Raw genomic sequence first — 288,358 nt, 5'->3', positions numbered from 1 at the left:
AGCTGCATAACACACACATACACACTCACACAAGTCCACTCAATCAGTCCCCTGTCCTATACTTTACTTCCTTTTTTGTCATTGCAAACATTCTTACGGTAAACATCTTTGCTGCTGCTACTGCTAAGTCACTTCAGTCATGTCCAACTCTGTGTGACCCCATAGACGGCAGCCCACCAGGCTCCCCCGTCTCTGGGATTCTCCAGGCAAGAACACTGGAGTGGGTTGCCATTTCCTTCTCCAATGCATGAAAGTGAAAAGTGGAAGGGAAGTCGCTCAGTCGTATCCGACTCTTAGCAACCCCATGGAGCAGCCTACAAGGCTCCTCAGTCCATGGGATTTGCCGGCAAGAGTACTGGAGTGGGGTACCATCGCCTTCTCCGAAACATCTTTAAATAGGGGTGGAAAAAAAAGCAGGGCCTGCTTCATAGGTTGTTGTGACAAACAAATAAATTCCTATAAAACATTTAGAACAGCACATGGCACATAACAAGTACTCCATAAATGCCAGGTATGATTATTTTAATTTTTGTTAACTCAATGATTGGAACAGGAAGAGGCCTAAGTTTGGAATAAAGGAAGAGGAAAACAAAGCAAGCAAACATGCAGTCTGTTAAGGGAATGTATCACTTACGAATAAGTTTAAGAGTGAGCAACCTTGCAAACCAAGTAGAAATTTATTCATGCTTTACATTCAGTAAGTTTGGAGGCAAGCAGTTCAGAGCATTCCTGGACTCTGTGGCCACAGGGATTCAGGCATCTTTAATCTGTATCCTCCGTCATGCATGGCTTCTCTAGAATGTCCTCATCCCAGTTTGCTGCTGGGGCTCTAGCTATGATAGCCACATTCCAGCCAGTGGGAAGGAAAAAGACTGGGGAGAGAAGTGGGGACAAAGGGCATAATTTGCTTTTAAAGCCATCCCCTGCAAGTTACACACGCTGCCTTAACCTCCTTGGCCAGGACTGAATTATGAAATCACATAACATCAAAGAAGCCTGGGAAGTATAGTCTTTAGTTGGGTGCCCCACAAAAAATCATGCATCAAAGGACTACAGATGGGCAGAATATGTATTAGGGGACAGTCAGTAATCATTGCTACAAGGAGTTTTTGGATTTTGGGGAAAGGCTGTTTAGCCATCTTTGCCTTGGTAACAGGATGCCTTTGGGTTCAAGCTAAGAGTTTTGGATTCATACCTCAAGGATTTTCATTAAAAGTACCTCCATCCCCCCCAAACCATTGCCTCTCTGAGTTACGGTCCAGCAAACCACTGCACAGGGTAGAGGTGTCCCCCTGCCCATAGTGGGTGTCTATGCTTTGGCCGTTGGCCCATGGGTTGACGTTGCAGGAGCCTGACTTGTGCCCACGAAATCCTGAGTATTATAAGTCACAGGAATCAGGTCCTGTGATTTCTATTGTCAAAGATGAACTTGATACAATACTAAAGCCCAGGTCAGACCTGGAACCTTTGAGCTGCTTTTCTTCTAGAGAGAAACCCATCCCCTTATTGGATGTCCTTAAGGTTTTTTCCTCTAACCATGTAATACAGACCTTCTGGTCACTTGAAACATCTAGCAAATCACATTCTTGCTGTCTGTGGCCTGTCTGTATTCATTAGAGTTCCTCCTCTTACTCCGGACCTGATCTTTCCTTCTCATTCCAATAAGTGATCCCTATCTAAAGTGGTTCCACGTGCTGCAGGAATTTTGTCAGGATGCACACTAATTAATTTCTGGAAATCAGAGTAACCTTGGAAGCAGTGCCTCCCCGTACATGGAGGAAAATCTCTCTTTTTCGCTCTCTGTCTCCCCACCTCGCTCCTTCCTTCTATTTGGAAATACCACAGAACACAGGGCAGGAGTGTTGGCTACCCTGTGACCCATTTCCTCAGCAGAGACCTCAGAGGAGACAGGATGTCGTTTGGAAAGAAAGATGGCCTCAGTCAGACCCAGGGTGGCCTTGAGAGAGTCTCCTGTACTCACAGCCTCCAGTGACTGGCTATTTGTTTTTTGGGGGAGCCAAGCACATTGGTATGAGACTAACTCCTCTCAATAGAAAAGACCCTGATGCTGGGAAAGATTGAGGGTAAGAGAAGGGGGTGACAGAGGATGAGATGGTTGGATGGCATCACTGACTCAATGGACATGAGTTTGAGTAAACAGGGAGATGGTGAAGGACAAGGAAGCCTGCAATACTGTAGTTCATGGAGGCGCAAAGAGTTGGACACAACTTAATTACTGAACAACAACTCCTCTCTGTGACCAAATTGTGGAGCAAGTGGAGTTGGCTTCGGTGCCCACAGGCTCCACTTCTTAAACCTCCTTCTGCCTCCTGGGCTTCCTGTGTTCAGAGTTCTGGCTGCTTCTTATGCAGCCCATCTTTGTCCCTCTCAAGTGTCTAACAAGTTTCCCATTCTCCTAAACATTTCTTAACTGCTTCCTTACTAACTTCTCCCCAAACCACTTAGCACTTTTAGGGGAATGGGCCAGTCACGGATGGAGGAGTCCTTTCCTAAATACATCAACAAACTGAACCAAACTTGGAGTGACAATGTGATTTTTGAGGTGGTCAGACAAATGTTAGGAATTTTTAAAAATCATTAACATTTGCATCAAGAGTTTGGTGATTAACAACACCCCAAGATCATATAGATAATAGGTTGTGGAGGTGGGGTTCCAACCCAGATTCTCCATTGATCACCATCCCAGGCCCCAAGTGGGATTTCAGAAAGGTCAACAGAATGACATTTGGAGACAGGTGGGTCTTTCAGGGTAGGTCTTGCCCGTCCCTCCGTGACTGGCTCTCTCCCCCAGAATGGGCTTGGACTTGGGGACTGGGGCTCCAGGAGAAGCTAAATAAATGGGAATTTGGGTTGCCAATTCATTTGAATCAGCTAGAAGGAGAGCTGACCAGGAATCACAGAACTCTGGAGGTGAACCAGGGGCAAATTTTTGTAGGAGACATTGGAATGAAGCTGGGGCGACCTTTCCACCTCTTTCTCCTCCTCGACTCAACCTGAAAGTACGTCAAATAATGTGGTTTGGGCTCCGTTTAACTTCTTTCAACCTGAAAGTCAAAATTTCTCTCCAAAGGAGGAAAACCTGCATGAAATGAAACTGAAAGAAGTGAGCTCAGAGCCCTGTGAACTGAAACTGTCACATTTCACACAGCTCCAGTTCATTTTCTCCTCTCCCACCCACCCCCACACCCCCGATCACATTCATTCAGGGAACAAGTCCGAGGTAGATATTTTTCCAATTGCCAGGCTCGAGAAACCATTGACACACCAAGCTTATATTCTATAGTTATAATAGCTAAACATGGCAATGCATTCCGCTTGCTTTATCTACCACAGGGTTTGACATGCTGGACTTGTCAAAAAGATGATTCTTTTCAGGGTAGAAAGCCCGTTGCATACATAACTGAGCAAATTCCCAGTCTACCTGGGCTGTTGGAAGGAATAATGCTTTCAGAAATTGCAAGAAAGTGTGTGCCTTCCTTTCTGTCCTCTTTGAATCAACAGTCTCTTCCCTCTCCTGAAAAGACTGAAACATCAGATTTACCCAAGGATGCTACTCAGAGGGCCTGACCCGCATGCAATGAAAGGCAATTGCTGAGACCAGTCGGGCTCATCTAACACTGAAATAACCAGTGGGTGACCGTGGAATGTGATTCGGAGGTTTCCATCCAGGGCTTGCCTCCAAAATGTCTCTCCCGTAGCCCCAAATGCCCACCATTGGTGTCCCCAAGGGGGTCATCTACTCCAGGAAGCACACTGGACGTTGAAGGACCACTGCCAGCATGAGCAATGCCCTGTCTCTTTTAGGCTACCTGGAGAGAAAAGAGTAATTTATTAGACCAAAAAAAAAAAAGTGCCAAGTAGAAATTCCTTCATCATTCAGGTGGGTTTCTGAACCCCTTTTTGTATTTTACTTGAGTCTTCTGTCAACTCAGGAAGGCGCCTGAGGGGAGGAAGGGAACCAAATGGGATGGAAATGAATATGTGTGTCTTTTGCAGAAGTGTTTCATGCCTGCCATCTCAATTCATTTTCCCAGGACATGTTTAGCAATGGCTGTTCTGAAACAGAGACAACGTCTCGGAAGAGACTGAACTGGATTCACACTCCCATCTTTCTGACTCCTTCCATAATTTCCATGCCTTCTTTCTGAAGGAAGAGATTTTCAAGATCTCCTAGGACAATCTGCCCATTTTATTGAGGAGCAAGCTAAGGCCAGAAAGGTCTCACCTGAAATCACGCAGCTAGTTGATGTCAAAGGAGGGCACGACCGTGTTCCTAAGCACAGTTCTCTCAACTTTACCCACAACAGCAACAAGACGAATCCAAAGGCCTCTGCAAAGGCCACTGAAAAATATCAGAGTATGACTATGGGGTAGAGAAGGGAATGATTTATATTTTAAACATTATTGGGGGGAAAATTACATATGAGCCTTCATGCCAGAAGTTTTCAATGTTACAGGCAGAACATTTCATTCTGTTGCAAAAGATGAGCCTAGCATAGTGAACACTGAAATTGGCTGTAAACAGATTCTCTACAGGTATGGATTAAAAATACCAGGGTCCAGGTGATTCTAATGTGTACCCAGAGATGAAAACCACCACTAAAACTCAGTAAGTGTGGTCCAGTAGCTAATGGACCAGTATTCTTGCCTGGGAAATCCCATGGACAGAGGGAGGAGCCTGGCGGGCTACAGTCCGTGGGGTCGCAGAGAGTTGAACATGACTTAATGACTAAACAACAACAGGGGTGAGGACCCCATGTTCCCAATGCAGGGGACCAGGATTCCATCCCTGGTTGGGGAGCTAGACCCCACAGGCTGCCACTAAAGTTCATGTGCCACAGCTAAAGATCTCGTATGCCACAGCTAAGACCCAGTGCAACCAAGTAAATAAATAAATAAAAATAGTTTTAAAAACTCAATGAATCCTTGTATTAACTTCTTTGCCTTTAAACTCAGCTTACATTAAATCAAAGTGTTTTGAAATTGTCATAATCCAGGCTATAAATTAAGATCCTACCTTTGGTCGGTGCCATCTGCAGAATTGCAGCAGACTGGCTAGACTGCAGAGGGGTAGCTGTGTCTCCTTGGCTGTATTATACTCAAGCAGGCATCGTTCAGAACACACAACAGAGAAAAAAGGGCTTCTGCTAGACGTACCCTCCTGACCCTCAGATTACATGATTTAACGTGTGTATGTGTGTATTATGTCAGACATGCACATATATTTAAACATACAATGTAGATTTCTGCCTATACCTAACTGAAATGATTATAGTTTTTTTTTTTTTTTTTTCCAGAGTCCATGATTTTGAAGAAATGTGACATTATTTCTAGGGAGGTGAGGAGGGGAGGTTTCTTGCCTCTTTCACTGTCCCAGTGAAAATCTCGCTCGGAACAATACATCTTCTGTGAAACACTCGGCACAGAAAGTCGTGGAAATAAATCTTTCCTCTCACCACTCGAGCTGAAGTCAAACCTAGTAGAGTACAGAGGCTTTGGGAGGATTGACACTCCACGGAAGAGGGAAAAAGGTCCTGAAAACTGAATGGGTGGGGTGAGGGGCCGATGTAGAATTCCCTTCTAGCAACTGTGCTGTGGGACTGAAAGCCTGTGAGTTAAGGCAGAAAAGAATATCAAGACTCCCCTTAATAAATCTCCAGCTCTCCTACCTTTCATGCCCATTTAGTGGCGAATCCTAAAGGGGACCCTGGGCTCTATCTGTCTTAACCTCTATTTTACAAAAGGGAGAAACACACAGGCGAACTCCACCAACTCCTGGAGCAACTCCTGGTCGAGTCCGGGGTGATGAGCCCAGCAGACTCGGGGGCTGGGTCTTAAATGGGGTTGTTCTCTGAGGCACCCCCAGGCTTCCCTGGTGGCTTAGTGGTTAAGAATCTGCCTTCCAATACAGCAGACTCAGGTTCAGTCCCTCAGTAGAGAAGATCCCCTGGAGGAGGAAATGGCAACCCACTCTAGTATTCTTGCCTGGGAAATCCCATGGACAGAGGAGCCTGGCAGGCTACAGTCCATGGGGTCACAAAAAACTCAGACACAACTTAACAACTAAACAACAACAAAAAACAACAGAGATGCTCCCACATTCTCCACATGCTCACATTCATTCAGAGGAAGTCCCTTGTTCTCAAAGGTTAGGACTAGGAATTCTGTGGAATTGATAGATGTCCTTTGTGAATTAAGAGGTTGATAGATATCCTTTATGAATTTAGATAAGATTGCAAATCACATTTTTTAATTGAATGAATTTTATTCTATTTTTTAAGATTTTTTTTTATATGGGCCATTTTTAAAGTCTTCATTGAATTTGTTACAATATTGCTTCTGTTTTATGTTTTGGGTTTTTGGCCTCAAGGTATGTGGGATCTTAGCTTCCTGACCAGGGGTTAAACCCACACCTTCTGCATGGGAAGGCAAAATCTTAACCACTGGACCACCAGGGAAGCCCCTACTGAATGAACTTTAAAATCAGCTTCTCCATGGGGCCTGCCCTTAACATCCAGTCCCCTTTTCCAGGCTTTCTGTTCCCTTTGGTATAACACATGTTGCCTACTTTGCAGACATAAATTTGTTCACTTATGATGTTGGCTCTGCTGACCCCCCAGAAGTAAGGTCCTCACAGTGGCCAGAATCTTTGTTTGATTCACAGATGTCCCCAAGCCTCTAGCACCAATGGCCTGCCAGCATTTTTGGAGTCAAGAATGAATCAGAACCCTCATATGTGACGGGCACTATGCTAAGTGCTTTCACAGTGATTCCATCAAGTCCTGAAAATACCCTTCAAGGCGGGTTCTATTAATATCCCCACTTCATACAGGAAGAAACCGAGGCTTAACCAATTGAACTGATTGCCAGCAGCTCGCCGAGCAGCCTGATGGGTTAGTCCCCCCAAAGGTCACTGGCAGAGACTCACCAGGCAGGCAGCTGCCCTCTGGCTGCCCATCCCTGCCCCTCTGTGGTGAAGGCCTGGGCTTCCAGAAATTTCTCTGAAGGAGAAGCCCTGTTCTCTGTGGTTCTTGAGGTACTGCTGGCCTTGCTGTGGGTTCCTGCCACCTGACGTTCCAAACAGAGGCATTTGCTAATTTCCTGGGGAAAGCTCCAGGCAGGCTTGTCCTCGGGTAAAAGCTGTTCCCAGTAGGTGAAAAAAAAAAAAAAAGGAAGTTTCCAGACCACCACACACTTGGAGGTTTCACTTTCAGGGCTGTGTGGAGCTGACCAATAAACTTCTGAGTTGGCGTTCTTTCCCCTGCAGCCCCTCCCGCTGCCTCTCTGCTTTTCCAGATTCATGTGAATGTTTCGGTTAACTCTGGCCCCTCCTGTGTGACTGTTGTTCCACCACAGGTTAATGCGGGGCTTCTGGAGCCAAGAGGACGAATCTGAGTCACAGGATGGAGCTTCAAGCCCGAATGAGGCGCTGAAGTTTTGGCTGGTCCCATCTCAGATATACACCCGCACATCTGGACGGGAGATCATGTGACAGCTTGAAAAGCCAGCAACATATCCTGGATACCGTAAAAACTAGGTTCTGTTAAATTAAAAAGGCTTTAAATACTGGCTCAGTTGGTTTGGGGAGGGAAGAGGTCTTTATTTCCCTTTTTCTCTTTTTTCATTGTTCTGGAATGCGTTGTAAGATTTGTGATTGCTGAAGATTTCATTTAATATTGTGAACCCATCAGATTGTGAACTCATTGTAAGGTTTTTGGGTAAGTTCAGCGAACCCTTCTCCACTTTCGTAACTTTGGGCATGGCTTGTCAATTTGGGGATTGGGGATTGGGACTTGGTATCTTGGTAAAAAAATACAAACACACACTCGAATAAAAAAAGAAACTCTCCCCTTTCTCACTTGCCAGCCCCTCACTCAGATTCCCCCAAGAAAAGTATCAAAACCATTGACCAAACCTGTCTCATTTTAGAATCTTGAAGAAAGCTCCTGTAGCGTATTATGCTGTAAGAATTACTGGTAAAAAGAAGTGTCATAGTTCTCTTTGGATAGAATCCAGAACAGACTGGAAATAAAGACTTTCCTGAGATGAATGGATGTAAAACACCAAAGTATGGTCAAGACTCGATTCATGCAACTCAGGAAAAAAAAAATCTCTATTTTTTTTTTCCTTAAGCAAATAAAACATTCTTGTGTTGCCCACTGGACATATCTTCCTCCCTAATTTACCAAGATTGCAGAAACCAGGATTAAACAAGTCACCCATTCCAAAACCAAAAATCCATTTTCTGAATTATCAAAGAGAGCATGACTTTGGTAGTGAGCTGGTGATTAAAAGACAAGATAGGAAAATCGTGCTTCATTTCTTTTTGGAGAATGGACAGAAGGCTCTCTCTTGGCATTTGTACTATTTTCTGGTGATGGCTTATCTTCTAATTGAAGTAAAAGTAGATGAAACAATATTGGTAAAATACCACCAGCTTTGGGTTTTCTAAAATATATGAAATCATCTTATTTTCACCTATCTATTAGCTTTGTACTTCTTTTCCCATCATTGGGCTCTGTCAGTGTCCTGAGTCAGGACCTAGTCCGCCTCATCCTCTGTTGAGTCCTCTGCATCACCAACACTGCCAGCCAGTTTTGATCTGGGTGTCTTTGTTTGCCCCTCCAGACACTGTGCCTCTCGTCTGCACCCTTCCTCACCCGCTCTGTGCCCTGGGGCCGTCTCCTACCAACCGCGTCCACAGGCTCTGTGATGGTTAAGTTTATGGACAAACTTGACTGGGTCAACAGGTCCCCAGATAGCTGGTAAAGTATTATTTCCAGAGGAGTGGTTCTGAGGGTATTTCTAGAAGAGATTAGCATTTTATTTTGATAGACCAAGTAATGTGGGTTGGCATCATTCAACTCATTGGGGGCCCAAATGTAACAAAAAGGTCAAGGGAGAATGAATTCCCTTTCTCTCTTCTTGAGCTGGTATGTCCATCTCTTCCTGTCTTCAGATATCAGAGACCCTGGTTCTCGGGCCATTGGATTCCAGGATTTACACCAGTGGCCCCTGATTCTCTTACCCCACTCGCTTTCCCAGTTCTACAGCCAGCAGACTGCAGACAGTGGGACTTATCAACCTCCAAAACCATATGAGCCAATGCCCATTGTCAAGCTCACACACGTCTGTATATACCATATTGGTTCTGTTTCTCTGGACAACCCTGGCTGACATTGGATCCAGCCAGTGAAGGCAGCAGAGAGCATTAGCCTGGAGCTGGCTGAGTCCCTGGGCTGTAGCCATAGCCCCTGTCGGCCCAGGGATAGTAACACCTCCCTCCTTCGAGTCCCAGGGCCCCATACTGTCCCTTGTAATAGTCTCTTCATTAAACTCAGAAAATGACTCCACTTGAGTTTATCTGTTTTCACCATTATCTGTGTCCTGCTGGGGTCATGACTGAGGATACTAAGATTTATTGAATGAGCAAATGAGTGAGGCTATACTGTAGTGAGCCACACTTCTGAATAATTGCAACAAGCTGATTCCAGAGCCATTCCCTCCCATGTTCAGTTTTTGCTTTTGTTTTTAATTCTGTTTGTTTGGCTGAGCCAGGTCTCAGTTGCAGCTCGCGGGATCTTCCACTGTGGTGTGTGGCTTCTCTCTAGCTGTGGTGCACAGGCTCCAGAGCACACAGACTCAGTAGTTGTGGCACTCAGGCTTAGTTGCCCCAAAGTATGTAGAATCTGCTTCCTGACCAGGGATTGAACCTGCATTCCCTGCGTTGGAAGGCAAATTCTTAACCACTGGACTGCCAGGGAAGTACCCCATGCTCACTTCTTCAGAGACGTAGTCATTACCATTAATTCAAGGCTCCAAGGATATGTCAGAGTTCTTTTCCTCCAGTAAAATTCCCTAATCTGCTCTAATCACCCCCTTACTGGCGTCTCTTATAATCAATGATATGAACAAGCAAAGCAGTTTACAGCACTTAGGAAGATCCATTATTGAGTCACCCAACTATTCATCCATTCATTTATTTATTCACCATTCAAGAGAATTTTAATAATATTAACCATGTGCCATGCATATAGGGATGGCAATTTTATTTCATGTTGCACACACTGAAGAGAATTCTGAAGCAGTCTGAGCGCAGTATGAGCTTGGGAAACTGTACCAAGATCCATTAGCAATGTCTGCCATGCATAGAGGAATAGAAGCACCCAGGGTCAGTATGTACAGGATCAGTACTTGCCATCCCTGTGTTAGATTCCACTGAGTAAGCAATAAATAAATAAAGCAATATAAACCTCAATAACAAGATTATTTTCATCTCCAGCTTTCCTACTTCATGCTAAAACTGCATGCTTGGGATTTCCCTGGTTATCCAGTGGTTAAGACTCTGCACTTCCATTGCAAGGGGCACAGATTCAATAACTGGCCAGGGAACTAAGATCCTGCATGTCTCATGGTGCAACCAAAAAAAAAAAAAAGTGACTGCCAAAAAAAGTAACTATATGCTTGCTCAAGAGTTTCTGATAGACAATAACTGCCTCCCCTCAAATGCACCCAAGTAGTCATTTGATTGTACAAAGGCATCATTGAGCCGACAGGGTCTGTTTTCATTATTTACTGTCTTGATTGTGTTTGACGAGTTACAGCACACGATTAAATGAAAAGTTTTTCAGTCGACTTGCCTGAAATGGAAATCATAGACTGCAGTGACCAGCCAGTCCCCAACCTTGGTTAAGATGAAGATTTTCTAGCTGATCTCATCACTTTTGGGGAATGCGTCACAGCCATTGCTTGGGAGTGAAAGGCAACCTTCATGAAAACTTTTCTGCCCAGCCCTCTCTTCCTGGATTTTCTTAATGAGGGAACACACATGAGGAAAGTTACTCCCCTTAGCTTTTCCTTCTTGATTATAGTCAATTTTTGTTTTATATCCAGCCCAACTCATAAGACACTGGATTTGACAAGCAGACTTCTTGAACTGAACTTCCTGTGTCCTGGGTATGCATTCCCCTGGGTGCGGGGGGAGGTTTCCTGATTGCCCTGTTTGGCACTTGATCCTCTTTCTTGATCGTGTTTCTTTAATACAATCTACTCAGCAGCCCTGGGAAAAATCACCCTCTCTGGACCTTCATCTGACAGGAGGGGATTCCATAATAAGAGTTAATAATTATGAAGCACTTACTTTGTGCCAGACTGTGTATTAAATATATTTAAATGTATACAGAGTCAGAACTAAATTATTACATTAAACATGTAATAGATGCTTTACATCAAGGATCAGGGGTTTCCCTGGCGGTACAGTGGATAAGAATCCTCCTGCCAATGCTGGGAATGTGGGTTCTATCCGTGGTCTGGGAAGATCCCATGTGCCACAGAGTAACTAAAGCCTGTGCACCACAGTTTCTGAGCCTGCACTCCAGAGCCAGAGGGCCACAACTAGCGAAGCCAGTGGGCTTAGAGCCTGTGCCCTGCAACGAGAGAAGCCACCATAATGAAAAGCCCATGCACCGCAACTAGAGAGCAGCCCCCACTCTCCACAACTAGAGCAAGCCAATGTGCAGCAGCGAAGATCCAGTGCAACCAATAAATAAGTCATTTTTTTAAAAAGAGTCAGTAACGCTTTCTATAAAGGACCCTACAGCAAGTATTTTCAGCTTTGTAGGCCATATGATATCTGCTGTGTTTGCTTAACTCTGCCACTGCAGTATGAAAACAGCCACAGACAATATGTAAACAAATGAGTATAACTGTGTTTCAATAAAACTTTATTTACAAAAACAGAGGATGGGTTGGTGGGAATGTAAATTGATACTATGGAGAATAGTATGGAGATCCCTTAAAAAACTAAGGCTAGAACTACCATATGACACAATAATCTCACTACTGGGTGTGTGCCCTGAGAAAAACATAATTGAAAGAGACACATGGACCCCAATGTTCATTGCAGCACTTTTCACAATAGCTAGGACATAATAGCAACCTAGAGGTCCATTGACAGATGAAAGAATACAGAAATCATAGTACATGTATGTGATGGAATATTACTTAGCTATAAAAAATGCATTTGAGTCAGACCTGATGAAGTAGATGAATCTAGAGGCTATTGTACAGAGTGAAGTAAGTCAGAAAGAGAAAGACAAATATTGTATATTAATGCATGTGTATGGAATCTACAAAGATGGTACTGATGAATCTATTTGCAGGGCAGCAAGGGAGATGCAGACATAGAGAACAGACTTGCAGACACAGTGTGGGAGGGAGAGGGTGGGCGAATTGAGAGAGTGGCATGGAAACCTGTGCATTACCGTATGGAAAACAGCCAGTGGGAATTAGCTGTGTGACACAGGGAGCTCAACCCAGTGCTTTGTGACAGCCTGGAGGGGTGGAGGGGGAACTCAGGAAGGAGGGAACATGTGTATAACTGCGGCTGATTCATGTTGCTGTGTGGCAGAAACCAGTATAATATTGTAAAGCAATTATCCTTCAATAAGAAATTTTAAATAAGAGTGGGCTCAGTTTGGCCCACAGACTATACTTCGCACTCCGACTTGATAAATCAGAATTTTCCCTTTTAATTTGTATTATAATCTCATAAGATAGGTACTAGTTAACTAAACTAAGTCACTTTTCTGCAGTTGCTAAGAAAGGAAGAGACAGGATGCAGAGCCAGCCTAGTGGCTCCATGATTAAACCACCCTTCTGTGTTTCTAAAAATACTGGACATTGACCCATTCCTGCTCAGGTACCTCCTAGGGCCCCCAGCATCCCAACCTTATCAACTCTCTCCTATCCCCCTTAACCTCTCTGAAAAAGGCCACACTTCTTAGGCATTCATTTCCTCTTAACTCACTGTCTGTCCTCAGTCCAGTATTTGGCATCAACCCCAGCAAATTCTAAATCCTCTTACTTTCTGAATACTAAGTCCTCTGCCAGACTGGGGTTTCGCTCCGTCTACATACAATTGGAATGAAATCACCAGATGAAACCAAAGAGCTCACATGTGAATCATGCCTGTTCAGTCAATATGTCGACTATCTCGTGGTTTTGAGTTTAAACTGTTAGTTCCACTGTCAGCTTGCCATGTGACCCCAGGCGTACCAAAATCTCTTGATTTCTTATCTATTGAGGGATGAATTTAAAAAAACAACCCATAAGTTTGTGGTAAGCACTTGCCAATAAAAGCATGATGTAGTCATGGAGATATGGTGTGCAGGGATAGCAAATCGGCCCGGTTCCTTTCGCCTTTCTTCTTTCTGTCTTTCGAGGGATGGCAGTAGAGGTATGTTTACTTGCTGCCAGCTAGAGGTGTGTGTTTGTGTCCGGTGGCAAGTCTGTCCTGAGCAGGTGAGCACTGACTGGTAGGAATGTCACTTTTAAGCTTTGGTTCCTGTCATCTATGTTGGGTTACCCTCCAGCTGAGGGTGGACCCATGGATCCACCCACTCATCGAGTCAATATTTATTGCATGTCAGCTCTGTGCCAGGCATGACACAGCCTGGGGATGTGGTGGTGGACAACACAGACTAGGTTCCTGAAGTCTAGCTAGACCCGCAGAAACTCAACAACTCACCCAGGGCTGTAATAACAGCAATGACAAGTGCTATAAGCCACGGGTGGCATGAGCACACAGGATAAAGAAGGATTCCAAACGAAGGTGAAGAGAGTCCAGGGAAACCCTGCCTAGAGCTTCCCTTCATTCTCCTCCATCTGCCAACCCTAGCTGTGTAAAGGACCAGAGTGTTCTGAGGAAATGAATCCAGGATGCTGGGGATCTTGGGGATATGAACTGAGGCCAGAAAGCTAGGCAGAGGCAAGATGGAGCAGTGCCTTATAGATCTTGGGAGAAAGTGTTAACTTTATCCAAAGATAACAGGAAAGTATTAAAAGGTGTTGAATAGGGAGTGACATAATTGTGGATAGGCAAAGGACATATGAGCTCAAAGGATACTGATTGATCCTGAAGCTTTTGAAGGAAAAATTTGCCTTCAACCAACTTTCTCATCCTTATCTTCCTGTGTTTCTTTATATTCTCCTTCTCTTCTCTCTAACAGATGGGTCTTCTCTATGTCTTTTAACCCCCCACTCCATTACCACACCCTGCTCTTCACGGGAAGGTTCTCTTTGCTTCTAGGTGCTCATCTAGGTGTAAAGTGAAAGTGAAAGTAGCTCTGCTGCTGCTGCTGCCGCTGTTAAGTCGCTCCAGTCGTGTCCGACTCTGTGCGACCCCATAGACGGCAGCCCACCAGGCTCCCCCGTCCCTGGGAGTCTCCAGGCAAAAACACTGGAGTGGGTTGCCATTTCCTTCTCCAATGCATGAAAGTCAAAAGTGAAAGTCAAGTCGCTCAGTCGTGTCCGACTCTTCGCGACCCCATGGACTGCAGCCTTCCAGGTTCTCTGTCCATAGGATTCTCTGGGCAAGAGTACTGGAATGGGGTGCCATTGCCTTCTCCAGAAAGTAGCTCAGTCGTGTCCAACTCTTTGAGACCCCATGGACTATACAGTTCATGGAATTCTCCAGGCCAGAATAATGGAGTGGGTAGCCTTTCCTTTTCCCAGGGGATCTTCCCAACCCAGAGATCAAATCCAGGTCTCCCACATTGCAGGCAGATTCTTTACCAGCTGAACCACAGGGAAACCCAAGAATACTGGAGTGGGTAGCCTATCCCTGCTCCAGTGGATCTTCCTGACCCAGGAACAAAACTGGGGTCTCCTGCCTTGCAGGCAGATTTTTTACCAACTGAGCCGTCAGGGAAGCCCAGGTGTTAAAGATGGCTTATTTAATGGGAAACGATCATTCATCTCAAATGGAGGTTGGCAAACTTTTTGTTCTTATACTCCCTAAATAAATTTTGAAAAGTTATTTACCCTTCCTGTCAGATGTTTTTGAGTTGATACTTATATTTAATCAGCTTTCTTTTAAATTTGTATTTAAATTTTATAATTGAAGTATACAATTGAGTATATAATATGATTCACAATGTTGTGTTAGTCTCAGTTTACAGCAAAGTGATTAAGCTATACATATACATACATCTAGAGCTTTTCCGGTGGCTCAGATGGTAAGGAATCCACCTGCAAAGCAGGAGACCAAGATCCCCTGGAGAAGGGAATGGTTACCCACTCCAGTATTCTTGCTTGGGAAATCCCATGGACAGAGGAGCCTGACAGGCTATAGTCCATAGGGTCAAAAAGAGTTGGACATGACTGAGCGACTAACACACACATACATCCATTCTTTTTCAGATAATTTTCGTATACAGGTTATTACAGAGTATTGACTAGAATTTCCTGTGCTGTACAGTAGGTCTTTTGTTGATTATCTATTTTATATATTGTTGCTATTGTTCAGTTGCTAAGTTGTGTCCAACTCTGCCACCCTAAGGACTGTAGCCCTCCAGGCTCCTCTGTCCATGGGATTTCCCAGGCAAGAATGCTGGAGTGGGTTGCCATTTCCTTCTCCAGGGGATCTTCCTGACCCAGGGACTGAACCTGCGTCTCCTACATTGGCAGGCAGATTCTTTACCACTGAGCCACTGGGGAAGCTTTCATTTTATATATAATAGTGTGCATACATTAATCTCAACCTCCTAATTTATCTCTCCTCCTGACCTTTACCCTTTGGTAATCTCAAGTCTGTTCTTTGAGTCTGTGAGTCCATTTCTATTTTGTAAATAAGTCCATTTGTATTATTTTTTTTTTTTAGATTCCACATATGAGTGGTATCTTGTGATATTTGTCTTTGTCTAACTTCACTTAGTATGATAATCTCTAGGTCCACCCATGTTGCTGTAAATGGCATTATTTCATTCTTCTTTTCTGGCTGAGTATTATTCCATTGTATATATGTACCACATCTTCTTTATCCATTCAGGTATCTATGGACATTTAGATTTCTTCCATATTTTGGTTATTGCAAGTATTGCTGCAATGAATACAAGGGTGTATGTATCTCTTTGAATTATGGTTTTCTCCAGATATTTACCCAGGAGTGGAATTGCTGGATCATATGTTACTCTCTACTTAGATTTTATTAGGTTATGCTGCTTTGACAAACATACCCAAATCGTAGTGGCTTGTTATAACAAGGTCTTATTTCTGGCTTACCTGATACATTGGCTGAAGGTTGTTTATGGCTCTGTTCCATATGTCTTCTCTTTTCCAGGATCTGGGCTGAAGCAAGCAGCACCTGCTGTTTGGAACATGACATTCTTGTGGCAGAGGGAAAAAAGAGCTCTGGCAGAACCACTTGATGACTTTTAAAGCTGCTGTGCAGCTATGGTATACAATGCTTCTGCTCGCATTCCATGAGCCAAAGCATACAGCCAAGCCTCACCCAAGTATCAGTATATTCCTTTTATAAGAATGGGACAGCAAAAATTGGAGATAAAAATGCAATCTATCACAACGTCTAAATTCTTTTAATCATAAGCTTAATAGTTGCAAATGTTATCATTTCTGGCATAGTGCATATGTACTTTAAATATATTTTGTCATGGCCTTAGAACTCCTTCAGTTTGTGAAAATTTCCACTCACATAAAAACCCCTTGGCAAAGGTGGTTCTCATGTTAAAATAAATCAGTCAGATCGGTCTCGTTTTTTGTCAGAAAAAAAAATCTAACTTAAAATTTCAATTCAAAAGCACTTTTTGATATGTTCCTATGGCAACTATTGATTTCTAATTTGTAGATGGGTAGATATTTCCACAGTTAAAGTCACAGAGTCATGTCATTAATTGGTTTCCGGGAAGAAAAAAGGTTCTGCCCTTTTAATAATTCTTAGTCAAGTTCTCCGGAGAAGGCAATGGCAACCCACTCCAGTACTCTTGCCTGGAAAATCCCATGGACGGAGGAGCCTGGTAGGCTGCAGTCCATGGGGTCGCTAAGGGTTGGACACGACTGAGCAACTTCACTTTCACTTTTCACTTTCATGCACTGGAGAAGGAAATGGCAACCCACTGCAGTGTTCTTGCCTGGAGAATCCCGGGGTGGGGGAGCCTGGTGGGCTGCCATCTATGGGGTCACACAGAGTTGGACACGACTGAAGTGACTTAGCAGCAGCAGCAGCAGCAGTCAAGTTCTCAAGTCTTTGCTGTCAAGGAGTTCCTTTTGGAACAATGCATTATCGAATTGTCCCTTGTCTGGTGTCCCAAAGGATTTTACTCACCAAGTCATACCCCAAAGAAAGATCTGGATGGGCAAGAAATACGCTATGTTTTGTCAAGCAGGAAAACAGTGACCATGAAAGGAAAAGTGAAAGCAGATGCCGCAGACTGGAGGTGCTGATTTAAAGAGCATTTGTGGATGTTCAGGATCTGAAACATTATTTTCTTATTGTTCTTGCAAGTGTACACTATTCTCCCCACTCCCTGAAAGTCATACCTCATAGGAGTATACACATCCAGTTTGAAGATTATTTCCATAAGACACAAGATGCTCTAGGTGTAGGTGAAGGTGAAGTGAATGGAAAGACCTCAGTGAAAAAGAGAACCAGGGACTTCTCTGCTGGTCCAGTGCTTAAGAATCCACCTTCCAATGCAAGGGGACGTGGGTTCGATCCTTGGTTGGGGAACTACGATCCCACATACCGCAGGGCAGCTGAGCCCTGGCGCAGAAACTCCTGAGCCTGCATGCCGCAGCGAAGAGCCCATGTGCCACAACTAAGACCCGATGAAGCCAAAAATAAACATGTAAGTGAATATTTAAAAAAGAGAAAAAAGCAGAAAGAAAAAACTGGAGTGAAAGTCTCAAAGCATATAGAAAATGTGTGAAAGTTGGGGAGTAAAACTCCCCAGCTCGCTGGCTGAAGCTGGCTAGGGAGATATTACAAACTTTCCCCTTCCAGGAGAGAAGGCTAAACCAGTGCTGGGGCTGGAGGAGAGCGAGAGCTTGGGCTGCATCTGAGTGAGGGGCAAGCCAACGCGGAAAGGGTCCTGGACCCCAGCCCATGAAGGATGACTCGACTGGTGCCAGTTTGAGGAAACATCACGTACGTGGTCTCTCAAGTTGATTTCAGAGGAAGTTTCAGGAATCATTGATTTCATCTGCTCGTCACCAGCATGATTAATACATGTTTCAGGACACACACAAACACACACTCACACTTTCTTATTAATGAAGCCCGTATGCCTTATACAAGAAACAGATCACAAAACTCTGGAAATACGTTCCAGGACACTTCCTGTCCCTGCCCCCACCCTCCATCACCCACCCCCCACCCACCCCTTCTTCTCCCTCCTTTCCTCACCTCCTGTTACTCTTTCTTCTCCTTTTCTTGTTTTCTGCCCCTTTCCTGTTGTTCCTTTTCATCCTCATACTCATCCCCGAAGGCTTAATCCTGTCTCAGTGTTTTAGTCAGGAACTGACACTGATTTAGAGGAAAAAATGAACAATCTCTGCACCTCTCCTCTCAGCAAGGCTCAGGAATTTTTTAGTTTTGGATGAGCCTCTTTGTTAAGAAAATGAATCAAGGAGGTGATAAGGTATTGTTGAAAGTCTCTAGCCAGGTATGGTTAGCATAGCACCAAAGGGCTTACTTAGGACCTTATCTGTGTTTATTATTTTAAAAAATACATGTTTGTATAAAATTGTAAGATATCAGGAGGGGAAAGAAACTTAGAGACCATGTAATTCAAATTGTTCATTTTACAAAAGAGGAAACTGAGGCCAGAGAGGGGACAAGATTTATCCAAAGTCACATAGGACTGGCAGCTTTCCAATTTAGAATCTGTTATCTAGGGGGAAAACTGGGACCCAACAGTCAAAAGTCCAGAAGACATCCATTTATTAACATGCAGAGGTGAGCAAGTCCACAAACATGTATGCAGTAGTTACAGCAAATATAGTAGACATAGGGTGCTCTCCGGAGAAGGCAATGGCACCCCACTCCAGTACTCTTGCCTGGAAAATCCCATGGAAGGAAGACTCCAGCCCTGGTAGGCTGGAGTCTATGGGGTCGCTCAGAGTCGGACACGACTGAGCGACTTCCCTTTCACTTTTCACTTTCATGCATTGGAGAAGGAAATGGCAACCCACTCCAGTGTTCTTGCCTGGAGAATCCCAGGGACGGGGGAGCCTGGTGGGCTGCCGTCTCAGGGGTCGCACAGAGTCGGGCACAACTGAAGCGACTTAGCAGGGTGCTCTCTGCTCCTAACCTCTTTTTGGAGGGTTTCTGATTGAATATATTCAGCTCTTATGCATTGAAGAGTGGGATGTTGTTGTTCAGTCACTAAGTCGCATCTGGCTTTTTGCAACCCTATGAACTGTAGTCCACCAGGCTCCTCTGTCCATGGGATTTCCCAGGCAAGAATATTGGAGTGGGTTGCCAATTTCCTTGACCCATGGATCAAACTGGTGTCTTCTGCATCTCTTACATTGGCAGGGAGATTTTTTTTTTTTTTACCACTGACCCACCAGGGAATGAGTGGCATACCTATGGTGATTCAGGGACTCATCTGCCTGTTTGTAATCATGTATCTATGGTTTAGGTCCAGGTGGAAGGGGATTGAGGCTGCACACACACATGGGCATATGTCTGGAGTGTGCATCTCTGATTGAAGTCTTTTTTTAAAAATACACTTATTTATTTATTTGGCTCTGTTGGGTCTTACTTGAGGTATGTGGAATCTTCAATCTTTGTCTCATTATGCATGATCTAGTTCCCTGATGAGGGATCAAACTCTGGCCCCCTGCATTGGGAGTGTGGATACTTAGCTACTGGACCACCTGGGAAGGGAAGTCTCTCTGACTGAAGACTTCAGTTCAGTTCAGTTGATCAGTTGTGTCTGACTCTTTGTGACCCCATGGACTGCAGCACACCAGGAGTTTGCTCAAACTCATGTCTGTCAAGTCGGTGATGCCATCCAGCCATCTCATCCTCTGTCATCTCCTTCTTCTCCTGCCTTCAGTCTTTCCCAGGTTCAAGGTCTTTTCCAATGAGTCAGTTCTTCGCATCAGGTGGCCAAAGTATTGGAGCTTCAGCATCAGTCCTTCCAATGAATATCAGGACTGATTTCCTTTAAATTTGACTGGTGTAATCACCGTGCAGTCCATGGGACTCTCAAGAGTCTTCTCCAACACCACAGTTCAAAAGCATCAATTGTTTGGACCTCAGATTTCTTTACAGTCCAGCTCTCACATTCATACATGACTCCTGGAAAAACCATAGCTTTGACTAGAAGGACCTTTGTTGGCAAAGTAATGTCTCTACTTTTTACTATGCTGTCTAGGTTGGTCATAACTTTCCTTCCAAGGAGCAAGTGTCTTTGAATTTCATGGCTGCAATCACCATCTGCAGTGATTTTGGAGCTCCCCAAAATAAAGTCTCTTGCTGTTTCCATTGTTTCCCCATCTATTTGCCATGAAGTGATGGGACCAGATGCCATGATCTTTGTTTTTTGAATGTTGAGTTTTAAGCCAAGTTTTTCACATCCCTCTTTTACTTTCATCAAGAGGCTCTTTAGTTCTTTGCTTTCTGCTGTAAGGGTGGTGTCATGTGCATATCTGAGGTTATTGATATTTCTTCCAGAAATCTTGATTCCAGCTTGTGCTTCATTCAGCCTGGCATTTTGCATGATGTACTCTCCATATAAGTTAAATAAGCAGGCTGACAATATACAGCCTTGACGTACTCCTTTCCCAATTTGGAACCAGTCTGTTGTTCTATGTCTGGTTCTAACTGTTGCTTCTTGACCTGCATACAGATTTCTCAGGAGGCAGGTAAGGTGGTCTGGTATTTCCATCTCTTGAAAAATTTTCCACAGTTTGTTGCGATCCACACAGTCAAAGGCTTTGGCATAGCAGAAATTTTGGCAATAAAGCAAAAGTAGATATTTTTCTGGAACCCTCTTGCTTTTTTGATGATCCAACGGATATTGGAAATTTGATCTCTGGTTCCTCTGCCTTCCTAAATCCAGCTTGAACATCTGGAAGTTCATGGTTCACATACTGTTGAAGCCTGGCTTGGAGAATTTTGAGCATTACTTTGCTAGCAAGTGAGATGAGTACAATTGTGCAGTAGTTTGAACATTCTTTGGCACTGCTCTTCTTTGGGTTTGGAATGAAAACTGGCCTTTCCAGTCTTGTGGCCACTGCTGAGTTTTGCAAGTTTGATGGCATATTGAGTGCAGCACTTTAACAACAGCATGTTTTTGGATTTGAAATACTTAATTGGAATGCCATCACCTCCACTAGTTTTGTTTGTAGTGAAACTTTCTAAGGCACTTGACTTCGAATTCCAGGATGTCTGGCTCTGGGTGGGGGAATCACACCATTGTGGTTATCTGGATCATGAAGATCTTTTTTGCAGTTATTCTGTGTATTCTTGCTACCTCTTCTTAATATCTTCTGCTTCTGTTAGGTCCATACCATTTCTGTCCTTTATTGTGCTCATCTTTGCTTAAAATGTTCCCTTGGTATCTCTGACTGAAAACTCAAGTATACTATGCCTAATAGTAGGATGACCCACCATGTTCTGGGAGAAGGCAGTGGCACCCCACTCCAGTACTCTTGCCTGGAAAATCCCATGGACGGAGGAGCCTGGTAGGCTGCAATCCATGGGGTCGCGAAGAGTTGGACACGACTGAGCAACTTCACTTTCACTTCTCACTTTCATGCATTGGAGAAGGAAATGGCAACCCACTCCAGTGTTCTTGCCTGGAGAATCCCAGGGACAGGGGAGCCTGGTGGGCTGCCATCTATGGGGTCTCACAGAGTTGGACACGACTGAAGCAACTTAGCAGCAGCAGCAGCAGCCACCATGTTCTATTCTCCCAAAGAGCATTTGAGTGGGAATTAGGATATCTCGAGTGGACCCTGCTCTGAGCTGATTTTCAGAGTGCTGGGCTGATAAAACTGGCCCCTGCCAGAAAGTCTGTCTCAAGGATCTTGAGCTCTGTGCTGATCTGGTTCTAATCCTGCCATGTCACTGGTTTTTTTCTGAATGGCCTTGGGAAAGTCCTTTTCCCTCTCTGAGACTCTGTTTCAGCTTTTTTACAGTGCAAATAACACCTCAGAGAGTTGTGAGAAGCAAATGAAGCAGTGAATGTAAAGTGCATGCGTGATAAATGATTAAGTGCTGCCGTAACAGAAGGGACTCTAATTTTTATCACCACCTTCCATGGCCATGGGGAATTCAGGGTTTTTTAACAAGTGGAAGATGTCCCCCTGCACACTCTCTGCTTGCACTTCAATTCCTGCCACGTGACTCCCCTTCAGAGAGGCTCCCCTAAACAGCACCTCACCATCAGCTATGCTACCCAATCCCTCGAACCAGTTCACTCTCAATCCTCTTAAGCAGGTCTGTTTTCAACGCTAGACCTTACCACTCCCTGCCATATTATGAAATATTTATTTTCTTTCTCTTTTTTTTCCCCTTGGGGTATAGTCACTTTACAATGTTATGTTAGTTTCTGCTGTACAATGAAGTGAATCAGTTGTATGTGTATATATATGTACAGCTATATATATCCCCTCCCTCTTGGAACTCCTTTCCACCCAGCCCCATCCACCCTTCTAAGTCTTCACAGAACACCAAGCTGAGCTCCCTGTGCTATACAGCAGATTTCCACTAGCTACCTGTTTTACACATGGCATTTGTATTCACACATGGCATATTTATTTCCTTTTTCCACTGACTGTAAGACCCATGAGGGCAGGGACTTTGGCAGTTTCTCCTACCACCTTATCCCAGGATCTAGAACCGGTGGTGCTGGCATGTAACGCATCTTCGATAAACATTTGCTGATGCACGAATGAGTGCAGGACCCCTTGAGGGAATTTGAAGCAGGCATCTTTAGCCAGAGATGAAGTAGCTCCAGGAAGAGTAGGAGGTGACTCTGGGTGGTGGTGACAGCTTGGGAGATGCACAAATTCAGATTTCATGGCCTCAGTGGATGTTTTGAATGCCCAGAGATATTGGAGCACTTGTCTCAGAATTTTATCTCTACGTGTCTGGTGATACAGAAGACCCAAAAGATGAGGCATCAGCAACTTAAGAGAGTGAGGGGTGTGCCTGCCGCTATCTGTCTAGAGACATGGGTGGAGCCGGGACAGTGAGTAGGTGGGGCGTTGGCTCCTTCTCCAAACACTGTGGGCCAGCAGGAGAGGTGAGGTGAGGAGGGAGTCAGGAAAAGAGGCAGACAGGTCTGCAGTGCTTAGAGGAGACCTTCCTCATCTTCCAGTGCAACCAGCTGTTGGCCCAACCTTGGACACTTGTTGATGTGACTGTCATGGAAGCTTCTGATTTCATGAACTGAGTAGAAGAGTCTACTCTTAGAGAGCCCTTCCCTTCCTTTGCAGGGAAATGCACCTAGTTTCTCCACTGAAAACAGTGGTGGACCAGAGATCTTGAGTGGACTCTGCTCTGAGCTGATTTCCAGAGTGCTGGGCTGATAAAACTGGCCCTTTCCAGAAAGTCTGTCTCAAGGATCTTGACCTCTGTGCTGATCCCAAGGATCTATTGCATTGTATTACATTATGCTATATTTCATATATTTTATGGTATTTATCTGGGTCTGTTGCATTGCAGGCAGATTCTTTACCATCTGAATCACTAGGGACCTATTCTATATGTACACATACCTATATATATATATATATATATATGAACATGTACACGTATATACATATATGCTGCTCCTGCTGCTGCTAAGTCGCTTCAGTTGTGTCCGACTCTGTGCGACCCCTGAGACGGCAGCCCACCAGGCTCCCCCGTCCCTGGGATTCTCCAGGCAAGAACACTGGAGTGGGTTGCCATTTCCTTCTCCATTGCATGAAAGTGAAAAGTGAAAGTGAAGTTGCTCAGTCGTGTCCGACTCTTAGCGACCCCATGGACTGTAGCCTACCAGGCTCCTCCATCCATGGGATTTCCCAGGCAAGAGTACTGGAGTGGGATGCCATTGCCTCCTCTGACATACATATACATATATGATCAAACCAGTCAATCTTAAGGGAGATCAACCCTGAATATTCACTGGAAGGACTGATGCTAAAGCTGAAGCTCCAGTATTTTGGTCATCTGACCTGAACAGACGACTCATTGGAAAAGTCCCTGATGCTGGAAAAGATTGAAGGCAGAAGGAGAAGAGGGTGTCAGAGGATGAGCTGACTGGATGGCATCACCGATGCAATGAACAGTGAACTTGGGCAAGCTCCAGGAGATGGGGAGGGACGGGGAGGTCTGGTGTGCTGCAGTCATGGGGTTGCAAACAGTCAGACATGACTGGACGGCTGAACAACAGCAACAACACACACACATCTTGGGTGTGTGTGAAAAAGACAGCAGAGAGAAAGTAGCAGGAGACAGGAAGTCAAGGACGTACAGTTCATCACAAAGAGTGCTGCTGACCACAGGCAAGGGGTTTCTCTGCATCCTCTTCTCCTGAATTTACAGCACACTGAATGCCCCGGTGGTGCTCTGCAGTCCCGCGCGAGGCCCTGATCTCTAGATGGTCCGAGCAGCATTTGCAACAATGACAGAAAAAAACTAAATGCAGCTAATCCCTACCATCCTGGTGGCCATGCTGGTGGGATGACAGCCAGCCAGAAGCCGGCTCTGGTGGCCACATGGCTTGTGTCTGCATATTCCCCCCAAATATTTGCAGTCCGCAGACGAGGGGCTACCTGTCAACAATCCTGAGTCATTTTCTTTTCCATTCTGGTTTCATGCCCGGGGCCTCCAGGGGGCCCCAGGCACATCCATTAGGGGTCTGCCCTGGGTTGGGAAAGTGCAGGAGGGGATGCTGTGGAGTCAGCTGGGCTTTGCCTGGGCTGCTCTCCCCCTCCCTGAGGGAGACTTCTGCGTGTGTCAAGGGTGGTGGATAGGGGAGGGGAGCAGCAAACGTGCTCCCTAGTGCTCCCTAGGGACCCTGGGGGGGTGTGCAGGAGAGCCAGCCAGACATGCTGCCCCTCCACCTCTCCCTCCTGCAGTCAAGCAGGAAGGAAAATTCTCCTTTGGTGTGGCTGTGGGGTCCCTGACCTCTATCTGGCCCTCCTGCCTTAAAGCTGTGGGACCCATCTTGGGATCTTTTCAGCTTTCTGTGAAGATCCGGGCAAGCTGTTTTTCCTCCTCAGGAGGCTCTGCCCCGCCAGCCAAGTCATGTTCATTGAGGTCATGGGAGATGGATTATTTTACACAGGCATTTGCAAATGATGGCTCAAACTTGAATCTACAAGTAGGTGTTGATGGCTGAAACTCCCAGGCATCTGTTCCCATCCCCTTGGCAACCCTCACCCCCGGCATCTGCTTCACACCTTTCCTGCCTCGCAAAAGATTTCTGTTCTCCTTCGAGCTTCTGTCTTCCCTGGCGATCAGTAAAAGCTATGACATGGGGAACCCAGAGTTGGGGGTCTCTTGGAACCTCAGGATAGTGTGGGGCTGTCTGCCCCAAGCAGTTGACTAGAGACTCGGGGCTGGGAGGCACTCAAAGTAGCCTGTGATACAGAAACTCACCCATCAATTGCCAGCGTTTGGAGGAGGACCACACATGGCTGTTTTCTTTTGCAATCCTCTCCCGCTCCTTGCCCTCCACCTCATGTTAGGCTCAAAGTTGTACATACAGGGGAGTTGTTCTTGGCACTATCCTGGATTTTCTTCTCTTTTTGATGTAGGTCATAGAACAATTGTTCTCAAAGACAATGAAAAGGAAAATGGAAGATTTTTGACTGGGTCCCTTCTTCCACCTGCTCTTTTATCTCCTGCCTCTGAGGAGGTTGAGTTAGTACCATGGCTGTCTCTCCCTCTCCTCATTCTGCCCCTTGTTCTCTAAACTCCTTCAGACATTCTAGGATTAGATAAGGAGAATTTTAGAAGAGCCCACAATCAAGTTTGGGTAGTTGGAGTATGTTTTATTCTGATTTCCTCCTCCCTAGTCAGTTCTGAAAAATTGTTCACTTGGAACAAGATTCTTTAAACTCTAAAGATGCTGAGATGGTGAATTGCAAAGACGCAGGATTTTGAAACACCATGACTTTTCTTCTCCACACCCAAATCGTAATTGGTGGTCAGTTATTTCATGGAATTGGTGATGCCCGGTTCTAAAACTCTTCAAGGTGAGTGCAGTGTCCTCAACAACATATCTAGAAATCAGAGCCTGATATTTTATTCCAAAATCTTCAGTGCCTCACAGCTATCTTCAGGATGAAGTCCAAAGATTTAGCCCGACTGCCAAGTACAGTTGTTCAGGTTGTACACTGTACAATGCTAAGGTGACTCACACTCGGCACAATCACAGGTTTCCGTAATAAGCAAAGCATTCAAAGTTCTTCCGAGGACATGCTCAAGCGGCTCTTCTAATCTTATGTTCCCTTAGTCTACAGGTGTACCTTTGACTTTAGCCAGACTGATTTCACTGCCTTCAAACAGCATGAAATTCCAACATCAGGGGCTTCATACAGACTCTTCCTTTAACATAAAGGAACACATTTTGCCTCATCTCCACCTAGCTGAGTCTTCCTGGTCTTTCAAAACCTACTTTATCTTATTTTATTTTTTATTTTTCTATAAATTTAAAGGTTGCTTTCTATTTACAGTTACTGCAAAATATTGGTTATATTCCCAGTGTTGTACAATGCATCCTTGTAGTCTATCTTACACCCAGTAGCTTGTACCTGCTACTCCCCCACCTCTTATCTTGCCCTATCCCCCTTCCTTTCCCTGCTGGTAGCCACTAGTTTGTTCTCTATGAGTCTGTTTCTTTTTTGCTATATTCACTAGTTCATTGTATTTTTAAATTCCACATATAAGTGATGTCATCGTCTGTGTGACTTATTTCACTTAGCATAATGCCTTCCAATCCATCCATGTTGCTGCAAATGGCAAAATTTCAAAGCCTACTTTAAGTTTCACCTTCTCTGTGACATTTTTCCTGCCTGTACCACCTGGAAGACATCACCGCTTCTCTGGAACTTCTGTAGTATTTGTGATCAACAGACTCCTCAAGACAGACTACCCACAGCTGGAATTTTAGTTTTATGCCCACGAATTCTAGGTCTCCAAGTAGATTTTGAGCGTTTGAGGACAGATCTCAAGTTTAACATGGCCTAAATTTCCTACAGCACCAGACACAGTGCCTGACACACAGAGGGGGCCTCATTTGATTAGTGACCTCCTGGCTGGTTGGTTTCAGTTGCTTTGTGAACGATCCATTCACCCTCTCTCCCACCCCCTTGTTATTTTATTCCAGTTCCTGGAATTTCATAATAACAGAGATGGTTCCAAAAAGCCGATACAGACCATTTCCTCCAAATAAACCCATGTTTCATATGACAAATGCTGGAGCTTTCTATAAAAGAAACCCTCTGTTTGGGCCCCATCAAACATGCCAAATAATCATGATAATAAAACAAAATCCATTTATTTAGTGCATCTTAACAATAGATACATGGACTAAATACATACATTATCTCCTTTAGTCCTCAGCAAACTGTGTTTTCTCAACTTTGCATGTGAATATTTGTGGTTGTATAGGTGCTCAGTCGTGTCCAACTCTTTGTGACCCCATGAACTGTAGGCCACCAGGCTCCTCTGTCCATGGAATTCTCCAGGCCAGAGTACTGGAGTGGGTGAGTAACTGAAGTCTAAAATAGATAAAGCAATTTGTCTTAGGTGCCAGAGGTGATGGCCTCAGTATATGAACTCAGTCTTTCTGAATCAAGGGTCTTAACCGCTATGCGGCTATACAAGGTCTCCCGAGTCTGGTCTGAAGCACTTTTGAAGGGTATCCTGGCCGTAAGGATGAGATGGCTGGATGGCATCACTAATGCAATGGACATGAACTTGGGCAAACTTTGGGAGATGGTGAGGGACAGAGTGGCCTGGCATGCTGCAGTCCACGGAGTCACAAGGAGTCGGACAAGACTGGGCAATTGAGCAGCAGCAACAACTGGCCATCAGGCAAACTGTGGGCTTGGGACTGACCTGGATGTGGCCAGAGCCCTCAGTCCTCAGGGGTGTCTGCCAGAAACTAGTTAATAGGCCTTATCTTTAAATCAAAGCGATTGGCCCTGGTCCCTTCCTGTTCTAAGAATTTATGAAGCTACAAAAAAGTAAAGACACGGCCCTTGCTCTCAGGAATTTACAGTCTCCTGTGTTTGGGGAGAAGGGATTAGGGGAGGGGGTGGCGAATAGAAATCTCAGTAGAGAAAAAGCCAGCTAAGGTAAACTATGTCCCAGCCAGGTGATTGGTTGAGGTCCATGGGTTCAAGCACATCAGCGCTGTTGCTTTGCAAGCAGAGAGAGCTTGGATCCACCATCAGGAGGCTACTTTTTCCCCAAGGACAATGAACTTGACCTAAGACCGGGGGGTGGGGTGATGGGGGTGCTGCCGGAGAAGAGGTGCATATCACTAACCCCAGGATGTTTATCAGCCAGGCCAGTTTGACCCTTCGACAAGATGGTTCTTGAGCAAATTTTTTGGAATTTTGGTGGGCTCTGACCTGCAGTTTTCACTTCCAAAATAACTTGACTTTTCTAAAGTGGTAATTTCATTTTCATGATAATACTAAACTGAAGCCACATGATCCCTAATTGGAAGCAGGTCTTGGGCCGCAGAGTTGCCAAGAAGCAGTAAGAAACATGCTTATTCTACTACTTTGCTTGAGGCACTCAGCATTTTTGAATGCCTGGGCAGAAATATAGTTTTTTAAATAGAGCCAATCCCTGAGAGAGGAGGGGGCGAGGGGAGGGGAAAGAGTGGGGGTGGTTAGAAATGGGAGAAGGGATTTTTTTTTTCTTAATCCAAAAAGAGGAAAATAAGACTCTTTATTTTTGTATTTAAATTGTCCCATCTGTCTCTACCTCCTTTTGATACGAGTGAAATCTGGGTGTGTCCTGTGGGTCTTGGGGTGGTGGTGGGAGGGTGGCTGCTGTTCTTTCAACATTCAGATTTGCTGTTCTGACTTCCATCAGTCCAGCAGGGAGTACAGGGCCAGCCTCACGAGGGACACTGGGAGCATTGCCTTTTTCTATTTTCTTTCCCACATCACTTCATTTGTTCTATTAATTGTATCCTGATGAGAGACACAGAAACTCCTCCTCCAGTGGCAGTTGCGAGATCGTTTGAATAAGTCCCCCTGGAGGAGGAGAAGAAAGCAATCCCAGCTTTTCTTTGCAGAGTGGCAAAAAAATCTCCCAGGCAAGGAGACTCCAGAAAAGACGGACCCAAGGAAAATCTTTTAATGATTTCTTTCTTTTTTTTAAAATGAAACAAAACAGATCCCCTTTCTGAAAACAAAAATTAGATCATGGATTAAATGCATCTCGGAACTTTCTGATCTGACGGAAGCCAAAGCTGTTTTCTAAATACAGTTGGGAGCCCGTAATCACATGGTGGTTGGTGAGACTCTTTGCTTTCTGCTGCCCTCAGTTTCCTGCGAGGCACTGTTTTAGACAAGTTTGCTGGAGGGGACACCAGCTTCCGTGGCTCTGTCCCACCCTGTCAGTTAATAGCTGCCTGCGTGCTGCTGGAGCCTCTGCTGGCTGGCTGGGTGGCAGCCATGTGGGTCTTTTTCTTTCTGGAGGCAGCAACCCTCAGCATCCTTCTACCTCCATCCCTCTGCTTGCCCTGCCAGCTCTGGTATGGAGCCTTTTCCCCAGGGCTACCCATGGCTGGGCTGTACCAGAAGAACCCCTGGCTTGATTCTGATGCTTCCAATTCCTGCTTTGCACACTGCTGTAAAGAAAGAAAAGATAGAACAGGAACCGTGAAGAAGAGATCAAGGGAGGGACAAAATGATAGGGGAAAAGTGAGTGTTGTAGATTTTAACTGTTGCCTGTAAAAAAACCCTCTGCCCCCTGCGTTGGGCAAGGGTAGCCCAGAGCTTGGGTTGAAAGAGAGAGTCTGTAGGGGGAGAATATTTAGACATGCAGCCACAATGCCTCAAGATAGCTGTGACTCAATGACTTCCCAAAACATGGATTTCAGATAAATATCACATTACGTCCTTTTTTGTACTTTTCGCTGGATTTTGCTAAAGCAGTTGTTGACCATTTTAATTGAAACCCTGCCATTACACACCCACTTCAGTTTCCAAGGAAGGCACGCAGGTGGTGAAGGTCCAGAGGGGATGCTGGCTGGTGTCTGCTGGTGTCCCCAAGGACCCCTAGGCCCTGAAGCCAGAGCATCTGGCCCATTTCAGCAGTTTATTTGCAAGTTCAGCCAGTCATCTGGATGTTTTGTCTGTACAGTGCCAAACATCTGGATTGACTTTTTTTTTTTTTTTTTAACCAGACTTACTAGATGTTTTGGCATTGTGTAGACAAGAATTCAATTTTTTAATAATTATTTCTCTACTACATCTGAGATTCTTAGGAACTGGTGCTCTTGTACAATGGAGGAGAGAGATACAAAAGAAGGCTTTTTTTTTTTTGCTGATTTTTTTACTTTTTTGGAGGTATCTACACCATTCAAAGTCAGTGGTTTGACTGCTTTGCTTTTTCACTAGTAGATGAAATTGACCAAAATAATATGGTGTGTTGATTTAACAAAATACAACCTTAAATGCCCCCAATTTATTTGAAAAGAATTACAGTTTTAAGGTTTTTCTGCAAGAGTTTAAAAACATAGAGAATTGAGTGACTCTAGAACATGACTTATGAGATTAGGTTACCTCTGGATTGTCATACTTATCCTTTTGAGTAAGAGATCCTCTGCGTCAGGGTGGAGAGCTTCTTCCTATAGTTACATATGGTCTGTTCTTAGGACTTTCATTTTCCCCTGGGGAAATCTTACCTTCACTGTTAAGGGTTATTACTATCAAGCAGGCCAATGCCACAGAAAATGCTAGATTTTGCCCCTATGTTCAAGTTTCCTGTCCATCTTGATGGGTAATGTACTCTCATATTTTATTGTATGACCATATTGAAAATAATTTTTGTGTCTTATATAAAACTCAAGATGAGGAAATCCATTATATTTTCAAGGTCTCAGCTTGAGGGCTCTGTGTAATATTGCAATTGTATTTCAGCACTGGGGAAAGGCTTTGTCTCATTAGAATCTATGTTTCCCTTTTTGCCAAGGCTGCAAGGGAGCTTCAAGCCAAATTTAGTTTTCAAATGTGTTCACTCTTACATTGCAGGCATTTAACAAAACAATATTCCCCAATTAAAAATTTTAGAGCCTCTCTCTTTTTTAAAGTTTTTTTTTTAATGGGGATCAGTTTTAAAGTCTTTATTGAATTTGTTACAATACTGCTTCTGTTTCATGTTTTTGGTTTTTTGGCAACGAGGTATGTGGGATCTTAACTCCAAGACCAGGGATTGAACCCACACCCCCTGCATTGGAAGGTGTGATCTTAATCACTGGACCACCGGGAAAGTCCCTAGAACCTCTCTTTTTGATTTTCTATTCTGAGTCACTGTATTGCATTATAACTTTGCAAGCTCAGTGCCTAAAGTTCTAAAGTATGTAATTATATATGCAAAACCAAATTAAGTATGTAAAGGATATCTTCTACTAAGAAAAAAGAAGCATACAGGATATTATCCAAATTGAAAATTTATTGACATATGCATAAAAATATAAATTAAACATTATATAACTAAATACTAAAAAAGTCCTATCAGTAAAATAAAATGTATGTTACCAGATATTAGTGGGCAGTATTCCCAGTTTATATTCTTTTGCATTTATTTTTTAAAAAAATCCATAGAGGCAGTTAAGCCTCACATAGAAGCTACACTCTTCACAAAACTGGATTGCAGGAGGAGACTGTAGAAATAAAGCTCTACCTGGATGACAAACAATTATTCTCTAGGGCCATGTGACAAATGGAGATTTCCAAAACATAGCAGGTTCTCCCAGGATGACATTTTCCCAAGTTGAGTTGCATGAATAGAGTTCTGATGATACAGCTTTCAGTATCTCTTTTGATATGTCTTAAGACATAGACGGGCTTCCCAGGTGGCTCAATGATAAAGAACCCGCCTACCAATGCCGGAGATGTAAGAGATGCAGGTGCAATCCCTGGGTTGGGAAGATCCCCTGGAGAGGGCATGTCAACCCACTCCAGTATTATTGCTTGGAGAATCCCATGGACAAAGGAGCCTGGAGGGCTACAGTCCATAGGGTCTCAAAGAGTCAGACACAAGTGAAGTGTCTTAGCATACATGCAAGACATAGACAAAGGATGAGTTTAGAGATATCTTTTTTGTTTGTTTCTTTCCTCGTGTCCATTTCTTAAAATTCCTCAAAGGATGTCCCCTAAAAGTTAAAGTCTTGGACCAACCTAGCTATGGGACATCAGCCCTAAATTAGCTCTCTCTGCTCCTTTCCCAAGTTCTTATTCAACACTTTATGATAGTGTGAAATGAACATTGTTATGAGTGTGAAATCAGGTTAAAACAAGTCAAGAAAGGTCAACCGCAAACTCAACAACAATGACCTCTTTATTCCCCCTTCACTGCCCAGCCAGTTGGTCCCTGGGGTCCCCAAGGTTGAGAAAGTAGCTAGGGAAGATTCCAACAATCTGCCTTTCCCTTGGCTCTGGGGTTTGCCTTCCAGTGGGCTTTCCTTCCCTATAATGTGAGCATGATTGTTTCAGTCACTCAGGTCTCTCCCATCTTTGAAGACTCTTCTCTCCCAATTTTTATGATACAAGTGATGTTACAGAGTCTCCATGTAATTTTTCTGCATTAAAATTGCTCCTTTGCTATGGAAATGGTGGGCTATAAGTTAACAGTGAGCTTTAGGCTAATTCTCTGTGGTTTGACCTTCACTCCCTCGTCCAGAGTCCTGCGGGATCTTCAGTCAGCTGAGCTTTTCCATATGCCCACATGCACATATCACAAAGGCACTGGGGTGTACAAGGTGATCAGGAAGCAAGAGAGAGGAGAACCAGAGTGTTGGCTGACTCAGGCAAGGGAGATAAATTCAGCTGGTTGTCTGAATGAAGTAAGATGGAAACTCATTAATTTCTATTGTCTCCGGCAATATCTTCAGTCTGGGGTGCCTTGGGCTGGTGGATTCCATTCAGTGTGTTGAATTAAACCCTTGCTATTAAACTTCATTGAATTACTTAAAATGATAGCAAGGCTATGACGGTTCACAGAGCCCCCATGCTAAGAACGTTCTCTTTATGAGCTTCCAAGCCCAAGGATAAGTAGAGTTAACTTCTTGCCCTACAGCAGTTAAAAGAAGGCAAAAGGGAATGACTGCATTTTTTTTTCCCTCAAAGAACTACCTCCAACAATAATGAGAATTTCCAAATTATGAAGTGATTAAGTCTTTTAGGAAAGAACTTCAAATTCTCCCAGAGATGACTGGGTCACATAATCTAAGAATTTAGGGAGATACATAAGAATATGTTACCCAAACTTTTCATCAGACTCAGAGTCATGCACAGACTTGTGCTGACACCCCACAGACCCCTTGGTTTTGTCTCATAGACCACAGGCCTTTGGCTGTCATTCTCCCTCCTAAATAACTCTAACTCCTGGAAATTCAATTTGTCTGGAATAATTAAAGTGGCTGCTGGAGCCCTCTAAGCCTTTAAAATCCATTCCATTCAAAGGGTGAGGAACAATTGGGGGAAAATAAACTCAGAGAGAAATATGTGCTGCCCCTGCTACCCCCAATGCCCTGAAAAGCACAGCTACCTGAATTCAGTAGTCAGAGCTTCATGAGCTCTAGCCATAAAATAAAGTTAAAAATAAAATTAATTTTAGGGAACACTTTAGTAAGGAATTTCTCAAGCCTATGATTTGAGAAAGAGGTATCCAATTATCCTCATTAGGCATAACTAGTATCTGAGCTTTCAAATCTGGCTCTTAGAAGAGCAGTCTTCTGCCAAAGCCAGCAGAATGGACAGCACCATGGGGCTCTAGTCGGGACAGAGGCTGTGACACCTGGTCTCTTTCATCCAGTTCTAAAGCCCATTCCTTGTCCAAGTACATTATAAACACCATGAATATATAAAATGCCCCACTATTTTGAATCATTTCATTTTAAGTCTTTTACTTTTTCAGTTTCCCAAGACAATACACAAGTTCTGTCTTCTAATCAAAAACCAGTTTATGATTTCAATCAAATTTCTGTAAACCTGGGGCGTTCCTGTGGCCTCAGTGGTGAAGAGTCTTCCTGCCAATGGAGGGGACGTGGGTTCTATCCCTGGTCCAGGAGGATCCCGCATACGGCAGAGCAGCTAAGCTGATGCACCACAACTACTGAGCCTGTGCTTTAGAGCCTGTGAGCCACAACTACTGAACTCACATGCCCCAACTACTGAAGCCTGCACACCTTAGAAGCCCATGCTCCTCAACAAGAACAGCCACTGCAATGAGAACCCATGCACCACACCTAGAGAGTAGCCCCCATTCTCGCCTCAACTAGAGAAACAGATGTACAGCAACCAAGACCCAACACAGCCAAAAAATTTAAAAAATTGCTGTACACCTGAAATTAACACAACTTTGTTAATCAACTCTCTCTCTCTCTCTCTTTAGTTGCTAAGTCATGTCTGACGTTTTTGTGACCCCATGGACTATAGCCCGCCAGGCTCCTCTGCCAATGGGATTCTCCAGGCAACAATACTGGAGTGGGTTGCCATTTCCTTCTCCAGGGGATCTTCCTGACCCAGGAATCAAAGCTGGTTCTCCTGCATTGCAGGCAAATTCTTTACTGACTGAACTATGAGGGAAGCCCAACTATACTATACTATATATTATAGTAATCAACTCTACTCCAACATAAAATAAAAATAAAGAGATTTTAAATAATTATATTATTTAATGAGCAAGTAATTAAGTTTAATTTTCCTAAGATGTTTTTACTGGGAATGTCACTTCCTTTTTTTAAGGGGAAATTATGTACCAAGCTCTTTCAGAACAAGTTATAGATAAGATCATTTTATATATTTGAAAATTGGGTAGTGGTTTTGCTACTTCTGGTAAAACTCAGTGTTACATACTTCTTGGATCTTTTCAGAAGGAGGGTATTCTTGGTCTATGCATTTACTTGATTAAAATAAGCTAAGAATTATTTGGCAATTCACTTTATGGAAATAAACTGCTATTTAAGATATGGAAAAGATGAAAGAAAAAAAGAAGTAAGGGGAAAAGCAAGGCCTTGAAACTTAAAAGTCAAATTGCAGAAGGCTGGTTAGATTTCATGTTTTAGCCACCCAGTGGAATAATACATAGCCATTTTTAATTATTTGCATATATATCTGTTGATGTGAAATGATTTTCACACCAGTTAAGTGAAAAAATATTGCAAGACAGGAGACCTGTTCTTTTTAGGTTTTTATGATTGATTGTAAGGCATAGACACCCAATGGAGGAGTACTATTAAAGAAAATCATTTTGCTTCAAGTCACATCCTTCCTGTTGGATTTAACCTTCCCCACTTCACCTTTATCCTCCCTTCCCGGCTGATGGCAGGCAAAAGATTTATAGAAGCCTAGTAACCCAATTTCTCCATGGGAAGACCTACCCTCAGAAGGCATCCTGTCCATCATGACATTCACAGAGGCTCTGCTTCTCAGACTGATACGGGATTTGGCTCATTGATATAATACTGTGCTGGGTAAAAGGAACCAGGAGGAAATACAAACAGTGGGGAGGAAAGAGTTCAGCATCATGAGAGCAGACGGTCATGTTCCAGCATCCTTACCCCTTCTGGGTGGGATCCTTTCTTGGCCAACTCACCTAATCCAGCTGAACCTGCAAAGTGGGTATTCACACCCCTCTCCTTGCTTGCTGGACTCCCAAGGGCCATATAAAGTGTCAGTTGTGATAGTAATTCCTTCCTTCCTCTCCCCCTGGGAGTGTCGTCTTAGGCAACCCCAGGACTGGGAGTGGGTGGCTAGGTGTTTCCTGATGTGTATTTGGATCTTCTCAAGAAATTTCAGTGAGAGGAATAAAAAGTGAAAATAGAGACTAAATGGAAAAAGAAGGATCTCAAGGAAACAGGAAACTTGATGTGCTGTGGGATTTCATTTCTCATGTGCAAAGCACATTTTCTCCAACCTATCATTTCTGAAATAAATGATCCCCAATCATTTAATGTGAATGCATCCCAGACCTGGGCTGGGCCATGTAATTTGGAATCAGAAATGACTGACGGGTTGACAGCAAAAGTTCTGCCAATAAATTACATACATCCTGTTAGTACAGTCTCATACCTAAAAATATCTTCAGAGACTAAAGAGAAACTGGCAATGGCTATGGATTGACTGGGAAAAAAACCACCATAAAACTAAGCAACATTATGTTCATATCCCCCAAGCTGTAGTTAAAATTAATTTGCTTTTAGACCAAAGTCAACCATGCCCCAGCAATAGATCATTCATTGAATCCATTCAGAGAAGTGTTCACTCAAACTAGATTTTGGGTGCTGTGTAGACTCAGATAGGATCGGTGTTTTCTTATCAGAACTGCAGGTCACCCTCCTGTTGATGTGGGTTGCTTGTAACTTCGTGAAGTGTTTCCATTTCAGGAAGAAGAGCTGGATCACAGCAATAAAGTTAACAGGACTCTTAAGTTTGTTTTTTTATGGGAGTATAGCTGCTTTGGGCTTCCCCAGTGGCTCAGCAGTAAAGAAAATGAAAGTCACTCAGTCATGTCTGACTCTTTGCGACCTCATAGACTAAGTCCATGGAATTCTCCAGGCCAGAATACTGGAGTGGGTAGCATTTCCTTTCTCCAGGGGATCTTTCCAACCCAGGGATCGAACCCAGGACCCCCACATTGCAGGAGGATTCTTTACCAGCTGAGCTACCATGGAAGCCAGCAGTAAAGAACCTGTCTGCAATGCAGAAGTCGCAGGAAACACGGGTTCAATACGTGGGTTGGGAAGCTCCCCTGGAGGAGGGCATGGCAACCCACTCCAGTATTCTAGCCTGGGAAATTTCATGACAGAAGAGTCTGGTAGGTTACAGTCCATGGAGTTGCAAAGAGTTGGACATGACTGAAGGAACACCCATAGCATGCACACACATAGCATGCACACACATAGCACACACACACATAGCACACACACACATAGCACACACACACACAGCACACACATAGCACACACACACATAGCACACACACACATAGCACGCACACACATAGCATGCACACACATAGCGCACACACACATAGCATGCACACACACACAGCACACACATAGCACACACACATAGCACGCACACACATAGCATGCACACACATAGCGCACACACACATAGCATGCACACACACACAGCACACACATAGCACACACACATAGCACGCACACACATAGCACGCACACACATAGCATGCACACACATAGCATGCACACACACACAGCACACACATAGCACACACACATAGCACGCACACACATAGCACGCACACACATAGCACGCACACACATAGCACACACACACATAACTGCTTTACAGTGTTGTGTTAGTTTCTACTGTACAGCAAAGTGAATCAGCTATACGTATGCACATACTCCCTCTTTTTTTGGATTTCCTTCCTATTTAGGTCACAGAGCATTGAGCAGCGTTCCTTGACCTATACAGTAGGTTCTCACTAGTTATCTATTTAATACATAGTATCAATAGTGTATATACGTCAATCCCAATCTCCCAATTTATCCCATCTCCCCTTTACCTGTTGGTATGCATACTTTGGCTCTCTGCATCTGTCTCTATTTCTGCTTTGTAAATAAAATCTTCTATACCGATTTTTCAGATTCCACATACATGCATTAATATTTGTTTTTCCCTTTCTGACTTAATTTAGGATTTAATTTCTAGGGAATCAGATTTGCTTACTTGCTTCACTTTTTCCTTCTAAAAAGCAGGGCCAGTCACTTGCTGTCTAGTAGCTGAAAGTCACTTCTATACAACTGGATAAAGTACTGCTTGCCTAGTGGAAACAATTTGGGGCTTTATCCCTTTCCATGATGGAAGACCAGCATCTAGTTGCAGAGGAACTCAAGGTGAGCATAATCCAGGCAGGATTGGGAAGGCCATTCCTCAGCTCCTACTCCCCATCGTTGTTGCCAGTTCAGGTCAGGAAAAGCTAAATAATTTGTTTAACCTGATCCCCTTTCCCTACCTTGAGGGAAAACTCCTATAAGCTCACTGTAAACACAATTATGCCATGTGGGGCTTTCATTAATCTCACACAAACCACAGCCTGACATCCACTGGGCAGGATTTACTTTATTTTTTAATTTTTTTGCTTAGCTCATTTTCAGCACCAGTTTATCCTTACACTTCCTACCCAGAGGTGGTTATTTGCAGAGTGTGAGTTTGGGGGAAGAAAGATGTTACCAGAACCAAACTTTGTCATGACAAACATATTTTCCAGGACCCAGAGATGGTCATGGATGCTTTGGGTAGGGTTTGAGGGGACTCAAAGTTCACTAAGAAGTGTTGAAAACTCATTTTATAAATGAAGGGATGGAGTCCCAGAGGTCACCCAGCCAGGGAGTGGTTTTCATTTATTTAGCGAGTATTTGTTAATATTAGACTCCTACTTCATGGAGATACTGAGCGAAGACGCCAAGGTGAGTAAGATAGATGTGGTGTCTAACTTCAGAATCCATCTTTTTATTACATAACCTTTAACTGGAGACAGCCACAGCTTTGGGCTGGTAGAAAACTGCATTTATCAAATTCTTTTTTTCTTATTTATCTATTTTTTTGAAGAATAGTTGATTTACAATGTTATTAATTCCTATTATACTGCAAAGTGATTTGGTCATAAGTATATACATATTCTTTTAAAAATATTTTTTCCATTGTGGTTTATCATAGGATACTTTTTTAAATTGGAGGAAGATTGCTTTACAATGTTGTGTACATTTCTGCTGTACAACAATGTGAATCAGCTATAGTCCCTCAAGAGCCTCCCTCGGATCCCCATCCCACCCCTCTAGGTCATCACAGAGCACCCTGCTGAGCTCCCCGTGTTATACAATGGTTTCCCATGGTGAAAGTGGCCCAGTTGTGTCCGACTCTTTGCGACCCATGGACTATACAGTCCAAGGAATTCTCCAGGATTCAGGCCAGAATACTGGAGTGGGTAGCCTTTCCCTTCTCCAGGGGATCTTCCCAACCCGGGGATCCAATCCAGGACTCCACATTGCAGGCAATTCTTAACCAGCTGATCTGCAAGGGAAGCCCATTCCCACTGGCTATGTATTTTATACATGGTAGTGCATATACATTATATATATTATATATATGTGTCAATATATACAAAAACTGTTTATCAAATTCTTTTGACCAAAATCCACAATACAAAGGCATTTAACATTCAAGTGCCTGAAGAATATTTATATAGATAAATGTAGAATATATTTGTATATAACTAAAAAAATTATTAATGCATATAAACCCCCCAAATTCTAGAAATTATATTTATGTTTATTAAGTATGATGAACTCGAGTGTTTTCTGTTTTGCTTTTTAGAAATGTTGACTGTGATCCTCTGCTTGAGAAGGTTAAACGTTGGTTTGTAGCCTAGCATTCCCTGAAGCTTAGGGGTGTGGTGACATTGGTGGAATTGTGATTTAATGATGGCTTTCTAGGATTCGAAGGATTATGGTATGAAGGATGAGGAACCAGCTGCTTCTGCTTGCTTGAGGCGCTGGGGACCAAGCTGGAGGAAGTGGGCTTAAATGGTAATGGCTGTGATTTAGAGTAGACAGGCTAGCGTAAGAGCTGCCAGTGGGATGATGAGAAAGCTCCTTCCTGGAAAGATGCCATTTGATGGAAATGGAAGCAGTGGGAGGGTGACAGGTCACACAGACCCCACAGCATGGGAAGTTTGGGAGCCTGGAGTGGGGGGAAGTCATGTACGGATGTGAGAGTTGGACTGTAAAGGAGGCTAAGTGCCAAAGAATTGATGCTTTCGAGCTGTGGTGCTAGAGAAGACTCTTGAGAGTCCCTTGGACAGCAAGAAGATCAAACTAGTCAATCCTAAAGGAAATCAACCCTGAATATTCATGGGAAGGACTGATGCTGAAGCTCGAATACCTTGGCCACCTGATGAGAAGAGCTGACTCAATGGAAAAGACCCGGATGCTGGGAAAGATTGAGGGCAGGAAGAGAAGGCAGTGACAGAGGGTGAGATGGTTCGATGGCATCATCAACTCAATGGACATGAGTCTGAGCAGACTCTGGGGGTTAGTGAAGGACAGGGAAGCCTGGCATGCTGTAGTTCATGGAGTTGCAAAGAACTGGACATGACTGAGTGACTGAACAGCAACAACAGTGGGGGGAAGAGAAAGGGTCAGATCCTCTGAAAAAATGGCCAAGTGGTGTCAGCTGTAGTGGAGACAGAACACAGACCCCAGGGAAGCATGGCAAAAGTTCAAGCATTTACTGATGTAGCCTCTGGGTGACACCTCCCCCTAGAATCTATAACCCAACCCCTTCAGCAGCCCATCTTTCTCAGTGAATTAAAAGAGACACAAGAGAATCTAGCATTATTTACAAGTTGGTTACTTTGAACTCTAAGGAGGAACTGGAGATGTTTAATTGAAGATGAAAAGGCTAAGACTCAACAAATGTCTCCAAATATTAAAAAAGCAGGGGCATGGAAAAATGAGTAAACTTCTTATGTTTCTTTGGATGACAGAATAGAGCCTATGGGTGGCAGAAATAGGAGGACACAATTTAACTCAAAGGAAGAAAGAACTCTAAGAAATAAATGCTGCCCAATCCTGCAAGTGAAACTCAAATGCCCAAGGTTAAGAAGTGATTGAATTCATTGGCTTACTCCTCAGTCTTTCCTGAGTTCCTCCTATGTTCAGTGTATTCTGTCAGCCTGGGGAATACATTGCTCTTGAGAGTCTTGTAGGAAAAATGTCTGCATTAATGAGAAACTTATTTGGCAACTTCTTAGACTTCTTCCAATTCTAGGATCCTCTTCAAGTTTGCAAGGGTGCCTGTAACTTAGGAAGAAAATTTGTTAAAACTACATGTGGTGTGAGCAACTTTGAATAGTGCTTCTATGGTTACAAGGAGCAGAGACTCAATGGAGCAAGGAGCAATGATCGAAAAACTTCCCTGGTGGCTCAGAGGGTAAAGCATCTGCCTGCAATGTGGAAGACCTGGGTTCGATCCCTGGGTCGGGAAGATCACCTGGAGAAGGAAATGGCAACCCGCTCCAGTACTCTTGCCTGGAGAATCCCATGGACAGAGGAGCCTGGAGGGCTACAGTCCACAGGGTCACAAAGAGTCAGACACGACAGAGCGACTTCACTTTCACTTTCTTTCACTTAGGGAAAGTGGATGAAGTCAGAGTTGCTTAGTCTAGCCAACTGATCAGCCCAGTCATTGTAGAGTCATATGTTATTGTCACCAAGTAGGTTCTCCACGTTATCCTGCCTGAGCTGCTCATCCTTCCCCAGTGTTCGTGCCTAGCTATATTTACTTTTCCAGTTTCTTGGAAGTCTCTTTGTTTGTCTCCACTGTGTCCTCCGTGCCCACAGTTCAAAGCTCTTCTCTGGGAAAACGTCCCTGACCTTCTTATATCCATATCCTTCTTGCTCATCACATTCTGTCTGTACTAGTTATTTGCTCTTTCTTATATTGTCTGAGGGCGTCTCTTGAATACGTGTTTAACTTTGGGCACATGCATCATTTACCTCACCCACTGGATTGCTGTGTTTTTGTAGGCAGAGTCCTTATATTCTATTTTGTTATATTCCTTGTCATCACAGAGCAAAGTGTGCCTCCAGTTCCTACAAAGTTGGCTGCAAGTACACCAGACCTTTCACCACCCATTCTTGTTACGACACAGTCACAGCTCAGGCCTGCTGTTTATATGAATGGAGAAATCTTGTAGATAACATTGCTGAAAGCATTCCAAGATGTCTGTGGCACTCTCTATTTCATGTAGGTTTTGAACAACAAGAGCTTTTATTTCTATTTTATTTATTTACAAACACTCTTCATAGTGTTCATCAGGAGCCAATCATTAGCCATGCTGACCCATGAATCTTTGAAAAGAATGCCCTTTGCTGTAGTTTTCTTTATCTTGGCCCATTAGTAAAGTGCTGCATGGCACGTCATTTACCAATGTCTATTCTATATGCTGGTAAAGAACTGAAAATTCTGGGATGATTGTAGAATCTTCTGGGGCAGGCTTCTGTCTTCTTGTGGGTTTGCAACTGTTGAGAATGAGCCTCACCTCTCTGACTCACTTCTCCAGCAAGACTTCTAGTCCTTCTCCACGGCCAACTTCTTTTCAAAGCTCTCTTAGACCCATTCTTTTCACACAGGACTCCTCTTTTCCACTTCTTGAACCATTTCAGGACTGTGGCCTAAAGGCTCTACTCTCTGGGAGTTTTTCATCCTAGAGTGCAGTAGAATATGGACCTTAAGAAGATTCTCAGAAAAAATGTTTCTTCTTGGAGGATTGTCTCCTTGATAAATATATAAATGGAAATACATGAAGTGTGGTCACATCATAGAGAAAAAAATAGTTTTCATCTAGAACCCAAGGAGTTTATTCTTAATCTCTTGCCCTATACAACCCTTCCCACTTTCCCCAGCACATACACACGTGCACCCATGCTCACACGTGCATGCACACACACATACATACAGTCTTTTCCAGGCTTCCAAATATGTTATGGATCTGTGATTAAGTTAAAGTAAGTTAGAGAATCTGTATTCTCAAATATAGAGATCAAAATATCATTTTATGGAAACAGTGTTTTCCTTAACTAAAAAGGATCAAATTCTGGGATTTGGGTGTTATGATCTGAGTCAGTAACCTCTGCATTTTACAGATGATGAAAATGAGGCCCAGGGGGGATAAATCATTCACCTGAAGCCATAGGTGCTTTCATGATATGACTGGGCTTAGACTTGCATCTCTTACATCCAGGTTGTTATTTCAGTAGCTAAGTCATGTCCAACTGTTTTGCGACCCCATGGCCTGACAGACTCTTCTGTCCATGGGAGTTTCTAGGCAAGAATACTTGAGTGGGTTGCCATTTCCTTCTCCAGTGGATCTTTCTGATCTAGGGATCAAACCCATGTCTCCTGCATTGGCAGATGGATTCTTTACCCCTGAGCCCCCAGGGAAGCCCCGCATCTGGGTTGAACGCTCCTCCAAGAACATGATGACAAACCCTGAGAGCTCACAGATATTCCTCTTCCTTCACAGGCTCAGCACTAATAGTCATGCTCTGAAGAAAACTGCTGATTGCCATTGTGTTTGGATGCACTAACCCTGAGGTTTGTTTTGAAAGTGATTGACACTGGCTATTTCCTAGCACCGCAATAGACTAAAGCTGCATCTATTCTGACGTTATTCAAATTGCATACTTTTATAAAAAGGAGTATTAGATGGAATGCTTGGGAAAGCCAATAAGTTGGAACTTCCAAAGAAATTTTAAAAACATACAAAATGAGAATTTTCCAAATGACAAGAAATGTAATGATTATTAGGGATTGATTTTATGGATCCAGGGAACATTGAAATTACCAAGAAGGCTTGTAGAGAGATGATATTTACCAGCTCTTGCAAAGAGACAATGCAATTAAGTCTGTTTCAGCAAATATAAATGATTGCTGACTCTGTACAAGGTAGCGTGATTGACAGGAGCTTTAGAGGGACATGAAGGAGTATAAGAGCTGGTCCTTGCCCCTAGGGACTAGAAAACTAATGGGGAAATGTGGAAACACTTGAGCAGTATTCTCCAGAATCATGCTCCAGGTTGAAGACATAACACATTCTATAAAAAATGGTCTGTTCTTTGGCCAAAGATATATGAAGAGCTACATTCTCCTTAAATCAAATTCTCAAATTTAGCTATATCTTTTTTCTAAGCTTTCTTGAATTCTTTATAACATCTGTTGAATTCTCCTGGTGAAATAACCAGTTCCAAGCATTTCCTGTGGGTAAATGTGAGCACTATACCTGTGAGATATCCTTTAAATATACATTGCTTTATTGGATAGAGTATGCTTTTTGTTAGTCCCTATGCTTCTTTCTCTAAGACCCTACGAATGGTGGGGGAGGGGAAGGTAAAGACCATGGCCACCTTGTTTTCTCTTTTGTAACTTTGTGGGTAGAATGTGGATATTGGTAACATCCCTTCCAAAGAGTCTCTATTGAAGAATCTTTTATCACTGTAAACCCACTCTGAAATGCTTCAGTCTGTTTTCTCCCTCCCTCCCTCTCTTCCTCTTGCTTCTTGTGGTGTATTTTATCTCTCTTTGTTTCCTGAGTTCCTTGCCCAGCTCAGTATGTCTTTCTGAGGTGGAAGAATGAGAGCAATGTGAATTACCTTAATTGAGTTGCACCATGCTTTTATTCAGGAGTTGGGTAACGTATTTATGTATTTTTGAAAAAGCAATCATGCTGATGATGTGCCTGGAATTTTATTGGTCATTTTGGCCTTGAATACACATTGGGATCATGTCTTCAGAGAATAACCAATGGAGTCTTCTGCATTCCTTTCCTGTAACCAGTTTCTTGCAGAGGCCCCAGTTGGGGTCTACTGGATGCCAAGTGTTCTTTTTTTGTTGTTGTTGCTGTTAGGCTTCCAGGACTTATGCAAAAATGCTTACATATTTTGGCTTATTTTCCATCCACTTCCCACACCTGTTGGTTGTCTGATTAGGTGTGCAAATAAATTGTCCCAATTTCCTCTTATGGATTCTCTCCAAATCTCTCTAATAAGAATCCTGGAGCCAATACTTATAGTCTTCTGGTTGGAATCCCATTCTGTAGAGTGGAAGGCACTTCAGCATCTAATCTAGTGACTTCAGTTATGTTCTTTATAACTTAGCAAGCCTTTATACAAACAAAATTATAAATCTTATAGGGAAGTCCATTGCAATAGCTTTAGTTCATACATGTATTTAACCATATGGATGTGTGTGTGAGAGAGAGAGAGAGAAAGAGAACTCGCTTGCCTCTTGGCTCAACGATGGCAAACCCGAGTGAGCATGAGATAGAAGATGTGACTTTGCTTTTCTTCACTTGGTTTTGGTTCCTTTGAACTTATCACAGTATACATTAGAGTGATTAGGGGTTTTGTAAAGAGTGATTTTGGCCCTATGCAATTTTTCTTTATGAGCCAATTTAGGAACTTAGAAGGGGAGCTACTTGGATTGAATTAGGGGCAAGGACTAGTATCCTATCTTCATTCCTATCTCTCTTCCTTAATACAGGTTCAAGGAACAGGGTTTCTAAGTCAGTGAACTAGATTGATTCCATTCTGTGCACAAGGGAACCTAGACTTAGAGATAGCTTTGAATTACAGTCATCCAGACTGTTAATAAGACCTAGAAATTGAATTTCTGTTCTGCAAGACACACAGGCCATTGATTTGGAAAGAGCCTATTGGCTTCCCCTACCTTCTTTGGTTTAAAATATCCTCTATCCCTTGTCAATGTTGATTGTCCATGATCAGATACCACTTTAGTTCAAACTGAGATCACATCTCCTCTTTATCTGTTGCCAAAGATCTCCCTGCAAACTCTACCCACTTGGACGTGTCCAGCACATCACTTCCCACCCATGCTTTTCATCATCTCATGCACTGAAGCTTAGATTATTCTTCATCAACCACTTATTTAGGCCCTGCTCTTGGTATGAGCCATGATTCTAGAACACCTTGCCCATTGAAGTCTATCTAGTCATGGCATCCATTAATGATCACCAAACCAACCACTAGATTTGGGGAGATGTTTACAATGTCCCTGGCTTTGCATTGAGCACACTCCAAAAATTATATTAGTCAGCTCTACAACAACTTCTGTTGTAGGGACTATTTCTCTTTTCCAGGTGAGGAAATAGGGTTCAGAGAGACCACACGGCAAATAGCAGAGCTGGAATCAGAGTCTAGGTTTGTCTGACTCTGGAGCCCAAGCTTTAGGCCTCCAGGCTCTCCCGACTCTCAGCCATTTGAAGCTAAGGCTTTCTTACAGCATCAGCACCTACATTCATTGTATAAGTAATTATCACGATTTGGGGAATGGTATAGGATGGCCTGCTGCTTTATGAAGCAGCCCAAAATGATTTTAACTCCAGTTTATAAAGCAAATACTATGGATGAGCTTTTTCACCTAATTCTGAAATACTCGGGCAAGCAGGCAGCTTGGAAGCTTGAGGTAAGTTAGGGAAAACAAGGAAATAATACTCTCCTAGCACGTAATAAAGTTATGGAACTCATTACCCTGAGAGGCAGTACAGACAGGAAATGTAAATGGATTAAAAAAGAGTTTGGACAAATTTATGAATGACAGAGTCATAAAAGGCTTCTAACAGAAGCTGGAATATACGAGGTGTGACTATAAAGCAATAAAAATCTTTTTTTTTTTAACAAACACCAGAACTTGTATATCCAAATAAATATATTTTTCCTTCAAAGCAGTTGCCTTAGGAGAATATGTGCTTATTCTAATATGGCTTGCTTGCTCAGAACATATTTGAAAACCATAGAAATTCAGAGGTTTAAATCCACCCCCCTCCCTTTTTACAGATGAGAAAATTAAACCCTAAGGTCATTAAATAAGTTGCCCACGGTCATACAGAAGCAGTCTTGGAGTTAGAATCCAGTTGTCTGACTTCTGGTTTAATTGCCCCTTTCGTTCTCACATGCTGTCTCCTGCTATAGCTTTTTTTTTTTTTAAGAGTCTGTGACTAATTCTTTATGCTATACTAATGGGAATAAATCTTTATCCTTTGTGAATGGATTTCTGGGATGGCCAAAACTGATTTAGATTTAAGGTTGATGATTAAGATGTGTGTTCAAGCTTTATATGAATATTAGTTGTTCAAAGCCCAAGAAGCATTTCTTTAAAGAAAGAGGCAATAAATCCATGTTTCTTTTGCTGTAAACCAGCTTCCTGCTGGCCACCTTCAGCTGGCCCTGAGGAATGTGTAACACATCTTCACTTTTAGGCCGCTTTTCATATACCATGTCTTTGAGCCAAACTGCTCTGACTCCTCCTTGCCCACAGCAGCTAATCAAAGCACCCTCAAAGGAAATCACTCTCTCAAGGACAAAAGGAAGTGAGCAGAGAAGCAGGTCCCCTGGGCAAAGGGAAATGGCTTTGGAGCTCTCAAAACTCCTGGAAGAAATGTTGCAGGTACCCTGGAGTCTGACTTCAAAAAGATCAAAGATCTCTTGAATAATGACCAAGGAGAGAAGAGACTTGACAAAGCAGGGTTAAAACCTCACCATAGACCACTGTTGTCATTGAAAAGATTAAAAAAAAAAGAAGAAGAACTGTAGCTCTCAGATGAAAAGCAGGAGACACGGCTGTGATCCCCCCAGCGGCAGCAAACGTGGGTACCGAGGATGGATCTCATCAAGTCCAACCAAAGACAGAGGTCACCGGGAGCTCATTGGTTTGTTTCCTTCATGACCTGCCAGTTGAATTCCCTTTGATCACCAAATATTCTTTTCACTTGGATTTCTAAGAAAAATAAGAGGGGAGGGAGGCTGATGGAAGGAGGAGGGGAGGCATGGAGAAACCCCAAAATCCATGAAGCAGATCAGAAGACTTCTGCTTAGGCTTGGAAATGTCACTTCTCCAAATGGATTCACGGCCTTGGACCAAAGCTAACAAAGAAAAGACAAACACGTCACTGAAAGTAACATGTTGACATGTGTCAACGTCTCAGCCAAAATTTATAACACAACCCAGAAAGAGCACTTGAGATGCCTAGCTGAATATCCCGATTGATGGCATGTGTCTGGGGGATTCTGGTGGGAGATAGCCCAGCGAGGTCAAGGCTGGCCAGGAAGCGGAAACAACAGCTCTAGGTCCTATGACGGAGGCTGTTAAAAAAGTTAACCTTTGTTTTGTGGTATTTGAAGCAGACAAACCAGAAAACCTGGTGTAGATAGGAATGGAAAAGAATGGTTATCAGATTTCATGAAATCTTGGGAAGAGAATCAATAAAGAGAGAAAGGATATATATATATATATATATATATATATATATATATATATACACACACACACATATATATCTGTATTTATACACACATACACACACAACACATACACACAGATGCACACACACAGAAAGCACTTACACAGACATCCAAAATGCATGTTTCATTTGGGACTTGGCCAACTCTGCAGTGCAGGGAGCGTGAGGATATGGCCATGCAGTTCTTATGTAGAGAGGTGCAGACACATATGTGGCCTGCTACACACACATACATGCACACACTATTTATCTCACACAACAGAATTATTACATATACTTCTTGGCTAAGAAAGGGAGTGGGGGGAAGTTGAGCCTTCGCTGTAGGTGAGAAGTTGCTAATAGTAGGAAACTGCTTATTTGGAAAACTTCTACAATTCCACTTAATCCCACCTTGGCTCCAACCCAACTCCATGGAGCCTTGCAGATCTAGCAGAGATACAGAGGTTTAAAGGGACCACAAAATGCTATGTGGGAAAGCCCTTACTTCTTGGGGCCCCCACTGGTTTCCTGGAGAGACAGTCCCTGTTTGGGAGCCTCAGGGAGGGGCTACGGATGGGGGGCTGCTTTCCAGGGATGGCACTGGGAATGGGGTGTGAACACACTGCTGGGGAGCTTGATTTATTCTGCGGTGTGGGGAAGGTGTAGACATGGGTGTGAAATCCTTGCTGTCTTTACTTAGGAACAGGGCTGTTTTCTGGCTTAAAACTGTATTTTTTGTATCTGTTTTTATTTGGCTGTTTTTTGTCTTTGCCTGTCTCTGTCTTGCTGATCACCAGGGTGGATGAGGACTTCAGCTTCCTCCAGATTCTTGGGCAGATGTGTCTCTGGATGACAAAACCCATAAGCCTGTGTCACAATCAGAGCAAAGTAGACCCAAAGATGCTCTGAATTCAGAGAAGGGGCTTCAGTCAGCTCATTTCCCCAAATTTCCTCCAAACCTCTGGCTTTGTTGCTGTTGTTCAGGCACCCAGTTATGTCCAACTCTTTGCGATACCTTGAACTGCAGCAATCCAGGCCTCCCTGTCTCCCATCATCTCCCAGAGTTCAGCCAAGTTCATGTCCATTGAATTGATGATGCCATCCAAGCATCTCATCCTCTGCTGCCCTCTTCTCCTTTTGCCTTCAATCTTTCCCAGCATCATGGTCTTTTCCAATGAGTCTGCTGTTTGCATCAGGTGGCCAAAGTATTGAGCTTCAGCATCAGTCCTTTCAATGAATATTCAGGGTTGATTTCCTGGCTACTTGGGTCTTAACATAGGACAGACGAGACCTTTGTAAATGGTGGCCAATATTATTTCTTTCCAAAAACACTCATTCATTTTCCAATTAGGACACATGTTTCAAATAAAAAAATCTCTTGACAGACACTGAGAAATGGGAGACAATCAATGTTTGTCAGACTTGAAGGGGTAGAGAATGCACTAGAAGAATCATTTTGTCTCTGAGTAACCTCAGGGCTAGAAGAAAGAGATATCTACCCACTCTGTTCAGTCTCTTGCATGTGCATCAAATGAGAAAATGACTAATCATGGAAGCTTGATGTCCTTTGACAAAATAAGATAAAAGTTCTTGCCACCCCTTTCCCATTTCTAAAAAGTTGAAAAGAGAGTCAGCTCTAGTTCATTATGGCCCTCTTCTTGAGTTTGGTTGGAAGGATCTGTTGCTTCATGCATTTAAGTTTCAAAGGAAAACTTCATCAACAAGCAGCAAGGGAAAGAAATAGTACTTTAGTGGGAATCTGAGTCCAACAAGCCCTCATGAAAACTACAGCCCGAGGATGTTCTCAAGGTCCCGTTCAGGCCCTTGGCAGACATTCCTCGCCAGATCTTGCTGTCCACAAGATCCACAGCTTCGTCAACCTCTGAACACCTGACCATGCTAACATTATTTAAACACTTTCAAAGTAAGCAAAAAATAGAAACTGGCACCACGGATCCATTCACCTGATCCCTGTGTTATTCTGAAAGAAGCAGCCTTGGGTCCACTTTATTTTTTATAATTTTATTTCTTCATTCATTAATACTTATGGCTGTGCTGGGCCTTTATTGCTTTGTATGGGCTTTCTCTAGTTACAGTAAGCATGGGCTACTCTAGTTGCAGTCCATGGACTTGTCATTGTGTTGACTTCTCTTGTTGTGAAGCACAGGCTCTAGGGTGCATGGGCTTCAGCAGTTGCAGAACATGGGCTCAGTAGTTGTGGCTCCCCAGCTCTGGAGCACAGGCTGAATAGTTTGGTGCACGGATTTAGTTCCTCCATGACATGTGGGATCTTCCCAGATCAGGGATCAATCTCATGTTTCCTGCATTGGCAAGTGGATTATTTATCACTGAGCCACCAGGGAAGCCCCTCAGTTCAGTTCAGTTCAGTTCAGTTCAGTCACTCAGTTGTGTCCGACTCTTTGTGACCCCATGAATCGCAGCACGCCAGGCCTCCCTGTCCATCACCAACTCCCAGAGTTCACTCAGATTCACATCCATCGAGTCAGTGATGCCATCTAGCCATCTCATCCTCTGTCATCCCCTTCTCCTCCTGCCCCCAATCCCTCCCAGCATCAGAGTCTTTTCCAATGAGTCAACTCTTTGCATGAGGTGGCCAAAGTATTGGAATTTCAGCTTCATCATCATTCCTTCCAAAGAACATCCAGAACCAATCTCCTTTAGAATGGACTGGTTGGATCTCCTTGCAGTCCAAGGGACTCTCAAGAGTCTTCTCCAACACCACAGTTCAAAAGCATCAATTCTTCGGTGCTCAGCTTTCTTCACAGTCCAACTTTCACATCCATACGTGACCACTGGAAAAACCATAGCCTTGACTAAATGGACCTTTGTTGGCAAAATAACGTCTCTGCTTTTGAATATGTTATCTAGGTTGGACATAACTTTCCTTCCAAGGAGTAAGCATCTTTTAATTTCATGGCTGGAAGCCCCTGCTGCTGCTGCTGCTGCTGCTAAGTAGATTCAGTCCTGTCTGACTCTGTGCCACCCCATAGACGGCAGCCTATCAGGCTCCCCCGTCCCTGGGATTCTCCAGGCAAGAACACTGGAGTGGGTTGCTATTTCCTTCTCCAATGCATGAAAGTGAAGAGTGAAAGTGAAGTCGCTCAGTCGTGTCCGACTCCTAGCGACCCCATGGACTGCAGCCTAACAGGCTCCTCCATCCATGGGATTTTCCAGGTAAGAGTACTGGAGTGGGGTGCCATTGCCTTCTGGTCCACCTTAAATCCATGGAAGTTTGAGAAAAATGGCACCTGTCAGAAAAAGAAGCTTTTTCTTACAGCATCTTTTTTGAATTTTTTTTCTCATTTCTCAAGATTAATTTTTTGAACAGACATATAAACCAATGCCATACAATAAGCTACTAGGACATTCACAGTTAAGGCAGGAGGTGCTAAGGGACTGATTCCAGCTGGTTCATGATTCTGGACATGAAAGAGAATCTGCATCCTGACCCAGGCTGTGGGCACAGAGATGGATGAGGGGTGCCTCTGGGATGGGGGGATGCAAGGCAGTGTGGTGGAGTGGGAGACCATGTACTCAAACAAATCAACACATATTACTTTGAAGCCCTGGCTCCAGCACTGTGTAGCTCAGTAAGTGGACCAGACAGTGAAGCTCTCTGGGCCCTCATCTGTATAAGAGGGATGATGGTGGGTGACATGGCTAATTGACTCAGCGCTTTGATGGCTGAAAGGCTTCCCTTATCAGGGAAACTATTGCTCAGTTGGTAAAGAATCCTCCTGCAAGTATAGGAGACCCCAATTCAATTCCTGGGTCAGGAAGATCCCCTGGAGAAGGGAAAGGCTACCCACTCCAGTATTCTGGCCTGGAGAATTCCATGGACTGTATAGTCCATGGGGTCGCAAAGAGTCAGACAGGACTGAGCGACTTTCACTTTCACTTTGATGGCCAAGGTAGAGATTTTGACATTCACACTACATTTTACCACACTCAAAGAAAATCCCCAAATGATTGGCTTTTAAAAATGATCAAGTAACTTAGAAGGAAGACACTTGCTTGCCTCCTGTCCATCTCTGAGCCTCATCTTAGGAGTGAAATGGAGTTTGAGAATGGAATATGCTCAGAGGTAGGGGTGAGGGTCCCAGATGGGCGGAGGGTTACAGATAAAAATGAAACATTTAATGACATAGCTTCTGAGCTTTACTGAGAGGGCTCTCTTTAAAATGCCCTTCTTCAGATGGTCAGTTCCATAGGTTCCATAGGAAGAGGCTTACGTGAGACAATGTCTTTAAAAGACAGCATGTTCCATAGAACTGGAGGCAGCACTTTCCCCTCATTCTTTATCCCTTCTTCCTGTCACCTACTTTCAGAACTGATGCTCATTTTTCTGCATCTTCAATAGCTAAACATTATATTTTAGTGTATCCTTTCAGAACTTTAAATGAGAAAGAGGGAAAACAAATATCATATATTAAAGCATATATTTGGAATTTAGAAAACTGGTTCAGATTAATCTATTTGCAGGTCAGGAAGACAGATGCAGAAGTAGATGTAGAGATGACATGTAGATATGGCAGGGGCCCAGGGAGGGGCTGGGGTGAATTGGGAGATTGGGATTGACAGATACACACTACCGAGCATAAAATGGGCAGTTAGTGGGAACTTGCAGAGCTGATGCTCTTAACCCCAAGCTATACTGCCTCTTAAACTTAATATCTCAAAACCTGAGCCCTGTCATGGCATAAGAGAGACTGCGACTGGCTTTCTTTGTATCTGCAAGGCATGCACCCTACTCCTAGGTCAATTACAAGATTGTTGGGTCTCTCCATCACTGCAAGCCCACTGCTCTAAGGGAGCCTTAGATCTATCGATGCTTCCCCATTCTGGGTTATTAGCTACCCTTTATCATCCCAGCTTGATGAAAGGAGCCTGTAAGATACAGCCCATGGTCCAGAAAAGCACACCGAAGAGGAGCTGGGCTCAGGAGGAAAAGTTGACAAACAGTGCGGCCTTGAGGGTCACATTGTGTGCGAGGGACCAGGAAAACAGGAGTGGAGGAAGGAGGAGGAGAAGGAAGCCGAGCTGACTGAGAATCCCACGTCCCTCCCTGTCAGGCTCAGAACCACACTTCTCTGGGTCCTTCCAGTCCCCTAGAAAGAGGGTGCTGGGAGAAGATCACATCCTGTGATTATGTTAGTATTTTAACTTTTCAGTTACCCGAGTATAGCAGAAATTTTCTCCCCCATACCCTTCTTCCTTTCAAGCCTTCATCTCTGTTGGGGAAGAGATCTTTGAGAAAGACATCCAAAAAAGACATTTTGCTTTCTTTTTCTCCCTCCATCCCTCCACCCTAGAAAAGAATATCAAAGTTACAGTGCCCAAGGGGGCCAACATTGGCAAGAGAGAGCTAGGCTGTGTTTGTAGATACCCCTTTCTGAGGATCCCAAGGACCTACAGCCCCCTCAGCTACGCAGGGGCCTCAGAGTCCCCCCTGCAGAGGATTGGGGGCAGGTGAGGGAGCCGTGCTGGGATGATCCCAGAGGTTGGATGCTGGGTTGTGGATGGACAAGCCAGGTTGGCTACATCCACATTGACATAGACCATCATGCAGCTGTTTTTTTTTTTTCCTCCCCTTATAATTTCAATCACCTTCCTATACTCAGAAATACACTTCTCCAGCATCATTCTTAACTGGATTCCACGGGATGAAGGCACACTTTTTAATTTTACTTTCTAACTTCATAGCTTATCTTTCTAGGATGCTTGAAGTAGAATCCTCAGACTCTCTCTGCATGGTTTGCTGAGCTGGGAAACATCCCTCAAGAAGGAAGAAAAGACTGACTGGGCTGATGTAAGGTCTTGCTTCCTGGGGTCAATGTTGGCCCCAGCCCCAGCTCCCCACAGTGGGTCAGGTCCCAGGCCCCTATGTGTGCAGCCAGGGTACACATGCAGCATTTAAGCCAACATACACAATTAGATTATCCTTTAATTAGAACCCTCTTTATACCAGGGAAAGCCTCAGCTGCTTGTCAACGAAAACATATTTGTACCATGGCCTTAAACACACACACACACACATAAATTGCCAATTATTCCCCATTCATAGACTCTCTGGCAAGACACAGGGGCGAACTGTTTGCTTTCCCTTAGGCCAAATTAAGACTTGCCTTTCATGGCAACTTGTTTGCAGGAGTAATTTTCCACCTCATTTAATTAGACTAATTGATTCAGCCATTCTGTTGAGGGGCAACCAGAGCTGGGGGCTTGGGGCAAATGAGTTACGTGCTCTTTGGACTCCCTTGGGGCAATGACTTGATTAGCTTTCCTGTTTGCAAGCCCAGGTCAGCCCAGGCTCTGTGGATCTGATTCCGTGGCACATAGATGGGTACACGTAGAGAGCCCTTTGAACAGAGCTGGGTGCTGAGCCCAGGGCTGAGCCTATCCAAGGAACAGGAGCCCACTAGATCATGAGAGAGAGTTGCCACAGCTGTATATTCAGAGACAGTGAATTGGGTGGATTTCAGTTTTCCAGTAGTCATATATGGATGTGAGAGTTGCACTATAAATAAAGCTGAGTGCAGAAGAATTGAGGCTTTGAACTGTGGTGTTGGAGAAGACTCTTGAGAGTCCTTGGACAGCAAGGAGATCCAACTAGTCCATCCTAAAGGAAATCAGTCCTGATTATTCATTGGAAGGACTGATGCTGAGGGCTGAAACTCCAACACTTTGGCCACCTGGTGCGGAGAGCTGACTCATTTGAAAAGACCCTGATGCTGGGAGGGATTGAGGGCAGAAGGAGAAGGGGACAACAGAGAATGAGATGATTGGATAGCATCACCGACTCAATGAACATGAGTTTGAGTAAACTCCGGGAGTTGGTGATGGACAGGGAGGCCTAGGGTGCTGTAGTCCATGGGGTCTCAAAGAGTTGGACAGGACAGACTAAATGCAACTCAACAGTGCAAAGAAGTATTGTCATTCTCGTCCACTATCCGTTTGGATTTTGTAGGAGCCATTCTGTTGGCTGTGTCCTAGAACAACCAGTCATGGATTGTTGTGAATGATTCTAAGAAAAGAAAAAAAGTAAGTAAGGGGTAGGAACTTAGATCTAGCTAAATTGCCAATGGGTGGGAACTTCCCTGGTAGTCCAGTGGTTAAGACTTTGCTTTCCAATGTAGGGGACATAATTCTATCCCTGATCAGGCATATAAGATTCCACATGCCTTGGAGCCAAAGAACCAAAATGCAAAACAGAAGCAATATTGTAACAAAGTCAATAAAGACTTTAAAAATGGTCCACATTAAGAAAAAGTCTTTAAAAAAATAAATAAATTGCCAGTGGGTGACTACCTCTTTTCCATGTTTTCTTATTTCCCCTTTTCTGAGAAATGGGTGTCTCATGGACTTTGGATGTTCAGGGATGACTCAACAATAAAAAGGGACTGACTCAAGAGCTGATGTGGACGGAGGCTACATGATGACCAGGCACTATCCTTGACTTGTCTGGACATGAATACAAAAGGTGTGTTCCTTCACAGTGGCTTCCCTGGTCGCTCACATGGTAAAGAATCTGCCTACACATTGGAACATGTATAATATCATGTATGAAACAAGTCGCCAGTCCAGGTTCGATGCACAATACTGGATGCTTGGGGCTGGTGCACTGGGACGACCCAGAGGGATGGTATGGGGAGGGAGGAGGGAGGAGGGTTCAGGATAGGGAACACATGTATACCTGTGGCGGATTCATTTCGATATTTGGCAAAACCAATACAATATTGTAAAGTTTAAAAATAAAATAAAATTTAAAAAATTAAAAATTAAAAAAAAAAAGAATCCGCCTACAATGCAGGAGACCTGGATTCAATTCCTGGGTCAGAAATATCCCTTGAAGAAGGGAATGGCAACCCATTCCAGTATCCTTGGCTAGAAAATCCCATGGACAGATGAGCCTGGAGGGCTATAGTCCATGGGATTGCAAAGAGTCGGATACAACTGAGCAACTTACAAGTTCATGTTCACATTCTTTCACATAATTTCATTATAATCTTATGAGCAAGGTCCAATTGCCATTCCCCTACACAGATGAGAAAACAGGCATGTAGGAACTTAAAGGATTGGCCCAAAGTCTCATACCTGGCGAGCATGGAGGGGAGATGCCTCTCTTCACATCCACATTCACATTGCAGAAAATCAACGACATGATCATAAGTTAGGAGGGAGGGTCCTAGGTTCTAGTTTGCATTGATATATAAATGTCCTCCTGTTAAATCAGGAAAGTGAAACTGTACTTCCATATTGGTCTAAATCAAGAGTTGGTAAGTTTTTTCTGTAAAGGGCCAGATAGTAAATATTTAGCCTTTGTGGATGCATATGGACACATATGGTCTCTTCATAATCAACTCAGCCTTGCAGCACAAGAGCAGTCATAGAAAATGTAAATAAGTGCATGTGGCTGTGTTTCAATAAAACTTAATTTATAAAAACAGATGGCTAGGATCCAAAAGGGAGCAGCTATATGTATATGTATGGCTGATTCACTTTGCTATAGGAAAGAAAATTACACAACATTGTAAATGAACTATACTCCAATAAAAAATTAAAAAATAAATTTAAAAAAGAAAAGTGTGGACCATAAAAAGCAAAGCAAAACAGATGACTGGCCAGATCTAGCCCACAGGCCAGGGTTGGTCAACCTGTGATCTAAAACGTGACATCAAGTCAGCATAAACCATCACAAAACATTCTGAAAATTTAAAAACGCAAGAAACCCTGTAACCCTTCTATTTCCCTTATGTTATACATGCATTCACATTCTCATTCCCAGATTAACTGATTTCTTGAGGCTCACTTTCTCTCTGTTCTCTTCCTACAAGTGACGATTCAGGGCAGTGCATAAATGTGGCCCTCAATTTGCCATTTTCCAACCTGGAAGCAAGGGTGGTCAGGCCACCCAGGGCAATGGTGAGAGGTGGGGGGAGAGGCAGAGCCCCTCTCCAGTAAACAACCTGGACTGTTTATTGGGTTTTTGAGACAACCAGGCCTCGGGGAAATTCCAGGAGCCTGAAGCTGGCAGCGGCAGAGTGAGGTATACCATGTTGTCACTGACCAATAGCAAATGGGCTTTCATTCTGGACGCCATCAAGAACACCTCTGCAATACTTTTCCTGTCCTCATTAAGTTCAAGCTTGCAAGGAGACTCTCTAAAGCCAAGTTAAATACTCTGAGGCTTTTTGTCTGTGATTCAGCCACCCAGAGAGGGGAAATGCCTGGCATTAGAGCTTCTCCCACAGAACAAGATTGGAGGGTGAAGGTGCGGGGCTTTCCTCCCAAAGAAATGGACATTACTTAGTCAATGGCTTAATTAAAAGTATATAGTCTTGTTCTTCCCAGGTGGCGCAGTGGTAAAGAATCCGCCTGACAATGCAGGAGATGCAGGAGATTTGAGTTCTATCCCTGGGTCAGGAAGATCCCCTGGAGTAGGAAATGGCAACAAGTATTCTTGCCTGGAAAATCCCATGGACGGAGGAGCCTGGTGGGTTACGTTCCATGGAGTCACAAAGAGTCAGACATGACTGAGCTCACAAGCACACATATAGTTTTAAAAGGAAAAAAGATAAAGCAACTTAAACATTTATAAGGACAAAAATCAACAAAATACAGTATCTATGATAATTTAAATAGATTTGTAGTGTCAGAATATGAAAGGAGAGATGAAGAGGTGGAGTAGTATTTTTGAGTAGTTTTTTTTCCTTCATATCTTCTCTTTCTCTTGTTACACAAGTCACTTCTCATTTTTGTTGTTGTTGTTCGGTCACTACACTTCACTTGCTCAGTCGCTAAGTTGGGCCCAACTCCTTACATCCCCATGGACTGCAGCATGCCAGTCTTCCCTGTCCTCCACCATCTCCCAGAGTATACTCAAGCTCATGTCCATTGAGTTGGTGATGCCACCCAACCATCCCATCCTCTGTTGCCCACTTCTCCTCCTGCCCTCATTCTTTCCCAGTATCAGGGTCTTTTCCTTTTAGGGACTTCCTGGTGGCCCAGTGGTTAAGACCCCAGGCTTCCAAGGCAGAGACGTGTGAGTTTGATTCCTGGTTGGGGAACTAAGATCCCACTTGCCATGCGGCACAGCTGAAAAATAGGAAAAAATCTACAGTCATTCAATATAAACTCATCTAAAACAAAATAATAAGATAATGGTCTTCAGTTCAGTTCAGTCACTCAGTCGTGTCCGACTCCCTGCGACCCCATGAATCGCAGCACGCCAGGCTTCCCTGTCCATCACCAACTCCCAGAGTTCACTCAGACTCATGTCCATCGAGTCAGTGATGCCATCCAGCCATCTCATCCTCTGTCGTCCCCTTCTCCTCCTGCCCCCAATCCCTCCCAGCATCAGAGTCTTTTCCAATGAGTCAACTCTTCGCATGAGGTGGCCAAAGTACTGGAGTTTCAGCTTTAGCATCATTCCTTCCAAAGAAATCCCAGGGCTGATCTCCTTCAGAATGGACTGTTTGGAACTCCTTGCAGTCCAAGGGACTCTCAAGAGTCTTCTCCAACACCACAGTTCAAAAGCATCAATTCTTCGGTGCTCAGCCTTCTTCACAGTCCAACTCTCACATCCATACATGACCACTGGGAAAACCATAGCCTTGACTAGACAGACCTTTGTTGGCAAAGTAATGTCTCTGCTTTTCAATATGCTATCTAGGTTGGTCATAACTTTTCTTCCAAGGAGTAAGAGTCTTTTACTTTCATGGCTGCAGTCACCATCTGCAGTGATTTTGGAGCCCCAAAAAATAAAGTCTGACACTGTTTCCACTGTTTCCCCATCTATTTCCCATGAAGTGATGGGACCGGATGCCATGATCTTCACTTTCTGAATGTTGAGTTTTAAGCCAACTTTTTCACTCTCCTCTTTCACCTTCATCAAGAGGCTTTTTAGTTCCTCTTCACTTTCTGCCATAAGGGTGGTGTCATCTGCATATCTGAGGTTATTGATATTTCTCCCAGCAATCTTGATTCCAGCTTGTGCTTCAACCAGCCCAGCCTTTCTCATGATGTACTCTGCATATAAGTTAAATAAGCAGGGTGACAATATACAGTCTTGACGTACTCCTTTTCCTATTTGGAACCAGTCTGTTATTCCATGTCCAGAGAATGGTCTTACTCTGCAATAAAGTTTCTTTTCACAAAGTTGATAGGTATTATTTTTGTTAGCGTCTCCAGGCTCAGAGATGCCTTCTAGAACAGAGCTGGAGGACCAAGGCCATATTAACAGAGCTGTAAGGAAAGTGCCCTCTAATTTTTTGGTGCAGAAGGGGCAGGGTGGTCAGTCCTGCTGCTTGTGGGTGCCTCTGCTGGTTCCAAAGATGTTGTTCTTGGAGATGGCTTTAGATGGGTGTATGGATGGGCTGCAGATGCCTAAAGAAGTTCTACATGGCAGAGGAGCTGAGAGTTCCTGAGAAGGAAGGTAACTGGGAGTTGGTGAGTTTTCAGAGGCACTGGGAGGTGCCACTTACCTGGCACTGACCAGAGATGATGTACAGAACTTGTTCCCAGTTCTCTCTGGTCTATGGGTATCTTTATTCCCTTTTTCTCTCTTCTCTTTTCTGTATCTTTCACTCCACCAGCCCCAGCCATATTCCATCTTCCTGCTTTGCTTTATTATCCTGCAGCTGGGAGTGTCCAACCATGATGGAGGAAAACTGCATTTCTGCCTAAATTCCTGAAGTAAGATTGCCAATATAACCCAATATAAGGGTTGAAATTCCGAACAGACTTGAGAATCACAAATGTCGTAAATGAAAGAAAAGATGCTGCTTTGGTGCAGGTTATGTTTTAGGCTAAATTCCAAGAAGGTCAATGTCCCATGCTTCAAAATTCTCCATCATTATATGGGCAACTTGATCAACAAGACTATAAAATTATCTCTCAGAATAATTTGAACATTTTCCCTCTTGTAGGAAAAAAGATTCCATGTTCATGTGTTAAAATTAGCTATATTTTTTTCATGGAGATATTGGAGCTTGTTAAATCTTCATTTATGCTACAGATATTCATTATGTGTCTCCTATCTGACAGATACCTTGTTAGACTCCAATATATAAAATGTACAAGACACACTTTCTTCCCTCAATGAGATTGTTGACTACTCTGTGGCTCACTACATCAGAAATGTGCCTGGTACTCCTGTCTATCCACTATTCCTTCTTTGAAATTTCCTCTGGGTAGGATGAGTGTATTTATTGGTTTGCCCTGTATAATCGCAATGTACATTGTCAATGGAGAATTGTTGGTCCCATCTCTTGCTCTTCAGGATGTCTCAGTTTGGTTGATGTGATGACATCATGATTCCAACCTAGACCTGATGAATGAGTAGGACTATGAAGATGTGATTTTACCCTTTCTTTTGTTTGCATTAGGTTGAATCAGTAGTGAACATCTGTCCAAGGCAGAGCCAGAGTCCCTCTTTTAAAAATATGCTCTGAAACTCAGAGATTGAGGTAGTTGGAACTAAGCAATAGAGTTGAGGTCAGGTGGCCAAATCTGTTAGCATAGCAACCCAAAGCCATATTTGCAAGCTATCACTGTGGAGGGAAAAAACCTGAGAGACTTGGAAAGAAGCCATGTAGTGGGGGAGTGAGACTCTGTTTTCACATCACTAATGGACCAGACACTCCCATTGGGCTTTACAAGAGGCATGGCCTCTGCTGCTGTCCATCCGCCTCTCCTCCCAGTAGAAGAGGGAAACTGGGGGTGGAATGAGACTTCCTACTTGAGTGAGTGCTGTGAGCCTCTCAAACCATCCTCCATTTCCCTTCCCAAGAAAGTTTAACTTTCTGAAGTCAAAGGGTAGAGATTTCAAGAGAATCACTCATAAGTTTTCCTGTAGTCCCATGAAAGTTAAGTCCAGCAAGTAGAAGAAGTTGCTGTGAAATATCACTGCAAGTAGGTGAATCCATTGGCTAGAGAACAAGTGAAAGAGGTGGTTTAGTCTCCCAAGAGATCACCTATGCCTAGCGGAGCATCTCTAAATTGAGCCCTTTATTGGCAAGGCTGTTAGAACCACCAACCTGACCATTTTGAATTCATAGATAATGAGCCAAGTCAGCAGCCAGGACCAACAAAGGTGAAGTCAGGAAAAGTGTGAAAGCTGACTATGAGTGGTCACATAAGAAGATACATACCTTCTAACCCTCTGCTCTCCACCTCCAAATGAGGGTATAGAGGAAGAAGGAGAAAGGGTATAAGAGCAGACTGCATCTCATTCTCCCTCCCTCTGGCTAAGCCAGTTGAGCTCCCAGCGTAGCCTACTCCAAAGTCCAGAAGGTGGAAAGAGAAATGTTCCCCTTGAATATGGAATTGGAGATTTTAAACTGACAGCACTGACTCTCCAGTGCCAAAAAGAGATGGCTTTCATCATCAAAGGTAATGAGAAAGGCATGCTCAGCTATGGTTATCAGTGAGGCATCCAGAGAAAAGGGCAGGTCCACAGAGCCCAACTAGTAGCAGATACTCAACTAAGTAAACTCTTTCAGGTTTATCTCCCAGTGAGTTGAGACTCCTTATTGGACCAGTTTGTGGAGAGATTGTTAGAAGGCCCTCAAACCCAGCAACTGTCTTCCCTGGCAAACCTTGCTACCCTGGCACGCTGAGCGGCTTCCACACAGCTTCAGATTTCCTGCTACCTGACATCGTTGTTATGGTTGTTCAAGTCCAGTAGAAATGAATCAAAGAAGCCTTTAATGTGGGTAAATCAGATACCCAACTTCATTACTACATTGCAGTTACCACCCTTGATAAATATGTCATGGTTCATGTACCAAAAATCTGCTGGACTCTAAGACATGCTAGTTTTTTTATAATGTCTTAAATTAAGCTGGTCCCCTTAAACATTGCATCTGACTCTGGCCATCAGATATTGCAACAAATGGTGCCATATAACTCACCCTCCATTACCCCTTGTCCTTAACATAACAATGAAGGGACATTGGATGTTTGTGTGGATGAGGATCTAGGCATCTGGATTTTGCACAAGACAGAGCACTGGGCAAAAGCAGATGAGAGTCTCTACCTAGAATCTAGTAGGTGAAGGGGAAGATAGCTGCCTGATGGTGACTTTCTCAGTCTTTTAGGACTTCCTGAAACTGACTTCCCTGACAGCCCCTTAATTATGATAAATCTCTTTTTTTTTTACTTGATTCTGGACTAAAGTATGTATACTTGAATCCAGATAAAGGAGAATAACTGTCATTGTAATTCTGAGGACAGGATATGGGAGCAACTTTAAAAATGGTTTAAGAATATTCCTTTCTGGGGGTTTCCCTGGTGGCTCAGTGTTAAAGCATCTGCCTGCCAATGCAGGATACATGAGCTCAATCCCTGGTCAGGGAAGATCCCACATGCTGTGGGGCAGTGAAGCCCGTGTGCCACAGCATACAAGCTGCAACTACTGAAGTCCGCATGCCTAAAGCCTGTGCTCCTCAACAACAGAAACCACCGCAGTGAGAAGCCACACACCGCAATGAAGAGTAGCCCCCACCTGTCACAAGTGGAGAAAGCCCTCGCACCGCAAGGAAGAGCCAACACAGCCCAAAATGAAATAAATAAATGAAATTTCCATTTAAGAAAGAATATTCCTTTCTTCTGCTTTGGTGAAGAATCTAGATACTCCTGTATCTAAATATGCATCTTTATCAAGGCAAAATTGCTCCTTAGGGGGAAGAATTGGTTGGGAGAGAATTAGATATTATGATGATTTTGGTCCCCCCCAACTCAATCTGACCCATCAAAGTAAACAGATACACTCTATATCTGTGGTATTCACTTTTCATGTGAGCAAGGGGACAATTAGAAATGTCTTACAAGACACCTTAGAGGAAGATATAATGAAACATGTTTGTGAAACATACACCAAAAATGGAGCCCTTTCAGTCTAAAATGCTGGACCGTGTTTTTCCACTTTCACTAGACATATAAATTCCTCTCTAGATGACTCACATGAAAGAAGGGGATTTATACATGGCCTCTGTTTCTAAATGGAGGTTTGCCTGTGTTTTCTGGCTTCCCTGGGGGGTCTGAGGAGCAGAGAGCAATCCTCCACACACAAAATCTTGTCTGTTTTCACCAGGCAGCTTAAATGTTCTACAGACTTTGAAGGAATAGTCTCCACATTTCATCTCTTTCAGATGCACTACTCTAGTCTATGCGCAATGTTCAAGGTCTGTGGGTGTTTTTATGACTGAGCATTAGATGAATGTGACAAAGTCTGGGATTTGTTGAGGGCAGTTTGTTCCACACAAATAAAAATGCAGAATATATTCTTAGAACGATAGCAAGGCAAAGTAAGCTGACCTGAGGGTCTTAGTACAAGTACGGCATTCCACTGATAGCTGGAAGCATACTCCCTTCACGCTTTGCATGTTTATGGCAAAGTTTAAAAGAATTAATTAGCCACGTTGCTCACAAGTAGGAATTGTTGGCCAGCTGAAGGCTGATACCTCCCTGGGCTCTGCAGGTGGCAAACTTGGCATGGTGGGCATTCTTCCTTACTTCCCCCTGATTCAGTCTGATGCACCCACAATATTCTCTTCTTTGGCATGCCGGCTGCCCTGTGAGACTTGCTAGCTCCATGGCCTGGTGATCTTTGCCTGGATTGGTGTCCGCTGCAGCCAGTCTTGACCACCCCTCCAGCAGGTGAGAAAGTGTTGCCGAGCTCAGAGTAATAACACCTTAGATGAGGCTCAAAGATACCACAACTGATTTGCATTAATAATCCTTGTCATGGGTACCTCCCAGGAATACAAAGCTGTTTCGATACTCAGAACAAAATCAATGTAATTCACCACATTTAACAGACTAAAGAAGAAAAATCACATGATCACATCCATTGATCTAGAAAGTGCACTTGACAAAATTCAACACTCATGAACGATAAAAACTCTCAGAGGGACTTCCCTGGTGGTCCAGGGGTTGAGAATCCACCTGCCAATGCAGAGGACACAGGTTCGATCCTGGTCTGGGGAGATCCCCCATGCCTCCAGGCAACTAAGCCCATGTGCTGCAACTAGAGAGCCTGAGCCCTGCAACAAAGAGCCTGCACAGTCTAAGCAAAACAAAGACAAACAAAACTCTCAAAAAAATAGAAATAGAGGGAACTTCCTCAACTTAATAAGGACCTCAGCTACAGCTGACATTATATTTAATGGTGAAAGACTGCTTTCCTCCTAAGAATGACAGCAAGACAAGAACAGTACCATGGAAATTACTCAGCCCTAAGAAGCAACAAACTATTGATAAACATTCACTAACCTGGATGAATCTCCAGATAACTATGCCAGCAAAAAAACCAATTCAAAGAGGTTGGTTGCATAATATGTGGTTCTGTTTGTGTGATATTCTTGAAATGTCCATGAGTGGCTGCTAGGGGCTCAGGAGGGATTGTGGGTGAGAGGAAAGTGGATGTGGCTGTAAAGCGGCAGCATGAGGCATCCTGTGGTGATGAAAATGTTCTCTGTCTTGACTGTATCACTAGCCATATTCCAGTTGTGATAATGTACTAGAGTTTTGCAAATTGTTACCACTGGGGGACCCTGGGCAAAGGATATAAGGAATCTCTGTATTATTTTGTAAAACTGCTTATGAACTTATGAAAGTGAAAGTCACTCAGTCGTGTCCAACTCTTTGCGACCCCACAGACTATACAGTCTATGGAATTCTCCAGGCCAGAATACTGGAGCGGGTAGCCATTCTCTTCTCCACGGGATCTTCCTGACTCGGGGATTGAACCCAGGTCTCCTGCATTGTGGGTGAATTCTTTATCAGCTTAGCCACCAGGGAAGCCTATATAATTACCTCAAAATACAATGTTTAGGTCTTCCCTGGTGGTCCAGTGGTTAAGAATATGCCTGCCAATGGAGGGGACACGGGTTTGATCCCTGATCCAGGAAGATCCCACATATTGTGGATAAACCCAGCCTAAGTACCGCAACTATTGAGCCTGTGCTCTAAGGCTTGGGAGCAGCAGCTACTGAGAGCCTAGAGCTGGTGCTTAGCAACAAGAGAAGCCACCACCATGAGAAGCCGGCGCTCTACAATGAAGAGTAAGAAGAGCAGGCCCTGCTTATGCAACTGGAGAAAGCCTGTGCGCAGCCATGAACAGAGCCACCAAAAAAAAAAAAAAAAATTAAGTAATTTAAAAAAAGTAACTAAAAAAAAAAGTAACTGTTTTTTTAAGTTTAATTTATAAAGGGAAGTATATAATGAAAAGTAAATGTTCCATCCATCATTGTTTCTTAGTCATCCACTTCCTCCCTCCATGGGAAATTTTCCTACTTATCTGTCCAGAATATTTAATGAATATATGAACTTGAACAGGAATATATCTATATATCTGTATATCTATATCTACATGGTATTTTGGGGCTTCCCTAGTAGCTTAGAGTAAAGCATCTGCTTGCAATGCAGGAGACCTGGGTTCGATCTTGGTTGGGAAGATTCCCTAAAGATGGAAGTGGCAACCCACTCTAGTATTCTTGCCTGGAGAATTCCATGGACAGAGGAGCCTGGCGGGCTACAGTCCATGGGTTGCAAAGAGTCAGACATGACTGAGTGACTGATACACACACACACAGTATATCACTGTAGTTTTAGTTTACATTAGTCTTTATGAGGTGAACATCTTTTCATATAAGTGTGATAGTGTTATTTTACCTGTGAACTGTTCTTATCTTTAGAGTATCTTTCTCTTTGAGTCAAGTCTTTGTTTATAGGAATTTCGTTATATATTGTAGGGATTTCATTATATATTGAAGATATGATCTTTTTTAGGATGAATTGCAGCTATGTTATTTTCACTGTTTCTCTTTGATTATTTGATTTTGGTGGGATTCTTTTCCCCATACTGTAATTTTAAAGTTTTAATTTATTAAGTATATTGATCTTTATTTTTATGGCTTCTGCATCTTGTCACGCACTTAGAATGGTCCTCTCTCCTCCAATACTATTTAAAAAATTTTCCCACATTTCTCTTAATACTTTTATGATTTTATTTTTCATGAAGGATCCAGGCTCCTTCTCCCCTTCTTTGTGTAGACTGGGATCCTTTTGGTCACAAGATGGTTGTGAACTTTCAAGCATCAAGTCCAAATTCTTAGAAGCAGGCAGGGATAAGAGCAAAAGGAAAAATGGACAAAAACTCAGGTTATTGACTCTGTTTCCCTGGAAAAATCCATCCAGGATATTCTAATTATCAGCTTCTGCTTATACTCATTGGTCAGAATTGGATCCTGTGCTCATTCTTAGCATCACGAGAGTCTAGTAATGTAAATAATTTTATCTGGGTACATTGATATAGACTCTAAAATCTCTGCAGTCACTGCAGCCAGGACATTAAAAGATGTTTGCTCCTTCGAAGGAAAGCTATGACAAATCTAGATAGCATACTAAAAAGCAGTGACATCACTTTGCCGACAAACGTCTGTCTAGTCAAAGCTATGGTTTTTCCAGTAGTCATGTACAGATGTGAGAGTTGGACCAAAAAGAAGGCTGAGCGCTAAAGAATTGATGCTTTTGAACTGTGGAGTTGCAGAAGACTCTTGAGAGTTCCTTGGACTGCAAAGAGATCAAACCAGTCAATCCTAAAGGAAATCAGTCCTAAATATTCATTGGAAGGACTGATGCTGAAGCTGAAGCTCCAATACTTTGGCTACCTGGTGTGAAGAGCCTACTCAGAAAAGACCCCGATGCTGGGGCTGGAAAAGATTGAAGGCAGGAGGAGAAGGGGACGACAGAGGATGAGATTGTTGGATGGCATCACCTACTCAATGGACATGAGTTTGAGCAAACTCCAGGAGACAGTGGAGGACAGAAGAGGCTTGCATGTTGCAGTCCATGGGATCGCAAAGAGTTGGACACGACTTAGTGACTGAACAACAGCAGCAACAACAATGTTGATATCCCCCTTCCTAAGAAAATGGATTTCTGTCAGCAAAGAAGATACCACTTCTTGTTAGGCGAGAAACTAACAGTGTCAGCCACCAGACTACTTGATAATACACAGGGTCATTTTCTGGGTCCCCTCTTGTCTCCAAACTGTGTGTTTCTGGCTTTATTGACTTCCAGCATCTACTGTAGTGTGGTGTCACTCTGATTCAAATCCCCCTTATAAAAGCTACTTTTGCTCTCAGAAGCTTTTAAGCCTTTCTCTTTATTTTGCAAAGTCCCGGAATCTCTCATACCCTTAGGTGGGATCTCTTCAGGCATTCTTCTAAGATTTTATGGGCACCTTCCATCTGGAGATTCTTATCATTCCTCTGCTCAGGGAGCATTTATCCCTCCCTCCTGTCTTTGATTGTTTTCTCTTTTCTTGTCTCTGTTCTCTCCTTCTAAGACCCTTACCGGACATAGACTGGATTTAGTAGATTTTTCTTTCACGTCTCTTAATTTTCCTATCACATTTTCCATCTCTTTGTCATACTGCCCTATATTATGGAATGTTTGCCAGTTACAAATTCCAGGCAACCACCTTGGTTTTTAACCTCCTCTGCTCTGTTCATATGACTGCCTTATTTTGAAAAAAATTTAAAAAATTTCCAAGAATTTTGTTCTTTGTTTTTCTTTCTTCCTTCTTGTTCTTTGAAGGCTTTTTTTTTATGCTGCAGTCTGTTTTCCATTTCCGAATGCATCATCATCTTAAAAGTCTCTGCAAATACTAATCACACTTTTTTAAAAATGTCACTTCTGCTCTGTGAATAACAATAGACTGCTTTATTCACCTGACCCTTTCCTGTTATGGAATCAACTTTTCTTCCATATTGGATGACCTTTGGTTTTAGGGTTCCCCTGCTTTTGCACAGGGCTGTTTGCCTAACAGATCTCTCCCATAAATCGGAGAACAGCCTTCTTACTCTGCTTACTTGGGCATGGCATGTGCTTCCATATGGGGTACCCTGCATGGAGCAGGCTAGACAGCCCACAGAAGAGCAAAATAAAGAGGACTTCTGTTTGGGGATATTAACTTTCCGTGTGTTTTACTCCTGGGTAGAGCTGCTTTTTTATTTCCCTAAGAATTGAATGCGGGACTTCCCTGGTGGTCCAAAGGTCTGCCTGCCAATGCAGGGGTCACCAGTTCGATTGTTGGTCCGGGAAGATCCCACATGCCACAGAGCAATGAAGCCTGTGTATGGCAACTATTGAACCTGTGCTCTAGATAGAGCCCAGGAGCCACAACTTCTGAGTGCAGGCACCCTATAGCCCATGCTCCACAACAAGAGAAGCTACAGCACTGAGAAGCAGGTGTACCACAGCCAGACCGTAGCCCCCACTCTCTGCAACTAGAGAAAGCCCTTGACGAAGACCCAGCATAGCCAAAAAAAAAAGAATCGAATGGGAGAGATGGCTAGTGTCACCAAATGATTTATTTTAATACAATCGCAAACTCACCCCTACACCTGAATCCTTCCCAGGCAGAACATCGATTGTCGTCAGAGATCAGTGCTCAGGTTTTATTCAGAAGGCAAAGTCTGCCACCAGATGCCTGGCACTGAAGAAGGTGGAGAGGCCTCCCTGTCTCAGTTGCTTAGAACACAGTTTAGAAATAATAAATAACGTGAGGATTGCTACAAGGTCCTCCACAGAGTCTGAGGGCCCAGTGAAGTGACTGATGTTCATAATTACAACCATCACGACTCATTGTTTACAGTTTATATTATGTTGAGAATTTCATGTTTAAGAAGTTTGAGTAGTGCATATTTTCTTTCAGAGGGTTTTTTGATCCCAATTAAAATATATAACTTTCAATGGGTAAGCTTTATTTATTTGGGAATTGTACTAACAATGTCAGATAAATGAGGCTTTAATTTAACTACAGATGTGAGTGTCTCTGTTGTGTGTGTGTGTGAGCGTGTACATGAAAGAAACTCAGGTACAGTCTTAACTTGGCTTAACTTAAATTGGTTAATAATCAAGTCTTTTCTTCAATTACCTGTTAGGGCACTGAGCTCTGAGCTCCATGCTGTAAGCAATTAATTCCGAAGGAACAGGACAGAGGCTCTGGGCCCTACACTTTTTATAATCAGATTGCACATGCATTATTTAGAGTTCTATTTGTAGTTCTATTATGAAAATTTTAGCTTGAGTATGATTACTTCTCAATGTGATTTTAAGAGTATCTTTTAAGAAATAAATCTATAAAGTGGTTTAAACTATGGAATCATTCAGTTCAGTTCAGTCACAGTCGTGTCCAACTCTTTGCAACCCCATGGACTGCAGCACGCCAGGCTTCCCTGTCCATCACCAACTCCTAGAGCATACTCAATCTCATGTCCATTGAGTCGGTGATGCCATCCAACCATCTCATCCTCTGTCATCCCCTTCTCCTCCCACCTTCAATCTCTCCCAGCATCAGGGTCTTTTCAGTTAAGTCAGTTCTTCACATCAGGTGGCCAAAGTATTGGAGTTCCAGCTTTAGCATCAGTCCATCCAATGAATATTCAGGGCTGATTTTCTTCAGGATGGACCGGTTGGATCATTACTATCCAAAATATATGATTCAAACAATGAGCAGACATGAATGCATGCCTCTAATTAATTAAATCTCCAAATACCTGTTCCTTCTTTAATACCATTAGCCCAAGTAAATCTTGTTATATAAATAGATATATAGCATAAATCACTGTATTTCTTCAGTGGGGGTGGACTTGTGTGTGTGTATATATATATATGTGTATATATATGTACATTTTTGTATATATATATGTATATATACATATATTTTTAAAATTTGTCTTTAATTAGAGGATAATTGCTTTACAGGGTTGTCTAGGTTTCTGCTATACAACAATGTGTATACATATATTTTTAATAGAGATTATATTAGCCACATTTCATAAGGTATGTGCTCTGATCATATTAGTCACATTCCATAAGGAATTCACAAATTTATAAAAATTAATGAGAGTTTATTGATAAATTTTTATTCAAACTTTTGTCCCATTTCAAGAACTGATATTTATTTCACACTTTTATCACTAAGTTTAGCTTTGTTTATTTTGCCCCATCTCCATTTATCTATCTATATCAGTAAAAGACAAAAACTCTTATCTTGCACAAAATACATGTCTGTTTATATACACACTGCTATGTATAAAATAGATAACCAGCAAGTACCTACTGTATAGCACAGGAAACTATGTGTAAAAACCTATAACCTATAACCATTTGTAAAAACCAATACAAGAAAAGGTATGGACCTAACAGAAGCATAAGATACTAAGAAAAGGTAGCAAGAATACACAGAAGAACAATACAAAAAAGATCTTCATGACCCAGATAACCACAATGGTGTGATCACTCACCTAGAGCCAGATATCCTGGAGTCCGAAGGCAAGTGGGCCTTAGGAAGCATCGCGATGAACAAAGCTAGTGGAGGTGATGGAATTCCAGTTGAGCTATTTCAAGATGATGATGTTAAAATGATGCACTCAATATGCCAGCAAATTTGGAAAACTTAGCAGTGGCCACAGGACTGGAAAAGATCAGTTTTCATTCCAATCCCAAAGAAAGGCAATGCCAAAGAATGCTCAAACTATGACACAATTGCACTCATCTCACATGCTAGCAAAGTAATGCTTAAAATTCCCCAAGTGAGGCTTCAACAGTACGTGAACTGAGGAATTCCAGATGTTCAAGCTGGATTTAGAAAAGGCAGAGGAACCAGAGATCAAATTGCCAACATTGGTTGGATCACAGAAAAAGCAAGAAAGTCCCAGAAAAACATCTATTTCTGCTTTATTGACTATACCAAAGCCTTTGACTGTATGGATCACAACAAACTGAAAAATTCTTAAAGAGATGGGACCACCAGACCACCTTACCTGCCTCCTGAGAAATCTGTATGCAGGTCAAGAAGCAACAGTTAGAACCGGACATGGAACAATAGATGGTTCCAAGTTGGGAAAGGAGTACGTCGAGACTGTATATTGTCAGCCTGCTTATTTAGCTTATATGGAGAGTACATCATGCGAAATGCCAGGCTGGATGAAACACAAGCTGGAATCAAGATTGCCAGGAGAAATATCAATAACCTCAGATATGCAGATGACACCACCGTTATGGCAGAAGGTAAAGAGGAACTAAAGAGCCCCTTGATGAAAGTGAAAGAGGAGAGTGGAAAACCTGGCTTAAAACTCAACATTCATAAAACTAAGATCATGGCATCCAGTCCCACCACTTTATGGCAAATAGATGGGGAAACAATTGAAACGGTGACAGATTTTATTTTATTGGGCTCCAAAATCACTGCAGATGGCATCTACAGCCATGAGCTTAAAAGATGCTTGCTCCTTAGAAGAAAAGCTATGACCAACCTAGACAGCATATTAAAAGGCAGAGATATTACTTTGCTGACAAAGGTCCATCTAGTCAAAGCTATAGTTTTTCCAGTAGTCACGTATGGATGTGAGAGTTGGACCATAAAGAAGGCTGAGTGCTGAAGAATTGATGCTTTTGAACTGTGCTATTGTGAGAAGACTCTTGAGAGTCCCTTGGACTGCAAGGAGATCAAACCAGCCTATCCTGAAAGAAATCAGTCCTAAATATTCATTGGAAGGACTGATGCTGAAGCTGAAGCTCCGATACTTTGGCCACCTGATGCAAAGAACTGACTCATTGGAAAAGACCCCGAAGCTGGGAAAGATTAAAGGCAGGAGGAGAAGGGGACAACAGAGGATGAGATTGCTGGATGGCATCACCGACTTGATGGACATGAGTTTGAGCAAGCTCTGGGAGTTGGTGATAGGGAAGCCTGGTGGGCTGCAGTGCATGGGATCGCAAAGAGTCAGACATGACTGAGTGACTGAACTGAACTGAGCTGATAAAACAAAAGAATCTGAAAAAAATATACGTATAAAACTGAATCATTGTGTTATATACCTGAAACTAACACAACATTGTAAATCAACTATACTTCAATTTTTAAAAAAGTCTGTTTAAAATTTTCTAACTGTTGGCATTTATTTGTCTTTTAGTTTTATTGAGATACAATTAACATCTGGCACTGTATAAGTTTAAACTGTACAGTGTAATGTCTCGACTTACATATATTGCAAAATGATTACCACAATAAATTTAGTTAACATCCGTCATCTCATGTAGATACAAAAAGAAGGAAGAAAGCTTTTTTTGTGATGAGAACCTTCAGGATCTAGTCACTCAGCAACTTTCTAGGACAGCATAGAGCAGTACTCATTGTAGTAATCACGTTGTACATCACATCTCCAGTACTCTGTATCTTATAACAGCTAGTGTGTACCTTTTGACCACCTTCATCCAATTCCCCCACCTGCTACCTCCCACCTCCGGTAACGACAAATCTGATCTCTTTTTCTATGAGTTTGGTGGAGTTTGTTTGTTTTTTAGATTCCACATATAAGTAACATCATACCATATTTGTTTTTCCCTGTCTCATTTTACTTAACATAATGCCCTCAAGTTCCACTCATGTTGTCACAAATGGCAGGGTTTTCTTTTTTAGGGATAATTAGTACTTCAGTGTGTGTGTGTGTGTGTGTGTACATATGTATGTGTGTGTACATTTTTAAAGTTTAATATAATGACTCTTTTAATTTCATCTTTAAAAATGGCATCTTTCTCCAAATGAAGATCAAAGGACTTTTGAGCTTTCATATACATACAGGCTTCTTCCCAGGTGGCACAGTGGTAGAGAATCCATCTGCCAGTGAAGGAGACGAAAGAGATGCGAGTTCGATCCCTGGGTCGAGAAGATCCCCTAGAGAAGGAAATGGCAACCCACTCCAATATTCTTGCATGGAAAGATCCCATGGACGGAGGAGCCTGGCAGGCAACAGCCCATAGGGTTGCAAAGAGTCAGACTCTCACTGAGAGAGTCTGAACACACACACACACGATGTCAAGAGAAAAGACAATAGTTGGAATTGCAAAGTGACTTCACTAGGTATCTTCGATGTGCCTTGCTCCTCATGTCATTCCCTCCTTGCTCTGTCAATTCCTTCTTTGCTTTGCAAAGTATGAATATGGTTCTTCTCCCCTATTCCTTTAGATCTGTAGGCCCACTGAGTTCTGTTGATAGACATTAATTCAACATATATATATATATTTGGACAGTTATTGTGTCCTAGTTACTGCTGCCAGACTACACAGTTTGCTCCTTCACCAGAGAGAATTCATAAACTCATCTCACTAGTATACCATGTGTCCAGTGGCCCACGTCTGGAAGCTGCCCTAAGAGAAACAAACATGGAGGAAGGTCAGAGTCTCTATGCTTGTGAGGGCTTCTCAAGATCTGTCTTAATTCCAAATGGCAGGAATCAAATCCATCTGGGCAGGGTGTCTTGGGAAGCTACAGTAAACCAGAAGCAGTGTATTTGTGTAGACTTTATGGGATTCCAGAGCAAAACCATGAATGAGTATTTATTTTTCATCCTCCTTACAAGGGTCATTTCAATTAAAGTCTTAAGCTAAAGAGAGTTGGTCAGTTTATCAGCCTAAATCTGATCTAACGTATCTTCTGTTTCTTTGCAGGGCCATGAAATTCTTCATGCTTCAGGATTTTTGTTTTACTGAAAGCTTTGACACAGAGCTTTCATTGAGAGGGGGAAATGCAGAAAGAGGCAGTGGTTCCAAGAACCATGAGTAGCTGGACTCTAGGGGAGAGCACCCCAGGGTGAGTCAAGGAGCTGCCATTTAGCTGACAAGAGGCTTACTGTAAACCATGGAGGTAATGGGAATTTCAAGAGAGGGAAAATGAGCCGACAGAAAAACATCCTTTCTGAACGCATCCTATTTTCTAGTTCAAATTCATCTCAAAGGTGATCCTGGACCAGCAATCCTGCCTAATCCAGGCATTTTCCCTCTGTCCAACACTAAAGCCAGAGTTGAAAAATCACCTAGGGGAGAAAGGTTCTTAGGAATAATGAGAAAGCATCAGGACAAATTTGGCCCAAACTTTACCATTTCTTAGTTTCAAGTCAAATTTAAACCTTTGGGGGCTCAGCCTTTTTTTCTCTTGGCAAACCACAACATCCTATTTCTAAGAAAGGAGCTTTAAGAATGACTTCTTGGCCATCAAATAGCTGTTCGAAAACAACATTTTGATGAGTTAAGTGTAAATGAATCAGAAACATGTGGATTAGATTTACCTCAAAGTCCATGTGGGTTTGAAGGGAAAGGAGGAGAAAGCTTAGGCAGAGTCACACTTGGGGTTTTTCTGATCATTATATGAGTGAGAAATGGGTTTGAGGGGTCATCACCCGCCAATACCAGGAGGATGTGGTTGGTGTGGCATGAGTTGTTATCACTGTTGTTGTTCTTAGGATTATTGATTGTATACATGGGCATTTACATTTTGTAGTCTTTTTTCTCTCTCACGCTTGTTACTTAGACAATGCCTGTGAAGGGAACTGCCCAGCATGATGAAGACTAAGGGCAGGACTGGACTTGGGACACAGAACTTAACACTTACTTTATCATCAATTGATGCTGTATCTTTTCAAATATATGAGAAGAGAATCTGTTCAAAAGTCCTTACATTGTTTAAAAAGAAATTTGTAAAAGATACAATGGAGATGTTCCCAGGTCAAAACTAACTACCTCCTATGGCTCCCAAAGTCACATGGGAGACAAAGGGAATTTTAAGGAAGGAGATACCTTGACTATTACTCCTTCAAGAAGGATCCCATGACTCCCATAGTCTAAATTAGTCCTCCCTACACCCCTTGATCCTCTCCCATGGTGCTTTGTGCATTTTCTTCATAGCACATCTCTGCTGCTCCTAAGTCACTTCAGTCATGTCCGACTCTGTGTGACCCCATAGATGGCAGCCCACCAGGCTCCCCCGTTCCTGGGATTCTTAGCACATCTCACAGTTATACAGTTATGTGCCATGTCTCTTGCATTCCAAGAAACTTCTCTGCCTTTCCAATATTTTAAGGCATTGGGCTGCATCTTACAGCCCATGTATACCTGTGATGAAGAACTTTCTTACAATCGATAATATCATAAAGACAAAGAAATATGGCATTTTTCTGTGTGTGTGAATATCTATTTCCTCCACTTGTAGTACCATCTGGGCAGGGGCTATGTCCCCTTGGTTCTGCATCTGAGGTCCCCAGCTGCCAGGGGTCTGTATGGGTCTGGCACATACAGGAGGTTTTGTGTGACTATTTGTGGGGAAAATAGATTGAATGAAGGAAGGAGGGAGGATGGGGCATGGATAGTGACCACTGCAGCTTTCCGATCTCTCCAAGCTTGTCTCCCAGACTTTGTACTCACAGGCCTTGAACTCAAGATGGACACATCTGCTCCACATCCACCTCTCTTGATTCTGCCTTTCCAATTCCAACACATAAATGAAAACTGAACATGATTTCCAGACACCCCAGGAAGATATCTCCCAGAATAATGACCTTTGCTCAAACCCCTGGGTCAGAAACCAATGAGATATACTTTGGAGGTAGATTCAACATGCCAGGCCAGTGGATTGGAGGTAGAGAGGGGTAGGAGTCATTTCTTGAGATGGTGAATGCTCAAGGATTTCACTGTGGGTCAGATAAACTATGAATATGTTAGCCTGAAGTTCAATAAAGAAGTTGGAAGCTAGAGATGTACACGTGAGAGTCATCAGTGTATAGATGGCATTTAGAGCCCGGTGAGAAATTCTAGGAAAGAAGAATAGAACTGAGAAGAGGGCTCAGGAAAAACAAAACAAAACAAAAAACCCCTGATGTTGAGAGTGTAGTAGGAGGAGTGGAACCAGTGAAGGGACTTGGGAAAGGAATGGCCAGAGAGGTAGAAGGAAAAGCCGGGGAGGGTGGGTTTCACAGAATCTAGGAGAGGGCAGTATTTTAAGACTCAGAGACCTGTCCACTGTATCAAATGCCACTACCAAAGTGATGAAGATGAACCCAAAAAAGTGTCTATAGAATCTGACTCCATGAAGACTGTTGGTCACTGATAAGCGATGTTCGAGCAGAAAGAGAGGGGAGGACAGGTGATACTTTTAAGAATTTTGTTTTAAAAGTATAGCAAAGATTCTGGGGCCAAGAAAGGCACCTTTTTATAGATGGGAGATAGTAGAGCTTGTTTGCTTGCTGATGGGAATTGTACAGAAGAGGCAGAGGAATAATTGAGGCAGGAGAGTAAGACCTGTGTTTAATCCTCCCTGAAAACCAGTACTTTAACATCTATTTGGAGAGTGACACTCCCCTTTGACCTGAGTCATTGCCCACTCCTCTTTTATCTTGAAATCAGCTTTGGAGACATACATTGATTTCTCCAGGTCAAATAAAAGTCTTTTGGGGTTACTCCTTGCCTGGACTTCTGTGTGACCTCTGCAGATAAGCAACAGTCAGAGCCACCCTGCACCAAGCAGGGACGTTTTGGTCTGATGAAACCTACTCCACAAATGAGCTCAGAACCTGCAACTTTCCCTTTGAACACAATATAAATGCTACTGTGGACCTCAGAGGTTAATCCATTACAACGAAGCAATTAAATTTAGGAACCGTTTGGAAGATAAAAAGCAGCAAGTAATAACCAGTTCAGAAAGCTCAGCCATGATGGATTTCAATAATTTCCTCTGACTTCACGAAGCCATGTCTGGTGACCCGAGGCAGGATGGTGTGACTGGCCGGTGGTGTCAGAAATGCGAGAGGGAGATGATTTTTATTAAATAAGTTACTTCTGAAGCGTTGGCCTCTCTTGCTTCCCCTTTCTCTCTCCAGAAGGTCTTTTGCTAGCTGGTAATGCATTTAACCCTTAAGCATAGCCAACCTTGTGTTAGCCAGGGGATCGTTTTACAAAGGGAAGTGATCTATGTTTTGTTTTGTTCTGTTTTCTGCTAGCTAGGATGCTCGGTTTTGAATTTGGACTACCTCCCTTCTGTTGCTAAATTGTTTTAACTGTTTTGCTTGCTTACCCACCTCTGGCAGGTTTTATATCGATTATCGAAAAGCAAGATGTTTAACTTGTCCTTATCTTCACTAAAGAACTTTATCCGTGATAAAGAAGAATAAAATGCTCTTACAGGCTAGAGCTGGGATGAAAACCTTCAGACCTTAATTTATTATTCTTTGGCTCTATTCTCTGCACCTCTTTCTAGCTCACAAATCACATATCCATCCTGAAGAGTCCATCTCATAGACATCTCTAGGCACCCACTCAGTCTATGGCACTGTGTTCAGTACCAGGGAGCATATAAATGTGTAACCACATGGCCTCTGCCCTCTGGGAACAGATCCCTGCTCTGTTTCGAGGGGGGAGTCCAATGAGGTTGCTAACATAGTCATTTTAGAAGATTGTTTTCTCTGCGCCAAATTGCCCTGTCTCATTAACGACAGGCTCAATTTCCATCAGGTTCTTTGATGGGTCTTGCAAGGCGTCCAAGAGGGAGCTTCCTTTCAGCCCAGAATTGTAATTCCCTGCAGATAAACGTGTTGGCATCCACCACTCAGGAACATAATGAAGTTAATTTTAAGGAAAAGCAAACACAAATGTAATGGTGAGCCTGAGAGTAGCCATGACTGTCTGAGCCATTTCTTCAATGGAAGAATTAGCTCATTAAGTAATCTGCACCCCTCCTTTTTTCCCTGAAGGATTTAAGGGGGTGATTGTCTGGTTCAGAGAGCTGTGGTTTCAAATTTGCAATCAGGAGACTGAATAGAGTCTCAGTTCTGATTATTTGAGCTCTGCCCGTTCTCAGCTGGAAGACCTAGGTGTTACTAAACCCTCTGTCTGACCTACCTCAAGGGGCTGACGGGAGGATAAAGAGATGATATCACACACAATATATTAATTCAAAAGGACTTTGTTAAAGAATAAAGCATGAGGCGTGTGTGTGTGTGTGTGTGTGTCTGTGCACACATGCGCACTCAGTCATGTCCAGCTCTTTGTGACTCCATGGACTGTAGTCTGCCAGGCTCCTCTGTCCACTGATTTTTCCAGGCAAGAATACTAGAGCAGGTTTGCCATTTCCTACTCCAGGGGTTCTTCCCCACCCAGGGACTGAACCTACATCTCTTGTGCCTCCTGCATTGGCAAGTAGATTCTTTACCACTGTGTACCCTGGGATACGCATATTAGTTATTATTTCAGAAACCAAAGTTAAGAAGAGATACAAATCTTAATTTGGGGGGAAATTTCTTTTTATAATTGACGTATAGTCGATGCACAATATTATATATGTTACAGGTGTACAATATAGTGATTCGCAATTTTTAAAGGTTATACCCCATTCATAGTTATTGTAAAATATTGCTCATGTTCCCTGTGTTGTACAATCTATCCTTGTAGCTTACTTTATATAATAGTTTGTACCTCTTATTCCCCCACCCCTATCTTATCCCTTTCCACTTCCCTCTTTCCACTGGTAACTACTAATTTGTTTTCTGTATCAATGAGTCTGTTTCTTTTTTGTTATATTCACTAATTTAGTTTGTTGTATTTTCTAGATTCTGCATATAAGTGATATCATGCAGTATTCATCTTTCTCTGTCTGACTTATTTCACTTAGTAGCAGGAATTTTTCCATAGAGCTAGCTGGCAGATCATTTCTTTTCTTTTTTTCTCATTTCTTCTTTGTTTGCATCTCAGAGAATTAGTGACCAGACAGGCAGGAAATGCCATTATTAGAATATAGATTGTCTGGGTAGAGGGGAGGTTCCAGCCCTGGCGTCTTCAGCGATGCCTGATTTGCATACCTGTAACTGCCTAGCCCACTGATGACAAAAATATACCCAAATGACATAGATTAAGCTTTGACTGGTCAGGGTGTCTTCAATTTTTAACCTGAAGCTCATTCCTTTGGGTGGAGGCATTGACTCCAAATAGATGTTTCTAAAGTGTGCTCAGCTCAAAGGTCTCTAGAGAGTCTGGACATGAGAGGATCGAGTATAACTTCTGCCACCACCGACTGCATTGTCCTCCCAAGAGGCGTCGCCTTGGCCTGCATCTGATAGGATCTGGCAAGTAGCTCATTAAACTATGCATTGTGAAACCCATCTTGGAAACTTCTGACTTGAAACTTAAACATGTCTATGTGCATACACAGGCATATAGACATATCCATGTATGATTTGTTCTTTTTTTAAATCCCTAATCTTTTTGTTTGTTCATTCACCAATTGTTGGGGTTGACCAATTGCTCAGTAATTGGTTGCTCACCCATGTTCTTTTAAAAAGTGTTTTTCAAAGAGTAGACCACAAAAGCCCACTTTTAAGGGAACGACTTGATGTGTTCATTGAGACTGCAGATTCCCACTTTTGAGACCCATTGGATAAGACTATCTGAAGGTGGGGCCCTGGATCCTGCAACTTTAACAAGCTTGCCAGGAGGACATCAAGCACGCTTATGTTTGAGAACTCTAAATACTGTCCATAGAGCTTTGGTAGTTGCTATGGCTGTTTCTTTCAGGTTCAAAGTCCCTGAGTTGGTACTCATGATTTCATTTCAAGCAGCTGGATGAACTCTTATTAGCTCTACATTCATCTTGAGCATTGATAGACCCTTCACCAATCTTGCTTTTATTCTTTGTGGCCTGAAGATTTTTCTTCTTTCCAGAGAGAACAAGCAAAGCAGGAGTCTGAGTGCTCTGCTTTCATTGTATCATCCTTCAAATCTACAGCATTGAGATTGGCCCCTGGACCTCTCTCTGATTCTGTAGTTAGTCCATGCTGGCCACAAAAAAGAAATCTGTTTTGACACTTGCATCATCACTAACCTCACTCATTGTAGACCAAGGTGACCAAGTGTTCTGATTTATTTAGAACTCCCTCAGTTTAGCACTGAACTCTCCATATCCTGGGAACTCTCATTCTCAGAAAGAGCTGGTTATCCTGTCAGGACTGTGACCTCCTTAAGACTCTTTTTCTATGTAAACCACACCTGTACATATATTCACGTTATATTCATGTTCAATTGACCGTTCATCTTTTGTCCCTATTTCTTAAATACAATTCTGAGTTGTGTGAGAATATTGATTTATTACCATTGCATTACCTTTTTTTTTTTTTTTAAGCCAGGTAGAGATGTCATTTGACTTCTATTGAATAAACTGCTACTTGGGACTTTCCCATTGAGCATCCTGGGTGTGGCATCAGAGCTGCCCCAGGAATTGGCTTGCTACTTGGGTTCTTTCCTGACTTTCAGATGAATTCTAAATCATCCTACAATTGACTAAGAGAATGACACCAAGGATCTGAAACACCAAGAGGCTGATCTTACCTCACAGATAAAGGAAGCATGCCAGGTGACCTGTAACTCAATTCAGAAAGGCAGGAGGCTACAGCACAGCCAATTCCTGAAGCTTAACAAGCAACCAAGGGCTCACAAGGATGCCCAAGTATCTCCAAGCTGCCCCCATGCTTCCTGCTAATATCCCCCTTCTTATACACCTTGCTTCCACCCTCTGACTTGGGTGGTTCTAATGGTATTTGGGGAAGGAGCTGAAACCACAAGAAGGCTGTGTTGTATTGAGTTAAGAGAGGGGATTTCTTGAGATCTGTATTAGTCTTAGTCAGAAGGCACACATTTGCAACCAGCTTGGGACATTGTACTGTCTCTTGCAATTCTTTGGCTTCAAATGGACACTAAAGTTCTCAAAAATGACATCAAGCCAGACCAACTTTTAATTTTCTTGAAGTTTACATCAGGTTCCCTGCTATTAAAAAGGGATATAGGAATCAGCACCATGAGCTAAAGGAAATAAAATCCCCAAATTAAATCATTCCACCAATCTGGAGGCATTTCCCTCTTTCCTTGCACTTGAGATCAAAGGATCTCAGTTTTCCACCACAGGAAAAACTGCTCTCCACTCCTTTTGAAGATCTTCCCAACATTTGAGAGACAAGTTTCCGGCCTGACTCACAAGGCCATGGAATAATGCGTTCACATTCTAGCATTAGTCAGGCACTCTGCTCTCAGCATCTCCCAGATCTGCTCTGGTGGCAGTGTCAATGCCCTCTAGCTGACCACAGTCTTCTCTGACCACAGCACATCCTCTCCCCTGTCCTGGTCCCCTCACTCACATGCTTTCCAGAAAACTTTCCATAGCAGGTCTGGGAATTTTAACATAGCCGTCTATCTCCTTGACTTGTGTGACTCAGCATGCATGCATCACTCAGTCATGTCCAACTCTTTGTGATCCCATGAACTGCAGCCCACCAGGCTCCTCTGTCCATGGAGTTTTCCTGGCAAGAATACTGGAGTGGGTTGTCATTTCCTACTCTAGGGGATCTTCCTCACCCAGGGATCAAACCAACATCTCACCAACTGCACCACTGGGGAAGCCTTTTCAGCTTCCCTTTCCAAAAAAATGTCTTCTTCTTTTGAATTCCAGTTTTAAGATCCATCCCACTAAGACACGGGGATGCCTTGGAGAACACAGTCCACAAGATCATCTTAATTTCTCTTCATTTATGCATCACACCAAATGCTTGTTCGCAGGTAAGTTCTCCTCGTCTCCTCTCAGGGATACCTTTAAACTCCACCTGGAAATGCTTAAGAAAACCTTCCCTGACAGTCCAGTGATTAAAACTTCGACTTCCAATGCAGAGGGTATGAGGAAGACAGACCTTGTATTAAACAGGGAGCTGCTCTTGAAACAAGTTGCCAGTCCAGATTCAATGCACGATACTGGATGCTTGGGGCTAGTGCACTGGGACGACCCAGAGGGATGGTATGGGGAGGGAGGAGGGAGGAGGGTTCAGGATGGGGAACACATGTATACCTGTGGCGGATTCATTTTGATATTTGGCAAAACTAATACAATTTTGAAAAGTTTAAAAATAAAATAAAATTTAAAAAAAAAGCATTTTAATGAGCTTTTGATTATACATCATGTTTTAACTATATGGATGCCTTTGAGTCAAAGAGAGGCCTAAAATGACTCTCCATAATTTTTATGAAAATTTCAGCGTCCTTTGGATTAGTCTAAGTGTTCACCATTGGAGAAAAGGGGTAATGGCAAGCAACGGCTAAGAGAAGAAAGGTGATCAGAAAGGAAACCCAACTTGCTACTTTCCTCTGGTTGTGAAGAATCTGGAGTTGCCATTTTGGATGGCAGATATCTAAGCCCTCATGAGGGGCTACGATAACCAACTTTCTTAGCATTTGTATTGGATATCCAATTTTAAGTTGTTTCCTGTCCTCTGCTGTAATCTTCCAAAGTCTATTCCACACAGGCAAGTGTTGGTTTTGCCTTGAGGAATAAAAGGAGGCTGACTGGCCCCTGGGGGCCGTGATGAGGGTGAGAGGAGCATGCGCTGACATCAGAGATGATTGGGGGAACCAGGAACAAGTGTTTAGGGCTGGCGGGTAGAGACAAGCTTCCAAAGATTGTAAATATCTTACCAAAATCCTGAGAAATATTGGAAAAGCATTGGATTCCCCACAGTTACAGAAGATAAAGATGAATTATTTTATATGAATATTAGACTGACGATAGTACCCAAAGCCTATGGATCTGTGATCAGTTGGGTTATATTATTTATGAGAATCCTTCTTTTTGAATAGCAGAGAAGCTAAAACCGTCAGGGAAGATATCAAGTCTCTCAACAGACTTTCACAAACACTATTGCTTGGACTCTCATCCACTGAGAATTAAACTTGAATAACAATTTTCTCATGTTTTGCTACTTTTCTCTGACACAATCACAGGTACGTAGCAGTGTTCAGAGACAACAGTTAAACTTTTGGACATGCACCAAGCACTTCTATTACTATAGCTGCAAAGTGATCTGAAACTTCTGAGATAGGATTACAGAAGAGGGGAGTGTGTCAGAAAGTGTGCAACGGACTCAAGACTGGTCCTGAAGGAGGATAGCTGCATTTGCATACAGAATCAGTGCCTGGGGACTTCCCTGAGGGTCCAGTGGTTAAGACATTGCCTTCTAATGTCTCACATCACTCACAGGTAATGTGAGTTCGATCCCTGCTCAGGGAGCTATGATTCCACATTCTTTGGGGCCAAAAAACAAAAACATAAAACAAAAGCAATAGTGTAACAAATTCAAAAAAGACTTTAAAAAATGGTCCACATCAAAACAGTCTTAAATTAAAAAAAAAAAAAAGAATCAAAGCTTGAACTTGGGTTGCATGTGTGGTGATGAAAACATCCTAGGATGCCAATGTGGTGGGTAGGACTTAACAGCAAGAGTGTTTGGGCAGGGGTGATATTTTTTGTCTGGAGGGTAGCTGACTTCTGTATCCAGGAACTTCTTTTTTAAAAATTAAAAAACAATTTTTTGAAAGTCTTTTCTGAACTTGTTGGGAGAAGGCAATGGCAACCCACTCCAGTACTCTTGCCTGGAAAATCCCATGGATGGAGGAGCCTGGTAGGCTGCAGTCCATGGGGTCGCTAGGAGTCGGACACGACTAAGCGACTTCACTTTCACTCTTCACTTTCATGCATTGGAGAAGGAAATGGCAACCCACTCCAGTGTTCTTGCCTGGAGAATCCCAGGGACAGGGGAGCCTGGTGGGCTGCAGTCTATGGGGTCGCAGAGTCAGACACGACTGAAGTGACTTAGCGCTGAACTTGTTACGGTATTGCTTCTGCTTTATGTTTGGTTTTTTTGGGCTGCAAGGCAAGTGGGGTCTCAACTCCCTGACCAGGGTTGGAATTGACACTCCCTGTGCTGGAAGGTAAAGTTTTAACTACTGGACTTCCAGAGATGTCCAATCCAGGGACTTCTGTCTGTGAGAAGCAAGACCCCAGGCGGTGGTGAAGAGTTTGGTAAATAAGCTTCAAACCTAGAGAAAGATGCCTGGCTAAAACCATATATTTATTGAAATGAATCTAAAATTATGAATCTCTAGTATCTGATCAACTGCTTATCATTGCCACAGATCCCTAAGGGAGAGGGACAAAGGGAGCATACTTTATTTCTGGTGTATACTTAGGCCCCAAATCCTTATCTGATGTCTTGCCTGAGGCCCTGGGATGGATCATATGTGAACTGTAAGGACTCATTTTTTCCCTCTAATCCAAGGCTAGGGTCATATCTCTGTGGTCTCTTCCACCTATATATATATGAGTCTGTATCTGGTTCTACTCTCACCCTTTCTTTAGTGAGGATGCACAGAAAATTATGAACTCAAAATAAAAAGAATGCTGGCCAAGTTCAGGCCCATGTCATCTCTTCCCATCTCCAAGCTCACTACCCAGAGTGGAGATCTAATTGTCCCAAGACTCTGTGATTTCAGAATTCTTCCTCTTGGACGTGGCTGAGGGATGAGAGGATTGGGGAAGCCACCTGGGGAGAAGCAGGAGGCTTTGGGCTGCTTGTAGAGGTGAGAAGGTGTCACTATTATTATGTTAGTGTGGAGATTGCACATCAGTGGACTGTGATGAAGAGCAGGGCATCCATCACTGTGGAAATGATGGGATGCAGGGAGAGGATGCCTGTGAAGATGAGGCTAAGGTTAGAGAGCAGTGGACAGGACACAGAACAGTTGCTTCATTTCCATCAACTTCCAAGGTTAATTGTAGACTAATACCAAGCATACCCAATGGTTGGAATGGGGCTTCTGGCTTGCTGCCTGGCTTGGTTAGGGCTGACTTGGGGCCACAGTGGGTCTGGAATGGTAATGAAGAGTTCAGTTCCTGTCAGATGAGAGGTTGGGACAAGACAGGAGGATCAAAGAGTCGTTCATAAGATGCTACAGGATTGATCTTTCTTGACCATGGAGACCCATGTTAGTCCTCTTTGAGCTTTCCTGTTCAGGCAGGTTTGGGAAAAGAAATTCATCTGTAGCAATTCTGCAATGCCATCTCTGATAGACCTAGGAGAGGGTCATATTTTCACACAGCAGCAGGAAATTCTCAGATGAACTGCTCATTGCAGACCCAGCCATGTCTTTGGTGACTTGTCACCCAGCTATTGTGATATATTGTTTGAACATATTGGTTTCTTGGCTAGATTTATGGCATTTAATACACTTACAATATGGACAAATCAGTTCAGCACTGGCTCAAGCAATCAGAAGAGGTGCCAGAACCAGTTGGATGGATGCCACACCCAATCAGAAGGGATGCCACGACCCATCAAAACTGATAGCACCACACCTGTGCAGACCAGCCGAGGGGCAGCCCGGTTCCCAGGAGGGCTTAGAATAATGAATTCCAACAGGAGCCTTCTACGAGTGAGAATTTCAGAGAGTATGAGTGGCTTGTGGAGTTTGCGGTTCTTTGAATTCTTGCAAGAGGTGCCTCGAGGCAAGGCTGGTCTTCTTAGCACATTGCATGGCAAACGCAGTGAAACTTCTCTGTGAGGGTAAAGCGGCAGCCAGAGCTTGGCCACGGGCCACCTCTCTTTTGTTGAGACCTTTCAAGCAAGCATGTGTCGGGGGCGGAGGCAGAAAGACAGATGCTAAGTTTAGCTTGAATTCCATCGAGTCGGCTCCGAGGCTGATATACACGCTCAGGCACACACGCCAATGCTCACGTGTGGGCGCTCACAGGCGCTCCATGCTGGCTGGGGCTGTTGGGGTTCAGGGGAGCTGGGTCCAGGCAGAGCCAGCAGCTGGCAAAGGCATTGTTCATTGTATTGTGAGTGACATGCAATCCACCGCTTGCCAGCCAGTCTACATAGCTGTGGCGATGCGAGAGGCTCGCTTTAGATCACACATTCCACTGCTGTGCATGGATTAATATGGCTTTGAAAGGGCTTTTCTTTCTTTCTTTCAAATTTAATATGAGAGTATATGAGGAAGAACATGGTGGCAATTAGCTGCTGCCATGAATTTTATGAGCAGTTTGCAAGAAACCACATTAATGACTCCACGGGTAGAGCTGAGATCAATTTTGCTATGTTATTTTTTCTCTTTTCCCCCCTTTCCCTCTTTAAAGGCCAGCCCAAAGCTCCAGGATGGTATCAGGTGGGTGGTCCTAATGGTGAAGTTTTTCTCTTCCAAGACAGGTATCCTGGCTCATCCCAACCTTGGATCCCACACAGAGTCTGCCAGGTGGGTCTAGCCTTGTTCTGGAACCTGGAGCAGCCGTTAGGATGGGAAATAATCTGGCCATGGTTCTGACAGGTGGAGAAAAATCTTTGCAAGAAGTGTCCACAGTGAAGTTGCTACCAAAGAGAAATCAAACACCCTGTATGTTTCTTACTTTTAGCAAAGGGAATTAGAATAAAACATGGGCATTAGCTCGGGAAAAAAAAAATGGAAGCGGACAGTCTTTATAAATTCTCAGCGAGCGTGGCGATGGTTTAAAACTATTTAACCTGAAGCCAAGGGAAGGTTGGTGTTGGATAAAGAGACTGGATGCAGGAAGCCAGCCTCCACACAGCTTTGTGGGAATGTGCTCTGAAGCCAACCGAGGTCTGCGTTCAAAACGGATCCGGAATCTTGAAAGAAACAAAAATAAGTTTGTTGCCAAGTCACAAACCTTGATCTAGTCATGAAAGGAGGACCTGTAAACACAAAACAAGTGAGATGATATAGTCCAAACCATTGTAGTGAATCAGTGGGCAGCAGAGGTCAATTTAAAAAAAAAATCCAACAGCAACAATAAAAATAACAAAAAGCAAGAAATGCTTTCTTTGGTCTGCTTGAGGAAAAGTCGATATGAAAGCGGTGAGAACAGAGCTTTGACTTCTGCTCCGTTTCTAGGACAGGAAAAGTTAGCAATGGAGAACTCTAGAAAAAGCACAGCCAAGGTGGAAAAACCAAGGTAGATTCTGTGATGAAGAAGAGATAGATATATGTCTAGCAGTGGATTGCAGGACATATATTGCAGGTGGTTCTGTTTTTTCGTTTTCTGAAAAGCCTCCATACTGTTTTCCACAGTTACTGAACCAATTTGCATTCCCACCAACAGTGTAGGAGGGTTTCCTTTTTCCATCTGGAAAAAGCTATAATTCAAAAAGATACATGTACCCCAATGTTCATAGCACTATTTACAGTAGCCAAGACACGGAAGCAACCTAAATGTTCATTGACAAATGAATATACAAAAAAGATGTGGTATGTATATATAGTGGAATATTACTCAGTCATAAAAAAGAATGAAATAATGCCATTTGCAGCAACATGGATGGACCTAGAGATTATCACACTAAGTGAAGTAAATCAGAAAAAGACAAACACCATATGATATCACCTATATGTGGAATCTAAAATATGACACAGTGAACTTATCTATGAAACAGAAACAGAATTTCACACATAGAGAACAGATTGGTGGTTGCCCAGGAGGAGGGGGTTGGAGAAGGGATGGAGTGGGAGTTTGGGGTTAGCAGATGTAAGTTTTTATATATAGAATGGATAAACAGCAAGGTCCTACACTATAGCAGAGAACTATATTTATATCCTATGATAAATCATAATAGAAAAGAACATAAAAGAGTGTGTATATATATAAATGAATCACTTTGCTGTACAGCAATAAATAACACAACATTGTAAATCAACTACAATAAAAAAATAAAGAAGAGGGGCCGCCTATGGGTGGGAGAGGGGATTACAGCTACCTCTGGCCAACAAGCACAGGCTTGTGGTTTCACATCAGCTGAACTGAGAGTTGTGGCTTAATGTCCAGGAAGCCTTCTGGCTTTTGACTCAAGCAGAGATTCGGGATGACCATAAAGGAAGATCTGATTCACACATTTTTTTTTCCCCTTAAATATACAAAATGATAGTGGTTTGTTCATGTTGCTTCATCTCAATTGGTTTCATGAAGCAACATCTTTGACTGATAGGAAGTAGAAAATCCATGATGTTACATCTACAGGGGCTTGCATCTCTAACTCAACCAAAGCTGGGCACATCTGATTCTCAGCAGTTTGCTAGGATGATGGAAACAATACAATCAAATATCATAAATGGCCTGTTTCCTGACATGTATTGATGAAAACATTGTATTTTAGCTCAGACTTGAGTATTTCAATAAGAGAAAACTAGACTGTTAGTAAACTTGGCTCATTGAAAACACTCCAGTTTAAAGGGTTTTTTTTTTGTTTTGTTTTGTTTTGTTTTTGGATTGAATTTTTTTTTTTTTTTTTAGAATGGGCCATCTGATAAATCTTCTGATGCCTTAGCTGAATATTGTCAGATTTGAGAGAGGCTATAACAAACGTGTGTGAAGGAGTTAAAATAGCACCACTGGGTTTAAAACAAAGCGTGATTTCAATGTAAATGTAACTTAAAATACAAACAATGGTGAAATAACTCTCAGCCTCCTCTCTCAAATAAGACAAATCCAACACAAGGTCACTGTTAATAGAAAAAATAACTTGTGCTGGATGTGTGAGTTCTGACTGTATTTTGTTTTTTAAATTGTGCGTGTATGTTACGTAAACTCTTTTTACTGTTTTTCACAACAGAAGAGTTTGCAAAATTAACTCATTGGCACTGTGAATTAACTTTCCTCCTATACATGCACACACACACGAACACGTTTATTATGAGACAAATTCTCACAAAACATCTAGCTTGGGCCTTGATGATTTGAGTGACACAGAAAGTCAGGAAAATAATAAGAAACGAGCACAAAGAGGGAACTCTGAAGGCATTGGCATCCATCGCGTAACCTGGAGAAGACAAAGACCCAGTTGATTTAGTAATGGTCTCCTGGTTTATGGAGGGTTTTTATGCAGAAGATGGTGTCCAGCTGTTTTTCATTTCTAGTGAAGACAGAAAAAAAAAAAAAAAAAAACCTGGAGGGGCTGGAATTGCATCAGGGGAGATTAGGGTTGGAGATGGAGGAGCAGGTCCTGGTTGAAGAGTTGTAAGACATTGGAACGAATAACCAAGGGAGATTATGAAATCCCCATCTTTTGAATTCTTAAATGAATGTGATCGGCGTGAATCAACGTGGTGGATTGGTTTAGTTATCTGCCTGGGATGGCTGAGCCGAGGGTTTTCTGTGGGCCAAGTCCCCCTGGGGCGCCCCGACTCCGCTGTGTTGAGTGTATTGCATGTGGCAGCGAACCCAGTGCGAGGAGCCAGAGCCTGCTGCCTCGTGGCGAAGCTCCTGGTCTGTGTGCCGAGTAAGCCGACACTTCGCGATCCTTTCGACTCGAATGGCTCCAGAGTCATTTAGGACCGTTCTGACTGCCAACTGCCACCTTGAAATAGGAAAAGTATTTTAAACAAACCCTCCAGGACGTGCAGGCGGAGGGGTGTATTTGCCGTGCTCAGAATACACGGTCACCGGACACCTCGTAGAGGCAACTGTAAGCTATTAGCAGCAGGAAACCCCGTGGAAATGAGATGTGGGAAGCTGGGAAGATTTGGATATTAACTTATCTTTCTTTCTCTTTTTAAAACGTTTTCTTTTTTTAACATAGAAGCTAAATGTTCTTGATGACCAGATCTCTCTCTCTCTTTCTTTCATTTTCCTTTCTTGAGTTCTTTCAAGTTTGTTTGTTTTTTTTTTAACTTAAAAACAAAGTATTTAAAGTATGACAATTAGGTTTCATGGATGCTGAGAGGCAAACCCAGAGAATTTGAAGGAGGCAATTACATTTTTGTTGTTGTTTAAAAAATAAAAGCTCAGAGCTTTGCTTTCCTTATAAAAGGATACTTTTACTTGTATCTGTTTTAAATATATTTCTTTAGGTGATGAAACATCCCCAGGAACAGAGCTGTATGTGACGAGATTTGTGTGGAAAGGAGGATTTTTGAAACTTTTTTTCATCTTCCCGAAGCAGCCCAGCCTTATACTTCAAAGGAGCTGAGCAGAACTCCTACCTAAGGGACCGCTTGCCTCCCCCAGCAGGCTTGGTTTCCATACCATGGTTTTTATGGAAATGTCCTCTTTCCATAGGCTACCTCCGCGTCACGCCTCATTAAGAGTGATGATTATGACCTCCTCTGGACGTTCGGATGCTGCTAAGAATCGGGAGGATATTTTGAGCCCTGGAATTCAGGCTCTGCCACATGTTTGGATTAACAACCAGTTAAACCTTGCTAAGGCAATATTTTTCTATGCAGTTAGTTTTTATACCAAACAAGGTTTGTAGTAATTGGATGCCCTACTTGAGCAAAACTGTTTACCAGAAAATAAATCACTCCTGGCATTAAGAAAACACGAGCCCAGGGATTCGCCAGCCCAGCCTCATCCCGTTCATTTCTCATAAACCTAAGCCCCAGACATGTGCATTCTCATCTACGATGACTTATGCTTTGAATTGTGGTCTCTTTATTTCCATGCCCATTATAATGCTTACCTAAACATTTCCCTCTGTTTAGCTGCGGTGCTTCTGGTAATGACTTCTATTTGGCTGCCGGGAAGCATTTGCCAGGCCTTAGCAAGCCCTATGGAAAAAAGAGAGAGGGGGAGAGAAAGAGAGAGGGGGAGAGGAAGAGAGAGGGAGAGAAGGAAGGAGGAAGGAAGGAGGGAAGGGGCGGAAGGCAGAGGGAGAAAGAAAGAGAGAGATGGGTTGAGGAAGGAGGGGGAGAAAGGGAAGGAGCAAGGGCAGAAGAGAGGAACGCCTTTTTCCCTAAGTGGCCATGGAATTATAGAGAATTAGACCTTGAAGCAATTTCCGGTTTAATTCACCTCTGTAATGGACACGTGGCTGGCTATGTGTACCATAGGAAGCAGAAAGGTGGGATGCAGGAGATGTAAGAGATTCAGGTCCAATCCCTGGATCAGGAAGATCCCCTGGAGGAGGGCATGGCAACCCACTCCAGTATTCTTGCCTGGAGAAACCTATGAACAGAGGAACCTGACAACTCCTGTTGACCTTTGCCCTGCACTGAGATTTCTTCTGTGCTCTGGCAGTCCTTTTCCACTGGAGATCCTGTGTTCCTAAATGAGAGGTCAGGAAAGCAAGATTTGCTTGGTCAGGTGCTCCTGGAAAGAAATACCTGGACTAAATGGAAATTGCCAGTCTTTCCATCATGGTAACCAAGAGAGAGTCAGTGGGTTTTGGGGGGCAGTCACATGCTGCTGATAGGGGGCTGGGCCTTCTACGAATGGTCCTGTCCAAATTCTGGCAGTCAGTCCACACCAGTCAAAGCCATGTTGGATGGAGCTGTTAGTTATGCAAATGTCAAGGCAAAACAGGAAAATGATCCAAACATAGGAGTCTGTCAGATTTTGAGGACTTTGTTGAACTTCTTATAAAAAATGTGAGAACATTCATCCCTGAATGAATGATTCATTTATTCTACTGACCTCAAGTCAGAGCTAGTAGCCCTAATCATTTGGAATAAATCTAGTTGGTTTTCTATGACTCAGAAGGCCTGATCCTAGTCAATTCTGTTCATAAACTATAAATGCTCTAAAAGGGAAAAAGCGCTTCAAAAATAATCAGAAAGATTTTGTATGAATTCCTCATCATTGTTTCAATCTGACTTTTGCATATTGGAATCTTTTCGGAGCCTTTGCGTATTTTTGATGACGGGCAAACTCCTGGGTTTTGAGAATCCAAAAATGAGTTGGTGAGCATGAGAAGATTTGGTCATTAATGGAGTAAACATTTTTTTTTTTTCATCTTCCAAGTAGACTTTTTGCTTTGCTTTAACTGGGTACTGTCATTTGTCAGAGAGACTAGGGTCATAAATGTAACTTCAAGGGAGTTCCCCGGGTTCACTTGCTTTAATGATGAAACCATTCACATGGAACACACTGAACTTGGATTCTAGCATGGAAACCACTTCTTTAGGCTTAATTTGCATGGGCTAGAAATATCTTGAGAGCTGGGGCAAGATTTTTGATCAGACCACATGAAATAACATTTTTCTTTGCAAGTTTAGGTAATAAATATAGTGGATGGAGGAACCCATGCATGAGGGAAGGCCTGAATGAATCATTTCATAGCACAATATGATTTAGATATTCCTATGCACATAACCATTCAGTGGTGATTACCAGGTCCTTGCTGTGTGTAACACAGAGTGAGAGGCACAGAATGAGGCATACAGATGCATCTACTAGCAGATGGTTTCTGTGGTCAGGGAGCTTACACTCTGCACAGGACAGAATCACGATACTTAACCTGTTTTGGTGAAATCGTGGATCAGGTCAGTTGAGGAACAACCATCATCCCCAGGGGTCCTCCATCACTCATAAGAGGCCTAGCTTCCTCTGTCTTCTCCTTCTAGGCTTTTACTCTACCACCTACCCTTTCTACCCACTTCTCATGTCAAGGTACTTGACTGGAGGACCAGTGTTGATAAGCAGAATTCATCTATTTGACACTTCCTGAAATTATTAGGGGAAACCCATATAAGATTGCAGCTTTTGTACGTCAGAAACAGTCAGCTATCAGTAAGTTTATGTGATTTCTTCAAATATTTAGCACATTTGTATGAAGTGAATAATCCATGAGCTTTGGCAGTCTGTGTTTTAGAACCCTCCCTCAGCCAGACAGTCCCAGTATCAGAGGCTGAGGGTTTGGGGTGGACTGTGCTTCTGAGAGGGGCTTCTGAGAGGGGCTTCCCAGGTGGCCCTCATGGTAAAGAACCTGCCTGCCAATGCAGGAGATGGAAGAGACTCAGATTCGATCCCTGGGTCAGGAAGATCCCCTGGAGGAGGGCATGGCAACCCACTCTAGTATTCTTGCCTGGAGAATCCCATGAACAGAGGAGGTTGATGAGCTACAGTCCTGGGGTTCACTAAGATCGGACCCGATTGAAGCAACTTAGCATGCACACACGTGCTTCTGAGAGGGGAGAGTTAATGAGGTTTTGTTCATTCTAGCTGAGGGACCCTGAATTGGAAGGATGCTTTTGGTATGAGAAGTACTTTGAAAAATCTTGTTTGCTTGCCAGAATAATCTGATTCAGATAATATATCATAAAAATTTCAAAGTAAATACAGTTATATGAAAAGGTATCAGAACTCAGAATGAGGTGAATTAGTGAGGCCCTATTTTTCCTGTAATCTCTCCTGTTTCACTCATAGTGTTGGCTTGAAAACCTACTGATTTCATCTGGATTTTAAAACATCCAATTAAAAAATAACTCAGATAACAGAAAATTATGTTGATATTAACCACCGCTCCAAAAAAAAAAAAAATGAAGAGGAAGAATAGGGGTAGGAAGAGAAGGAAAAGAAGAAAAGAAAAAAAAAATTAAACCTCTACTAACACAGCCCTAGAGAGAGCTGTTTTTCATGTTTTAGTGAAGATGCTTCTAGACTTTTTTCCAAACAGGTAATACTTTGAAAATGCAAATATTCTAGGGAGGTGAAGTGGAAACTATTAATCACTTCTAATTTACTGGGGGTTAATGATAGTTAAAGGGCTTCCCTAGTGGCTCAGATGGTAAAGAGTCTGTCTGCAATGCAAAAGACCCAGGTTCGATCCCTGGGCTGGGAAGATCCCCTGGAAGAGGACAGGGCAACCCACTCCAGTACTCTTGCCTGGAGAATCCCATGGACGGAAGAGCCTGGTGGGCGACAGTCCATGGAGTCACAAAGAATCGGACACGACTGATCGACCATCACTCACTCGCTCAGTGATAGCAAGTGCTTTGAGAACTGAAAGTGACTTGGAAAATATTTTAGAGCATCTTCTCCTGGCATCCAGAGAGCAGAGGCCAAGGATGCATCTAACCATCCTATTAATATGAGACACAGGATAGATCTTAACAACAAAGACTAATCAGGCCCAGAAATCAATAGTGTCAGTAGGTGAGAAAGCCTGTTTTTGACCAGTTACCTTGTTTTCAGACTAACTGTCCGGAGTTGGAAAATCATTTACACCAAGTCACTCAACTAACAGCAGGAGCGGGATGTGAACCCTTGCTTCCTGATTCTGAGTCCAGGGCTTTTTTTTTCACTGCACTGGAATGAAAAGTTTTTCTCTGAATACCTTGTTGAAATCAGCATTGTGAGCTGAGAAAATGGAAATTTTGATAGCTAATGCGGAGCTCAGGACAGTGTGAGGGGATAGTTCTAAAGCAGAGGAAAGAGAAACAGATCCAGTTAGTGAGAGGCGAGAGCCTGCAAGCAGGAGAAATGGAATGGAACAGAGAAATGGAGAGCACAGAAGGGGTGACGGAAACCAGTTCTAGAAGAAGAGGAAGAGCAGCGGGGATCCCAAACATTGCTTGCTTAGCACATTAATATGGATATTTTTAGGGTGACTAACTTGTCTCTGTTGGCTTGGGGCTGTCCTGGTTTTAAATCTAAAGATCCCATATTCTGGGAAACCCCCCTTCCACCATATACTGGGCAAACCAGGAAGGCCAGTCACTCTATTTCCCATTCCTTCAGGTAAAAAGGCCTGATAAAAGTGATTCTGACAAATTGCATAACACTGGAGTGGGTTGCCATTTCCTCCTCCAGTGCATGAAAGTGAAAAGTAAAAGTGAAGTTGCTCAGTCGTGTCCGACTCTTAGCGACCCCATGGACTGTAGCCCACCAAGCTCCTCCATTCATGGGATTTTCCAGGCAAGAGTACTGGAGTGGGGTGCCATTGCCTTCTCCGAAATTGCATATTAGTTTGGTGAATTGGAAAAATTTGGTAAAGAGTACCTGGGCCCTCTCTGTACATGTTTTTGCAACTTCCTATGACATACCAACCAGTCCATCCTAAAGGAGACCAGTCCTGGGTGTTCATTGGAAGGACTGATGCTGAAGCTCTAGTACTTTAGCCACCTCATGTGAAGAGTTGACTCATTGGAAAAGACCCTGATGCTGGGAGGGATTGGGAGCAGGAGGAGAAGGGGACGACAGAGGATGAGATGGCTGGATGGCATCACCGATTCGATGCACATGAGTTTGGGTGAACTCCGGGAGTTGGTGATGGACAGGGAGGCCTGGCGTGCTGCGATTCATGGGGTTGCAAAGAGTTGGACACGACTGAGCGACTGAACTGAACTGAACTGATGACCATACGAGTATTTCAAAATACAAAGCTAAAAATAGATTATTAAATGGGATATGAATGAATAAATAACCTCTCAGCTGAAACTTCAAGGCAGTTTCATGGGGCCAGATGGCACACCCAGAGTAGAAAGTTCTTTCTGAGTGTCTGAGTGGTGCCACACCACCACTGTGGGTGACTTCATGAGGTACATGAGAAGGGCAGCGAAGGGGATGTTTGGTCGCCGGGCAGATGGTGTGGTGTGGGCAGCATTTAGGCATTGTCACTTCATCTTGGAATAGTCGGTCTAAATCTTGTGCCATTTGCAGAATAAGCAAAGGAGAATGGTCGATACAAGAGAAAAATTGCAGGAGAAGTTTCCATTGAGGGAGTTGTTCATTCATTCATTCTTTCATCCTGGTACCAAAACCTCTGCTAAGTGATAAAAATTGAATTGGGAGTTCTCTTCTCATCTGTCCGAAGGGTTTTGGTTTGGGGTTCAAAAGAAAGGTATCGAGCAAAAAGGTCCCATGTTAACTTTCATCGTGTAAATTTTACTTTTTTCATAAGAAGAAGGGAACATCTGTTGAATACCCTCTGTGTTCAACCCATTGCTTGTCTTTAAGCAGAGGAAACAACTGTACTCTACAGGGGCCCCTTGGGGTTTTCAGTGTATAGATATCTTTAAAAACATGTTTTAATTTAATGGCACTTTCATTTTTAAAAGGGGAACACCCACAAATGGAAACACATCTAGTAAAGTCACTTTCACAGGCTTGGAAGCCTGAGCATGGGGCTGAAATGTTTGACCAAAAGACTTCCCAATTCACTTACAATATTTTAGCTTTTGGGGTTAAATCCTGGAGAAATTCCATCTAATTTTCTTTTATTTTCATTTATTTTATTTTTTTGGCTGTACTGAACAGCATGTTGGATCTTAGTTCCCTGAGCAGGGATTGAACTTGCACTTCCTGCATTGTAAGTGCAGAGTTCTAACTGCTAGACTGCCAGGGAAGTCCAATTGTGTCTACTTTTCCACTGGTTGAAAGTCATATGCTCTTCTGCATAATCAGGGAAAGTACTATTTTACAGGGTTTGATTTTAGCTTTGCTCCTGACTCTTAGAAGTGTCCTGCCCTATTTTCTTGAGAACTATAATTGTATTCTCAGGGTTAGAGGGCCTTTCATTTTCCTGTTACAGGTCATCCTTCCTGAGAGCAGGAACTCTTGAGATGAATTCTTTCTTAGCTTCAAATGAATACTACTGCGTGTGCATACTGTGCTCCGTTGTGCCTGACTCTTAGCGACCCCCACGGACTGTAGCCCGCCAGGCTCCTCTGTCCATGGGATTTTTCAGGCAAGGATACTGGTGTGGGTTGCCATTTCCTCCTCCAGACGATCTTCCTGACCCAGGGATTGAAACTATGTCTTTTACATCTCCTGTATTGGCAGGCAGTTTCTTTATTACTGAGCCACCTGGGAAGCCCCAGATACTGCTGTACAGTTTGCCAAAAGCAGAAGGGAAGTACAGCAGGCACTAGGCCCTAGCAAGTGGCTCGGGGGAGAAAGGGAGTTGGGAAACAGGTGGTAACAGGGGTGGAAAGGAGGAAGGAAGGCATAAACGTGCTCAAACCGGAAGTGGAAGGAGAAGAGGCAAGCCGTGACCTCTTCATTAAGAATTGCGGTGCTCAGGAAGTCAGACCTGCCACTTGATTTTAGATGGAGCCCACGCTCTGGCATTTTGTCTTTGCTAATGCTAATGCTGAGTCACTTCAGTCGTGTCCGACTCTGTGCGACCCCATAGATGGCAGCCCACCAGGCTCCCCCGTCCCTGGGATTCTCCAGGCAAGAACACTGGAGTGGGTTGCCATTTCCTTCTCCAATGCATGACACTGAAAACTGAAAGTGAAGTCGCTCAGTCATATCCGACTCTTAGTGACCCCATGGACTGCAGCCTACCAGGCTCCTCCATCCATGGGATTTTCCAGGCAAGAGTACTGGATTGGGGTGCCATGAACCAGAAGAACCACTGTGGGTGGGCAGGGAGAGCTGTCCAAGAAAAACCTGCTCCCAAGCCCCAACTCCAGAGATCCTGAGATCGCTGGTCTCGAATGCTGCTGCTGCTGCTGCTAAGTCACTTCAGTTGTGTCCGACTCCTAGCGACTCTGTGAACTGTAACCTACCAGGCTCTTCCGTCCATGGGATTCTCCAGGCAAGAATACTGGAGTGGGTTGCCATTTCTTTCTCCACTGGTCTCGAATAGGATGCCAGAATTGATATATCCTTGAAACTCTCCAGGTGAAAGCCATCATTGAGAACCACTAGCGTGACCTTCCCTCATTTTTGAGGATGGAGAAATCAAGTCCCAGAGATGTTAAGTAGCTGATTGAGGTCCACACAACTAGACCCAGAAGTGGATCTTGTACTCAGGTCTTCTGCACCCCATAGAACAATTTTTCTAATAATGTAAATTGGATCCCCCACACACCAAGGACGAGGACAGGCAGGCTACACATGTCAGAAAAGTACTTCTTTCCCTAATTGACATCCATTTTTAAAGACGCCTGACATGGTGCCTGGCATGTAGCAGCACTAAATAAATATTTGCTGAATGAAGGAGAGATGTTTAATTCCACCCCAACCCCACCTCCACCAGAACCATTACAATAACATGTCGAAAGGCGCTAGAGCCAAATGGAAATGCTTTTCACAATTCAGTGCCTTTCTTCCTGACCACTGGTTACCTTTTTGTGACTCAACCTAGGAAACTAGGATTGAGTAGATCATAGAATTCAAGGGGATTTCCATTCAAGTAATGAAGTAGCAGTTGGCTTTTCAGCTTCAAATTCTTTCCCTTGCTAAAGTGAAACATTATCTCAAGTAGGGTCCGCTACTTAAATCCTGCTGAATGACTTTTTAATAGAAGTGACTGAACAAAAAAAAAAAAATTTTTTTAATAAATTTTTGAGGAATTTGTTCCATTCTGTCTTGTGTTTCATTCTAAACAATTTTTTAAAGCAAAAATTATTCTCCGTGCCATAAATGTGTGGTGAGTTCCTCTCAGCCATATTTCCACACAGACCACGGGTCTTTGCCAATTTTTGTGTGTGTATAGAGCCCCCATGGATGATGGCTCAGACCTGAAACCCTATCTGATGCTACTAAAAGTCTTGGATTGAGAAGGGTCTTAAAATCACCTTTGGTGGTTTAGGCGGAAATTAACACAGGGCCCCTGGTTTCTCTTCTTTACTAGGATGGTTGATGATGCAAGAAAAAACTTTCTTCATATCTGGACTGAAAGTTTTTGAGGGCAAGGATCAGGTCTGTTTTCCACTTAAGTTTTTTTTTTTTTTAATTTTAAATTAGTTAGTTTATTTGTTTTTGGCTGGACTGGGTCTTCACTGTAGCTCATGGGCTCTCTCCAGTTGCGGCTCTTGGGCTTAGTTGCCCTGCAGGCATCTAGGATCTTAATTTCCCGACCAGGGATCAAACCCATGAACCCTGCAGTGAAAGCATGTGTCTTAACCACTCGACCACCAGGGAAACCCCCAGAAACACTTTCTCAGTGACCCCATGTTTGGTAGACTGCTGCTCTCATGGTAGAGCTGGTGATTCAAGTATTAACAAGGAGCAGTGTTGGTTGCTGCTGCTGCTGCTGCTAAGTCTCATCAGTCATGTCCGACTCTGTGCGACCCCAGAGATGGCAGCCCACCAGGCTTCCCCGTCCCTGGGATTCTCCAGGCAAGAACACTGGAGTGGGTTGCCATTTCCTTCTCCAATGCGTGAAAGTGAAAAGTGAAAGTGTTGGTTGGCTGGTTGTTTTTTTCATTCTTCTTTGACTTTTAAAAGGACTCTCATACCTTCTGAGGATAAGAAATGTGAAACATTGGAATCAACATTTGCAACCTTTATAGTTCAATTCATAGTCAAATACCCTCCTCCCCACCCCCAGCCCAATCCCTGAAGGGAGTAGGAAACATGTCATTCTTTCACTTCAGACTTCCAGGATGCTTCATCATCCTGTCAGGCTTTCCAAGCCTCTGTGCCTTTGCCTATCCCAGTCAGTTCCCCTGACAAGGAAGACCCCTTGAATATTTTTTTACCCACTGTTTAAGACTCAACTTAAGTCTCATTTTCTCTGTAAAATGTTCCTTGGCTTCTCTGGCCCACACTGTCCTATTACTCTGGCCTTCTATTATATTCCACCACATTGAAAAAAATAATCATTCCTTGTATTTTTTTCCTCTTTTGCCAGTGTTGTGTTCACAGATATACATCAGTGCTTTATGCATATTTATTGCTGAAGAAATGTCAGCAAATGGCTAGAAGTAAGAGAAAAATTCTGGGTGATTGATGAAAAGATGGTTTTCTTAAAACTCTCTGGGAGCAAGAAATTGATCATATGGTTTCTTTATTTTCACTAGTTGGGCAACCTTGAGCAACTTGCCTAAGTTCTCAAAGTCTCAGTTTTTCAATATGCCAACTGAAAAAAATGCAAAACCTTAGAGTTTCAAGTTAAGTTTTATGTGGGGCAAAATAAGGACTATAGCCTGGGAGATAGCACCTCATACAGCTCTGAGAAACTGCTCCAAAGAGGTGGGAGTCAAGGTCAGTATATATGTGATTTTGGTGAAGGGAGAGTACATGCAATCAAAAACATGTTTTTGGCAAAAGCCACAAGGAGCGGTCGCCACCATGAAGGATTTTAGTGCCTGTCTAGATATGTGGAAATATAAGAATTGGGCTCATAAAATTCGTTCCTGAAAATATCTAACTATATAAAGACCTGTACGGCCGGTTTTCCCAGAGCACAGAATGTGCCTCATTTCTACTCTCTACTCTAAACTCCTTTCAGGGGGTGTTGAAAATCAGCAGCTGCAACAGCACATGATTTAATCCTTATGGAGGTAGGTGGCAAGCACCAGTGGCAAGTGCCTATTTCTAGTGGACAAGCATATAAAACATGCAATGACACCCACTTGATTCATTTTTTTCAGAAGCATCAGAAATAAGATAGGAAGAGTGGCCAGCTCAGTAAGTAAGCTGCCATCGCTATTATTATTGCTGTTGTTGTTAATTTCCACATTCCCTGGTACAGTGATGGGTAAGTTGAATGCCTGTTTAATCCTGAACATTGAGGCTGTGTCCTGTTAATGTCCTTGTTTGCTTTGACCACTTCTATATGATGAGTTCAGGGGGCAACAAATTAATGGAGGGGAAACAAGAAGACCCAGTAAAAAAGGGCCACATCTGAGCTCGGGTAGCCCAAGATGGGAAGAAGTGAAAACGTTCACACTGAGTTTCCTGGACTGGCGTGCAGTGTGGCACCCATACCTCAGCTCAGACTACGTGAGGAGTGTGATAAACCAGGACTCTGAATAGAGCCTTTCATGAGGCAGCTCAGATAAAAATCTTACCATTCAATTTTTTATTTACAACTTAGAAATTCTAGATTGGTTGACATTGGCTCAAACCTTGAAACCAACTGATGGGAAGGAAAATCTGCTATTGATTTACTGGCTTTCTCTCTCTCTCTCTTTCCTCTGAGCACAGACTAAAATTCTCTCCAAAACAAGTATTGGGGGCCTCACCATCCTCAGGAACTAACGGGGGAGGTGTGGGATGGGAGGCATTTACATCTCATCGCTGGCTCCTAGGGCTGTATCCCCTCTTTAAACATTCATTTTCTGGCACACCAGGCTTCTTCTCCATCCCCAGGGAAGCCCTTGCCCAGCAGAGGGTCCTATAAACAGGACTCAGCAAAATTGGATTCTGTCCTGGTTGGGCTCTCTCCATAATGCCTCCCATCATGTATACACATCTCAGCAGACGCCTTTCCTGGACAGTCTCCTGCCTTCCAAAATCCCTTCCCAGATGGGAGGGTCTAGAGGTAGAATAGTCCAATCAAGTAAAGTCACAAGGAGAAAGAAAAGCTTTAATCTAGGCATATGGGAAGCCTCACACAACATGTTAGGGCTAAGCCTGACACAGGATATGACAAAGAAATGATGGTAGTTTTTAAATTAATTTTTATTGGAGTATAGTTGATTTACAATGTTGTGTTAGTTTCTGCTGTACAGCAAGGTGACATAGTTATACATACACGTATAGCCACTCTTTTTTTAGATTCTTTTCCCATGGAGGTCATTACAGGGTACTGAGCAGAGTTCCCTGTGCTGTGTAGTGAGTTCTCATTAGTCATCTATTTCATACATAATAGTGTGTATGGGGCTTCCCAGGTGGCTCAGTGGTAAAGAATCTGCATGCCAGTGCAGGAGACACGGGTTCGATCCCTGGATCAGGAAGATTCCCTGGAGTAGGATACGGCAACCCACTCCAGTATTCTTGCCTGGAAAACTCCATGGGCAGAAGAGCCTGGCCAGCTACAGTCCATGGGGTCTCAAAGAGTCGGACACAACTAAGTGACTGAGCACATACCACGTGTATACGTCAATCCCAATCTCCCAGTTTATTCCTGCCTGCCTCTTTCCCTCTTAGTAACCATAAGTTTGTTTTCTACATTTGTGAGGAACTGATGGTGATTAAATGAATGCCAGATACCGAACCAGTCCATTCTGAAGGAGATCAGCCCTGGGATTTCTTTGGAAGGAGTGATGCTAAAGCTGAAACTCCAGTACTTTGGCCACCTCATGCAAAGAGTTGACTCATTGGAAAAGACTCTGATGCTGGGAAGGATTGGGGCAGGAGGAGAAGGGGTCAACAGAGGATGAGATGGCTGGATGGCATCACCGACTCGATGGACATGAGTTTGGATGAACTCTGGGAGTTGGTGATGGACAAGGAGGCCTGGCGTGCTGCGATTCATGGGGTCGCAAAGAGTCAGACACGACTGAGCGGCTGAACTGAACTGAACTGAACTGAGATACTGAACTAGGTACTAATGTATTCTCATTGATTTTTCATAGTGATCCTGGATAGTGGAATTTTTATTCTGAATTAACTAAGCTTGGACAGCCTAAGCGACTCATACAGTCTCATAAAGCTGATAAGTAGTGGGGCCAAGTGAAATATTTCCCCTAGAGCTTCACCATCCCTCATAGGAAGGTGTTTCTGGGGCTCCCTGGCCTCACTGGGGGCTTACAGATCACAGGGGAGGATTATGCTCAGAGAAGCTGATGATGGAACAATGGCCTGGAAGGTGGAGCCCTGCCTTCTGCTTCTGTATTGCTGGACCTTTAAAAAATACCTGGCATCAATCCCACTGCATCTTATTTGATAAGTCATTGCAGGCCCAACAAGACTGAAGGGAAGAGGCATGTTCTCCCCTTCTCAAAAGGGAAAGTGACAATGATTTTGTGTGGTTATATCTCATCCACACCAGGTCTCCAGAACTATAGAGAGCTGAGGTTCTCCTGTACTTCATCTTCCTGTCATGCTTTGTGTTTTTTAAAACACTTGCAAATATTTTCTCAATGGATTCTCTTTTCTAAACACAGCAGCCGGAGAGATTCTTTGCAAACTCAAGTCAAATTATGTCGCTCCTCTGCTCCAAGCCCTCCAGTGACTCCCATCTCGCTCAGAGTCCAAGTCAAAAGTCTCCCAAGGCCCTGCCCTGTCTGGTTCCACTTCCCTGGGACCTCAGAGTGATCTCTCATCCCAGGCACTCTGCTTCAGCCACACTGGCCTCACCATCTTTGAACACCATGTTTACCCCTTGCTCCAGGGCCTTTGTACCTGCTGTTCCACTACCTGTAATGTTTTTCCCCCAAACGTTCTCTGGGCTCACTTCCCTACCTCCTCTGGGTCCCAGTCCTACAACCTCTTGGAGATGCCCTCCTGATCACCACCCAGCAATTCCCACCTCCCTCTTCTGCTTTTCCTTTCATCAAAGCGCTTAGCACCACTAGAAATTCTGTATGTTTGGCTTATTCCCTTATTTCTGTGTTTTCCCCAGTGAAGCTGCAGGAGGAGAGAGATTTTTGTTCCCCTTTTTCATGATTAAGGACTTCCCTGGTAGCTCAGTTAGTAAAGAATCTGCCTGCAGTGCAGGAGACCCCACTTGGATTCTTAGGTCTGAAAGATCTCCTGGAGAAGAGATAGGCTACCTGCCCCAGTAGTCTTGGGCTTCCCTGGTGGCTCAGATGGTAAAGAATCCACCTGAAATGTGGGAGACCAGGGTTTGATCCCTGGGTTGGGAAGATCTCCTGGAGGAGGGCATGGCAACCCACTCCAATATTCTTGCTTGGAGAATCCCTATGGACAAAGGAGCCTGGTGGGCTTCAGTCCATGGGGTCACAAAGCGTTGGACATGACTGAATGACTAACCATAGCAATTTTCATCATTGCATCTTCCTCTCCCCATGGACCACAAAGGGCCTGGCCCCCCGTCCGTTAGCGATGATCTATAAGGATTTAGAATGAAATATTGGATAAAAGCGTGAATTCTCCTAGCAATGATATTTACTGGTCAGGGTGATTACTGTGTTCTCAGCTTTGCAGGTGAAGACACAGAAGCCCAGGAGGTTCCGTGACTGTCTGAAGTCACGCACACAGTGGCACAGTCAGCTTTAGGACCAGCTATCATGACCCGCAGCCTCGGCTCTTTGGGGCCGCAACGCATGAGTTCTCATATGGCTATTTTCATGCAGAGACGTGAGTGGCTCTGATGCGAGTTCAGGACAGGTCCAATCCACAGACATAAAGGCTTTCACCACGCTAAGAGGGTACCACACTGCCGTCATTTCCTGGACAAAGAAGTAGGCCTCTCTGCCAGCTGCATTCAGGGCAGTAGTAATTACGAAAGTCTAGAGGGAAGTGAGCAAAAGCATCAGGGACATTTAACAACCTTCACTGACCTGCAAATTATTATTTACAGTAACACAGAGAATTTCCTCTGTGGAGGCAGCGACATAGAACATATGATACATGTGTTTCGGTTGTTTGTTTTTTAAAAAATAAACCTGGATCCCCATAGGGTTCTCAGGAATCAGACAGAGAACAGAGAGAGTGACTGGGCAGGTCAGAAGGGACTTATTCTTAGGAGACAAAAGGAATGAACGTTCGCTGTTTTTATTAAATTCCTCCCAGAAACTTTATGAAGATGATGTTCGAAAATCTGAGGCTCACACTGCAAACTCTTGGGAGCTGAGGCGGGTCTGATTCATCTGCCACCTCCTGCTGATGGAGTACCTTTCTTGGAAATGGCAAATCTGGAGAAACCTGTTGAGATTGACTGCCAGGGCTTGGGGGCGAGGGGCACGGGGCTTTCATGCTGGTCTCTTCCCACCTTGTCCCTGGGGCATAGACCATCATGCCCTGCAGCTGCCTGAGCTGTAATACTTCTGCTGACGGGGAGCTCATTACCTACCACAGCAACTCTTTTTTCTTATTACTTAGCCTCTGTTGAGCCACTGTCTGCCTCCTGTACGTCCCCCTTTCAGTGTTAGTTCCATGCTTCTGAGTGACAGAGAATTAATTATCATGTTAATATCAAGCAAGTGCTCTTACACACAATCAGCAAGTTCTTATTGTCTCACTGACTCTAAAAGGCAGAACTTGGCAACTAGCAGTTCTGGAATGCAGGGGTTCCTTGACAATCATCCCAGGGCGTGTATGTGTGCGTGCATGTTAAGTCACTTCAGTCGTGTCCAACTCTTTGCGACACCATGGACTGTAGCCCACTAGGCTTTTCTGTCCATGTGATTCTCCAGGCAAGAAAACTGGAGTGGGTTACCATGCCCTCCTCCAGGGGATCTTCCCGACCCATGTCTCTTCCATCTCCTGCACTGGTAGACGAGTTCTTTACCACTAGCCCCACCTGGGAAGCCCCTGTGTGTGCAGGACAGCCTATTTATTCCCAGGATCCCTGTGATGCTAGCACCACGGGGCCCCGGGAGGACAGGGCCCCAGTCTGTCTCATGCACTGCCAAATCCCTGCTCCTGGTTGGTCCCTGGCCTGTCACAGGGGCTCCTTATTTTTTATAGAATGAGGGAGTGCTCAGCTGAGGCCAGCACTCATGGTGTCTGGCTGGAGGGCCTCAGCGTGAGACTGTCCTTACTGCTACTGTCATTTGGGATGATGACTGTCTTGACTAGGGGAGACCAGTGGAAGATAAGGAGCGTGCTCTGGATCTTGGATGGAAGGAATGAGGAAGATGGAGCAAGAGGGCATTTCCAGCATCACTGAGGGTGGAAGGCATGATGCAGAAGCAAGAAGGAGCAAGGTGTGTCTGGGGAAGCGAAGAGACAGGAGGGCTGGGGGACAGGAGCTTTGGTCCTTCCAAACCTCCCTCCTCTAGTTTTCCTGAAAGTCTTCAGAAGACGTCATCCGTGTGCTTGCGTGTGTGGCTGCCACTTCCCTCGTGGCACTTGTCAGTTCCTTTCTCTGATGAGTGGGAGCAGGCTGCTGGGTCCCCGCAGCTGCCGTCAGCATGCTCTGGGGTGAGAGCGACCCCAGTCCTGTCCTCTGCTCCTACCTGCAGAAGCCTGTGCTTTCTGTCCTGCATCTTAAGGAGTGCTGGTCTGGCTCATAGCTCTGTGCTGCAGAGCAAGACCCAGTGGGGGACAAGGAGAGAATCACACTCATACAAATAGACCCTGAAGCACATCCACTCTCCTTGCTTTTCCTGTGCCACCAGACACGAGGCCAAACACTTCTGTGGATTCTACATTTTATTCCTCATAATTACCCTGGAAGCGAATCTAGTTATTATTCCCATTTTACAACAGCAGAGGCTAAGGCAGACGAGGTAGCTGACCTGAGTCCTCGCAGCTGGTAAAGAGTGGCTATGACTTTAACCCAGGTCATCTGGCTCCAGGGTCCACAACCTTGACCTTCAGGGGATGTAGCCTCCCACTTGGTTTGCACACCAGCTCCCATGAGATGGAGAGATGGCCAGTGCCCTCAGCAATCTATCACCTGGAACTCTAGATGCTACCCCATATCATGCCTGGCAGCTTGTAGGAGCTCAACAAAGAGGAAATGAATAAAGGAATAAACGCGTAAGCAGAATCTCATAATCACCTGACCCTCTCACCCCTAACTGATGGATCTAAGGTTGACATGTAGTTCCTCAACCTTCAAAATCAGAGCAATAATATTTCCTGGATAGGGTTCTTATAAAAAGTAGGCTGAGGGACTTCCCTGGTGGTGTAGAGGTTAAGACTTTGCCTTCCAATGCAGGGGATGGAGGTTCGATCCCTGGTCAGGGAGCTAAGATCCCACATGCCTCAAGGCCAAAAACATAAAACAGAAACAATATTGTAACAAATTCAATAGAAACTTTAAAAAATGGTCCACGCCAAAAATCTTAATAAATAAATGAATACAATCCATCCATTAAAAAAAAAAAAAGTTCTTAAAAAAAAGGCTGAGATGCTGGTGTCCATGACATGGAACTCCCATCTTGCCAGGCCTCAAGGACAACCATGCAATCTGAGTGTGGTTTTGCCCCTATCTGTGCACCAGGGCCTGCAGAGCCCACCCAATCACTGTGGGGATACTGGGAGGATGTGTCACGTGTGCCAGGGGTGATCGGCGTCCTCCACCTCCCTCCTCTCCCACTTGAGGCCCTCCTGATGAAGCACTTGCTGTCCCTTAGTCTCTGGAGCCACCTCTCCTGGCTGCCTGCAACCCCACGGTAGTATCGCCGTCCACGTTCGGGGCCATCTTCCCAGACAGTGGCGGGTCCTAAAGGTACCAGAGCCCTTCTGGGTTCTCTTTGAATGGGGAAGGGCTGCTCCCTCACTCTGCATCACTCAGTCATCCAGGGCTTGAGCAGGTAATGATCAGAGTGCCCGTAACTCACCAAGTCCTTCAGCAGCCCTCTCCCCCAGCCCTTGGCCCTGAACATTTGGACTGGCAGGTATGAGTGTGAGTGTGTGTGTGTGTGTGAGAGAGAGACTCCACGTTGTCCGCCTCCCCCAGCCCCAGCTTCCCACACTCCAGCCAGGCTGGTCCCTGGTCTCCTTCCCTCACGATGCTAATCAACCCATGAATATAGATGTTTGCTGGTCTTGGTTCCTCACCCTCCTCCCCACTCATCTGACAAATCCAGCCACATATGGATTCATTTTAAGGATTATCTGGGATGCCCCCACCCCCATGCACGAGCTGCAGACCTAGAAGATCAGTTCCTCAGCCCAGACATCAGGTGAGCCATCTGGGGGAGAAGGGGTGCACTGAGCTTTATCAACAGGTCTGGCATGTCCAGATTTAAGGCCTGGATTTACTATGAAGCTGATGAGGCTTAAGTTTCAGGACCTCCCTCCCCTGCTTGCATGCAAGAGGCCCTAGTGCTCATAAGTCTTTGTAAAATTGGCAAACGCAAGCTATTTTAAGGTAGTCAAGATTTCTGTCTTTTCTTCCGCATCTTCCCTCCAATACGTCCCTTCCTGTCAGGTAGCATTGGAGTGGCTGTGGGCACTTTGGCCATCTGGATAAAAGGCAGTTGAGTTGGGGATACATAAGTTCAAGTTTCTTGGGGTATGTTAGTATGCTTTGTCATCATACTCAGGCACGATTAAGTTATTGCAAACCCTCCTGGTGTAGGAGCAGCAGAAATAATCCTACTACCTGGTGGGTGGCCTTGACCTCCATCCTGGCCTAAAGGCACAGGGTCAAAATCAAAATCATCTCATTTTGACTGTGTCCTAAGGCACCTGGCCCTGGTCGGGTGACACTGTGGAGGAGAAGCCAAGTACAAAGGTGTGGAGCCAGAAGCCAGTCTCTGGAAAGTTCTTCCCAACATCACATGTCTAAAACTGTAAGTGGAAGACTTAGACATCTCATTTCTGGAGGATCATTCCAGACAGGGATGGGAGGAGAGAGAGAAATGCCAGATGCACACTAGCCCAGGTCCATCTAGAGGCATACTAGCATCAGCCCCTTGTGTGTTTGGTTATCAAACACCTGCCTGTAAGAAATTTCACCTATCATCTCCGGGTCCATGCTGGTTAACTCTAACTGCTGCGGCTGCAAGAGTGAGGACCAGTGTGTGGACTGCGGGAGCTTCATCTAGCTACTGCTTCCCTGGGAGCCGGCCAGCCTGCCCCCAATGACACCCTCCCTCTCACCAAACTTCCTCTTCAGGGTAACGGATTTCAGAACATTTTGCAAAGAAGTTAGTGCCACTACTGCACTTTGGAATATACTGCTCAGCCAAGGCAAACAGGCTTTTCCTTTCCTTTTTTTTTTCCTGTAACCAAATTTGGTAGTCTGGCTTATCACTCCCTCCTGCCCTCTGGCAGCTGCAGCGTGTGCTGTGGGTTTGCTGCAGAGCGCTGGCTCTTGGGGGCTGATGATTTGTCGCTTGGGTCTATGTGGCAATAGAGGTGGATTCCAAGAAACACATGTTTAAGAAATTCAGGAAGGAGCAAGGAAGTGGATATGATCATTGGCTAATTGGTCTGTTAGGCCAAAAATGCCCTTCGGTGCTCACCACAGCACCGTCGCCAATTCTTAAGTAGCGGGTGACCTCCCTTGAGGTCGTTCTGTGAATGACTGTGATAAATGGTTGGTTTGGGAAGGTTAGGGATATTTCTCCCTTTGCTTGCTCTTTTTTTTTTTCTCCTTCTTCCTTTTGGTTGTTTGAGATCTTATTGAAAATCACAAACCAGAGAACAAACATCTGCCAAGGTCAGTGGTGAACATTTTGAGAATCAGGTTACGGTGGCCTGTGGCTCTCTGCTCAACTTGAGTTCACATTGCTTGGGCGATCAGTCAGTACATTCTCCTTAAAATACCCACTTACCCTTGGTTTACCAGTAAGCAAGGGGTGAAAACAGGCAGAAGGGTCAGGCTCGATAATGTGGCAGGATCTCTTTATAAGTATCTGTCTCCTCTGCCCTCCCCACCTCCACCCAAACAACAATGTGTCTCTATGGGGCAGCCACTGAATCAGATGCCTTCAGTTCAGTTCAGTTCAGTTCAGTCGCTCAGTTGTGTCCGACTCTTTGCGACCCCATGAATCGCAGCACGCCAGGCCTCCCTGTCCATCACCATCTCCCGGAGTTCACTCAAACTCACATCCATCGAGTCAGTGATGCCATCCAGCCATCTCATCCTCTGTCGTCCCCTTTTCCTCCTGCCCACAATCCCTCCCAGCATCAGAGTCTTTTCCAATGAGTCAACTCTTCGCATGAGGTGGCCAAAGTACTGGAGTTTCAGCTTTAGCATCATTCCTTCCAAAGAACACCCAGGGCTAATCTCCTTTAGAATGGACTTGTTGGACATCCTTGCAGTCCAAGGGACTCTCAAGAGTCTTCTCCAACACCACAGTTCAAAAGCATCAATTCTTCGGCGCTCAGCCTTCTTCACAGTCCAACTCTCACATCCATACATGACCACTGGAAAAACCATAGCCTTGACTAGACGGATCTTTGTTGGCAAAGTAATGTCTCTGCTTTTGAATATGCTATCTAGGTTGGTCATAACTTTCCTTCCAAGGAGTAAGCGTCTTTTAATTTCATGGCTGCAGTCACCATCTGTAGTGATTTTGGAGCCCAGAAAAATAAAGTCTGACACTGTTTCCACTGTTTCCCCATCTATTTCCCATGAAGTGATGGGACCAGATGCCTTGGAACAAAACAAATCCTAGAGGCTAAGTAAATGGTTTCGGGGGGAAATTGAACAGTTTTGTAGGCACGCTCTCAGTGTACCTCCAACAAGGGGTTCTGTGGCTGTTTGGTGTGAAGGCGCTGGATCAGCATAAGAGCGTTTATGGCAGAGCAGGGTGGCACTGGTGAGGTTCCCCCTTCATCAAATGAAGAAAGGGTAGTGAAAACGCCTGAACCCAAAGTCAAGAGTCATGCTTTCTATGTTTTGCTCCACTTCTTGCTAAACTGAAGAAACTCAGGCAAAACAGTTTGTTTCTCTGGGCCTCCCTTTCTCATCATAAGGTGATTGGGTCAGTTCTTTGATGACAGGCTTTCCTTCTGTGTTTACCCAAACTCAAATCAAATATTCTTGCCACCACAAATGCTTTCAGCATTACCCTGGGGTGAGTCATAGAAAGCAAATTTCACACTGTGATCAAACACATCACATTTTCCAACATAGCATATTCTGTAGCAACTATGTTATTAATTTCTACTAAGTTGTGGCACCAGTACACCCAAACCAAAAAGGAAAAAGCAAGAGTTGCAGAATAGATTTAAAAAAATGACTTCTACTCTAAACTGTATGACAAATAACGGCTAAAAATATATTGTGCAAAGAGGGGCTACTGTGTTAACTTGGGAGATTAACTTAGGATCATTTGTATGTAGCACCTTTTTAATTTTTTAAATTTAATTTTTATTTTTTTAATACCAAAAAACATTGTATTGGTGCATAGCCAATTAATAATGTTGTGATAGTTTCAGGTGGACGGTGAAGGGACTCAGCCATATATACATGTGTCCATTCTCCCCCAAACCCCTCTCCCATCCAGGCTGACACATAACATTGAGCAGAGTTCCCATAAGCACCTTTTTTATTTTAATGCAAGCATTCTTTAAATGCACTTAAAACAATGCCTTCTTAAGAACGTTAAAATTTTCCTAAATGTCATTTACACTAACTGGCTTTGGCTTGCCTATCTGCACCTCCAAGGTGTACAAATTCTAAACTAGTGAGGTCTGAATTAATGAAATATTATCAGATTTTTTTTTGGAATGTGTTGAATCAATTGATAACTAACTCTTGGAACATCATAAGTGAGAGAAATAAATCTGATATGATGTAGGAGACTACATCTGAAGCAGAGATCCCTTTATCTAGCAAATGCTGGGATATATAGAGTTAAATTTAAAACAAAATGAGATTTCCTGAGGTCTTGAATGCTAATATGTACTGCATTAGCCTTGAGATGGGTAGTGTCCTTCATAACAAAATAGAATCCTTGCCAAATCTGGTATCTTAAAACAGTAATGTAGACTCCAGCTTTCTGATTAAATTCTTTGGATATTAAAATTTGGTTTGACCTAGATTTGAAGTGACTAGATATTTTTTTCCCCTGTAAATTTCAGGGAACTCCATATTGAGGCCGAAGGGCTGAATCTAAATCTCTCTTCTAAAGACACTCATAAAAATACGCCCAGCATTAAAAGTTTCCACCCGAGGCAATGAACAAAACAAGTTGGATTCAAGCAGCAACAACAACAGTAAAAAAAAAAAAAAATTAGGAAATTCTGTAATTAGACCTCAACATGGAAATATGTTCTAAATAATTTAAGTGACTGTGGTTAAAAAAAGAACAGAAATGGCAAAGCTGTTCCATTTTTGCAAGAGCTAGTTTTCAGTTACTTTCCCTGCACTCACCAGCATCATAAAATGTTAGTGTTGGAAAGGTCACTAATGACCATCTTTTCCAGCCCCTCTTATAGAGAAAGACGTCCAGAGAGGCAACGGAATTGAAATTGACCAGTGTCAGGAATCAATTAGCAATGGAATGCCAACTAGAACCCAGCTCTTTCTGAGCTAGCACATGGCATGGCAGTGTGTCTAACAGGCACTTACTAAATGTTTGTGGGATTGAATGAAGTTACCCTTCAAGTTTTCACTGGAAACCAAATCAGTCAAAAATCACCCATTTTTTTCTCATAGGTGTCTCTTCTCCAAGACATGTTCTCCAGGTCTGATTTTCTGAATTCAAGGAAAGATTTATGGAGAAGGGAATTACGTTGGAGCCGTTGAAGGAAGAAGTTTTTCTCCACACTGAAGTTTGGGCCAGGAGAAGAGAGAAGATAAAGAGGAAAAGATTATGCAAATGCAGTGATTTTGCATCTTTTTTTTTTTAAATAGGATTGGTAGTTTGGTTTGCATTCTCATATTTCCGAGGGAGTTAAAAGTTATCCTGGCATAGAACAAAGTGTGTGTGTGTGTGTGTGTGTGTGTGTGTGTGTGTGTCTATGTTAGTTGCTCAGTTGTATCTGACTCTTTGCAACCTTGTGAACTGTAGCCTACCAGGCTCCTCTGTCCATGGGATTTCCCAGGCAAGAACACTGGAGTGGGTAGTTATTCCCTTCTCCAGGGGATCTTCCCAACCCAGGGATCAAACCCAAGGCCCCTGCATTGCAGGTGGGTTCTTTAGCATCTGAACCACCAAGGAAGCCCCATGGAACAAAGTAGGCACTTATTAACTGTTGAATGAATGGACATATGTTTTACTTGAAATCCCTCAGCTTTCTGGTTGCTGCTACCAATTCCTCTTTTCTGAAGGAGGAGACTGAGGCTCACAGAACACCACGGTTGGCCAAAAGTGTTAAATAACTTCTTTGAATACTTTATACTTTTCCTCTTGGCTCTCAGTGAAAGAGTTCCAGTCTTCTCATCAACTTCGTGTTCTATTATGAATTTTTTTATGTGGGCATAAAGGCAAAATATAGGCCTCTAATGGATGGCTGAAACCACAGTGAATATGAAAAATCAAAATGCCTCTGGGTTGGCAGATGCCAAATGCCATTGAACAAAGGAAATTGCATGCTCATTTGGAAGGAGAGAAGGGTGAAAATAAATGACAGCTCAAGTGCCTTGTGATTTGCAACTGCCTTGCTTAATCCTGTTTCCAATTTAACAGCATGTTCTAAGTCAACAGAGTCCTATATTCAAACAGACTTTGTGGGGTTTATGTAATGAGAATGGTATTGAGTTCCTGGGTTCCCTTTTCTGAAGAACTCAGTATAACTCCATTGGCATGGTCTCTTCCAATGGGAGGAGAAGAGTGACTTTGTTTATCCCTGTATGTCTAGCCTGTGTCTCAGGGGATGACATCACCTCTCAGCAAGTAATTTAGCTAATGGAAGAGGTCAGGAAAAATGACCAGTATGGCCTTTTTCTGAACATCACTCCATCCCCTAAATGAGCTTTTTATGAGGGAAATGATTTGCTTATTAGGTAAAGTAAACAGAGACACAATGTCATGTTCAAAATGAGCAAGTTTAGATTCAGAGTGACACTGAACAAAGAGCCAGGCTGGACCGCTCATGCTCTTGTGGGATGCGGAGTCGGGGGAGAGGATAATGATTCCAATTAACCTCACTGGAGAAAGGCTTGCAATGGGGCAGGTTTGAGCCACTGACAGCCAGGCTGTGCAGCCCTGGAGAGCAGAAAGGCTGAGACGGGGAGATGGAAAGTCATCTGATGGCAGCATAATTTCACTTTTTAAATCCTGGAAACCAGACTCTGATGAAGATCTGAGAGTCTCCGGGTGAATTCTGTCTTTCTAACCACAGGGAAACTGAGGCTCAGGGAGGTATAGATGCTCGCTCAGGTCCCAGAATAATTAGCCTCTGGGGGAAGTCTTATATCCAGGCTTCTTTGTTACCATGAGAGGGGTGTGAAGGTGTCTACCTTCACTCATTCTGAGCAAAACTCACCCGGCTTGCAGGAAACACATCTGTCTTGGTCACTAAAGTTCTGGGCACCTAGCAAATGATCAAGAAATATTTGAAGAATAAAAGAAAGAAACTCAGATCTGATTATTAATCAGGACCAAAGATTGAAAGAAACAAAATTTCCAGATTATAACCAGCTTGGGCCTCGAGCTGGTTCCCAGGATGTAGGTTGAAAATTCTATTCTGGGCCTGGACAAGGGACATACCAAACAGAATCTGGAATCAAAATGTTGTGATGATCAAGGGTAAAAGTCAGCCACTTCCCTCTAGCTTATAGTGTGACAAGGAATAAAGGAGTCCAAAGCAAACATTTGATGGAGTGCTCAGTAATTGTTAGTGGCAATAATGATGATGGATAACGATGGCAATGATGACTAAGTTTGTACTGTACCAGATCAAGGTCCTCAGCTTGAGGTTTCTTCCAATTTTTAGGACCTTGTGTGACCAGACCATAGTCATTGTTTTTCATAACTAGAACTAATACAGGTATATTGTTCATTAAAAGAATTTAAAAAAATACGCTGGGACTCCATCTCGGGCTTCCTTATAATTCATGATGAGTGTAGATGAGTGAAAAATGAGCTTCACAGAACATTCAGGATTTCCAACTGTGATGAAGTTAAAGCCTGTGACCCTTACAGTTCCCTTTCCCACAGAATGATCAGATTAACCTTTCTAAACGTTGTGTTTGCCACGTCACTCCTCTGCCCAAGAACCTTCAAGGGCTCGCTATCACCCACACAGGAGCGTACAAAGAGTACCCATTCATTAGCCTGGTGCTCACAGGTGACATCAGCCTCGCTGTGATTGGTCCCTATGATCTGTACGGAGCCTAGATTCCGTTCGCCATCCTCTGAACTCATCTGGCAACTTCTGCCTTCACACATTTGTCCCTACTCCCTTCCTCTTTCCCATGCTTCCATTTTCAACTTGTCTCTAAAACCGGTAGGAAGGGCTCCCCTTCTGAACTTGGGCTGTGCCTTGTTTTAACACGCTTCATAAAACCTTTATGTCCTTCTGCTGCCTTGTTTTGTGGTCTTTGAGATTATTTTTCACACCAAACAGTAACCTTGATGTGCAAGACTATTTCGTATCCGTCTTTTCGTCCTCTTGAGTATTTTTCAGTAGCCGTGGTTAATATTTTCCTATTGAAGGAATGAAACGTCGATTGGAAAAAAGCTCCAGCTTCTCACAGATGGAGGAGACTACCTGTGCATACTGTTTTAATGATAAGGATTCCAGCTGCAGTTTTTCCTCTGCAGTTTCCTAGCAGAAGAAGACTGCAGTTCTCCCAAAGACTATATGAGTTTGATGTTTCCTCCTGTATCTGATGCACTAAAAATGGGAGAAGGATCTGCATTGCCAGGTGTAATACAGGTGAGAGAAGGAGAGTGATCCAACCTACTGATGCCACCACATTATCCTGGATGATCTGTCCCGACCCCTCATTGACTTTAAACACTGCAAAGTCCATAGTCCTCCCAGCAAGATGCTCTTTCTACTCATTGTCACGTGACTGAGCAACCATTGCAACAGCTCTGAGGGAGTATGTTCTGTATGTGCTTGTGTGAAGGATGGTGGAAACCGAGACCTTTTAACTGGCTATGTGAAGAGAACAGGAATGGCATGAACATGGAGCAGGATTATACAGATATGTTTAGGCTCAGGGAGTAATCCAGGTTGATTGGAGCTTCAAGTGGAAGAAGAGTGGAAATTTGAAATGGAAGAGTGAGGTCACAGTAAAGAGGGCTTCAAAACCAGGTTTTAGGCTATGAATTCCAGGCAGGGGAAGGCAGGACATGGTGGCGGGAGGGTTTGAACTAGAGATACAGACAGGAGGATCAACTCTTGCTCTAGAATTTAACCTGTGCGATTTTTAAAAAAATAAAGTGGAGCTATTTCCGATAAAACCATCATGCAGATTAAATTATATAGCATACATGAAACAACTCTGTGACATGTGAGTGGTAAATGAATTTGGCAAATTATCGGTCCCATTTCCATAAAAGATAAGAGGATAGATTCTACTAACTGTAGAATAATTGACATGGTAGGGTTCTTGGGTGAGATTCTAGATCAAGCGATTGGGAAATTGGTTTGTGGTTTACAAGCATGAAATATAAAGAAGCTGTCATGTCCAGGAAGCAGCTTGGGTTCCCTGAGCACCCTTCATGCAGGCACAATTCCATTCCCTTGGTTGTAAGGGTTGCTCAGAAAATGCAGCAGAAGTAGCATATCAGAATTTCAGTGAGGCAACTTTGAAGATCCTTCCTCATAATAGGCTGATGAACAAGATTGAAGGGGCGAGGAGGAGAGCACACTGAACAGGCCCTCCAAAGTGATGAAACCCATCAAAGTGATGTCAAACTGCAGATGGTTTCTAAGCACCATGCTACCCATTGAGCTCAACATTTTCAGAAAAGAACTTAGAAGAACATATAAAAGTTTGCTTATCAAATATACAAATGGAAAAGGCCCTGGAAGGAATATAAATGTTAAGTAATAAGACTTAGGATTTTTAAAAACTCTAATATTTAGAGACTGCTACAGTATTTCATTTATTTTGACAATAAACACTGGTTATTTCATGATGAGCTTTCAGAACAGTATTATCCATGCGTCCAAATTACAAACACACTCTTCTCTCTCTCTGCTTCCTAAACTTCTATGAATATTCTGTTCCCCTGGCACAGAACCAGCCCCATAGGAATGGAACAAAGACAGAGCGCTCCTTCTAAAAGACCAAGCTGTAAAATTAGCAAAGGAATAAAAAACAGCTGGCGAAATATGATAGCTGTTATTCTGAGCCCATGAACCTGAAAAGATAGTTTATTTTAGAAGACAAACAAAATCTGCCTTCTGTTTGATCTGGGACAGCATCCACCGTCAGAAGCCGTCCATTTGCATTTAGTTACACAGAAGGTTTGGGACAAGCCATACAGGCCCTGTAAACAAAGAACAGAAAGGATTGGTTTCCATCTTAATTGGACAGTAAACAGTACTAATTTGACTCTGCAGCTGTTTATCGATACCCAGGGAAAAAAAGAAGTTGCAATTCAATAGAGAGAACAGTAGCCAGTGTGTTGGGGCCGAATTGTTCATAAGATGGCAGGAGCCAGGCTGTCTTGAATCTCTCCGTGTTAGGAGAACACAATGTAAATTGCCATGTGGTGTGGTTTTCATCTGGCAGCAGGGCCAGCAGTGGGGACGTGTAGTTTTTAGCCTTCAGAGAAGGCTCTCGCTTGTGGCTTCATCTTGACTTGTCTTAGCAGCTACCAGTGGATCCCTTGTCCATCACTTAATATTGTATAGAAAAGAGTTCTGACCCCAGGGAAAATTCTTCATTCACTCACTCACTTATTTGACAAATGTTTATTAAGTGCTTACTATGTGCCAAACTCTGGGCTACGTATTGGCGTTAAAAAGATGAAAGAGCTATACAGAAAATTGCAAACAAATAATGAAGACACTATAAGGAAAGCACAGTAATAAGCGTGCACACTGATTAATCAAAGAATCTGGTTAGTTGAGGTCTTGTTTTGTGTCATCTTGAATTGGTCATACAGAAGTAGGCTTTGGTATCATAGGTTGGATTTGAAAGCTATCACCAACATAGCTCATGTTGCCTTCCTTCCTTCACTCATTCATTTGTTGTATTTTGGGTGATTCTGACAAAGATGAATACACCAGACACCTTGTGAGTAATATTCACACATTAGCTCATCCTCAAAACCACACAATAAGGTAGACTGTTTTCACCATCCATTTGGCCAATAAACAAACCGTGGTGCAGCTACTATGGAGAACAGTATGGAAGTTCCTTTAAAATTGAAAGATAGAGTTACCATATGATCCTACAGCCCTACTTCTGGGCATATAGCTAGAAAAGATGAAAATCTAATTTTGAAAAATCCATACACTCCAAAGTTCAATCTAAATGTGCATTGACAAATGAATGGATAAAGAAGATGTGGTATGTGTGTATATATGTATACATATTTGCATATGTACATATATATACAAATGTAATGGAATGTTGTTTTTGTTTAGTCACTAAGCTGTGTCTGCCTCTTTTGTGACCCCCTGGACTCTAGCCCACCTCTTCACTTTTTAAAAAGTTGAAGCAGTCTGCCATTTCCTTTTCCAGGGGATCTTCCCGACCTAGGGCCCGATGGTTGCTGTGTTGCAGATGGATTCTCTACTGTTGAGCCACCAGGGAAGCCCCAGTGGAATGTTGAAAGTGAAAATGCTAGTTACTCAGTCATGTCCAACTCTTTGCAACCCCATAGACTGTAACCTGCCAGGCTCCTCTATCCATGGAATTCTTCAGGCAAATATACTGGAGTGGATAGTCATTCCCTTCTCCAGGGGATCTTCCTGACCCAAGGATCAAACTCAGGTCTCCTGCATTGCAGGCAGATTCTTTACCATCTGAGCCAGCAGGGAAGCCCCAATAGACTATGTCAGCCATAAAAAAGAATGAAATAATGCCATTTGCAGCAACATGGATGAACCTAGAGATGATTATACTAAGTCATACAGAGAAAGACAAATATGATGTGATATTATTTATATGGAGAATCTTAAAAAAATTATACAAATGAACTTATTTACAAAACAGAAATAGACTCACAAATATAGAAAACAAATTTATGGCAACCAAAGGGGAAAGGTGGAGAAGCAATTAATTAGGAGTGTGAGATTGCAAGGTCCTACTGTTTAGCACAAGGAATTATATTCAATATCTTGTAATAATCTATAATGGACAAGAAATATATATATGTATATATGTACATATAACTGAATCACTTTGCTGTAAACCTGAAACTAATACAAGGTTATACATCAACTATACTTGAATAAAAAGTTGTTTGTTTTGGAAAAAAAAGAAGCTATGATGCAGATGTTGGGTTTCTTGTCTGTGGTCATGCAACTGCTACATGGAGAAGCCAGGCACAGAATCCTAGTTCTGTGAACTCTAAATTTCATGATCTTTATGATAATGCTCCCCCTTAAGGTACTCAGAGGTTATGAATCCCACTGGCTCATCAAGTTCATCAATTACTGTTATCATAGATGTTTGGAAAATCATAGGTTTTCCAATAAAGACAATATTTATTCTAGCACTCTATGACAATTTACATCTCAGACCTGTTGGTAGAACATTAAACTGCCTCCTTGAGAGGATGCTCGGGGTCTCCTGCTTAGAATAAACAGGGTATCGGGCTTGAAAAATATATTTGTTGACCACTTACTATGCACCAGGAATGAACGTGGGTTTTGACATTACAGAGAGTCACAAATCCAATCAAGACTGTGACATTATCCTGGGTCTTTACCAGGAAGTTTCCTGCCTTCCCATACCAAATTTAAAACAAACAAAATCCCACAGGATTTCAAATAATTCAGAAGATATTGACCACTTACTGTCAACCCAGGGAAAATGAACAGCTATTAGAAGAAAAGAAATCCCGTGATAGGCTCAGTTTAGTAAGAATATGCAATTTTACCACTTATATCTTAATTTATGTTCCTTTCAGATGCAACTGAATCTCTGTCATTAGGTCATAGCTGGTCTGGCCAAATAAAGCATTCTATTTAGAAAATGGAACACTTGCTGCCGCCAGCGTCTACTTCACTTTTTAAAAAGCTGAAGCAATGAACTTGTGACTTCTGGACAGTTCCATGCAGTTGGTTTGCCTGTGTCCTGAGGTACAGTAACTGTCAGCTTTGGAAATCCGGATGGCAAAGGAGAGGGCATGTGAAGTTTACAAAGTAGCAGCTTCGCTCCTTTATCTTACGTGATTTGTCTAGGACACCCATTTGCTCATTTCAGTTTTATTATTTGACCTGCAGGATCTTAGTTCCCTGATCAGGGATTGAACCCAAGGCCTAGGTAGTGCAAGTGGTGAGCCCCAACCACTGGACCACCAGGGAAGTTTCAAGACACCCATTTGTTGAACACAAAAACATGTCAGAGTGTATTTCTGAACATCATTATAGGGAAATAGGCTGTGAAACTCATTAGGCTGATTTTGTACCAAGATTCTATTCTACATCACTGATGTATGCTTTGTTACCTGAGTGCTGTGACCCGCTGGGGTTTCTCTGGGTCATTTGTTGTTATTCTCCCCTTTTTGCAGAGAGTTTGGAGCATTCAATGCAAGTAATAGTTCCATCGATACATAAAACAGAATTTTATAGTGATCTATAACCTGGGAGACACTCAGGCTGTCTCAGTGCCAGCAGCCCAGCACTCTGACTCCACTGCCCTTAATGAATTTCAGAGATGAGACCTCTTAGGACTGGCTAATTAAGTGGTTCGGAGACACCATCAGAGACCCACGTGCTTCCCATCTCTCTGCTCTGCCACCCCACAAGAGTTAGCATCATGCTCAAGCATATCCCCCTATGATAGCAAGGTATTTTCAGGGGTAGGACCCATATCATATCCCAACACACCATGTCCAGAGGAAGAAAATATCAGTTTTTCCTTATGCCTCTTTTTAAAATCAAGGAAATCTTTTCCCCAAACCCCCAGAGGACCTGATCTCACATCTCAGTTGTCCGAATTGTGTTACATGCCCTGACCAGTCAGGCATTGTATTATAGGTCCTGACTTCCACCAGTCACAGGCAGAAGGAATGGAGCTGCCTTTGTGAGCTCAGACCAACCAGAGCACATCCCCTAAAGGGCAGGACTGTGGAGAAGAGGCAAAACCTGAACCAAGTTGGGGTTTTATTATCAAGAAGTTTGGGTGAGTGGCTATTAGTTAGGCAACAAAGACTGTCTGCTAGAAGGGTCATGGCTGCTCTGTCTGACCTTCAACAGCCTTGTGTAGAAAGCAAAGCATGACATGGGACTTCCCTGGTGGTCCAGCAGCTAAGACTCTGCACTCCCAATGCAATAGGCCTGGGTTCAATCCCTGGTGAGGGAACTAGATCTCACATGCTGTAAGGAAAGATCCCGTGTGCCACAACTAAGAACCAGCACAGCTAAACTTAATTAATTAAGATAAAAGAAAGCAAGGCATGACAATCCCCAACAAACAGAATAGAAAATTGAACATTTTAGTTTTTTGCTCAAGACACTTGGAATGAAATTGGCAAAGTTAAGATTCCAGCCAAAGTCTTCAGTCCCAAGTCTATTGTTCTTTGCATTACTGGTTTCCTTGGTCTCAAGATAGTCCATGAATTTTCATCCCTCTGGTGCTTACTACTACCTTTCCTGGTGCCTGAACTCAGCTAAGATTTGTCTTCTCACAATGATGGATGAGCAACCAACATTCAGAGAGCACTTACTATGTCAGGCACTGTGCTAAAAACCTTACTCTGTTAGCTCCACAAAACCGCAAATCATACAACCAGTGTGAGGAACTGAGGCTTGACCCTGACCAGTCAGTCCTAGAATCAAGTTTTCAGTCTTTACACCACCAGGGAAGGGACTTTGTATTGTCAGGGCTTCAGTGGGCTGGTGTGAAGTTAACTCAACACTGCACAAACCAGAGAGAACTTGTGAATTGAAATTGGCTTAGAAGGGTAGATCACATGCTCTTGGAGACCACTGTCACCTGGGACAGTGGAAGAGTCCTTGCATCTAATCCACTTACTCCCACTTACAGAGTATTAGACCTTGGGGGAAAAAATTCCAACTGAGCCTTAGTTTTCTTATTGGCAAAATGGGAATAAAAGGTAATTCCTATATCAAAACTTTGTTATTGCCAAGATTAAGGAAGAATCTAAACAGAAATACTCCATAAATTGTAGAACATTCTGATGATTATTGGCTAGTAATCATGATTCTTGGTATCACTGCCTTCAGAGGGCAGGGTATTCCATGCACACGACTCATCTCTGCCCTCTGAGATGGATAAGGGGTTAAGAGATGAGAACTGTGATATGTATGGTTGAGTCTCTTTGCTGTCCACCTGAAACTATCACAACATTGTTAATTAGCAATACTCCAATATAAAGTAAAAAGTTAAAATAAAATATGTGTGCATGCTCCGTTGCTCAGTCGTGTCCCACTCTTTGTGACCACATGGACAGAGGAGCCTGGCAGGGACCCGCCACGGGATTATCCAAAGCAAGTACACTGGAGTAGGTTGCCACTTCCTACTCCAGGAGATCTTCCAGAACTGGGGATCAAACCCACATCTCCTGCATTTGCAGGCAGATTCTTTACCACTATCATCACCTGGGAAACCCTAAAAAAAGATAACTTGGAAAAAAGAGAACTGTGGTGAGCTACTGGAAGTCTTGCAGATAGCTGGGGACAGTCAGCTTCATCCTTCCCCAGGGCTGCGCTCTTCTCTGTAAGTCACCCTCCACCACCCTTCCTGTCCTCCTGGGATGTCTTCCACACCTCTCCTGCTGTTCCCCACATGCCTCACCTCTTGCCCTCAGAATTATTTAATGCCCCTCTCCATCATGTGGTTTTTCAAGTAGGTGGCAGAGACGGGTAAGATTGTAAATGACACTAACAAAATTACTGAATGCACATAAATCATAACGTAGATAAACTGCTGTACATGGCCCAGGTCCTATATAAGCCAAGCTTTTGCTTATTGGAGCTGATTTTTTTTGTGCTGCAGCAGACAAGGGCCAGACCAGAGAGAGCCAGCCTCCCTGGAGCAGGATGATATAGAACCACAATATACTGTATTTGGAAAAGACCCTGGCAGTCACCTAAACCTTTATATTCCCGATGTTAATGGACCTGATGACTAAGAAATAGGTTTGTTTGTTTAGCCACTAAGTCATGTACGACTCTTTTGTGACCCCATGGACTGCAGCCTATCATGTTCCTCTGTCCTTGGGATTTCCCAGGCAAGAATACTGAAGTGGGTTGCCATATCTTTCTCCAGGGGATCTTCCCAACCCAGAGATGGAAACTGTGTCTTCTGCATTGGCAGGCAGATTCTTTACCACTGAGTCATCAGTTTAGTTCAGTTCAATTCAGTCACTCAGTTGTGTCCGACTCTTTGAGACCCATGAATCGCAGCACACCAGGCCTCCCTGTCCATCACCAACTCCTGGAGTTTACCCAAACTCATGTCCATCGAGTTGGTGATGCCATCCAGATATCTCATCCTCTGTCCTCCCCTTCTCCTCCTGCCCCCAATCCCTCCCAGCATCAGGGTCTTTTCGAATGAATCAACTCTTTGCATGAGGCAAAGGATTAGAGTTTCAGCTTCATCATCAGTCCTTCCAATGAATACCCAGGACTGATCTCCTTTAGGATGGACTTTAGGATGAACTGATGATTCTTTGGCACTCAGCTTTCTTTATAGTCCAACTTGCACATCCATACATGACCACTGGAAAAACCATAGCCTTGACTAGACGGGCCTTTGTTGGCAAAGTAATGTCTCTGCTTTTTAATATGCTATCTAGGTTGGTCATAACTTTCCTTCCAAGGAGTAAGTGTCTTTTAATTTCATGGCTGCAATCACCATCTGCAGTGATTTTGGAGCCCCCCAAAATAAAGTCTGACACTGTTTCCATTGTTTCCTCATCTATTTCCCAGGAAGTGATGGGATCAGATGCCATGATCTTAGTTTTCTGAATCATCAGGGGAGCCCAAAATGGTACCTAGCATTTGCTGATTCACACTCAATCCATACTCAGAAATGGTCCCCAAACATGGAGGTAAACAAGCTTCTTCATTCATGGTTGGATTTTTGAAGTCTTTAATAGACTAATACATATTATGGATGTCTAAGGTGTGATTTCCCAGAATAAGGTGTGATTTCCTGGCTATACATTTTTTTTTTCATGGAGCATCTGATGAAACCAGTTTTCCCTTGTAGTTGTTCAGTCACTAAGTCATGTCCTATTCTTTGTGATTCCACAGACTGCAGCACTCCAGGCTTCCCTGTCCTTCACTATCTCCCAGAGTTTGCTCAAACTCACGTCCCGGGAGTTGGTGATGCCATCCAACCGTCTCATACTCTGTCGCCCCCTTCTCCTCCTGCTCTCAATCTTTCCCAACATCAGGGTCTTTTCCAATGAGTAGGCTCCTCCCATCAGGTGGCCAAAGTATTGACGCTTTAGCATCAGTCCTTCCAATGAATATTCAGGGTTGATTTCCTTTAGGATTGATTGGTTTGATCTCCTTGCAGCTCCAGAGACTCTCAAGAGCCTACTCCAATACAGTTTGAAAGCATCACTTCTTTGGGGCTCAGCCTTACTTATGGTCCAACTCTCGTATCCATACATGACTACTGGAAAAAGCATAGCTTTGACTCTAAGGACCTTTGTAGGCAAAGTGATGTCACTGCTTTTCAATATACTGTCTAAGTTTGTCACAGCTTTTTTTCCCTAGGAAACTTATTAAAACCCATCATATTATTTTATATTTGAGGAAACTGAGGTTCCCAGAAGTTCACTGAGTTACTTAGGGTTTCAGACTGGCTGGAGGAAGACATAGGCTCCTGGTTTATCATACTCCATAGAAGGCTCTCAAACTTGAGGTATATCAGCTTTCCCTAGAGGGCATGTAGAAACAGATTCCTGGGTCCCACCCCAGAGCTTTTGATTCAGTAGGTCTAGGGAGGGGCCTGATAATTTGCATTTCTCATAGAATCCCAGGTGATGCCCACATTATTGGTGTGAGGATCTTACTTGAAGAACCTCTACTTGGTCCCTGGCTGTGTTAGATGCTACAACAGAAAACAGATGTATCTGCTTTCTCATCCGAGGAAAGGTGTGACTTTCTGGATGCTGAAGCAGCTTTTGACCTAGATAGAGCAAACATTTGCCCTTGTGACTTGTGGCTTAGGGGCCCTGGCAGACCAGCTCATGAGTCCACAAAGACTCCACTTTCCCTGAACTTCATCCTTCCCTTCACCCGCCCCTTCAACCCTACCAATGGGAGATTCATCACCACGGTTCTTTGCTTCTTTTTGTCATAAATTGCTTTTTGATATTGTAAATGCTCCAGGAAATATTGAGGAAGATCATCAGTCACTCAGACATAAGATTTAATTAAATCAAGCTCCCCTTTGACTTGGTTGGGAATACTTTCATCAGAGAAAGGGGATTTTTTATTGGTTTGGAGAAATTACAGGAGGAAGCCCTATTTTAAAGGAGAGAAGGTGAACTTTAAAATGGGTTGCTGGTGCCTGGTTGGTGAGCATGCCCCAGAGTTCATGTGCAGTTTTGGGCTGAGCTGTTCCTTCTTGGAAGAGGGCATGGCAACCCACTCCAGTATTCTTGCCTGAAGAGTCCCATGGACAGAGGAGCCTGGCAGGCAACAGCCCATAGGGTTGCAAAGAGTCAGACTCTCACTGAAGTGACTCAGCATGCTCCTTCTTGCAGTGAGGAGCTACTGAACCTGGGTTGAGGGAGGGAGGGGGAGAGATGCAGATTTTCCTTTTGAATCACAAAGGCATGTCCTCATTCAAATATGGGAGTCTAAGGTCTAGGGGTAGATAGGATTGACTCCTAGGGCCCTTTTAGAGCAAGACACTCATTCGGAGCAACACCCCAGGATCTGGTTAAGGAGTCTGAGTGCTGGGTGGTCTGTGCCCTGTGTTCATGGGGGTGTCTGTTGGCTTTGCTGAATTCTATTTACTGAAGACCCTTGGCTTTATTCCCTTGGACTGTAACAAAGGCCACTCAGCCTCTGTCTCCAGTTTCCTCCCTCTGTGTCTCCCTCTGAACCGCCTCTTTTTCCTCTGCTCCTCCTCTCCCTTTTTCTCTGTTTCTAATCTCCTGGTCTCTCTCTTCATGAAGGGAGATGTGAAGAAACCTCTCTGGACTGAAGATCTAAATTGCCAGCATCTGGACTACAACCGGGCCCATTTCCAGGAGGTGCCATTTGCAGAGAATTTCTCCAAAATGGTGCCTTCTCAGAGTCGAGATACTATGGGGACTCTGGTCAGAGCCTTCCAGAGTCCCTGCACCTAACTAGCTAGGGACAATGAGGATGGGGTGAGCATAGGGGTGGGCCAAGGAAGAGTAGAGACCCCCTTCAACAGGCCCAATACCAGGGACAGTTCCAGTTCCTTTTCATCTCATTTTCTCCTTCTTCAGGGCAACATGCAGCTATTCTAAATAGCAGACGGGATTTCAGACCCTGGCACACTGGTTGGGGAAATACTCGAGGTCAAAGGTTTGGGGCTACCCATGGCTTACCTGGTGGCTTAGATGTAAAGAATCTGCCAGATTCTATCCCCAGGTCAGGAAGATCCCCTGGAAAGGGAATGGCTATCCACTCCAGTATTCTTGACTGGAGAATCCCATGGACAGAGGAGCCTGGCAGTCTACAGTCTATGGAGTCATAAACAGTCGGATACAACTGAGCAACTAACACACTCATAGTTTTGGGGGGACCTCTCTTACACTATATCTAGGACAGTGATCTCTGGAGGACAATTAGCATCTGCCACCCCAGTCGCTGAGCCTTCTGAATCCCTTAAAAGGATCTTAAACCCTTCTTCTCTCTGCATTCCTGTCTTTTGTTCCTGAGACACAGGGCCGTGCACAGCAAGGACCAACAGCCGTGGAAAAGTGTGGAAATCATTTACTACAAGTCTCCCAGAGGAATGCAGAACTTCGGATCAAAGTTAGAATGGACCCGTCAGGCAGTATTTATCCTCCCCTTTCTGAGTTCTGATGACTGACATTGTTCTGTTTTTATTACTGGCCCTTGGAAGCAATTGTTTTAGAAAAATATTGTCTAGACCTGAAATTGAGTGAATATGACATTAATTACAGAGGCTTTCCTCTGTGTGTCTCTTTGCCAGCTGTGTTCGCTGCTCGGGAGCCACTGGGGGCTTCTAGAGAGATGTTGATGGTGAAGGGAAGTAGCCGCTGAGTGGAGGACCTGCTGTTGGCCAGGTTTTGAGTTGCATCTTTAATACTCGTTCCTTCATTTCACCTTCATGAGGACCCTATGAAGTTGGCACCAATTTCCCTGTTTGACAGATTAAAAAACAAAACAAAACTGAATCTCAGGGACATTCAGTATTCTGTTCAGGAGCACACAGGGCAAAAATGTAATGTCAGGATTCAGATCCAGGTCAAGCAAACTCTGCAATTTATGTCCTTCCATCCATAGCTCAGTTGGTAAAGAATCCTCCTGCAATGCAGGAGACCCTGGTTTGATTCCTGGGTTGGGAAGATCCCCTGGAGAAGGGATAGGCTACCCACTCCAGTATTCTTGGGCTTCCCTTGTGGCTCAGTTGGTAAAGAATCCGCCCACAATGCAAGAGACTTGGGTTTGATCCCTGGGTTAGGAAGATCCCCTGGTGAAGGGAAAGGCTACCCACTCCAGTATTCTGGCCTAGAGCAATCCATGGACTGTGTAGTCCATCGGATTGCAAAGAGTTGGACACGACTGAGCGACTTTCACTTTCATCCCATTTAGACCATTGCAGCAAGGTAGCTTGAGATGAGACATGAGGCATCCATAACGTAACAATCATAGATTCACTTGAAGTGATTATTTGTACAGATTTTTGTTTTGTTTTGTTTTATTTTTTTATTTTTTTTTAATTTTATTTTATTTTTAAACTTTACATAATTGTATTAGTTTTGCCAAATATCAAAATGAATCCACCACAGGTATACATGTGTTCCCCATCCTGAACCCTCCTCCCTCCTCCCTCCCCATTCCTTCCCTCTGGGTCGTCCCAGTGCACCAGCCCCAAGCATCCATTATCGTGCATCAAACCTGGACTGGTAACTCGTTTCATACGTGATATTTTACATTTTTCAATGCCATTCTCCCAAATCTTCCCACCCTCTCCCTCTCTCACAGAGTCCATAAGACTGTTCTATACATCAGTGTCTCTTTTGCTGTCTCGTACACAGGGTTATTGTTACCATCTTTCTAAATTCCATATATATGCATTAGTATATTGTATCGGTGTTTTTCTTTCTGGCTTACTTCACTCTGTATAATAGGCTCCAGTTTCATCCACCTCATTAGAACTGATTCAAATGTATACTTTTTAATGGCTGAGTAATACTCGATTGTGTATACGTACCACAGCTTTCTTATCCATTCCTCTGCTGATGGACATCTAGGTTGCTTCCATGTCCTGGCTATTATAAACAGTGCTGCGATGAACATTGGGGTACATGTGTCTCTTTCCCTTCTGGTTTCCTCAGTGTGTATGCCCAGCAGTAGGGTTGCTGGATCATAAGGCAGTTCTATTCCCAGTTTTTTAAGGAAACTCCACACTGTTCTCCATAATGGCTGTACTAGTTTGCATTCCCACCAACAGTGTAAGAGGGTTCCCTTTTCTCCACACATTTTTAAGGAAATTTTTTTCACCTGAGAATCATAATGTATTACTAGCTCATGCTATCAATGTAGTGTGTTATAATGACTGGCATTAAGAGAGAAATGAAAGAAAATCTGTGTTTTAACTACACACAAGTGTGTATTTATGGGCCTAAAGAAGAATTGATTTAGAGGCCCCTATTTATGAAAAAGGATATACAATTTATTAAGAATGAGTTACTATTTTTATTTTTATTTTATTTTTAAACTTTACAATATTGTATTAGTTTTGTCAAATATCGAAATGAATCCGCCACAGGTATACATGTGTTCCCCATCTTGAACCCTCCTCCCTCCCCATACCATCCCTCTGGGTCATCCCAGTGCACCAGCCCCAAGCATCCAGTATCGTGCTATCTTGAGAAAGAAGACTGGAACTGGAGGAATCAACCTACCTGACTTCAGGCTCTACTACAAAGCCACAGTTACCAAGACAGTATGGTACTGGCACAAAGACAGAAATATTGATCAATGGAACAAAATAGAAAGCCCAGAGATAAATCCACGCACATATGGACACATTATCTTTGACAAAGGAGGCAAGAATATACAATGGATTAAAGACAATCTCTTTAACAAGTGGTACTGGGAAATCTGGTCAACCACTTGTAAAAGAATGAAACTAGAACACTTTCTAACACCATACACAAAAATAAACTCAAAATGGATTAAAGATCTAAACGTAAGACCAGAAACTATAAAACTCCTAGAGGAGAACATAGGCAAAACACTCTCCGACATACATCACAGCAGGATCCTCTATGACCCACCTCCAAGAATATTGGAAATAAAAGCAAAAATAAACAAATGGGACCTAATTAAACTTAAAAGCTTCTGCACAACAAAGGAAACTATGAGCAAGGTGAAAAGGCAGCCTTCAGAATGGGAGAAAATAATAGGAAATGAAGCAACGGACAAACAACTAATCTCAAAAATATACAAGCAACTCCTACAGCTCAACTCCAGAAAAATAAATGACCCAATCAAAAAATGGACCAAAGAACTAAATAGACATTTCTCCAAAGAAGACATACAGATGGCTAACAAACACATGAAAAGATGCTCACCATCACTCATTATCAGAGAAATGCAAATCAAAACCACTATGAGGTACCATTTCACGCCAGTCAGAATGGCTGCGATCCAAAAGTCTACAAGCAGTAAATGCTGGAGAGGGTGTGGAGAAAAGGGAACCCTCTTACACTGTTGGTGGGAATGCAAACTAGTACAGCCACTATGGAGAACAGTGTGGAGATTCCTTAAAAAACTGGAAATAGAACTGCCTTATGATCCAGCAATCCCACTGCTGGGCATACACACTGAAGAATGAGTTACTAATTTTAAAAAGCTGATCACAAGCATCACAAAATCTAGAAGACAACATGGTATTTTTGTTAATTAATTGTTTGATGTGTTTTTTAATACGAATTTCCCTATATGTGTTGGCTGCATGCTCTTTGATCATTTCTTTATATAATTGTTTTGTTGTAATATTATTTTCTACAAAAAGAGATATTTTCTTTCTTTCTTTTGATGTACAATTTACAATGCTGTATAAACTTCAGCAGGCTTCCCAGGTGGCACAGTGGTAAAGAATCTGCCTGCCAATGCCCAAGACACAAGAAATGCAGGTTCAATCCCTGGGTTGGAAAGATCCCCTAGAGAAAAAAATAGCAACCCATAGCAACCCAGTCTAGTATTCTTGCCTGGAAAATTCCATAGATAGGGAAGCCTGGCAGACTAAAGTCTATGGGGTCACAAAGAGTTGAACACAGCTGAGCACACATACACATAAATTTCAAGTGTACAGCAAAGTGATTCAGTTATATATACATATATTATTTTCAAATTATTTTCCATTATAGGTTATTATAAGAGAAATAGATATTTTGACCTTTTTTAGTGTGGTTGATTAAAAAAAATTAGTATTGACAGAAAAGTTTTTTTGCAGCATCACAACTTGTAACTGTCATTTGACATTTGATCAAATTGTCATTTGATATTAAGACTGTTTTCATATATGTACTGTAAGCCTGGGTAACTTTTCCATAGACTAGCTTCTGGTTTCACTCATTTCAAAACTTTTTCTCCCCTACAACCACACACTTTCAACGATGGGGGCCATAGGACGCACCTGAACTGTGCTAGGGCAGCTAAGACGGTACTTTTATGTCACGCCAACAATGAGCTGGTGCTGTGGACAGTTGGAAAACTCCTGAGAGTTATTCCTGTCTTGGGAGGACTGACTGGCAAACACTTAACCTAAAGAGAAGCAGCTGTGAGGTAGCATCTGTCTGTCTCTCTATCCATGTTCTCATTAAACAGAACTAACTATATCCCCAACCCTCTATCTCAGCTTCTACTTAAATTTGATCCGTGAGATGCCCACTTGCCTTCCATCACTACCCAAGATATGGAGATTAGAAAGAAGGAAAGCTGGAATGGAAAGACACAATAGCTTCTATCTCTTATTTTTACAGATGGTATAAAAACATCTAGCCATGCGAACACACCACTAGGGCCCCTCCGAAGGTCTTGTGCAAGTGGCTGACATGCGGCTTACGTGGCACTAGCTTCATGGACAATCTTTCCTCCGTAGAGGAGGAGAATGTTATTACTGATGGATATATGCTTTTCCCCCTAAGATGTGCTAAGGTTACAGAAAGATTGAGAACTAGAGTTTGGGACTTGATAAAATACCAATCTTGGTGCTCTGTAGCTGGTGCTCTTTTTAGTACAAGAGTTGTCTAACCTTTTCTGTAAAGGTAGTAAATACTTTACCCTTTGTGGGCCATGCAATCTCAATAGCAACAACTTAACTCTGTCTTCCTAGTGTAAAAGCAGTCCTCTATAATACATATATAATAGTATGGCTTTGTTCCAATACAACTTTATTAAAAAGAAAAAAAGGAGCAGTTTGCTGACCCTTAGTAGGGCAGCACCCTTAAGGCACACATGTGCCTTACCATGCTGCTATGTCTTCATTGGTGTTCGCATCTTCTGGTGACTTTAGGACAGGAAGGATTGGAAGGAAGAAAGGAAGACAACTTGTTAGAGGGGCAAGATTAAGCACATTTTAGGGACACAGATTTGATTTTCTGCTTCCTCCTGCCATTTTAAAGTCAAACATACTCTTAACTCACAGAAGCAGACTTGTAGTTCTCAAGGTTAACTTGGGTCACCTCTCCAGATTTAACTGAAATACTTGGTCAAATTTGGTTTTGTCTTTTTTTTTTTTTTTTTTTTTGAGGTTTAGAGGACCCCAGGAACCCTCCGGCACAGAACCTTATCACCCAGACCCACCCCTGTTGGTCCATGTCTATTTCCACAGCATCTGTGTTAACATTGCATGGGTGTGTGTTAGTCCCTCAGTCGTCTGACTCTTTGTGACCCCATGGACTGTAGCCCACCAGGCTCAGAGAATTTGTCCATGGAATTCTCCAGGCAAAAATACTGGAGTGGGTTGCCATGATATCCTTCAGGGGATTATCCCAACCCAGGGATTGAACCCTGGTCTCCTGCATTGTAGGCAGAATTTTTTTATGATCTAAACCCCTGTGCAAGTGAGGGAAGCCCCTGTGTTAACATTGAAGTGAAGTGAAGTGAAGTGAAGTCGCTCAGTCGTGTCCGACTCTTTGCAACCCCATGGACTGTAGCCCACCAGGCTCCTCCATCCATGGAATTTTCTAGGCAAGAGTACCAGAGTGTGGGTTGCCATTTCCTTCTCCAGGGGGTCTTCCCAACCCAGGGATTGAACCTGGGTCTCCCACATTGTGGGCAGATGCTTTACTGTCTGAGCCAAAATTAAACTGATCAGAATATTAGAATGATTAAAGTAAAGTTTCTGTAATTATCTTCTTGAGGAGACTCCTTAAAGGAAAAACACAGAACCATTCTTCTTCTTCTTCTTTTTTTTTTTTTTTTGCTTTGGAAACTTCAAACTATTTCACCAAATCACTATTATTATTGTATACTTCAGAGTTAAAATTAGGAATAAATTTTAGTATTACTTTCCTGCTTTCTTCTCTTCCTTCTCATTTTAACCAAGTTATAAGAAAGGACTTGATTAAATAAAGTGGAAGGCATCATGTTGTAATTTGAAGCATTTTGGAGTTCAGTTTTCCTCATATATACATTCTCCTTATTATATTATATTTCCACTCCCCCAATTAGATGTTTAGCATCAGTAACAGATGCCTATGCTACATCTAATGTACATTTATGGGATAATAGCCAATATTAGCCCAGAGAGTTAACTAATTTTCAATGTAAATAGTATAAAATATTTTATTTAACCCTTCAGATATGAGTGGCTCTGTTTACCAGCCCCACTAAGAAGAAATGAATGACATTTCATTTATGGCAAAAACAGCAAGTTTTGGCTAATGGTAAGTTAGTTCATTAGAGAAAGTTAATGATGATAACTTTCACAATTGCAAAGTACTTTGATTTGGGTTGGTTTTTTTTTTAAATCACTTCCTGGAAAGTATTTGAGAAGATAACTATATTTCTTATATGAATGGTACAGAATCTATCAAAAGAAATGGGTCTGCAGTTACACTTTTGATAAATGATCAGTGTTGTGTTAGTCGCTCAGTCATGTCTGAGTCTCTGAAACTCCACGGGCTGTAACTTGGCAGGCCTCCATCCCTGGGATTTTCCAGGCAAGAATCCTGGAGTGGGCTGCCATTTCCTCCTCCAAGTGATCTTCCCGACCCAGGGATCAAACCCAGGTCTCCCACATTACAGACAGATTCTTTAGTGTCTGAGCCACCAAGGAAGACTGATAAATGGTCAAGTTGGGACTATTTCTCCAAGTTGGTACCCTGTCCAAAATATTCCCCCATTGTGAGTGAGTTAGGCTTTAATGTTGACTTTCTGATAGCATGGGGTAGTGATGAGTAAAGAGCAGGGTGTATGAGTCACCCTGAAATATATTAGCATCCTGTCCTTGCCGCTCTGATGGTGTGCATTTGGGCAATAATTTAGTCACTAGAACCTCTGTATTTCATGTGTGATTGGGAACAGTAAAATTCATCTTTTTTAGACTTAAAGGAGATGGTTATGTCAGAGCACTTGATAAGCTGCAACTTAGTTAGGTTCAGTTCAGTTCAGTTACTGAGTCAAGTCCGACTCTTTGTGACCCCATGCACTGCAGCACACCAGGCTTCCCTGTCCATCACAAATTCCCAGAGCTTACTCAAACTCATCTCCATTGAGTCATTAGTTAGGTTAGGTTATCTTTTTTTCTCTTCCCCAGTTTCTGTAAACAGTGGTTATTGACCTTGGATACATGTTTGAATTACCCAGATAGCTCTTGATGCCTTGACAAACCCCAGATAATAAAAATCTAATAAATAATTGAAAATCAGACTGCTTGTCTCTGAGATCATTTAATTGTCCCCACACCAAAAGTGGGCACAAGGGAGCCAGAAATCTTAGCTATCAACCCAACAATGTTTCATTTGCGTGGGGAAATTTGGTAGAAGGGAGGTGTCTTGTAACAATAGATTATATTTTCACAGCTCTTTTATATTATGTTTTAAAGAGCTCTACATATATATTACAGATTTTATTCTCTTGGCAACTCTGAAAGTTTTTTCAGCTTCAGAATTATTACACCACTTGCAAAAGTTCACAGCTTTCAAGTGGAGGGACCAAGACTCACTCCCAGGTATTCAAACTCCAACTCATATCCAGTCTTTGTTGAAGATACTCCATTGTCCGCTTTGTCCAGTGATTCTGCCCTCTATGCAGACAGGTGATGGGAGGAACAGAAGGGCTCCCATGTCTGGAAAAAGGGTATCTACTCCCATGCTGCCAGCCCCTGGAATCAAAGGCTGATTTTCCAGAAAGATGGAAGAAGGGACTCAATTATTCAGGGCTCTCCCATCTGTAGTCTGAGAGCACCAGTTGAGTGGTTCTTTGGTGGGTAGCTTGGCAGAGCAGGGTAATTTCCCCCCAAATTGGAGGACTAACATGGGACTGCCAACGTTTAAATTTTACTGAACATGGACATAAAAAAACAAAAGTAAAAACAAAACAACTCAAAAGCAGTCATCTACAAGTATCATCTCAGTGAAAATATCTAACATGCCCTCCAAAAAGATAAAGCAAACATACTCTCAGAATGAAGGACAGCTCTTTCATGGAATAAATCTAGGTTTGTGAGCAATTCCCTCCCTCCTCTCCTCCATGGCTTCCTTCCTTCTTCTCTCCCCTTCCTCCTCCTCCTCCTCCCTTGTCTCTCTCTCTCTCCTTCTCATCACAGTACACTGCAATCCATGAGCAGGTCTTTGAGCTGTAGAAATGAAGCTTTCCATTTTCTCTGGGAACAGATCCTTCTTTGGTTTGGTAGAGGCCCTGGGGTAAGAGTGAACTAAACCAGTTGTGTGTTTCTTGGAGTCTCTGAGATCCTTGTGTTTCCAAGAAATGTACAGGATTAAAAATATGAGTGCACCATGATGTAAGAGTGTGTAGCAGAGTGGAGGCAGGCCACCAACGAATTGAAATGTGCCCACTGAAAACAAAAGGGACCCACCTCTCCTCTTCCCAAAGGAGGTGCAAAGAGCTCAACTGCCACGGAAAACACAAAGCCTGAGCGCTGCCTCGGGGCTCCTTGGGGAAGAGGCTGGGTGGGTCCGTCAGGAGAGGGAGGAGGCTGTATTGCTTGGAGAGCCGTACTCCAAGTTGGACGTTGCCCTTTGCAATGGGGAGATTGGGTTTCCCTCTGATTGTATTTAATGCTCATGCAATCACAGTTGAACATGAATAACTTCATTTCCTTTTGGTGGCCCCACCCTCCTACCCACTCCCCTCTGCACAACACTTGGATATCCCCCCAAAGTTTCCAGAAATCCTCCACCAGGCTCAGGTCTTTGCAACTGGGGCTGTCTCTTGGTTGGTTCTGCTGTGACTTTCACAGGGCAGAGGCAGTGGTGTAAGTTGGGAAGAGGGGGACACAGATTTACAGATCCAGCTAGTCATTAGTGAAGACTGCTTACCTTCTACAGCCTCACTGATGTTTTGTCCATGGAGCAGCATAGCAGGCATCGCTGGGAGGCTTGTAAGAAGTGCCCTGCTCCTGAACCATCAAATCAGAATCTGCATCTTAAAAGGTTCCCAGGTGATTTGTGTGTCCACTAGAGTCTGAGAAGTGCTACCTTACAGCTCTCTGGGTCTTAAAATACCTCTGACATTGGCCTCTGCCCACAGCTGAAATGTAGCTGGTCAGTTCAGTTCAGCCACTCAGTCGTGTCTGACTCTTTGCGACCCCATGGACTGCAGCACGCCAGGCTTCCCTGTCCATCACTAACTCCTGGAGCTTGCTCAAACACTTATCCATCGAGTCAGTGATGTCATCCAAGCATCTCATTCTCTGTCATTCCCTTCTCCTCCCGCCTTCAGTCTTTCCCAGCATCAGGATCTTTTCGAATGAGTCAGTTCTTCACATTGGATGGCCAAAGTATTGGAGTTTCAGCTTCAGCATCAGTCCTTCCAATGAATATTCAGGACTGATCTCTTTTAGGATTGACTGGTTGGATCTCCTTGCAGTCCAAGGGACTCTCAAGAGTCTTCTCCAACACCACAGTTCAAAAGCATCAATTCTTTGGCGCTCAGCTTTCTTTATAGTCCAACTCTCACATCCATACATGACAACTGGAAAAACCATAGCTTTGACTAGATGGACCTTTGTTGGCAAAATAATGTCTCTGCTTTTTAATATGCTGTCTAGGTTGATCATAGCTTTTCTTCCAAAGAGCAAGTGTCTTTTAATTTCATGGGTGCAGTCACCATCTGCAGTGATTTTGGAGCCCAAGAAAATAAAGTCTGTCACTGTTTCCATTGTTTCCCCATCTATTTGTCATGAAGTGATGGGACCAGATGCCATGATCTTCGTTTTTTGAATGCTGAGTTTTAAGCCAGGTTTTTCACTCTCTTCTTTAACTTTCATCAAGAGGCTCTTTAGTTCTTCTTCGCTTTCTGCCATAAGGGTGGTCTCGTCTGCATATCTGAGGTTATTGAGAAGATAGTCTACAAAAAATTAAACTCTGAATTCCCATACAACTATAGAGTGAGTTCATAGATTCACTGAACTCATTAATCAAGAAAGCTACAGGATGCTAAAACTATTTTCCAAGAGAATGAAAGAGATTGCAGTATATATAGTCAATAAAAGACAGATCGATGGAATAAGATAGAAACTTTAAATACAAAATTAGGTAATGTCCTACAGGACCATAAAACCATATCCCTTGAAGTTATCTTTTCTATTAGACTTTACTTACAACTTTACAAGATAAAAATTATATGTCATTTATCAATCTTCTATAAGTTAACATCTAACTTTACAAAGTCTGGCTCTTAATATTAAATAAGTCAATATTAAATAATAAGTCCTGATCCCCAGGACAAAATCAGCTCACTCTTAAAAAGGCTGTGGGGAAGTGTTCTGGTATGACTCCAAAAGGGAACTCAGTTGTCTTTTGTGTTATTTCCAAATTTTGGATCATCTTTCTTTCCTTTTTTTTTTTTTTTTTCAAAGTCTGTTCAAAAAAACAGCTCACTGGGCTTCTGACTCCTCTCACTGGGCTTCCAGCATGATAAATTAAAGTCAATCTCTATCTCGGGGATGGTTTAGTCAAAGCATCTTAACCTGGGTTTCATAAAGAGGCTTCTGGAAACCTCTGCAATTACAAGCATCATTTGGTGTTTATGTGAATTTTTCTAAGGAGACAGCACATAACTTTTGTTAGAATCCCAAGGTGCTTGTGTCCCAAATGGCCAGAATTGAATAACTAGGCTGACACTAGATTTTAAGAAGAGGCTGAAACTCATAAAATTCGCATTATTAGCACCAGAGTCCAATAAAGTGAGCACATTAGTCCATCTACAATAAATACATCTAGAATATAACTTAGAAAGTGTTCTTATGAAACATCCCACCAGCCTTCCCAAGTTGGATTGACCTACAGGACAACCATGAGTGGCTGACTTTAAGGTTTATAGCCTCTCCTGTTTGAAAAGTTCTCTAACTTCTCACCACGTTTCCCCATCCATCCTTCAGGGCTCAGCTGTTCCCTGGAGCCCTCCTTGAACCCTCCAGCCCTCAGAGGGCTCTCATCTTCTGAACTGTTATGGCCCTTGACCTGTCTGGCCTTATTAAGGGTTCATATCTTTCATTTCTGTGCACTGCAAATACTTTTAGAACAAGGAATGGAATAGAGAAGGGTATTATCCCTCATTCCCCGGTAGCACTTGACTCAGTGTTTGGCTTCCCAGGTATCGCTAGTGCTAAAGAATCCATCCGCCTGCCAGTGCAGGAGGCGCGGGCTCAATCCCTGGGTCAGGAAGAGCCCCTGGAGAAGCAACTGGCAACCCACTCCAGTATTCTTGTCTGGAAAATTCCATGGGCAGAGGAGCCTGGTGGGCTATAGTCCATGGGGTCACAAAGAGTCAGACATGACTGAGTGACGCCACACACACACACACACACACAGTGCTCTGCAATATTGCCTGTGAATGGTATTATGACTTAATTTTTCCATGTTTTGACTTTTAGACCACCCCCCACCCCCCAGCTAGGAGAGGTGGGGGCATCCTGCTGGGATCCTCCTGACAGAAACAGAAAATTAAGAAAGACACAGATACAAATGAAAGGAAATGAAGGGATCTCCACCCGAATCCTACATTGGTGATTACAGCCTCCATTTTACTCCATTTAAACTTGAACCATTTCCTTTGCAAATTGTTTGGTACGGAAACATTGCGATGCCCCTCAGGGGAGGTGGGAAAGAAGGTAAGGCTGAGAAACAGGGAGATCAAAGGGACAGAAACTGAAAAAAGGAATACAAAGGATGGATTCCAGAGACAGGCGGAAGGCTGTGTGAATGAACAAAGGCAGGGAGAGAAGACTTCTCTGGACAACACAGGCTCATCGCTGGGCAGGCCTCTCCCACAGCTATGTTTGCACAAATATATCAGGGGTATCAAGAATGTTATAATGATACTCCATCACCCATGGTTCTCATTTTAACCACTGTAATAAGCAAAACATACAGAGCACATTGCTGGCTTTCAAGACTATAATTTTCTCTGAGGAGAAATATTGCAAAAAGGGGAAAAAAAAAAGATAGAGAAGAAAACATGATATTTTGTCCTGCTCCTAAAAAAAGCATCCCGCCCCCCACCTTTTTTGCTGCTCTTTCCTTTCATTAAACTGTCCTTAAGTGCTTTCAGAGAAAACTAAGTGGGCCACAATTCTGGGCTGCTGACTGAATAATTATAAGTCTGGAAGTTTGCTGGGATGACCAGAGAGAAAGAGGCCCAGGTCCATTTTCCTGAAATCCAGAGACCCAGGGGGATTGTGCCCACTGTGGCTGGACTCCTCACGTTGAAATGATTTCTCATTTTGAAGGAAAATCAGGGACATTCTTATCCTTATTAGTCCTCTGAGAACTTGGGCCCTGGCCAGATTTTATTGGAAAATTGCAACAAAAGAAATTAAAGATAGGGGGTTCTGCAAGGGTCTTATATTTTTTAAGGGTTACGTGAGAGGCATATCGAAACCAGATTATTTCCAGAACAGCTCTGCTGTATGAGCTGAAAGATATTCTTTGCTTTTTAAACATTCACTTATCCCTTGACTGAGATTCCACTTGTTAACCATTGTTCATTTCTGTGTAAGTAGTACTAAGATTGTGTGTGTGAATGTTTAGTTGCTGTGTCTGACTCTTTGCGACACTGTGGACCCTAGCCCACCAGGCTTCTCTGTCCATTGGATTTGCCAGGCAAGAATATTGGAGTGGGTTGCTGCTTCCTTCTCCAGGGAGTCTCCCCGATCCAGGGATCAAACCTACGTCTCCTGAGTTGGCAGGCGGATTCCTTACCACTGAGCCACCAGGGACGATCTTATTATAAAATTAGCCTCAAGGAATTTACAAAAGAGATGTGGGTAGATCCTTGGCCACCATGGTGTTCAATTCAACTGGACAAGCCTCTTCTGTGTACTGGGGTCCAGACAATGACTGGATATGTGAGGCGGGGGTTGGAAGTGGGGCGAACACCAGGGAAGAGACACAACAAGAATTGGGACAAGAAAGGAGATAAAATTATATGTGTTTCCTATCCACTGTAGGGAAGGACAGAGATTTATGTTCTCAAGTAGAAAGTGGCCAATGCAAATGGCCTAAGGAAAAACAGTTCTGATGCACGAATCCCTCTGTGGTCAGTGTCTAAGCTTCTCATGGGTGGCTCAGCATAGGGAGAGCATCCAGGCTTGGGCGCCAGACACACCTGGCATGGTATCCCAATATTGCTCTTTGCTGTGACCTGAGCACATTCCCTATTCTTTCTTGACTTCTGAGAATGGATTATAGCAGAGGATCCTCCAAGTGGCTCCTTCTGTTAAAATTCAGAGATTCCTCATTTTCTAATAACTTTTCTGCCAGTCTGATAGATTTGCTCCAGCTCATAAGTAGGACCAAGCCTACCCGCATTGCTGGAGGGCCACCACCCTCCAGGGGGCAAAAGCTGCTCCCAGATCAGTTTCGAAAGTGTGATGTAACTCTTGTGATTTTCATGTGGCATAAAGTATTACTCTTTGTGTACTTTTTTTCCCAACCATTTGAAGGTAAACCCATTCTAGCCCAGGCCAGGTGGGCAGAGCTACCCAGCCCAGGGTCTCCAGCTTGTCCCCTTCAAGGGAGCAGGAGAGACTTGACATGGGTGAGAATCCCTTTCCATCTTCGCTTCCCTGTTCTCCCTCCCGGTACTCACATATCACAGCTTACCACCCTGGTGATTATTTTTTCTTAAATTTATTTTATTGATGTATAGTTGATTTACAATGGTGTGTTAATTTCTGCTGTACAGCACAGTGATTCAGTTACCCATATACATATTTTTTTCATATTCCTTTCCATTATATTTTAATCAGGATATTGAGTATACTTCCCTGTATTATACAGTAGGATCTTGCTGTTTATCCAGCCTCTATATAATAGTTTGCACCTGCTAATCCCAAGCTCCCAGCCCACCCCTCTCCCACCCTCTCTTCCCCTTGGTAACCACAGTCTGTTCTCTATGTCTGTGACTCTGTTTCTGTTTCATAAATACATTCATTTGTACCATATTTTAGAGTCCACACATCCGTGATATCATATGGTATTTGTCTTTCTCTGTCTGACTTAACTTCATTTAGTATGATCTTCTCTAGGTCCATTCATGTTGCTCCAGATGGAATTATTTCATTCTTTTATATGGCTGAGTAGGATTCCACTGTGTGTTTAAGTAAATACATATATAAGTGTATATAAGTGAATATATACATACATGTGTTTGGTGGTGGTGTGTGTGTGTGCAGTCGCTTGGTCGTGTTCGACTCTTGCGACCCTGTGGACTATAGTCCTCCAGGCTCCTCTGTCTGATATTCCCCAGGTAAGAATACTGCAGTGGGTTGTTGTTTCCTTCTCCAGGGGATCTTCCTGAGCCAGGAATCGAACGCAGGTCTCCTGCCTTGCAGGCAGATTCTTTACTGACGGAATATGCTATGGTTTTTCTAGAAGTCATGTATGGATGTGAGAGTTGGACTATAAAGAAAGCTGAGTGCCGAAGAATTGGTGCTTTCAAACTGTGGTGTTGGAGAAGACTCTTGAGAATCCCTTGGACTGCAAGGAGATCCAACCAGTCCATCCTAAAAGAGATCAGTCCTGGGTGTTCACTGGAAGGTCTGATGTTAAAGCTGAAACTCCAATACTTTGGCCACCTGATGCAAAGAGCTGACTCATTTGAAAAGACCCTGATGCTGGGAAAGATTGAGGGCAGGAGGAGAAGGGGACGACAGAGGATGAGATGGTTGGATGGCATCACCGACTCAATGGACATGAGTTTGGGTGGGCTCTGGGAGTTGGTGTTAGATAGGGAGGCCTGGCGTGCTGCAGCTCATGGGGTTGCAAAGAGCCGGACAGGCCTGAGCGGCTGAACTGAACTGATATGTATATCTCACATCTTCTTATCCACTCATCTGTCAGTGGATATTTAGGTTGTTTCCATGCCTTGGCTATTGTGAATAGTGTTGCTATGAAAAATAGGGGTACGTACCTTTTTGAATTATAGTTTTGTTCAGATATTAGTCACCCTGGAGATTCTTAATGTATTGTCTTCATGCATTAGAAGAAAAACAATTGGGAGGAAAGGAGTAAATGTTAGAAATGCGAAAGAAAGCAAATCACAATATTATATAAACTCAACATAGTAAATTGTGATGATTTTATGTACTTCTCTGTTCTCTGACAGTATAAAGATCACACATATTAAAATCAGGAGAGAAACTAAAATATAAAGGAAGACCATGAGCACAGTCTCAGGAAAGACCCACCACCAATTTAGATTGTCTGCCCTCTCCAGCTGCCATGCGTTTTTCTCACTCAGCATCTATGGAAGATGGTAAGATGTGTTCTAAAAGAGATAAGTTATTCTGTTGCTAACAGAGAAACACCCTCTTACCTCATTTGGCCCTGAGTTTCATTTTGTGGTTAGAGTCTCAAGGTTTCTAAGCTCTGTTGAAGTTTCCAATTCTTCCCTCTAGAGCCCTTGGGCTTAGATGTCCATTCTAGATGCCAAAGCTTCTAAATGTCCATCTTTGAGAAGCTTCCCTATGCCTGCTGCACAGAATGAGCTGAATGTCAAGAGCCCTTGAACACCGAGACAATGGCCCCAAACTTGTAAAGCTAGACTAGGTCAGAGACATTGGTTCCAGCACTCTTCTTTGACATGAGGGGTTTCCATGAGCTGTCATGAACTTGAGGGCCCAGGATCAGTTTAGTTCAGTTCAGTTCAGTCGCTCAGTCCTCTCCGACTCTTTGCGACCCCATGAATTGCAGCATGCCAGGCCTCCCTGTCTATCACAAACTCTCGGAGTTCACTCAAACTCAAGTCCATCGAGTCAGTCATGCCATCCAGCCATCTCTTCCTCTGTCGTCCCCTTTTCCTCCTGCCCCCAGTCCCTCCCAGCATCAGTGTCTTTTCCAATGAGTCAACTCTTCGCATCAGGTGGCCAAAGTACTGGAGTTTCAGCTTTAGCATCATTCCTTCCAAAGAACACCCAGGACTGATCTCCTTTAAAATGGACTTGTTGGATCTCCTTGTAGTCCAAGGGACTCTCAAGAGTCTTCTCCAACACTACAGTTCACTAGGCAAGGTTAAAACATGACTGGGGACTTTCCTGGCAGTCCAGTGGTTAAACTTTCACCTTCCAACGCAGGAGGTGTAAGTTCGATCCCTGGTCGGGAAGCTAAGATCCCACATGTCTTAGGGCCAAAAAAGGGAAAGATGAAGCAGAAACAATATTGTAACAAATTCAATAAAGACTTAAAAAAAATTGTCCACATTTAGTTTAAAAAAACGTCTTTAAAAATAAAAGCAAAACAGAAACATGATTAGGTATGCGGTATGTAACTTGAAGTGTTAACAAAGAAATTCAGACATATAATAGAACAAGAATCAGGTGTTTGCATTGCAAATAGTCTCTTCTCTCTTCCTCCAACAGTGATTTTTGATCACAAAGCAGTGGACTCTGCTCAGGAGCCTTGGCTGGAGACCTGCCCCTCTTGCCGCTCTGGCCTGGAGTGAGCCTGATACCCTGTCCCTGGCCTGGTATTGGGCCTCCTTCCAATAGACAGTTCATTCATGTCTTCATCCCAGTATCTCCGCCTGCCACTAGAGTTGAGCGCACATGTGAAAATCCCTCAAAAGATGCCCTTTTGCCATTGTTATCAAACACCATCTCCAAACTTCTGTGCCCCTGTCTTCCTGCTGTCTTTCCAAGACGCACTTTTCACTTGAGGCTCCCACCTTATAAATGTCAGGCTGGCTTCTCTCATCGTTCTCTCCTGGAGAGCTTCATGAAAGGAGGGCTGAGGTCATATTTTATCCTGCTTGGCAAGACTCCCATGGGAGCCATAGAGTAACTCTCCCTGTCTATTACCATAAACCACGGAGTTATCTAACTTGTGGTCCCACAAAAAGTTGCATAGGAGCAGAGACAAGGCCCCATGCTTTGCCCACAGAAAGAATTCAATACAATGATATTGGGTGTAGGACTTCCCTGGTGGTCTAGTGGTTAAGAATCCAGCTGCCAATGCAGGGAACAGAGTTTGATCCCTGGTCTGGGAAGATCCCATGTGCTTCAGAGCAACTAAGCCTGTAGGCCACAACTACTGAAGTTAGTTCAGTAGTTCTAGGTTCAAGCACCCTAGAACCCAGGCTCCACAGTAAGAGAAGCCACTGCAATGAGAAGCCCATGTACCACAATGATGAATAGCCCCTGCTGGCAACTAGAGAAAGTCCACACTCAGGAGCAAAGATTCCACGCAGCCAAAAATAAATAAAATGAAATAAAATGCATGAAAGTAATGAATAACCCTATTTTTATCCTTCCTTTCACATTAATAATTCTTGGAAGTGGAGAGTATTGGTTAAACGATTTTACATTTTACCAAGCACCTTTCTTTGCTAACTTTTTGTTGGCTGAAACTGGAGTCCACTGCTAACAGAACTGTCAGTGAAGAATGTCCCTTTGGTAGTGCCTGCCTACACCTTTCCAGGGTTTGCTACCACAACCCCCTCCCCAGTCAAGAAGGGGGCCCTTCTGTAGCCCCCAAGGCCTGACCCTCATCAGTCTGTCACCATGTCTGAGCTGGTGTTTCTGCTTCCACCTGTTCTGTGACTGTCAGCCAAATCTCGCTGAAATATATCACTTGTGTTCTCTGTCTGGGGATAATATATTTGCATTTAATAGGAACCTTTAGAAGGTCCTGTGCTCCCACTCCCAGAAGTGGCTTCAGAGTGAGGATTTCAGCAAGAAGAATTTTAACAACAAGTATTATAATAATTTATCTCTCCTCTTGGATTAAAGTCCTCTTGGGGGAAGCCCCTGTTTTATACATTGAGTTTGCCTGGAAACACCTACCTCTAGACTGTCATCAATAATATTTCATGAATAAGTATAAGGTGACTAGCAAATATAGCAAGTAACTTGAGAGATGATATATATAGGGATTAATATAATCCTGCCCACATCATGATTTGCATTATCCACGATTCTCTACAGTGGTTTCACCCACTTTGGTGGAGAGAGAAAATTTTCAATATGGTGGTTACAATGATCCCCAAGGGATCAATATCCCTTGATATTCAGAGCCTTCCATAATCCCCTTCCCTTGAGTGAACTGCTTCAGGTCAATAGAATACAGCAATGTTGATTAGATTATATGATCTCAGTGTATTTCTATGATTAGATTACAAAGATTGTCATTTCTTGGTAGCAGACACCTTTGTGGGCTTTGCTGAAGTAAGCTGTTCATATGATCAGAAATTCTTGTAAGTCTTCCACTAATAGCTGACAAGGAACGAAGATCCTCATCCAACAAGTTGTAAGGAACTAAATGTTGTCAACAACAACATAAGCTTGGAAGCAGATTCTTCCCCAGTTAAACGTTCAGATTAGACCACAGCCCCAGATGACATCTTACCTGCAGCCTTGTGAGAATTTCTGAAGCAGAGGATCCAACTGAGCTGTGACCAGCCTCTTGACCCACAGGAGCCATGAAATAATAAATGTTTGATTTTTTTAAGCTTCAAACTTTTGGTAATCTATTATGCATCAATGAAAACAAATAAAGGGTCTTTAGCCCATTTGTCCTCCAAGTTGTCAGACTTCCCTAGTGACATTTTCAATGGAATTAATCTTGAAAACAATGCCCAAGACTGAGAGATGAGTATAAGCCAAGTCTCAGGAAAGTGGTTCCTTCTCACTTTATCGCCTTCCCCAACATGACTCCTTTGAGAAAATTCACAACATTGAACAAATTTCTCAACCTCTACAATCCTACAGAACTCTGACTGACAGGGATTAAATAGATCCAAGAGGTTCTTACCCTGTGTTTCCTGTCTGTTCTCCTGTCCTCATGGAGGTCTGCCTGGGTCTTTAGTGAATCCTTCTCCCTGCCCTAGAGCTTGCCCATGTGAGCCTTCTCTGGAGGAAATGCCAACCCCTCTGACAACAGGTACCAATCTTTGGTTCATAAAAACATCTGGACAGTTTGTTCAAATAGCAGATGTGGTCCTAACTCAGAGAGATTCTTATTCAGGGAATCTGAAATGGGGTCCAGGAATCATAACTTTTAGTAAGCACCCAGGAGATTCTGATGCAGATTTTGATGGTGATGAAGTCCCAGGCTTTGAGAAACCCAGGTCCATAGGTTCCAAAACATTTTACAAAGTTTCCCAAAGAGCACCCTTGGCACCAAAATGTCTATATGTCAATTACCTGCCAGCAGTATGTAATTGCTCTTGTGACCTTGAAAATATCAGTTAGTGTTAGGTTATTTCATTTAGTTAGAAATGAAAAAGCACCAACTTTGGAGTTAGAGGGCCTAGGTATGATTTCCTGCTCCATCTAGAAGCCCTGATGGGGGGAAAAAGCATCTTCTTGAGCCTCAGCTTCCTCACTTGTAAAATGTGCAAAAGAATACTGGCATGGTCAGGTGTGAGGATGAAGTGAAGTAGTATTTTCATGGCATCCAGCTCAGCTTCCAACACTAAGCACATCTAGAAAGGAGACAGATTAATGATGGTAACAATGGCCAATAATTGCTGAATTCCTACAGCATGCCCACCTCAGTATTAAGAACTTGAGGTGTATTTTTTTATGAAATCCTCTTGGAGATGGGTATTGTTAAAAGCTCACTTCCACTTATTCCTAATCTCCTGAGCCCTTTAAGGAGGGCAGGTACATCTTCATTCTTTCCATTCTGGATTGAGGAGGTGGTGTGGTGAGAAGTAGCTTGCTGAGGGTCATGTGATGGCAGAACCAGGAGTAGCTCTGTGTCCCTCCATCTGAATCCTAGATCTGGGACTTTCCTGGTAGTCCAGTGGTTAAGAATCCGCCTGCCAATGCAGGGGACACGGGTTTGATCCCTGGTCTGAGAAGATTCCACATTCACTGAGGCAACTAAGCCCATGAGCCACAGCTACTGAGCCCGCTTGTTCTAGAGCCCATGCTACAGAACAAGAGAAGCCATCAAAATGAGAAGCCCATGCTCTGCAGCTAGAAAGTAACCCTTACTTGCCACAACTAGAGAGAGACCATGCATAGCAACGAAGACCCAGCGCAGCCAAAAATAAATAAATCTTAAGTCTGAATCATGATGCATCAGTGACCTGTCCCAGCATCCTGGGGTCTCGTGTCCACAGGTGACGATTTGTCTTTTGCTGGCCTTGCTTGCTAATGAATGTGGTACCATCTGTGATTGTCATTAACAATATCCACCACCACAGATTCAGAAGGAGGGGAAATCGCAATGCCTTCTGTGTCTCGGGAGAGGCCTGTGGCTTCTACCTGATGTGCCCAGAGCATCCATCTGAAGGCCTGGACAAACCCAGTCTAATGAGGTTGTTAACTAGCTCCCTATGGTGGTCACAAGGGACCTCGTTAGGAGAAATTTCCCATCCCTGGGGAGCTCTTTGCCAGGTGATGGACCACGTTGCCAGCAGTGGGCGGTCAGGAGAAAAATCTAGGGCTCCTCTTATATGGGAAAAAAAAGAACAACCCTCTGAGCAGGTACACAATCTTTTCCACTTCCTTGTGGAGACCACCCACGTGGTGTGTGCCCTGGAAACAGGCGGGGAAGCGGCCATGTGTTTTCACTTAGGTGTGAGGTGCTCGGTTGGGCAAGTGTCACTGCCTACATGGTTTCGGCCCCATGTGGCCCCAGGGTTCTGAACAGTGGCTCTGGCTCCCTCGCTCTGGTTTTGATCATGTAAGTTGAGAAAGAATCATAGGAGGACTGAGTCATGAGTGTACCTAACTTACTGACCAGAGGGTCACTTCCCAAGTTCACGCAGCCGAATAGCAACATAGCCAGGCCCAGGATCTGCAGCAGCCACAAGTCAGAGCAGAAATAAACAGACTCACCAAGGAGCACCAGGGACCAGGTTCTGCCTTCTTTAGAAAAATCAGCCTGGCAGAGCTGCCTGTTAAGTTCTGGAGAGCAATCAGCATTGTGATTCGCATTATCTCGTTTGGTCCTCACATCAGCCCACAAGGCGCATGCTGCTGCTATATCTGCTGTATAGATGGTCGTGACCCAAGATCACAGAGGCAGTAGGGAACAGGATATTTTCACCCTGCTCGAGACTGGAGTGGGGACTTCCCTGGTGACTCAGTGGTAAAGAATTCGCCTGCTGATGCAGGAGACGCAGGAGACTCATGTTCATTCCCTGGGTCAGGAAGGTCCCCTGGAGGAAGTCATGGCGACCCACTCCAGTATTCTTGTCTGGACAATCCCATGGATGGAGGAGCCTGGTGGGCTACAATCCATGGGTTTGCAAAGAGTAGGACACAACTGAACTGCTGAGCATGCATGCAAGACTAGTCTGCTATGTGAATGGATCCCAAGAGTCCTGGGCTATCCTCCCCTCTTCCTTTCCAGTAGTGGGGTTGACTGTGGTGGGACAATGCTTTTTCCTAGCTGTATAAAGACCTCAGGGATCCTGGAGCATCCTCGCAGGGGTCCCCACCACTGTTCAGATTTTCCCACGCCCCTCTCCTCACCCCCTCATGCACTCTTTGGAGGCAGCTCTGTGCAGACATGATGTGTGGGCTGCGTGCAGTGATGTGATTTGAGGGCTGCTGGAAACCCCCAGCCCTGAGTCCCCTCCCTGGGGTCTGACCGCTGAGAGCTAAAATGTGAAGCCGGGCTCTGGATTCCAGCCCCCTGTGAATGCATCCCTACCTTACTTAGACAGTGCACCCCATAATTCTTGATTGTTCAGCCTCCCTAGTTTGTATCTGGAGGTTTCCAACTCCCAGTCTGGAAGATGAACTATATGGGAACATTTGGCTCTCAGAGATGAGGGGGGACCGACCCATGGTGGGGAAAGAGGGATAAACAGGGAGGCTGAACTTGGACTTGAACCACAGCCATATTGGATGAATATGGTGGAATTCAGCTATCTGCTTGAATCTGAACCCAGAGCTTCTCAGCCTCCAGTCTGGCCGAGGCCACAGCAGGGCTCTCAGCCATCAGTCCTCGGGGAGGAAGGACCCAGATAAGTCAAGGGACCCACTGTGCGTGGGTGTTTGCTGAGGGCACCGGGAAAGGGTGCAGTGGGTGGCACGAGACCCTGGCTCTAGTACTGCCGCCTGACGAGGCCAAGGGAGCCTGGTCTTCCCAGGGCAATTCCAGCACAGCTCATTTGTGCATGTTTTACAATAGTGTTGATAAAATCCCCATGGAGCCCTGGAGCATGTGTGAGGAGTTCCCACCAGAAATCTAAACAACGCCCTGGTGTTGCTGACAGCTTAATAATGTGACAAAGTTCAGCTCCTTCAATGACAGGGACAGGAATGCAGCTGGGCTGGGCTGACCTAGAGCTTTAAAAATACCCACCCCGCCTCCCAGCTCTGACCTAGCATTTGACAAATAACCTTTCCTGAGTCTCCTTGAAGGCACCAGACAGAACCAAGTGCCACGCAGGGGCCACATGCCACCGTTAAAATGTTAAATGGAGTGGCAAGGGCCACCAGAGTCACTTGGGGCTGACATTTATCTTTATTATTATTATTATTAATAATGCATATATTGCTTTTTGGTGCATTCCAGGGTTTTTTGCACTCCTAAATCAGGCGGCTGTACATCAGCAGGCCCGATAAATCACCCCAAGAACCCAAATTCAATGCAGCTGTCAGGCCAGATCCGAGAGAAGCAGAGTCCGCTTAATTGAGCTGCAGCCGGGAACCGACGGGCGTTGCCCAGAACATCAGAATAATAGCAGCGTTGCTGATGACATTTCAAGAGCGAGATGTGAACTGCTGGCTTCAGCTTTAATTTTACAAGAGGGAATGGTGGGGGGAAGGCTGGGGACGGGTACAGGGAGAAATCTAGACTTCACCAAATATTTAAACTCTTAGCTTTTTTTCCTTTTTCTACCTCAAAGCCAGTACAGACAATGAGTTCCACATTGAGACATTTCAGTAGAAAGAATTCCGTTTTGTCCTTCTTTCTCTAGCTCCTCCTTTCTCCTGCCGGCTCCTTCCTCTGTTCCATGCCCCTTCCCAACACAAAGAGAGCTCAAAGTAAAGGAACTATAGGGTTTGAGTTGGAGCCAATTGAATGGGCCAAGAGGTTACATATGGAGTCAACAAATCATGGGACCATGAAGGATATTACTGATTTAAAGTTATGTATGTTAAAGCCCGAATCTTAGCAGCATTCATAAAGGTAAAGGTAACTAATGGAGAGGCTTAACCGACAGAAAATGGGCTTTTGCCCAGGCTGCCCTGCCTCCCTCTTCAAAACTGCAGGGCATTTCAGCAGCAGATGGGCTCCCAGCCCCAGGATCTCCCCCTGAGCTGATGTTAGCCTCACTCACCAAGGAAACATGAGTTCAGCTGGAGCCTGCATTTATAGGAGGCCTCAGACACCATCGCTGGGTTTGTTTTCCTGTGCTCGAGTGTGTGTGCTTCTTCTTCAGATGTTTTGGGGTTACTGGGAAAACCATTCCCTTTTCCCCCTTTAATTTTTAAAACTGTGTGTAATTACAGGGAAATTTGATCCATGTGTTTCGGATTCATTTGCACTTCATCATGAATACCCCTCTGGAACGAGTTCTTTTCTCTCCCAGCAGATTCTGGGGCCCTTTTTAAGAAGCCCTGTCAGTGCCCTTCTACCCTGGGCTGCCCCGTCCAAGTGCACAAGGTCGTGTTTGGCCAAAGGAAAACCAACCTGACCGCTGAGGGCATGGGTCTGGTTTGAAATGTCAAACTCGTGAATTTGAACAGTGTTCTGCCAATGGGGAAATGACTTCTCCCGGTCCCAGTGTTTATACAGCCAAAGAAAGAAGACTTCCATTAAAAAAAAAAGTGAAGATGTTCAGATCAACTCTAGGGTATTACCTTGTGGCCACTGGCATGTCAGCCTTATCTTCCGATTCACAGGTTTAGAATGAGTGATTACTGCTTTTGGGATTTTTTTGTTTCTTTGTTTTTTGAGGTTCTTTGGTTTAAAAGAAAATGCTTTTAACCCAGAGATTCCCAACTACCAAAAAACAAAAAAACATCCAGTAACCCTTTTGGCTGGTAAAGAATCCGCCTGCAATGCAGGAAACTCCAGTTTGATTCCTAGGTTGGGAAGATCTGCTGGAGAAGGAAAGGATAGGCTACCCACTCCAGTATTCTTGGGCTTCCCTGGTGGCTCAGCTGGTAAAGAATCTGCCTGCAATGTGGGAGACCTGGGTTTGATCCCTGGATTGGGAAGATCCCCTGGAGAAGAGAACAGCTACCCACTCCAGTATTCTGGCCTGGAGAATTCCATGGGCTATCCATGGGGTCGCAAAGAGTCGGACACGACTGATTGACTTTCACTTCACTTCTTCACTTCAACCCTCTTGGCTAGCTTCCAAGGGCCATGGCACAGCTGTACCCAGAATACACATTTCCCCTCCCTCCGTCCACAGCAACTCAACCACTGCATGAAAGCCACAATAGCATCCCTTCCATCCAAAACAAACATGTCATTACTGATCTCAGATTAATTGATGCCATTTGTGTGCCCTGACTGTTGGGTTTCAGCTGGAGCCCACCCAATGGCGATGGCCGCCACCCTTGAAACCTCAAGGCACTCACAACCTTGGCCTTTGGCAGAATTCCCTCCACTGTCCTTCTTTAGCCCTGTGACTCCAGACCTTCCCTTCTCCCACTCCCTGCCCACTCCTCTCCCACTCTGAGGCTTGAGGAAATTTTGAAATGTGTTTCCAGTTGAATGAGGTTATCTGTAGAACTGAGTTTTGCCTTGAGTAAATGTCTTTGCTCATTAATTAAAAAAAATTTTTTTTAATGTGGGCCATTTTAAAGGTCTTTATTGAATTGGATACAATATTGTTTCTGTTTTATGTTTTGCCTTTTTTGAGCCACGAGGCATGTGGAATCTTCACTCCCCAAGCAGGGAACAAAAGCACATCCCCCACACTGGAAAGTGGAGCCTTAACCACTGGGAAGTCCTGACTTTGTTAATTTTCAGATACAGGCTTGTTTTCAACATCCCTGAAATTAGGATACTCCTTACAATCGATAATGGTAAAGTAATTTGGTGAAGTGACAGAAAGCACTTTCCTTTTCAGTGGTACATAGAATAATGGTGCATCAGGAATTTTCTGGCAGTCTAGTGGTTAGATGCTTTCACTGCAGAGGACCCGGGTTCAATCCCTGGTTCAAAAACTAACATCCTGCTAACCCCTTCGTGTGGCTAAAAGAAAAAGAAAAAAGAATACTAGTGCATCTATCCTAGTCCCCAGAGAAACATATGCTCACTTTTCAAATACTGTGCTAAACTTTTACCTCTCTCACTCATTTCCCCACCATTCATTCTTCAGTAAGAGCATCTGGGCCTCATGCCTGATTCTCCACACAATCGGGAGGAGATAAGAAGAGTGTTGAAAGGGCCCCTCCTTTTTGGAAAGTTATAATTTAGTTCCAGACAGAAGTGCATACACAACCAACCATGCAAAGTGCTAAATTAGTGGTGTGACCAGAAGTGGTGGAGAAAATCAAGATGGAGCCATGAAGTGGAATAGAGGAACAGAGCCGGGAGGCAGACAGCCTCACTGCTGGTTTGGCACAATGACCCAAGGAAGTGCATTCCCATCTGCAGCATGAGGGGCCTGTGGTGCATCAGAGTAAGCCATGGTGTGCTCCAAGATCCGAATCCAAAGGGGAGCTTCAAGAGAAAAGGGTTCCACAGCAAGGGGTGGAATGGGAAGCAGGGCATTGAGAAATGTCGCTATATTCCTTTCTCAAAGATTTCTAACACAGCTTACAATATCATAGGCTAATGTAAAATTAGTTCACTGCAGAAACAGACTCACAGACTTATGGAACAAACTTCTGGTTGCCAGGGGGTAGGAATGGGGTGAAGAGATAGGGAGTTTGGAATTGACATGTACATGCTGCTATATTTAAAATGGGTAACCAACCAGGACCTACTGTACAGCACAGGGAACTCTGCTCAAAGTTACTCGGCAGCCTGGATGGGAGAGGAGTTTGAGGGAGGAAGGATACATGTATATGTATGGCTGAGTCCCTTCGCTGCCCACCTGAAACTATTACAACATTGTTAATTGGCTGTGTTGTTGCTTAGTCACGAAGCCGTGTCTGGTTCTCATGCAACTTTGTGGACTCTAGCCTGCCAGGCTGCTCTGTCCGTGGGCTCTCCCAGGCAAGAATACTGGAGTGGGTTGCCGTTTCCTCCTCCAGGTGATTTCCCTAACCCAGGGTTCGAATCTGAGTCTCCTGCATTGGCAGGTAGATTCTTTACCACTAAACCACCAGGGAAGCATTAATTGGCTCTACACCAATATAAAAGTTTTAAAAAGAAGAAGTTCCCAACAGAGAAGTTCTACAGTTCAGTTCAGTTCAGTTCAGTCGCTCAGTCGTGTCCGACTCTTTGCGACCCCATGAATCGCAGCACGCCAGGCCTCCCTGTCCTTCACCAACTCCCGGAGTTCACTCAGACTCACGTCCATCGAGTCAGTGATGCCATCCAGCCATCTCATCCTCTGTCGTCCCCTTCTCCTCCTGCCCCCAATCCCTCCCAGCATCAGAGTCTTTTCCAATGAGTCAACTCTTCACATGAGGTGGCCAAAGTACTGGAGTTTCAGCTTTAGCATCATTCTCTCCAAAGAAATCCCAGGACTGATCTCCTTTAGTAATGGATTGGTCGGATCTCCTTGCAATCCAAGGGACTCTCAAGAGTCTTCTCCAACACCACAGTTCAAAAGCATCAAGTCTTCGGCGCTCAGCCTTCTTCACAGTCCAACTCTCACATCCACACATGACCACAGGTGAAGGAGTTATTCAGATTCTCTTTCATCAGTTAAGTTCAGTCTCTCAGTTGTGTCCAACTTTTTGTGACCCCAGGGACTGCAGCATGTCCATCACCAACTCCTGGAGCTTACTCAAAACTCATGTCCATTGAGTTGGTAATGCCATCCAACCATCTCATTCTCTGTCATCCCCTTCTCCTCCTATCTTCAATCATTCCTAGCATCAGGGTCTTTTCAAAGGAGTCAGTTCTTTGCATCAGATGGCCAAAGTATTGGAGTTTCAACTTCAGCATCAGTTCTTCCAATGAATATTTAGGACCGATTTCCTTTAGGATGGACTGGTTGAATCTCCTTGCAGTTCAAGGGACTCTCAAGAGTCTTCTCCAACACCACAGTTCAAAAGCAGCAATTCTTTGGCCCTCAGCTGTCTTTATAGTCCCAACTCTCAGATCTATATGTGACCACTGGAAAAACCATAGCTTTGACTAGACAGACCATTGTCTAGTTGTCATGTGGTGTGAGGTGTCGCACTCCTCGGCTGTGGCGAGTCGTCGTGTGGTGTGAGCTGTCGCACTCCTCGGGTGTGGAGTGTCGTCGTGTGGTGTGAGGTGTCGCACTCCTCGGGTGTGGAGTGTCGCCCTGTGGTGTGAGGTGTCGCACTCCTCGGCTGTGGCGAGTCGTCGTGTGGTGTGAGCTGTCGCACTCCTTGGGTGTGGAGTGTCGCCCTGTGGTGTGAGGTGTCGGACTCCTCGGGTGTGGAGTGTCGTCGTGTGGTGTGAGGTGTCGCACTCCTCGGGTGTGGAGTGTCGTCGTGTGGTGTGAGGTGTCGCACTCCTCGGGTGTGGCGAGTCGTCGTGTGGTGTGAGGTGTCGCACTCCTCGGGTGTGGCGAGTCGTCGTGTGGTGTGAGGTGTCGCACTCCTCGGGTGTGGAGTGTCGCCCTGTGGTGTGAGGTGTCCCACTCCTCGGCTGTGGCGAGTCGTCGTGTGGTGTGAGGTGTCGCACTCCTCGGCTGTGGCGAGTCGTCGTGTGGTGTGAGGTGTCGCACTCCTCGGCTGTGGCGAGTCGTCGTGTGGTGTGAGCTGTCGCACTCCTCGGGTGTGGAGTGTCGTCGTGTGGTGTGAGGTGTCGCACTCCTCGGCTGTGGCGAGTCGTCGTGTGGTGTGAGCTGTCGCACTCCTCGGGTGTGGAGTGTCGTCGTGTGGTGTGAGGTGTCGCACTCCTCGGGTGTGGAGTGTCGCCCTGTGGTGTGAGGTGTCGCACTCCTCGGCTGTGGCGAGTCGTCGTGTGGTGTGAGCTGTCGCACTCCTTGGGTGTGGAGTGTCGCCCTGTGGTGTGAGGTGTCGGACTCCTCGGGTGTGGAGTGTCGTCGTGTGGTGTGAGGTGTCGCACTCCTCGGGTGTGGAGTGTCGTCGTGTGGTGTGAGGTGTCGCACTCCTCGGGTGTGGCGAGTCGTCGTGTGGTGTGAGGTGTCGCACTCCTCGGGTGTGGCGAGTCTTCGTGTGGTGTGAGGTGTCGCACTCCTCGGGTGTGGAGTGTCATCGCTGAGAGGAATGCCTCTACCAATTGATCAAACAAGAAGCATTTACTAAATATGTTGAATCTAAAAGACAACACAAGTGAATGGATATGTAACACAGAAGCTGACCTGCAGATATCAAAAACAAGTTGGTGGTTTACCAGTAGGGAGAGAGGAGGAAAGAAGGACCAAGTAGAGATATGGGATTAATAGTACATATAAAAAGAGATAAGTAATAAGATAAAAACTACTACGTATAAAAATAGATACACAATAAGAATTGCTTGTGTAGCACAGGGAAGGGTACCCATTATCTTATAATACTCAAATGGAGTGTAATCTGCAAAAATAGTGAATCGCAGTGCTGTACACCTGAAACAAATGTAAATCCTTCAATAAAACAAAACAAAACAAAAAACAAATGTTACTTGTATAAAAAGAAACATTAAGTACCTTTAGTGTACTTAGTCGAGTTTCATGTGCTGTGCTGTGCTTAGTCACTCAGTTGTGTTTAACTCTTTGTGACTCCATGGACTGTAGCCCACCAAGCTCCCCAATCCATGGGGATTCTCCAGGCAAGAATTCTGGAGTGGGTTGCTATGCCCTCCTCCAGGGAATCTTCCTAACCCAGGGATTGAACCCAGGTCTCCTGCATTGCAGGCAGATTCTTTACCATCTGAGCCACCAGGGAAGCCCAAGAATACTGGAGTGGGTAGTCTACCCCTTCTCCAAGGGATCTACCATTTGAGCTACCAGGAAGACCTACAGAGAAGACTGCAACAAACAGATGCAGTAAAATGGCTGGTCACTGAGGTAGAAAAAAAGTACCCCAAGGAGATTGTGCATGGCGTTGAAGGCTTCCCACAGAGGAACCATCAGAAACAGATCTTGAGTTTCATGTGCTGTGAAGGAGAGGTGTGAATGTCCAGGTGCCTGGAACAGAAGCAGAAGGCGAACATTCTGGAAAGGAAAAAGAGCATGAATAAAGAGGAAACAGCATGGGAGTGCATAAGTAGCTTGTAGTGGCTAGAGGGCAAGACACGTCGTGATGACGGGAGGAAACGAAGATTAATGAGTTAGGTTGGGACCAAACCATGAAGGGTCTAACTCAGCAGTAGCCACAGCAACAATGGAGAGAGATGACTTAATTATCTCTCGTAATAAGAAGCTGACTCCGTCTGTTCCCCTGCTTGGCTATTCCTTGTCATGCTGGCTTCTCATCCTTAAGCTATTGCCTCGTGTCAGTAGATGGTATCCATGAACCAGGCATATTTCTCACAGGTGATATGCTTTATCCTTGAACACGGGCATTTGAAGATATCCAATAAGCAAAGGAAGCCAGGCATTTTTTTTTGTTTGTTTGTTTTTTACAGAAAGAAGTGATATGATCCATAGGTCTTTTTTATAAGGTTACTGGGCTGCAATGTAAAGGCAAGAGTGGGATAAGAGAGGCCAGAGGCAGCAGATGGTCTAGAATTAAAATTATCTAACAGGTATTGCACCCTGACACCAGATTCCTAGCAAGACTTGGCAGAAAGGAGCTCTTTTCCTGAAAAAGTGCATTCCATTTTTCATGGAAGACAATTCTCCCAGGCGGCCCCCAAAGACTTGCCTTCCCTCTAGTTGTAAATTTAGTCACGTGGCCACCCCCAGCACAAGCAAGGCAGAGATACTGAGTGTCTGGCGAAGGAGAATGCAATTGTCATGAAGCTACTCAGGATTTAGCCACTTGAGCTGGGCTGTGTCCTCAGTGGAATATCAGTCTTTTATGTCATTGAGCCGAGAGATATGGTGGTTTTTGATGGCCACAGTTGGATCCTTTTTCTGGTACATGTGGACTTCAATGCCCAGTAACTAGGGAAGACAAAATAGCCTCATGGGTGAGGAATGAGATTTAAGGCTCAACCATGGCAATTTTTGGAAGAGAGGGCATATTGGTAATTACTGATGAAACTCAGTCTTTCATCTCTCTAGAGATTAATAATGACTTATATCTGCTCGTATGTGATAAACTGTCGAAAGCACACGAAAAAATGCTGAGTGTCTCATGAAATAAGTTAAAAAAACAAACAAAATTTTCATCAAGGGTGGGAAAAAAAGACAATTCAGTTGAAAGATTTATTAAGAGACTTCCCACCCCACCCCTGCCCACTACCAAGAAGGATCACCCTCCCTAAATATTTCACTCATGTTATACCCAGGAGGTCAACAGAAGATCATTTTTATCCAAGAAACAGCTGTGATTGAAAGGCTGGGGAGTATTCAGCCCCTCAAAATGGACACGTGTGGAAGATGTTCCATTGGGGATACAAACTTGACAAAGAAAACATGAAAAGGTGGGGAGCTGCCACTCTCTGGACATCCCCAGAAACTAATTTCATACCAAAGGAAGGCTGATAAAATGAAATTCATGAAAACCCAGGGAGAAAGTGTCTCTCCCACTCCAGAGCCCCTGAAAGCCAAGGGAACACTGGGTTCTTGGATGCTGGCAGTAGACGTTAGGAAGATAGAGCCAAGGAGTTCAGAGAAAAACAAATAAGATGCTGTGTCAAGAAGCTTCAAATGCAGAGACAGCCCAAGAGGGATGAGAGAGCCTCAAAATTCTGAAAACATAATAAAAACATGAGCTTTGTGAGGGATAAAAGGTCCCCACCTAAAGAAACCAACATGGTACAAGAATGGCTGCAAATTTCCACGGAATGAAAGTAGAACATTACTGAAGATGGTTGCTTAGGAGTGGGACCAGTTGGCTGGAATCCACAAGATTAAGTACCACCTGAGCTGAGCCTTTTGACTTTCTAAAGCCATCATACAGGGCTCTTTGGGGTCTCATCAGAAGAAGTCCTGACATGGATTGGTCTGTGGTTTGAGGTGGTACCACATGACCAAAGGAAGCAGAGTCCCTAACGCTTCTCCCAGGTGCTGCCCATTGCTCTAATGCTGCACAAGCTTTAGCCTCAGCATCCAGGTCAGTAACGAAGGTGAACCGAGCGAGGACACTTGTCCATCCCCTCCATGGCCCCTCCGAGAGGCCCCAACTGATAACTGTGTCCTGTCCTCCTCTGCCCAAGTCACACCTGCACAGACCCCTTTCATCAGCCCAGCTTCAGGTGGCAATTTAAACCTTTTAAGGCCACCTGTCAAGCACCCACTAAGTAGATTTCCTTTTATCTTGGCTCACAGGGAGTGACTGGATAACATAATTATGGGGCAGGAGAATGGTGCATCTTGATTTGTCTTTGAGGATTCGCCAAGGGCTCCACAAGGGCTAAATCTGTGATCCCCTGAAAGGAAATCTAAGGAAGAACCTGCCAAATAAATCTTCCAGGTGCTCTGCCGGCAAATGGATTTGAAATGGGTCTTTTCTGCCTTTTGTCATTGCAGAACTCAAGGGTATTTGGGGTGGACAAAGCTGCAGGGTGCATCCTTATGGGAGGAGTTTGAGGGAAGCAAAGGAAGGTGTGTTTTCCAAATTGCCTGGAGTCAGAGCACAATCAGGTTGGGAAGCCCTTTGGATGTGGGATGATGCATGAAATAACTGTGTGGAGCCAGACCTCTGATCTCCTGAGAGTTCCTGGGACATTATCAGTTCCCTGTTTATGCAGACACCTTCCAGTGCTTATAAGGTGGGTTCCAGCGAGGTGGTGCAAACAAGCCTCTTGGTCTCAGACTTTAAGGCACCGGATGCAAACATCTTTGATGCAGCAGATAGCCTCTCTGAAGATGCTTGAGTGATGCTTGAAAATGCTCTTAGCTGATGCTTGAGATGCTTAAGTGGCATCCCGTTTTGGCTGGAATATATGGAAACAGAAAGGGGCACATGTAGGATGTGTTCAGAAATGAGCAAAGACATGATCTCTTCATTTCCTGGGGCTTCTGCAATTAAGTACCACAGTCTGGGTGACTTCAAACAACAGAAGCTTATGCCCTCAAAGTTCTGGGGGCCAGAAGTCCAAAATCAAAGCCTTGGCAGGACCTTGCTTCTCCAGAGCCTGTAGGAGAGAATCGTTCCTTGCCTCTTCCAGCTCCTGGTGGCTCCAGATGTTCCTTGGCTTGTGGCAGCATCTCTCTGGCTTCTGCCTCTGTCTTTCCACGGCCGTGTTCTCAGTATGTTGGTCTGTGTTCAAATTTTCATCTTCTTATAAGGTTGCTGATCATCTTGCCTTAGGGTCCATCTTAATCCTCACCTTAATGACCTCACCTTAACCTGATTACATCTGCAAAGACCCCATTTCCAAATAAAGTCACATTCACAGGTACTGGGGTTAGGACTTCAGCATGTCTCTTGGGAGAGCATAATTAACCCATACCTCATGGGTTTGTGAAAAAGCAAAGTTGCTATTCACATGATTTATTGAATCTAAGAGTACATCATGAGAAACGCTGGACTGGAAGAAACACAATCTGGAATTAAGATTGCCTGGAGAAATATCAATAACCTCAGATATGCAGATGACACCACCCTTATGGCAGAAAGTGAAGAGGAACTAAAAAGCCTCTTGATGAAAGTGAAAGTGGAGGGTGAAAAAGTTGGCTTAAAGCTCAACATTCAGAAAAAGAAGATCATGGCATCCGGTCCCATCACTTCATGGGAAATAGATGGGGAAACAGTGGAAACAGTGTCAGACTTTATTTTTCTGGGCTCCAAAATCACTGCAGATGGTGACTGCAGCCATGAAATGAAAAGATGCTAACTCCTTGTAAGGAAAGTTCTGACCAACCTAGATAGCATATTCAAAAGCAGAGACATTACTTTGCCAACAAAGGTCTGTCTAGTCAAGGCTATGGTTTTTCCTGTGGTCATGTATGGATGTGAGAGTTGGACTGTGAAGAAGGCTGAGCGCCGAAGAATTGATGCTTTTGAACTGTGGTGTTGGAGAAGACTCTTGAGAGTCCCTTGGACTGTAAGGAGATGCAACCAGTCCATTCTGAAGGAGATCAGCCCTGGGATTTCTTTGGAGGGAATGATGCTAAAGCTGAAACTCCAGTACTTTGGCCACCTCATGCGAAGAGTTGACTCATTGGAAAAGACTCTAATTCTGGGAGGGATCGGGGGCAGGAGGAGAAGGGGACGACAGAGGATGAGATGGCTGGATGGCATCACTGACTCGATGGACATGAGTCTCAGTGAACTCCGGGAGTTGGTGATGGACAGGGAGGCCTGGCGTGCTGTGATTCATGGGGTCGCAAAGAGTCGGACATGACTGAGCGACTGAACTGAACTGAACTGAATTGATTGTCATTTCAAGTTTGGGTTCATCCTCTAACAGAGGCAATGACGTTTTTATTTTCGGCTTTAATTCTAAAAGGAGATAATCTGGTATAATGCAATATAATGTATAGAAAACTCAGGCATAATGAAATTGTAGTACAAGTTGAGAAGGCGGCTGTCCGTCTGAAGGGCAGGGAAGCTGCTGAGGACCTAACTCTCACAGGAAGTGTTCTGAGAAGTGGGAGAGGATTGGGAAGAGGGAGAAAACGAATCAGTGAAGCTTAATGAATTGAAATCCCCCAATACCTTGGGCAGATCATAGCATGACTTGTTGATGAGGCAGCATGGTTGGAGAAAAACTAACAGGGCAGCACCAGTTTATAGCGCATGCGTGCTTCGTTGCTCAGTAGTGTCCAACTCTTCGCGACCCTGTGGACTGTAGCCCATCAGGCTGCTCTGTCGGTGGAATTCTCCAGGCAAGAACACTGGAGTGGGTAGCCATTTCTTTCTCCAGGGATCTTGCAGGGATCAAACATCTCGTGCATTGCTGGTGGATGCTTTACCATCTGAGCCAGTTTAGAGTGTGTGGTCCTAACATTTCCAGAAGATCCTTGTGGTGGGAGAATGTTGGGTGCTTACAGAACTAGGGGTGCTGAGAAGAGGATTAAGGTGAGGGCAGGTCCGTGGGGTTCTCCCCAGGGACACCCATGGAGGGGCACTACCAAAGTAGTGCCTGGGTGCACATCACACATGGGCTAAGGGGGCGGGACCTTGTAAACCAGGTTGCCCAGGGATTCATCACAGCCATGCATCCTCTCTTCACCTGCCCTTGGATCTGGTCTACATGTGATAAAGTTCTATTGATTACAGTTCTTCATTGAACTCTGTAGAAGGCTCTCTTAGCTGGCATTTGTAATGTTCCTAAGGTTTCAGGAAAAGGGGCTAATGTTAGCAATATTGAATTAACCACCTGGAGGAGAAAGCACATGAAAATCAATACGGATGGTGATTCTACAAGCCAGGTTGAGCACTAGGGGATGAATCTGGAAGAGAAGTATGATGGCTATCTATAAGCTTGCTTCAGGAGCCTAAAGATGCCGTGAATGGTTTGCTTTCAAAAATAAACCCTGTGAGCTCATCTGAAGTAAAGTCAAGTTGCTCAGTCGTGTCCGATTCTTTGAGACCCCATGGACTGTAGCCTACCAGGTTCCTCCCATGGGATTTTCCAGGCAAGAGTACTGGAGTGGGTTGCCATTTCCTTCTCCAGAGGATCTTCCCCACCCAGGGATCGAACCTGGGTCTCCCGCATTGTAGGCAGACACTTAACCGTCTGAGCCACCAGGGAACCTACCATAAACAGATTTTGACACATACTACATAATTTTCAAAATTGGTATTCGGCACTGTAGGATAGTCACATAATCCAATTAATAAAACATGAAAAGCTGTACAGAGAAAAAAATCTACTTCCTACCTTTTCCCTTTCTGGTCAATTCTTATCCTTCCCAGCAAGGAACATCATTAGTAGTTTTTTATTTATTCTTCCACTGAATTCTTACAAATTTTCCAGCTAACATAGATACACAATTCTGTTTTCCTTTAATTTTTTTACATCAAAGTAGCATGCTATATGGGCTTCCCTGGTAGCTCAAACGGTAAAGAATCTCCCTGCAATGCAGGAGACCTGGGTTCAATTCCTGGGTTGGGAAGATCCCCCAGAGAAGGGAATGGCTACTCATTCTAGTAGTCTTGCCTGGAGAATTCCATGGACAGAGGTGCCTGGCGGGCTACAGCCCATGAGGTTGCAGAGTCGGACATGACTGACTAACACACCACATGGCATGCTCTATGCTTTCTCCTACAACCATTTGTATGGGTATAAAATGGGGTATATGGGATTTCCCAGTTGGCTCTAGTGGCAAAGAAACCACCTGCCAATGCAAGAAACATGAGACATGGGTGCAATCCCTGGGTCAGGAAAATCCCCTAGAGAAAGGCATGGCAAACCACTCCAGTATTCTTGCTTGGAGAACCCCAAGAGAGAAGCCTGGCAGGCTATGGTCCATAGGGTGGCAAAGAGTCAGACACGACTAAAGTGACTTGGCAAAGTGGGGTATATACACGCTTATTCATTACGGTATTGTTTGCAAAAGCAAAAATTTGGAAATAACTCCAGTATCCATCAAATGGGGACTAGTTAAATGATGGAATATCTCCACTATGAAGCAATGCATAGTTGTATTAAAAAACGTATGTATTTACATGGAAAGATCTATAGAATATATTAAGTAAATAATTTAAGATACAAACAATATATGTAGTCTGTATTCAGGGTAAGAAAAAAGGAAACAAAAATGATATATATTTGTATTTTTGCATCAGAATAAAAAATAATCTGGAAGGATTCACTAGAAACTAATAAAGTCTTTACTCACAGATGTTGAAGGAAGTATAATGATCAGAGACAGGGAAGGGAACAAAACTTTCCAATATTTATTGTTACAGTATTTTAATTTTTGAATCATGCAAATGTGTTTTCTCTTTAAAATAAGAAATACAATTAAATTAATTAGATGCACATCCCTAGCATCTGATAATTATACTGCAAGGAATTACCCTACAAATATTTCTCACACATGTTCCAAGATACCTGCAAAGAAGTTCACTATAGGATAATTTCAATGCAAAAGGCTGGAAATGACCTAAATGGCTATTAAATGTAAACTAGTTAAGTGAATTAAGTTACATTCAAATAATGAAATATTATGCAGATATTCCAGAGAATGTGAAACATTTATTGATATGGAAAACTCTCCAAGATATATAAAGTAAAAAATGTGATATAAAAAAGCATTGTGCTCCAATTTTTGGTAAAATAAATTTGATATACACACATCTTCCCAGGTATCCTGTATTTTTATTAAAAGGAACTTGATGTTTTATGTTGTGTGTGTGTGTGTGTGTGTATGTGTGTGTGTACACATGGAAAATTCCTGGAAGCAGAAATATAAGAAGTTGCTCATGGTAGTGGCTTCTGGGAAGGAGGTGAGAATATTTGGAGAAGGAAGATCATCTATTTTTCTTTGTAATGACTTTTGAACTATATGACTTCTGCTATGTGCATTTTTTAATTAAAATATTTTAAAATAAACCAACAAACAAAAGCATATTTGTACAAAAAAAAATTGCAACTATAAAACAAACCACTGATAAAGCTTTTTATGTACTTATACAGAAGTTTCCAAGATACGTTGTTAAACCATGTAGTTTTAATTTTAACTGCTTCAGGGTTTCCCATACTTTGTGTTACCTATCACTTCTACTTGGTGATCAACCCATACCAATTTTCATTACTTTGGGCTTGAACATGTCACATCCCTGCCTTTCAAATCAAGGATGCCTGTTTTTTGTTCTGTTCTGTCTTTCCCTGTCTTTCCTTGTGGCTCACCTAGTAAAAGAATCCACCCGTAATGCTGGAGACCTGGGTTCGACCCCTGGGTTGGGAATATCCCCTGGTGAAGAAAATGACAAGCCACTCCAGTGTTCTTGCCTGGAAAATCCCAAGGACAGAGGAGCCTGGAAAGCTGCAGTTCCTGGGGTCGCAAAGAGTCAGACACGACTTTCTTTCCCCACCTCAAAGACTTGATATTAGTCTTTTGGGTTGAAATCCTAGCTCCTACTGACTTGGGAACATGAGCGACTTAACTGCTTTGGGCCTCAGATTCCCCATCCATAAAAGAAAAATAGAACACATTACAATGATGCTGTAAGAGTTTGAAATAACCAGCACCTGCAGACCCAAGAGTAGGCATTTTTCAGGATGGTGGCTGTTACCATCATTAATAGTCCATGGGGTGTGGCAATGGGAACTGTGAACAGGAGGAACCACACCCTGGTTTTCCACCAGGAGAAGCAAGGCTTTGTGTGTCATGGCCAAGGCTGTTCCAAGGACCCAAGACTGCTGTGGTGAAGTCCAGTGTTTGGGTGGTCTTTTGGGCTACAATAGCCTTGGGTCTATATTTCAGAGAAGCAGCTACTAACAATTGTTCAGAATTCAATATTCTCTGGGTGCAGCTCCTCTTAGGGAAGCTTATTCTCATTTTTAAGCATAAATTTTGTCTACTGACTCCCCCTCTCCCCACCAAGATGCCTCTGGTTGCCATCTGTTGCCCTCAGTCCACTAGGCTTATTTATGTTTATCTCTATTTATAACAATGTTTTTCAAAACAGGAAGTGAGGATGCCCATGTCTTTCTTCACTTTTCCAGTCTTTAAAAGGAAAAGAGCTGCCTGTCCGTGTTCTCTCTGTTTCATCTCCCGGTGCAGCTCTGGGTTAATTGGTCTCACTGATTATCTAGCTGGCTTTCTGCCTTGATGCATTTATGGGGTCTTTTATTATTGACTTTGGAGCTCCTTGTAAGGTACTCCAAAAAAGCATTTTAAAATAGTCTCTAGAGGGCAATTTACATTTTAACTGCTCTTTCATTACCCCCCTCAACACTCTCATATAGTTCCCTTTTCTAGAATTAAATAACCACATGATAGCTTTTAGGCTCCATGTCTCTTTCAGATGTTGAACTTGGCCCTGTTTTGGTCTTTATTTATATAGTGATTCAGTTAGAATTTCACGATCGTTCCCATTCTTCATCCTCGTCTTTCTCCTAGTTTGTGTTTTCAGGTTATATGGCATCTTGATAAATCAAGGGCCAGATAGTGTCATCTTGGTCTTTACTGTGCTCAAGGAGTCGTGAGAATGTGGTAGGAGTGAAAAGAAAGTCTCCATTAACTAATCCAGGATTTAAGACTGAAGATTTGTCTACCCCTTGGGTTTTATTTTCGAGGTCACAATGCTTTGGAGATCATTACCCTAGAGATACAGCTTTCTAGGTGGCTCAGTGGTAAAGAATTTGCCTGCCAATGCAGGAGACACAAGTTCAATCACTGGATCATGAAGATCCCCTGGAGGAGGAAATGGCAACTCACTCCAGGATTCTTATCTGAAAAATCCCATAGACAGAGGAGCCTGGTGGGCTACAGTCCACGGGGTTGCAAAGAGCTGGACACGACTTAGTGACTGAGCATGCACGCATTATAGAAATACAGACTTGGATTTCGGGTTCTCTCTTGCCACTTTCCTATCACACTTTTATAAATCTCAGTGGGGGACCTGCCAACTTGCCTTTTTCTCTCTCTTCACTTTATCCACACTCATCTTCCCTAAGGATGGCCCCAATTTTATTCTGAAGCCAGAAGTTCAATGAATAGTGAGAATTTCTGGTGGAATATTCCTAGTAGAAAATAGCACTTCACATGTCCAATATTAATGCTTCTGAAGCTGTAAGTAAGAGAGGACCCTGTCTTTACCCACCATCAACACACACACACACTTTTCCATGTTATGTCCCCAGTACCTTTAAGACTATTCTGGCAGGGTGTACACTAGGCTTAATCTTATGTGGCCTAAAGTAAAGATCTTTTTTAAAAAACTTTTGTGTGCTTTACTTAAAAGAGGAATTCTACACCCTTTTTCTCTTTCTTCTTTAAAAATATACCAAGAAATCCCAAGGGGATCAACAACTTCCCCAAGAACCAGCTTATACTCAACTCATTCCATGAAGGGGCAGCCTCATGGATACACAGCAGATGAATTGCAGAGGAGGAAATAAGCAGATTTCCCTCTGGAAGAGAGAAAACCTAATGTCAGTAAAGAAAGTGGAATTGTGCACTTAGGAGAGATCTTCAACAAGTGAATAAACAGATAGCAGTCAGGTATATTTCACCTCTCAAACTAAGAAATTGAAAAATGATATAACTCAGTACTGGCGATGATGTAAAATTAGAAGTACTCACATTCTTCCCATGAGAGAGTAAGTTGAAACAGTCTGAAGGCAAAGTTAGCAATAGTATATATCAGAAGTCTTAAGATCTGCAATCAAAACTTGATTTAGTAATTTCACCTTCAAAAATCTATTTTAAGGGGAAAAAATAGAGCTAACAGAGAATCTCCCCTTTTGGAACTTCATGATAACATTGAGTATGAGTAAAAAAATTAGTGATACCTTAGAAACCAAATATAGGAAACTGGTTAAATAGATTATGATTCTTAAGAATGATGTTGTAGATGAAAAGGGGCTTAGAAAGATGTTCTTGATATATAAGAAAAACATTGAAAAAAAACTGTATAAAGAGTATTAGCTGACAATTATCACAATCCCCACCCCCAACCGCCAGGGGAAAAAAATTAAAAAAAAAGCAAATTTCTTTCCAGGTAGTGTTAGTGGTAAAGAACTCACTCGCCTGCCAATGCAGCAGACGAAAGAGACATGGGTTCAATCCCTGGGTCGGAAAGATCCCCTGGAGGAAGGCATGGCAACCCACTCCAGTATTGTTGCCTGGAGAATCACCTGAACAGAGGAGCCTAGCAGGCTATAGTCCATAATACACGCTCAAAAGGCAAGCCAAAACAAACACTGGAAAAACTTGTTGATCAGGAAAAGCTAAGTTTATTAGATTTATTTCAATAAAGATGAATACAGAGTCTTGGTAATATAGCAGGAAGGGGAAACTAGAGGAGGAAATTTAAGTGCTTTAAGTCAGAGCTAAGTGATTGATTACAAGATGGGTCTTACCAGGTAGGGAGCTGTTGGGGACTGAATGATTTATAACAGCTTTGGATTGATGGGCACAGTAAGTTCTTGAAGCAAGCATTGTTGAGCAAACTGTTGATCTTGATAAGTAAGCCAGTATTTTCTGGAGCAAATAGCAGTTTATTTTTGTCTCGTCCCAGTATGGTTTGGCACAGAAACAGGAAAATATGTTGTACCCATCATTGTTTATCCTAGAAACAACAAAGTACATTAGTTTCAGCTGTCAATAGCAGCTCTCTTTTTGTTAGAAATGTTATTCATATTTATGTTTCCTTCTCACTAGAAAAAGTCTAGGAAGATAATTACATATAAACTACAGGTGGTTGTCTCTGGGTGGAGGAGTTTACAGGTTTTCTTCTAGTTTCTTTTATTTTGTTTATCTGTATTTTCTAAATTTTATCAATGAACATATACTCATAAAAAAAGTATATGTTTAACTCATATTGAGCCAGGTAATTGAGGACTATAGTATCCAATATTGCCTTCATGTCAAAGTTTCTAATCTATTTCTAAACATAACACCAAATCAAGGCAGAATTGTGTTGCCGACTGGAGAAAATGGTTAAATCACTATCTAATCACAACCATGCAATTCAATATGCATTAGACAACTTTTAATCTTTTCAGACAGACAGATAGTGCTATACAGACTGTATTAGAAGGATCCATTTTTCAGATGTATATTGAAAGCACATTTTAACAAACCTAGACATGCCTATCTGACCTAGACTCTGTTATCACTCCATTTTCAGAAGGCTGAAAAAGTGAGGGGTCAGGGGCTCCAAGGAATTGAAAAGTAAGATCCAAGGTGAACAAGAAGTCTAGAATATGTCTCATGAGTCTCCAATCAACCACTGATAAATTTAAAAAAAAATGTATTGGAGTATAGTTGATTTTTTGGCGCATCTAATATTTGCTGAGTGCTGGACAGGAGAGGCATGGCATAAAAATTGAATAACCTATGTTCCAGTCCCTGAGAGAGCTTAGTTTTCAGTGGGAGCTATGGAGGAGCGGTTGACACACAGGAAACAATTTCAAGTAGCTACAAAATGGCATATAACCAAGCCCCAGGTGGACCTGGGCTTGATTTTACACTTGTCTCTATTATATTTGTATTATGCATCTTGTGTGATCTAGACTCCAAGTCCTATAACAAATTCACTGATTTGAAGGCTTGGGATATTGAGATATTCGAGTTAAAGATGGGTTAAGCTCAAGCTTTAAAAAATTTCCATACTTTATATTGAAAATCTTTCCCAAACTTCAGTCTGCTTTACTTTCTGGGTAAATAAATGCAGCTCAATGAAACTAACTGCAGGGCCCACAATAATTTACTCTGCATTTAGAAGTAGATTTCATTCATTATAGATAAGAAAGATAGGAGACTGGTATGGATAGGAACTCCAGGATAGCCTGAAATTTCCCTGGTGGCTCAAATGGTAAAGAATCTGCCTGCAACGTGGGAGACCCAGGTTTGATCCCTGGGTTGAGAAGATCCCCTGGAGAAGGGAATGGCAACCCACTTCAGTATCCTTGCCTGGAGAATCCCGTGGACAAAGGATCCTGGTGAGCGTCAGTCCATGGGGTTGAAAATGAGCAACTAACACACACACACAACTTTAAAGGAGCCCTGCCCTCTCGACCCCACACATGAATTCCTAGTATCTATGTGCTTTCTGGTGATCCTCTCTTTCTATAAACGACCACAGTGAAACCTTCGAACAGACTGAAGATACCAATTGGTTGAAATGTCATCCACTTGAAATAGCACTTTATTATTCATACATACTCTTCATCAGGGATTTCATCCTCTTGTAACAGAGCAGGACCCTATGGGACTTTCCCAGGACAAGCCTTTCCTTGTAGCCTCTGCTTTAGCTTCTTTCTGAAGTACCTGTTGTGTTGTTGCTGTTGTTGTTTAGTCACTAAGTCATGTCCAACTCTTTTGTGACCCCATGGACTGTAGCCTGCCAGGCTCCTCTGTCCCTGGGATTTCCCAGGCATGATAACTGGTGTGGGTTGCCATTTCCTTCTGCAGGGGGTCTTCCCAACCCAGGGATCAAACCTGGCTTTCCTGCATTGGACAGTGGATTCTTTACCACTGAGCCACTGGGGAAGAACCTATTGAATAGATAATGGTATTTGATGCAAATTTCCTGAGTTGTTTTGCAGATGTGAAACCTGCCCCCACCACCCCACCAAATGGAAGATATTAACTACTTAATGACCCTGAGCACAGAACTCCAAGCCTCCTGAAGCCAAAGGGTTGATAAAGTTAACCCTGTGACCCCTCCCTGTTAACTCACCATCAGCCAATCAGAGAATTGGGCACAAGTTGATCACACACCCTGCTACCCTCCCACCACCACCTGCCACCACCTGGCTTTTAAAAATGCTTTGCCCCTTCAGTAAACCTTTCTCTGCTCCAAGTTTTATCGTTTGGATTTGTCTAGTCTCATAGGCAAGAGGATTTAGTAACCTACTCCCAATCCCACCAAGAGGAAATTGAGACTCAAAAGGGGCCTTGCATCAAATCACATAATAAATTAGTGATGGACCTATGATTAAAATTCTGACTTTGTTTTTTAATCCACAGCTTCTTACCTCTCCAAACTGATACCCATATCTTTTCCCACAAGGCAAAACTTACTGAGGACTCTGGGGGTCTTAGCTACTAGACATAAAAGCAAAACAGACACAGCACACAACATCTTTGAAATGTATGAGATGCTCTCATTTCAAGTCCGCCTTTTGGAAATCTCTCTGGAGCAGAGCTCCATTCTCCTCAATGCCAAGCACAGTGACCACCACTTGCATGCCCCTTGGTCTCATCGTAGCAAATGGGGAAGGAAACAAGGTACAGAGAGGTGAAGACCCATGCTCCCAGCTCTTGGTCAACCTGTAGAGTAGACCCTCTGCATTCAAACAATGGGTGAGCCAGCTATTGATCTGACTGGCTATGAACAACGGCAACAAACTTGGCTAATGTATCATGCAGGTTGTTTTTGGCCACTCAACACAATAAGCAATAAACACCTTCAGACAGTCTTGGATGTGTTATAGGACAGGAAATGTAAGATCGGAACCAATTAGGGTTTAACATTTCAGCAGCTCTGGGCACATCAGGGACCTGGGCTCTCTCCACTGTTGCCCCATTTCAGTGTACAATTGCCTTTGCCTGAGGCTTGCCCCTCATGGTCACCAGAGAGCTGCAGCCCTTCCAGACTACACACCCACATCCCAGCACCAGAGGCAGTGACTTGGGGAGTCGCTTCCTAAAGAATGTTTCTAAGAGTCTCCTGAACAAACCTCCTCTCACAATACTGGGGGAAACTTGGTCAACAGCCCATTCTGAAGCCAACCACAGCCAGGAGGACAGGCTCAGACCATTTATGATTCTCCCTTGAACCTGAGGTTCGAACCATTCTCACCTGAGTCACAGAAAGATGAGGAGGGAGTGGACGGGTGGGGAGGAGGGAGGGATGGGGAAGTAGACGCCTGAGCCCATCAGATCGGCCAGAGGTAGACGGGGGTGGTCGGGGTGGAGAGATGACCACCAACGGCATCTTCTCTGAGCTCCAGGCTGCCTCTCCTGCCAGGACTCATCCCCTGAGGCAAGGGTCTAATCTCTTCCAAAGTGATGAGAAGACTTTGTGGCAGCATGGAGAGCTCAGGGTACTGCTAAGAATGCTGCACCATTCAGCAATGCGAATACTCACAGAGGCACTCTTCGGGTGCTATGTTGACTCCAGGTGAATCTTCCTGAGGATTCTGAAGACCTTAATCCAGAGTCAGTGACATGATGGTAAGGGTGGGAATTTCAGGTCAGGAAGGCTGACAGGGTGAGGCCATTGAGAGCCAAGAGAGTCCTTTCAGTGCAGGGAAGCCAGTATTCTAAGATGCGAATCACACCTGCGCTGTCACTGCTGGCCCACCCCCAGGTACAATACAGGTAGGAAACTGAAATGAGACCCATGAAGGAACATCAGTATATTCTCTTCACCTGACTCATGGACTCTGATAGGCTTTCTAGCCTTGCTAAAATAAAAATCCATTTTTAGATGGCTGGGTCAAATGGTTTTTGCTTTTCCTTCTGTTATTCCTCTATTCTTTTTTCTTTTTTTAATTGAAATGTAGTTGATTATAGGCTTCCCCAGAGGCTCAGTGGGTAAAGAATCTGCCTGCCAATGCAGGAGAGGCAAGAGACAATGGTTCAATCCCTATATTGCAAAGATCCCCTGGAGAAGGAAATAGAACCCACTCCAGTATTCTTGCCTAGAAAATCCCATGGAGTCTGGTGGGGTACAATCCACAGGGTTAAAAGAGTCGGACACGACTGGGTGCACACACCTTTCCACGCATAGTTGATTTACAACTATGTGTTAGTTTGTGTTAGTTTCAAGTGTGCAGCACGTACTTCAGCTATATATACGTTCTTTTTCAGATTCTTTTCCCTTATAGGTTATTACAATATACTGAGTCGAGTTTCCTGTGCTATACACAGGTCCTGGCTGGGAATCTATTACATTAGTGTATCTGCTCCCTGGAGGAGGGCGTGGCAACCCACTCCAGTATTCTTGCCTGGAGAAGCCCCATGGACAGAGGAGCCTGGTGGGCTACAGTCCACTGGGTCGCAAAGCATCAGACTAAACACTGAACAGCACAGTGTATCTGCTAATCCCATCCTTCTAATTTATACCTCTTCCTTACACTTGCGGTAATCATAAGCTTGTTTTCTGTGGGTCTGTTTCTATGCCTGTGGGTCTATTTCTGTTTTGTAAATAAGTTCATTTGTATCTGTTTTTTTTTTTTTTTTCAGATTCCACATATAAGTGATATCACATGACATTTGTCTTTGGCTGGGCTTATTTCACTTAGTATAATCATTTCTAGTCTACCCATGTTGCTGCAAATGACATTGTTTCATTCTTTTTACTACATATTTTTTGGCTGCACCACATGGCTTGTGGGACCTTCATTCCTCCACAAGGGATTGAACACGGACCATGGCAGTGAAAACACCAAGGCCTAACACCTGGACAGCCAGATAATTCCCTATTTCATTTTTTCTTTTAATTTTATTTGCTTTTGATTTTTAAGAAGAATGAACATCTTTTCTTTTGTAATGGGAAAAATCAAATAACGTTTGGAAAAAAGAAGTATTTCATACTCATTTCAAACAGCATAAGAAATCCCCACCTTCAATAAGACGTCTGATGGTCGATTTTGTACTATTTGAAAATAAACCAACTTTATTTGAATTAGTTAATACCAATCAAGACCAGAAAACAAATTTATAACTGGTTCAGATTCATGAGGAAAACACTTAGCAATGTCTTCATTAAAAAGGAATTTTACATTATTAAGGCTTGAAAGCAAGTCCTGTTATTTTATCACCATAGCTAAAGGTCTTGAGGAAAATCAAGTGACCATCACTGGGAGTGTTTTTATAAAGTGAAATGTTTGATCTTTTATAAAAGCTAGGCTTCTTTGCTAAATTAGTTAACTCTCCAGCTTATAAAATGGAATAGCCAGGTGGTCAGGAAAGAAAGACAAGTTCAAACATCAGTCAGATATTTTATATTTTAAGCATATACATAGTCAATATCGCAAAATCTTTATACATAAATACCATAGATGACAGTATCCTTAAAATTATATTTTGCCAAAAAAGATCGCTTTCATAGAAATAGATTAACCCAAGCTCTACAGTGAGGCAATTTTTAATTTTTGTTTTGGTTGAGGAGGGGAACGTTGGATCCATTTCCTTAAGTAACATTAAGTAAGACTATGCACATTTGGGGTCATACCATATCACAAAATGAAAGGATCCTGAAACTAAGCTGGGAGGAGAATATTGACAAAGGGAGAGGATGATGCATTCATGGGAGGGCATGTGTTGTTTGGATTACATGCCAAGAGCCGTGGATAGAAACCAATGGGCCGCGTGTGCTAGGAGGGTCCCAAAGCCAAGATGTGAACACTTTGGTCCTCACATCAGAACCAGGATGCTTCCCACGCACACTTCTTTTTCTAATGTTCCAGAGGCTTTTAAGTGTTATTTTTTAAAATAAGGAAGTGATCCCTTGGGAATCATTGAACTTACTTTTAACCATGAGTTAATGCTGCTCATTCCAAGGAGAAGTCACCAGCATCTTGGTTCCCTCTGCTGCTGAACTGGCCTCCTGGCCCTTGGAAATTGGAGTCACAGACCTACCTACTGGATGTCCCCTGCCTCTAGACCAACTTAATTTCAGACACCAACTCTCACCGTTTTCTCCTGATGGAAAACTGGACACGACTGAGCGACTGAACTGAACTGAGACCTGTATCTTCCTGACACTGCCTCCTTTTTCATTCTGTTTGTCCAGACCTTGCTGATTTCTAGGATCTTAGATCTTCAGGGTCCATTCCAGATGTGATCCATTCTACAACCATTCTAAGATGCTTGATCTTGTCTTTCTGCAGAGTGGCCAGTGGGTACAGGTGTTACAAAGAGTTTCCATTGTTTCATTTGACAAATGCTAGAAAATTCAGCCCAGGAAAACTCATTCTTGGCATGGCCTCTTTCTAATCAAAAGATCAAGCATTTCCATGGCCCCACCAGCAAGATAAGTGAACACTGAAGACAGTATCATTTCTTGGGAAGATGAAACTAGTTTGGGGACCTGTGGTCAAATAACCCAATGGAGCGTGGGTTTCACTTTTCAACTCATGAGCTTGGTGCCAGGTAACTGTATCGTTTGTTCAAAACAAGACAGCCACACTCATACTGGTAGCTCTGAAGTGTCAGGTAATGAAGCTGTGCAATAGAAGGAACTATGTGCTGGACCAATCTAGATTTTACTGATCCAGCTCATCTTTTATAGCTGTTAAAATCTTATCCAATACACTCTTTCAGGGCAAGCTGAGAGGCCGGCAGGACTGAGAAGATGGGTAAATTCAACACAATTGTTCTGAATACGATTCTTATTTCTCCCTCTGCCTCACACTATGCTAACCCACCAAAAAAAAAAGTGATGTGAAAACCAAAGGAGAGAAATAAATCTAGAGTAAAATAGAATCTCAACCCAAGTAAATCCCCTCTTACTGCCACTGAGATGCTTTTTGAGGTATTGATATGCATGCCAGGCCAATAACAAGGGTCACTTCCCATCTCAACACTCTGGAGTTCAGGGTCAAATTGCAGACCTTCAATACTCCCTGAGTTGATTTTGAGGACATCTGAGGACCTTTCCACACTGTGGCTGGGAGATGATATGCTGTGTACAGGACAAGGTTATGGCCAAAACCCAGGCAGACTGAAGGATGTGGAGAAAAATCTCTTTGGAAAAGAATCATCATAAGGCAATATTATTTAAAAATACTCTGATAAATCTCGTCATAGATGTTAAAGCTTTAAATCAATAGTTGGTTGCATCATATGATAATCTGCTGCTGCAATAAAAAGATATTCCTGGATTGAGTACCAGGAAATGTCATCCATCTACAACTCCTCTCCCTCTGTTAAATGGTTACAGTGGGGTCATATAACTGCTCCAACCCCACCCCTGTGCCCTAATATGGTTACTGATATAAAACTAAGTCAACCACAGAAGGAACAGCTAGAACCAACAATATTGATTTAGTTTGGCTTGTTTGTTTTTAAAGGCTGTGTTTAAAGACTTGCCAATTGCTGGATTCTGAATATCCAGTGTCCTCAGGGTTCAAAAACTCCTCTGTAGGGGTACTCTGCCTGGGGTGCTACTCTGCCTGGGGGAGCTTCTCTGCCTGGGCATCCTTCCATTTTCACTGTGGCTCACTGGCTGTGCCTCTCAGGTATACCTCAAGAACAGCACCTCTCTGGATCTCGGGAAAGTAAACTGCTTCTTAGATCATCGTACTTATGCTGTGATGTTCAGGGAAGGATCTCTGAGGACAACAGAATTTCACACTAATGAAAAGGCCTTTGGGATCATTTAAGCTTTCATCTCCCATGAGACCAACATGGGGCTTTTCCCTATTGTCAGAAGGATTGTTTCCTCATTAGTTCGCCTTTTCAAACATCTCCAGGGACAAAGTTAGCAGGGAGTCCTGCAAAGGTTCCCTTAGAGGAGGAAATGAATCCATTCTTTCTGCTTTTGAATGAAAGGTCTCAGGCTTATAGGATGCCCCACTGAGAAATGGCATCTTCCTCCCTGGGCTAAAGGGGACCCCCTGCTTCTTCCCCTCTACTCTGATCACTGGGTCCCGTTTCTCTCTAGAGATCCCTGGAGGCAGATAGGTTGCTTGGGTTAGAACCTCGTGATGTTTCTACAGGAAGGCCCCATGCTGTCCTGCCCTCACTGAGCAGCGAGCCAAGTCCTGGGGCTTTCGGGCACTTGGGAGCCTCAGCCTCCATCAACAGGTAACACAGAAGGGAGGATTGTTGAAGGTAAGGGTCTGCGGCGGGTGGACTTTCTCCCAGGGCATTCATGGCAAGAGGGAGCTCATGACTAGTTCATTTTTCTTCGTTTCCTCTGCACAGTTCCCTGTGCTCAGGCAGGGTAAGTGTTTAAGGAGGTGAAACTCAAGGAGAATGACTACAGAGTGAAATATTAGCTAAAAAACAGCTTCCTCTTTTTCATCAGGCATTTGAATCAGACGGTAGGAAAATTTACCCAGATGCACGTGTATTTTTTCTTCGAGTTTAAACCACATGGTTTCCCAATCAGAAAGGCCCATGGACTTTCTTCCTAAGGTTCCATGATCAAGCCACCTCCTAAATGTATCTCTTGCGCATCAGAGGCTGCAGCTGAATCAGAGAGCACCCGGCTCACAGACCCACATTCAGGAGCAACTTGAAGAAGCTGGAGAGTCGTTTTTGGTCAATTGTTGGTATTTTGCTATGAAGATGGCAGCTACATGACATCACTGGCTCGAGACTTAGATTATAAGAGAAAAGATCTATCTAGAAGATTCCCAGGGAACACTGAGCCTCATACAAAGGTCTTCTTAGCCTCCTGCATCCATTCCCCACCCCCCACACTCCCATCTGCTTTCTCAGAGACCAAAATTCAATCGTGGATAAACATAGTCAAACCCAGGCATGTAATCCCCAATGAAACCACTCCCATAAGCAAGCAAACCCCATGGCTGGTAGACCCCACGGGCCTTTTGGCATCAACACTCCTCCCCTCCCCTCCCCTTCCCAGTTACCCCAGTTTGGAATGGCATGCCAATTTCCCTTCCTGGCAAGGCCTAGACAGATAATAGAGATCAGCATCAAGCCAGGTATGTGATCACATCAGACTGTGCCCAGCACTGCAGAAAACTGAGACTGTCTGAAGTTGTTTTCCAATCTGGCCTTCAGTGCCCGAAGTGACAAGAGTGCTAGAAAGTGGTGAGTGACTGGAGGTGTGTCTGCCAGGTGCCCAGACCCACGTCTGCCCCATCCACTCTCTGTCTCCCCTAACACAGCCATGCACCTCTTTCTAATAAGAACGAAGAGGGCGTTTGGCCTTGGAGTTACTGACAAAGAGGAGGGTGGACAAGGACAGCATGTTGTAGGTTTCTAATGCATCTTAGGAGATATTTCAATATTGGCAAAAGGGGCCAGTGACAATCCCACAGACAGGGTTCCCCCTGGCACCGACCCCCCAACACAGGGAACCCAGTCCAGGTCCGAAAGGCTGACAGCTTGACGGTTTCTCTCTTTTCTGCTTGCGGGATTCCTGCCTGACCAGAGGGAGATGGCGCTGACTTAGGTCAAAGCCAGCAGGCGGAGGGGTTCCAAGGATGCCAGAGAGATGTGGCCTGATGGAGACAGAAGTTTCCAGAGGTGGCGTGGAAGAGAAGTGTGTAAAGCCAGAGTCCTTGGGGAGACGGTGGAGTCCTTCTGCAGCAGCGATGGGGCGAGACGGCCAAGCTCAGGATCGGCTGAGGCGCTTGGCCACGTCCGCATAGGCCAGCTCGATCTCGCTGTCGGCCGCGCAGGTGTTGGTGAACTCGTCCCGGGCGTAGGCGTTCTTGAGGTACCGCCACAGACCCGTCATCTCAGCCGGGAAATCGTAGTTGCGGTATTTCTTGGCCACAATCTGCAATAGAGATGGCGTTAAAGCGTGAAATAGATCACCGGGAAGTGTCGGTGATGTGGCAGCGTGAAATAGATCACCGGGAAGGATCAGTGATGTGGCCCCGTGTGTGCACGGCGGGAAGACCCTCCATGTGTCCCCTAGGGGCCAGCAGCAAGACACTTGTCATGCAAGGTGACGGTGCTGCCTTTTTAATGCAACACTATTTAATTATCATATGCTATTTTATTTTTGTTGTATTATATTTTCCCAAGCAACTATAATTTGTCCTCTGATCTAGTAATTCTGCTTCTAGGTATTCCTTTCCTTAGGAAATATTGTGAGTGTATAAGAAGATTTAGTTTCTTGTAAATAGGACTGCAGGACTATTTGGAAATAGCAAAAAAAAAAAAAGTACCCAACACAAATGTCCAACAACACATGAATGGATAAATACATTGTCATATATACATGCAGTGGCATACTGGAGAGCCATGAAAAATGAGGTTGCAGAGAAAATTCCAGGGACTTGAAGAACGCTTCAAGGGGCTGTTCAGTTTGGAAGTACAGTATAAAGCATTAGGAGGAATATGTATGATGAACAGAAGTATATACACCAATCTCTTAGCAGAAGATATGTCTGACTGATAGAATTATAGACAACTTTTTTCTTCCCCCATCCAGCCTTATCTACAGAAGGGAATGCAAAGCAAAAAAACATGCAAGTTAGATGCCGGAATGCATATGGAGCTTCAGGGTATGTGGAGGTGAACAGATGGTGATTCCTGTTCTCTCCCTCGTCTGCCACACTCGGGGCTGTGGACTTGAGCCTTCTGGGGAAGTGGTGTTTGTATTGAAAGAATAGCATAGTGGTTAAAAGTGTGGGCTCTGGATCCCAGATGACTAGATCTGTAATCCTGACCCCATTACTTGACAATGGTGTGATCTTGGACGAGCTACTTAACTTCTCTGAGCCCCAAATTCTTTTTCTCTAAAATGGAAATAATAAGATGACCTACCTCGGAGTAGTAAATGATTTAATATACATAAAAGTCATCTGGGGGAGGTGCTGGCTTTAAGTGCTCAAGAAACATTATCTAATGTCAGAATTCATTGAGACCATCACATCTTCTTTATCAGTTCATCTGTCAATGGACATTCAGTTTGTTTCCATGTCTTGGCTATTGTATAGTTCAAGTTTTGATCATTCCAAACTCTTCCCTTTGCCCCCTGCCCTGAAGAAGGAACCACAAGGTACATATTGCCTCCCTAGTTCTTAGGTACTTAGCACTTCTTCATATTAAATTCTTTTGGTTAATATAACTGGTTTGGGGAGGTCAGTACCGAAGCCACCTGGAGTGTCTGTCCATCCAGGATAGGTGTGGCCAATGAGCACAAGTGATGGGTTCAGGGTCCTTGGACAAAGCCCTCTCTTCACTGCAAGATGAAGGGGCCCTGGGGTTGCCCACAACCTTAAGAAGAGGCTGTCTTGGGTCAGGAGCAAATCTATGCAGGAGTGGAGGCTCCAATGAGGGAAGCAGCTTGAAACTGCCAGAGAGAATGAAAAAAGCCCACAGAACATAAATCGGTGCAGCCACTGTGGAAAACATATGAAAGTTTCTCAAAAAACTAAAAACAGAACCCCCATATGATTTGGTAATTCCACTTCTGAGTACATATCTTTAAAAAAAAAAAAAAAAAGGAGAATACTAATTTGAAAAGATACATGCACCCCAATGTTCATAGAAGTACTAGTTACAATAGTCAAGACATGGGGGCAACCTAAATGTCTATCAACAGATGAATGGATAAAGAAGATGTGATACATATACACAATGGAATACTACTCAGGCATGAAAAAGAATGAAATTCTGCCATTTGCGACAACATAGATGGACTTAGAGAGCATTATGCTAAGTGAAATAAGTCAGACAGAGAGAGACAAATAATGTATGTTATAATTTATATGTGGAATCTAAAAAAGAAAACTAGATACAGAGAACAGACTAGTGGTTACCAGAAGGGAAGGGCAAAACAGAGGTAGGGGATTAGGAGGCACAAACTACTATGTATAACATAAGCTCTAAGTGTGTATTATATAATACAGAGAATATAGTCAGTATTTTATAGTAGCTACACGTGGAGTATAGGCTTCCCTGGTGGTTCAGATGGTAAAGAATCTGCCTGCAATGCAGGTTTGATCCCTGGGTAGGGAAGATACCTTGGCAAAGGGAATGGCAACCCACTCTAGTATTCTTGCCTGGAGAATTCCATGGACAGAGAGAGGAGCCTGGTGGGCTATAGTCCATGGGGTCACAAAGAGTTGGACACGACTGAGTGACTTCCATACCACCATACATGAAGTATAGCCTTTAAAAATTGTGAATTACTGTTGTACCCCTGTAACTTATATTGTACAGGAACTATACTCCAATTTTTAAAATGGAGAAAAGGAAAGAAAAAGAGCCATAATAAGGTCAAGACATCCATTAAAAAAAAACTAATCCATGGGGTGGCCTTGAGTCTCTTGCTGCTGGAATTTATTTTTAGGTTTTTAAAGGATATAATTTGAACTGGGAAACAACAGAGACTCAACATATGAATTTATATCTGTGTTTATATGTATAGCTCCCTTCCTGTTTGCTTCAGGGGCTAAACAGGTCCCTGTGCCACGTGAGGGTCTGGGGGGCGGTGGGGAACAAGGGTCTTGGGGGAGACGACAAGAGTCCCACATGCCCCTCCCTGCCCGGATCTATACACCCTGAGCTTGACCACAGCTGGTTCTATCCTCACATATCGGCTTGAGTTGGGAAATGAGAATAGGAGGCAGCCAGACAATGAAAGTTCAAACCAGGCTGTCAGCGAGCAGTGGGGCTGGAGCAACTCGGCCTCCAAGGATGCAGATAAAGCTGAAGGCAAGCCAATGGAAGAGAGAGAAGGAACGCGTGCGGGAGAAGCTCTGACGTCTGCAGGAAACTCCATGCTCATGTTCTGAATTTGCTTTCATATGAAAACAGTTAGCTCCCCCAGCCCAGATTAAGTCTTGGCATCTGAAGCCAAACTGGAGGTCTGACTTGGCTCTCCTTTCATGCTTTCTGCACTTTAGAGGTTTGCCAGGGCTCTGGGCTCTGATAAGCTGCATCAGCAGAAATCCAAGGAGATGGGAAGCAAGGCCCAGCCTTTGTCCTTTTGTGGGTCATCCTCCTTCCGAACTCCAGCTCCTCCAAGTGAATGACGCACTGAACATCATCCAAGGATGGGCGTAACTGGGAGTCTAGTGCTGGAAGGAACTGGAGGAACCGGAGGATGAAGCATGGGGCCTGGGATGTCCATTTGTCCACCTAATTGGACACGTGATTCTTGAGTGGGTGGTCCAGCCATGTGTGACTGAGAGACAGGGAGGAAGAGGTGGAAGAGGCAAGAAGGAAAATAATCATCCACACCTCTTCTTTCAGACATAAGAAAAACGACTTCCCCAAAGGGTAAACGACTTGTCCCAGCTCCTGCTGCTAGTTGGTGGTGTCTCTTGGACAGCAAGGAGATCAAGCCAGTCAGTCCTAAAGGAAATCAATCCTGAATATTCATTGGAAGGACTGATGCTGAAGCGCCAATAATTTGGTCACCTGATGCGAAGAGCCGACCCATTGGAAAAGACCCTGGTGCTGGGAAAGATCGAGGGCAGGAGGAGAAGGGAACAACAGAGGATGGGATGGTTGGATGACACCACCGACTCAATGGACATGACTTTGAGCAAACACCAGGAGATAGTAAAGGACAGGGAAGTTTGGCATGCTGCAGTCCATGGGGTTGCAAAGAGTCAAACATGACTGAGCGACTCAACAACAACAGAACTTGAGTCTCTGGACTTCTAGAATGGTGTTCTTCCCATGACCTCTGATAGTGTTACTGATAGAATCATATCACCCATAATGGTGCCACTTCGTCCTCATGGAAAGAGAATAAAGGATGTTTTGAAGGTGGGGTGACCATGCAGTTATTAATAACTTCAAAGACAAACAGCTTGGACAGACTTACCAATCACCATTGGTTTGCCCCTGAACCCCAAAGTGTCTTCGTATGAATGGATTGCATTTGCTCTGCCCATCAGCCCTGGCAAGCATGATTCCCTCCCAGGCTCCAGCCCTGATGCATCCCTTGGGAGCACCAGGGCAAGCTCAGCTTGTGTTTCAACTCCAGCTGGTGTGTGCTCCGAATGAAGGGTTCTGATTTCCAGCTCAGGACATCAGCCGAAAACCAACAGGCAGATATCCAACTGATAAATGACTGCATCTGATTCTTCTTAGTGACAGGTGGAAAGAAACTGAGTGTCACAAGCTAGGTGATCAAATGGTCAACCAATGAGTGTTAATTAAAGGGCTACCATGTACCCACCATTAGGCTTGGACAAGACCTATCCTCACAGAGCTTTTGTCTGACTGAGACTGTAAGAGATCAACAGATGTAGAAAAAGAGAGCAGTCTAGCTTTATGATCCCGCTGTCTTTTTCTCTGGACTGATGAGGGTCAGAAAAGGATGTGCTAGAAAACAAACTTATGGTTATCAAAGGGGATAGTGGGGGCAGGGGAGATAAATTAGGAGTTTGGAATTAACATATACACACTACTATATATATTAATAACATATCTAAACAACAAGGCCCTACTGTATAGCACAGGGAACTATAATATCTTATACTAACCTATAATGGAAAAGAATCTGAAAAACAACATATATACATGTATATGTTATAGTTGCTGTTATTTAGTTGCTTAGTTGTGTCTGACTCTTTGTGACCCCATGGACTGTAGCCCACCAGGCTCCTCTGTCCATGGGATTTCCCAGGCAAGAATACTGGAGTGGGTGGCCATCTCCTTCTCCAGAGGATCTTCCCAACCTGGGGATCGAACCCAGGTCTCCTGCATTGCCACCAGGGAAGCCCAGTTCAGAGAAATTCAGGGGACAAAACTGCTGTCTTCAAATGAGATGAAGAAAGCAGCCCTGTTCTGTGTTGCTCCAGAGAACCAAGCAAGCAGGGAGGCAGGTTTCGGCTCCATGTAAGCAAAGATGGCTCTTAATAACTAGAGCTGTCCAAAATGGTAGGGCTGGCTTGGTAGGCAGAGGGCTCTGTGTCATCAGAAACACGCAGTCACAGCTGCACTGAAGCCTGTCACAGACACACAGGAAGGGGTCCACTTTGGGATGGGAGATTGGGATGACTCAGAATTCCCCTCTTCTTTCCATTTCTCGGATCCTAAGGCTGGATAGGAAAGATTACGCTCTGTGTCAGCCATGATTGGGAAGTGCAATGGTAGCAAAAATAATTATCATTTCTTGCAACCTCCAGCTCTTTAACTAGTAGAAGAGGAAGATGCTGTCTGCCTGCCCCAAGGAGTGGCTATAAGAAATCAGAAGGTGGGTCTGCCCACAAAGAAAACACGTATATGATATCACGCTTAATACAGATCATGAGGTAGTGGGTAGCCAGTGAAAACCTATGATGAAAAGGTAAGGTAGAGGTCTTTGGAGTGACAAGACTATACGTAACTACATGTAATAGGCTTGCTCTTGTTTCATCGCTAAGTCATATCCCACTCTTTTATGACTCCAAGGACTGTAGCCCACCAGGGTCTCCTGTCCATGGGATTTCCCAGGCAAGAGTACTGGAGTAGGTTGCCATTTCCTTCTCCAGGGGATCTTCCGGCCCCCGGATCGAACCCACGTCTCCTGCATTGGCAGCAGATTCTCTACCACTGAGCCACCAGAGAAGCCCTTAAAACATGGCAGGCATTTTCAGGGCACATTTAATCTCCCAACAGCCCTGGTTAAGCAACACATGCCTGTGTAACTGGAGCTCAGAGGGGCTACACAGCCAGCATGCAGCAGAGGTTGACTTTGGGTCCCTGTTCACGAGATTTTCAAACTCCGATTCTCCATCAGCAGGCGGCCCTGTCCTTGTCTCATCCTCGCAAGAGACCTGGGCCTTCGATGAAGTGGATCTGGGGGGCACCGGCAGGTAGAGTGCTCTTACCTTGACCACATGGAGCTTGGGCAACAGGTTGCAGTCAGCCAGGGTCAACTCATCCCCATCCAGGAACTTGCGCCGGGAGCCCTTTTCATCATCCCCGCAAGTGTCAGCATCGATCTCCTCTGGCAGAGGGGTGTTCAGGTAGTCATCCAGCTTCTTCAGAGCCTTGGTCAGGCCTCTCTCAAGGGCTGGCATGGAACAGCAAGGGAAGTGTCTTTAGTCAACCTCCTTGCCACTGGATGCAGCCACGGGGACTTCAGGGTAAAGGAGCTTACCCTGAACCACACACTATAAAGCCTCTTGATGAAAGTGAAAGAGGAGAGTGAAAAGGCTGGCTTAAAACTCAGCAGTCAGAAAACTAAGATCATGGCATCCGGTCCCATCTCTTCATGGCAAATAGATGGGGAAACAATGGAAACAGTGAGAGACTTTATTTTTTGGGGGGCTTCAAAATCACTGCAGATGGTAACTGCAGCCATGAAATTAAAAGACGCTTGCTCCCTGGAAGAAAAGTTATGGCCAACCTGGACAGCATATTAAAAAGCAGAGACATTACTTTGCCAACAAAGGTCTGTCTAGTCAAGGATATGGTTTTTCCAGTAGTCATGTATGGATGTGAGAGTTGGACTATCTTTAAAGCTGAGCACCGAAGAATTGATGCTTTTGAACTGCAGTGTTGGAGAAGACTCTTGAGAGTCCCTTGGACAGCAAGGAGATCCAACCAGAGGAAATCAGTCCTGAATATTCATTGGAAAGACTGATGCTGAAGCTGAAACTCCAACACTTTGGCCACCTGATGTGAAGAACTGACTCATTTGCAAAAACCCTGATGCTGGGAGTGATTGAAGGCGGGAGGAGAACGGGACGACAGAGGATGAGATGGTTGGATGGCATCACTGACTCAACGGACAGTTTGAGCAAGCTCCGAGAGTTGGTGATGGACAGGGAAGCCTGGCATGCTGCAGTCCATGGGGTTAAAAAGAGTCAGACACGACTAAGCGACTGAACTGAACTGAACACACACCAAAGAGAATCTGACAGCCAGTACACCATGCCATAGGGGAGTATTACACAGCCTGAAAAAGTGAACCTTAACCAAACAGTAAACACTTGCTAATCCATTTTTAAAAAAGATAACGTAAATACAGAAATACAACCATCAGGATATCTATCAAAGCCATTATAGTTCTCATCTCCAGCAGATACCATAATAATTATCAACTTTCATTTTCTTATTTTGCTTAACCAAATTTTGCCAATATTCTGCAATTAATCCACATACTCATTCTGTAGGAAGAAAAGGCTATTAAATAAGGAAATAACAGCTATATAGACTTTCTAGAACAGAGATAGGCACCAGATTTGGGGGAAGCCTTAGCCTTGGCTAACCCAACCTGAGAAGGAGAGGGGTCAAGGCTTCCAGGAAGACAGGACATAGGACAGTCAGTACCCATGTCCAGGGTTGCCCCAGAGAACCAGTGGATATCAAGGAGGCATCCTTGAGTTTAATTTAGAGGGGCTGTTCTAAAGCATTAGTCACTGAGTTGTGGCTGACTCGTTGCAACGCCATGGACTGTAGCTCTCCAGGCTTCTCTGTCCATGGAACTCTCCAAGCAAGAATACTGGAATGGGTAGCCATTCCCTTCTCCAAGGGATTTTCCTGACCCAGGGATGTAACCCAGGTCTCCTGCATTGCAGGCGGATTCTTTACTGTCTGAGCTACCAGGGAAGCCCACAGCAGTCTAAAACGGAAGGGCGAATAAAACAGGCAGTGGGCTCCCCCAGAAATGTGCAACCCTGGATGCATGGAAACCTGTCCCTCAAGGAGGGAACATCCAAGGAAAGATAATACGGCAGAAGGCTTTTCCAGCCTTGCCCCAGGGATTATCTGGCCAATAATTCATTCATATATAACAGCAGAACAGAGACTTCCCTGGAAGAAAATTTCTGAACTGAATAAAAAGGAAAACACAACATATCAACTTAAAAATTATACAAATATATTAAAGAACAGAGCAAAATACTCAAAGGAGCAGCTATAGGATGTCACCATCACTCAGAGTCATTCTCTAGCCTAGAAACTGTCTACCTAGGCTCCGAGAACAAAGCCAGAGGAGACGGCTAGCCAAGTCACTGCATCTGCGTTATCAGTCCCAGCACTCCACACCACCCCCGCCCTCACACACCCCCAGGGCTGTTCTTTCCAGACTCTGGTTTAGAGCATGACACTGAGATGATGGGAATCAGGCTGGATGTTAATTTCAGCAGATGAAAGGGAGGAGTTGCCCCCAGAAGAAGAGCCCAGAGGGTTGTGCTCTTGTTCAGATTTTTCCCAAATGTGCCTTCTGTCAGCCCCTCCTCACATAATCCATGTTTGTCAGAACCTTTGTCTGAGACAATGAAATGACACCAGCCCAAGATACGGGCATTGAACACTTACTGGAATGTTTGAAAACAGGCTGGAGGTTGGACGTGGTTTCTCAACACTTCCTTCTGCCTGGCGTGGCATTTGAACTTGGACTTCATCATCTGCTTTGTGTTTCCAGTTTGGGAGAAAAGACTGAGTGGGGCTGGGGAAAATGCTTGTATTCCCCTTAGTAATTGTCTAGACTGGGATGGGACTGCAGGCCTATTGAAGCGCACCAGCAGAGGGTGGATGCTCAACAGTACTTCTTAGCACCCCACCCCACCCCAACCCAAACAGCTGTAGTTTATATTGGGTCTGTTTGCTTCCACAAACCCTGCTGCCCCTTTCAGTTATGGAGATGATAACAAAATCTTGCTTCTAATGGAGAAAGGAACAATCAAATTGAATTCCTGTTGAACTGTGATGAGCTGATACCATCTGAGGGAAAGAGGCATGGATGGGGTAGGAGACGTTGCAGGTTCTAACTCCAAAAGCCCCCCGGACCCCTGAGCTGGTACCTGCCCGAGTGCCCAGGCTTGGAAACATCGTGAAATTTGGTAAGAGAGTCTTAGAACAGCAACTGAAGCTCATTAGGAGGATGATTCTGGAGAAATTTAAACTCTTTCTCCAGCAGTTTCTCAAGGTGGACGGGTAAAGTTTGAGAACAGCCAGGGTCATTGCCTTCAGTTCAGTTCAGTCACTCAGTCATGTCTGACTCTGCAACCCCATGGCTTGCAGCACACCAGGCTTCCCGTCCCTCACCAACTCCTTGAGCCAACATCCATCAAGTCGGTAATACCATCCAACCGTCTCATCCTCTGTCGTCCCTTCTCCTCCTTATGTCACAGCTATGACCTCATTGCCTTACGTCACAGCCGTGACCCACCGTGTAACACACCACGTCCGGATGCTCTGAGGACGTGCTGTGTGTGTCAGTGCATCACTCCCGTTTGTGCGTTTTAATCAGGAATGTGAAGGTCAGAATTGGAGACAATCATGGTAGAAAGAAGAGGAGATGAAGCTGCAGAGAGGGCCCACGTGACAGAACTATTCTTGCATTTAAATTCTGATCCCACCCAGGGTAAGTTGTAGGGCTTTCCAGGTGGCACAGTGGTAGGAGACACAGGAGACGTGGTTCAACCCCTGGGTTGGGAAGATCCCCAGGGGAAGGAAATGACAACCCACTCCAGTATTCTTGCCTGGAGAATTCCACGGACAGAGGAGCCTGGCAGTCTTCACCTCATGGGGTCTCAGAGTCAGACGAACGACTGAGCACACACACCCAAGGGTGAATTTACTGTGATGCTGCTGAGGCTAACACTCCAAGGCCTTGAACATGACTTTTCAAATCCCCTATTTATTGTATTGACTTTCTACTCCACAAACTCTGGAAATGCCCCTGATCCTGGCACTTTTGAAGTGTGAGCCTGGGCAAGTTCCTCAACCCCTCTGAGTATCACTTTTCTCATCTCAACTATGGGACTAAAGATCTCTTATAAGGCCAGTGCGAGGATTAACTCGGCCAATGCAGGGAAAGTGCGCCATCCGATACCTGGCTCCTATTAGGATATCAGTTACTGACAGTTACTGACAGTTACTGCCATTGTGTTAGCAAACCGGGCAATCATCCTGCTCTCTGTCCCTCAGGCCACACCCTTGGTCAGTATCAAGTGAAGTGGTGAAGTGAAAGTCACTCTGTTGTGTCCAACTCTTTGTGACCCCATGGACTATACAGTCCATGGACTTCTCCAGGCCAGAATACTGGAGTGGGCAGCCTATCCCTTCTCCAGAGGATCTTCCTGACCCAGGAATTGGAGGCAGGTTCTTTACCAACTGAGCTATTGGTCAGTATATCCCTCAACAATCCAAGGTACATCAGAGCTCGAGACATCCTAAGCTCCAATTCTGAACCCCAGTACCGAAAGGAAGAAATTGACAGCTTGGAGCCTGGCTTCTCTTACTGACCGAATGTCCAGCCACGGTCCTGTCCCTTAGCCTCCCTTGGGATCCTTCTCGGTGACAAGCCGTGTTTAGAAGCAGGGCCGGGGGGAGCTAGACTCACATGCTTGCATGCCAACACGGTGCTGTGTTACCGAATGACAAAGGCCAGCACTGATATGCTCTCTGCCAGTTCTTTGCTCTTCTACCTGCCAACTCATTCATTCCCCTGACTCTGGCTCAATCTGGCCTCTATAGAGTTTAATGATCTTTTTTGGCTGACGGCACCCAGGTTGTGAAACTGTTGCTGTTGAACTTTCTGCTCTGGTGAGAGTGAAGGGGATGTGAAAGAAAGCAGAGCAACAAGATGATGTTAATTCCTTCCGTGTTGGCATCTGAAACTCTCCCTCCAAGAGACTTCCTCTGAGAGGAGGAAAGGGGGAGCAGAAGGGAGGAGGGGGGATCCCTTTGACAGCAGCAAGCCAGCCTGAAGCTAGGAGACCCCAAGACCCCCCGACCACTAACGTCCCAGGCACTTGATGGATCTCCAGTCCTTGAACGGCTTTCTTCCCCTCTCCACCCCGCCCTTCCTGTAAAGATTTATTCTGTACCACACACAAACGCACTGCATAAAATATGTGATGAGGAAACAAGGGGAATAGTTCATAAATATTCTCAGCCATATGCAAACAATCTCAAATTTATTTTTCTCTTTCTTAAGGAGGGGAAAAAAAAATCCACCCATTCCATGATCACTTCCAGATTCATTGAGGTTGATATTACATAAGACCCAATATTGTTTTCTCGTTGTAGAGAAATAATGACTTGGAAACTGCAATTTGAGCTAAGAAAATAATATACTCTTACCCGGGCATGGAGGCTGAATGGAGACCAGGGAGCCAAGACTCAGCCTCCAACGAGCTCTTGCAAGCGCGGCTCAGCCCTGCTTTGAGGCATGCTTTGCTGACATGCTTTATGCAGCAGGGGTACTGAGGAGCAAAAAGGGCCGTGCAGACCCCTGGGGACTCAAAATTCACCTGGAGTCACGCAGACGTCGCAGGTGAAAGGACTGTGGGCCCGGATTGCTCTGTTCTCAGTCTCTCATATGCGGATTTTCTCTGGCATGTGAGCTTGCAGATAGAGGAGAGCCAGGGGTCCACCTCTGACTGTCGTCTGCAGCCTGAATGGGGGTCTGTTCACCTCTGCCGTGGAGAAGACGGTGGTCACTGGGAGCTGGTCCCATGCCCCGGTACCTGCGCCCTACTGCGCGCCTTTCACTGCTCAAAGCCTACTCCCCAGCACCAGTAAGAAAAACACTGCTGTTCTGAAGTGGAACAGGGGTGTTAACACCACCGACCATTTAAGTACACAGCAAAGCTACTGAGGTGAGAGCTATTATTCATTTCCATTGAACAGATAAAGAAATTGAATCTCAGTCTCATCCAAGGCACACAGGCCTGTGCCAGCAGGTTGTTCAAACGACTCCTGGGATGTACCACGAAGAACATACCTGGTTTTGTTTTTAGCCACTCTGGTCTTCCTTACAAGCTCCCAACCCTTGGGTCATGGGAAAACCACAGCACTAATTTAGTCCATTCTGGATTAGAACCTAGTTGATGTAATAATCAAAATAGTCCCTCTAGAGCATAAAATAGCCCCTCTTTTGCATAAAAATGCTCAGTTTATCAGACAGCCTCCCTCTCCCTGGCTCTTCCCCCTGAGTTAATGAGGAGGGTGGGGGAGGAGGCTCCTGGGACCTCCCAGCACAGGGGAGACAGAAGTCCTGGGGTCTGCTGTGTGGAAGGCTGGGGCTACCTACCACCAGGCCTGGGGCTCTTCTCAGTGATGCTGCCCCTTCACGTCCTTCCAGACTTACCATGGGGATATCGACCTTCCGGTGGTGGTAACAGGTGGGATGCTAGCCTCTGTCCAGAACTTTCCTTGAGAAGGATACCTGAGCATAGCACCCTGAGAGGCTCTCCAGACACATCTCTAGCTCCCTGTCCTCCTTCATCCCCCAAACCCCTGTCTCATTTCCATTTCCTCTGTCAGAGATTCCATCAACCACAGAGCAGCAAGCCCCCCTGAGAGTTGATTCCTCCAGGCCTAATTCTTAATGTGCTAACTTTGAGAAATAAAGGCCATTCAGAATGTTTTAAGACAATAGCTTGGCTTACAAGGCTACTGTCTTTTGCAAATGCTATTTTGAGTAACAGAAGCTAAATACTGAATTTTTTTTTCTCTTTCTTAGAATTCCTACTATAGAACCCTAATCTCTCTTGAAGCTGATGACTAGGACATATTAGAATCATGTACCCAGGAAGACAAAAAGAAAAATGTTTTCAAAATAGTAGTCTTATTATATGACTTAGGAGCAAAACCAGGATTTAAAACAGGGGCTGTTGGATTCCAAAACTTAAACTTCTTCTATTCTGCAAGGCCATCTCTGGGTGCCAAGGATGGGCCCACGGCTGCTTGGGGGTCCATTCAGACTTGCATCTTCCCACTATGCTGCCGACCATTCTCATATCCCCTTATCCCTGACAAGAGCGTGGCTGTGGGCACCATTCCTCATGTCCTAGCTTCAGCATACACACTGACTGTGCGTACACTCAGTCATGTCCAACTCTTATGTGACCCCATGGACTGTAGGCCACCAGGCTCCTCTGTCCATGGAATTTTCCAAGCAAGAATACTGGAGTGGTTTGCCATTTACTACTCCAGGGGATCTTCCCAACCCAGGGATCAAACCTACGTCTCTTGTGTCTCCTGCACGGGCAGGCAGATTCTTTACCACTGGCGCCACCTGGGAAGCCCAGCTAACTGATACCATATTTGCACTCTGCTATTAATGGCTTGATGTTAGCTATAATCCTTGGTGCTCTCAGCTACCATGATTGAATCTAGAAGGAGCTATCTCTGAAGATGGAGCCTACCAGGACTCTTCACTTCATTCCTCATTAACAATAGCTACTCTGCCTGTGCTCAGGGCCAGTACTGCCCCATTGCCTGAGTAAGAGCAAAACGTCTGGGTGAAAAGAGAAGTCCCTTTGGGTTTTGCCTATGAAGGAAGACATATCTAGATATTGAGAAATACCTGGAGGATTGAGAAAAGTGAAAGTGAACGTGTGAGTCACTCAGTCACGTCTGACTCTGCAACCCCATTGACTGTAGCCCGCCAGTCCATGGAATTCTCCAGGCCAGAATACTGGAGTGGGTAGCCATTCCCTTCTCCAGGGTATCTTCCCAACCCAGGGGTTGAACCCGTATCTCCCACATTGCAGGCAGATTCTTTACCATCTGAGCCTGAATGAAGGTTTTACTTTTCATCTTGTCATTTGAGAGCATGTTGATATAAAGGATGCAAAGAGAAATATGCAGCTGTGGTTTGAGGCACACCACAGCAGAGATGCTTCTGGCTATCACATATTCTTGGAGAGAAAATACAAAGATGGCGACACCTTGTTGATAGTTTTAAGCATGAATGAAAACGTGGTGGGAACAAGAAAAAAATCAAATAGACTATTCTATCGCTTCTCCCTTGCCTTTTGGAGGAAGCAGGTTTTCTTTAGAAACTGAGAGAGGTCAGATTGCTCCTGTGAGATGCCCAAGGGCCAAAGATCAAGGAGAGAGGAGGAGGCTGGAACAGCAGAATGGTCCAGGAGAGTTGTGAGGGGTGGGGGAAGAGGAGGTACAGGCCAGATGGGCAGAAACATGGATGCTATCATAAAGAATGCAATTTTGAGGAGAGACAAAGATATTCTAAGGAGGTGTTTAGGACTTTCAGCTTTGTGATGGACAGTGTAATTCCCTCCCACTAAAAATATCCTATGTAAGGATCCATATTCATTTTCCAGGTTTGGGGATTAGAATCGCGTAGCTTGTTTCTGTTGCAAAAGTTCTTAAAGAGAGTAAGACTACCCAGTTATATTGGGGTTACATGAGTATGGATGACCCCATAGAGGTAAAATTATAAAACAGGCAGAAACTGGGGGCCATACCCTCTGATCCACAGTGACCTTTCTAGAACACAGAGCAGGTAAGAGGTGGCTGATCCCCACGTTCTCTTGTTTCTTAAAGCTGTATCTCTGGGACTTCCCTGGTGGTCCTGTGGCTAAGACTCTGCATTCCCAACGCAGGGGTCCTGGTTCCATCCTTGGTCAAGAAATAGATCCCACATGCCACAACAAAGACTGAAGATCCCGTGTGCCACAACTAAGACCCGGCACAGTCACACATACATACATACATATTCATCTATAGGTATATATATATATATAAGGCTTTCCAAGTGGTACTCGTGGTAAAGAACTCGCCTGCCAATGCAGGAGACTGAAGAGACACGAGTTTGATCCCTGGGTCGGGAAGATCCCCTAGAGGAGGGCAAGGCAGCCCACTCCAGCATTCTTTCCTGGAGAATCCCACGGACAGAGGAGCCTGGTGGGCTGCAGTCCATAGTGTCACAGAGTCAGACACGACTGAAGTGGCTGGGCACTGGCATGTATATATTAGGTGTATCTACGGAGGGTCCCTAGGCCACACTGAGCTGGAAATGGCATCGGGGCTGGCTTTCCTTCATGCTTGCTGGGCCCCTCTCTGCTGTGCCTGGGCTGACTGTTGGCAGGTCACTGGTGTCATCAGGGAAGGGACAGACAGAGTCTGGGTCAGAGGGTGTCAGGCAGCCCCCACCAGGCTCCCCAAGAAGGCTTGCCATAACAGGCAGAAGCAGGATGCCCAGCAATTCTAGTGTTCAGGAGACCTGAGCAGGTTTGACTCCTGCCACTGGTTCTGCAGAATCCAGTGCATGGTGGGACTTAGAGATCATCACTATTATTATTCCATTATTACGGCTATAGAACGTAAGTTTATGAAAACATGGAGCAAGGAGAGGCTGAGTGAAAGATTAAGAGCAACAGATCAACTCGAGGCAGAAGTGGGGTGTCTGAAGTGATGCTCATCTAATCACCCCAGAACTTCCCAGGTCCAAGGAGAATGAGGGGAGCCCAGAGGGTGAAGCCCACTCCCGCATGCCCCTACATGCTCAGGACTCCAAGTCGCCTGGGATCATCTCCTTGGATTTAGCCTTGTTCTCTCCGGGTGCCAAATTTTCTCGGTCTGATAGTTTGGAGAATCCACGTTTACTTTGGCATCAGACCAGGGAAGAGTGGACTTGGCCTCATGGGGAGGAAGATGCTGTTAAATTGGCTCCATCTGTGACAGGCTCATAGGTGGGAAACAGTTCCTGGACCCTCATCTTTAGGTGCTGGTGAAAACAGGAAAGGTAAAAAGATAGTGGTTTATGAGAAAGTACCAGCAACTTCAGCAGACCCCTGCCGTTCCCTCGTGTGGCATCAGTTGAGTTTGGGAAGAGTCTGCGGCTCAGGCTGCCATGAGTATTATTTCCCGGTTCTAGGAAGGATTGGGGCCTTGAATGGGAGAGAGTTGAAATGACAGACTCCTATGGTTCTTCCAATAAAAGGGCAGTAAATAACTCTCTACCCGCAAGGCAGGATTCAGCTCTAATCACGATGGTGGATTGGTATCTAGGACATCATTGCAGGCTTCCTAGCTCCCTTTGGTGGAGAGAATCACCTGGTGAACGGGGCATTTTCTGATAGATTTCTAAAGAATGCCAAAGGATTGTCCTTGAGAAGAGACATCCCCTCCGTATAGCTTCCTCCTCAAGACCTGTAGGGTATCATTGTGATTTATACAGCTCCACAAATCAACTTTATGTTTGCCCTTTGTTCCGAAATATTATTCCCAATAACAATAAACCAAGACAACAAATATTTTTCTTCAAGAAACATTTGAATCAGTTCTAATTGAGGTGGATGAAACTGGAGCCTATTATACAGAGTGAAGTAAGCCAGAAAGAAAAACACCAATACAATATACTAACGCATATATATGGAATTTAGAAAGATGGTAACAATAACCCTGTGTACGAGACAGCAAAAGAGACACTGATGTATAGAACAGTCTTATGGACTCTGTGGGAGAGGGAGAGGGTGGGAAGATTTGGGAGAATGGCATTGAAACATGTAAAATATCATGTATGAAATGAGTTGCCAGTCCAGGTTCGATGCACGATACTGGATGCTTGGGGCTGGTGCACTGGGACGACCCAGAGGGATGGAATGGGGAGGGAGGAGGGAAGAGGGTTCAGGATGGGGAACACATGTATACCTGTGGCGGATTCATTTTGATATTTGGCAAATCTAATACAGTTATGTAAAGTTTAAAAATAAAATAAAATTTAAAAAAAAAAAAAAGAAAAAGAAATACAAGTCTTTGCCAATTACTATTCATTGTTCAGTTGCTAAGTCGTATCCGACTCTTAGAGACCTCATGGACTGCAGCATGCCAGGCTTCCCTGTCCTTCAGTATCTCCTGGAATTAGCTCAAACAAATTATTTATTAGGCTGTGTTTAAAACACAGGCGTGGTAGAGCATTTAGGACAATCCAACATGCCTTTCATAAGCTATGATTTAAAAGTACGAAGGGAGGTATGGATCACAGAGACAATTCCAGATTCAAATCATCTGCTGCATCTCCTAAAAGCCACAGTAAATTTGAAGAGAAGGATTATCACTTAGCTCTTCACATATAGGTTTCCTTGTGTGAACACAGTCTGTACCATGTAAACAGCCCAGATGTTTATTTATGAACAGGAGGAGAGAGACAGAGAAACACTGAATGGAGAGAGAGCCAGCCGAAGAGGAAAACTGCGGGAATTCACCAGGGAGGGGGGAAAACTAGCTGGAGCCGCCCGCAGAGAATGTGGTCCCCATTAGGGAGCCTGGCCCAGACGTTTGCGATGGGGATGTGGCGCCCCCTTCTGGCCGCTCCTTCAGCAAAAAAAACTCCCGCAGAAAACTCCTGTTTTCTATTAGGCTTTCCAGAAACTCATAAATGGTTGTAAACCCCATTGTGCTAATAGGAAGAGCAACATAAATGCTGACTGAAGCTATTAATGCTGGTTGTAGTTTATGCGGTGGACTGAATCAGGCTGAAAACGGCGAGTATTTTTACAGTGACTTTCTAACAAGTTATTTTTAAGTATCAGGCCATAGATTCGGTGGGGTGCTGATGTTCAGACATTTGGAATGAACTTCTCAAGGGGGAGTCTAACTTTCTCGGTCATCTGTTCCAGAGTTTAGACCTAGAGACTTTGTTTTTCAACTTTCAAACCCCTCCAAACAGGCTGAAATTATTTAACCGCCCTCTGCCTTCTTCATCCTCAAATAGCAACATCTTTTACGTAGGAGCCATTAGCAATTTAAAAAACGGCCAGAGTGCTATCATAGCTCTCTATTTAAATATTTGTTGGTTCTAGTCATTTTGTGACTATCCTATAATAGGTTATATAGTTGGTCCAGTCTTTTGATTTGTCAAATAGGTTTCTATGGAGCGCCCTCTATGGGCAAGGTTTGGAACTCCTAGTCCCCCAAGGATTGCTGAATTAGGACTTCAGCAGTGAAGCTGGGATTGTTGGGCATTTACAGCGACATATAATATGCGGTAGTTGTTCAATCAGTATTTGTTGTTTTATGAGTTGATTTGATCCCAGTTTCCTAAATGACCTACCCAACCCTTATTCAACAACTCAGTCTGAAAAAAGTAGAAACCCTTTTTCAACAACCCAGTTGAACATTTTCCATAACGGACTATATTAAAGATCCCGTGCACAGACCACAGGACCAGTTGCCTAGGTTGGTATCCCGGATTGGCCACGTACTAGCTTAACCTCTTGTGTCTCAGTTTCCTCATCTGCAAAACAGATCACAGCATGGTACACCTTACATGGTGGCCATGAATAACACCTGCAGAAGTCTCGGGCTGGTGCTCGGCATGCAGTCAGTGGTTGTTACGTACCGTGTGTGATGATGCTGATATATAAGGACCAAAGCCACAAAACACCTAATAAATTCTTAGAGTTGCAAGGAAAAGGACTGCCAGATAAATATTGTGCTTGACTGGTCCTTTGCCCTAAGGAAGTCCCACCGGATGAATCAGATAGAGTTCCTTTCTGCGTGTTCAGCTGATCCTTTCACTCTGACTCTGCTGCCATGACCACAGTTGCACCAGAGTAAGCCTTCTCCTTAGCAGTCATGCAATGGGGCAAACTTAAGAGCTTAAGTTGAGGCGGGGGTTGCGGATGACCGACACTTTTGCAGAAGTTCCCAGATTCTGCACAATGACACCCTCCCCTCCCTTACTCAGAGCAGATCTCTGGGTGCCCACTGCTGTCCCCCAATATGGATTACATTAGGGGGAGAAACTCTCCCCTGGGCATTATAACTTTTACTAAACAGCTTTTACTACACGAGTCTTACATCTTCTAAAGTTTGAACCAAGAGTGTCTCAGATTAAGTGTGCAATTTTATACTTCTGTTTCCTAAAATTTAAGTGGGGTAATGATTCAGATTTAGTCAAGCCCAAGGGAGAATTTGAAATAGTATGCCTTTTTTTGGCACAGCTAGATCAGATATTTTCACTGCCTTTTTTTTTTTTTAAATCATCTTACGTTGAAAGTAGATTATATGCAAGAGTTCACTTTTACCATCTTTGTTACCAAGAGAACCCAGATTTGTTCAGAGTAGCAACAAGCTGGGTCACAATTATTTTTTTCCAGACCCCCAGACTAGGGGAAGCCAAATGATCAAGTTCTTCCCAATGATATACAAGTGGAAATTGACGGATATGCTTCTGAGAAAGAAAAGACAAGACACAGCTGGCACTGCCTGGAACTCAGATGTAATGTCTGGAAGTGGAGCAACTATCTTGTAACATGAGGATGTGAGTCACACACTCAAGATGGAGAATCAGATGCTCCAAGGAGCTGGATCCATGACTTCTTAAAGAACTACAACTGCCTGGAACTCTCTCCTCTCTGGGTTTTTTGTGATGTGAGAAAGGCAAACACCCATTAAAAAGTAGACATTTATAAAAATTGCTTAGATTAGAGCAGACCATGGCATATAGGAAAATGCTACATAGGTTTTTTCACTATGTAAAAATGGCATAAATATTTGATTAGCTTCTGTGATCAGGTTTCTATTATATGCAGCCAAATACAACCTTTGCCAGCACACATATTGCCAATATTTCATTATTACATTATTATTTTAGCACCTGGGCAGTGCCTGGTACTGAACATGTGTTCATTGTAAGAATGAACTATTCATTGGGGTTTGAGGAAAGATGAGAGGCCCTAAAATGTAACTCTATACATCTCCCTATGCTTATGCAAGGGGCCTCCTGTCCTCAGAGAACCTATGATGGTTGCTTTCTCTGCGTGATGAGAGCGCTTGGTTTCTGGAGGATGGATGCAGGGATTCCATTTGTTTGGCCTGGCGTGCCCTCCTGCAACATCATCAGAGCCAAACGAGAAGCAGAGGCCACCACCAACCTGCACCCCTCTGCCAAGTGACACAGGCAGAACGGAGACCAGGGCCAGACCTGGGCAGAGTGCCGAGAAAGCTTCTTTGCCATCCCCACCACGGAAACAAAACATGGATAACTGTGGATGCAAACACCAATGGGCATGTGACCATCAGAGTCAGACCTGGGTGCGGGGGCCTGAGAAACCATGAAGTGGGATGCTCTCCCATGGAACTTTCAGGAGTGGAAGGGGTTCTGGACAGGGGCACAGGTAAACTCATGACTTACTATGATCCAGATCACTAAATGCTTCTTCGACTACGGGTTCCTAGAAAAATAAGGTGTCCCCTGGTTTCTGGCTGGAAGAACACTAGAATTCAGTCTGGTGTGTTTACTCTTCTGATTCTTCATGACGTTTCACCTTTAACACCAAATATAATGTTCCTTGAATGTAGTTACAAAACTGAGAGTGACAAGAAAAATATCATTTAAGCCAACACTACCACCGCCATCATCACACTGACAGTCTTCGTGAGGGGAACTGTTCAGATTTTTACACTCTTATTGATTAGTTTTAAATGCAGTTCTTTTTTTCCCCCTACCATTTGACTGGATTTAATACGACAGAGGTTATATAAGCCTTACATGTTCTCAGCTGAGCGAGAGTTCTAGCCATAGAGCATCATCACATTTAAATGGAAACTGGGAAGTGTCGGGGTGATCAGGAGAATGGGACAGGCTTTAAAGGTGAGTGTTGGATGGCCTGGGGCAGGAAGCAGCCTAGAGGAGATACTCCTGACACGGGAAGGCAGGGTCGGCCCTTTCATCCTCTCTCAGTAAACAAGCAGGCAGGGTCGGAGCATCTCAGGGTGCTTAAGGTACAGTTTATTGATTCATTCAGCGAGTGTTTATTGAGCACCTGCTCTGGGCTACAGGCTGAGCTGCGCTCTGGAGATAATGATGGTGAATGAGATACAGGCAGCCCATCTCCATGGAGACTGCTGCCTAGACCCTACTTCTCAAAGCTCCCTCCTGGACCAGCAGCATCAGGACCACCTGGGAGTTCTCAGGCCCCACCCTAGACCTGCTGCATCAATATCTGCATTGTCACAAGACCCCTGGGGGATTCAGATGTCCATTCAGCTCGGAAGATGGTCCGGGTAATGAGGCAAACAAAATGAAGTGCTATTTGTCTCTTAAGTCTTAAACATATGCATCTATTTAGCTGATGAGGCGTCTCAGGCTAAATTCACCAATAGGCTGGAGTTGGGCTGGGAAACCTTTTGGAAAGACAGTTCAAGAGCAGAGTTTTCGAGAAAGCTAAAGGTTTTAAAGTCAAATTTCTATGTGGAAACATTGTTTTGTTTTAATAAATTATCCTATCTAACTACTGATAAATACTACACTGAATTTCACCTCTGGCTTCAATTCTTATGTTTTAGTATCACTTGTTTATAACAAAAGAATTTAAAGCTGAGAAATGCCTGGTCCTGCCTCTGTCCCTGGCTCCATCATGTCTTCTGAACAGTTTATCCACCCTTCAGCTTTCTTTGCGTGAAATGGATAGAATGATGCCCAGAATCCTGCCTGGATAAGACTGAGACAGATTTGACAAGCAGGGTTCATAGTTGGGGTGTTTGAAGTTTTGGTTAGAAGGTCTGGCCCACCACCTGGATTTTACATCTTGTCATTTTCAGCCCCAGCTCTACCACAAATGGGGAACCCATTCTACAGGCTCATCTCCCCAGGGCCATTCCACAGGTTCACCTCCCCAGGGCGATTTCCCACCAAGAGTCAACAGAGAAGATGGGGACTTTTCTCTCAAAGCCATGTTCCAACCACAGAGAGGGGACTATGAGTGAAGTCACCATATAAACCTATACAACGCCCCCGACCGGTACGCTGGGAGACCCCCATCATGTCTTGTGGCTAATACAACTTTACATGCAAGCACATTCTTTTTCAGGTTAATTGATCTGTGACCCTGTGTATTTAAGGTGCTATGTACAGTAAGTCCCCTACATACAAAAGAGTTCCATTCGGAGTCAGCCAGTCAGTTCAGTCACTCAGTCATGTCTGACTCTTTGTGACCCCATGGACTGCAGCACTCCAGGCTTCCCTGTCCATGACCAACTCCTGGAGCTTGCTCAAACTCATGTCCATCAAGTCAGTGATGCAATCCAACCATCTCATCCTCTGTCATCCCTTCCTCCTCCTGTCTTCAGTCTTTCCCAGCATCAGGGTCATTTCCAATGAGTCGGTTCTTTACATCAGGTGGCCAAAGTATTGGAGCTTCAGCTTCAGCATCAGTCCTTCCAATGAATTTTCAGAGCTGATTTCCTCTAGGACTGACTGGTTTGACCACCTTGCAATCCAAGGGACTCTCAAGACTCTTCTCCAAACGCACAGCTCAAAAGCACCAATTCTTCAGAGCTCAGCTTTCTTTACGGTCCAACTCTTACATCCAAACATGACTACTGGGAAAACCATAGCTTTGACTAGATGGACCTTTGTCAGCAAAGTAATGTCTCTGCTGTTTAATATGCTCTCTAGGTTGGTCATAGCTTTTCTTCCAAGGAGCAAACATCTTTTAATTTCATGGCTGCAGTCACCATCTGCAGTGATTTTGGAGCCCAAGAAAATAAAGTCTCTCACTTTCCATCGTTTCCCCATCTATTTGCCATGAAGTGATGGGACCAGATGCCATGATCTTAGTTTTTTGAATGTTGAGTTTTAAGCCAGCTTTTTCACTCCACTCTCCTCTTTCACTTTCATCAAGAGGCTCTTCAGTTCCTCTTCGATTTCTGGCATAAGGGTGGTGTCATCTGCATATCTGAGGTTATTGATATTTCTCCTGGCAATCTTGATTCCAGCTTGTGCTTCATCCAGCCCGGCATCTCACATAATGTATTTTGCATATAAGTTACATAAACAGGGTGACAATATACAGCCTTGACATACTCCTTTCCCAATTTGGAACCAGTCCGTTGTTCCATGTCTGGTTCTAACTGTTGCTTCTTGACCCGCATACAGATTTCTCAGGAAGCAGGTAAGGTGGTCTGGTATTCCCATCTCTTCGGAGAGTGCTTCGTAAGTCCAATTTACCTAGGTACTCAGCTAACACAACTGGCTGTATACCGCTGCTTTTATGCTTGCTTCCTGACATCCTGGGCTTGAAATAAAGATACTGTAGTCTATACAGTACTGTATAGCAAAGTACACAGAAGCACAGCCACTGTAGGGGATGCATGCATGTGACCATGTACCCCCAACACATGAACTAACTTCTGTGACTGGACGTGCAAACACAGATTCACATCTTGGAAAGTTTGTTAAGTTAAAGGTTCCTACGTAGGGGACTTTCTGTAATGGCTTGTACTGGTGCATAGAGATATAAGAACACACACAAGCTGGGTGTGCGCATGCGCGTGCGTGTGCATGTGTATGTGTATACATGGAAGGGGAGAGACAGAGGGACAGCTTGAGTTCCCACGTGCAGACTGCACAGGCGGTATCCAGCGCACAGGATAAAGTAACGATAGCCAAAGGTGAAAGAGCACTGAACTCATGTTCAAATTAGTCATTTAATGTTCCTTTATTCCCCAGGCCTTGATCCGAGGCCAGGCCAGGCCAGGCGAGCTCATTCTGGTCAGACGGCGGGAAATTCCAGCACATGGAATGGTGTTGGTGGTCTCGGCTCTGCTGCCGGGAGCCCACACAGCTAACACGCTCCCTCCACTAATGAATGCGCCCACCCACGCAGGACCCTCCCCTCCCGCCCCCTTCCCCCCCTCCTCCCTCCCCGGGCCTGCCCGCTTCAACAGCCCGACGCCCCAACCGCCTTCCCCATTTGTTTGGGGTGCAGCACCTCTGAAATTAGACGTGGCCACATCGGCCTTGATCATGAGCCAAGTCCGGGACCGTCTCTGGAGGGGATGCTCTGGGCAAGAGTCCGCAGGAGCTCGTCGCCCTCTCCCCGCCCTCCAGTTCTTAGCTTCTAGGACCCGCCTCACCTGCCCCCCAAGGGTAAGAAGACAGCTGAGCACCTCTGCAGAGCCTCCACACCTCGGAGGTGAGTCCCACAGAGCCTAGGTTGTTTTTCCTTGTAAGAATGTTAATCAAAGCAAAACGTTAACCCAACAAACAAACAAAAGACCCCCAGTTGGCCCTGTGCATTCAAGGGTGGCCAGGGAAGGCAGCCTGAAGGGTTCCTTTATGACCAGAGGCGGTTTTTGAAATGAGACAGCAGAGACTGCTTTGTGAGGAAGTGGGGAGACAGCCCCTTCCTTATCCTCAGCCCTGCGGTGGTCCGGGGACCACCCCAGAGCTGCCCTGTGATAACAACCTGGGCTCAGGCCTTCTTCCCGGTAACCGTCTGTCCTGAGTTGGACCCAGCTATCTTCCTCCAAAAGAACAGCTCAGGGTCCCCTATAGAATAGATCTGGGAGCCCTCGGCCACCTCAAGACCTCTGTCTTGCAGCAGGCTGATTACGACGCACTTTCCTACTCCCAATACTGCTGACATATTGCCTTCGCTTTCACCTCCGAGCGGGAGGCTGAATGCGGGAGGTCGTGCCCATCCCCTCGGGAAGGCCTGGCCTCCAGCCTGGGCCTCCGTGACCTGGGGCCGAGGGCGGGAGGAAGAGGCGCAGGAAGGAAGGGCCCACGCGGGAAATGGCTGGTTGGGAATAATAAATGCACACACTGGCTTATGAACGCGGCTCACCACATCCTGGGGAATCTGGAAAAACGCTCCACCCCGCCTCCTGCCACCCCCTCCACCCCCACCCCCGACAGAAGTTGGCTTTCACGAGGCTGCGGGAGACAGCACGGGGGCTTTGATAGTAACGGGCTTGTTAGTTCTGGGCTAACAGCCCTCCCAGGCCGCTCTGACTCCTTGCAAACACTTTCCTATTTTAGGTCAAGGAAGTTCATAAAAGCAAAGACTAGAGGTGATGGGAGGGGGAGAGCAAGGGAGAAAGAAGCAGTGGATGGCGAAGAGCTTATCAGCAGGCAGCCAGCGACCTCTGGAGGATCTGTGGGGTCTGGGGCATTTGCCCAACTCTGGGTGCGAGGCACAGATAAACCAAGATGGCTTCGAGCCCCCGAAGGAGACCGAGCCTCTTCTGGAACCCCTAGCTAAAGCCGAGGCTTAACTGAGTCCCAGAACACAGAGAAGATGCTTCCAAGTCCACCGGTCTCCCTATATTGAAGCATGATTATCCGTCTCTAGGGCGGATTCCTCCACCTGCCAGAAGAGGGCAGCACACACTTCTGCATTACCCGGAAAGCTGGGCTGCCCAGTCCAGAGGGAAGGTATCCCTGAATCTGGGGTGAACTCTTGCAATGAATAGCAGAAGCAGTAACAGCCATGGCATATTGGTGCCTACTGTCTGAAGGGCCTTCCCAGGTGGCACTGGTGGTAAAGAACACACCTGCCAATGCAGGAGACTTAACAAAGGAGGGTTTGATCCCTGGGTAGGGAAGATTCCCTGGAGGAGGGCATGACAACCCACTCCAGTGAACAAAGGAGCTGATGGACAGAGGAGCCAGGTGCACTATGGTCCATAGGGTCGCAAAGAGTTAGACACAACTGAAGCGACTTAGCAGTATTGTCTGAAGTGCTTCAACACGTTCATTCATTTAATCAACACGACAGTGCAAGATAAGACAGTTATAATCTCCATATTAGAGACAAGGCAGCTGAGAGGTATAGAAATTAAGAGAACTTGCTATTGTAGCCTGAGGCTACCTAAAACAGAGCTTGGACTGTTATAAAGTTATAGTTATAATTTTAGTCCAAACTTTTTGGACTAAAAAATTATAGTCCATGGACCAAATCAAGATCCAGCCCATTGCCTATTTCTGCACTGCCCCCAAGCTAGGAATGAGTTTTATGTTTTTGGATGATTGGGGAAAAAAAGTCAAAATAGAATAATACTTTGTGACCTTGAAAATGACATGAAATTCAAATTTCAGTGTCCATAAATGAAGTGTATTGGAACACAGCCATGTCCATGTGTTTCCATATTGTCTGTGGCTGCTATAGTGTTCCAGCAGGGGACCTGAGCAGTAGTGACATCCTGCTGCTGCTGCTGCTGCTAAGTCGCTTCAGTCATGTCTGACTCTGTGCGATCCCATAGACAGCAGCCCATGAGGCTCCCCTGTCCCTGGGATTCTCCAGGCAAGAACACATCCTAGATAGCCCAAAAGGCCTAAAAGTTTGCCAACCCTTGGAGCTAAGAAAGACAGCGTTAGTTGCTCAGTCGTGTCTGACTCTTTGCAGACCCCGTGGTCTGCAAAGCCCACCAGGCTCCTCTGTCCATGGGATTCTCCAGGCAAGAATACTGGAGTGGGTTGCATTTCCTTCTCCAGGGGATCTTCCCGACCCAGGGGTCGAACCTAGGTCTCCTGCATTGCAAGTAGATTCTTTACTGTCTGAGCCACCAGGGAAGCCCTCAAGCTAAGAGATAAGCACTACTTGTTTCCAGGCAGGAAAGACAGAGAGCAGAACTGACCCTTTATTGGATATGGGGTTAGGACAGCCATCCCAGAGGGATCTGGAAGCAATATTGACCTCAATTCACTTTATTTCCAATAGGATAGCCCAAGGTCAAGCAGAAAGGAGGGTTTGACATTTCTCATGCACAGCCTCTAGGAAGTAACAGAATGTTAGATTTAAAAAGAACTATGGGAACCGCCTTCCATATTTCATCAAAACTAAGATACACACTTTTTTCACACTTCACATTTTTGAAATCAGACTGTCTTACCATCAAAATCTTAACAAGAGTTTAAGTGAAAGCGTGAAGGCATTTTTTTGTTTCTTATTGGAAAATACAGCTATTATACTTACAACTAATGAAGGGCAAAAGCTAGAGAGATGACTCAGTCTAAGTGTGGGACTCTAAACACACAGCCCTGGGGCCAGCACATCATAGGTACCCAAGGGAGGGATCTTAGGACTCTACTTAGGAAGTTAGAATTATCTTACCAGGGCAAATATTTTAACAGGTGTATGTTACGCTATTCCACTGTCTTCCATAGTTAGGAAGCAGTACATCTTTGTAAACTCAGCAAAGAGGCCCATCAGTCTTCATAAAAAAGGGATAAGCATGATCCAGCAATTCCACTCCTGAGTATTTAGCCAAAGAAAATAAAAATACTAACTCAAAAAGATATCTTCATCCTCCTGTATATTGCAGCATGATCCATAATAGCCAAGACACGGACTATGTCCATGGGCTTCCCTGATAGTTTAGTTGGTAAAGGATCTGCCTGCAATGCAGGAGACCCCAGTTCAATTCCTGGGTTGGGAAGATCTGCTGGAGAAGGGATAGGCTACCCATTCCAGTATTCTTAGGCTTCTCTTGTGACTCAGTTGGTAAAGGATTTGCCTGCAATGCAGGAGACCTGGGTTTGATCCCGGGGTTGGGAAGATCCCCTGGTGAAGGGAAAGGCTACCCACTCCAGTATTCTGGCCTGGAGAATTCCATGGACAGTCCATGGGGTCGCAAAGAGTCAGACAGGAATGAGTGACTTTCACTTTCACTTTGGACACAACCTAGGTGTCCATCAATGGATGAATGGATAAAGAAAATGTGATATATATGTTTGTATAGACACACTCACTCTGGAATATTATTCAGTGGTAAAAAGAAGGAAATCTTGTCATTTGCAACAACATGGATGGACCTGGAGGGCATTATGCTAAGTGAAATGTCAGAGACAGACAAACAGTGTATGATCTCATTTATATGTGGAATCTAAACACAAAACCAAACCAAAAAAAGAAGAGCTCATAAATAACAGAAAATAGATTGGCAGCTGCCCAAGGCCAGGGGTAGGGAGCAAGCAAAATGGGCAGAGGTGGTCAAAAGCTATTAACTTCTGGTTTAAAATAAATAAGCCCTGGGGATATAATGTACAGCATGGCTGCTGCTGCTGCTGCTAAGTCGCTTCAGTCGTGTCCGACTCTGTGCGACCCCATAGATGGCAGCCCACCAGGCTCCTCTGTCCCTGGGACTCTCCAGGCAAGAACACTGGAGTGGGTTGCCATTTCCTTCCCCAATGCATGAAAGTGGAAAGTGAAAGTGAAGTCGCCCAGTCATGTCCGACCCTTAGCGACCCCATGGACTGCAGCCCACCAGGCTCCTCCATCCATAGGATTCTCCAGGCAAGAGGGCTGGAGTGGGGTGCCATCGCCTTCTCCGACAGCATGGCAACTGTACTTAATAATGCTGTACTGCATGTTTGAAAGTTGCTAACAGAGTAAATTTTAAAGGTTCTCATCACAAGAAAAAAATCTGGTTCGTAATGTATAATGGTGGATGTTAACTAGGCTTATTGTGATGATCATTTTGCAATGAATACAAATATTGTGTTCCACAAAGCTGTGTTGTCCACCTGAAACTACTATGAGGTTATGTGTCAAAGACAGTGTTAGTCGCTCAGTCGTGTCTGACTCTTTGTGACCCCATGGACTGTAGTTTGCCAGGCTCCTCTATCCATGGAATTCTCCAGGCAAGAACACTGGCATGGGTTACCATGCCCTCCTCCAGGGGATCTTCCAGACCCAGAGATCAAACCTGGATCTTCTGCATTGCAGGCACATTCTTTATTGTTTGAGCCACCAGGGAAGCCCCAATTACACCTCAATTTAAAAAACGAGGGGCGAGGGATAAATTGGGAGTTCAGGATTAACAGATACATACTGCTATATATAAAATAGATAAAACAGCAAGACCTACTGTATAGCACAGGGAACTATAGTCAGTATCTTGATAATAACCTTATGATGGAAAAGAATATGAAAAAGAATAACCTATAACGAAAAAGGATCTGAAAAAGAATCTATATATATATTCTTTATGTATATATATTATATATATCTATGTCTGAATCACTTTGCTGTATACCTGAAACTAACACAACATTGTAAATCAACTCTACTAAACAATAAACTATTAAATTATGAGTGAATTAATTAAATGCCTATTTCATTTAGCCCCACTGATGACATTTATGAAGGTTGGTCTAGGCCATGCTTGATTGGGTTGCATGGAAACTGCACACATGGAGACACAGAGTGATTTAAAACTCTGCCTATGGGACTTCCTGGGTGGTCCAAGGGTTAAGACTCTGCCCCTCCAATGCAGGGGTTCAATAGCTGGTTGAGGCACTAAGATTCCACGTGCCCCACAGTGTGGCCAAGGGGGAAAAAGAGAGAGAGAGAGAGAATCCATCTGGGAAGGAGACTAAAAAGAGAGAGAGTGACAGGCCTCAACAGGACACTCCAAGTCTTGGACGTAATGGAAAGGTTGGTGGCACAGGCCAGAGGCTTCAGGGAGCTCTCCCGGGTCTTCTAGAGAAGATGATGAAGAAAAAGAAGATGGACATCAGGTGTAGCAAGGGCGGGTGAAGAGGAGACTGGTGAGAGGGGTGCCGCCAAAGCGGGGGGTGAAGACAGAGAAGTCACACTGCCACGACGCCACCCGGCCTGGACTCCAGCAGAGCGTGAAGGGGAGTCACAGAGAAGGATGGACGAAGAGAAGGACAGTAACGGCTTTTCTGTGACTGCAGGTCCAGCCCCACGTCAGGAACACTTGTCACTCTCCTGGGGGCAGGTTTGCCTTCATCTCGCCCAGGGGCTGTGGTCTGTCATCGCTTCCAGCACAGGGCTCTAGGAGTTGATTTTCCTGTCTCTCTTGCCCTGAGCTTGTTTCATGGCCCCCCCTCCTCCAGCCTTGTTTTTCTTTCTCACCTCCTTCTAGAATATGCTGCTTTGCAGTGCTTTTCGTCCCCCGTGAGTGGCTATAAAGCCTGTCTGGTTCGAGTGGAGTATACATTTTAAAATAGAAAGAAAGCCCCCAGGATAGGGAAACAGAGACGGAAATAAGAGAGAAAGCCAGACTTGAGGCGGCAGGAGGTGAGGGAATTCCAAGGGAGTCTTGAAAGACCAAAATCATCCAAGTTGGAAAAACAGCACTTAGCAGAGAAAGAGGTGGGCTCCGCAGTCTGTGTCAGATATGTGAAAAAGGAATATGCAAAGGTGGGGAGGAAGGCACAGGATCTGCTTGGATTAGACACAAACAGGTAGGTTTGGGACTCTTAGACCTCTTAGCAGAGGAAGAGAGCCCCGTGGATGTGGACTTGTGCACAAGGATAAAGGAAGGAAGATGCAAACATGAACAGGCCAGGAGAAACGATGGCTGGATTTTTGTCCTCAGTCCACAGGTACCTACATGTCCACTTACCCTCCAACCAAGAAGGAAATGGAGAAAAGTACATGAGGATGCACTGCAAGCCAAAAATGAGACCATCATAGGGGCACAGATATTAATACATCTAGGGACACATGATAGGGCTGGAGGAATTAACAAAGGACTTTAGAGTGAAGAGGAATAAAGAACACAAAACACATATGAGATCCCTTTGTTGATTGTCTGGAACCTGCAGTAGGTAATGAAAAGTGAAATAAACCAGTAGATGGATAGGACTAAAGCAGAAAGGAAAAGAGAGGTTGGGGGAAAGGAAAGTAAAATACAGTATTTATGCCTGGATTACAATAAATAAAGCTAAAATGAGTTCCTTGATAGCCAAGGGGTTTGGCAGAGTATGTTCAAACAGCAGTCTGAGGGTAAGAAATGCAAAATGCAAGATGGATATTCAAAGAGAGAAGCCCAGGTCCTCTTATGAGATAACAGATAAAAGTGGGGGTGAGCAGGTAAAGCAAGGTGTCAGAGAAACCCCTCGAGGGAAGAGAGACATCCAAGAAGCCAAACTGACATCCCAGTGGGCAGAACGCTGAGCCAACGTGGGCTCCAGGGGAGAGGGGACTTGGAGCTGCTGAGTCTGAGGGTTGCCACCCAGTCTCGGGTCACTGAGGTCGGTGTGCCATGGCTGTATCTATGAGGAAGGTGAACAGAGAAGGGCCAGGAGGGGGACTCGCAGAGAGGGAAGGCCATTAGGCACAGAATCAGCAGCGTGGATGGAAGTGGCCTTTGCCGGGCGGGTGGAGGGAGGCAGCATGCAGGGTGAGGACGGAGCTGAGTGCAGCGAGCGCCAGGCTTGTTACCGGGCTTGCCAAAGCTCGTGCCTTCCCCGCCCTTCCCCACCATCCTTCTGCTGCAGCACTCCATAAACTTGCAAGGCTGAACAAATCACATAACTTTTCCCTGCAAGGTTGAAAGACAAATGTGTGGGGCCCAGAGTAGGGACTCCTGCAACCAAATCTAAATGCAGGGCCACTCTCTCCCGTTTCAAAGATGCCCTTCCTTGGGCCACGTGGGTTCTCAATTTCCTGCTGCACCTCCACTTTCCAAGGGAGAAGGGCCCGTGCTCCTGGTCTGCCTGGCCAGTCTTTTGAGTAGGGTCTGAATAACGGGCTGATGCAGATGAGAGAAACAGTCAGAGAAGGGTGCCTGAGGACACGTCCAGAAAACTGAACACAAGAAGCAAAGTCTACCATGAGCTGTGTGGTATTTCATATCACAGATCAAACTTTTTCGTAACGTTTTTCTTCCTCATCTTCATGATCCCCCCACCGCTGGGCCCCCTTCCTCACTTGCTATTCCTTCTTAATCGTCCTCCCTGGCTCCTTCCTCCAGTCCCTCTGATCACACTTATGTGGGTGATCCTTGGGTGCTGTCCCTAAAGTGCTCCTCTCCTCACTCACGGACTCCCTCGGGTACCAGAAATCCACAGACACTCAAGTCCCTTCACATCTGCAGGTTGCACATCTGCGAACCAAGAGAGCAACTGTCTACCTTGGAGAGGAAGGAAATGCACCCAGGAAATGGGAAACAGAATTAAATAAGTCAAAAAGAGACTTATTTGGGAGATTTGGAAGTGCTCGTTAGGGCTCATGAAGTAAGAGCTTAAGCAGCAGTTTCTGATGCCAGTATTCATGTTTATCTCATTTTTGCTCTAGGAATAATCAAAGTTAACATTTAAAGAGCATTTACAATGAGTCAGGCAGTGTGCTAAAGGATTTACAAGCATCTAATTATAAATAACAGGACTCTGCATGACAAACCCTGGATATGCTCTTCATGACCCTGTTTGGCAGATGGTGAAATTGAAAGCATCACTATCTATATTTTAACAGATGCAGAAAGAGGCTCTGCACTCCCTGTCTGTCTTCACACGTTCCCCGCTCCCTCCCTGCCTGCCGCCCATCTCTGTGTCCTCTTTTCTTCATACAAGGAAGGACCCCATCACTGGATTTAGGGACCACACTAAATCAGTACTATCTCACCTTGAGACTCTTAACTACTTACATCTGCAAAGACTCTATTTCCAAATAAGGTCACCCTCTGACGTCCCGGGTGGACACGGACTGTGGAGACAACACTCAACACATTACAGGCTCCAAATAGCAACAAAGCAAGAGCAGTGAGGATATTTAAATTATTTCCCACGTTTCTCCTTTTTCTTGTCCCTAAAAGGCTGGCCTCCCTATGGTACCTCTTCATGTACCTCTAATGACTACCTTGCCCACAGGGTAAAATCCAACGCCCTCCCCACCTGCCCTCCCAGCCCGGCTGCCACTGCCAGCTCCTGATGCTTCTCTGGAGTTGGAGGTCTCTGGATTCCAGGGGGTCTCTGTCACTGGAATCTTCTCACCCTCCCCACATCCTCCACCCTGTGTTCCCAAATGACTTCCCCTGAATCCTTATGACCCGGTTGAAATCCCTTAGGAAACTTTCTCAGACGACCCAGAGGTGAATCCTTGCTGCTCCGAATCCCTTGGGAGATACTCTTTTCTCTGTTCACAGGCCAGCTAATCAGCCCTTCAAACTCCCTTTGATGAAGTCATCACCCACCTCTTGTCTTGTTATCTTTGTGAACATAAGCCTTTTCTTCTGCACGAGTCAGGCCTCGAAGACTGGGTTAGCGTCTTTTTCTAGAACCTAGTTTTGTGCCTGGCACCCCCAGGGCTGCAGGAGCTGTCACTGAACCCCTTACTTTCCCACTGCACCAACGGTTCCTGCCAAAAGTTCTTCTCTTTCATCTCGTGCATGGCTGTCTTTCCTGTCACCTTGGTCCAAAGAGATGCCTTTCTCCTCGGGGCTCCTGGAGCATTTAGCTCCAAGGTGGTCCAAGCCAATGGGCCACCTGGTTTTGGGATCCATTGTATGATCACCTGTTGTATATTCAATTTCTCACTCATTCATGAAGATGCCAGGAGTGCTGTTCAACCAATCACTATTCAGTCACTCATCCATTCACAAAGTTTTCATGACACCCTTGCTCTGCCTGGCTCAGGGCTAGGCTCCATCCTTCTATTCAGAGGGCCAGCAAACTTCCTCATCCTTCTCCTCCCAGCGACTAACACAGTTCTTCAAGGGTCACACATTCTCAATGGGACAGTGCTATTCAAATCACTTCAACTCATGCTAAAGGACCAGGTCAAATGAGGGACTAAAAATGCTATCAACTTATGCGACTTCCCTGGCAGTCCAATGGTTAAGAATGTGCCTTCCAATGCAGCAGACGAGGGTTCGATGCCTGGTCGGGGAACGAAGATCCCACATGCCTCGGGGCAACTAAACAGGAGAGTTGCAAATACTGAACCCACACGCCACAACTAGAGAGAAGCCTGTGCCCTGCAACGAAGATCCCACATGCCACAGCAAGGCCTGATGCAACCATAAATCTCTCTCTCTGTATATATATATATATATAGAAACACTGCCAACTTAGGACTTCCCTGTTGGCGCAGTAGATAAGAATCTACCTGCCAGTGCAGAGGACATGGATTCGATCCCTGATCTGGGAAGATTCCACATGCTGCAGAGCAACTAAACCCAGGGGCCACAACCACTGAACCTGTGTGCTTAGAGCCTAGGCTCCTCCACAAGAGAAGCCACCACTCTGAGAACCTTGAGAGCTGCAACAAAGAGTATCCCCTGCTGGTCACAACTAGAGAAAGCCCTTGAAAAGCAACGAAGATCCAGTGCAGCCAAAAATAAATAAGTAAATCCTATCAACTTAAACGAGGGGCTCCAAACCCTCTGAGAAGGCACTGGAGGCCACCAAGCCTGAGCTCTGTGGCCAGTGCCCAAATTTAAGGGACGAGTAGAGGATGAGCCCTTCCATGGTGGCTGGTGGCTTGGACGGTACACAATCCACCTGCAATGCGGGAGACCTGGGTTCGACCCCTGGTTTGGGGAGATCCCCTGGAGGAGGGAATGGTAACCCACTCCAGTCTTCTTGCCTGGAGAATCCCCATGAACAGAGGTGCCTGATGGGCTGCAGTCCATGGGATCGCAAAGAGTCAGACATGATTGAGTGACTAAGCAGCAGGAAGATGAGCCAGGCTTTGAGAATAGGCTCCTGGCATTCTCTACACTGGCCGTAGTGGTTGTGGTGGGTGGGGGGAGGGGGGGGAGTGGGCAGTGCAGAGGCCCAGGCTCTGCCTTGAGCATTCACATTGGTGGTGACAGCCCTGTCCCACCATGGCCTCTGGTCAACCCCCTGAGAAGTCTTTCAGGGACCAGAAGGCAGCTGCAATGTGTTGTTCCAACCAGGACTTCGTGTGAACAGAGCAGGGTTATGAACCGGGGATAAACGGACAGTAGGCTTCCGAGGTAGTGCCGAGGTAAAGAATCCGCCTACCAATGCAGGAGATGCAAGAGATGCCAGTTTGATCCCTGGGCCAGGAAGATATCTTGGAGGAGGAAATGGCAACCCACTCCAGTATTCTTGCCTGGGAAATCTCATGGACAGAGCAGCCTGGCAGGCTACAGTCCAGAGGGTCACAAAGAGTCAGACACAACTTAGCGACCGAGCCACGCATGGCCAAGGCAGGGCCCTGTGTGCAGTGTATCATGATGTGCACTAAGGCAGGCTCGGAACGCAACAGCATCCCTCTTCTGATTCCACAACAAGGACCACCGGCCTCTTTTCCTGCGCTGGCCAGAAAGCAACGTCTATTGCCCTCTCCCCAGCATCAAGGGGCCTCAGGAGGAACAAATAAATGCACTGGCTCCAGGTGCTACTCTGGTGAGTATCTGAAGACGCCCTGGGCAGGGGACAGCACCAGGGGTGGGGGCTGGGTGGCAGGGGGCCACTCACCAGCGTTGCTCTGCTGCTTCGTGTTTTTGATGTAGGCGGAGAACTTGGCGAAGATGTCGATGCCTGCAGTGTTGGATTCCCGATGTTTCGCAGCCAGTCTGGGGTACCTGCAAGGCAAGACGTGCTCTCAGGTGAGTGAGAACTCGGAGGTCCTTTAAGGGAGAGCCTCTTTCAGTCACCTCGTGATGAACAACATTCTTGTCTCCAGCAGGATCTATAAGTCTTTTGAGGTTTCCCCAACAGGATCCCCAACAGATCCCCAACAGGATCTGTAGGGAGGGTGGGCACTTGTATCCCTAGTTCAATGATAGTGCCAGTGAGGGGGCTGGATTTTATCCCATGGGCAAGGCAGTCATTAGAGGTACGTGAAGAGGCCCGTAGGGAGGGTGGCCTTTTAGGGACAAGAAAGAGGAGAAGCACATGGGAAATATTTAAGCATACTCAGTGATCTTGCTTACTTGCTGTTTGGAGCCTGTAATGTGTTGAGTGTTATCTCTACAATCCGTGTCCACCTGGGACCTCAGAATGTGACGTTATTTGGAAATAGAGTCTTTGCAGATGTAATTAGTTACGAGTCTCACGGCGAGATAGTACTGATTTAGTGCGGTCGCTAAATCCAATGATTGGTGTCGTCATAAAGAAAAAGCAGACACACAAAGTTGGGGTGGGAGGAGGGGGCATGTGAGACCAAAGAAGGCAAACTTGTTTGTAGAGGAATCCATGGCTTTGACCCCATTGGTGCCATCAAAACAAGCCATTCTAATTTGCAAAAGATATTATTTCATGAACATTTTACATGAATAGCCAGTCAAGAGTGGATGGAAGCGGGGGCAGGGGCAATTGCTTGACCAGCATCATCACTAAGTACGTGGACCTTTATGATCTTCGGGTGAAGAGTGGATTGCCAGCTGTTTGGCTACTTTATGTTTAAAATGCAAAATCCTTTTTTTTTTTTTTTTTTGGCTTAATGTTTTAAATAACTTGAAGCAAAATACCTTTAACAAGTATTTGTTTTTCTTTCTTTCTTTCTTTCTTTTTTTTTGTTCCTTCACTGACCCATTAGCTAGGACCACCTACTCCTGGACCATGTTGAGTGGCTGTTTAATTTCGGATACTGCCATTGGACGAGTCTTCCAAAAGTCACTGGGTCCAGCCCTCTGCCCTTGGGCAGATATGAGGCATTATCATCTAATTTTACAGGGAAGCAATTGGAGACCAGAGAAGTTAAATGACCATTTGAAGTCATTTATTATTTAGGCCATTTGGGGTCATTATTTATTATCATGGATAATAAATAGTGGAGGGGCCATGAGAGCCTGGTTTCTGGGCGCTGGAGCAGCGATCCTCTCACTTCCTCACATCTCTTCTCTGATATCAGTAAAAGCTTACTTGTACTGAGTGTCCACTCTGTGCCAGGCACTATCCTAAAGCCTTGCCCGATTCATCATTTATTCCTCACAATTCCACTGTTATTGTCATTAGCTTTCTTTCCCACAAGAGACAAAAAGGTGCAGAGAAGCTAAGCAATTTGTCTAAGCTCAGGAGACCAGGCGTCAGAGGCAAGAATCCAACCAGGCGGTTTCACTTTGGAAGCTCAGCTCTCAAGTTCCACGTCCTGTGGCCTCTCCTCCATTCTGCTGTTTACCCTCCAAGCCACCAAACACTCCCGGGAGCTGGGCTGGGCACCATGAAGGAACTGCCGTCAGCCACCAGGGGGCGCTCTGCGCATGTTCTGCACACATATCTCCCCGAATACACTGCGAATTACCAATTCATCTGCTCTGACTGCGGACACAAAGCGATAGTCCCTACAAGATGCTAGGTAACCTTCCAAGATGAGCGAAAACTGGTTTTAGAAAAGGCAGAGGAACCAGAGATCAAATTGCCAACATCCACTGGATCATAGAAAAAGCAAGAGAGTTTCAGAAAAACATCTATTTCTGCTTTATTCACTATGCCAAAGCCTTTGACTGTGTGGATCACAAGAAACTGTGGAAAATTCTGAAAGAGATGGGAATACCAGACCACCTGATCTGCCTCTTGAGAAATCTGTATGCAGGTCAGGAAGCAACAGTTAGAACTGGACATGGAACAACAGACTGGTTCCAAATAGGAAAAGGAGTACATCAAGGCTGTATATTGTCACCCTGCTTATTTAACTTTTATGCAGAGTACATCATGAGAAATGCTGGACTGGAAGAAACACAAACTGAAATCAAGATTGCCAGGAGAAATATCAATAACCTCAGCTATGCAGATGACACCACCCTTATGGCAGAAAGTGAAGAGGAACTCAAAAGCCTCTTGATGAAAGGGAAAGTGGAGAGTGAAAAAGTTGGCTTAAAGCTCAACATTCAGAAAACGAAGATCATGGCATCCGGTCCCACCACTTCATGGGAAATAGATGGGGAAACAGTGGAAACAGTGGCTGACTTTCTTTTTCTGGGCTCCAAAATCACTGCAGATGGTGACTGCAGCCATGAAATTAAAAGACGCTTACTCCTTGGAAGGAAAGTTATGACCAACCTAGATAGCATATTCAAAAGCAGAGACATTACTTTGCCAACAAAGGTTCATCTAGTCAAGGCTATGGTTTTTCCTGTGGTTATGTATGGATGTGAGAGTTGGACTGTGAAGAAGGCTGAGCACCAAAGAATTGATGCTTTTGAAGTGTGGTGTTGGAGAAGACTCTTGAGAGTCCCTTGGACTGCAAGGAGATACAACCAGTCCATTCTGAAGGAGATCAGCCCTGGGATTTCTTTGGAAGGAATGATGCTAAAGCTGAAACTCCAGTACTTTGGCCACCTCATGCGAGGAGTTGACTCATTGGAAAAGACTTTGATGCTGGGAGGGATTGGGGGCAGGAGGAGAAGGGGACGACAGAGGATGAGATGGCTGGATGGCATCCCTGACTCGATGGACGTGAGTCTGAGTGAACTCCGGGAGTTGGTGATGGACAGGGAGGCCTGGCGTGCTGCGATTCATGGGGTTGCAAAGAGTCGGACATGACTGAGCGACTGATCTGATCTGATCTGATGTGTTCCTATTTTGGCTTTCCCACATAGAATCAGACGTGCTCTTAAAACTGAATGACTTAAATTACTATCAATACATATAAAGTACTCCTTGTTTTTGCTTTATAAATAATAAAAACAGAAGGAACTAAATAATGCATTTTATATTTGGGTTTGTTGTTGCTGTTGTTGTTTTTTCTGCCGTCATTTGATCAGACTTCCACTTATCCAACCATTTCTTCATGATCAGTGTGGGCCAAACACGAGTCAGTTCAGTTCAGTTGCTCAGTCATATCCGACTCTTTGCGACCCCATGAATCGCAGCACGCCAGGCCTCCCTGTCCATCACCAACTCCCGGAGTTCACTCAGACTCACGTCCATCGAGTCAGGGATGCCATTCAGCCATCTCATCCTCTGTCGTCCCCTTCTCCTCCTGCCCTCAATCCCTCCCAGCATCAGAGTCTTTTCCAATGAGTCAACTCTTCGCATGAGGTGGCCAAACTACTGGAGTTTCAGCTTTAACATGAGTGGGCGGTACCAAACCCAGGTTGGGTGACAGAGGACCATGTGTCCAGGGAGACTATGCTAGTTCCAGCCTGTGTTCTAAACAGTATGAGTCATTGAGATGTGACTTTATAGCATAATGTCCCCCTTGAAGATTGTCCTGGTAGGAAATGTGTCTTCAAATATTAACCTCACAGATTTTGGTAACTAGACTTGGGGCAACTACTGTTCAGGATGTTAAGTGCTTTTATTTTAGCTCAATATTTACACTGTATCTTAAATATGCAGATGAGTGGGTTCCAGGGTACCTTTTGTTTCTCTAAAAGGCTAACAAATAGTGCTTTATCTATAGAAACATCTTTGAAATAAGATTATGATGTGATCTGGTGACAGTCAAAGAGATGGGCAATTTCTCTAACTCAGAGGTGAGCCAACTATGGCCTGTGGGCCAAATCCAGCCCAACATTTGTTTATGTGGCTCCCAGAAGCTAAAAATACTTTATATACTTTTGAAAAATCAAAAGAAGGATATTATTTTGTGATGTGTGAAAATAATAAGAAGTTCCAATTTCAGCATTCACAGATAAAATACAGCCACATCCATTTATGTATATATTGTCAATGGCTGCTTTTGGCTCCCCTGGTGGCTCAGCTGGTACAGAATCCACCTGCCAATGCAGGAGACTCAGGTTCAATCCCTGGGTCAGGAAGAATTCCCTGGAGAGGGAAATGGCAGCCCACTCCAGTATTTTTTCCAGAAAGGTTGGGCAACCTCACTCATGGAAATTTCTCTCCACTCTGTTTCTAAGATCTCTTATTTCCAATGCATGCATTTTCGATACACACTTAAGCTTCATTCTGGGAAGCGAAACAGTTGGCCACTCATCAAAACAATTTTTTTTTTTATATAAATAGTGGCAAAAGAAAAGATATGATCGCAGATAGAAATGCTCTGATTGGCTAAGAGTTCCAATGGACGTCTCACTGACTCACCATAGGCCACCACGCGCCCGAACAAAAGAACAGCATGTAACTAAACCAACATGCAGTCAGGCCTGGGGGTAGGCCCTGTCCCTGCCATTGGGGATACACTGGAGAAAAAGAGAAGGCAGTCATCTCATCCTCATGGGGTGACCTCTGCTGATTCCAGGGCCTCTCCTGGCAGCCTGAGTGTTGACCTTGCATTTCCTAATGAGCTGAAAAGTGGAAGGATGTCCCTTCTCTCCCTGACTTCAAAGTCCATACAGTAAGCCCCCTACATACAAATCTGCCAGTTGCAAACTTTCAAAGATGCAAAACTGTGTTCACACATCCAATCATGTAAGTTAGTTCACAGCCATGAAATTAAAAGACGCTTACTCCTTGGAAGGCAAGTTATGGCCAACTTAGCCAGCATATTGAAAAGCAAAGACATTACTTTGCCAACAAAGGTCCATCTAGTCAAGGCTATGGTTTTTCCAGTGGTCATGTATGGATGTGAGAGTTGGACTATAAAGAAAGCTGAGCACCAAAGAATTGGTGCTTTTGAACTGTGGTGTTGGAGAATTGAGAGTCCCTTGGACTGCAAGGAGATCCAACCAGTCCATTCTAAAGGAGATCAGTCCTGGGTGTTCATTGGAAGGACTGATGTTGAAGCTGAAAATCCAATACTTTGGCCACCTGATGCAAAGCGCTGACTCATTTGAAAGGACCCTGATGCTGGGAAAGATTGAAGGCAGGAGGAGAAGGGGACAACAGAGGATGAGATGGCTGGATGGCATCACCGACTCAATGGACATGAGTTTGAGTGAACTCCGGGAGTTGGTGATGGACAGGAAGGCCTGGCATGCTGCAGTCCATGGGGTTGCAAAGAGTCGGACACGACTGAGTGACTGAACTGAAATCAGTTCACGTGTCTGGCACAAATGGTCATGTGCATGCGCCCTCTATAAGTGGCTGTGCTTTTGTGCACTTTACTCTACAGCAGTATACAAAGGAGAGTATCTGTATTTAAAGCCCAGAATGTCTGGAAGTAAGCATAAAAGCAGCAGTGGTATAGCTGGTCCTGCTAGCAAGGGCCAGCTGTTGTATCGTACTACTGCACTTTTCAAGGTCCTGTATTGTAAGAATAAAGATGTTTTACTATTTTGTATTTGGTTTTTATGCATTATTTGTGTATAAAGCATTATGTACCTTCTACAGTACAGTACTATATTGCCAATTGTATCAGTTTCATTCCTAGGCTAACTTTGTCCGACTTACAAACAAATTGGACTTGTGCACAGCACTCTCAGAAAGCCACTCACTCGTATGTAGGAAACGTACTGTACTTTCAACCACTGTGCCATCCCACCCTTGGTACTGAGGCCGCTGCTCCACATCCCAGAGAACCAACAAGAACCTTCGTGATTATTACTACTGTGAAATATCCGTAGACATGTCTTAAAAGAATGAACTCCAAGTGTGTTCCACTTTGGCTCTGAGCCCTGTTAAAACTTGCATGACAGCTGACTGACTAAATGACAAGACATGTAACTAGCCCACTAGTTCACGCTCCTGAATTTTTATCTCTGTTTATTTCAAACAACAACTAGGTCCGGGAAAGTGCTTTGAAAAACTCATGGAATCACAGAACTTCTGCTGAAAGGCATCTTCAGAGATGAAGGAATGGGGAAGGTCTGAGAGGGGGCGAGGCTTGCCCAGGGTCATACAACAAGCTCTGGGTAGAAGGGTGGCCGGAGTCTGGCGTCCTGACTCTCCCTTAAGGATCTTGTTAACTCGGGCCATTCCACCAGGATGAATGGCAAAGGCCAGCACATCAACTATAATCCCGGTGCTTCCCTGTGGAGCATTAACTGGGTCAGTCTAACCAGGGGGATGGAAGCGAGTCTCATTTAGAAACTACTTGAGACCTCCTGGATTCCTCATTTTGACACCAAATGCTTTGTGGGGCCAAATGTAATCTTTTAAAAAGATTGTTGGAGTGTTTGTATGTGGGTTTGTTTTTTTTTTTCCTTTAAAACATAAAACTAAGGGGAAAAAGGCTCCCACAAGTTCTTGGCTCTCTGGCAGCTTTAACAAACAGTGGTGTGATGAGAAACACATGCCGACCGGCATTTGCGGAACAGAAAAGGGGGGTTTGCTGCCCCCTAGAGAACCAGAAGGCCAGCCTGCCCTCCTCCAGGGCCTCGGGACACGGGCCGCCCAGCCGACCTCCCAGTTAGAGGCAGTGGGAAGGCAGCCGAGGCGGGTGACTTGCTGCGGGCCCAAGAGCCGGTCTCTCCTTGTGAGGCTGAACGACCGGCTTGCTAACATTTCTGGGAAGTAATTAAGGCACCTGCCCCAGTCTGACCCACTCAAAGGTACCTAAGGAACACTCCGGAGGGCTCTGCAATGGTTGATGATTTTATCCCTAGGACCCCACCTTGGTAGCCTTCTGGAGTTGTGCATTTTAACAGTTTTGAGGTTCTGCTGCCTGGGCTTGGTGGATTATAGGGTCTCTGATATGTTAGGAATGGACTTAGTAAAAAGCTCCTCCATACACTGCAGTCCAGGGGCACCTGGACCAGATGAAGCAGAGCTCAGGACAGGTGGAGAGGGAGGGGAGGAGGCAGCATCTATTTCCTGCCCTGCTTAGCCCGATTTGGACCATGGAAAATTCCCAGTAGCTGATATGGTGATGAATCTGATGATGGCCCTCCTCTAGAAGAATCTGCCTGTACACACAGGCATATGATTCTCGGGGGGTCTCATGGGCCCCCTTAGTCCTGTTAGGGATGTAGACTGGAGAGCCCCCCAAAGGCACTGCTGGATGGGGGTGGAGGGAGCCTGGCTAAGATGGGCGTGAGGGTCATCCTTTCCCAGGGGAGAGAATGGACACTGAGAGGGAGGGGTCACAGGGCATGCCTGGCAGAGCCAGGAGTGGACCTCACCCTCCAGACTCAGCCCAGCCCCACATACTTCCTTCCACTGGGCTGGCTATCCATCCTCCGAACTGTTCCAATTCCCCATTCTCTACCGGCCTTGACGGAAGCAGGCACTCCTATGAGCAGGTGTTACTTCTAGAAGTGAAAATCTAACTTCATGGTTGACATTCCCTTCTGGGTCTCCCGGGAAAAATCAAAACTCTACGTAGTTATCAAAAACAGCATTTATTTTCCGTTGTTGCATTTCAAACCAGCGCCAGCCATGAGGTTAAGTCCCAAGGGATGGAAGATGGAGCCTGAGCCCTTTGGGGGTCCTTTCAGCACAGTGGCTGGCTGGTGTCGCATTCAGAGATGTGCATGGCTAAGCTGGGTGTTCCAGGTGGGGCTGACGGGCTGATTTCATCAATCCATTTCTTTTTCAAGACATTTGGACTTGAGGCAGCTTTCCATGCTCAGTATGGAAATAAACTGTCCTAACAGGGATAACCAAGAATACACTTTCAGGAAGAATGTACAAATGGTTGAGGCTTAATTAGATCACAATGGTTGAAAGTGTTAAGCCACTCAGTCATGTCCAACTCTTTGCGATATCACGGACTGTAGCCTGCCAGGCTCCTCTCTCCATGGGATTCTCCAGGCAAGAATACTGAGTAGGTTGCCATTTCCTTCTCCAGGGGATCTTCCTGACCCAGGGATTGAACCCAGGTCTCCTGCATTGCAGGCAGATTCTTTACCATCTGAGTCGCTAGTGGAGACCCTCAATGTGGATGACAAAGAAAACCCTTTTAGAAGGATGTGCAAATGGTCGAGGCTTAATGAGATCACAATGAGGAGTTAAAATTTAACAGTGATTTGATAGATGTGTGACCTTGGGCATGTAACTTAACCTCTCCAAGCCTCAGCTTCTCCAGCTGTAAAATTAGGATCCTGACAGCCCTACCTTCTAGGGCACAGCAAGTGAGGGCTATAACAACCCCAGTGGCCTCATGGATAAGGCACTGGCCTTCTGAGCCAGGGATTGCTGGTTCTAGTCTCACCTGGAATAGTGTGATACAGGCTTCCCTGGTGGCTCAGATGGTAAAGAATCTGACCACAGTGCAGGAGACCCAGGTCCACTCCCTGGGTCTGGAAAATCCCCTGGAGGAGGGCATGGCTACCCACTCCAGTGTTCTTGCCTGGAGAATCCCATGGACCGAGGAGCCTGGCGGGCTACAGTCCATGGGGTCACAAAGAGTGGGACACAACTGAGAGAATGTTTCAGTTTCAAGTGAGGGCTATATCTGTAAAAAGTAACATTTTAAAATCAATGCAAGATGGTCATCTTTCTTGTCAGTCCACTTATTTCACCTACTAAAAGGAAAGTCGCTCAATCATGTCCAACTCTGTGTAACCCCATGGACTGTACAGTCCATGGAGTTCTCCAGGCCAGAATTTCACCTACTAAGTATGTTCTAAAATCCTTACTGCCTCTCTGCTCCCATCTCACTGTCACTGCCTGAGCCCAGCCCTCTAGTCTGTCTTACCTGGAATGTCACCAATTGGCTCCTCCTAGGATTTCTAGGAGCTTCCATCCTCTGCTATCCCTATATTCCCCCATCCCAAAAGAACCTGAAAACAGACTCTACAACACCTTCGCTTAAAGCTTTTCAGGGACAAGCCTGCAGGATTAAGTTTCTGCACGTCTTCCTCTGTATGTATTAATAATATTATTGCTCTAGTTTTTCTTTTTTCTAAAGGTGATTGTTTGAATCTCTGATTTCAATCTAGGTACAATGCACACACATCTTGTTTCCAGCAGCTTTTAGGATTTCAGGGCTCTTCTCTCCTCTTTCCTGTTAGGAGCAACTTATCTACAGAACAAGAACCCACAGCGCTCTGGTCTCTCCCCTTCCTGACCTCGTTTCCAGAAGTCAAACTGCTTTCAGTCCTTTTTTTTTTTTTCATATTTAATTATGGGTTCCGACCAGACGGGGTCAGATTTGTGGATCTTATTCATACGTTGGTGTGGTTTTAAGTCATGGGATTACCTGTCTCCTGGCTGACTTTTCACTTCTTTCAGCTCTTGTTCTGCCATGAAGGAGCCTCTTCCCCTACTCAGGCAGAGGGGCCGGGAGAGAGGACGTGTTTAGGGGGCATCAGCTTTTGGGGGCTAGGCTTTGTGGAGCAGGCTGGAGACGAGCAGCCCTTTGGGGGTGAGGAGGGCCGTACAAGACTCTCTCTTTGCAAAGAGGGTCCTGAGCTCTGAGCGTTTTTGGAAATCTACTCCCAGGTTCTAGAGAAGTACCCTCCCCGTCATTAGCTCCAGAAAGAAGCAGCGCATTACTTTTCAGGGGTCAAAGTCTCCTCCAGGAACTCCTCGATCTTATTGACATCTGTCTTCACATCCCCGTTGAACGTCAGGAAGGGTGGATGAGTACCAGGGGCAAGGTTGTGCAGGTCAGCTGGCTTTCTGTGGAGAGGAGAGAGCAAGGTTCAGGAGGTAGCTTACACCAGGGCGCTTCATGGACATGGAGACCTGGGATGGATCATTCATTATATGCCCATTAGCAAAAACAGACTTGGAATGGGACATAGGGCACAGAAGGGTGGACGTTCTGGATGAATGTGGTGTGATATAGGAAATCTGGCCAGTGGAATTCAGTAATAGGAGCAAGACAAGATGGACTGTGAAAAAAGCAGAGCCTGATCACAGGTGACTATTTAAGCTAGAGCCAAGAGTCCAATACCCAGGGCAGAAGTTGGGGTTTGCTTTCAAAAGGCCCTTCACTTATTCCCTTAACAAAAATGTATTAGGCAGAATCCCGAACTTTGAATATTCACGAATTCAGGCATGCTTTTCCACTAAGAATGATCTTCTATGTTCTTCAAGGTATGCATGGGAGGAAGGAAGTGACGTGTTTGACATGGGTTCTTATTCAAGTCAGAAGGCGGGAGCGGGATGGAGCAAAGAGGGGGAAGAAGGGCCAGCAGACGGATGGAGGACCTGCGGAGGGAGTAGACTATGCAGAGCACAGAGGGAGGAGTAGACATCATGGCGGAAGCTTCCCGGGGCAGGGCTGGGACATCAGAGTCACCCCAAACCCTCTCTCTGAGAATGCACACTCCTTGTGGGAGGCAGGCGTGGGCGGAAACAGTAGAGAGAGGAACCAAGAGAGTAAACAAGGGGGAAGAGGAGTCTGCAATGAAACACATTCCTGGCGTAATCAGCCTGGGAGGGGAAGACAGGAATTTCAATTAAGGGGTCCCTCCCGCGTCCGTGCCCAAACATACACACTCTCCAGCTGCCTTCTGGGGCACTTGGAACTCCTCAGACAACTGACACTGAAAGCACTTCTAAAATCTAATTTCCTTAGTCCCTGTGTTTACTTCATATGTGTTCCTCCTTTCAGACAATGGAAGGCCATTCTTTACCTTCTCTTCCTGTGTTTTAAGGGCTTCCCTGGTGGCTCATTTGAGCTCACCTAAGGCAGTGATGGGCTTCCCAGGTGGCTCAGTGGTAAAGAATCCACCTGCCAATGTAGGAGACTCAACAGATGTTGGTTCAATCCCTGAGTTGGGAAGATCCCCTGGAGTAGGAAATGGTAACCCACTCTGGAACTCTTGCCTGGAAAATCCCATGGATAGAGGAGCCTGGAGGGCTACAGTCTAGGGGGATCACAAAGAGTCAGACATGACTGAGCCTACATACACACACACACACACACACACAAGGCAATGATGCTTGGGTTCCCAGCAGGGTGGGAAAAATATATACTGATTTTATATTTCAGCAATGACCTCTCTGTGGCTTAAAGATCTGGAAATTATGAGAGTGTTAGTCGCTCAGTTATGTCTGACTCTTTGTGACTTCATGGACTGTAGCCCACCAGGCTCCTCAGTCCATGGGGATTCTCCAGGCAAGAATACTGGAGTGGGTTGCCATTTCCTCCTTCAGGGGACCTTCCCGACCTAGGGATTGAACCTGGGTCTCCTGCATTGCAGGCAGATTCTTTACCATCTGAGCCACCAGGGAAGCCCTGGTGAAATTATTAAGGATGATTTTTTTTTTCTAAGACTCAGCAGAACAATGGCCTCTGGAGTCTGGCATCCTTCTGAGGTACTGCCTATGGCTGCTGGAGCCCAGCTCATGTTGCCCAGGGACACTGGTCAGGGCAGATCCCATCTCTTTGTTGACTCTCTTCAGCAGTTATGAAACTATATAGTTAGTACTTAATTACCTATTGCCAAGTCTAATTTATGGATCATTTAATATACATCAGTCCTCCTTCCCTGACTGGAGGTCAAGATGATGCTAAGAAGAGCCTACACGGGTGGTGTTCTTGCTACCAGCCAGCACAACAGTGAGTGAATGCAAGTGGTCCATGGCCTGCCTCCCCAGATCCTCACAACAGAAACAGGGTACCACTGCTATGCCCATCGTACCCGTAAGGAAGCAGGCTCCGGAAAGAGAGCCTGCTTGTTCAAGGACACTCAATTCATGGTGGAGCCAGGATAGGAAATTAGTTTTGCTGGGAATTGCTAAGCTTCACTGTATCAAGCATTTTAAAAGTTCCTTAATTCATATATATATATATATATATATATATATATATGTTTTTGTTTTTATTTTTCAGTAAGAAAGTCTCCTTATCTATAAAACTAGAGTCCTGATACTTGACTGGCCTACTTGAAGGGCGTTGGCAGGATCAGATGTGATAACAGAAAGGAAAGAGCCTTATAAGGATCTGAGGAATGCTGGGGTGGCTGATCCACAGCCAAACACGAGTCCACGTTCAACAAATGATACTCCAAAGACCTCCTCTTCTCCACTAAAGGAAGCCAATCTTCCCAACTGGATGAAAGTCAGCTCTCACAGACACTGTCTGCATTGCATGTGTGTGTTCATTCATTTGACAGAGGTTAGTTGGGCCCCTGAATGAATGAATTAGCTGCTATGATGGATACAAAGAAACTTAAACATGATCTCAACCTGCCCTTGAGGGATTCAAGGTCTCATGTGAATGACAAAACAAACTTCATAACTGATGAGTCCTGAAGAGCATGGTATCTGAACCGAGGAGATGGGGTTTTCGGTGACAGCCCCTCCAGCTCTAGATGGCACCTTAAACAAGCCATTTAAATGTGTCTAGGTTTCCTTGAATAGAAGCAAGAAAAAAAATTACATAAAGAGTGAAAAAATGGGAAAGCAAGGCTAATTGTAAAGTATTGGGACTGTAGATATCATAACCTGGTGAGATGCAAATTGATGGAGCCGGGCAGCAGGGACCATAGATGCTGGGTGAGTCTGGGGGAGGCTGAGGGATAGATGTGCCTGAAAGTGGTGGGGTGGGAGGGGGAGGCTTCCCAGGAGATGGGCTTGGTCCTGGGAATTGGGCACCATCTCTCCACGTGGTTAAAGGATTATTTTAGGGAAAATATCCTAAAGGATTGTTTTAGGAAGAATATCCTTATGATAATATAAAGGATGAGGAGAGACAGACAGAGAGAACCCGGATGGATGGAGACCAGCTTGAAGAACAAAGAGACTGTCTCTCTTAACTACCAGTGGTGGGACTTGGACCAAGTGTGGGCTTTGAGAACAGACGAGAGAGCTCGGAAGTAAGAAACAGCACGGAGAGAGGATGCTTGGCTACTGATGGACAATGAGCGCCGCAAGAGGAGGAAGCTGGAACTGCTTCAGTGCCTGTAAAAATGAAAGAACAAAGGAATTCAGGGTTTTTTTTGTGGGGGCGGGGAGGGAACTCAACTCAAAGGGAAAATGAAGGTACAAGTTTCAAAACAGATATTTTAAAGTGATAACAGAAAATGCAAGTGGAAACAGCAAGAGGAGAGCAGGGGTCTAGGTACAGAATAATTGACATGAAGGTGGCAGGCAGTGTGCTAAGCTCATGGAGGAGGAAGATGAACACCGGGAGAATGCATCTGAGCCAGTTCCCATTTACAGGGGAAGCAGAGGAGAGAGGAGAGAAGCAAGAAGGAAAGCATGTGGCTCGTGATGGTGAACGATGCCGGAATTTCAAACAGTCATTAAAACTGCACTTTAGAAGCAGAACACTAGTAACACTCCATCCCAGTCTCTAATCCAGAGCTTTCACACTAAGGACTTCTAAAGATGGGAACATAGTGGGAGAAATGGTCTGGATTTCAGCTTCTTGGAAACTCAACCTCCCACACCTGGAGTCTGGCTGGGGTCCCCCAGGATGAGGGCAATAGTATGATGGGAATGGCTCACTCTGGATTTTCAGATGTCCATGCCCATCTCTGTGCCAGACACTCAGTCATGATACCCAGTGCCCAGTCCCTCCTTCTTCCTTGCAAATTGGGACTTGCTCTGTCCCAGGGGTGATGCTTGTTTTCTCAGCCTCCCTTTTAACTAGGGGTCTGGCCAAAGAGGTGTGAGCAGGAGGCAGCTAGGAGCCAAGAGAAGGTTTTCGCCCTCCTTCATGGATGATCCCCTGTTCCTGCAGCGAAACCTACTGCTCACGAATGCACCATCCTTTACCTTTTCAGATCCACCGTGGTGACATTGAACACAACTCCTTTCAGCCAGAGGATCATAAAGAGACGCTGAGAGAAGGGACAGTTGCCAATGCTTTCCCCATCGATTCCAGCCTAAAAAGAAAAGCACGAGAGTCCTGAGTCGGCTTGTGCACATTAGCAAGCAGGCATATAGGAGTCTAACAGCTAGACGCCAGTTTGAGGAGACCTAAGTCCATGCTCCAGCCTTCCTTTAAAGCTGTCTTTTAATATTTGTCATTGTCTTCCTAATGTACGGTGACGCCTGGCACAGAGTAAGGGCTCAATAAACTGTGGAACTGAATGTGAGTTTCCAGCATGGTGATTATGCAGACCCATAACTTTCTGAAACCATTGAACCCTAGCATCTTGGAGTAAAAAGAGACCTTTAACATCACAGGGAAAGTGTTGTGCAAGTGTTGATTGCTCAGTCGTGTCTGACTCTTTGAGACCCCGTGGACTGTAGCCTGCCAGGCTGCTCTGTCCATGGGATTCTCCAGGCAAGAATACTGCAGTGGGTTGCCATTCCCTTCTCTGGAGGATCGTCTCGATCCAGGGATCAAACCCGGGTCTCCCACATTGCAGGCAGATTCTTTACCATCTGAGCCACCAGGAAACCCCTTAACATCACATAATCTGACACCAAGAATGTTGGTCCAACTTCTATACTCCTGAGTAATCATCTCGTCTATGCTTGAAGAGCTCCACTCACCAGCAATTTATATCGCTCAAACCAGTCCATTCTGAGGACAGTTCTAACCATCTGAAATGCTTTCCTTCGGTTATATTAATAACCTCACCCAAGTATGTTCCTCTATCATTTATCCTCTACCCTTTAGTCCTCACTTCGTGAGGATGTCATGAGTACAGATCCTCAGATTTTGACCTCTTTCTACCTAATTTGCAGGCTCAAGACTTTAATCAATGTCCCACTTAGTTCTACGACTTGACCTTGTGTCAATAACCTATTCATTTGTTAAATTATTCTTTTGAACAGTGAATACATATTGATCATGTGCAAAGCACTGTACACAGGGGATTCAAAACAGCATTTACTCAGGAGCTTAGGACCCTCCTTGGTGTGGACCAGGGGATGAGACAGCTACACACAGATAGTCACAGCAGACAGCATTATTGAGGACCTGCACACTCCTGCTCCCCAACTTTCCCCTTCTCACCACCCTCCTCAAAACAGAATTTTTTTTCTCTGAAAAGCAAGTCCACTTTTACCTCTGAGTGGGCTGCAGAGATGTGAATTTTATAGAGTGTATTTTCAGCAAACACAGGAAGAAAAAGGTTGGAGAACTGATTTCTGTGCGATTTATTTCCACTGAGTGGTTTATTGGCTCCAAAATGGTACCTGGAGGGAGAAATCACCTACTCACTCTGTTTGGGGCTTCCCTGGTGGCTCAGATGGTAAAAAATCCACCTGCAATGCAGGAGACCTGGGTTCAATCCCTGGGTTGAGACGATCCAGTATTCTTGCCTGGAGATGTCCATGGACAAAGGAGCCTGGTTTACTGGCCCCAAAATGGTACTTGGAGGGACAAATAACCCATTCACTCCAGTTTTTGTTGTTGTTGTTTTAGGGTGTTTGTTTTTTTTTGGGAGGGGGGCAGATGTCTTTCTTTGTATTGGCCTCAAGGCATGTGGGATCTTAGTTACCTGACCAGGGATCGAACCTGTGCCTCCTGCAGTGGAAGCTCAGTCTTAACTTCTTGACCGCCAGGGAAGTCCCACCCACTCACTCTAGTTTGTCCTTGGCTACCCTGGCAACTGTGGCCTCATCAGGACCAGGCTCCGCTCACAAGGAGGATCCCTGGAGGAAAGGCCCAAAGCCTGGCTTGAAAAGCTGACAACAATCCAACCAACATCCTGGAATGGGGGCTTACTAAGACTTCTTTTCTTTCTTTCTTTTTTTGAAAGAGAAGGAGAAAAAACTGCCCTCCAAGCTCAGCACATTATTTTTCCCCTGCAGCTTTGTTTGCTGTGGGGTTGGGGTGGGGAGTGGTGCGGATGTCTTCTTTCATACAGGAGAGCCTCAGTGTGTGCTTATTTCTAGCTGGCCCATCACTCCCAGCAGAGGTTCAGGTTTATAATGGAAAACTGGTGCCTTTGCGGGTGTTGCTTGTTGGTAATTGCTATGAAATTACAGTTATTTCACCTTTCTCTTAACTCTACCTGGAACTCCATCCTTATTCAGTTCTCACTTTCCTTGGTGCTGGAAATAGATCCACTCTGAGTGTTTCAGACACCACGGGCTTGGTTATAGAAAATCAGAAAGGTGGAGGGCATAGGGCAGGCGCCACCCTGACCACAGGGCTAACGTTACCGATAAAGCCACACTCAGACAGGCAACCATGGATTTAATAATGACTGGTGCAAAACTTGAGTTGATGACATCAGTTCCTGAAAGTATCTTTCTCAAGAAGCACCCTTTTGACAGGTTCTTGGTCCCTTAATACATCCTGACAAAGGAATTTTTCCCCTGGGTCGGTTATGATGTAAGTGACAAGCCGAGAATTCAAAAACAAAAGCCACACACTCTTATCTGTTTTTACCTCTGGTGGTGGGGGTGGGAGTGGGGATACTCATAAGAGACTCAAAGTAGGAACTACAGAAATATTGGAATTCTTATTAGCTGGACCCAAAATTCATATAATAATGTTAATAATACCAATGAATATCTATATTGTCAGGCATTGTTCTAAGTGCTTTCCATATATTGCTTTTCATTTAATTGCATTATCATGAATAGCAAGCTGTCTGTTCAATTCAAATCTTTTATTTTTATTTATGTATTTTTGGTCACATCACCTGGCATGTGGGATTAGCTCCCCAACCAGGGATTGAACCTGAAGCCCCTGGATTGGAAGCACAGAGTCTTAACCACTAGACTGCCAAGCAACTCCTGCTTTACATAACATTATTAATGCATTTATTCCTCATGTGAAACCTGTGTAGTGAGATGGTGTCATCCTTTTACAGACGTGGGAGCTGAGGGGAAATTACAGAGAGGGGACATCACTGGCCTGAGAGCCCCTGGGATGGACCCAGGCAATCTGGTTCCAGACCTAGAGCTCTTAACTGCCATGTGCAGACTCCATCCTGAGGACCCAGCCCAGACAGGTAGCACGGTCACCCAAAGTCATGGAGCAGGAGGTGAGCACACTGGGGATGTCTGGATACATCCCAGACTGCAGTCCATATACCACAGCTCTGCGGGCTGTAGAGGCTGGTGGCAGTCACCGTTCCCCCCATGTCCACTATTGTCTTGTTAGGATTCTAGATGTAGTAAACAAAAATTGCCAAAAGACCAAGAGAAACAAGACACAAAGGGTCTGTCTTACTGTCTCTGCATCTCTCTTTCAGCTTCACCGTCCCTTCCCTTCCCTTTTCTTGTGCTGGGAACACTTAACATGAGATCTACCCTCTTAAGACATGTTTCAGTGTGCAAGGCAGTACTGTCGACTATCCAGTGTTATAAGCGGCTCTCCAGTGCTTACTCACTTTGCTCAAATTAAACTGTATTTCTGTTATTAGGAACTCCCCGCTTTCCCCTCTCCTTGCCCCTGGCAACCACCTTTCCACTTTTCGATATTATGACTTTTGCTATTTTTCAGTTCAGTTCAGTCGCTATTTTAGTTACTTCATATAATCATCATGCAGTATTTGTCTTTCTGTGATAAGTTTAATTCATTCACCGTAAGGTCCTTGAGATTCATCCATGTTGTTACACATTTTAGAATTCCCTTCTTTTTTAAGGCTGCATAATATTCCATGCCTGGAAAATCCCATGGATGGAGGAGCCTGGTGGGCTACAGTCCATGGGGTCGCACAGAGTTGGACACAACTGAGCTACTTCACTTTCACTTTTCACTTTCATGCACTAGAGAAGGAAATGGCAACCCACTCCAGTGTTCTTGCCTGGAGAATCCCAGGGACAGGGGAGCCTGGTGGGCTGCCATCTATGGGGTCGCACAGAGTTGGACATGACTGAAATGACTTAGCAGCAGCAATATTCCATGTGTGTATACATCAGTTTTTTTTATCCATTCATCTATCAATGAACATTTAGGCTGTTTTCATATCTCGGCTATTTAAATAGTGCTATAATGAACACAGGGCTTCCCAGGTAGTGCTAGTGGTAAAGAACCCCCCGCCAATGCAAAAGATATGAGACATGGGTTTGATTCTTAGGTCAGGAAGATCCCCTGGAGGAGGGTATGGCAACCCACTCCAGTATTCTTGCCTGGAGAATCCCATGGACAGAGGAGCCTGGTGGACTATCCATAGGGTCACAAATAGTTGGACACAACTGATGCAACTTAGGACATACACAGTCATAATGAACACAGGAGTGCTAATATCTTTCAGATTCTGATTTCAGTTATTTTAGCTGACTCCCCAGAAGCCGGATTACTGGGTCATATGGTAGTTCTATTTTTTATTTTTTTGAGGAATCACGACACTGTTTTCCATAGTCACTGCTCCACTTAGTATTTTCACCAACAGTGTGTGAGGGTGCTAATTTCATCCTGGCCAAGACTTGTCATTTGTTTTTTCTAGAATAGCTATCCTGAGGTGAGATCTCATTGTGGTTTTGATTTGCATTCCTCTCGTAATTACTGATATTAAGAATTGTTTTTTGTTGGATGTTTGTATGTCTTCTTTGGAGAAACATCTATTCAAGTCCTTAGCCCATATTTTAATTGGGTTATTATTTTTTTGGTATTGAGTTGTTCATTTTCCTCTTTTCCTCCTTCCCAACTAACCAGTCCTGTGCCCCATATAAACCATTTGATAAACTCATGGGTTAAATGTGGTATGCTTGTGGCAGCCACTTGAAACATCAACCAAGAACTTGGGGGGACTCAGGGGGATCCCAGGCCCTGGGAAGTATGAGGAAAAATCCAGATGGACTGTGGTCCAAAGAGGCTCTGAGCAATGGGGGCTGGGGTAGTCAGAGACATGGTGAACTGGGTTGAATAACATCCCCTCCCAAATGCACGTCCATGCAGAACCTGTGAGTGTGACCTTATTTGGAAGCAAAATTTTACAGATAAAATCGAGTCAAAATGAGGTCATGTTGGATTCAAGTGGGCCCTAAACATTTGGGCACAGACAAAAATGTTGTATTGAGATGGAGGCAGAGATTGGATTGATGTATCAGCAAACGAAGGACACCAAGGATGGTCAGCAGACCCCAGAAGCTGGAGGAGATTAGGGCGGGGTCTTCTCTAGAGATTTCAGAGACAGCATGGCTCTGCTGCCAACTTGATTGCAAACTGCCAGCCTCCAGAACTGTGAGAGAACACATTTCTGTTGTTATAAGCCGCCCAGTTTATGGTCATTTACTTTGGCAGCACTAGGAAACGAATGCCAACAGTGGGGTCAAAGGAGAATGGTGTACAGTGGGTGGCAAACCCCCCAAGTTCATCATCCCACTTTTCCATGGGCCTCAGTTCAGTTCAGTTCAGTCACTCAGTCGTGTCCGACTCTTTGAGACCCCATGAATCGCAGCACTCCAGGCCTCCCTGTCCATCACCAACTCCCGGAGTTCATACAAACTCATGTCCATCGAGTCGGTGATACGATCCAGCCATCTCATCCTCTGTCGTCCCCTTCTCCTCCTGCCCCCAATCCCTCCCCGCATCAGAGTCTTTTCCAATGAGTCAACTCTTCGCATGAGGTGGCCAGAGTATTGGAGTTTCACCTTTAGCATGAGTCCTTCCAATGAACACCCAGGACTGATCTCTGCCTCACGTGCACACAACTGCCAGCCAGCTCTGACCCCAAAGTACTGTCTCTTCCCTAGGTACAGTAAATTCATTGACTAGAACATGTATATGCTATACTATACTTTGCTATATTATACTGTATTATTAATACATTCTACATCATCTAAGCTGTAATAACACATAAACTTTGTACCCCAGTGGCTAAGACTCAGCACGCCTAATGCAGGGGGCCTGGGTTCAATCCCTGATCAGGGAACTAGATCCCACATTGCACAACTAAAGATCCTGCATGCCATAAAGAAGACAGAAGCGTGCCACAACCAAGACCCAGTGCAGTCAAACAAATAAAAATAAATATTTTTAAAAAACATAAACCATTATACGCTATGTAATAGTACATATAATAGTAATGGCAGGAAGCAATTACATAGGTTGTATGATTACATTATATGTTGTATGCCAACTAAGTCATATTATATGCTATGACATAGTCTCTCACGCTATATGGTAAGCTTGGCTAATGTTTTATTCACATTGCCTTCAGCAGCAACAAGCCCAGGTACCTAAAACTGAGTGCCTGTTAGAAAGCATGCATGTTGAGGGCAGGATGATATTGCTCCATTTTTATAACTTGAGTATCTCAAAATTTTGATGTTGGCCCTCTAAAGAGCATCCTGAGAAAGAAGCTTGGGTTGCTGAAGGCATTATAGCAGAGGATTATGGTACTAGACCCACCTCTGCCTCTGATTCACCCTGTGACCTTAAGTCTCAATCTTTGCACTTATAACTTTTAGCAATTTTCTAAAATCAAGCAGCTAATGGAAAATTATCAGCTTAAGACAGCAGTTTTCCAGCTCTTTTGGTTTCAGAATCCTTTTGTGCCTCCTTCTAAGATTGTTGAGGACACTAAAGAGCTTTCGTTCATGTGGGTTATAGCTATCAATATTTACTGTATTATAATTAAGGCTAAAACATATTTATTTCCTCATCCATTAAAATATAATAATAATGACAAATATATTACATGTTAACACAAACAGCATATTTTAATATAAAGAAACCATATATTTAGAAAAAATTTAGTAAGAAGAGTGGCATTGTTATAGTTTTACAAAATCTTTGACTGACTTAGGAGAAGTCAGCTTCTGCATTTAGTATTTTCCTATTTGTTTGGAGTCTATGAAAAAAATCTGGCCTTACCCAGATACATAGTTGGAAAAGGAAGGAGTAATTTAATAGCCTTTTCAGATAATTTCAGATAATTGCAAGTATTTTTCTTTTATACCATACCGAAACTCAACAAGTGGTAGTTTCTTAAAAGTTAGTTGATAGGTGGAATTTGAAACCCTATCAATGAAATTCTTCCATTCGACTAAAAAGAAAAAAAAAAATCATCTATCTCGCACTTTGCATGGATCGTTTACTCATGAATGGTTTTGTCACATCACAAATTCATCATTTTGAAAATAACATTTCACAGACTTAAATCTTCCAAATGGTCATACATTTTCTCATATGATAGCAAAATATCTCGTTCAGTAATATCACCGCCAAGTTCATCAGAAAAATTTAAGCAAGGAGAAGCTGTCAAACTCCTAGAGGCAAATACCTATTTTCTAATATTCTCATTTTCTCTTCAAAGTTTGTCTTTTATTATTGGCAACAGATACCGCCAGCTGTTAGTCTTGAAATGACAAGCTCATTTCCTTCATTTTCCAGGAAATGTCTGGAAAAACCATGGTTTGTCTGCTGGTAGTCTTTCATGTAAAAACTGTTCTGTGAGAGAAGCTACTGGTCAGCTCATTTGCACAAGTACTTCTCCTGAGACAATCACTGTGCTTGGCAATGCGGCCAAAGAGCTAAATGTGCATTTCCCATTTCATCCACCAGAATGTTTAAAAGATACGTACTCACGGGCTGAGATTTTAATTACATTAGATAACTTTAACAGCTTCGTCACAATCATTCATAAATGAGACCGGCTCTTTTTTTTTTTCTCTTCGTGTATGACAACCCTATACCACTTCCTTTATTTGCACTAAAACCCCAGCAGATTTTACCCACAAAATAGCAACATGAGGGAGAAACAATGACTTTGAAAATGGTGTGACTTCCCAGGATCTCTGAAAGGGACCCAGGAGTCGGTGAACAACATTTGAGACCTGTTGGACTAAGACACTCCACAAACAGACCAAGGTACATAGAGCTTCGTCTCCAGACAATAAAGGGAAGCTGATAATTGCCCAAAAGTCATTTGCGGGCACCAAGGTCCAGAAGAGAGAAGAATGATTCAGAGAGGACCTCAAAAGAAATAGCAGGATGAGGAGAGATGACATTTAAGCTGGACAGATGTCATGTCACTTATCAATTTATCATTTCCCAGCTCCAAAGGCATCCTTCAATAAATGTTGGGTGAACAGTGGGAATTCCTTTCAGCATTTCTAAAGTGAGCGTGGAGGTAGGGTTTCCCGGGAGAGAGCATGGGAGGGCCCCTGCAGAAAGAAGGGGCTCTCCTGATGCCTCTGGTGTGGGCTGCGGGGTCAGGTCTCCAGCCTCAAGCCAGGAAGGGATCCCTCTGGCCCCTGCAGCCTCACCTGCTGATAACCTTTCTGCAGCCCTCTGAACACAGAAGTGAAAGCCCCCATGTCGCCTGCATACAGCCTGCCTGTGGTCTAGGTGGCCTCACAGATCTGCTACTTTCTCTGCAAGCCCTATGTGGCCTGAAGGTCCCCTGTACCCACCAGCCCCTGGATCCTTCTGCTCACCTAGGCTCCCAGTGCCGATCATCCACTTTGAACTCAGGAGGGTGGCCCATTGCTTGGCTAGCAATTCCAAAACAGCTCTGGCCTCGCCAGAAGAATGAACTTCTATGCTTTCTGCGGGCCTGACCACACCTTCTCCAGTCAGATCTGCACCCCTTCCAAGTCTGCCACCCCTTGGCTATTCTCCTTCAGCTCTAGAGTATACCATATAGAATGTCCTTATATGTAATGGTTACTCCGGTATCATAATTAATTATCGCTTTATGTTACACTTCTCCCGCTAAAACCACTGTGTGGCTTCTCTCTTCTGATTGGACCCAGACTACAACAGATGCTTAAATGTCTGATAGCTCAAATTGGAAGATTTTTAGGCTATTTAACTATTCTTTAAAAAAAAAATAATCCCACAAAATTAAGTTCTAAATGAGATCAAGAAAGAAGCCTGAATTTTCTCCAAAGAAATTAAATGTCACATTTCAACTTTCTGTTGCTTTAGCCTATGAAAACTGTCCCTCAGGACTTAAGTGGTTAAACATTCTTTTCAAGTTTCAGATAAAAATTCTACAGCAGTGGGGTTGGAGTTGACTTCAGACACAATATGATCTAGCTCTTTCTTTTTAGTTGTAAGGAAATAGGCCCAGAAAGGCTAGATGTCTTGCCCTTGGTTGCACAGCCTGGGCCCATGGCAGAATCAAGGACATAATTTTTTTTGCTGTGCCATGCGACTTGCAAGATCTCAGTTCTTTGACCAGGAATTGAACCCAGGCCACAGCAGTAAAAGCCTGCCACTAGGCAACCAGGGAACTCCAAGGGATATAATTCTTGATTCCTAACTTATCTCTAGGCTAGTTATTCTCTTACAGGAAAGAATGTTGACAAAGACAAGACAACAAGAAGAGGACTTTCTTTTGATATAAAACAATTCATCTATATAGCACTAAAATGATTCATATCAAATGGAAGAGAAAGAACTTTTCTTTATAGTATTTACTTTCTATATAGTATTTGGATCTGCCCACTTTCTTCATATAAGTCAGATGATATGCCTTAGTATGATCATCTTTTTAATACCAAATGATCTGTCGTTCCAATCGTTTGGTTGGCCAGCCCCTCATGAATAGAGATAAGATTTGGTGATTTGTGGTCCACTTGAAGAAGGTAAGTTCTACCCTTAAAGAAACAACATTCTTTTTCTCAGCAGTCACATAAGGCTTAACTCACTGGGGTCACTCAGGGCATTTTTCATTCAATTGTTGTTCTGTGTTTAGTCACTAAGTCATGTCTGACTCTTTGCGACCACATGGACTTCAGCACCCCAGGCTTCCCTGTCCTTCACTATCTCTCAGAGTTTGCTCAAACTCATGTCCTTGAGTTGGTGATGACATCCAACCATCTCATTCTCTGTTGCCCCCTTCTCCTCCTGACCTCAATCTTTCCCAGCATCAGGGCCTTTTCCAATGAATCATCTCTTCACATTAGGTGGACAAAGTATTGGAGCTTCAGCTTCAGAATCAGTCCTTCCAAGAAATAATCAGGGTTGATTTCCTTTAGGATTGACTGGTTTGATCTCCTAAACAGGTAATAAGTATACATTTGAGGCTTCCGTGATTGTCAGCATTTGTCTGAAGTTGATTACAAAGGCTGAATAAGCTCTATGCAGAAGGCTGCCTGTACAATGTCATATGAAGAATTTCAGGTGTATTGGTCAGGGTTCTGCAGAGAAATAGAACTAACAGGATTTGTGTGTGGAGAGAGCTAGAGATAGAGATAGAGATAGAATTGTCTCCATCTGATTGCGGAGGAAGGTGAGTCTAAAACCTTATAGGCTATGTCATCAAGTTGGAGACTTAGGGAAAAGTCACAGTTCAAGTTCAAAGACAATCTGTTGGCAGAATTCCCTCTTCTTCAGACATTGTCAGCCATATTTCTATTAAGGCCTTCTACTGACTGGATGAGGCCCGCACACAAGATAGAAGGTCATCTGCTTTACTCAAAGTCTACTCATTTAAATGTGCATCTTATCCCAAAAAAAAAAAAAAAAAAAATCTGCCTGGAAGCAGTCAGCATAATATTTGCCCAAATACCTGGGCATGACAGCCTAGCCAAGTTGACACATGCAAATTAAACATCACAACAGGTGAATTTAAAAATATTACTTGAGACAGGTAACCCATCAATTTAGTATGTGTCATCAACCCCTTAGCTCACCAGATGGTTTTTATAAACAGCTGAACATAGTTATGTAAATATCCCCTCCCAAAGGAACTTGTAGGCTCCATGCCCAGAAGGCTACTTGGCTCAAGTGTCTGACTAAGAGAGCAGGGTCCAGAGATACCCTGGACCTGAGTTACCAGTCTGTTCTGATAATGGCTTTGGGCCCAAGGCTGCCTATAACTCAAGGAGCTGAGTAATATTACTGGGCTCAAGGCCTCTCGGGAGCAACCTTCAGCCTGCCCTGAGCTTTATGGCTTCTGCACAGAGCCTGTACTCACCCTCCTGCTTGTCCACACACCCTCCAAGAAAGAACCGCCCCCTCCAGCCCAACACCATGCCAATGCCCCCTTTTTCCAGCCCCTTCTTTCCATTTCTATGTGTTTTCCTTCCTACTGTTTCATGTCCAAACTATTCGAACAAGTGACTTGGTTTCTCAAAATTCTTGCCAGTCCTGCTTCTACTTAACATGCTCTTTTCTTTTTTAAAAATCAGGTTTTAGCTGCAGCATGCAGGCTCTAGTTTCCTGACCAGGGATCAGACCTGGACCAGCTGCATTGGGAGCGTGGAATCTTAACCTCTGGACCACCAGGGAAGTCCTTTAACTCCTTCTTATGAAACAGTTCTCTTTCAGTCACTTTCTGGGACTAAGCGCTCTCCTCCCTCCCGCGTGTCCTCCTTTCCTTCCGTCCTCCTTCCCTTCCTCTTTCCGTTCCTCTCTCCTTGCGTTCCTTCCTCCTTGCCTCTCTGACTTAGCCCTACTTGACTACTCTCCTGTCACTAGAGCTGTTGTCTATCTCCTCCTCTTAAAACTCAGCCCTCCGCCACCTGCCTTGCCACCTGCTGCCTCGCACACATGCCATTGGTAAAGGTGCACAAGACCCTGCGCTCAGAAGAGCCCCGCACGCGGCTTAATGCTCTGTGGTTGCTGTCTCGACATCCTTTTAATCATTTTGAATGAAGGATGCCACCCCTTCACGTTGCAGGGGGCCCCACAGGTTGACAGCTGGTCCTACACGTGACTCTTCTATTCCTTTGCTGAACCCTTTCTCTTCCTAATTTTCGCCCTCTCAGCTGATAGTTCATCCCCTACTTTATTTGTACACTTTTGAGAACTCATCTAGTCCTGAGAACATGATTATCCTCCCCGAGACAGCAAGAACTCTGGCTTTTAGGCCCATAAACATACAGTTTACTCTGAGCTTTTAAAAAAGGAGAAGGAAAGAAAAGGAAGAATGTTGAAATGCTGCAGAGCTTGCTTGGTTTAATCCTTCCTTGTTACTTCTGTCTCTTGTCCTGTCTCAGTCCATTGTTAACGTATTACCATAGAATTCACCTTATTTCAATTAAATAGTTTTCCAGTTATTAGATACCTGAGGTTTTCTTATTAGTAAATCAGACTTATTAATTAGTAAGCATTTAATAATATTCTTTTTATTGTTTTTTAATATCAAATGATCTGTCCTTCCAATAATCTAACTGGTAAGCCTTCAACTAGCATGGATGTGACTTAGTGACTTGATTTATTTGGGGTTCTCATTTTATGAAACCCTAGGAACCCAAGAAGGACACAAGAAATGTAAGTTTGATGGGAAGGAAATCCAAAAATCAGAGGAGATATATGTGTATATATATATCTGGTTCACTTTGTTGTACAGTAGAAACTAACATATTATAAAGCAACTATACTCCAATAAAAATTAATTAAAAAAAAAAAAGAAATGCAAGCTTGATTGCCCTGATAAGTCTTCCCAGTGACTCCAGCATGCTTCAGAAGACAGAATGATTCTCATTCATATCATAAACCTACACCAAGCCTTAGAAGGTCCCAAAGTCCAAATCCTGTTTCTGAGTTTGACTCTTTCTGCTACATTGACCCCAGGTGTAATATTTAACACAATTACATTCTACTGCCCTAGAGGCAGGCTTGTGTCCTTAATTTCACAGACTTCTGTGGTGCAGTGTGAAGGGCTCGTTGTAGAGCTGGGCAGATCTGAGTTCAGATTCCAGCCCTGATATCAAACAGCTACCAAGGCATATTTTATTTTTCCAAGTGGCTATAGTACAATTTTCAGTCCCCTGGGCTTTCCAGTGGAAAAGTCTGTATTTTCCTTCTTGAAATTGGGTGGACCTTTGTGCCAGCTTAGATGAACAGAAGAATGTCACAGTATGTGACTTCTGAGACCGGGTCATTTAAAGTGACACAGACTCTGCCTGGCTCTGTGTCTTCTTTGGGAACTCAGCCCCCATGTTGTGAGGAAGCCCAGAGCCCATGAAGAGGCACCATGGAGTGTTCTGGCTGACACCCCCAGCTAAGTTTTCAGCTGACAAGTGCCCTCAACCACCAGACACGTGAATGAGTGAGATTTCAGATAATTCTAGTTCCCAGGCTTTGAGCTGTCCCAAATGACAACCAGTGGGTTATTCCCAACAAGCCCTGGCCAAACTGCAAGTTCATGAACAAAATAAATGCTTTCATTGTTTAAAGGCACTGAGTTAGGGTGTTATTATCCTGCAGATAACTCTCATACACGCTTACCCTCAGGCTCCTTATCTACAAACTGGGGGCAAGAAACGTCTACCCTGCAGGGCTGTTTCATGACTCGATGATAATATGTATAAAACATGATGCTTGCTACTGTCATGAGCACAGAAGACAGACATTTAGGAAGAGCTTATTAAATATTGCTATTTGTGAAACGCTATGCCTTAGTAAAGAGTCAGGAGATCTCTCTTTGATGCCACAAAAATTCAACAATACCTCCGGTCCAGGGTTTTGGGTGTGGAGCAATACATTCAATGGAGAAAGCAAACACAGGAAGAACTGTGGCCACTGTCCACTGGCCGGAGATGAGTATTCCTAAGCCAGGGAAGGATCACATTGACCATGAAGGGGAAAATGGAAAGTGATTGGTATTTGGTTAGCTGTTGGTACAACCATGGACACATGCACAGCAACGTTCCACCACCAAATGAGTATTCAAGTAGCCCAGGAACCAGACTCAAAGGTTTGTAACTCCAGGAAGATGGATGGATGAAGTGAGGGATCAGGTCTCTGACAGATTCCTGGCAGTTTTCTGCGGAAACCCAGTAGAAGCCTTTGTGTTCGCTGAATATCCGGAAACCTTGGCCACAAATATTGATGGGACCCTCATGCTATTCTTTAGGCCTGATTACGGCTCTCCATGCTTGGATCACGAGATCTGAACACTGGAATTCTTCCACCTCAGAAATGCACCACAGCGCAGAAAACCAGAGAGCAATACAAATCCACTGTCTCAAATAAACAGAACTCCTTCCACATGGGTTTAATTTGAAGACGTCTTCTCACTTAAGCCTCCTCCAGAGGATACCAGTCCTAATGGAGGAAACATGCCTTCAACTTAATTAGACCACTGTCAAAGTTTTGCTTTCCTCCCTTGACATTTTTTAAATTATTATTCAAGATGCTATAGGAATTAGTTCCAGCTTTTGATCATGCATCCATTCCCCCTTCATTCATGGAATGAGCCCACAATGCCTATAATCCTCATACAGAACGAGGGTATATCTCAATACTGATTCTCTGATAAAAAGAATGGTGTTTGGAATCCTGTGACAACAGAGATTCTGCCACTGTTCCGCATCCTGCCCTCTGCTCTGGTTGTCCACATGTGGGCTTTTTTTTTTAATTTGTTTTAAATTTCAATTATTTTGCCAATTATCTTTTTAAAATATTATTTACTTATTTATTTGGCCATGCTGTGTAGCATGGGGACTGAATTGGGGCCCCTCTCAGTGGAAGCATGGAGTCTTAACCACTGGACCACCAGGGAAGTCCCTGAGTGAAGGTTTTAAATTGAGCATCTTCATATCACAAACTGGTCTGCAAAGACTTTAGAGAAATCACAAAATCTGTCACCAGGCCTCTCCGTTGGGTTCAGTAAGCTCTCATCTATCCAAACCTCTCAAATAAGACAGGTTAAAAGCCTTGTGGCACTACAATCAAATCTGAATCATGAGATTTACTAAACAGGGTCATGTAAATCCAGGACCCTTCTGGAACATTCTTTGCAAAATTAGTGTTTTATCTCAGTAAATTAGGATTTATAAAGCTTGAAAAGTCTATCCTAAAATTCATTTAATCATACCACATCCAGGTCCCACACTCAGATATTCTGAATAATTAATCTGGGATAGAACTCAAGTCCGGCAACCCACTCCAGTCTTCTTGCCTGGAGAATCCCATGGACAGAGGAGCCTGGCAGGCTAGACACTGACACGAACTGAAGTGACTTAGCACACATGAAGAACTCAAGTGATTTTTCTTTTTTTTTTAACTCTCAAAGTGATTCTAATGTTTAACCAGGGCTGGCTTGTTGGTGCTTAAAATTAGGGATGGACAATACACTCCTCTAAGAAACATGGTAAAAGAGAAAACTGACAAAAGAGCTCCCTGAACCCACATGAGATGCAGGAACCAGAGTCTCAGGAGCCACTTGAGGTGCCCTCCCTGCTCTGCTGGCTCCCTTTGCTTAGCTAACCTGGACACTCCCTAGGATCAGAGCCACCCTCTCCCCCTCATCCCACTGCTACTGCTGTCCCTCCCCATCATCAGTCCTTGTCCCAGAAGAAGGGCACCATCTTGAGTCATTCAAGGAATGCCGAACACATTTTGGATGAGGATGTCTGCAGAATCTAAAGTCAACATAGACAGAAACAGGAGCTCCACTCGCCAACTGGTGTCTTCCCAGTCACCCATCCACGCAGAGCTCTGCAGGTAGGTCCTCCCTGAAGGTGAGAGCACTCTGACTGGGTCCAGAAATCCTGCTTCTTGGCGGAAGCTCTCCCATGATCAGATGTGCTCAGCTACCTTCCTCTCCCCAAGCACTATTCTCTACCATCCTCTAGCCAACAGCGGCTGGAAACTTTACTTCTTCTGCAACACAGGATTCCATCAAGTCCCATGTCTGGTTTTCCTGGATTTCCTGGCCACGTAGAAGGCTTTAGCTCTACCTCCAAGCAAGTGCAGTCACCTGGCCACATGGGGAGCGAGACCAGCATCTTCACTGGGGGCCTCTTGGGTGCTGGGTCTGGCAGGGCAGTGCTGAATGAGACCCTGTCCCACATGGAGGTAGCAAAAGTTCAAGAGATGATGCCCTGGTCATATGCGGAGTGCAAGAATGATAGAAGCTGGGTGGAGTGGAAGCAGGAAGGAGCGATGGCCCCAGATGGAGGGTCTTCTCTGCCACCATGCTGGAGAAAAATGTTCTATTCACCAAGTGCCTTCTGTCCAATAAGCTCCCAGCTCCCGCAGAACTTATTGTAAAGACTGTCATTCTAGATGAGTATATTTCCTGCTTCAAAGCAGGCGGGGGTGGGGGGGTGGTTTACAAACAGCCTTCCAGCCAGGTTTTGCAACGAGGAGACCTCATTTCATTTTCTCTGCCTTGAAAATCGTCCGTCTGAGATGGCTCACGGCTGAGTTACACGTTCAAGCTCAGGCCAAGCTATAATTGAAAAGAAGTCTGTCTTTTGTAATCCCTGAGGCCCAAAGGGGAAATGAAAAGCTTTTCCAAATGGCAGCCTAAGGCAGGAAATGTTCTATTTATTGTATTCCCATTAAAAAAAAAAAATTGACCCCAGTAATTATACCACACACACAAGAGTCCAGGTCATCACCCAGGAAGCCACAATCTGAGATGGGGATCTGCGTTTCTCCCCCAAAAGGGAACCGTTCCGAGACCCATCATATTTTCCATCACAGATTCTAGCTACAAGAGACAGATTGCCCAGCCTACCTTCTGCCTGGCCGATGGGAGTCACAAGACTCCCTGGGCTGGTGCCAGATGTTCTGCAGGGTAACGTGCCTTGGAGAACGTCATTGCCTTAGTGTCGCCTTCTGCAACCTCGCCCATTAGCTGAAGGGATAACTGGACAATGTCTAGTCCTGAATTCTTTGTTTCTCTCCATGCTCACTTGTTCAGCAGTATTAATTGGGCACCAATTATAAATTATAATTGACCCTTGCTTGTGAAGAACTGTAATGCAAATTCTCCACTATGTGCCTAGGAGAAAATATTGATAGTGGCCATCATAAAGATACAAAACTGCTCCCAAATAACTCTGAAATAAGTGAGGTGTGGAAGCTTTTCTTTTCTTTTCTTTACAGATGTTTTTCTTCTCCTTTACTGGATCTTTTCTGTACATCTCAGAATTGGGTGTGATGCTTCTCGGTACTCAAGTCCACAAGTACCACAAAACCCCAGTTTTTGGCTTCTGCATCCTAACACTGAGACCTGACTTATTGGAAAAGACCCTGATTCTAGGAAAGATTAAGGGCAAAAGGAGAAGAGGGCAACAGAGGATGAGATGGCTGGATGGCATCACCGACTCAATGGACATGAGTTTGAGCAAACTCCAGGAGACGGTGAAAGATAGGGAAGCCTGGCATGCTACAGTCCATGGGGTCACTAAGAGTCAGACACAACTTAGTGACTGAACAACAACAACAACAACGGAGATCCACAGAGACACTCTTTCAAATCAGCCATTTGGACGAGAAGAAGCATTTTCAGCTCTAACAGAGATCACTCAATCCATGGACTTTTATGTCACTGTAGACAGTCACCAAAGCATAACATTTGTATTTCCATTTAGTTTGAAGGTATCGCATAGAACTGTTGCACCTGTGTGTTAAAAATTGTACTAATGCCATGTCTTCCACACCCCAACCCCCAATATCCACCGTTATAAGCCAAGACAAGCTAAAGTCACAATAGCTTCCCTTTACTTGTAAAACCTATCTAAGGAAGGAAACCTGCTATTGTTGGGCTATGTTTAGACTAGATGATGCTAAGCAATGGCCTTCAACAATTTACAGCAGATAGACTGCTGGATCTTATCTAATGTTTAGAATCAACCCGTTCAAATAACCTTTTGATGGAGAGGTAGAAGAAATGCGGCAAAGTTAAAATGTGCTCAGTCGCTTCAGTCAGGTCCGACTCTTTGAAACCCTTTGGACTGTAGCCCATCAGACTTCTTTGTCCATGTGATTTTCCCAGCAAGAATAATGGAATGGCTTGCCGTGCCCTCCTCCAGGGGATCTTCCTGACCCAAGGATCGAACTAGCATCTCCTGCGTCTCCTGCATTGTAGGCAGATTCTTTACCGCTGAGTCACTGACTGGGGAAGCCCAAAGCTAAAATAAGAAGCATCACTTTCCTCTATGTTCTCCCAAGTGGCTTTTATCACATCTCTCTTTAACAGGATTTCTTTTTACTAAGTCACAGTAGAATGACTATTTTTCTCTTCTCAGTTTTGTGACATAGTTCAGGGCCAGATATAACATTCTAGTTGTTCAAAAATATAGTTTATATGCAAAGACCACAGTCATGGAGATATAAGGTAGGGCTGAAGAGAAACAAGGTCTTAGGAACAATGTGATGTGAGCAGAGGATGTGATTATCCAAGATTTTCTCGCTCTGTCCCATTTGCAGCTCTGGAATTTGCAGCATGGCATTTCTTCTCTCAATTGTTTCACCCAAAGGGGAATAAAAGATGGCTTGAACTGGCCTCAAAGGCCTCTCCTCCTCAAGTGTAACTTGGGAAAATAACAGCTGCTCACCTGATTCAAGTTCTCTGTGAAGATCAAATGAGGTACTGTACATCCAAGTGCCCTGAAAAGACGGATAATAAGACTAACATTATGACTCCACATCCGGTCCTTCTGCAGAAATCACTAATGGAAGTGCATGTGCCCCAGGTTCTATGAGGCCAAACAAGCGGAGACAATGGAGTCTGGAGCAGAGAAAGGTTTCCTGCAGGGCCACACAAAGAGGCCAAGTGACTCAGGCCCTCAAAAGCTCTGAGCCCCCTAAGGGTTTTAGCAAAGCACTTTTAAGGGCCAGGGTGGGGCAGGGACTGTTGCAGGGTCTGTGATCAGCTCGTGCATAATTCTCTAACTGGCTGATGGTGAGGTAACAGAGTGGTGTAACAAGGGTGAATATTATCAGTCCTTAGGTTCTAGGAGGCCTGGGGCTATGTGGTTGTGGTTATTGAGTAGTTAACCTCTTCCTTTTGTTGGTGGGGAGGGTGTTTTCATGTCTGCAAAACAACTCAGGAAATGTGCCTCAAGTACTACTATCTAGGTACTTCAGAGAGGAGCTAAAGCAGAGGATGTGAGGGAAGGCCTGTCCTGGGAAGGCCCCATCGGGTCCTGTTAAGTAACAAAATTACAGCTAGAATACGGTGCTGGTAAAGAATTTTCCAGCAATGCAGGAGACCTGGGTTCAATCCCTGGGCTGGAAAGATCTCCTGGAGAAGGGAATGGCAACCCACTCCAGTACTCTTGCCTGGAGAATTACATGGACAGAGGCTACAGTCCATGGGGTAGGAAAGAGTTGGACATGACTGAGTGACTTTCATTTTCACGGTGCCTGACAGCTCGACAGCAAGGGAATGAACATGCATCCAACCCTCAACTGAGTCCCAGTAAGAACGGCTTGTCTTTCCCACAGAACTCCCAGCAGTGGCCCTTAAGGGAACAACAGTCTTCACAGGAGAAAATTCTAGGTTGCCTACAGCCTAACTCACAGTTAGGTCCCCGGACCAGCAACATCAGCTTCCTCCGGGAGCTTGGGAGGCATGCAGACTCTGAGAAACTACCCCAGACCTCCTAACCCCAGACTCCATTTCCAGCAAAAACTCCAGGTGAGTCATGTCTCCCGGTGTTGGAGAAGGCTGGTCTTCAGAATCTTTGGATGCACAAAGGCCTCGTAGAGAAACAGTGCAAAGACCTTCACGGCCCCTGCACTAGAGCAGTGAGGTCCAGCTTTCCTTTTTGAGCTTAAAAAAAGTACATTTTTGGACAACCAGATTTCCCATAACTCCTGTTTACAAAAACAAAACAAAACTCTACTCTTGTACCTAGGAATCTGGCCCTACCGGGTTCTAGAAATGTGAATGAATCTCAGCCAAATTTCCAGACCTTGGGCAGAGGAGAGGGCCCTGCATGCATACAATAAAGGCAGCCTGGTGCTGAAAGCAAACCTCGCAGCTGAAACTGGAGCCAGGGTTAAATTATTGATTGAAATTCCATGATGTGGCTTGTCCAGCAGGAGCCGGCAGAGCCTAGAGTCACTGAACATATCATCCCGTGCAGGCCTGATTCCCCTAGAGCCCCCTGCCTCTTTGCCTGGAGTGGGACAGGTGCTGGTCAGAGGTTGGACCCTCTCCTGAGAGGTGAAGTTATGGAAACCTAGCAAGTCTTGGGGGGCTGACCTCAGCTTTCTGAAGGTGCCACATTGGTGCCCATTGCTGTGGAGTGCAGGCCACCTGCCTGCCTGCAACGCTTGGGACATAGAAAGCTTACACAGAGAAGTACAGAAAAACAAGAAAGCCAACATGCTGAAGCTTTAAAAACTATATCAAAAAAAATTTTTTTTAACCAAACAAACACAGTTTTCTTCCTGACAGTCCCCTGGAGAAGGGAATAGCAACCCACTCCAATATTCTTGCCTGGAAAATCCCATGGATGGAGGAGCCTGGTGGGTCCCAATCCATGGAATTGCAAACAGTTGGACACGACTGAGCCACTAACAAGGTTTCTACTGCATAATGGAAAAAAAGGTTTCTTGGCCAACCAACATATCAACGTATAGAAAATGAATTAATTTCTGTCCGTAAGTTGTCTTTTTATAATCATGAATACTTATCCCCCAAAGCAAACTACTGCTAACAACATGCCCATTGAAAGCAGAATTGTTGACTAGAGGGCAATACGATCATATTTAATGCCACAGTCTACAGCTAGTAAAGACAGTGAATTGGAGTCTTATGTCTTATCTTTTCATGGTGGGAAAAAAATGCAAGTCACAAAGTAACGTGAGTAGTATGATCCCTTTTTATTAAAAAAAAAACCAAACCCTGTGATACATAAAAATACATATACAGGGCTTTGTTTTTGAAAGAAAAATGTGTGTGTGTGAGAGAGGCGGTGGGGAGGGGGGCAGCATTTAACACTGATGTTTGCAATGTGTGCTCAGCCGCCCAGTTGTGTCCAACTCTTTTCAACCCTATGGACTATAGCCCCCCAGGCTCCTCTGTCCATGGGATTCTCCAGGCAAGAATACTGGAGTGGGTTGCCATGCCCTCCTCCCGGGGAACTTCCCAACCCAGGGATCAACCCGCGTCTCTTACGCCTCCTGCATTGGCAAGCGGGTTCTTTACCGCTAGTGCCACCTGGGAAGCCCCACCTTAACACTGATAACATCAGCTTTTCTCCAGTAGGAGGCATAGGAGGGATAAGGAAAGTGGAGTCTTCAGAGTTTCTTTATATATGGTTCTCAGACAAGGAAATATCTGAAACCCTTTGACCAGGTATGTTTCAAAATTCTTAGTATTCTGGCGTGTAGAAAGGTGACAAGATGCATGCCATCCCATCCTCCACAGCCTCTGGGCACCACCCTGTAGTCAAGCCCATTAACCCTTCTGCAGCAAAAAGTGGGACACACACAGACCACCAACAGCCTCCAAAAGTTGAGGTCAGTCCCGCCTCCAAATTAATTAGCCACAAATTTACAAAGGAACTTTCAGGTGTCAGAGATTTTTGAATTTCAAGATTCTGGCCAAGAGATCTGGATCTATATATCTCTTCAGGGTCTGACTTGTCACACTGATCGTCTACTGATAATTTAAACCGACAGGGTAAACTAAAAGAGAAGGGACAAAAGAGAAAGGAAGAATCAAGGGAAGCCCTCTGATGCACCCTTGGATACTTGCACTTGTGCCTCCAGAAGGCTCTGACTTGGGGCGTGAGCGTGACCAGGGACACAGCTTTGGAGACACACGCCCAGAGAGCAGGTTGACTTGTGCATCTGACATGTTAGCAAATTCAAGCCCGCTGGCCTGTTGCGAAGCAGACACAGGAGAACTCGAAAGATGAAAGAAAACAGTTTTAACAAAACAGAAAACAACTTAGGTGCTAGGGACGAACCAGCTCCTAAGATGTGGTTCCTGTTATTCCGTGTGCAACTGAAACCAAAGGCTTTGTGCCAAAGTTAGGATGCATTCTGTGTGAGGTCAACGGGAATGGCCAACACACATCACTGGCAGCCCCAGTGCACCGTCAGCGTCTTCAGTGATGATCTTGGATTCTCACTGGACAGGTAAGCTTTTGCTTTTTGTGGGTCTCCAGAAATCCAGACATTTAATTTATTTATTTATTGGGCTGTGCCCAGTCTTAGTCGTGGCATGTGGGATCTAGTTCCCTGGTCGGGCATTGAACCCAGGCCGCCTGATTGGGAGCATGGAGTCTCAGCCACTGGGAAGTCTCACCACTAGGGAAGTCCCTAGACATTTCTTTTACATATATATAGAGTCATGCTGTTGATCTACAAAATATCTTCAAAGGTACCAAATGTCCAATTACACCAAATCAAAAAGAACAAGATAGTATTTTAACTGTCAGTCTCCAAGTTCTAAGTGCTGGACAATCTAAACCAGGGCAGCTGGAGCCTTCATTTCTCTTCCTGTGAAATGGGGGTTAGTACCATTAACACCCTCACCCAGAAGGTAATCAGTAAAACTAAAAGGTACTTCAAAGTCTTTGGATTAATGTATGTTGTAAGTGATAAATGACCTATTTCTCTACATTATGGAAGTGAAGGGTCAGTGCCTGGATGTCCCAGAGGGAATAAAAATGACCAGTAGAAATCACTGGACAGTGAATCAGAAATCCTAGACTCTGGTCTAGATGTTCCCTTAAAAGTGGGAGCTGCCTTTGCACCCGACCTCTGCCCTGTCCACCTTTCAGCGTGATGACTAGAGTTCAAATGAGACCATGTGTGTGAGAAGGGCTCTGATCAACAGAAGTGGTTCCAGCTTCTAGCTACCTGTGAATAAATGAATATAATAATCATCATCACTATTATGTTTAATATATAATAAATTGCTATTGTTAAAAATAATCATAAATTATATATACGGAAGAATGAATAAACAGTAAATACTGTCCCACTGATGTGTTCTACGTGTCCAGGGAAGCAGTGCTTACTTCTGGGTGGGAGATTAGGATAGCATCCTTCCATTCTTACCATCTCCCACCTGGATTTATTTTTTGTACGCTTGCTTACTGAATGTATAGGCTGACCAGCCATCCCAGCTTGCGCATCACTGAGGGTATTCCAGAGCCTTCACAGCTTAAAACTGGGAAAGTCCTGGGCAAACTCAGATAAGTTGGTAAAACTATATACGTCATTTCTACTTTCAAAATAGGATTTAAAGGAACATGTAAACATAGAAGCTTACATTTAAGAAACTCACGCATGTGGATGTACCCTGATGTTCACTGTAGCACTATTTACAATAGCTAAGACACGGAAGCAACCTAGATGTCCATCAACAGATGAATGGATAAAGAAGCTATGGTACATACATATGATAGAATACTACTCAGCCATAAAAAGGAACACTTTTGAGTCAGTTCTAATGAGGTGGAGGAACCTAGAGTCTATTATACAGAGTGAAGTAAGTCAGAAAGAAAAGGACATGTATAGTATATTAAATAATATATACCGAACCTAGAAAGATGGTACTGATGAACCTGCCTCTTGAGAAACCTATATGCAGGTCAGGAAGCAACAGTTAGAACTGGACATGGAACAGACTGGTTCCAAATAGGAAAAGGAGTACGTCAAGGCTGTATATTGTCACCCTGCTTATTTAACTTATAGGCAGAGTACATCATGAGAAACGCTGGGCTGGATGAAGCACAAGCTGGAATCAAGATTGCCGGGAGAAATATCAATAACCTCAGATATGCAGATGACACCACCCTTATGGCAGAAAGTGAAGAGGAACTCAAAAGCCTCTTGATGAAAGTGAAAGAGGAGAGTGAAAAAGTTGGCTTAAAGCTCAACATTCAGAAAACGAAGATCATGGCATCTGGTCCCATCACTTCATGGGAAATAGATGGGGAAACAGTGGAAACAGTGGCTGACTTTGTTTTTCTGGGCTCCAAAATCACTACAGATGGTGACTGCAGCCATGAAATTAAAAGACGCTTATTCCTTGGAAGGAAAGTTATGACCAACCTAGAAACCTAGATAGCATATTCAAAAGCAGAGACATTACTTTGGCAACAAAGGTCCGTCTAGTCAAGGCTATGGTTTTTCCTGTGGTCATGTATGGATGTGAGAGTTGGACTGTGAAGAAGGCTAAGCACCAAAGTATTGATGCTTTTGAACTGTGGTGTTGCAGAAGACTCTTGAGAGTCCCTTGGACTGCAAGGAGATCCAACCAGTCCATTCTGAAGGAGATCAGCCCTGGGATTTCTTTGGAAGGAATGATGCTAAAGCTGAAACTCCAGTACTTTGGCCACCTCATGCAAACAGTTGACTCATTGGAAAAGACTCTGATGGTGGGAGGGATTGGGGGCAGGAGGAGAAGGGGACAACAGAGGATGAGATGGCTGGATGGCATCACCGACTCGATGGACGTAAACTCCAGGAGATGGTAATGGACAGGGAGGGCCTGGCATGCTGCAGTTCATGGGGTCGTGAAGAGTCGGACACGACTGAGCCACTGAACTGAACTGAACTGAACACCAGAGAAGGTGATGGCACCCCCACTCCAGTGCTCTTGCCTGGAAAATCCCATGGACAGAGGAGCCTGGTAGGCTGCAGTCCATGGGGTCGCAAAGAGTTGGACACGACTGACCAACTTCACTTTCACTTTTCACTTTCATGCACTGGAAAAGGAAATGGCAACCCACACCAGTGTTCTTGCCTGGAGAATCCCAAGGACAGGGGAGCCTGGTGGGCTGCCGTGTATGGGGTCGCACAGAGTCGGACACGACTGAAGCGACTTAGCAGCAGCAGAAGCAACATCGACACAGATGTAGAGAACAGATTTGTGGACAAGGGCAGTGGGGCGGAAGATAAGGGTGAGATGAATGGAGATTGTAGCACAGAAGCATATACACTACCATATGTAAAACAGATAGCCAATGGAAATTTGCTGTATGACTCAGGAACCTCAAACCAGGGCTCTGTAACAACCTAGAGGGGTGGGAAATGGTGGGAAGGGGGAGGGAGGCATAAGAGGGAGGGAACATATGTACACCTATGGCTGATTCATGCCGATGTATGGTAGAAATCAAACAAATATTGTAAAGCAATTATCCTTCAATTAAAATAAATAAACTTTAAAACATTAAAAAATAAAAAAGAAATTCATGCATGTGGAAAGAACTCATTCATATCAAGCAGCTTGGAAATTTCACATAATCCCTCCTTAGTACTTTTGGTTCATCATCTCACAATTTTATCCTTTATGGGATCAAATCTAGTAATACTCAGTATTGAGACTGGGAGTTTGCACACTGCTATATTTGGAGAAGGAAAAGGCAACCCAGTCCGGTGTTCTTGCCTAGAGAATCCCAGGGACAGGGGAGCCTGGTAGGCTGCCATCTATGGGGTCGCACAGAGTTGGACACAACTGAAGCGACTTAGCAGCAGTAGCAGCAGCATATTTAAAACAGATAACCAGGACTCCCTTGGTGGTCCAGTGGTTAACACTCTGTGCTTCCAATGCAGGGGGTACAGGTTTGATCCCTGGTTGGGGAACTAAGATCCCACATGCCACACGGCATGACCAAAAAAATAAATAAAATAGATAACCAACAGGGCCTACTGTATAGCACAGGGAACTCTGCTCCATATTCCATAGTAACCTAAATGGGAAAAGAACTTGAATAGATACATGTAAATGTATAACTGAATTACTTTGCTGTACATCTGAAACTAATACAATGTTGTTAATTAACTATACTCCAAAATAAAACAGAAATTAAAAATACAAAAATGAAAATAAGAATCACTTTTTAAGTGACTCTATTTAAATGAATGATGGACATGGTAGTGGCTCAGACCTCTGAGTTTTCCTAAAATAACCAGATGAAATGAAAGGCAGTTAGGAAAACAGCAATAACAAAGGGGCACTAATTATAAGCGTGCCATGTGCATGCGAGGTACCTATGGTACGGCCACACTCACTTGACTTTTGACTGAATGGGCAGTGTAATTTAAATACATCTGCCCACATATTAAAAGAGGAAGCTACTTCCTCTCAGAGCTTTGTCTTTTGCAAGGAAGCTGTGCTTAAGCAATACGATGATTGATAATAAACATCTGTAATAAATACTTACTTCAAATAAACAGATTGGGTAATTGCTTTTATTCTACCCTTGAATAGCACGGGTTAGAGCATTGTCTCCATTCTTCATTTCTGACCCTGTGGTTTTTCGTATTTTGCATGCCTCTTTTCTTGGACAGCCCTTCAGGCTTCATCAATGAACTGTAAACCTCATTTTTATCAAATGCCGCTGCAAGTTTTACAGACAGGCATACTGTCATTGCTATCGCTGCATGCAAGTTATAATGAATCACAGTGGCTCTGTGACTTTTGGAAAGATGACTTTCTTGCTGCCAAGCCAGCAAATTCCCCCAGATCTGCAGTCCAGCTGTGGTTCATTTCTTCTGTCATCTGTAACATTAAAAACAACGGACAGATACATTGGAAAGTTCTAAGTTGTTCCCTTGCCCCTTCGGAAGCTGTATTCAAACGCCCTGATGACCTTTCACTGACAATAGGATAAAATCCAGTGGGTTGCTTCTCAGGGGCCCCCCACTCTCTCCTTAGTTTTTTTTTTTTTAAGGGAACACTTTTTTTTTTAATTTTCTGGATTTTCCTCTCTAGTACTTTTACAACTTTATTTTTTGCATTTGCTTTTGTACAAGGTAGGGATTTAACTTACACTTTCTTATTCTATTTTTGGGCTGTGCCTCGAAGCATGCAGGATCTTAGTTCCTGGACCAGGAATCGAACCCATGCACTCTGCAACGGAAGTCTCAACCACTGGACTGCCAAAGAAGGCCCTCTCTTCTCAGTTTTATCAATAGTCCTCTTTCAGGACCTTTCCTTGCCTCCTCACTCCTTCAGGCAAATCACTTGCCCACCAAGTGAACTTGCTTTGCTCTATCTGTCCTGTTATCTGTACCCTGTGTGTCTTCCAGATGGCATTTTCCCTAGGTCTTCACTCTCAAATACCAACTCAGATCCCACCTTCCCTGGAAAGCCTTTTATGGCCATTCTTATTAGAATTATTTTGTGGATAGTTCATTTCATTCACTCACTAAACACACATTAAGTATTAACAATGCATTAGGTACTGTTCTCAGAGAAGGCAATGACAACCCACTCCAGTACTCTTGCCTAGAAAATCCCATGGACGGAGAAGCCTGGTAGGCTGCAGTCCATGGGGTCGCAAAGAGTCAGACACGGCTGAGAGACTTCACTTTCATGCATTGGAGAAGGAAATGGCAACCCATTCCAGTGTTCTTGCCTGGAGAATCCCAGGGATGGGGGAGCCTGGTGGGCTGCCATCTATGGGGTCCCACAGAGTTGGACACAACTGAAGCGACTTAGCAGCAGCAGCAGCAGGTACTGTTCCGGGTACAAGAGTTGTCTTCTGAGTCTCCACTCAGCATTTCTCCTTGGGATTTGCCACAGCTCTGATGTTCTCAGGAAGATGCAGAGCATGGGAAGGTTACATACAACAGAAGGTCAGCTCCTGGTCTTAGGAATCTTACTTGGCTTTGCCAGTTACTAGCTTTGTAGTCTTGGGCAAATTTTTGAGGGTCCTCAAAAAACTAAAAATAGAACTATCATATGATCCAGCAATCCCATTCCTGGGGGGAAAGAAAAACACTAATTCAAAAAAAAATGCACCTCAATGTTCACAGAAGCATTATTTACAATTGCTAAGACAGGGAAGCAGTCTAAGTGCCCATTAGCAGATGACTGGATTAAGAAGATGTGGTATGTATATACAATGGAATACTACTTAGCCATAAAAAGAAATGCAATTTGGCCATTTGCAACAACACAGATGGACTTGCAGGAGAGGGCATTAAGTGATATTAGACAGAAAGAGAAAAACAAATATAGTATAATATCTCTTATATGTAGAATCTAAAAAATTACAACGAACTAGTGACCATTACTGGAGAAGGCAATGGCACCCCACTCCAGTACTCTTGCCTGGAAAATCCCATGGACAGAGGAGCCTGGGAGGCTGCAGAACATGGTGTCGCTAAGAGTCGGACACGACTGAGCGACTTCACTTTCACTTTTCCCTTTCATGCATTGGAGAAGGAAATGGCAACCCTCTCCAGTGTTCTTGCCTGGAAAATCCCAGGGACGGGGGAGCCTGGTGGGCTGCCGTCTATGTGGTCGCACAGAGTCGGACACGACTGAAGCGACTTAGCAGCAGCAGTGACCATTACAAGAAAGAAGCAGACTCACAGAGAATAAAGTAGTGGTTACCAGTAGGGAGAAGAAAGGGGGAGGGGGGACTAAAAGTTGGGGAGAGAGAGGTACAAACTTCTCGGTGTAAGATAGACTACAAGGATGCATGGTATGTACGACATGGGGAGTATAGCCCATATTTTGAGGAGTTGTATTCACCCCCTTTCCCAGTCCAAAATGACCCTTTGAATGGAAGAGATTCCTCTAAGCAAGTCACATTCTTTCCCAGTTCACTGAAGCATTGTTTAGTATCTTAAAGTCTCGACTCCCTGACTCAAAACCTTAAAGAAGCTTTGAATCTAGAGTCCCTCTGGAAAGGGGTATTTAGGGAAGACACACTCAGGGCTGTATGCCATCTGTCTACCCCTCCAGCTTTCTGCCTGGTCTGGAATCATCGTGCATTGCCAAGAGTTAATTAAACACTTCTACCACACAAGATTAGCACTCTTAAAAATCACCCTCACCAAATCCTATTTTAATGTCATGGCCGCAGTCTTTGCCAGCTGTCACTGGGAGAAATCACCATACAAAGCTTTCTGCTGCATTTACTATTTTTAAACAGTTGATGATATTATTATATTCTTCAGTGTTTCCCCACACACCACATAAAGTATCATTTGAGAAATGGCCTTAGGACCCAGTGCCACTAAGGATACTTAATGTTGAAGGAAAATTCAGGTGATATAAATCTGTGAGTGAAGCACACTGTTAAATGTATAGGCTATATCAAGGGTCCCTAGCCTCCAGGGCTTCCCCGATGGCTCAACAGTAAAGAATCTGCCTGCAGTGCAGGAGATGCAGGAGAGGAGACTTCAATCCCTGGGTTGGGAAGATCCCCTGGAGGAGGAAATGGCAACCCACTCCAGTAGTCTTGCCTGGAAAATACCATGGACAGAGGAGCCTAGCAGGCTATAGTCCACAGGGTCACAGAAGAGCCGGACACGACTGAGCAACTACATAACAACCTCCAGGATCTAATGTGTGGTCATCTGAGGGGGAGCTGATGTAATAATAACAGAAATAAAGTGCACAAAAAAGATAATGCACTTGAATCATCCCAAAACCATCCCCACTTCCTGCCCTGGTCCCCGGAAAACTGTCTTTCACAAAACTCATCCCTGGTGTCAAAAATGTTGGGGACCACTGGGCTATATGATCCTAATATTAAAAAAAAAAAAAAAAAGACAGAGAGAAAAAAGAAGCTATCAGAAATTATCTTTGGGTGGTGGATTATGAGTGATAGTCTATATATTTATCTGTTCCAAATTTTCTACAGAGAACATTAATTACTTTCATAAATAGGAAAAAGTTAAATTATTTTTCAAGGTAATTCAGTGTTAGGGAATTTTATTTAGATGGCTTCTTCCGCTTTCAAAAAGAGAATTCTATAACCGATGTTGCTTTCTTTTTTTCCCCCTTGCCTTCCAAGAATCTCAAAATCATATTTGAAACACACACTCCTTGATCTTATGTTCTTGAGAGTCATTTTCATTTTCAATTTTATTGCTATTTCCTACTATAAGCTTTTACTTATTAGACAAGTAGAACCTTTTTGTTCTATGCAATTTCTGAAATTTCTAAAAATACTCTGGACTTCAAAAAATGCAGTAGGGAGCCACAGCAGGTGAAACATTTAATTCAACAAATTAAATACTGCAGCTTCTATTATAAACACTCATTTCTTAAAGGCTTATGTTTACAACCAGGGAGAATCTGAAGCAGTGGGCAAATGTGAGTCAATGTTTTTCTTTGTCAGAGGCCACACCGTGTAGGACATCTGTCTTCTGAATGTAGGTGACACTCAGGTGCAATACTTTGAGCTTTCTCTGACCATGGACTGTGGGGGGCCTGTACCTCACTATAGCTGTTCAGCTTTTTTCTTTTACATTATTTATTTATTTCCTTGGCTTCGCTGAGTCTTGGTTGCGGCATGCAGAAGGAAGCTTTTGTTGCAGCTTGTGGGACCTAGTTTCCTGACCAGGTATCGAACCCAGGCCCCCTGCATTGGGAGCGCAGAGTCTTAGCCACTGGACCACAGGGAAGTCCTGCCTGTTCAGCTTTGATGGGTGTCAGGAAAGGGGACCACTCTGAAGGAAGCCTTGCTATCTGATGGAACACTGAGAGCAGTCAAGGATGAGTCTGAGGCTTTGATCTAGGACCCTGGGAGATGGCAAAGCCAATGACAGGGAGTTTTAGGGGAAAAGTTCAAATGTGAGATGAGGTGGCCGAATAAGTAGCAGCTTGGAACAATGAAAGCCAGACCACAGACCCAGCAGGGGCTTTTGTTCTTGTCCCAGCCCCATTCTATCCATCTGGGTGGCTTGGGGGAAGCCCCTCCTGCCCCCACCCGGGACTCAGTTTCTTTATGAGCTGAGCTAGTCCATTTCTAAGGCTTTTCCAGTTCTTTCAGTGGATGAGTGTACAACATTATAGCCACAAAAGCTCAGGAGAGATTTCACACGTGGAGATGCAGACCCGGGTCCACTCTGTCTCAGGTTGCCTGGCCGTGTAGATTGAGTGGTTTCAATAAGGGACATTTAAGACATCAATGAAAAAAAAAAAAAAAAAAGACATCAATGATTAGCTTTCTGCACCGATGAACACTTTTATTTCTCATCTGGGAGTTGGTCTGAGTGACAAGCCATTGGAGTTGGGAAGAACTGCAAAGGATAACGACACATCCAGAAATGGAATCAGCCTTGGGAAAAACCGAGAAATAATTTGAGGATAAGGTGAATTACTGAGGCTGGTTGGCTAATTTTATGGACTGTCTAGGGGAAAGCCTGCACATTCTGGGACAGAGAGAAATATGAAAAAGCAATACAAGACAGGAGCTGAGCATATATTCAGTGAGAGCCCATAATTCTCGATAAATCTGTTAAATCCTCAGACCTCTACCCAGGGACTCTCTCAGCCCAGCCTCACCTAGTGGAAAATTCCTATAGCAGTGCAGGAAGGGAGGAGTGAAGGGAATCACTGGGTAGGGCTTTACTGGCATTCTTACTGAGAAGCTGCAAAAGGCCACACCTCCTGGTAAAGGGGACATACAGTCATGCTCCAAGCCACCTCAGTGTTACTGAAAGAGTGATGTCCCTTATACTTCTGAGTAGGGGTGGAGTTGATACGTGAGGTCAAGTCAGGAAGAATTCATGCACAGCACGTGGTCCTGTCCAGGTAACTTTCATCACAGCCTGCTGGGAGGGTAACAGTGGCATTCCCCAGAGGTAGCTGGGGGTCACACTGCTCCCGTACTCAGCTCTCCACAGGGAGGTACGGCAGGACAGGGCAGAGGGAGGGTGAAGAGCCACATGGCAGAGTTAGGTATGGACCAGCTGGGGCCAAGAGGCAACGGGGAGGTCAAGGTGGGTTGAGGGCATGTCTTATTTAAAAGAGGATACCCACATCCATTCACTTATTCATTTTCATCTATATACATACACATGCATTCATTTACCAAATGTCTCCTCAGCACCTAATAAGGGCTAAGCCCTTCATTTGGAGCTAAAATATAGCCTTTCCTAGATGCTCTTCTATGCCCCTGCTTCCTCTAAATTAGTCCCCTACTTATTTCCTCCATAGCACTTTATATATTTTTTAAAAATTTTATTTAAGTATTAGTTGATGTACAATATCATGTAAATAACAGGTGTACAATATAGTGATTCACAACTTTTAAAGGTTATACTCCATTTCTAGGAGAAAGAGGGGAGGAGGGAGATATAGGAGTCGGGGATTAACAGGTACAAGCTATTGGGCATAAAATAAGCTACAAGGATATTTTGTGCAACACGAGGAATATAGCAAGTATTTTGCAATAATATAAATGGACTATAACTTGTAATCTCTTTCTGTCTTGTCTCATTCACTAGAACATAAGCCTCGTGAAGCCTGGAACCCTGCCTGCTTTGCTCACTGCTGTACTCTGGCGCCTGAAACAGTGCCAGTCATATCACAGGCCCTCAAAAAACTGTCTTTTGAATGACTGACTCACAGAGAGGAACAAAACCTTGTCCTTCAAGAAGAGATTCTAAAAGAGTATGGACAAGCAGTACAGGAAGGGGAAAACTAGTACAGAAATTGAATGGCACAGCCCTCACCAAATTTAATTTTTTTTTTCTTGGCATCAAAAAAAAAAAAAAAAAAACAGACGAATCATTAATGTACTGGTTCCTTACCTTCCAGGCCTCCCGGCCTGTGATTCTACCATCTTCAGCTACAGGATGCCAACACTCTTCCACGTGGCCCAGCCTGTCCTTAGACTCACTGTACTCAAGCAGAAAGGACACTGGGTAGAAATCAGGGAGCCCAGCCCTGCCTCCACTCATAACTGGTTGTGTGACTCTGGGCAAGATGTGTGACTTTGGAGTTTTCCTCTGTCAGATAAATGGGAATAATGACATTTGGACTAAGTACCCTCCTCCCCCCAAACATACACATTTTTGTTTCAAGGCTACATATTAGATAAAGAAGCGTGTGTGCTCCATGAACTGTGACGTCATGTGTAGCCAATCACAATTCGACGGTCACCAAGAGGCCTCCCCCTGGGACTCACTACAGGTGAGGCTTGCAGGGGCCTGTTGCCTTCACTGGGGCTGGTTACCCACACAATGGGATTCTAAGAATGGACTTTTAAGGAAAAAAATCATGAGGTGAGTGCCTCTGTTTCCAGTCATCACTCAAAGCCACTTATGAAGAATTCAATGAGTTTTCCATGATACCTTGTTTTCAATGATTAGAAGACTGGGGTGCAAGAAATCCTTTCCTTCTAATTCCTACAAATGTTCCCTGCAGCTGTGGCCCGGGCACTGTCATAATACGAGGGCAGTAAGGTCAGCAATCGCCAACCTTGACCCCATGACTGTCTCAAGGGCAGACACAGAACATTCAGTCTTTGTGAGCATTGGACAAAGCCGCCCAGAGGATGAAGAGCACTGGCTGGGAGTCAGGAAACCCAGGTTCCAGTCTCATCTTGGCCCATGAGTTGCTGGGTGACCTCAGGCAAGTACAGATCCTGCTCAGCATCAATTCTGATGAAAGGACTTTGCTGCCTTAGAGGGCAATGGTATCTGCAGTGAGAAAGAGTAGGCACTGAACTCAAGATTTGGGCCCATGGTCCCTGGAGTTTGAGTGTTCTATGCACGTGCTTCAGAGACCCTGGGGTTGGGGGTGAGTCAGAGCTCCCCTCCTTTTATCTTTTTTTTTTATGTATGAGGTTCCACATATGATTTAGTGAATTCCAAAAAATAGAATCCAAAAACGAATTCCTTGCTACCTGAAAATACTTGGAGCCATGAGGTCTTTTCTGATTTTTAGAGCTGAGATTTTTCCCCTCTGCTCACTCATTGGGTACAGAACCTTGTAAGGATGCTATCTCCTCTACAGTCCACAGGTATGGTGGCAGGGAGCTCAAGCATGGGTGGCAACCCTTAATTGTGCCAATTTCAAAGAGACAGTAATTGTGACCTCCCCAACACAAGGAGGCCTGTGCAGAGACAGACAATCTGGAGCCATGTTGCTGGTGCACGATTCCAGAACAGCATCAACTTGAGTCATTTTCCATGAACTACTCATTCGTATCAGTGGCAGTCGTGTCTTACTTGAAAGTCAGTGTGGCTCCAGTGATGCCATGAAACTGGAGACCTGATACTCTTCCACTGGCAGCCAGTGGCAGATGCTGAGAATAGCAACATGAGTGGTACTGTGGACTTTACCCAAGCATTTGACCCCATTAACCTAGCCAGTATGTAGGAAGCTCTGCAAAAAGTTTGCTTCCTGAAGACCTTTACTAACATCAGTTCTCACTCTACAAAACTTGTCCTGATAATGCCCCTGACAGACAGCAGTCATTGTTCTTCCATCTGAATTCAACAGTTAGCATCATCGTCTGCTGCCCTTTAAAGTTAGATGCTGTGGGTGTACATGTCCACACTTCATTCTTCTGCTGAACTGAGTCTCCATTGGAGAAAGCAACATGTTGCACACATTTCTATAGTCTCTACAGTATTTACTGATTTATTACATGATGGTAAAAGTTGACCAGATGAGGATTCACAGAATGCTTTTGTTTTGTTTGGACTGTTATACAAAAGACCGTAGACTGTGTGGTGTAAACAAAAGAAACCTGTTTCTCATAGTTCTGGAGTTTGAGAAGCCCAAGATGAAGATGCCAGCTGATTCAGTTCCTGGTGAGGGCTCTTTTCTTGGCTTGTAGGTGGCCGTCCTCTAACTGTGTCCTTATATGGTGGAGAGATCTCTTTCTCATTTTGTAAGGCTACCAATTCTATTGGACTTGTGACCCGCTCTTATGACCTCACTTCACCATAATTACCTCCTAACAGTCCTATCTCCAATTACAGTCATGTTAGGGGTTAGTGCTTCACACTATGAATTAAGGGGGGTGGGCAGCACAATTCAGTCCATAACACTCTACACCTGGCTCCCCAAAATGCATGTTCTTCTCACATGCAAAATACATTCATTCCACCCTGACAGCTCCAAAAGTCTTAACTTTTTGCAGCATCAACTCTGAAGTTTAAAGTCCAAAGTCTCATCTAAATATCATCTAAATCAGATATGAGAGCAACTCCAGGTAGGATTCATTCTAAAGCAAAATTTTATCCAGCTGTGAATCTGTAAAACCAGGAAAATTATGTGCTTCCAAAATACAGGAGTGGGACAGGCATAGGATAGACATTCCTGTGTCAGAAAGGGAGAAATATAAAACAAGAAAGGATGATGGGTTCCAAAAATATCCCCAACCTAGCAAAGAAAATTCAACTAGATCTTAAGTCTCAAAAGTAAACCTCTTGGCTTGATGTCCCACAGCTCTGGGCCCTCCCTTCCAAGGCTCTACAGGGTGCTTTCACCCCCCTAGCTCTGGTCGGAGGCTATCTGACCTGCAGTGACTTGGGGAGAAAGCTAAAGGCCAGTCTCGGTCTATGGGGCCCCAGCTGTGAGTTCAGGGGGTTGGTATTGAGGGCCGAGGCTCCCCTTCCCTGGCAGCAATGTTAATCTCTTGCCCACCTGGTTAGAAATGCTCTACCATCTGGAGGTATTGATGTAGGTGGGGGACTTGGTCTGCCCTCCTAGGCTACACTTGACATCCATTTGAACTTGTTTCTTTCTTGTCAAAATCTTGGGAGGAAGAGGCAATACAAGGATGATTGGGAGAATTCCCTGGCAGTCCAGTGGTTAGGACTCTGCCCTTTCACTGCTGAGGGCCTGGGTTCGATCCCTGGTAGGAGAACTAAGATCCCACATATTTATACTCGAGAAGTATAATTAGCTTGAATTCTGAATACTCTCCCTGCCACCAAGGATGATTTCCGGGTGTCATTTTACGTGAACTGTGTTCCCCCTTTTGTTTGTCGTCGTAAGACCTCAAAGAACCCCTTCCAGGTTCTCCTATACTTAGCCCCCAACATCCTGCTGAATCCTGTTGAAGGTGTATTGTTCTGTAAATATCCTAATTCCTGACACTGCCTCTGTGAAAAATGAATCATTTTGGCTGGAAAAAGTCAGGCCTCCTTTGAGATTTTGGAAACTGTGTTAGAAAAAATCACCTGATTAAGCTGTAGATCAATGGAAGTAGTTTTCTAGATCCATCCCTTTTCTATGCCTAACATCACTGTTGGACCAGTATCTTGGGTGCTGCCTTCAGTGAACGGGAATATGAGAAAGGTCACTCTTGCTCTCTACAAGGATTCTCTGCCCTGGCCCTGTTCCGTAAATGAGGGATATTAAATACACAAAAACAGCTTGAGCAAGCTAAGCATCTCATTAAAGATACCCAGATTCTCCAAGGATCCCCCAGGGCAAGTCACAATAGCCTTCAGGATTGGAGCCAGTAGCAAAGTTCCCACCCTTGGCTAGTGTTTGAGGAGTTTCACCAACAGGATGATGGCTGAGTTCTGGGTTCAAGTCTTGGATGTTTCTGTGGATCCAGACGGGATTTATTTCACATCTGCAAGCTTTCATCAATGACACCGCCCCCCCTCCACCCCTCCATCCATCTTTGCTCTTGAGAGGGGAGTGGAGGTGGGGAACTTGGCTATAAATGCCTAAGGAGAAGATCCAGTTCTCCTTTGTACATACTCTGTGATCTTGGTCAAGACCCAGAGTTTCTTCCTGAACACATCCCCCATCTGGAAAGTTGGGGGTTGGAAATAGAGTTGTTAGGACAATTCAAGGATAAAATAATACAAACATCCTTTATAGGTGGCAGTCTATTTTACAAACAAAAAATATGATGAAGATCAAGCAAAACCAGGTCGTCTTTGCACCCCTCTAAAAACCTCACTCTCTTGTGTCCCTGCAGGTGGTACCAGTGTTGGGCTATTATTTTTTAAAGTGGTTTCCATTGATGCTTAAGTTACCAGTTTCCATCCCAGCAAATGGGTCAGCAAGTTAAAGAAGTGGCTAAAAATATAACTGTCTAAAGCAAACAAAAGGAAACTTCCATCTTGACTTTTGCTCCCTTTCTGTTTTAGAATACCATGTGAGTTGGTCCACGAGTGTTCGATGGAATGAAGTTTGATAGAATAATGGCGGGTTTAATGTCTCTCTCCCAACTACTGTATGTGGAGTGTAACAGAACCCCCCTGAGACTGCAGGGCAGTTTTCTCATAGGGAAAATTTGAATAACAACATTTACACTACACTACACATCAAAAGAGACTTGTAAGCAGACCTCACTTAATCAGGGGGAAAAAAAAAAAAACTCATGGAAGAGAGGCTGTCTTGCTGGCCTTGGAGGAGCAGGCTGTTGTGATGTGAAGTGCCTATGTGGAGCCCATGTGGCAGGGAACCGGGAGGCGCCCCAAGGGGCTGGGAGCCTCAGTCCTATTTCTGTCAACCCCCGTGAGGGCTTGGGAAGGACTCTGAGCCCCAGGTGAGATGCTGAAAAGAGGATCCAGTGAAGCAGCCAGACTCCTGATCCACAGAAACTGATAGAAAAATGTATTGGTTTAAACCACTTATGTTCGTGGTAACTTGTTACACAGCAATAGAAAACGAATACACCACTGCTTCTGGAAGTCGCTGCCAGAGACCGACTTGGATGGAAGGAGGAAAGCGTTTACTTTTCTCCATCTATAGAACTGTTGGGTACAGGGATGAAGGAAAGAAAAGGAAGCTTCCCCAGACACATCAGTTCCTTTTTCAAGGGCTGTGTCTGGTGTAGCCTCTGGGAAGACTTCAACGCTCCAGACCCCCACCTGGCCCCTGCCCCCCTGGTCACATCCAGGTCTCCATCGAGCTGCCCAGTGGCCACCTGGCTCTGGTTTGCTGACCTACCCTATCAAGTTAATTCTCAGCTGTGTGGGGGAAGTCTTAGTTTCTACATCTGCAAAATGGAGCCGAAGGATGTTGTAAGGATAACATAAAGTAGTCACTGTAGAAATGGGTTCTGTAAAATTAAAATAAAAAAGAACGACAGCATCATCCTTCAGAAGGAGGGGGAGGGACAACTTCTGACCCCTTAAAGGGTGGGCTTCTAATGCAACCTGCAAGCAGCCCCTGCTCCCATCCACAGCGGAGAGTCAGGGTCTATAGCTCTGAGGTCTCAGTACTTCAAGGCTAAGCAGAGATAGTAGCTGTTAATTGTTTAGAAAGGCTTTTAAAATGAGCCCTTAATTTCATATTACTGAATCTGTTCCCACCAACTCCCCCCAAAAGTTTTAAGGACACTCAAAACTAGTGATGATTATAACAAAAATAATTAACAAAAATAATAACTCTTTCTTATATTCAAGAACTATCATGACTTGGTTGCAAACACAGCAAATATTCAGGCCACACCAGTTGTTCAAGTACTGACCTGTCTGCACTGGTGGGTCAGCCACTATTGTAGAGCACCTCGCCACCACGCCACCACCCAACTCAGAGCCCTCCTGATTCCCCAGCCCCCAGCATGAGTGGATCAATGGCAGACATGGCATGGGGTAGCCCACATCTTGCCCGAGCACTGTAACTGACACCAAACCTTAGAACATCTATTATCTAGACAACCAAGCTTTCTAAGTGGAGATGTTCCTCATCTCCCAGGCATAACGAAAATGTGTTTCTCCCTTTTCACCCCCACCCTCACCCCATGCCCTACAGTCTCGTGCTTTGTCACATTTTCCACTGCCCCCTCTGCCTGGAACGTCTTCTCCATCCCTCACTGCTCTCTGCAGACCATATAGGAATATGGCTCTAAGACACCGAGTGTTGGCGACCACCCTCTCTAAGCCTCAGTGTCCGCCTCCATAAAGTGGGGCTTCCAAGAGGACCCGTAGTGCAGGTGATGCCTGCGCATAGTTCTAGGTGCAAAGAGACAGAGCACGGCCTGTTGGTATTAATATTACGAGCCCTGCTCTTCCCATGACTTCTCCTCAAATACAGGCATCCATGAAGCCTTCCCCCAACCCCCTTTGGCTTGAAGCAGCGGCTTTCCCCTCAGAACCTCTGTGATCCACTCCTTCAGCCTTCCTTCTGGCCCCGGCTCCCTCCATCTCCCAGCGTCCTGCAGGTATAGAAGAGGTCTAGCATTTTCCGTCTGATCAAGGGCAGATACCCTGATTCATTTTGTCATTTCTGAGCCCAGCGTGGCAACCACCTGGGAGGCTGAAAGTGCTCAGTGAAGCTTTGTTGACATAAGATGAAACGTGGAGAGAAGTGTCTATTGAAGGAGTAAAGGCCAGATGATTTCATGAGAAATGCCATGGGGCTTTGCAGACAGGAGAGCGGCACAGGGTCATGGACAAAGCCACACACTAATAATAGTCCAGCTCTGTTCAGCATTTACCACGTGCCAGACACTGTTTGAAGCACTTGGCAAACTTGAACTCATGTAATCCTTGCAGCAGCCCCGTGAAGGGGTTGCTGAAATTGTGGCTCATCTACTGAACACCTCACAGGGAGCAAGCAGGGACCACCTTCATGCTCAGCTGCCCTGAGACGTGCCCAACACAGGCATGTCTGTTTCACCATCACAGCACCTCCCTCACCCCACCTTTGGGGTCCTGTCTTCTTCTGCTTCTCCCCCACCCTCCCCCCACATCTGACTCAGATGCTTCACTCACACTAAAGTATGAATACCATTTAAGTCTCCCAGGGGCAGCGGCACCACTTGAAAAAAAGCAAAGATTTTTCTTTGTGTTCCTGAAATCACACCTGTTTTAATCACACATAAAGCTAGTACTGCAAATCCATATTCTATTAACTGAGAAAGAGGCTACAAGAGCCCGCGGGATGCAGGAGAGTCTGTGTCAATCAAAAGGGGGTTTCTTTAAAATAACATAATCCTGAGCTGGTTTATAAGAAGGGGAAGGGGAAAGAAGAAGAGCATTTCAAGCAAAGAACAGGGTGCATCGGGGGCTGAGGCTGTCATGGGAAAGTCTAGTATGAAGGCAACAATAAATTCAGATTTATTTCAACACCAGAGTTCCTGGGTGGAGCCTAGGGGCTTGTATTTTTCAGAAGCTCCCTGGAAGGTTCCCACGTGCAGTCATTTGAGGATTCACTGGATTAAACCAGGGATGCCCAGTTCTGGCTGCATTTGGAATCTCCCAGGAAGCATGAAAGCAACACTGAAGTTCAAGCCCCACCCACAGAGATTCTGATTTAATTGGTCTAGAGCGAGGCTAGGCACTGGGATTTGTTGAGGCCTCCCAGAGGTTTACTTTTCTCTGGTGGCTCAGACAGTAAAGCGTCTGCCTGCAACGCGGGAGACCAGGGTTCAATTCCTGGGTAGGGAAGATCCCCTGGAGAAGGAAATGGCAATCCACTCCAGAACTCTTGCCTGGAAAATTCCATGGACGGAGGAGCCTGATAGGCTCAGAGGTTTTCTAAAGAGGGTTAGGAATACAGTATCCAGGTAGCAGGCAGTGATGAAGATGAACAGAGGGTCAGGATAACGGCAAAGGAGGTTCATGAGATGGAGTGTGAGGGATTCAGTACAGACACTTGACAGCCTGGTCAAATACAAGTATTAACTGAAATTGTGTGATTTTTTTAACAAGATTTTTAAAAATTTGACTTTTATTTTATGGATTTTGCATATATCACCTACTTCCAAAAAAGGTATGATCATAACAAAAATAATTAACAAGAGGGAAGACAGACCTCATTACAAGGTTGATAAAATGTAGTGATGGAAGAGAAAAGTGCATTCAGGGTTTCAGAGGATGTGAGGCAAGCCTCTTCCCCTGTCTTGGGCTATTCAAGTCATCAGCCATCCTTCCACAGGATATAGGGTGCTTGTAAGTTCCATCCCTCACTCTGACCCTGACTTGGGGGTCCCTGACTCAGGGCCCTGGTTGGTCCTCCATCTTTGCACACCCCATGGGAGACACTGCAACCCTCCCACTGAGGAGGGGCTCAGCAGATCTTGGTGAAATGAATTGTTGACCCAGCTCATTCCTAACAGGCAGCTTTTCCAGAGAATGACAGAGAATATGGATTATCTGCATGTGAAGATTGTATGGCGTGTTAACTGCAATGTCTGCTAGTTAAAATGAGAATGGCCATTCAGGCAGGAAGACTCTTAGTTGCAGAAAATGTCACAAAGAACACAGAATTCAGTCCTGCTCCTGCCACCAAGTCAAATTTCTGGGTGAATCTGCTATAGCATGTGTTACCCCTGATAGTCACACGTGTAGGTGTAGTATACATGTGGATGTCCACGTCCATGTGCCAGTAAATCTGCTCTATCTCCGTATTTCTCAACTCTGCTTTTCACTGTCATCTCCTCTAAGGAGACTTCTTAGAAATGTTTTCCTCACTAACCTCCTCCCCATGAAAATTTAATACCACAGGTATGCAATCTGTTTATATGCTGCGTGTATCTGTGCTGTACATAAGAGGGGGAAGATTTTTCACCCCTGAAGAACCAATTTTATACTCCTTCGGGAGATATTGCCCTCACTAAGAATGCATGGCCTATACGTGCATCCATGCGTATGCGTGCACACACACACACACACACACACACACAAACACATGCACACACAAGATAGCTGGCTCCCGGGGGAGAAACCTGAAAAGCATTTTGAGCACTTAGAGAGGACGCTTCTAACCAATCACAGCCAAAGCAGACAGACAGCAGCCTTGGTGCAGGGGTTCTCATAGGAAACGGACACCAGCCATCAGAAAACTAGGGAACTCTAGCAAGTTCTGAAGCTCCCTGGGCATGATCTGATCCCTAGATCTCCAAATCTTTAGAGCTGGAAGAGATTTTACGGACCACACGAGCAGAAAATATCTGTGTGTGTTAGTTGCTTAGTCGTATCTGATTCTTTGTGGCCCCATAGACTGTAGCCTGCCAGGCTCCTCTGTCTATGGAATTCTCCAGGCCAGAATACTGGAGTGGGTTGCCATTGCCTTCTCCAAATCTGATTGTTTATAAAAAGAAAATACCTAAAATTCTAATTTTTGCATTACCATTGCAAACCACTATATTCACACATCTACTTTAAAGGGAAACAAAACACATTTGGGACAAAAAAGAACCATTAGCATATTTATCGTTTTATAGGTATGGTCACCAGAGGAGGCAAGATTTTATTGAACAATAAATCAGTCTCTAAGTATCTAACGTTTTAATTCTGTGCAAAGACTTGCAGGGAGTGTGGAAGTAAAGGTCAATGACTCTGCCTTCAAATGTCTTATAGCCCAGTTTTGTTGTAACTTAAACCACGTGTTGGCATCACTGACTCAATGGATGTGCGTTTGAGCAAATTCCTGGAGATAGTGAAGGACAGGGAGGCCTGGCATGCTGCAGTCCATGGGGTCACAAAGAATCAGATACAAGTGAGCAACTGAACAACAACAAAACCACATATAATATCTGAGGAGTAAGAAGGCTCTCAGGAATTACTGTAACCTGTTTCCACTCAGTGAAAAGGCTTTACTTTGGTAGTACAATGAGGGATGAGGAGGGAGGAGGAAATCATAGCATGATCTGCTTATGATCTACTTGACACCCCGTCTTCTCCAGTGAGTCAGATGCTTCCACACTCATGACAAGAACTCCATAGGATCCAGATCTATGTTTTTGTCAGTTTCTGTTAAAATCATCCCAAAGAAGTCACTGGACTTATCAAAGAATATTTGGTGTTAAATATCCTAACAGCAGAGTCTAAGCACTTAAACTAGGTATTATAATTAATGTCATAAAATCATTAGGACATAAAAGAAGACTCTGTTGCACAATCTCTCCTAAGGAAATACTGATAAGGGCTCTTGGTAGCAAACCACAGGGCTCACTGTAGCTAATTTAAGCAGAAAAGGAAACAGGCTAGAAAGTCAATTCCTGACTTCTGCCTTAAAGAAGCAGGGCCCAGAAAAAGCATACTCAAGAGGTGCAGAGTCGCAACAAAGTAAGACAAACGTCCCCTACACATGTCAATACTGAAATCACTGAAAATACTCTCCAAAATACAAACATATGAATAATGAGCAAAAGTAGCCTTTGTTATTACTTGGTTGGCATTCGAAAGAACCAATTTTCTGCCAAACCATGGCATCTGAAATTGTTGAAAAAGAAGTCCTTGAATTTGAGGAAATAAGGCATACACACACAGAGATACACACAGATACACAAACAGACATGCACAGACTCACACACAGACACACAGACACATAAAGATACATAGACATATACAGACACACAAACACACATAGTGAAATGGGCCAATGTGAAAGTTATCAAAGTGAGTCAACATTAGCCAGAGACCATAAGTGGATTCCATGAATTTACACAATCTGAACTGAGGCCAGGATCCAGCCAGCCCCGGAATGTGGTTCCATCTATTTCATAGTTGAAAAATTTCCCAGAAAGGCCAAGTGTCTTGGTCAAGGGCCCAGGGGAGTCAAGGGCAGAAACCATTCCAAGTGTTTACTGTTAGGAATGCTAGCTTTATAAAACAACATTCTCCTTTCTCAGGAGATTCACTTCCTGGAGCAGTGGTACGAGGCCTCGTCGATCGGCGTGCCTGTTTGAACTGCTTGCCTGTCTCACGTGGTGCGCAGAATTGGTTGGGAAATGCGGTCATGATTGTATTTTTACCTGGTGATGCGCCTGGGCAGACCCTGTAGCACCTGCTCATTGCCAGGTGGCTGCGTCCCAGCTCACAGATGTCACAGCACTGCCCAGAGAAGCAGCGTGTGTCAGCAGCACGGGGCTTGGTGGAAGGCAGGCCAAGCGGTAAACGTCAAGGGGATCATTTGACAGAACACCACCCCAAGAGCAGGGCATGAGACACAACGCACGCTGGCAGGAACGGGGAAAGGGCTCTCTTTCCACATGACTCTCCTGCACAAGGACTCAAGTCCACAATCACAGAAAACTCTTCCTGGGTCTGGTACCAAAGTCTAGAGCCTCAGTTTCCAGGAATATTTCATCACATGCAGAATAGATATATTACTAATGTGGATTCACCCGGAAACATCCTCCAAGAAATTCAGAATGTGTCATCTTACAGCTCCACCCTGGATGGCCAGATCTCAAGGCTTAGTGGCAAGGAGAGTGACAGGTGAGTGTGGGCACCTCCCTGGAAGGCAGCCCCTCCAACTTCACCTTGTGACACCAAAGGCCAAGACCTCTACTCTGGACAATACACCTTGGGCAGTTCATTTCCTTGTCAGCCTGGCTCCTAGATCAGGGGTCAGCCTATCACCTGTTTTTACAAATAAAGTTTTATTAAAACACAGGCATGCCCATCAACTACATATTGTCCATGGCCGCTTTCTTGCTACAGTGACAATGTTGCATAGTTGTGAGGGAGACTGCATGGACTTCAAGGCCAAAAATATTTACTATGTGACTCTTTATGGAAAAGGCTTGCTGACCTCAATCTAGGTTAAGGGGGCTCTAAGACCCTATATAGGTCAGGAAGCAACAGTTAGAACTGGACATGGAACAACAGACTGGTTCCAAATAGGAGAAGGAGTACATCAAGGCTGTATATTGTACTTTGGCCACCTCATGCGAAGAGTTGACTCATTGGAAAAGACTCTGATGCTGGGAGGGATTGGGGGCAGGAGGAGAAGGGGACGGCAGAGGATGAGATGGCTGGATGGCATCACTGACTCGATGGACGTGAGTCTGAGTGAACTCTGGGAGTTGGTGATGGACAGGGAGGCCTGGTGTGCTGCAATTCATGGGGTCGCAAAGAGTCGGACACGACTGAGCGACTGAACTGAACTGAACTGAAGACCCCTCACCAAGTAGACAGTAAACTGCTTGAGAGGGTCCTTTGGAAATTTTCCATCAGGCCTCCCACTGTGCTCAGTATACAGAGAATCTATCTAAGAATCAATCTATCCAAGAATCTATCCAAGAATCAATGAGCTGAAAGGGACCTTGACTATCATGTCATCCAATCCTCTTATTTTAGAGATGAAAAAACCCTAATGACCAGGCCAAAAGCCTAGAGTGACAGGAAGCAGAAGCAAACAGAACCCTTCCTGAATTCCACTGTATTGCTGAAACTCAGTATATATCCAGTAAATATGGAATAAGTGCAAAGATACATACAGGTCTATATAGCAGTATCAGTAGTTGAGCATATGGTGTCTGTCAACACCATATGGATATACACATTTCAGTCTTGGACCTCAAACCTTGGGAGAAAAGTGGATATATAAAAATGTGTATGTACATTATATATTATGTATAAATATTATGATAATGTATGTACATGTGTATACGTGTGTGTGTGTATAAAGCAAAAGGAAAATGAAGTCTCTCAGTAATGTCCAATTATTTGCAACCCTATGGACTATAACCTACCAGGCTCCTCTGTCCGTGGGATTGTCCAGGCAAGAGTAATGGAATGGGTTGCCATTCCCTTCTCCAGGGGATCTTCCTGATCCAGGGATCAAACCCAGGTCTCCCACATTGCAGGCAGACGCTTTACCATCTGAGCCACCAGGGAACCCTGTGTGTGTGTGTGTGAAGCAATAATAAAATTATGGTGCACACGCTCCTTTGTAGGAAACAGCCAGCTATGAGGAAAGGCTCTATCTAATCTGTGACTTCAAGGTAACCATGACAGTTGGATACTGTCCTCCTTGTTTGAACCCAACTGAAGGAAATCAGCACCAGCTCAGGGGACAGCCATGTCATGAGTGATAGTTGTCTTCCATCCCTGGCTTCTTTTTCTAGCTCCTTGCAGACCATCCTCCCCCATGTCACAAGCCCTTCATCCATGAGGTGCATCTGATAACTGCTCCTTTGTCCTCCTCGGCTGATGTCCAATCAAACATCAGGAGGTACTCCTTCACCCCAAAGTGTTAACCAGCCAGGCGTTCCCTCTGAGGACCCTTTATCTCCACTCTGGAATGAAAGGTGCCTCACCCTTGATAATGTAGTTCTTGGCACACACGTCAAAAAATGTTTTCTGAAGAGCATCAGGCCTTGATAAGCTCCAGTTGCCCTTTACAGGGACCTAAAGTGGGAGCAGGGCCAGAGGGATAGGCCTTGGGCTCTCTCCAGTGTGTCCTTGTTCTCCTGGTCAAGAGAAGCTCCTGGGGTCCTGATGGGGTGGAAAACGGGGGGCTTTCATCACTAGCTCCTCAGAATCTGCCCTGGCAACAGGTCTGCTGGGAGGAGATGAGGATGGCTTCTTCTCCCTTCTCCACCTCATTATCCAGACCTGAACTTAAACCCAAGCCCTCATCTGCTTGTGCCCCAAAACTCAGCTCAGTGCCTTGGAGCCCCCTTGATTCCAGCTCCCATAGCGTGCACTTGCCTTTGATTCTGGTTCTCCTGCGTGTCCAGTGGCTGCCCTGCCTACCCTTCTATCCCAGGCTTCAAGTTTGTCTGTGCCTGATGGTATCTGCCTTGTGTATCTTACTCTCTTCCAGACTCAGGGCCAGGCACCTGGTCAACCTCTCTCAACAGCTGCCACGTGGAAAAGTGTATTGTGAGCGTGTTTGACTTTAATTTTGTTACTTTTCATTACTAACATACAAGATATGGTTTTGTAGTCAGTCAGACCTGGGTCTGAATTTCAACTCCACCACTTCCCATGGGACCCCAAGTTAAGCCTTAACATTTCCAAGCCTAGGTTTCCCACTGGTAAATCAGTCACAATGTACCTACCCCAGGGCTTTGCTGCATTAGAGATACTGAAATAAATAGAGTGGTGCGCACAATGTCTGGAGCACAAGAGATGCTCAAACAATTGAGTTTATTATCAAAGCTTCCCACCATCTTGCTGCTTTTGACTATGTCACGTGTCTCAGAATGACTCAGAAAGGGCTGAGCATCTGTGAGGTTGGGCCCCCATGGAGTAAACTGCAGTGAGTAGCTCATTTCTTCCTCCTCACTTCAGACTGCTACGTGGCAATGTAACAGCCTACCCTCTCTGGGCCTCAGTTTCCTCTTATCAAAAGCACTGTCAGGCTTCTCAGAAGCTGCTGGAATCTCCTGAGGACTCAGTGGAGCCCACTGAATTCCAGGAGGAACACTGTTAACTTTCTTTTGATGTAATATTTTTCATGTTTGGAATGCCCTGGTAAATTGTCTGCAATTATTTTCATTATAGGACTCTACTGGAGCTCTATAAATGAGTCTGGTTTAGTTGCTAAGTTGTGTCTGATTCTTTGCGACCCCATAGACTGTAGCCTGCTAGGCATCTGTATCCCTGGGATTCTCCAGGCAAGAATACTGGACTGGATTGCCATTTCCTTCTCCAATAAATGAGTCTAGTTCTTAGTAATGTAAGGGCAGAGTAACTGGAATAAACATAGTTTTATCTCAAGCAAGGGGTCCTTCCTTGCAGAGATGAGTTTCAAAGCTTACCCTAGAATTCTGAGGCACTTTGGCCAATGGCCATCTATTGGCAAGGCGGGCAGAGTCTGCTTGGGTAGCCTCCCACACATATCACACAGCAGGTACTACCTCTCCTCCTGGCCTGATGAGTAACAAGCTCAGTGCACATGCTGCTCTCCTCGTCTCTCTCTGCCCCTCCTTCTGATCCTCTTCCTCCTGCCTCCTGATTTGATAAAGCAATGAGAACCATTGTGGCAGCAAGGGCTACAGTGTCCAGATATAGCCCATGCAGGGTAACACATTTTAAATAGGACCTCTGGGGACAGACCTTAAAGCAAAGAGGTCAATGGAAGGGTGGGAACTGATTGACATCAAAAGGTAGGAGTTGATTGACAGCAGAAACAGGAAGACGATTTGAGAACCAGTGGGTCTCTAGGCAGCTCTGACTTCCCTGTGTGATCACTGCCTGGTTTCTAATGTCGAAATCTGACTTGGTTTGGACTATTCATTGTGACCTATGGAGAGTTAAGGGAAGGCAAAGTCATGGGCATCCTACTCCAGCTGCCGTTAAAAAAGCATCTCTTGACTGAGCACAAGCACATTCTCTTCACACAGCTGAGAGGGTCTGGGTGCGATGAGGCAGCAGGGAGCACAAGTCCCATTGCTTCAGGATGGGTCCTAGCTCTGAGGCCTTGGACAGGGGATCAGTCTTTCTGAGCTTCACTTTCCTCATCTCTAATTTGAGAGTAATAACAGCAAGAATAGCATCCCCTTCCCCATGGGATTCAAGGAGCTAAATAAGCAATGGCTTCAGAACAGCATGGGCTTCCCTGGTGGCTCAGACAGTAAAGAATCTACCTGTATTGTGGGAGACCCGGGTTTGATGCTTGGGTCAAGAAGATCCCTAGGAGAAGGAAATGGTAGCCCACTCAAATATTCTTGCCTGGAGAATGCCATGGACACAGGAGCCTGATGGGCTACAGTCCATGGGGTCGCAAAGAGTCAGACACAACTGAGTGACCAACACTGTCACACAATCAGAACAGTGCACAGCCATGGTTATCATTATTCAGTTTCCAAGCATATTCTCTGACTTTTGAAAATGCAGAGACAACCATGTGACCAAAGAGGACTGGGGAATGAGGGTTGACTTTTCTCCATAAATCACGTCAGCTCCCCTCTGTTTCTCCCACTTTCCCCCCTTGACATCTGGCCCCCCATGAATTCCTGACATTTTCCACTTCAAGTGCATTATATTCTGGGCATGGAGATGAACAGCTGTACCAAAACAAAACAAAAACAAAACAAAACAAAACCACAAACCCATGACTGCTTAATTCCATAGGCCATGGAGCAGGTTCTAAAGTCAAGGGTCAATATTTAAGATGACTGGAATATAATGTACATTGAGGAGACCTAGGAACAGCTGGTAGACTCACTTGCCCCTCAAATTTCTCTCCATTGCCTATCCCAATCCTTCGCATTCCCACTGTTAGACTCCCTTCTCTGGATCCAGGGTGTCCATAGGGACCCTTGTTAGGTCATGGGCAGTGCTCCCATAATGGACTATGCATTGGAATCCTGGGGCGCTAGCCAGCTACAGGTGTCCAGGACCTCCACCTCTGAAGACCCTGATTCCTAAGTGTGTGCTGGAATTTGGAAGTGTCCCAAGTGAACTATGTAATCATGCAAGGCTGGGACACCCTCTTCTGGTCGAGATCACTCTAGTCTGGGGTCAGGACCTCCAGGTTTCTCCCTCAGCCCCTGCAGAAGAATGTGGAGTACAGGCCCAGAAAGTCACCTTGTCTCTCATGGGGATTAAATCTCTTCCTTTCTCCAAGGGACTGCATGAGGGAAAAATCATACACTATTCTTGTTCAGGCTCTCAGTCATGTCTGACTCTTTGTGACCCCATGGACTACAGCATGCCAGGCTTCTCTGTCCATCACTATCTCCCAGAGTTTATTCAAACTCATGTCCATTGAGTCAGTGACACTATCCAACTATCTCATCCTTTGTCACCCCCTTCTCCTCCTGCCCTCAATCTTTCCCAGCATCAGGGTCTTTTCCAATGAGTTGGCTCTTCGCATCAGATGGCCAAAGTATTGGAGCTTCAGTTTCAGCATCAGCCCTTCCAATGAATATTCAGGGTTGATTTCTTTTAGGATCGACTGGTTTGATCTCCTTACTGTTCAAGGGACTCTAAAGAGTCTTCTCCAGCACCACAGTTTAAAAGCATCAGTTCTTCAGCACTCAGCCTTCCTTATGGTCCAACTCTCACATCTGCACATGACTACTGGAAAAACCATAGCTTTGACTATATGGACCTTTGTCAGCAAAGTGATGTCTCTGCTTCTTAACACAGTCTCTAGGTTTGTCATAGCTTTTCTTCCAAGGAGCACGTGTCTTTTAGTTTCAAAGCTGCAGTCACCATCTGCAGTGATTTTGGAGCCTACGAAAAGAAAATCTGCCACTATTTCCACTTTTTCCCTATCTATCTGCTATGAAGTGATGGGACTGGATGCCATGATCTTAGTTTTTTGAATGTTGAGATTTAAGCCAGCTTTTCCACTCTCCTTTTTCACCCTCATCAAGAGGCTCTTTAGTTCCTCTTCACCTTTCTGCCATTAGAGTGGCATCATCTGCATCTCTGAGATATCAGATGAGAGACTCAAAAATGCTTCTGAAACTGCATGAACACAAAAGGAACCATTTTAGGAGAGTCTAGGAAATAAAGCCAGGAGAGGGAATGAAGGCTTGGTTGGAATATCATCAATGTCAGGTAGAAGCAGGTGAACTTGATATAGCCGGAAGAGGAGTGGATATGACAGAGTATTCCAGGAAGAGTAAGCTCAGCCTTTCAAACATGGTGGGCTTACCATGTGGCTCAGTGGTAAAGAATCCACCTGCCAATGCAGAGGGCACAGGTTCAATCCCTGGGTCAGGAAGATCCCCTGGAGAAGGAAATGGCAACCTACGACAGTATTCTTGCCTGGGAAATCCCATGGACAGAGGAGCCTGGCAGGCTTCAGTCCATGGGGTTGCAAAAGAGTCAGACATGACTTTGAGACTAAAAAGCAACAACAACAATCAACCGTGGTGGGCAGGAGGAGAGCGAGGCTGCTGATAGGGTGCCACCTTAGGGGCTGATGAGATGATGCAGCAGTAGGAAACAAGGAAATAAATAATTTCTATGGTAGAGATGGGCTTGTTGTTTGTCAAACCTACTTCACCTTTTCCTGAAAACACAGTGGATAACACTCACGCTCCAGCCCATGGAAAGTGGGTGGAAGTGATTCCGCCACTTCTAGGCAGGGACCATGCAAACGCTGTGTGTGATCCTCCATTCTTCCCTGTGATGCTCCATCGTTTCCTCTATGTTGATCCAGTGCAGAGTCCAGCAGAGGAGTTGGCAGCCTTAGGGGAGGGCAGGATCACAGACAAGAAGGAGCCAGAGGAGGGGAGGTCATTCACCAAACTCTGCACTGAGCTATTCTGTGAACAAGGTGATGGGTGCATACTGACCAATAACACAATGTCTTAAACTATGAAAGCTCTAATTTATGAAAGGAGCTCATGTTCTGATTTTATTTGATCCTTACAGAAATCCCAACAGACAGCTCGTATCTCTGCTGTACTCCTACAGTACTCCTGGGAGAAGAGGTCACATGACCTTCCCCACGTGGCATCTCTCTCTCCCCAAAGTCCTGTGGTCCAGCCCTGCCCAGAACCCTTTATCTCCACAGGAAAAATCTGAGGCATTTGTGATAAAGGATCAGAGACATATGGCTCCTTTGGTTTCCAAGGCAAAAAAACAAAGACACAGTGGATGCTAGATTTTATGATATGACTATAAAATGACAAGAACTCAAAAGTGAAAATGAATAAAAGGCAGGTGAGGTTGTCCCTCCCCCCAACCACCCACCTGCGGTGTTTCCTGGCCCTCTGCTCCCTGTCAGCTTTCGGAAGCAGAGGTGGGCAGGGAGGGGAGGGGAGCTTTGGCTGAGTCAAGAAGTCTTTATCAGTTGCCATGCCAACCTCCCAAACTGAGTTTTTAAGCAATAGTAACTGGGACATGGTTTTCACTTCCTCTGTGTTCTAGCTAATGGGTTCCCAGTTGGAGTCCATTCACTACACACACTCCCTCCTACATTTTCTGGGTTATCCCTAGTCTTATACTTGATTCTTACCTGCTTACTGCAGAATAATGATAAATAGAAGTGGAACACATCACCTTGAGCTCCATGGAGGTTGGTATGGGGTATAGGGTAACCAGTACCAAACTGTTACACACCCAAGCACAGGGAGATGAACTCCCATATCAGAATACCTCTCTGGGGCCAGCCATGCCACCTACAGAAAATTAAGTATTTCCTCTTTTAAAATACAGTTGTCCCACAAACAGGAGGTTAACACATGCAGTCTTCTGCATTTTAAATAAAAACCCAAATCACTCAGTTTGCCCCATGATCCGACTCAAACTGTCTACCCTCCCCGCATCTCTTCACAGGCTTTGCCACAGCCCAGCAGAACACTGAATTCTTCTAGACACCTCCTAACCCCTTCTTGCCTCTACAGCCATCACTGATGTGGTTTCCTCTCTCTGAGATGTCACGTTCATTTCCTCTCTGCTTTGTCATCATCTTTGCTAAATCCTCCTGTGCCTCATTTTTCCCTCTCACATGGGCATTTGCTAAAGTACAGCCTTTACCCACTTCCCCAAGCTCCCACCTTCAGGGAACCCATTCTTTCAACAGTAGGAAGGAAGCACAAGTTCAAGTCCGACCTTTATCTCATTCTTAGCTCTCATTTTCCAGCACTCCAATGGCCATGTGCCCTCCACTCTGGCCTGCTGTCATCTCAAACAGAACAGTTCTAAAACCTGAAGACTGCTCTCATTACCAAGATTGCTCTCCGCTCCATTCCTCATGGCTCTATTTCTACCCTAGATCCATCGGGTTTCTGAGTTCAAAGGAACCGTGAAGCTCAATTCATTCATCTGCACTCAATCCACTTACAACAACTTAGACAATAATGGTCAAGCCCATCACTAGCATCCATCACTCCAGACATGGAAACCAGCCTCTCCAGAGGAGAACTGACCATGGATCTAAAGCTTGGGCCTCCCTCCTGTGTTTGCACAGGCTTCTTCCAGGGCCTGTACTCATTCTGTAGCCACATCACACTTCCCCAGCATGCTCCTCCTTTTAGCCCTGGCTTGGGTTCATGATGGCCTCCCCACAAGCAACACTGGAGAAGCCTCCTCCCGGCCTCTCAAGGCTCTTCTTATTCATAACCACCTTGAGCACAGTCATAAGAGCAAAGGCAAAAAGAGCAGCAGCTCATGTGTCTTCTCACGTCTTTTTCTTAAGCCCATAAAGCACACATAACCCAAAATACTAGACTCTGAATTTATCTGATAAGAGGGCGTCAGACCAGATGACTCCACAGAGGTTTTTCCCAATCAAAAATTCTGTGATTTTGTGATCGTTGAGCCCATCTTACAGAAAAGGAAGTTTGGCCTTAAAGAAAGTCACACAACCAGCATAGTGCAGCCGGACCTAGAATCCAGATATTCTAACTTTGAACTCATTAGTCTTCCCACCACATTGTGCAAAGCAGTATAGGAACCATTCTAACAAAGCAGGGACCAAATCAAGCTTCTATTCTGGGTAGAACCCTCTGGTTACTCCACATTACTCACAAGGGGTCAAAAATCACTTAGCTGCCATTCAAAGCCCTTTCTCACCATTGTGTTTCTTTCTCTTATTTCCAATTGTGTCCTTCCATATGCCACTCTTTTTGGCCAACCTTGAATACCCCACTCCCAGGCACTCAGTGACTCCTCATCACTCTTCAGAGCACAACTCAGGGACTTCCCTGGTGGCTCAGGGGCTAAGAATCCGCCTTGCAATGCAGGGGATAGGGGGTTGATCCCTGGTCGGGGAAATAAGATCCCACATGCTGTGGAACAACTAAGCCCTCAAGCCACAACTAGAGAGTCTGTGTGCAGCAATGAAGATCCTGCATGCCATAACTAAGACCCCACACTGCTGCTGCTGCTGCTAAGTCGCCTCAGTAATGTCTGACTCTGTGCAACCCCAGAGATGGCAGCCCACCAGGCTCCCCGGTCCCTGGGATTCTCCAGGCAAGAACACTGGAGTGGGTTGCCATTTCCTTCTCCAGTGCCTGAAAGTGAAAGTGAAGTCACTCAGTCGTGTCCGACTCCTAGCGACCCCAAGGACTGCAGCCTATTAGGCTCCTCCGTCCATGGCATTTTCCAGGCAAGAGTACTGGAGTGGGGTGTCATTGCCTTCTCCGAGACCCCAAGCAGTCACATAAGTAAATAAATGTATATATGTATGTATATTTTTTAGAAAGTTCAACTCAGGTCCTACCTCCCCAAGACTAGACCTGGAGACCTCATTTGAGCCACATGCATCCCTCATTTCATTGCCTACCAAGCATGTGGCATGATGTTGACATTTTTACTCCTCAGCTTCTAGTTCACGGGCTGCTAAGACGCCATCATCTCTGATCTCCTCTCCCAGCTTTCAGCTGTCACAGAGCCTGGCAGGTGACAGGTGGCTCCACAAACATGTTTGTTAATTGGTTAATTGATTGATGGATTGTTTTCAATCTCTTAACTCCCCACATTCTTTATCTTACTAATATTTCCTTCACACCCAGCTTTTTAAATGACTTGTCACTCCTATATCATAAAAAAAAAAATTACAGAGGAAGAGAAGCAAGTTTAAAAGAGAGGTCAAAAGCATTCCTTTCCTCCTTTTCTGGTTTATTTAGGGTCAATCCTGGATGACTCATATGAATAAGCATATTTGCCTCAACTGCCTCCATCCCAAGAAATGCATACTTGCAGTGGGGAGTCAACTTTCTCTTGCCCTTTGGATCCTCCCCCAGGTAGGTTCAACCCTATTTACCCACAAGCTGGGCCAGCTGTTCTCAATCTTTGATGAATCCGAGGATCGCCGGCGGGAGATGTCTGGGATTCACCCCAACCTCTTGAATCTGAATCCCTAGGGACAGGTATGGGCAAACCTGTATGAAGAAGCTTTGCAGTGACTTGTTTTGTGCCCCAAAGGCTGAGTGCCAGTGGCCTAGCCATTGTTCACCACGAGCAGTGCAAGAAATATAACTCAAAGAACCTCTCTGTGCTAACAGAGCCAGAGGGGACCTCTTTCCAGAAGTTAATAACTCCATTGCTTTTTACCAGAAAGAGTTCATTTTAGTTCTGACAGCAGATTATCTATCTTATTTACCCTTAAGTATTTCACATCTCAGATCTAAGACATTCCTTGAATAAATACATGAATTTCCAAAGTAGGTTGTCACTCAGGGAGCTGGCAGACACTTCCCCGGTAGTTGGAGCTGACCCCTCAGAATGCCAGCAGGGTCAGATCTAAGATGCCCTGGGTGGAGACTCACCTTCAGGAAACCCATGATTAACCACTTTGCATCTTCATAAAAAAGACACCTGGGGATGGCTCCTGGGTAATAGTTTTTAAAGGTACCAGATATTGAGAGTCTATTATGTTTTCCCAATAGTCTAGATAGGTAATATGTATACGTGTGTATGTGTTTTCTAGGACAGCAGCCATGGCTAGGCAGAGCGGCAAATGGGAACACCGCATAGAGGTTTCAGAGGTCCTCTTGGAACTAAAGGACCTGAAACTCCAGAAGCTTCTTTCCTACTGAAGGGTCAAAATTGTAGCACCTGCAGATGAGCCTGGGAGGCTCCACCTGGAACCCAGTGACAAGAAGGGGGTGAAACTCCGGAAGTAACACCCCCATGGAGCTGAAAAGGGAGGGGCCAGGGCAGCACTCCCAGTGATTTGATGCATCCTAGTCCAGCCCCTAGAGCAGCTACCAGAGTGGGAGCAGCTACCAGAGGAATCAACACCCCTTGAGCTGGAAGAATCTGACCATTGGTCAGTGATCTACACTCTCCTGGGGTTACATTCCTCCAGACAGTGGTTGGTGTGGGCCTCCAGCTCTTGGAGCAGCAGCCCCATCAGAGGCGATCAGATCCAGAGACCACTGTGCTCCGGCTCCCATCACTCTGTGTCTCTGCACCAGCGACTTCTGGGACACGTTAAGGAAGGAACGTGCGAGGGCTTGGCTTCTCACTTTTTGGGCTATCCTAGGCCTGCCGAGGAGGCTTTACCCAGATTCTACACATCTCATTCAATGCTCACAGCAACCCCAGGAAACAGATATTGCCATTATCAGCATTGCACAGGCAAGACAACTGTGGCCCAGAGACGTCAGGCAGCCTGTCCTAGCTCACACAGCAGGTGACCTTCAGGGGCACCGGAAACTGCATTCTTCTACTGCATCTTCCATCACCACTACCATGGGCTCAGCATCTGAATTTCAAAAGAAACCAAGAATTAAAAGCTTCTGACTTCTCTGAACCCATGGGCTCTTTTCCCTGGGTGGAGAAAGCTACCAAACACTCCAGAGAGACAGCTCAGGTAAGCAGGGAGGCAGGGACTGACGCCACTGGCCGTGGGCTTTAACATCTTCAGACCCCCAGTCCTCACTGTCATCACCTGCCAGGGTACCTGAGACTTGTATGAGTCAACCTTTGACATCGGCACTCCCAGGGATGTGTTACCAGGTAAGGATGCGCTGCTGACACAGCAGGGCAGATGGATTTGCGTGATGCATTACTGACCAAAGAGCAAAACCAGGAGAAAACAGTGGCATAATGTGATAAAAGCAACTTCAAAACCTGATAAACCCATGACTGGCCGGGTGACCAGGCAGCCAGTGGGCACCTCGGGTCTGAGAGGTAACACAACAAAATTTGATCCCGTCTGTTCTGGAAGTCAGATGACCACGCCACGGGTCGCCATGGCTTGACTTGTGCTCTGCACCAGTGTCAGAGCCTTCTGGATCACTCCATAAATGAAATGACTCGTCATTTCCATCAGACAATCAGCAGGCCTCCGTTCTGTTTCCCCCGGGGGCTGAATTGATCATTATTTACTAGACCGACCCCACACACAGACTGTTCTGGAGTCCTGCAGATAAGGGCTTTATGGTCCGTCAGCATCTGTTCACTGCAGCACTGTTGGCTGTGAGCTTTCTATCAACAGCACTCCTGATGAGAATGATCAGGATGACCTGAGGCTGTTAGACATTCTAGACATTCATCCACACTAGCAAAGCCACCGAGCTCAGTAGTGGCAAAGCTGCCTGCCAAGAGACCTGCCTCTGATCAGGACTCAGTGGCTCTGCACGAGAGCTCCACTCCAGAGTTGCCTAGGGGTGGGGGTAAAAGCATCGCTTCTGGGTTCCACCTACAGAAATTGTGATGTAACCGACCAGGGAGCATCCTGACATCAGAAGTTTTAAAAATCTCCCCCAAATTATTTGATTCTGTAGCCAAATTTGAGAACCACTGGTTTCTGTTGAAACTCAAGAGATATTTGTTTCAAGGTGGGTGGCTTTGGTGACTTTCTACCTCTGGGGTCTAGGGCGGGGACTGAAGGTGGAGGTGTCGATTACGGAAGGAGGAATGAATGCCTTGATCTAACTACACAGCACATCCTGTGTTTGTCTTCCCAAATCACTTTCTGTTTTGCTTTTATTTCCTTGTTCTTTTTTCTTTCAATAAACCACGCTCACTGCCTCTATCAACTCTAACCTGTTGTCCTCCCTTTGTGATCAAAGTCCCAGCTGTGTATGATCTCATTTATTCTCAAAATAGCCCTGCAAGTGAGGAAGCAGCCAGGCCATTGTTCCCTAAGGCAAATCAGGGACCTGCAGATCAAGAAAGGTTCTATCTGCCACGGGACTCATATCCTTATCGAAGTCAATGTGTTCTCAGCAATTTTCAACTTACACAATGTTTTCCTCTATTTGTTCCCGTGGCATCCTCGCAGCCAGTCTGTGGTGACAGTATTTTCATAACCAGGGTGACCACACGTTCTCATCAACCCCAGGTGCCACCTGCTGTCCCAGCCTCACTACTGGAAGTACCTCCTTTCTCTCTCAGGAGTTTGGACAATAAAAGATAAGGGCACTTTATTTATAATCACCCGCTTGTTTTAAGAGGGGGGATGCTGAGATTCACAGAAGTTATGGAACTTGTTCAGAGTCACTTGGCCAATAAGAGGCAGAGACAAGATTTGAACCCATTTCTCTGTCCCCTCTGCCCCATTCACATTTGTTGGGAAATGAGAATGAGAGCTGACAGACTCAAACCTTTCTTATTATAGATGAAGAAATTAAAAACGTTCTGTCAATGATCTCTTAAACATCCCCATGAGATGGCTTCCCTGGTGGTCGGTCCAGTGACCGGGAATCCGCCTTGCAGTACAGGGGACACCAGTTCAATCCCTGGTCCAGGAGGATCCCATATGCTCACATGCCTCAGAGCAGCTAGATCCACGCACCACAACTACTGAGCCTGTGCTCTAGAGCCTGGGAACCACAACTTCTGAGCCCACGTGCTGCAACTACTGGAGCCTGTGCTCTGCAACTAGAGAAACCACTGCAATGAGAAGCCCTCGCGTGGCAAGGAAGAGTGGCCTCCACTCCCGAAGCTAGAGAAAGCCCTCGTGCAGCAACAAAGACACACCAAAGCCAGAAAAAAAAATACTTTTTAATTAAATAAATAAATCTTAAAAAAAAAAAATCTCCGTTAGAATGTTCCCTGGAAGGGAAAGACTTGGAGTACAGAGCAGGGATGGGTGGGAGCCTTGATAGCGTTCCATGACCATATTAGAATGGACTGGAAAGGGAAACGGCAACCCACTCCAGTATTCTTGCCTGGAAAATCCCATGGATGGAGATCTACAAAATCCCTGGTGGGCTACAGTCACAAAGAGTTGGACATGACTGAGTGACTAACACATTGGAATGAATTCGTAAGTTGCCAGTAACTGTCATCTTAGAAACACTTGAAAGGCTGACTTGGCAAAAGAAGGTACAAGGCCTGACATATGGGTATTTGAGCAAGAGTAAAGAATTTAGAGTCTAAACTGCTAGTTGAGGGCTGGATCTGAATGTTATTTACTGCTCTCTACTTCTGAACATTTCACGGACGCTCTTTGAGCACCTGAGTTTTTCAACCATAAAATGGGGTGAACCATCATCCTTAGTTCCCGAGGTTGTTACAGGGAGAGCAAACTGCAGTTGGCAAAGTGCTCTCTAGCATCATGTCTCAAGAGGTCCCTGGGAGCCACATGTCATTTGTTTTCATCACTTTTTACCTGTGAACCAAGGCTCATGGATCAACGAAGCCGGGGATCCAATGAGATAAGGTATTTGAATGTGCTTCCTAAGTCCTAAAATGCCACCGTTTAGTATTATTAATAAGCAGCAGCAGTGGTAACAGATAATGATCACCAATCCGTGTGGCATAAAATCTATTGTATGTCCTTGAAACTCTCACAATAATGAAGGTTTTAAGTGACACACAGAAGGCTTTCCTGGTGGCTCAGTCGGTAAAGAGTCTGCCCGCAATGTGGGTGACCTGGGTTTGATCCCTGGGTTGGGAAGATCCCCTGGAGAAAGAAATGACAACCCACTCCAGAATTCTTGCCTGGAGAATTACATGGACAGAGGAGACTGGCAGGCTAGAGTCCATGGGGTCATAAAGAGTCAGACACAGGTGAGTTACTAACTTTCGCTTTCACTTTTCCCAGGAGACAGGCCAGGTTTGGAGGTGGGTGGGTCTCTTCGAGCGAGTGTTGAAGATGACCACATCACAATACTTACTGGATGAGGAGAGCCTCCCTGGAAGGTTTCCTAGAAACCAACCTCTCTGGGCCTGCAGAAATCACCTCGGATACCTGAGACCTTCCACAAGGCCTTTCTTCTGATGGGAATCCTACAGCTATGAGACATGATAAACCATGGAAATACCTGATTCTATAAATCAGGACATGGCTGGCTGCCTGGGCAGTGTCTTTATTTCACAATTATTTTTAGCCTTTACTTGCCCTTGTAAATGGTCACTACTAACCAGAAGCTCAAAAAGGGGGTGGGGGGATCAAAAGAGCTTTCCTATCTGATTTTTTGTTCCCCATCAACTTGGTTTCTGTGCTGACCAAGAAGGCCTGCCTGGCTCTCATGGATTGCTTTCCTTTAGGAAGAAAAAAAAATGACAACACAGGTACTTTAGAATTCTTGTGGGCACTGGGGGCTGCTAAGTGAGCTTTTTATACAAATGGAGAAAACCTCCAAGTTGCCAACCTGAAACTCAGAAGGTGCGGGTAGAATGGGCTTCTCACTTAGGAGCAGGGCAAAGGGCTCTTTTGGTTCTAAAAGAGTCAATTTGTGTTTCAAATAGCTTTCAGGAACTTGACACTGTGAAACTACCTGCTCCCAGGGAATCTGAGAAAGTCCTAGAATAGCTTTCTTCAAGAAGAACAGCAAGACTCCTTGCTCTGTGAAAGCTCTCCGTATTCGCTCCCTAGACTGCAGGCCTGGATGCCGGGGGTCAGGGCAGCCCTGGCCAGTTCTGAGTCCAACACTGCTCAGCCTGGGAGGACATGACCTCTTTTATTACCTGGGTCTGCCAGAGAGCCTGAAAATCCTTCCCAGAGGGGTCCCAGAAACTAAATGAGGGTGACGGTGACGGAAGCCACATTTGGGGGAAGAGAAATAGGTCCAGGAAAGTTGTCTCACTAAAAACCAAATGTAATCTCTATGCATAATTTTGCAAAATAACCCCCTAAATGTAAAGCCCAGCCGAATTTTTAACAAAACTTTGTGGGAGGCTGGGCCAACTGAGAGTACTTTTCAAGTGTAAGATAAGTCACAGCTCGTTTATTATTTTTTAATAAAATAAATAAAAATTACCGAAGACCAAAAGGCTGCTATCAGTGTCAGATAGATCTTACACTTCCTGCGAAAATCTATTTGTGTATTTAGTTTGTAGATAAGGATCCTCTGACCAAAACAAATTTAAAAGGCATGTATATTTCCATACATTTCCCCACGTATAAAGGGAAATATACAAGTCTTTTAAATTCAGCCAGAACAGGCACCAAGTTCTCTTCCCTTCTCAGTTACCTGTATATTTCTAGGGAAACTGCATTCTAAGATGTTTGGCGGGGGTTTTTTTGTTTTTTTTTTTCCCCCTTTTGTGAAAGTTCTCAGCGCTCAGGCAGCCTGCCGGCGGCTGCCCCTCCCCCAAGTCCTGGCGACTCCGCACCGCCCTGGAGACAACTCTCCTGCGCTCAGGTTTCTCTGCTTCTGGAGGACCTATCAAATGTTTCTTTCTTATTACACTGGAGGACCGGGAAACGGTGCATCAGCCTTCATCCTTCCTCCTCCAGGTTGCCAAGGAAGTGTAGCAGCTTTTGACTTTAGACTGTTTCGGCACGGGGAGCGAGGGGACTTAACGAATTCCCCCCGCCCCGTGTCCCCTCCTCCAAGTCTGCCTCAGGTCACCCTTTGCATTTCCTGATACAACCCCGCGGAAACACGATTATGACACTAATAATAATGTGGGCGAGTGGAGTGTTTGCTTTCCGCCTTGCAGATCACAGAACAAGAACACATCTTTGTTCCCTTTTGCTTTTCTTTTAATAGAGCAAAAGAGAGAACGGAGGTTTTTAGAAATGTTATTTCTACTTTGCCAAAGATCATATTATTAGTAATGCTTTCTTTTCTCCCACTTCCTTCCCTCCGCCTTTTTAGAAGAAGGCTTCATGGGTCCAGCCAGGTTCCTGCCCTCACCCTGCACCCGAAGATGCCCTTCAGGACAAACCAAAATCGCGCCTAGGCAGGGTGACCGCCGGTCCTGCGGCAGGTTTGACAAACTCTCGGAGAAGACAGTCACCTGCCAGAATGCACCTGACTCCATCCCGCCCGGGAGCCCCGAAGCGAGGCTTGGGTTTGCAGAAAGGCCACCCCAGGGACCGCCAGGGCGAGGCTGCGCTCCCTGGGGATGGTCCGGCGTCCCAGAGCGCTCGGCGCCGGGGCACGTGAGCCGCGACCCCGGCTGGAGGCGCAGCAGGTGCGGCGGCGCTGGGACGCCGACCTACCTTCACGAAGAGCTCGATCTCGGGGTCCCGGTCGTCCCCGTTAGCCGTCGCCGCGTCCGTCATGCCGTCGGCGCCCGGGGCCAGCGTCCCGGGCCGGGGAGGCGCCACCTCTGCGGCGCCCGGGCCAGCGCTCCTGCTGCTGCTGCTGCTGCCGCCCGGGGGGCGGGGGGGGGGGGGCCCTACGGAGGGCGTTTATTTATCTAGTTTCTTTAATCTATTTCCCCAGCCGGTGACAGCGGTGCCTGAGGGATCGGTGTTCCGGGCGATCGCACGGAAAGAGAGAAGCCAGGAGAGGGCAGAGGACGAGGCAGAAAAGGTGGGCTCGGGGATGGGCGGCAGGTCCCGGGAGCAACAAGTGCCGCGCGCTGGGAGGTGTCACAGGATCCGCTCGGGGCGGCGATCCTCGGCCGCCGCCCGCGCCCAAAATAGCCGGCGCCGCGGGGCGGGGTCAACCCGGCGGGCGGGAGGGGCTCCGGGCGAGCACGGCCCCCGCCCCTCATCCCAGGCCCCGAGGGGCGCGCCGCGGACCAGCGCCGCTACACCGCCGCTGGGATAGGAGGATGTTCTGGCAAAGATAAAGGGGGAGAAAGTGTGAGAGGAGGAGGGGCGGTGGGGCGGGGGGATGAGAGAGAAAAAGACATGGCTTTAAGCCTTACGTTTCATTTAACGAAGCATCAGCTCCTCCAAGTTAACTCTCCTACCAGCCCTTTCCACTAGGAAACCCCCTTCCTGCCTTAGGGATGCTCAGAGTGGGGAGGAGCTATGGGGAGCTGGAAAGAGAACTGAAGGACCCTGAAAACTGCATTTGCCATCCTCGTGCGGAATAGGTTAGAGTAGGGCTGGGAGAGGAGGAGGCAGGGAAGGGCAGGGTGCTGTGTAAGGTAGAGAGGTGAGCCTGCCAGGTCAGGATCCGTGTCCTTTAACCGCTGGGCTGTTTTGCTTTCCCCTTCTTTCGTTTTGTTTTTTCTTTGGCTTTCTCCTCTTTTTTTTTTTTTTTTTTTTCTTTGTTTTCTATTTTTATTTTATTTTTCTTCTTCTTTTTTTTAATGACATAGAATACGCATATGGGCTTCCCTTGTGGCTCAGCTGGTAAAGAATCCGCCTGCAATACAGGAGACCTGGGTTCGATCCCCGGGTTGGGAAGATCCCTGAAGAAGGGAAAGGCTACCCACTCCAGTATTCTGGCCTGGAGAATGCCATGGACTATACAGTCCATATACTTTGGCCACCTGATGCGAAGAACTGACTCAATGGAAAAGACCCTGATGCTGGGAGAGATTGAAGGCAGGAGAAGGGGATGACAGAGGATGAGATGGTTGGATGGCATCACCAACTCGATGGGCATGAGTTTGAGTAAACTCTGGGAGTGGGTGATGGACAGGGAAGCCTGGAGGGCTGCAGTCCATGGGGTCACAGAGTCCGACACGACTGAGCGACTGAACTGAACTGAATACGCCTATGGAAAAATACGCATAAGTGGACAGTTCAATATATTTTCACAGTCTGAACTCATCCATGACACCAACACCAGAGAAGGAGGTAAGATGCTCTCCTCTCTAGCTCTCCTCCCTCTCACGGCTGTCACCCACCTGGGGTTAACTTATTATCCCGACTTGTAATAACAGCACAGGTTAGTTTTGCGTGGAATCTTACAATAAGCATAGTATATACTCCTTGGTGTCTGGCTTCCTTTGTGTTCACCACTGCATTGGTGAGATTTATCCATCCTGCAGTGTGTAGTTGGAAACCACCCATTTTTGGTGCCATAAGTTATTTATCCATTCTCCTTCTGATGGATATTTGCATAGCTTTTAGTTAATGACTTCCATGGGGCTGCTATGAACATTCTATGAAACATCCTTTCACAATACGTGGACACTTTTTGTTGGCTGTATACTCAGGAATGGGATTGCTTGTTGCTAAAGCATTAGAATGTTCTTCTCGAGTAAGCACTGCCAGCGGGTTTTCCAATGCGGCTGTACCAATTTACATTCCCATCCTCCATTTCTTTTAAAAACAGGTGCTAAGTCTTTTGTATCTGGAATCTGGTCAACTTCTGTTTGTGTTCTTTGCCTTCTCTAGCTGATCCTGTCTGTGCTCTGTCCTGCCTGACTTATAAATACATATTTGTTCCATGACTTTCTAAGAAAAAAAATAATCACTTAATAAAAATAAGTAACAGTACGTATTAGGTACCAGGCAAAAAATGCTAAACACTCTACATGTCTTAACTTATTTCATCTTTATAGATAGTGTTATTGTCCCAATTTTACAAGTGGGGAAACTGAGGCATATTTATTAATATTTAAGTAATTTGCCCCTATTCATTCAATTAGGAAATGATGGAATCAGGATTTGAACCCAGACAGACTAAGCCTATGCTCTCAACTGCTCTCATCGCCTCTCTCAAACGTGTGTGTGCATGCTGGTAAGGCATTTTGGGAAAAAAAGGCACTGTGCTGGTCTTAATGGAGATTAAAATCTATTTCAGGAGAATATGCCCATGTAAAGAAAAACTCAGACTGCCCTACGAATTGGGTAGGTGAAAGGGCTATGTAAATCAGCTTGCCGAGAGATTATTCATCATCGTTGGAGTGGCCAGAAAGAGAGATCTCATAGAGCAGAAGCAACTTCCTGAATGGCAGGCATCTGATCGGCAGAGAAGATGGCAAGGTGTCCTGACCACCGTTTATGACAGGTTGCTTCCCCATAAACTCCAAGTGCAAATGTCTCCTGCTCACCCAAGGAAACAGTCACCAAGCCCAACTTGCAACCCTCATGGTCCCCTACAGCTTAATCAAGGTGAGGCTTATTTGCTCGCCTCCTCGGTTTCAGGCTTACATCACCAAAGCCCTTAGCTGTCACCTTCACAGCTGTACATTCCAAGCCAGTGACTGCATACTCTGGGAAAGACAAGGTTACAGAGGGAGACTGCTACCTTCACTGCATGCCGCACAGACTCATCACTTTCCTACTGTGGACAATATTTGCAATAGTAATTGACAGAGGTAAATGAAATCTTATGCTAAAGTGCCTTTGAGGGCTTTTATTTTTTTCCCCTGAATGAAGATGCTTTACACATGTGGTTATTTTCTTGGCTATGAGCTTAACAATATGTGGTATGACCTCTATTTTCCCCTAATCCCAAACCTAGCAGAGTTAGCTTTTTTTAA

At 44.5% G+C, this 288,358-nt stretch overlaps 1 protein-coding gene across 1 annotated transcript; it reads right to left on the bottom strand.

Annotated features, from left to right (window-relative positions):
* Window positions 1-171,089: 171,089 nt before the first annotated feature.
* Window positions 171,090-285,593, bottom strand: LOC129645837 (chloride intracellular channel protein 5). The gene is made up of 6 exons (XM_055571281.1): window positions 285,186-285,593; window positions 224,323-224,432; window positions 220,144-220,269; window positions 210,397-210,503; window positions 181,586-181,770; window positions 171,090-175,581 (listed from the first exon to the last, which is right to left on the bottom strand). Exons 1-6 carry the CDS (start codon window positions 285,246-285,248, stop codon window positions 175,414-175,416), a joined length of 759 nt encoding a protein of 252 aa, XP_055427256.1. The 5' UTR covers window positions 285,249-285,593; the 3' UTR covers window positions 171,090-175,413.
* Between the last annotated feature and the right edge of the window lie 2,765 nt (window positions 285,594-288,358).

This window comes from Bubalus kerabau, chromosome 3, assembly GCF_029407905.1.
Source record: "Bubalus kerabau isolate K-KA32 ecotype Philippines breed swamp buffalo chromosome 3, PCC_UOA_SB_1v2, whole genome shotgun sequence".
Lineage (NCBI taxonomy): Eukaryota > Metazoa > Chordata > Mammalia > Artiodactyla > Bovidae > Bubalus > Bubalus kerabau.
Note: the sequence above shows the minus strand (reverse complement) of the source record. Positions and strands in the feature narration are given on the sequence as shown.

What these genes read in the sequence shown, in the direction of transcription:
- LOC129645837 (XM_055571281.1), bottom strand. Translation starts at nt 285,248, where the DNA reads ATGACGGACGCGGCGACGGCTAACGGGGACGACCGGGACCCCGAGATC. An exon ending in ACCACGGTGGATCTGAAAAG is followed by an intron (nt 220,270 to 224,322) that starts GTAAAGGATGGT and finishes TCCTCTCCACAG; the next exon opens with AAAGCCAGCTGACCTGCACA. An exon ending in GAAGCAGCAGAGCAACGCTG is followed by an intron (nt 181,771 to 210,396) that starts GTGAGTGGCCCC and finishes GTTCCATGCCAG; the next exon opens with CCCTTGAGAGAGGCCTGACC.